Here is a 273,274-nt window from a genome sequence, read left to right on the forward strand (position 1 = left end):
GTAGTTGTGAGTTTCCTGCATTGTGTAGGGGATTGGACTAGATGACCTGGGAGATTCCTTCCAACTTTGTATTTCTAGGATTCTGTGATTATACTATTTCACTCAATTATTAGTTGGTTTAGGCTGGTAGATCTCAAACATTTTGAAGCAGGACTTGCTTCTGAATTTAGGTTGGATCCAGAGTAAATTAGTTTTCCACCAATCCCCCTTCCCACTCCATAACCTTTTTGTGTCATCTCTCAGGGTCTTCTTTTCCACCAGGAGCAGTATTTTGCCTAGATCAGTGGGCTGCAGTGGGAGAGGGGAGGCTGGGAAGTTTTATTCTGTCCTTGGAAAAGTTAGTCTGGATCTGACTATTACTCTTATTTTGAGGACCTGTTTGCATAGTAACTCCATGCTACTCCCCTCCACCAACAGATACTGAATCTTATAACATTGAATAAGTTTATATTTTAGTTTTTATAAATATATTGCAATATTTATTTATTTATTTCACTGGGACATGAAGTGACTTACATGGAGCTTGCATGTTCATGCAGAAGCAAGTCCAGATTTGCCATTGAACCTACCATCTTTTGAGGGAGGCCATTGTTATTCCCATTGTACAGATTGAGAGAGACTGCGTCTGTGTCCTCTACAGAGTAAGGCCTTGAACTTAAGTCTTCCAGATTTTGCCACTGGTTCCATTTCAACTTGTGTGTGCCAGGAAGCCTTTCTGAGTCCAGGTGCTTCTCCTGAATCAAAACCGGTCTTTTTATTTCTCTCCCTAGTTCAAACCCATCTTCCTCAACACTATTGACCCCTCCCACCCCATGGCAAAGCTGACGAGAGCAGCCAACACGCAGAAGTGCATTCGGGCTGGCGGGAAACACAATGACCTGGATGACGTTGGCAAGGATGTCTACCACCACACTTTCTTTGAGATGCTGGGCTCCTGGTCTTTTGGCGATTACTTCAAGGTACAGTTATAATGCCCTGAAGTGGATGGCTCAGGCCAGCGATACCTCAGAAGCTAAGCAGGGTCAGCCCTGGTTAGTATTTGGATGGGAGACCACCAAGGAAGTCCAGGGCTACTACGCAGAGTCAGGCAATGGCAAGTCACCTCTGTTTGTCCCTTGCCTTGAAAACCCTACAGGGTCGCCGTAAGTTGGCTGGGACTTGATGGCACTTTCCATCACCACAGTTATAACACTGGGTGGGGTGGGAGTCAGTTCTAACTGAGACTGCAGGTAACTAGCCAGTTGTTACCTGCCTTGGGTTCTGAGATGCTCTGGAGAAAGGCAGGTATATCAGTATTTTAAATAAAGAAACAGTGCTTGCAAGCTGTTCTCTGCAACTCTGGTGGTAAACCTGTATCTGGCTACAAGTCTGCACACAGTATGAACTTCAGCTTCTCCTTTTCAAAAAAAAAATAACCCCAGTACTCATACAATCCTGGTTCTAAATCTCTAGTCAGTACCACTTCTGATTGCAAACGCGGGCTAGAATCCTCCCTGAGTTGTGAGTTTTCTATTTGCAGAAATTTTTTCTATATGGAAGTATCTAATCAGGTGATTCTCCCCCCCCCCTGCAAAAAAACTGGTGCATAATTAATTGCTTCTTTGTGCAAAGAAAATCCCTGTAACTAAAAAGCTAGCCCCTCAGGATTATAGCAATCTGAAGTGATACTGTCTAGACACAAATTTAGCACCCCGTTGAGAACCAGGATTGTATGAATACTGGAAATACGCTGTTGCTGAAAAGTGATAGCTGAGGTTCATGGCATGTGCAGACACACAAAATATACACAACCACAGAGAAGGGTGTGTACAGTGTTGTAAAATTTATATCAGTTCACTCATTGCCTCTATGAAAGGCGGCTGCTGCATGTTTAGGGCAGAAGAGGCGGTGTCTAGAGCTCCTTTGAGAAGTTAGTAGATTGTGCCTTAGGCCTGCTTTCTTCTCCATTCAGGAACTGGCTTGCAAATTTGCTTTGGACCTGCTCACCAGGGAATTCGGCATCCCCATCGAGAGGCTTTATGTCACATACTTTGGAGGACACGAGGCAGCTGGCTTGCAGCCAGATTTGGAATGCAAACAAATCTGGCTAGATCTAGGGTAAGTGGTGTGGAGACATGATAGAGGTCTATAAAATTATACATGGTTTGGAGAGAGTGGACAGGGAGAAGTTTTTCTCCCTCTCCCATAATACTAGAACACGGGATCATCGGCTAAAGCTGGAGGGTGAGAGGTTCAAAACAGATAAAAGGAAGTATTTTTTCACACAACGCATAGTTAAATTGTGGAACTCCCTGCCCCAGGATGTGGTGATGGCTGCCAGCTTGGAGGGCTTTAAGAGGGGAGTGGACATATTCATGAAGGAGAGGGGTATTCATGGCTATTAGTTAGAATGGATACTAGTCATGCTGCATACCTGTTCTCTCTAGTATCAGAGGAGCATGCCTATTATTTTGGGTGCGGTGGAACACAGGCAGGATGGTGCTGCTGCAGTCGTCTTGTTTGTGGCTTCCTAGAGGCACCTGGTTGGCCACTGTGTGAACAGACTGCTGGACTTGATGGGCCTTGGTCTGATCCAGCAGGGCCTTTCTTATGTTCTTATGTTAGGGAAACTCCAAGGTGCATTGAAAGTTGCTGTGTGTTTTGAACTGCAAGAACCTCTGATCTGTGATATACAGTGTGGCAAGAGGGGAAGCCCATCAGGATGGTCCTGGGATTTTCCTGCCCAGAAAACAGAGAGGGCAAAAAAGAGGCAGAGAAGCACAATCAGAATCCTGTTCTAAATATCCTTTTGCTGTTTCCAGGCACTGCTATGTCCTGAACCAGATGCCTCTTTCTTCCAGATAGTGTTTTCGATGTAGATTTACTAATCAGATGAAAATGCTTTCTTTTAAAAATGGGAAAGCGCAGTGGGTCCCAGGGATCCAGAGTCTCTTTTGTAATCAAAACCACTACTGGTTCCTTTTAAACGTGTACAATGAGACTGTCCATTACAGACTCTTTCCCTGTCCTTTTTACTCCTCTGTCACTCACTGGGCATTTCCTCCTCCATAGCCTGGCAGAGAGCAAGATCCTCCCAGGCAGCATGAAGGATAACTTCTGGGAAATGGGAGACACGGGGCCTTGCGGGCCTTGCAGCGAGATCCATTACGACCGGATCGGGGACCGAGACGCTGCGCATCTTGTCAATCAGGATGATCCTAATGTGCTGGAGATCTGGAACCTGGTGTTCATACAGTTCAACAGGTGATGCGAGAATTCCTCTTGCCTTTTAAATTGTAGCGGTTTATTAATTATTATTTTATTGCAGTTCTCCTTCAACGCTTTTTGGAAATTGTCCAAATAAACCAGAAATCCTGCCCTAAAGCATCTCCTCCCCAGTGATCATTTTCCTTTGTCAGGAAGAATCCAAAATAAAGAACATGACCCACATAATACCTTTTATTAAGACCGGCCCAAAAGAGTGTGTAGACCTTCTCAAGGTTCACCAGAATTCTTCATGAAGTTGGATGAAGAGTTCTGGTGAACCTTGAGAATGCTTGCGCACTTTTATAGGTTAGTCCTAATTTTTTTTTAAAAATGTGGATTGTGTTCTTGATTCTGGATTTTGCTTTTGGACCAGCAAGTCTGCAAACAACTGTTGGCTAGGGAGAAGTTATTTCCTTTGGGTTTTATGCTGGATTAGTTTTAATTTACACCTGCATTCATAGGTTGTCCCAGACTGCACATACTCTGACTTTATTTTATCCAGTGGCGTTGCTTTGAGGAATGGGGAAAGATATGGGTTCCTGTTCATGTCTCCTGCATTACAAACATGTTTCTTTCCACTCTACAGGGAGTCCGACGGGATCCTGAAGCCTCTTCCCAAGAAGAGTATTGACACTGGGATGGGTCTGGAGAGGCTGGTGTCTGTGCTGCAGAACAAGATGTCCAACTATGACACGGATCTCTTTGTGCCCTACTTTGAGGCTATCCAGAAGGTACTGGGTCCAGATGCATTGTGGGTGATCATCCGTAGATGAACTGTGTGTGATCTCTCCCTCTCCAGAGAATACGCTGTGCGCCTCAATCAGGGGTCCCTAGCCTTCTCTAACAAAGGGCAGTGAGTGGGCACAATAACAAAATGGCTGTTGTAAGCGGCAAGGCCAACCAGAAAATGACAGGAAGCGAGGTTATGTATAACTCTAATAGTAACTCTTCAATATTTCAGGAAGAAGCTCTTTTTAATACGATGCCTTTTTATCTGTCATCTTTTTATTCTGTTGATCAGAAGCCCTGCTGGGCATAAGCCCTCCCTAGAGCCACCCACTTTCTGAAAGTACTTGGTGGGCACCAGAGAAGGTGTTGCTGGGTGCTATGGTGCCCATGGGCACCATGCTGGTGACCCCTGGCCTGAATCTGTTGCAGCAAAGTGCACCTTTCTCCTGCAGACTAGTCCTAGCTGAATACTTTCCCCCTTCTGTTCTTAAGTGTAGCAGGGTGGCCTTCCGCATGTTTCTCATGAATGGAACTGTACGCCTCTCCCCAACTCTTCAACATCACCTTATTTCTTCTTCCTAGGGTACAGGTTGCAGGCCGTACTCCGGGAAGGTTGGTGAGGAGGATGCCGACGGCATCGATATGGCATATCGCGTCCTGGCTGACCATGCCCGGACCATCACGATAGCCCTTTCAGATGGCGGCAGGCCCGATAACACCGGCAGGGGGTGAGGGATCTCTGGGGCCGAGCTGTTCAACCTGGGCCATGTGGGTTGTGTGGACCTGGTATGGGGCTTGGGAAGTAAGGCGTGGATCCTAAGCCTTGCATCCATTTGCACCCTTCCTAGTCATTGAGGAGGGGGTGCTTTTGGGTTCCCTGGAAAATCTGAACCTTCATTACGGCATGAGCAGAAGCGAGGTTTAGGATCCCGTTTTAGGGATGCTTATATGGTTCAAGTGAACAGAGCAGAAATTCACATGCAGCCATTTTTTAAAACATAAAGAAGCTTCAGAGATGGTTATCTCAAGACCATTATCCTGCAGTAATAACTCTTGACGTGATCTAAGGATTCTAGGAGTTTTGGCTGCACACCCCTGCTTGGTTGTCTGGATCCTGGCCTCTGTTATATTTCCATCAAAGATTAAACGCCACCTGCTAAGGATGATAACTCTGATCACTGTTTTTGAGGATGGAAGGTGAATCTTACCACTTACTCTCACCAAGACCCATTAACTTTCAAATCACACCGTCGTCTGATGAGTGAGGCAAAGTCGGAAGTTGTTATTCAGGGATGACAGCTTGTATCCAACCCAAAAACAAAAGTTGTGTAAGACATTAAGGCTAGTCAAACTAATACAACACAGCTTTGAGGAGTACAAGTTATCCAGAACTCTTTGTTTTTTGGTTTTTTTAAAAGGATCCTCACAACGATTCCCCTGTGAGGTAGGTTAGGCTGAGAGAATGGGACTGGGATTGGCTCAAAGACACCCAACAAGCTTCCATGGCAGTGTGGGGATTTGAACCTGGGACTCCCAGATCCTAACCGCTGCACTGCTTTGGCTTTCTGATCTCAAGGTCTCTTCCTTAGCATGCTCCATTAGGATGCTTTGTTGAATCCAGTGGGCACAAAGTGTGGCTAGTATCAGGTTCTACCCTTGGCATGCTGGGAACAAGAAGCCAAAAATGGAAGCCTTCCAACTAGAAAACATAATAACCAATAGTTGACTGAATGTCCTTTGACTGTGCAGCAAGACATGAAGGGCGATGCCTGTGAATCCTGACGCTGAGGAGATTGTCTTGGCTACAAATGAAGCTAACCCCCTGCCATCTCTTTCCCCTCATGCAGCTACGTTCTGAGGCGCATCCTTCGCCGTGCAGTGCGCTATGCTCATGAGAAGCTGAACGCCCGCAAAGGGTTCTTCGCAACCTTGGTTGACGTGGTGGTAGAGTCACTGGTAAATGCCTTTCTGTTGCTGTTAATTTGGGGAGGGGGGCATGGAGCAGAGAAGAGAGAATTAGTTGTTTTGAGCAAACTATCCCTGTTCCCTCAGGGCGGTGCCTTCCCTGAACTGAAGAAAGACCCTGACATGGTGAAGGACATTATCAATGAAGAGGAGGTTCAGTTTCTGAAGACTCTAAACAGAGGGCGTCGTATCCTTGACAGGAAGATTCAGAGCCTGGGAGACAATAAGACCATTCCTGGTAGGAAACGGGACATCATAGAGTTCAACCAGCCTGACCGACAGTGCGGTGCAGTGGTTAGAGCATCAGACTAGGATCTGGGAAACCCCAGTTCAGATCCCCACTCTGCCATGGAAGCTTGTTGGGTGACTTTGGGCCTACTGGGTGCTACTCCAGCAGTTTTCACTGTTGGCTCTCCCGCCTTTCTGCCTCCAGGAGACACTGCCTGGCTATTGTACGACACCTACGGTTTCCCCGTGGATCTCACCGGGCTGATTGCAGAGGAGAAAGGCTTGAAAGTTGACATGGAGGGCTTTGAGGAGGAGAGGAAGGCTGCCCAGGTAATTCAGGCTTGTTTAGGCGTGTTGATTGAGTATGTCGAACCATGTGTTGATTGGTTTAAAAATATGTGCATTCACTTTCTCTGCATTGCATGAAGGCAGTTCATAGCCAGAGCTGCTTTGTTGTGGATCAGTGTTTTTCTCTTTATACCAGTGTATGGGGACCTTCATGCTTATGAAGAGGCAGAGCTTTCTACAGGGATGGCCACTGACTGCTGTGTAGCCCTTTTTCCCTAGATCTGCAACTCTCCCACCCTGAAAGGACTCTCTGTTTAGTAATTAGATTGGATCGAGGCTTTCTGGGCTTACAGTGCAATCCTAAACTCAGACGTAACATCCTAGTAAGCAGGCTTCAGGTGGCAGCCTTAATTTCCTGGTGATGGTTCGAAAGCCCAGAAAGGACAATCTGAAAACATAGCAAGGTTTGAAATTTGCTTCATTAGTTGATCTGCCCCGACTTTTTCAGTGCTGTTTTCTAGCCACTAGGGAGCATGGTCAAAGGTACTGCTGACCTGCTGAGGCCTGCTTTTCCTTCCTTTCACCCTTGGGTTTGTTACTGTTCCCAGCTCAAATCCCAGGGCAGGGGAGGTGGTGATGAAGACCTCATCATGTTGGACATCTACGCCATTGAAGAGCTTCGGTCCAGGGGTCTGGAGGTTACGGATGACTCTTTCAAGTACAACTACACGTCAGATCCCAGTGGCACGTATGGTAGGTCCTAGGCCGCTCCCTTTTAATGTAGAATGTCAGATCTTGATGTGTTGGCACAGTGGCTGTCTTGGCACACGACAACAAGGAGTTGGCTCTTGTCAAATTCTGTGTTTTCCGTGCCTTTCCTATACACTACATCCAAAGGCCTCTACAATTAGGAACATGAACAGCTTCTTGAATTAATAGGTCACAAGCGAGAACCCATGACGACTTGTGGGGGCATCTCACCCCCCTCCCCCATTATTTCCTCTTTCCCTCCCCTGGCAGGCTCCGTAGCCTTTCCCCTTCTCTTCTTCCCATCCAACAGCCAATTGATCTGCCCTCCCATCTTCAGTTTGCTCTCCTCTGGCAACCTTTACCCGCAAGGTTGTGCAGTGCTGGCTGCTGGGCCAGGCCCTGTTGCACAGTGGGGAACCTGCAAGGACTTGAGTAGGGCACCTCACTTACCTCTGTATCTACCTTCCCACACTCTCTTCTCCTGGCAAAGCCCTGTATCATCATCTTTCCCTGCTTCCTTCCCTCCTTCCCACCCACCAACCAACACACCTCTTCTCTGTCCCCCATCTTCAGCTATATTTATTATTTTAATTATTTGGGTCTCAAACAGGAGCTAAAGCAGCTTACATCAGAGTCCTGGGACGAGACTCTCAGATACTCCATTCAGTGCATTCCTAAGCAGAGTCACTCCCTTCAGCATGGTGTAGTGGTTAAGAGCAGCAGACTCTAATCTGGAGAACCTGGTTTAATTCCCTGTTCCTCCACATGAAGCCTGCTGGGCGACCTTGAGCCGGTCACCGTTCTCTCTGGACTGTCTCAGCCTCACCTTCTTCACAAGGTGCCTGTTGTGAGGAGAGGAAGGGATTGTGATTGTAAGCTGCTTTGAGACTCCTGAAGGTAGAGAAAAGTGGGGTACAAAAACCAACTCCTCCTCCTCTTCTTCTGCCACTGACTTGCACTGATAACCTCCGTTGCAATCGCCAGGCTCATGTTTTGCCCTCTCTGCTGCCTAGCATGATTTTTAAATAAAAAGAGTTCTGTGCCTCTCCAACACTTTTTTGTTTTGCCCCAACCTGCAGAGTTTGACAGTCCTGTGGCTATGGTGAAAGCCCTCCGCCGGGACAAGATGTTTGTGGAAGAAGTGTCTACGGGCCAGGAATGCGGGGTCATCCTGGATCAGACCTGCTTTTATGCCGAGCAGGGAGGACAGATCTACGACGAGGGTTATCTGGTTAAGGAGGACGAAGGCAGTGAGGATGTACGTTGCTGCTCTGACTTGTGGGAGGGGCAGACTTTTTCGAGGGTGTTGTGGAACACTTATTCCACTGTTGGCTTCAGTGTTCCTGATTGTGATGTGATAGTTAGATTGTGGAACTCCCTGCCCCAGGATGTGGTGATGGCTGCCAAGTTGGAAGGCTTTAGGAGGGGAGTGGACACGTTCATGGAGGCGAGGGCTATCCATGGCTTCTAGTCAAAATGGATACTAGTCATGATCAGACCTATTCTCTCCAGGATCACAGGAGCATTCCTAATATATTAGGTGCTGTGGAACACAGGCAGGATAATGCAGCTGCAGTCATCTTGCTTGTGGCTTCATAGACGCACCTGGTTGGCCACTGTAGGAACAGACTGCTGGACTTGATGGGCCTTGGACTGATCCAGCATGGCTTTTCTTATGGTCTTGTGACACCTGTATCTGCCCCCCCCCAATAATTTTGGGTCCTGGAATCTGGCTCCTTCCCAAGGTTTCTGCATCTGTGATTGGGTGGGTGGTTGCAAGAATCCCACCCCCTGCCTCTGTTCTTGCCCATGCCAATTTAGTCTGCTAATGTCTTTTTCGGTTTCTGCAGAAGACGGAGTTCACGGTGAAAAACGTACAAGTGCGTGGAGGCTACGTCCTCCACATAGGCACAGTCTATGGCAACCTCAGAGTTGGAGACACCGTTTGGCTGTATGTGGATGAGGTGAGCGGATCACAAGGGGGTGGGGAGCGTGTCCCATGAACACTGTCCTGGATTCACATGTTAGCTATTTTAAGCTAAGATCCCTTCCTATTTTGATCTGGGGATACTGGCCAATCTTTGGCTAGGCCTTATCTTTTTAAAATTGGTTTAAAGAACAAAGGTGCGATATAAATGTTTGTAGATAAACACATCTGTGGTCTGAGGCGGGTTGGAGTCTGGAAAAGGATTGTACTCTCCGGACACCAACCATAAGTGGCCAGTCTCTAATAAGTTTAAGGGCTTCACTGTTATGGAGTACAGGCACTCAGGAACAACTGGGACATAACATACAAGACTCAAAGAGAGATGCAGTGTTGAGCTCTGGACTGTGAGAAAAATGAAGAGATGCACATTTAAGTGATGGATACTTGAATTGGTCTTTAATCTTCCTGAATTTCCAAAAACATGAAGAAGAGTTGGTCTTTATATGCCTGCTTTCTCTACCACTTAAGAGAGACTCAAACCGGCTTCCAATCACCTTCCCTTCCCTTCCCCACAACAGACACCCTCAGATGGGGCTGAGAGAATGTGACTAGCCCAAGGTCACCCAGCTGGCTTCATGTGTAGGAGTGGAGAAACAAATCCAGTTCACCAGATTAGCCTCCGCCGCTCATGTGGAGGAGTGGGGAATCAAACCTGGGTCTCCAGATCAGAGTCCACCGCTCTTAACCACTACACCACGCTGCCATGATTGCTTTTGGGTGAAATCTTTTTATCAGATCAAGGTTAAAATTATGTAGGGCCACAACAGGGTTAAATAAAATTGCTTTGGGGGCCAGATTCAGTGTTTCAAGCCACCTGGTTGCAGGACCCCAGTTTCTACCACCCTCCTTCATAGCTGTCTTTGCTTTCTGCAGTCACGGCGAAGACCCGTCATGAGCAACCACACGTCCACCCACATTCTCAACTTTGCTTTGCGCGCTGTCCTGGGGGAGGCCGACCAGCGAGGGTCCTTGGTTGCCCCAGATCGGCTGCGGTTTGACTTCACCGCCAAGGGAGCCATGTCAACCAAGGAAATCAAGAAGGCCGAAGAGATTGCCAATCGGATGATTCAGGAAGCCACGGTATGGTGTGTGGTGTCATGGCTGTCAGGGCTGGGTTATGTTTAGTGTTGTCATCCCTGGGGTGTTCAGCAACTTTCTGCCACTCTGCTTGTGTGAAGGAGGCAGAGCCGGACTCCAAGGCCTGTTCTCAGCTCCCTAACACAGGGTTTTGAACTTCTTGGCTCTAGAGCAGGGGTCCCCAACGTGGCACTCTCCAACACCTTTCCTGGCATCCATCAAATGTTTTTAGAAAGTGGGTGGGGCAATGTGGGGCTCTTGCCCAGCGAGGCTTCTGATTGGCCACTGGAGATCTGATTGGCTGTGCAGATTAAAATGAAGTTTCAGTTGGAGCTGTCGCCACAGTGTCTCTTTTATTCTCTAGCACTCCTCTTTCCCGGTGTATTTTTAAAATGACCCCTCTTCTCCCCTGCACTTGGGCATCCTATGTGTTTGTGTGGGAGTCCGCCTCATTTGGCAGCCGTTTTGTGGTTATGCCCACCACCCTATATCAGAATTCCAAAGGTGCCCAGAAGGTCAAAAGGGTTGGGGGCCTTGCTCTAGAGGTTGTCATTATTGTGTGTGCGTTTTAAAGACTCTACCCCTTTTTCTGTAAAGATTCTCTAAAAATAAACCCATGACATGGAAATATTCTGTTTTGTTGGGCGCAGTTACTGGATCTGTGGCTCAGTGGTAGAGCGTCTGCTTGGCAAGTAGAAAGTCCCAGGTTCAATCCCCGGCATCTCCAGTTAAAGGGGACTAGGCAAGTAGGTGATGTGAAAGACTTCTCTGCCTGAGACCCTGGAGATCCACTGCTGGTCTGAGTAGACAATACTGACTTTGATGGACCAAGCGTCTGATTCAGTTTAAGGCAGCTTCATGTGATCGCTTTTCACGCGTTACATTGAATGCATGTACAGCATAAGCCTGATTTTTCTTTATATGAGCTTTGAGTAATTTTCACGTTACAGGTGACGCATGTTCAGCTAGACTTGTGACATGAGCCACACATTTATCCAGGTACTAATCTGCAGTTTAATCAGTAAAGCGAACGTACGCTGGCTCTTTCTTACAAGCAGACGTATGTGCAGGATGTGCCTTCTTTCACTGTAACATGTGAACACAGCTCTAACCTTCTTGCGGTCAATTCTCCAGGTGGTATATGCCAAGGACTGCCCTCTGGCAGCAGCCAAAGCCATCCAGGGTTTGCGAGCCGTCTTTGATGAGACGTACCCTGACCCCGTTCGTGTCGTCTCGATCGGCATACCCGTGGAGGACATGCTGGCCGACCCATCCAGTGCTGCCGGCGCAGTCACATCTGTTGAGTTCTGTGGTGGGACGTAAGTACTGCAGAAGGAAGAGGGGTTATGCAAAGGTACATAAGAACATAAGAAAAGCCTTGCTGGATCAGATCAAGGCCCATCAAGTCCAGCAGCTGTTCACACAGTGCCCAACCAGGTGCCTCTAGGAAGCCACAAACAAGACCTGGCAACCCTACGCATGGACACGCGTCTCAAATTAGGGTTGCCAGCTCTGCGTTGGGAAATAACTGGAGATTTGGGGGAGGGGTTGAGCCTGAGAAGGGTGGGGCTTGGGGAGGGGAGGGACCTCAGCAGGGTATAATGCCAAAGAGTCCAATTGTCAAAGGGCCCATCCTCTCCAGGGGAGCTGATCTCTGTCACCTGGAGATCAGATGTAATAGCAGGAGATCTCCAGTCACAACCTGGAGGTTAAGCAAATAACAGCACCAGCTCAATTAATAATGCAATCACATTTATCATGTATGTTCCAATTGATAACAATTGATATTATTAATTGGAACATACATGATAAATGTGATTGCATTATTAATTGAGCTGGTGCTGTTATTTGCTTAACCTAGTTGTGTCAGCACACGTTTTGTTTAGTCTAACAACCTGGAGGTTGGCAACCCTATGACAAATAAAACTGCAGCCATGAGCAGTGTGGTTGTGGCACCCATCAAACAGATTGATGGGGGCTGCTAGGCAAGTTCAGGCCTGATTAAAAAAAAATTCTTGGGGCCCTTATAATAATATACGGTCGAACATGCAACCTGCTCAGGCTTGAAAAACAACTGTATAATTTATCCTTGTACGTGTGTATATATTTTCTGAGACCACTGAGGAAGGCCTTTTGGCCGAAACGCATCAGGTTTATGTGCGTTCCTTTATTCTTAAGCTCATATGACCAAAGATCTTGAGCATGAAGAATACATAAAAGATAAAACAACATTAAAAGATGACAAAATCTTAAAGGACTTAAAACATAATAGTACAAATATAAACAATAAAATAGATAATACCTCCAGTTAGCACATAAGAAAATACGTACATAGACCCATCCAAATCATTTCAATGTAACTTTCAAGGAACTAGAAGGGAAGATGCTTAGAATCTAGTTTATGTGTCTTTGCTAGGCTCCGTTTGTCTCAAAGCCTCTCTGGCCTCTTCATCTTGGTTTGTAAGCCCTGTGGGGCAGAGATTGTGTCACTACCATGTATTGTACAGGGCAACTAGTTAATTTCTTTCAGTTGTAGCGATGGCAACTGTGGTAGCTTGCTCCTGTGTGCTAAGCCTTAAGGCAGGGGTGTCAAACTAAATTGTTTCAAGGCCTGGATAAATGTTGCTTGGCCATGTCTCGCCAGCCCAGATTGAGGGGACGGTGACTGCCTAGCCTGCAGGCTGGATAAGAGCCCTCAAGGGGCCGGATCCAGTCCCCGGGCCTTATGTTTGACACCGTGCCTTAAGGCATCAAAGCAAAGAGATGCAGTCAGTATACCTTTCTATCAACGAAAGGATTTGCAGCAAAGCTAAGATCTGCCCATTCCCAGTGGGTCTCTCACTAGCTGTTCTAAATACATTTGCTAGAACAGAAGGGAAAAAAAGAAAACGATGGGTTTCCCCCTATTCCTGATGTTTCCACAGCCACTTGCAGAATTCCAGCCACGCTGGTTCCTTTGTGATTGTATCGGAGGAAGCGATTGCCAAAGGTATCCGGAGGATAGTGGCCGTAACTGGAGCAGAAGCCCAGAAGGTGAGCGGAGAGTGGGGGGCGGGGGGGAACATCAGGAAGAGGGGCCCACTGACCCAGGTGATACCTCGGTCGTACAGCATCTGTTTTGCATGTGGAGAGTTCCCAAGTTTGATCCCTGGCATCTCATTCAAGATCTTGGGTATCAGGGCTGGGGAAGACATTTGCCTGGGAACCACAGAGCTGCTAGCAAACAGCGTAGACCAGGGGTCCCCAACGTGATACCCGTGGGCTCTATGGTGCCCACCAGCACCTTTTCTGGTGCCCACCAAGTGTTTTTAGGAAGTAGGCAGGGACAGATAAGGTTTGTGCCCAGCAGATTTGATTAGCTGTGCAGATTTTATAAAATGCCTCTTTGGTCGCAGCTGCCATCACAGTACAAGGATCAAGAGAGCCAGCGTGGTGTAGTAGTTAAGAGTGGTAGACTCTAATCTGGAGAACCGGGTTGGTTTCCCCACTCCTCCAATGAAGCCTGCTGGGTGACCTTGAGCCAGCCGCAGTTCTCTACGAACTCTCTCAGCCCCGCCTATCTCACGAGGTGTCTGTTGTGGGGAGAGGAAGGGAAGGCGATTGTAAGTCGGTTTGATTCTTCTTTAAAATGTAGAGAAACCCGGCATATAAAAACCAGCTCTTCTTCTTCATCTACACTGTGTTCTGAAGTTAAGCTGTGGCAATCATTTTGTGGCTGGCTGCACCTCCTGCAGCAGCGATTTTGTTGCTGTGCTCACCGGGCTGCGTCAGAATTCCAAATGTGCCCGCAGGCTCAAAAAAGTTGGGGACCCCTAGAGTAGCCAGTTTGAGGCTTGGTTGACCAATGGTCCGATTCCATGTAAAGTAGCTCCATATGTCAAGATGAAGTTGATGAAATTGATTTTCTCCAGGCTCGTGTGTGCGTACACTGCGCTTGCACATACGGCCCTATTTAGCTGTGAGGCTGAGAGTGACAGTTGGGGCTACCAGCCGCTCCCACTGAAGCGCTGACCTGCAAGATTCCTTTTTCGTGCCACCGCCAATTGTTGAACTTCTCTTCCCAAGGCGCTGAGGAAAGCAGACAGCCTTAAGAAACTGCTCTCAGACCTGGAAGCTAAGGTGAAGGTGCAGACCGCTCCCAATAAAGAAGTCCAGCGTGAGATTGCGGACCTTGGTGAGGTACGAGACTTGGTCGCTCTTGGTAGGGGGGAAGGCAATTGCAGCACCTGCCCCAGAATTGCCCAGCCACTGTGGAGCCAGCATGGTGCAGTGGTTAGGAGCGGTGATTTGGAGCGGCAGACTCTAATCTGGTGAACCTAGTTGGTTTCCCCATCCCTACACATGAAGCCAGCTGGGTGACCTTGACCTGGTCACAGCTCTCTTAGAGCTCTCTCAGCCCCACCTACCTCACAAGGGGTCTGTTGTGGGGAAGGGAAAGTGATTGGAAGCCGGTTTGGTTCTTCCTTAAGTGGTAGAGAAAGTTGGCATATAAAAACCAACTCTTCGTCGTCGTCTTCTTCTTCACTGAAGTCCGTGCCGTTTTGCCCAAGGCCGAACTGGAGAGGCTGCCGGCTGTGCGGAGTAGACTCGTAAGTGAGGCTGTGCGATGCTCTGCACCAACCAGCTTGGTGTAGTGGTTAAGAGTGGTGGTTTGGAGTGATGGACTTGGATCTGGAGAACCGGGTTTGATTCCCCACTCCTCCACATGAGCAGCGGAGGCTAAGCTGGTGAACTGGATTTGTTTCCCCACTCCTACACACGAAGCCAGCTGGGTGACCTTGGGCAAGTCACAGCTCTGTTAGAGCTCTCTCAGCCCCACCTACCTCACAGGGTGTCTGTTGTGGGGAGGGGAAGGAAAGGTGATTGTAAGCCGGTTTGAGTCTCCCTTAAGTGGTAGAGAAAGTCGGCATATAAAAACCAACTCTTCTTTTTCAATATAACCTTGGATCTGTAGGCAGGAAAGCCAATCTCAGTATACAAAATCAAATACTATCATAACACCGTGTTGCATCGTTATGTTCCTAGAAACCAGGGAAGAGGAACGTTTTATGCAAAGCATTGAATCAGGACCTTAACGTCCTTCCCAGGGAAACCAGATTCTGACACCTGCAATTCAATATACAAAGTAATCTATTTTCCATAATTGCATAATTATGTTCCTGGAAGCTATGGATCCAGGTGCTATGCAAAGCACTGAATTTGCCCTTCCCAGGGAAGCCAGATTCTGAGACCTATATATCTTCATAAATCAACATTGTGTAATTGTGTGCCTCAAAGCCACGGGGAAAAAACAAGAAGGTTATGTCGAACACTGAATCAGGTTCTTACTATCCTTTATAGTCCTTCATTGAGGTCCTGATGTTTATTTTTACCCAGCAGATTTTAATCTTATCCAAAAAGCCATAGGAGCTAGATGCTTCTTTGTTTTGAAACAGAAGCTGAGATTCTGGGGATTCTAAACTCAACAGAGAGTGGTCGATTTCTGCCCAGCCTGCTTGGTCTCACCAACGACACGCAACACTTAGTCCTGCCTGTAGTGATGGGGATACAACCCTCTGGGCGCCTTGTGAAGTCAGGGAGGGACTTCACGTTCTTCTTCCATTTGCAGACCCTGGCCATGGCTGTCATTCCTCAGTGGCAGAAGGATGAGCTGAGAGAGGCCCTCAAAGCCCTGAAGAAGGTTATGGACGATCTGGATCGCGCCAGCAAAGCCGACGTCCAGAAACGAGTGAGTTTGTCCTTTCTGTGCTCCCCCCTTCACATCTCTTCCCCTGGCTGTGTTGTATATGAAGGCTGCAAATGAATAGAAATTGCTGTAACATGCAAGGAGTGAGCAGGAAGGGACTCTGCCTCTTCTTTTATTATTTTAAAGGGAAATGTACCAGTTTCTGCCCTGTGGCGCAGAGTGGTAAGCTGTAGTAGGTAAAAGGTAAAGGTCCCCTGTGCAAGCACCGGGTCATTCCTGACCCATGGGGTGACATCACATCCTGACGTTTACTAGGCAGACTTTGTTTTATGGGGTGGTTAGCCAGTGCCTTCCCCAGTCATCTTCCCTTTAATCCCAGTAAGCTGGGTACTCATTTTGCCGACCTCGGAAGGATGGAAGGCTGAGTCAACCTTGAGCTTGCTACCTGAAACCAACTTCCATTGGGATTGAACTCAGGTCATGAGCAGAGCTTGGACTGCAGTACTGCAGCTTACCACTCTGCGCCACGGGGTACTGTAGTACTGCAGTCAAAAGCTCTGCTCGCAACCTGAATTCGATCCCGACGGAAGTCGGTTTCAGGTAGCCGGCTCAAGGTTGACTCAGCCTTCCATCCTTTCGACGTTGGTAAAATGAGTACCCAGCTTGCTGGGGGTGTAGGGAAGATGGCCAGGGAAGGCCCTGGCAAAACACCCCATAAACAAAGTCTGCCTAGTAAACGTCGGGATATGATGTCACCCTATGGGTCAGTAATGACCCAGTGCTCGCACAGGGGACTACCTTTACCTACCAGTTTCTGCACAACTGGCTCCCTTCATGTGTCTGGTACATACCCGTGCTGCCTGAATCCACAATAAAATTGTCTTGAAGCCACATGATGCGCCTTGACTGAGGCTGAGCAGTTCTGAGTAGGGTCTATGCCCAGAGAGGAGCCCAGTTGGAGAACTCCCCATGTGCATCACCTTGAGTTCCACAGAAGAAAGGCAGGATATCTATGCCATAAACTAGAAGTCAGTCATGCAAGGTGCTTCTCTTGTGAGTCAGATGGAATCTGGAAGGGGTTCCATTCCTGTTCATAATCAGCGATCGTATCCATGGGCTCTGTTTTTGAATGTTTCCTTGTTGTCCAGGTTCTAGACAAGACGAAACAGCTCATAGAGTCTCACCCCAACCAGCCGCTGGTCATCCTGGAGATGGAAAGTGGAGCTTCTGCTAAGGTAATCCGACTGAATGGCCGCACCAGCCCTTTCCCCCGCCCTCACAGCCATAAAGGAGACAGAATACGGGAGGCTGGTTTTGTTTCTCTAGCTGCAAACATGATGTAGACCCGGAGAGGTGAGAATAGCATGAACATAAGAAAGGCCCTGCTGGATCAGACCAAGGTCCATCAAGTCCAGCAGTCTGTTCACACAGTGGTCAACCAGGTGCCTCTTGGAAGCCACTAACAAGACGAGTGCAGCAGCACCATCCTGCCTGTGTTCCACCGCACCCAAAATAATAGGCAAGCTCCTCTGATACTAGAGAGAGTAGGTGTGCAGCATGAAGCACTCCCTGGGGGTGATTTGGGAGTAACCAGTGCCTTTCCAGTGCAGTTCAGTTAGCAATTACATAAGAAAGGCCATGCTGGATCAGCAGTCCATTAGTCTGTTCACACAGTGGCCAACCAGGTGCCTCTAGGACAGTGAGGGTGAACATTTTAGAGAGCGAGTGCCCAAACTGCAACCCAAAACCCACTTAAAGTGCCAACATCAATTTAACCTGAATACTGAGGTTTCCTCCCAGCTCGGCAAGGGGGGGGGCACGGGGAGTCCAGGGAAGGGGGGGAGCGCAGAGCCCTTCAAAGCCCCCACCGCCCAGAATCCAGGGAAGGGGGGGCAGCTTTGAAGGGCTCCACGCTGCCTGCAGGCCCCCGCACGTGCCCACAGAGAGGACTCGGCGTGCCGCACTTGGCACGTGTGCCATAGGTTCGCCAACACGGCTCTAGGATGCCCACAAACAAGACAACTGCAGCGGCATTTGCTGCATTCAATGGCAGGTTTTCGACAAAGGGTCCAAAGCAAAGGCAGGCATCTCATTTCCCTGGGACACCCCTTCGCTTGTCAAGGAGGGCTAGTCATGCAGACACCTTCCCCTGGTTTCTGGCAATCGTGGAACCATGAGAACTAGCACCATCTAAGACACTCTGCAGGTCTGGTCTGTAGAGTGCCCAAAACAGCAAACCTGGTTCCTAAATTAGAGGGTCAAGCGCAGAATGCTACCACCTCCCCCCCCCCAATCCTTAAGAGACTGTGTTGATGAGGCCTGCCCAAGCTTGGCATGGGTTCTGATAGCCAGGGCCCACCCCAACAGCGTGCTTTTAACCTAACCCGACTGCACGTCTTCCTGCAGGCGCTGAATGAGTCCTTGAAGCTGTTTAAGGCTCACTCCCCCGAGACAGCCACCATGCTTTTCACGGTGGATAACGAAGCCGGCAAGATCATCTGCTTATGCCAAGTTCCACAGGTAAATCAGGGAGGAGTCGGGGTGGGGGGAGAAAACTGGACTCTCAGGAGTCCACGGGGGCACTGGCAGAAAAGCAATATGGGTCACTGGAGCCTGCTTTATCTCTGCGTGGAGTGCTCAGGAGGTGGCCCTTTTCTAAGGCCGATCATAGCTCTGGAACTGAGAGTAGACTGGCTATTTTTGGCCACTGTCGAATCTTGTCAATTTGAAGCTTTATATGCAGTGCCAGTCACCCAGCTTGATGTCATGGTTAAGAGCAGTGGCTTGGAGCGGTGGACTCTGATCTGGAGAACCGGGTTTGATTTCCCACTCCTCCACATGAGCGGCGGAGGCTCATCTGGTGGACTGGATTTGTTTCCCCACTCCTACACACAAAGCCAGCTGGGTGACCTTGGGCAAGTCACAGCTCTTTTAGAGTTCTTTCAGCCTCACCTTCCTCACAGGGTGTCTGTTGTGGGGAAGGGGATTGAAGCCGATTTGAGTCTCCCTTAAGTAGTAGAGAAAGTCAGCCTATAAAAACCAACTCTTCTTTTTCTACCCTTCACTCATTGGTAACATCTGTAAGAGTGTCATTATGAAATGGCTGTTTCTTCCAGCATCTTCTCATACTGTGCCCAGCCTGACATTGCAGAGCTTCTAGCGTTTCTTATACTTGCCAGCAGTACCTGGGAAAGGCACCTTGAACATTGCCTGTCTCAGTTTTTTAATGAATGGAAGAATCTAATGCGCCCTGACCTGAATGGCCCATCAAGCCCTATCTCCTCAGATCTCAGAAGCTAAGCAGGGTCAGCGCTGGTTCATACTTGGATGGGAGACCACGAAGGAATTACCAGAGGCAGGCAATGGCAAACCACCTCTGAACGTCCCTTTCCTTGATAACCCTATGGGGTCGCCATAATTTTGCTGTAACCTGACGGCACTTTCCTCCACCACCACCAATGTCCTCTCTTGTACACTTTCTCCCTCTGTCTCCCAGGAGGTGGCCAGCAAAGGGCTGAAAGCCAGCGAGTGGGTGCAGCAGGTGTCAGGGCTGATGGACGGGAAAGGGGGCGGCAAAGATATCTCTGCTCAGGCGACGGGCAAAAACGTCGACTGCCTCGAGGAAGCCCTGCAGGTGGCCACGGACTTTGCCAAGCTGAAGCTGGGAGAGCTGAAGAACTGACCTCAGTCCGGGCACGCGCCGAAGAAGGGAATTCCACGTCTGCTCAGCCAGTAGGGTTTGGAGCTGACTTTTAGTGGTGTTTGTGGAGATAACAGGCTTACGGGTTCTTGTCCTTCTGAATTCACCAGCTCAGGCAGTGACCCAAACATAGGACAAAATGCCAGCACTGCACAGATTCTAATCTAGTCTCGTGGTAATAACTGACCCATCCCATGATGCCTGCTGTCAAGTTAGCTGTCTCAATTTTTTTTTGCACAGATGTTTGTCATTTGCTTCCTGAGGTTGTAAGTTCAGTGCTCAGAGCTGGGGGGCCCCATACAGTTTAAAGAATCGCAACCAGGATTCTGCACGCACAACCTCCATCCGTGCTTGGGCACTTGAGATGGTCGCTGTCACATGAGCAGGCGGAATGGTGAACGTCACAGCTGCTATTTACCCCTTCCTCGTCTCTGTAACTGTGGCTGCTCTAGCTGCTGGTCATAGTATTAACCTGTGTTTGTAGCAAAGCCTCAGGCAGGTTCACTTGCCCCGGCATGAGAAACCGTGGCCACTAGATTGACTGCTAAATAAAAGAACAGACGCAAGTGTTTCTATGGGCATTTGTGGTTATGAAAACATAGTGTGTGTGCGTGCAGTTTATTTATAAAGAATGCCACTTGCAGGGGCAATTGGCGCATATTAGGATTATATATCTTTGTCTATTTGGGGCATAGCAAGGGGGAGCAGGGAGGGAAGGCAGCATGGTATAGCCTAATCTCATTAGATCTCGGAAGCTAAGCAGGGTCAGTACTTGGAAGGGATACCTCCAAGGAAGTTTCTGGAGAGGAAGGCGATGGCAAACCACCTCTGCTTCTTGCTTGCCTTGAAAGCTGGGGACACCCTAGGTCGGCTGCGACTTGGCAGCACTTTACACACATCATGAGAGTGGAATTCTACGGAGAATGTTTTATTTTGCAATTTTTTTAGCAGCACCTCTCAGAAGGATGCTAAAAATGGATGTTCTTGAAAGGGAAGTGATTGATGTTGTCACAGATTGTGGCAAAGCAAGAAGTTGTGTGCCACCTTCAAAGGATGAGCAATTGTATAGTATTGTTAAGTGCTCATGCAGATATAGAGGGAGAAGGGGGAACATATAAACTGGGGTTAAAAGGCCATGAAATATAAGAAGTACATATCCTGGCATTTATTTGGAGGCTCAGTTAAACACACAGCAGAAATAGGTAATATACAAGAAACTTTTACAGTATGGTAAACAAAAAAAAGATGACTCTTTAGGGTCTGGGCATTGTCTGCTCTGACTAGCAACAGCTCCCCAAGGTCTCAAGTTAGAGGACTTTGGCATCACATGCTGGTGCCTGAATGTGAGACCTACTGCATGCAAAGGAGATGCTCTATCACTGAGCCATAGCATCAGTGATAGTAGTAAACAATAGTAAACATAAGCTTCCTTCTACTGAGGCAGACGAGCAGCACTTTAAAGACTAAACATTTATTCCAACATCTTGTTTGTTGATTTGGGTCTAAATGTACCTGGTGGTGGAATGGGTACTGTTCACGCAACTGACAAAGGGAGCTCTGACTCACGCAAATTGATGCTGGCCTCAATGTTGTCTTTCAATCGCCAGAAGCCCCTGGTTGTATTTTGCTGTAGCTAAGTGAGGGGCTGTGGCTCAGTGGTAGAGCCTCTGCTTGGTGTGCCCAGGTACAATCCCTGGCATCTCCAGTTAAAGGGACCAGGTGGGTGGCTGATGTGAAAGACCTCTGCCTGAGACCCTGGAGAGCCATGGAGAGGGGCTGTGGCTCAGTGGCAGAGCATCTGCTTGGCATGCAGGAGGTCCCAGGTTCAATCCTCGGCATCTCCAGTTAAAGGGACCAGGCAAGTAGGCGATGTGAAAGACCTCTGCCTGTGACCCCAGAGAGCTGCTGCCAGTCTGAGTAGACAATACTTCCGGGGAGGGGCTGTGGCTCAGTGGCAGAGCCTCTGCTGGGCATGCAGAAAGTCCCAGGTGCAATCCCCGGCATCTCCAGTTCAAGGGTCTAGGCAGGTATGTGGTGGGAAAGACCCCTGGAGAGCCATGGAGAGGGGCCGTGGCTCAGTGGCAGAGCCTCTGCTGGGCATGCAGGAAGTCCCAGGTTCCATCCCCAGCATCTCCAGTCAAAGGGACTAGGAAGTAGGTGATGTGAAAGACCCCTGCCTGTGACCCCAGTCTGAGTAGACCACTGGTTCCCAACCAGGGGTCCGCGAGAACTAAATTAAGGTCCGTGAAACAAAGTTATAAACCCATAATAAATGAATATTTTCAATTAAAAGTTCTCTATTATAAAATATCTATTCAAATTATAATATATATATATTCAAATATTATTCTTAGCTTAATGTTTCACTCACAGTGATGATTAAAGTTTATTTTCAAATTCTCGGGATTTTTATTTCGAACCTTGGGGTCCCTGCACCGAGCAGGTATCTGAAGAAGCGAGCTGCGGCTCACGAAAGCGCCTACCCTGCCAGAAAACGTTTTTGTTAGTCTTTAAGGTGCTACTGGACTCTGGCCCTTTTCTACTAGAAAATATTCTTGTTCGTCTTTAAGGTGCTACTGGACTCTGGCCCTTTTCTACTAGAAAATATTCTTGTTAGTCTTTAAGGTGCTACTGGACTCTGGCCCTTTTCTACTAGAAAATATTCTTGTTAGTCTTTAAGGTGCTACTGGACTCTGGCCCTTTTCTACTAGAAAATATTCTTGTTAGTCTTTAAGGTGCTACTGGACTCTGGCCCTTTTCTACTAGAAAATATTCTTGTTCGTCTTTAAGGTGCTACTGGACTCTGGCCCTTTTCTACTAGAAAATATTCTTGTTCGTCTTTAAGGTGCTACTGGACTCTGGCCCTTTTCTACTAGAAAATATTCTTGTTAGTCTTTAAGGTGCTACTGGACTCTGGCCCTTTTCTACTAGAAAATATTCTTGTTCGTCTTTAAGGTGCTACTGGACTCTGGCCCTTTTCTACTAGAAAATATTCTTGTTCGTCTTTAAGGTGCTACTGGACTCTGGCCCTTTTCTACTAGAAAATATTCTTGTTAGTCTTTAAGGTGCTACTGGACTCTGGCCCTTTTCTACTAGAAAATATTCTTGTTCGTCTTTAAGGTGCTACTGGACTCTGGCCCTTTTCTACTAGAAAATATTCTTGTTCGTCTTTAAGGTGCTCCTGGACTCTGGCCCTTTTCTACTAGAAAATATTCTTGTTCGTCTTTAAGGTGCTCCTGGACTCTGGCCCTTTTCTACTAGAAAATATTCTTGTTCGTCTTTAAGGTGCTCCTGGACTCTGGCCCCTTTTTGACCCGAACAAAAAAGTCCTAGCGGTCCCTGGTCAAAAAAAAAAAAGGGTTGGGAACCACCGGAGTAGACAAGGCCGACTTCGATGGACCCAGGAGGGTCTGGTTGAGCCGAAGGCCGCTTCGTGCGTTCGAGCGCCGGCAGAGGGCGCGTCCGGGCAGGCCGGGGAGGGGAGGGGAGAGGTGGCCCCTCCCCCTCCCAGTCCCCTCCCCCCCCGTCCGCTTCCTTCCGGAGCCGACCGCGCCGTCCATCCGCCCGCCCGCTTGCTTGCAGGAGAGGCCATGCCGCTGGACCACAGGCGGGTGCCCGGGCCGGAGGAGTCGCAGTCGCCGCTGCTGTTCGCGGGGGCGGCGGCGGAGGAGGAGGAGGCTGCGGCGGCGGCGGGGGCGGCGTCCGGGCGGGACCCGACGGCGCTGCAGCCGCTGTTCGCCCGCGTGGGGCTGCTGAGCCAGGCGAAGGGCTCGGCCTACGTGGAGCTGGGCGGCGGCACCAAGGTGCTGTGCGCCGTGGCCGGGCCGCGCGAGGCGGGCGCGGGCGGGGCCGTCGGGGCGGGCGGGGCGGGGGAGGCGCGGGGCCGGCTGCGGTGCGAGTTCCGCCGGGCGCCGTTCTGCGGGCGGGGCGGGCGGGGGCGGCCGGGCGAGCGGGAGGCGGCGCTGGGCGCGGCGCTGCGCGAGGCGCTGGAGCCGGCGGTGCGCCTCTCGCGCTACCCGCGCGCGCAGCTGGACGTGAGCGCGCTGGTGCTGCAGGACGGCGGCTCGGCGCTGGCGGCCGCGCTGTGCGCCGCGGGGCTGGCGCTGGCCGACGCGGGCGTGGAGCTCTTCGACCTGGTGGCGGCGTGCGCGCTGTGCCGCGCCCCCGACGGCCGCTGGCTGCTGCAGCCCGCCGAGCGCGAGGAGCGCGCCGCCGCCGCCCGCCTCACCCTCGCCCTCCTGCCCGCCCTCGGCCAGGTCTGCGGCCTGCTGGGCGCCGGGCAGGGCGGCGGGCCCGACGGCTGGGCCCCCGCGCTGCGCCTCGCCCTCGACGGCTGCCACCGCCTCCACCCGCTCCTGCGCCGCAGCCTCCTGCGCGCCGCCAAGCGCGGACGCCCCGGCGCCCCCCGGGACCCGCCGCCGTCGGAGGGGCAGGACCGGGAGCCGCCCGCCCCCACCGCCTGAACCACCGCACCGAGGGGGCGTCGGCAGCCAACAGCTGGGGTCCCGCCCCCACCCCTTATACCGGATCGATGGCTGACCCCACCTCTTATACCAGTTCGAGGGGTCGTCGGCAGCCAACAGTTGGGGTCCCGCCCCCTCCTCTTATACCGGATTGCGGGATTGTTGGCAGCCAACAGTTGGGGTCCTGCCCCCACCTCTTATACCGGATCGATGGCTGACCCCACCTCTTATACCAGATCCAGGGGTTGTCGGCAGCCAACGGTTGGGGTCCTGCCCCACCTCTTAAACCGGATCGAGAGGTTGTCGGCAGCCAACAGTTGGGTCCTGCCCCACCTCTTATACTGGATTGCAGGGTTGTCAGCAGCCAACGGTTGGGGTCCTGCCCCCACCACTGAAACCGGATTGCAGGGTTGTTGGCAGCCAACAGTTGGGGTCCTGCCCCCACCTCTTATACCGGATCAAGGGGTTGATGGCTGACCCCACCGCCTGAACCGCATCAAGGGGTCGTCGGCAGCCAACAGTTGGGGTCCTGCCCCCACCTTTTACACCGGATTGCGGGATTGTTGGCAGCCATCAGTTGGGATCCTGCCCCACCTCTTATACCGGATCGAGGGGTTGTCGGCAGCCAACAGTTGGGGTCCTGCCCCACCTCTTATACCGGATCGAGGGGTTGTCGGCAGCCAACAGTTGGGGTCCTGACCCACCTCTTAAACCAGATCGAGGGGTTGTCAGCAGCCAACAGTTGGGGTCCTGCCCCCACCTCTTATACCGGAATGCAGGGTTGTTGGCAGCCGACCACTTACTCATGCGCTGGGGTCCAGCGCCCATTAGAGTTGGCAGTGGGGCCCTCTCCAGCCATCTCTCTTGCCCTCTGGGAATCTCCTCCATTGAGGTATCTGGAACCTGAAGATCTTCAGCCCGATGGGGGCAATGCCTCTTCTCCGCCTCCTTTGCAAGCCCCCTGGCCTCCCTCTGCCCCGCCTGTGTCTCCTTCATGAGGAACTGCCTGCACATTTCCTCTGGCTGGTCACTGAATCGACTGGCATTCGCCTTTCACATCAGGACTGGAGCCGCCGAGAAACTCCGGATGCTGCAGTGTAGGACGTTTGCAAACAGTTTCAGGAGATGCTTGCGAAAGCCAAGAACGATGAACAGCATCTGTTGAAAGACTGCTGGGTTTCCTGTTATTTTTGTAGCTTGTTTCCAAGAGATTTAGGGGAAACTAGGAAGAGCTTTTGTATTACTATTATTATTATTATTTCTGTGAAGAGATAACAGAATTGGTTATTTTGTAGGAGATGGACTTCCATGTTTTTGGACTGAGCTTTTCATTCTGGAATGCGCGTTCCATGGACTGACCCCCAAAAGCTGCCTTTTCACTGAATTGTGGAGTTCTTTAAAATGTAATGCATTAAAATGCTTTTTTTTAAAATGCATTGGTGGAAAGCATGGGCTTGTGTGTGAGTTCTTCCTCTTAATTGAGCCAAAGTATCGGTAATTTCTAATGTCTAATGAGTTTCTTCCCAAGCAGACGTGCCTTGAGTTAAGGTGATGGTAAATTTGGTGAAATGTTTTCTTGATGGCTTTTGCTGATTTAAAAAAAATGAAATTCTTTGCTAAAAAGCAAGGGAAACACTTTTTTTACCTCTCAGGGAATTTCTTCTCAAGTTTCTTTAGGCAGTTAGAACAAATTTGTATATCTGCGTAATCCACTTGAGTTTCCTTTTACTTAAAAAAAGGCATTTTTATTGTTGCGAATTGACCAACAGCTCTGTGGAGCATGTTATTTTATGGGGGGGGGGGGCGGTTTGCAGACAAATGAAATTCTGTAGTTAAAAAGGTCACCTCCAGTTGGAGACCTACAATAAAACTGGGCTCCTTCCTGCAAAAGTGAGATACGGATCAGTAAATGATAGAGCCTTGTTGTATGTGGCCTTTGCAGAGGTTGGTAATTAGCTGCAGGTTAAATGTGCAGTAAGTATCTTTTATGCAACTATTCAGCTTCTGGACACATACTGACTTGGGCCTGCTTTCCTAGGATCTGATGATCCTGTGGATCTCATAACCATGTTTTGAGAATCTGTCCTGGAAGGAAAAGCATATCGGATATGATATATTATTTATCTAACATCAATACACACCATGGTTTTCAGAATTTGTGCCATAATCCTGCCCCAAGGAGCATACAGTCTGAAACTGGCCCATAAAAAAGGGGTTATGCAGAGAAGGAGATAAGGGTTTTGTTCTACATAGGCCATTTATGCAGGGCTGTTTCCCTCGTGGTCACCCCGCTGACTGCTCGGGTGCTTTGTTTTGATTATGCACGCCTTTCCTGACCGTCAGAGGTCTCCTCGCTCTCCCCATGCGTTTTCGTACGTTTTGCCCGTGTTTTCTGGATGCTGTTTTAGCGAGGCTGGAGCTGTTAGTGGGAGAGACTGCGGGAAAACAGCCCTGCATAAATGGCCATAGCTAGGCTTAGTAGTAGTTGTGAGATGGAGTTAGGGGTTGTGGGTGCGCTTTGATAAGAGGCCTAACCAATATCTAATTCAGTTTCTGGCTCTGATTTTTATATTTCACTGTGGTGTAAGAGGTTTATGTGGGGCTGAGGAATTGGTGGGGACTCCATGTGTGGAGGAAAATAATTGTTTTCGTGTGGGAAGGAAAGGAGCACTGATAAGTACCCTGTAAAATACTAGGGTAGGGTTAGGGAGGGGAAAGTGGCAGAAAAGGTACTGGTCAGCCAAGCTGCCAGTGAATAAAATCCCCGGCACACTGAATTTGGACTAGGATGGCTTTAATAAGGGCACAATGTTCTCATGTATATCAGCCAGGCAAGTGAGAGGGGCACCTCCATTGGGGGATTTTAGATATTCCTAAGGGGTGGATGGCCCAGGCTAGCCTGATCTCGTCAGATCTCAGAAGCTAAGCAAGGTCGGCCCTGGTTAGTATTTGGATGGGAGACCACCAAAGAAGTCCAGGGTTGCTGTGCAGAGGAAGGCACTGGTAAACCACCTCAGTCTTTGGCCATGAAAACCCCAAAAGGGGTCGCCATATGTCGGCTGCGACTTGACAGCACTTTACACACAGACAAGGGATGGGTAAGGATTTTTTGCATGTTAAATATTTTTTTAAGAATATTTTAAAACGGTCTGTGAGGCAGGAATATGCACCTCACTATTGCTACATTAGCACACGAAAAGGTAAAGGTTGTCCCCTGTGCAAGCACCGGGTCATTCCTGACCCATGGGGTGACGTCACATCCCGACGTTTACTAGGCAGACCTTGTTTTTATGGGGTGGTTTGCCATTGCCTTCCCCTGTCATCTACACTTTACCCCCAGCAAGCTGGATACTCATTTGACTGACCTCGGAAGGATGGAAGGCTGAGTCAACCTTGAGCCGGCTACCTGAAACCGACTTCCGTCGGGATCGGACTCGTGTCGTGAGCAGCGCTTTTGACTGCAGGGCTGCATCTAACCACTCTGCGCCACGGGGCTCTTACATAAGCATAAAGGGGGAACACTTTCTAGTGCCATTGCTCGGGGATGAGGCCCTCGTTAACAAAATGGCTCCTTCAGAGCAGCCTGGCTTGTGGGTGGGGCATGTGACTGTGGCTACCCGGGAAAAGCTCTTACTACTGCTACAGGAAGAGGAGGCGGCCCACCACATGCTAAGCTCTTAATACCGAGCCTTTGATCGGATCAAAAATACTTCCACAATGCAGTCAGATAAAGGACTCCTCCATTTGTTGTTGGATGATGCTCTGAGGTAATTTTTTTTAAGGTAGGCTGCCACCAACATGAGGATATTCTTGGTTTCATGGACTGTGATCAAATAATCGACAATCCTACATCTTTGCTAACTTCTCTGCTTAGTCATTTGACCTGTAGGTTTTGAGACACAGATCCCAGGAAGTAGCCGATCCCCAGGTCTGTGTGGGAGACTTCAGAACTGAAAATGTTTTTCACTAGTGTTGTAAGTTGCCATGAACCACGAGGAAAGCCGGGATAGAATGACTTAGAAGACGAAGAAGAGCTGGTTTTTATATGCCGATTTTCTCTACCACTTAAGGGAGACTCAAACCGGCTTACAATCACCTTCCCCTCCCCACAACAGACACCCTGTGAGGTAGGCGGGGCTGAGAGAGCTGTGACTAGCCCAAGGTCACCCAGCTGGTTTCATGTGGAAGAGTGGGGAAACCAACCAGGTTCACCAGATTAGCCTCCGCCGCTCACGTGGAGGAGTGGGGGATCAAACCCGGTTCTCCAGATCAGACTCCACCGCTCCAACCACCGCACTTAACCACTACACCACGCTGGTTCTCTTAATAAATAGGATGTGATATTAGAATGCAAGGATCTCTGATCTGACATAAGACCCGGATATTTACCGCACCGTATACCTAAAAAACACATCGTAGCCATAGGTGACTGCTACTGCTTTTATTTCTGTTTCATGGTGGGCGGGTTCGGTCGTGCAGTCTTATTGCCTGCTTTTCCCCACCCTCCTCCCAGGTTGGCATATTTAAGTTTTCACAACAAAGAACACATTGCTTCCTCTCCTTCTGCACGTCCCACGAGTCTCTTTCTCACTCTCTTCCAGGCCAGAGAAAGGTGCCGGTGAGGTCGGGGCTCAACCCTTGCTCTTCTCTGCACCAGCACTGAGCGTTGACGTTAACTGACGCACTGCTAACTTGGAGGCATTGAAAGAAATACAAAACACAGGAAAGGGGACGCTGGGCAAGGGATGACGGTTCTCCAGGGGAGGGGGCTTACTGGCTGCTCTCGGGGTCCAACGTGTGATTTCTTGCCTGCAAAAAAAAAGATGCTTTTATCCACGCCCTTCTCTTTAGAAGTCATAGCTCTAGACTTTATTAAATCAGTTTGCAGATTGGATTGCGTGTGGTGGGTGGAGAGGGGAGTCAGCATGGTGTAGCTGTTAAAAGTATTGGAGTAGGAGCTGGGAAACCCAGGTTCGAATCCCCACTGCCATGGAAACGTGTGACCTTGGGGCAGTCACAGACTCTGCCTAACAGGGTTGTTGTGAGGGTAAAATGGAAGAGAGGAGAACGATGCAAGCCGCTTTGAGACCCCATTGGGGAGAAAGGCGGGATATAAATAAAGTAAATAAATAAATAATCTCCAAATTTCAGGTGCCAAAGCGGTTTCCGTTATATATCTTCCACTTCTGTCATTGTGCGAAGAATACTGTTTCCCACATTATGCTGAACCCAGTCTCTCAAATGTTTTTGAACCTGGGGTTCTTCTAGATGTAACCTGCTTTCTAGGGCCTCCAGGAAAAGTGGGATCAAAAGACTGCAAAGGGAAAACCAAACACTTAAGGATTTGGGTGAGCACCAAAGATTGGTTAAATCCCACCCCTAAATAAGTGCCATCAAGTTGCAACTGACTTACGATGACCCCAGCTAGGTGCTTTCTAGGCAAGCTAGAAGAAGAGGTGGTTTGCCATTGCCTTCCTCTGCAGAGTCTATCCCAGTACTGATCCTGCTCAGCTTCCAAGATTTGATTATTTATTAATTTATTTTAATCGATTTATACCCCGTTCTATTTCCCGGCCAGGGCCAGGCTCAGAGCAGTCAACAACTTTAAAGAACCAATACATAAATTCCAAGAATCAATAAAAACATTTAAAAACAATTATTTTAAAAACCATTAAATCTAATTATACTAATCAGCGCTGGTGATGAAACACTAGGCCATAGAGAGTCCAGGGAGCAATCAGGACCGCCCCCCCATGTCATAATTGATAAGATGGAAACAGACAAAAGGGGGGGGAAGGGAGGCCAACCATAATATAAATGGTTGCTGCCCTCAACCATAGGCCTGGTGGTACATCTTGGTCTTACAGGCCCTGCGGAACTACATCAAGTCCCGCAAGGCCCTGGTCTCACTAGAGAGAGAGAGTTCCACCATAAATACATAAATCAATAAGTAAAGGCTATTGTTACAGGAATGGGAGGGGAAGGCAGCATGGTATAGCCCGATCTCGTCAGATCTGGGAAGCTAAGCAGGGTTGGTACTTGGAAAAGAAACCCCCAATGAAGACTGCAGAGGAAAGCAATGGCAAACCACCTCTGTTCTCGCTTGCCTTGAAAGCCCCTTGCTGGGGTGGCCATAAGTCCGCTGCAACTTAACGGCACTTTACACACGCATTGTTACAGGAATAATGGTCGGGTTTGTTATGCTGTTGTAACAAAACGGGAAAGATGCTGCAGAAGGAATGCGGAAATGCTGAGAAAGGGTATCTTCCGTTTAAAACTGCCTAGCAGCATGAGTCATGTAATTGAGTGCAGAAGCTGAGCTGCCACACAGTTCTGGGTTTGCTTGTTTGTTCCCGCTGCACTGGGAAACGGAGCCTGTCTTTCTCACTTTCGGGACACCATCTCCTCTTCCCTCTGTACTCAGTGGAATTAGCACAGGGGAGGGAAGGAAGTGAAGCTGTTCTACCAGCTCCTAGAGCCAAAATTCTTGGGGGGGATGTATGTACGAGTGTGCTGGGGCACATAATAAGATGCGAAGCTGCTGGCCTAGCTTAATGAGACTCTTCATGCCTTTAATTTGTCTCGGCTCCAGATAATGGAAGCACGCGCATGTGGGGGGGCATTCCACCGTGGTAGTTCCAAAGATGTCCTTTGCTTTGGTTTACTGTGGAATGGGAGGCAATCTAATTGGGAATTCTGGAAGGAAAGGACAAGAGGGAAGTGAGTTCATGGACGTTTGGTCCCCCCCCCCCCAAAAAAAAAGATCCACAGGAGCCACAAAGGATTTAGAAGGATGGCAAACGTTCTGGCTAGTCAGGCAATTCTGTTCTGTGCTGGAATATCACAGCCACAGATGCTCCAGTTAAGCCAGGCCGTGGCTAGATCTGGTGGCTGTGTTTGTTGTGGGTTTGTTGTGTCCTTGCTTGGTAAAACACTTCCAATTCCCACGAGAGAGCGAGAGAAACGGCAGTTCTAACTGCCTATTTTATCTTTGAGATTTCATTCTGGCGGTTCAAAGCCTGGTGTGATTTCCTTACCGCCTCTTCGGTATCTGTGCTCTCGTCGGCACTGTCGACCTCCTGCGTAGTAGCGGTGTGTCTGTCGCTGGCTGCGCTCTCCTTCTTCTGGGATGTATCTCCTGCTGAGTACGAGGACTCCCCACTGGATAGGTTTTTCTTCTTGCCTTCCTTGGAGCCTGCGGGAGGAGGGTGGTTCAGAGGTGGGTGGTAGTGCCAGGTAAGCCTCCTAGCTTAGTGAGGTTGGGTGCTAGCACGTGAGAAGGGTGCTCTGGCCCTTCTCTGCAAAGTTATGTTGGGCATACAAAAAGTGCTGAAGAGCCCCCAAATCCCCCTAAACAATCTGTAAACAAACTGTAATATCTTTGGGGCAGGGACTCTCTTTAATTATTATTATTTTGCATATGTTATACTATAAAGTGTCAGACATATAGATGGTGCTATATATAATGATGACAAACTTCATTTATAGCCTGCCTTTCTCAGAGGCTTGAGGCTGATTATGAAATATGGTTAAAAACAATTTATCAAACTGCAAAGATCTCTAAGTGGAGCTGGGATTGAAGAACTGGAAAATAACAACAACAACAATTTATTTATATCCTGCCCTTCCCTGACAACGCCGGGCTCAGGGCAGCTAACAACACCACAAGCAAACAAAAAATATACCATACTGAAGAGAGTATTACAAAGGTGGAAGACATTGAATTGCTTTAAGTGGTGAGTTAATACGTATGATGAACACTGCAGTAAGATAGTACTGGCTCCTTAAACACATACAAACCAGCTCACCTGTTGGGTGCTCCCGCCTTTGGTCCATCCGATCCAGGCTCTCCAGTAAGTTGTCCACCTGGACTTTGATCTGACTTAGTTCCCCTTTGATGGAGTGTAGCTCTTCCGCTCGCACTGCAAAGAAGACATGGCGTGGCAGGGTTAAGTTATGTTACTGCCACTCCAGGGAGAGGGGTTGAGCTACAGAGTTGTGGCTGCAGTTCATTCATCTGTTGTGGACGGGGAAAATCGTAAATCACAGGCACATGCCTGTGTGTGTGCCACAAAACTGACATATTAAAATACAGCAAAAAAGCAGCCTAATGAGGCTGCAAATTTGAGCGAGGGGGCAGATGTGTGTTTACATGCAACTGAGATCCTGCAGGGAATGGAAAAAGATTGGGGTGGGTGGGTTGGTGGAATGTTTCAGCAGGAAAATGGTTGGCTGGAAGTTAAACCCTTGTATCCTCACCACTGCCCCCCATTAGGAATGCCAGCCTCCAGGCAGGCCCTTGGGATCCCCTGGAATTAAAGCTCATCTCCAGACTACAAAGATCAGTAACCATTGAGAAAATGGATGCATTGGAGGGTGGAGCTCTATGGCATTGTGCCCCACTGAGGTCTCTGAACTTTTCAGGCCCCATCCCCAAATCTCCAGGAGTTTCCCAGCCTGGGTCTGGCAACCCTACCACCCCCCATCTCCTGCTGGTGGTCAGGGAGGCCTGACAACCCTAGCCCCCATACACAAAATGGCTGCTTCATAAGGCAACGTTTTATGTTTAAAAAGATCAGAGTTTCATTACATTTCAATGTTATGTGTATCTTGCCCCTGAAACTAGGGTGAGAAATTACTACACTCCAAACCTCTTCAAACCACAGGCAGCACAGGCAGGATAATGCTGCTGCAGTTGTCTTGTTTGTGGGCTTCCTAGAGGCACCTGGTTGGCCACTGTGTGAACAGACTGCTGGACTTGATGGGCCTTGGCCTGATCCAGCAGGGCCTTTCTTATGTTCTTGATGTCTTGGTCCTGATCAGCACTCCAGTTCTTAGTTGCTTCAGAGAGCATCTCATTTGTTTAAAAGTTCTCCCTTTCCCACTCTGTCTCTTGTCTATAACTTCAACATGGACCTTGCAGAAGCCCACATCCTGATTCTTATTTGGCCTCCTTTCCATCTTTGAAGGCTCCCCCCGCCCTCAGAGAAGCTGAACTGCATGCTCACGGTTTTGTTCAATAAGCAATCAGAATGTTTGTGAACATTCCATGTCACCAACTTGGCCTAATCAATTGTTACAAGAAAAATACAGCATAGGGGTAGTAGGCTAGGATGCAATGAATGCCGATGACCAAAAGGACCTTGATGTCAAAACCCCTCTCTGTAGTCTTTTCATCAAAACACTCACACTTTGTACGGCCTGCCACGGCATTGCTGCTGCTTCTCAACCCTGTGTGAAGGCCCAGGGTGCTCTTGCCCCCAGACCCTAGGTGGCTTCGCTTGGTCTTGACAGGGATGTGACTGATAAGAGGAGGGATCTTCTGGTATTCATAGACCCTACGGAGGAGAAGACAGGGAGAAAGCCCATTTTGACAATTCCTCAAATATAGAATTGGTTTTTATATGCCGACTTTCTCTATTACTTAAGGAAGAATCAAACCGGAGTACGATTACCTTCCCTCCCCCTCCCCACAACAGACACCCTGTGAGGTAGGTGGGGCTGAGAGAACTCTAAGAGCTGAGACTAGCCCAAGGTCACCCAGCTGGCTTCATGTGGAGGAGTGGGGAAACAAATCCAGTTCACCAGATGAGCATCCGCCGCTCGTGTGGAGGAGTGGGGAATTAAACCCGGTTCTCCAGGTTAGAGTTCACTGCTCCAAACCACCACTCTTAACCACTACACCATAGCTTTTCAGATTGAAGGAGGGTACATATTAAGGCCTATAATTGTGTAAAATTGCACTGACTTCCACTGTGATGAAACCACAAAGAATAGAAACAGTAGATATTGAAGAAGGCCAAAATAAACCTACCTGTATGGAAAATCCTCTTTGTAGACTTCATAGTCCAGATCACAGCTGCTGCTGTTGCAAAAGAGGAAAGAATGCAGACAATTCAGTACAAACTGCTAGCAAGTTTTCCAGAACTGGTCACCCCATCACCCTCCAAAAGGTGCCATCTTATATAGTTAGTTATACCACGTCAAAGCATTAGCCCATCCAGCTCCACGTTATCTATTCTGACTGGCGGTGGCCCCCTTGGGCAGAAGGGTCTTTCCCTGCATCTGCTGTCCAACAGCCTTATAACTGGAGGTGCCAGGGCTTTCCCTGCCGGGGGGGGGGGGGGCTTTCCACGTGCAAGTCATGCTCAACCTGTGAGCGTTGTGCGCGCAACCTGTGAGTTTTGTTAGACTTTTCCAGTGTACATGTTCCCTTCCTGTTCTCAAGTGGACCCCAAGTTACCACCTCAGTGCAAATTCCTTACATGTATCACAACTTTTTAACCTCTGGACCACAGAGACACCTAGGGCCCTTTTTAGGGTCAAATCAAGAGAAGATTACTTTGTCTTTTTGGAACAGGTAAACCTTGTGGGTATGTGGTAGCATATTGCGTACAGCAAACAAGGGGATATCAGATCAGGCAACCTCCACAATTCAGATTTGGGGCGTTTTGTGTGTTATTTTTTTTCTGATTCAGTAGGACTTTGAGGGGACATCTGCCCTGGAATACCTGAGATTAAAGAGAGGGAAGGTGAATCCTGGAATCCCATGTTAAGGAGGCTAGTCTACAAGAATTGTGCCTGAACTGAAGAGTTCCTCTGGACTCCCTATAGTTCACGCCCAAGGTGCTGTTCTGAGACTCTGGGGTGAACCTGCTTTGGGTTTCAGCGAAGAATCTCGCCCCTGCATGAGCGGAGTGGGCCCTGTCACTCTGCTGGTCTCCAGATAGAGATTTTTGAAGTTAAATTTCACGGTCGGTAGTTCTGGCACGCAAAGTGTCTGCCTCTCAGATCCGAATGAAGCAGCTGTCTGCAAGAACTCCTCCCTTGAAGGAAGCTGACGCGCCTGTCAGGGCTCGTGACAGAGGAGCTTGGGGGAAAGAACAGAAAGAAGGATCTGGAGAAATACTTGTTGGCCGAGCTGGTACCGGGCAGTGAGAGCTGACCAAGGGGAAAGTACGGAGCTTTAATATCCATGTAGAAGAGCAGGTTTTTTTTGACAGGTGCTACACAGCACAGGGGACCTGCTAACATTCCCTTTCTACACAACCGTTACAGGATGCAGGCTTTCCCTCCTCTTCGTTTAATGCAATGGTTTGATTTGGTTCCCTAGGAAATGAGCTAATCACGGCTCTGTTCTGGAATGAGCTTGAATGCTGCACGTTACAGTCTTTTCTTCCCTGCCATTCCTACTACCACACAACAGATTTCACCAAAAAAAAGAAAAAAGGCCATCCTGTCACCCATAAATGTGGAGGGCAAAGGCACTTTTGAAGAAGCGGTGTTCCCTCCATCTTTTGTTGGGTCACGTATTCAGGTTAAGGTGTTTTTTGTGGGTTTTAAAAAAAAATTCTACCCATGTAGCTGGAAAAGTGATTGTCATCCCACAGGGGAATGCGTGGGAGCCCAGTTGCCAGACATATGTTTGGAATGTTTTGCAGAATAATTGAAATTTTTTCAGCTTCGCTTCCTCCCGGAAGCCTCTCCCCCTCAGCCATCAATCTCAGCAGCTTATGTGCCGATGCCCAAGAAGAAGAGTTTGCCTAGCTTTCTCCACTCATCAATTGTTGCGGTGAAATGCTTCTGCCACAGCAGTTAGCTCTGTGGGTTGTACCTTCCTCCTGTCTACACCGGCTCCCTCGGTTGTCATTTAAACCAGGGGACAGAGCTAACACATCTCTGTAGTCCGGAGAGTTGGCCAGTCCTTTTTCTGCCCTTTCTGCTTTGCCTCAGCCCCACGAGGTTAAAATGATCCAGATGTGGCTTGTGTACCCACCCTGACAGCCAGCGTGGTATAGTGGTTAAGAGCGGTGGTTTGGAGCGGTGGATTCTGATCTGGAGAACTGGGTTTGATTCCCCACTCCTCCACATGAGCGGCGAAGGCTAATCTGGTGAACTGGATTTGTTTCCCCGCTCCTACACACGAAGCCAGCTGGGTGACCTTGGGCTAGTCACAGCTCTCTCAACTCCGCCTACCTCACAGCATGTCTGTTGTGGGGAGGGGAAGGTGATTGTAAGCCGGTTTGAGTCTCCCTTAAGTGGTAGAGAAAGTGAACATATTATAACCAACTCTTCTTTTTCTTCTTGACTGGTAAACATAGGGTGCCCTTTAAGGAAAGTGAATTTTGTCCAAAATGAGGCAACCCCCTAGCTCTTTGAGGTCAATGACTGTATTGGGAAAGGGGAAAGAGGGTGTGGGGTAATCCTATTCGCCAAGACTTTCGTACCATTTTCCAGTGCAAGGTTCCAAATTAAATTAAGAACAACCATAACACAATATATATTTTTTTTAAAAAATGTAACTGAAAACTAAAACTGGAACTAATAACAGCAGAACAAAAAAGATTACCAAAAAAATACGATGAAACAGAAAGGTCTTGATTTTCTTCCAAAAGACAACAGTGTGGGAAGCAAATGTAACAGCTGCAGAAGAACATTCCAGAGTTCTGGGGTTGCCACAGAAAAGTCCCTGCTTGTGCAGAAGCCTCCACACAAGATGGAACTTCGAACAGAGCTTTATTTATAAACCTTAAATGGTGGGGGGTCCATATACACATGAGTGTCTTAGAGCAGTTGCGCTTTAGGGGCTTCTCCTGTACGGGAGAGCTACCAACAATCAGAGTAACCTGGTTGAATGAGATAGACAGACAAACGTTCTGTCTCGGTATATGGCATCTCCTTAATAACCAGTGTTCGATTCTTCTGTGGGATTATGCAACCAAGGTGATTTTTGGTACCAGGAGCGTGTGCTAAATTCATCATTCTAAGAATTCTACTACAAAAAAACAAAACAAAATAACAGAGCAAGATTTTAATCCTGATAACCACACGAATAGGCTTTGAAGGTGCATTGGAAATGCTTGGCGGAGTCTCAGAAACGTGAATGGAGGTTCTAGCAGGACTTTCAATGGGTGGGCACACCTCTTTGCCCTCTTCCTGACTGGCGAAAGCAGAATCAATTTCGCCAAATATAGGCAAACCAGAGAATTCTAGTGGGCTTGTGCGCGCTCATGATTATTTTGGGAGCAGAACACACACGGAGCTCCGCTCAGGGCATGTTTTGCTCTGAGTCACATCCCTACATCCTCTGTTCCAGCAGACCCAAGAGTCCGAGACCCAAGAGTTCTAGAAGAGCAGCTGCGTTTAGTAGATAGCGGCACAAAACGCAAACGTCACCGAGGCGAAACAATTTATTGCAGCGTGAGCTCTTGTAGACAAGAGCCTTAGAGAGGAAGCAGGACATTGGACAGATGAGGCGGCGGCAGGGAGGGGGATGGCCTGTGAATGTTCCTGCCACGATAAATCCTATTTTCCTTGTTCCTCTTTCACGAGCTTTATTGTACGCCTGGGAAGAGCCCAACCCTTCAGCGGTGCCAAATCCACGCAGCACCCAAATGGTGCAAAAGGGAAGGGAGACCCAAAAGCTTGGGAATGTTTGGTGCGTTACCTCCCGAGATGGGTAGCTGTGGATTCCAGGACAAAGAGACCTGTGGTATGCCGGAGGGATTTAACAATGGCTCACGCCGGCCGGCAATAGCAACACTCCTCCTTTTAAAGGCACGTCCAGGCAGTGTGCTGGCAGGCACAGGGAGAGCTGAAGCCAGGAATTTGGGAAAAGCAGTTGTGGTGTGGCTATTGTTTCCCCCTGGAAGTTATTTTGGGACCCTTTGTTCAGTCCTTTTGTTTTCCAAGTTTCCATCTGTTAGGCTGCTGGGGCCCATCTCATTGGCCATTTATGCACGGCTATTTCCTCGCGGTCACCCTGGCAACTACTTCCGGGCTTTGCTTGGATTATGCATGCATTTTCCGACTGTTAGAAGTCACCTCACTCTTCCCGAGCGCTTCTGCACATTTTCCCCATGTTTTCTGGATGCTGGCTGAACATGAATCCAGAAAACGTGGGCAAAACACGTGGAAATACCCGGGGAGAGCGAGGCGACCTCTGATGGTCAGAAAATGGCAGCATAATCAAAGCAAAGCCCCAAAGTAGTGGCTGGGGTGACCGCGAGGAAGCTGCCATGCATAAATGGCCTTAGCTTATCGGCCTTTCTCTGACAGGACTATTCAGAACTGTAAGGCAGCTGTTTGGCACCTGAGAGACCCATTTAAACATTTTTCAACATTCATTTTACCCTCCCACCCCCATCACACTGGTTTAGGTGTGGTCTTATGATGGTCTTATACAGCTTTTACCGTCATTCCCTCTGTCCAGGAAACTCTGGGGAACACTGTTGTGTGGGGAAGTGTCTCTGACAAAGAATTCTCATTATCCTCACTAAACTACAGTTCCCAGGATTCTTTGGAGGGGAGCTGTGACAGACAAATTATATACAGCTGATATAAATTTATAGTATACAGACGAGTTGGGCAGCAAGAACCGTTTCGAGGCCTGAAAGGGAGAGGAGAATCTAGAGCATAACCAATACAGTTGCTTGGTAGGATCATGACTGAAAGAGCAAGCCCTATGGAGAACCTTCTCCAGTCTTGCGTGGCTGTGTAAAGGGCCATCAAGTCACAGCCGACTTAGGGCAACCCAGTAGGGTTTTCAAGGCAAGAGAGTAATAGAGGTGGTTTGCCATTGCCTTCCTCTGCACAACGACCCTGGTATTCCTTGGTGGTCTCCCATCCAAGTACTAGCCAGGACCAACCCTGCTTAGCTTTTGAGAGCTGATGAAATCAGATTAGCCTGGGACATCCAGGTCAGAGCTTTCCAGCCTTAGGGAAGAAGAAGAGATGGTTTTTATATGCTGACTTTCTCTACCACTTAAGGAAGAATCAAACCGGCTTACAATCACCTTCCCTTCCCCTCCCCACAACAGACACCCTGTGAGGTAGGTGGGGCTGAGAGAGTTCAGAGAGAACTGTGACTAGCCCAAAGTCACCCAGCTGGAAATCAAACCGGGTTCTCCAGACTGGTCTTAACCACCGCCTTTAACCACTATACCACACTGGGAAACCATAAGTACGCCTGGCTGACCAGGCTGTTTGAGGCATGAAACTTCATAACTGGCTGAACAGGGATTCGAACCAAGAACTCCCAGATCCTGGTCCCACCCCTACACCACAGTGACTGTCTGCTACTCCTCAGGTGAGGCACAAAGTCGGGCCTACTTTACCAGCCCAGGCTACATCACTTGCGGAAGCCCCTGCAAACAGCTTAAGCCAATTGTTTCAAAGTACTCTCTACAGTAAAGGATACTGCCTTTTTAAAATATGGGGGACATAGAATCATAGAGCTGGAAGGGACCACCAGGGTCATCTAGTCCAACCCTCTGCACAATGCAGGAAATTCACAACTACCTCCCCCCCACCCCACCCACAGTGACCCCTACTCCATGCCCAGAAGATGGCCAAGATGCCCTCCCTCTCATCATCTGCTCATGGTCATAGAATCAGCATTGCTGACAGATGGCCATCTAGCCTCTGCTTAAAAACCTCCTGGGAAGGAGAGCTCACCACCTCCCGAGGAAGCCTGTTCCACTAAGGAAACGCTCTGTTAGAAAATCCTTCCTAATGTCTAGACGGAAACTCTTTTGATTTAATTTCAACCCGTTTGGTTCTGGTCTGACCTTCTGGGGCAACAGAAAACAACTTGGCACCCTCCTCTATATGACAGCCCTTCAAGTACTTGAAGATGGTTATCATATCCCCTCTCAGTCTTCTCCTCTTCAGGCTAAACATACCCAGCCCCTTCAACCTTTCCTCATAGGACTTGGTCTCCAGACCCCTCACCATTTTGTTGCCCTCCTCTGGACACAAAGTCAGGCCATCTTTAGGGACCCGACTTTGCTCTCTTTAAGTATTTGAAGAGCTGTCACTTAGAGGAGGGCAGGGAGCTGTTCCTGTTGGCAGCAGAGAATAGGACTTGAAATAATGGATTTAGATTACAGGCCGAAAGGAACCAGCTGGATATTAGGGGAAATTTTTTACAGTAAGAGTTGTTCAACAGTGGAATCAGCTACCTAGGGAGGTGGTGAGCTCCCCCTCACTGGCAGTCTTTAAGCACAGGCTGGACAAGCACTTGTCAGGGATGCTCTAGGCTGATCCTGCATTAGGCAGGGAGTTGGACTAGATGGCCTGTATGGCCCCTTGCAACTCTATGATTCTATGTTTGTGCTCCTCTACTCTTAATGGTAAATGGACACATAGGCAAATAAGCAAGTGAAACTTTTATCACTAACTTTGCATTCATTCCAGGAGACATTTGCCTGCTAAATTAGTGCACGTTAGGCTGGTTTTGAAAGAAGCAAACACAATACCGCATTGCATTGCATTTTTTTGTTTGTATGCCACTTGTCTCCCCAGCTGGAATTCAAAGCACTTGGAACATTGTTTTCCCTCCTCTGTATTCTCACAAACAACAATCCTGTGAGGTAGGTCAGGCTGTCTGTGACAGGCCCAAGGTCACCCAGCAACCCCCAATGTAGGAAGTGAGGATTTGAACGCAGGTCTCCCAGGATCCTAGTCCAACACTTGATCCACTATGCCACACCGTCTCCCTACCCTTTTATTGGGGACCCTCCTACTAGTTGCTCCCTGTCCTTGGACTCCCGCCTCTCTTTCTAAGGCCTTTACCTGGAGTGTGTGTTTCATTCCCAGTTCCCATTCCTGATATTTCCTGCTCACTTACTTCCTGCAGGGTCTTTGCTTTCCTGTACCTTGTTCTGTCTTGCCTATACTACATATCCAGTTTGGTTCTGCACCTGATCTTTTCAATGATGTTCAAGCTTTGGCTAACTCTTGACACAGGGAGAGATCAGACTGGGCTTACTGTTGGCTGGTTACTCCCAAATTCCACCAAGGAGATGGAAAAGCGGCCTATCGCCTTCCTGGCCGAAACAGCTGCAACCAAATAATTTTCATTACCAGCTATATAAATAAATACATGCAATAAACCCACTTAATCCCAAGGTACTAATCCCCTTTATTGGCAAAGGAAGAAACCCCACTTGAGTGGGAGCCAAACTGCAATGCTGTGATAAAATAGGACACAGTCTGTCCTTTCCTGAAAACATGGGGAAACAAGATACTCCAGGCAAGTAATTGCCTCTTTTCACGCCACCTTGCTGCTGATGGGTCAGCATTTGGTATAGTAAAAATAAAACAAACTGGCAAAAGCAAAAGTTTCCTCCATCTGGATTCTCATGTCTTACTAGATTCTTCTGATGCTAATGTGAACAAGGCTTTGTAGGGTCTGCGTCAGCAATTGTAAAAGCACACAGACGTACCGCAATAAAGGATTGTGAAGAAATCTATGCAAATTTAATCAGGTCAACCACATCCTTTGGGGATTGGAGGAAAGATGACAAGAAACGCCTGGCATTCTGTGGGCTGCCAACTTTTAAAACTGGCTCTGCTCCTGTGCTGTAAGAGCAAGCTGATGCACAGGAAACTCACAATGTAGTAGTTAAAAGTACTGGATTAGGGCCGGTGAGATCCGGACTCAAATACCCGCTCAGCTGTTGAGTTTATTTGGTGACCTTGAGACAATCACTCCCTCAACCTATCTCACAGGGTCGTTGTGAGGATAAAATGAAGAACTGCATATTTCTGAGCTCCTTGAAAGAAGGGAGAGATACATGTGTGACAGGCAGGAGATTAAGAAGCTTTTATCTTCATGCCAGGAAAAGCTTTGCTTCCTAAATTTCTTTATCTCAACCCAATTCTATCTTGAGGATATCTATCCTCCAAGAATATGCAGAGTTTCCATCTTATTATCTGGTTCTAATCTTGTGTCTTAAATAGCAGCATGCCATGAAGAAATGAAACAGGGTAAAGTTTTATCAGGTGATCACTCTGACCGTAAATGCTTCACCTTCTAAATTTTTGGGTGTTTGGCTGCTGCTTAAACACACTGGAGCAGGGCTAGAAATAAAAGTGGCAACTCCAAGAGGGAGTGCTTCGCTTTTTGCACTAGCTTGTGACACTTAAGCATATGCACAGCCAAGACAGAGACTGGAATAAGTGACAAACACATGCCTAACAATGAGCACATCTAGACTAAAAATGTACATCCAATGCCATAATCAGGGTTAAAATCATAGGGATTCTATGATGAGTGTTTCCTAATCTCACAGAATTTAAATTCTCAGGATTCTTTCAGGGAGATGTCTTGACAGTAAAATTTGTTTAGGCTTTGCCATGTAGACATTCACATCAGAGTCACCCATGAATCTGGACAGAGCACACACAGTAATTAGGTGATTCATAGTTGTGGTTCTTTCTACTTGTGAGCTAAAATAGCAAACCATGCCTCATAGTTTAGTACATATTATTTAAGCAACATTGGGCTAAAATATGTCGCATGCTGAATCAGGACTAGCCCCGAGCATTTTCTTAGCATGGATGAAACACAGAAAGAGCGAGAGAGAAAGACTCAAGGCACAAATGACTGCAGTTGTTATCAGCACATCTGGACTAAAATTAGCTTTCTATTCTAAATTCCAATGCCAAGTACATAGGGTTTTCACCATATAGATACTAGGAGAGGTGTGTGTGTGTGTGGGGGGGGAATCTTATGTTGCAATCAGAGAATCAACATCACCAGTTTTACTGGGAATTCAAGTTCTGTGTCACTCTAGTCTTTTTCCCTGTGGCAAGAAGACCCACAAGGTTGCTCACAGTTCTTTCCCCTCCTTTCATTCCTCATGCACAGCAAAAATAAAAAGCAGCTGTATCTGATCGAGAACCCATGTTGTACACTAGTATGGGTAATCTGTTAAGCCATCATTAGGGAATGCTAGATGTACTTTTAGCTTCTTGGCTTGGGATTTGGTGTGGGGCACCTTTGTTGCTTTACGTTGTTCCCGTCTAAGAGGTAGCCCTGATAACTCCAAGCATGGAACAGGCTCTAGACACAATATAACGCCCATTTCCTAGACTTGTAGGCCATAAAAATGTAGTTCTGAACAAAAGATTCCATGCTTGGTAGCAGCAGCAAAAATAAATAAATAAATAAATTGTGCATGCTTACTACCAAACTTTAGATGGGCAATTATACATGGTGACTGATTCATAAGGTCAATCAGCCAGGGACTGAGAACCAGCAGTTGTAGGATTTTCACATGTGGTTCCTGCAACTACTGCAGGTGTACAATGACCACGTGAATAGACCCTCTGATCATTTCTTTTGTACAGTCATGGCCAGAACCTTTGGTGAAATGGCAAAGTCTGGGTTCTTCTTTCTCTTCTGGTTGTAAAATAAAACAGGAGAGCCGGCATGGTGTAGTGGTTAAGAGCGGCGGGCTTTAATCTGGAGAACCGGGTTTGATTCCCCACTCCTCCACATGAGCGGCAGACTCTAATCTGGTGAACTGGGTTGGTTTCCCCCACTCCTCCACATGAAGCCTGCTGGGTGACCTCAGGCTAGTCACAATTCTCTCAGAGGCCACTTAGCCCTACCCACCTCACAGGGTGACTGTTGCGGGGAGGGGAAGGGAAGGTGATTGTAAGCCGCTTTGAGATTCCTTAAAGGTAGAGAAAAGTGGGGTGTAAAAACCAACTCTTCTTCTTCAGGAGGCCAGTGGCAACTTAAAATTTATTCCAGCATAAGCTTTTGTGAATCAGAGCTCACTTTATAAAATGGGGAGGAATAAATATTGTTAGTCTTGAAGGTGCCACTGGACTGCTGTTTTATTTTGCTGCAACAGACTAACATGGCTACTCATCTGGCATTATCTTCTGGTTGCGGTTGGCTTCTGCCTATTCTGATTTTATGCACAGATCTAGGACTGCTGAGCACACAAGGCCCACATTTCTTTGTTTTAAAAGGTACCCATTAATCCCAAGACCCATCAACAAGAAACTGGCTCTTGGATCATTATGGGGGGAAATGTATTTCCATCTGGTGCAGTGGTTAAAAACGGTGGTTTGGAGCGGTGGAGTCTGATCTGGAGAACCGGGTTTGATTCCCCACTCCTCCACATGAGCAGCAGAGGCTAATCTAGTGAACTGGGTTTGTTTCCCCAACTCCTACACACGAAGCTAGCTGGGTGACCTTGGGCTAGCCACAGCTCTCTCAGCCCCACCGACCTCACAGGGTGTCTGTTGTGGAGAGGGGAAAGGAAGGTGATTGCAAGCCGGTTTGATTCTTCCTTAAGTGGTAGAGACAGTCAGCATATAAACCCAACTCTTCTTCTTCTACTACTTGTATGCAAGCACACATCATCTCTGCCTGAAATGGGCCTCACTGCTGGTGAAGGCAGCAGTGGAAAGTGAACCTGGGAACTGGATGTTCCATGCTGAGGCCACAACACTCCCTGTTCCTATCCTGGTTATTTACACACACCCCTGAAGTGCCCGTGCTTCGGTATGCTAAACGGAAAAGACAGGAGTGTCCCAGTTATTCTAGGCAGGTCTGACTGTAGCCACCCCCACTCCCTCCTTTTTCTAATTCTGAACAACTAGATTCGAGTCCAGTAGCACATTAGAGACCCAACAAGGTTTGTGGGGTATAACCTTTCGAGGGTCAACGCTTGGACTCGAATCTAGCTCTTCTACTGCAGATAGGGATGCCAGCCTCTAGTTGGGGCCTGAGGATCTCCCGGAATTACAGCTCATCTCCAGACTACAGCAATCAGTTCCCCTGGAGAAAAATGGGTGCTTTAGAGGGTGGACTCTATGACATTGTACCCCACTCAGGTGCCTGTCTTCTCCAGGCTCCACCCCCAAATCTCCAGGAGTTCCCCAACCTTCTTGAATCAGACCCTTGGTTTGGGAGGGACTGTGGCTCAGTGGTAGAGGATCTGCTTGGCACGCAGAAGGTCCCAGGTTCAATCCCCGGCATCTCCAGTTAAAAGGACTAGGCTAGTAGGTGATGTGAAAGACTGAGACCCTGGAGAGCTGCTGCCAGTCTGAGCAGACAATACTGACTTTGATGGACCAAGGGTCTGATTCAGTATAAGGCAGCTTCATGTGTTCATGTGTTCTTCACACAATGCATAGTGAAATTGTGGAACTCCCTGCCCCAGGACGTGGTGATGGCTGCCAACTTGGAAGGCTTTAAGAACGGAGTGGACGTGGTCATGGAAGAGAGGGCTATTCATGACAATTAGTAAAAATTGATACTAGTCATGATGCATACCTATTCTCTCCAGGATCAGAGGAGCATTTTATCTTAGATGCTGTGGAACACAGGCAGGATGGTGCTGCCGCAGCCGTCTTGTTTCTGGGCTTCCTAGAGGCACCTGGTTGGCCACTGTGTGAACAGACTGCTGGACCTGATGGTCCTTGGTCTAAACCAGCATGGCCTTTCTTATGTTCTAACCCAGAACTGCCAACCCTAGGCCTCAGCTGGTGGCCAGGGGGGGACCTGGCAATCCTAACTGCCAACCAACATGGCTACCTTCCTGAAACTAAGTCTGAACAGACTCCTCATTCCTCTCTAGCCCCATGAACATCAGCTGTGGAGCATCTCCAGTTTCCAAAAACGGACCCATCCTCATTCATCATCGTTCCCCACAACAAGAACTGTTACGTTGACTCACTGGTACAGGCCTCCACTATGTTGCCTCTTCTGACCGGGCCTGGTATGGCTCAGCTTAGGTTCTCGGGCCATATCTAGATCTAGGGAAAGAGGAAGACATGACAAAGAGGGAGAAACAGCAGAGGAAGAAGAGAGGTGAGGATGGCGAGGAAGGCGCTACTCAGGATGGTTCTCCATGAAGCGGGCAAAATGATGCCAACTAACTGCAAGGCCTCTCTCAGAGGTCATCCAGCTGTCTGCATCTTCACGGCATTTCACAGGTAGGAGAATTCATTCATCTTTTCAGGCTCATGAAAAAGGAAATCTGGGTGGATTGGTATCCATATTCTGGGAGCTGGCATTTATCATTGTACCAGCGTAGGTGGTACTAAAGGGGCAAGCAAGGAGACCAATGCCCACACATAATGATGACTTGCCCAAAAAAAAGTCCACCCCAAAACCCTTGGCTCAAATTAGCAGTGTTATTTAATGGCAAAACCTATTAGAAATACCAGGAAGGATTCCTGTTTACTCTTGCTTCTGTCTTCTTCCCTGCCTGATGCAAATGGTAGATTGCAAGCTCGCTGGGGCAGGGACCTTTTTTTTGTTACTCTGCAAAGCACCATCCTTATTGAAGTTGCCATATAAAAATAAGAATAATTCGCTGTTCAGAAAACAGCAACTCCTAGAGCCTACAGCTATTTTAACTGAATAGAATATCACCTTCAATTAAAATTTTAGTTACGGCAGCAAACCTTGAACATATTTTACTCCAATACAAATCATCATTTTGAAGTCAGAATAAGTTATCTCTGGGAATATGCGCTTAGGACCATTGAATTAATGTAACATAGAGAACGGGGTTGCCATTTGGAAAGATTTAATAGGTAAAATGAAGATTGCTTTCTCAGACAACTTCACACCCCTCATTTGCCCAGACAACTCCACCCCTTATTCCCCCCCCCCTGCCATCTCTGGACACTAGAGCCCACGCCAATGGGATTCCTGCCTGCTTGAGACAGTTTTTTTTCTTGGCTGCCAGAAATATGGGGTAGTTGCCACTATCATTGATACTAAACTCTTCCAGCGCTTCTGCAGGATGAGCTCGGGCATCTGAAATCTAAAAAAGGCACACTTGGAAATTTGAAATCAAGGGACTTGCCTAAGGCCCTATGGTAAGTGGAGTAAGTAACAGAATCCCTTCTGCCCCCTTTTAATCTGGCCTATCTTTTTCTAGTTCCAAAGAGGCTCTTTTTTTGGGGTATGCAAGCTTATGGTATACAGATTTCTTTTTCCTTATAGATAGGAAAGGCAGGTCCTCAGGATGTAGGTTAAGGAAGCTCAGGATGGAAGATCCAACATTTTTATTATTCCTTATGGCTCAGCATCGTGCGTCCATTCATCCTGAGGTTTCAAACGCAAACCTCTGAGAGGATCCCTTCTGGTTTGGTTTGGTAGTCCACTGTGCATGTGGCTGCTCTTATGTTCTTAAAGCAGGGGGCAGGGATTGCATACGTACTAAGACATCCTAGTTGTATAGGTGTCTGAATTCCCAGCGGATTTGCACGGCTTATTTAGATAGCAATCCTAGGCACCATCCCTGCTGCCTTAACCATCTCTGGAACTGCTCCAGGGCAGCCAGACCTTCTACATTCTCATCCCCCTTCGGATCTAACTTTCTTTCGGCAAGTGAGGGACGTTTCCTGCCGAACGGCCAGCTTCCATTTGCAAGCGAGAACAACAGCAAAAAAAAAAAAAAAGAAAGAAAGAAAAAATACCTAACACTCCAATCAAAATACAATGAAACAAATCCCATTTTTTTAAACCCTTGGGAACAACATCTCTATTATGGCCATTTATTCATGGAAGGTTTTGCATTGGATTTGCCACTCTTTAGATGCACTTTCCCCCCATCCATATTCTCAAAACTCAACAATAAGCCGCCATGCAGAGTTTTGAGAATTCAGATGGGGAAAATGTGCATCTATAAGAGTGACAAATCCAATGCAAAACCTTCCATGAATAAATGGCCTATTATTCAAGGGAGAAATGGGAAGGGGACGTCGCCAGTTCTCCGGAACCTCCCCCCCCCCGCCCCATTTTGCCTTCTGGAGATTGCATCTTTGCCATCTTGTTTTGGGGATTGCAAGGCAGCGAAATACGCATGCAAACCGTGCACAATGGGGCCGGGGGAGGCGCAGCGGGTACTTACATCTCCAGCACCCTTCTCTGCTGCCAAAAAGTGTCATGCCACCCTAGGATGAGGTCGGGGAGAGGGGGGCTGGCGCCAGGCTCCGGAACCGCTTCTGCCCAGCCTGGGGGGGGGGGGTCTCCGCAAGCAAACGCTGGGGTTGCCAGCCGCTCTTTGCACAGAGAACGACTCTCAGGTCTGAATGCTGTGCGGGAGGAATGTACCATCTGTGCTTGGCAGGCGGGGGAGAGAAAATGGAGAAGGAGGAGGAGGAGGAGGAGGAGCAGGCAAAGCAAAACCATCTCCGTCACACGCGCAGGGGCGCGCGGAGCCAGAATAGCCAAGTATTTCTGTAACGATGATCTCAGTGTTATTGTAGAGAAGGGCAAGAGTCCAGTAGCACCTTAAAGACTTAACAAGAATATTTCCTGGCAGGGTATGAGCTTTCGTGAGCCACAGCTTCACTTCTTCAGCTACAGCTAGGATGTGACTCCATCTGTCTGACATCTGACATCAGAAACCACAATATTCAAAAACCAGGGGGAGAACATTTCCAGCCTTCCAGGACATTCTGTTGCAGATTTAAGAGTAGCAGTTCTCTTACAAAGGAACTGCAAAGGGAGACTGGAAAGAGAAACTGCTGAATTACAGTTGATATTCAAACTAAAGTCAATGCATTTACCTGGGCTGAATAAAGACCTTGCATTCATGGCTCATTACCAGTGCTGATTTCTCCACACCCATCTCTCCCCTGGACATCACAGACTCGTCTGCAGACCACACCTAATCCCATCACGCCCGCTATTCATGTGTACATACTGTTAACATTTATATACTAATGCTTGTCTGAATTCCCTCTCCTCTACTTAAAGACAGATGGATTCACATTCTAGCTGTATCTGAAGAAGTGAGCTGTGGCTGCCAGAGCTGCCAGAAAATATTCTTGTTAGTCTTTAAGGGGCTACTGGACTCTTGCCCTTTTCTACTACTGCAGACAGACTAACACGGCGACCCACTGTGAATTATCAGTGTTATTGGTTCAGGGGATAGAAGAGGAGGGGTTTGGGCAGGATGCTGGAAGGGACCGCCTCCCTTTCGGGAATCAAAAGCAGATGCAGACAAAGCCTGCTCTTGTATGCTCTACTCCAGAGTTTCCAAACTTAATAAGAACATAAGAAAAGCCCTGCTGGATCAGACCAAGGCCCATCAGGTCCAGCAGTCTGTTCACACAGTGGCCAACCAGGTTGCCACTTTATGCCCGGGAGGTTTTGCCTTGGATTTGCCACTCTCTAGAATCTAGATGCATATTTTCCCCATCTAAATTTTCAAAAATCTTTTGCCTTGGATTTGCCACTCTCTAGATGCATATTTTCCCCAACCAAATTTGCAAAACTCTGAATGGGGGCTTATTGTTGAGTTTTGAGAGTTCAGATGGGGGAAATGTGCATCTAGAGAGCAGCAAATCCAAGGCAAAATCTCCCGTGGAGTCATGGAGCACTTTTCAGGAGAGAAATTAATCATGGAGCACTAATTTTCACCTAGGACCTATATACTAAACCAAATGACAGTAGTATTTTTCTTTCCAATCTCTTCATGGATGTTTCGCAGAGCACCAAGTGCTCCTTGGAGCACAGTTTGGGAACCTCTGCATCCTTCCTGTGCTCTGATCCGCCCTTAGGTTTCAAAACAACACTGTCTCTGTCTTGCGGGAGAAGTTTTCAAATTTTTGTCAGTTGTGCGTCCTTGAGTTCCTCTGCCTTTGGTCCTCCCCCAGACTGAGGGGCAGGTGTAGCTTGATTCTAATGCTCAGGCCGCTGCTTCCTTTCTATCTTTACTTCACCATACCTGCCTAGGTGCGTGCTACATTTTGCAGAATGAGTGTAATTTGGTGCAATTCAATAATGCCTACAGCCAGGGCCACTGTGAAATGAAACATTGTATTAAACATTCTTGACGGCTTGATTTTTAAAAAGAGGTAAAGATGCAGGTAAAGATGAGCAATCTGTAAGGGTGGATGGGGGTGGGGGTTCAAGCTGTGATCCAGGAGAATTGCCAGAGCATCTTTGAAATGTGTGTGTGTGTGGGGGGGGAATGTTATCCTCCTAGGGTTGCCAATCTCCACATGGGGCCTGGGGTTCTCCTGGAATTACAACAGATCTCCAGACTACAGAGATCAGTTCTCCTGGAGAAAATGGCAGCTTCAGAGGACAAACTCTATGGCAGCTGGTCCTGCTTAGGGTTGCCAGCTCCGCGTTGGGAAATACCTGGAGGTTTTGGGGGTGGAGCCAGAGGAGGGTGGGGTTTGTGGAGGGGAGGGATTTCAGTGCCATAGAGTCCACCATCCAAAGCGGCCATTTTCTCCAGGTGAACTGATCTCTGTCGCCTGGCGATCAGTTGTAATAGCGGGAGGTTGGCAACCCCCGCTATTACAACCCCCGCTAACCCCACTCGCTGCAGTGTGTGGGCTATAGGCGGGCTTTCTTGTAGAAGGAGCAAACCTGCGATTACTTCTATTAGGAATAAAGTCTTTCCTATGCTGTCTTAATGATCACATGCATTCTCCCCATTGTACAATCTCAGCCCAACTGCATTATTTTCTCATACTAGAAACCTTTGCTGTTAAGTGTCAAATGTTGTCATACTCTACTTGATTGCCTGATGTTATCATATTTTGTAATCTGCCTACTGATTGACTGAAAAGGTTTTTTTTTATCATATGTGTAAATCTGCCTTTGGTCCCAGTGAGAAAGAGAGTATAAATGAAAATAAAAAAGTAAAAAAAATAAATAATGCACTGCAGTGCATTAATACTAATGCTTAGTATTCTTGTGCATTTGTTCCCAATATTTAACTTCTTGAAATCAAGGAACGGGAGTTGTACCCTAAGGAACGGCAAATGTTAACAAGGTGTTCCCACAAACGCACACACAAGCCAATACAAGAGCAATAATGTAGCATGTGTGTGTGTGTTAAGTGCCGTCAAGTCATTTCCGACTCATGGCGACCCTATGAATCAGTGTCCTCCAAAATGTCCTATCTTTGACAGCCTGGCTCAGGTCTTGCAAATTGAAGGCTGTGGCTTCCTTTCTTGAGTCCATCCATCTCTTGTTGGGTCTTCCTCTTTTCCTGCTGCCCTCAACTTTTCCTAGCATAACTGTCTTTTCTAGTGACTCTTGCCTTCTCATAATGTGACCAAAATACGATAGCCTCAGTTTAGTCATTTTAGCTTCTAGGGTCAGTTCAGGCTTGATTTGATCTAAAACCCACTGATTTGTTTTTGTTTTTTGGCAGTCCACGGTATCCGTAACACTCTCCTCCAACACCACATTTCAAAGGAGTCTACTTTCTTCCTGTCAGCTTTCTTCATTGTCCAGCTTTCACACCCATATATAGTAATAGGGAATACGATGGCATGAATTAACCTGATCTTAGTGGCCAGTGACACACACAAAAAATTAGGGATTATCACTAGGGATGCTTTGCATGCATACTGTTCACAGTATTATGGAGAAAACTCAGAAAACTGCATTCAGAGCTTCTCTTTGCTTCAGCGGCGACGCCAGATGAAAGGAAGAAAAACTGAAGGTGGTGGGGGGGAACCACAAAAGGGAAGAAATTGAAAATGACTAGCAATTTGTTTTTTTTTTTGAAAAAAATAGGGGGCAGCAGTGGTGTGAACTGTGAATCCATCTTCATAAGGAGCCCTCAGGATTCATGCACAGAGGTATCAGTCATGTGCCGTAAGGAGGCTGAGCTCCAGGAAGTGGTACTTATGTTGGGGCATGTGGCCAAGCACAGAACAGAGAGAGAGAGAGGAGCTGATGGCGCGATTCACAAATCTAAAGACCTCACCAGGCCCTGCAACTGGAGATGGAAAACCACACTGAACTCAACTCAGATCCTGCCACCTACCGTTGTACAATCAATTTAGAAACCAAACAGTCCAGATCTTGCCTGTAGTGCTGCCAGCTCTGGGTTGGGAAATACCTGGAGATTATGGGGGTGGAGCCTGGAGAGGGTGGGGTTTGGGGAGGGGAGGGACCTCGGCATGCTACAATGCCATATCGGGTTGCCGACCTCCAGGTAGTAGCTGGAGATCACCTGCTAGTACAACTGATCTCCAGCCAATGGAGATCAGTTCACCTGGAGAAAATGGCCACTTTGGTGATTGGTCTCTATGGCACTGAAGTCCCCTCCCCAAACCACCACCCTCCTCAGGTTACACCCCAAAAACCTCCCGCCGGTGGCAAAGAGGGACCTGGCAACCCCAATGCTCCAAAGCAGCCATTTTCTCCAGAGGAACTGATCTCTGTAGTCTGGAGATCTCCATACTCCATCTGGAGGCTGGCAACCATGTTTCTAGGTCTATTTTAGAAGGTTTTTTAACCTAGGGTTGCCAACCTCCAGGTACTACCTGGAGATCTCCTGGGACTACAACTGATCTCCAGCCGATAGGTTGCACGTGTGGGGAAAAGAAGGGGGGGAATAGAAATCTCCTAATGAAAATATAACATCCAGTACTTGACCCAATATCTCTGACACCAGACAATATGCAAGTCCCTTAAAAGGATGAGAGCATTGTGGGGGGGGGGGGTCACCACTGCATTAACAGAACTGGAGATTAATTTGAGATGATGCACTAAGTAGAGAGTCAACAGAAGTCAAACTGGGTAAAATTCCTAGTGGTGGAGGGCAAAAAACCTGCAATCATAGTCTCGCCCCAAAATAACAGTCTCCAAGGGACAACCAAGGAGCTCCATGGCACAGAGTGGTAAGCTGCAGTACTGCAGTCCAAGCGCTGCTCACGACCTGAGTTCGATCCCGATGGAAGTTGGTTTCAGGTAGCCGGCTCAAGGTTGACTCATCCTTCCATCCTTCCGAGGTCGGTGAAATGAGGACCCAGCTTGCTGGGGGTAAAGGGAAGATGACTGGGGAAGGCACTGGCAAACCACCCCGTAAAACAAAGTCTGCCTAGTAAACGTTGGGATGTGACGTCACCCCATGGGTCAGGAATGACCCGGTGCTTGCACAGGGGACCTTTACCTTTACCTTTAGGGGACAACCAGAGTTGAAAGTGCTTTAAAACGTGTAGCACAGCTTTAGCTGGTGGCCATCCTTCCTCTCCTTCTCTGGGTGCAAAGAACCAGGCTTCTCCGGAAGCTCACTCGCTCTTGCTCTGCACTCCCCAGCTGCTGTTTTAAACCACTCGGTCGCTACTTATCGCCATGGGGATGAGGAAGGATTAATTTCCAAACGGCAGCCTGAACAGCATTATCTCCCTATTAGGTCCGGAGATAGCGAGGATAAGGCGGACGGCGAAGCTGGGTGAGACGTCGCGACATGCCATGATTTCCACCCGGCACGGCCCCCACCTCACTACACAATCCTATGCAGAGTTAGATGTGCCTCATTCAGTTAAAATCAATAGGCTTAATCATGTCTGACAGTGGGTATTTATTTATTTATACCCAGCTTTCCTCTCAATGGGATCCCAAAGAAGCTTACAGTACCATTCTTCCCCTCCTCCGATTTTGTCCCCACAACAACCTTGTGGGGTAGAGGAGGCTGAGAGAGAGTGACTGGCCCAAGGCCGGCTTCGGTGGCAGGATTTGATTCTGAGTCTCCTGGATCCTAGACTGACTCTGACCATGACACCAGGTTGACTCAGTTCAAGCCAAATGTCAGGCTCTTCTGGGCCTGCAAACAGAATATAATTGCCGGCTCTGGGTTGGGAATTACCTGGAGATTTTGGGGGTGGAGCCTGAGGAGGTTGGGGTTTGGGGAGGGGACTTCAATGCCATAGAGTCCAATTGCCAAAGAAAAAATATAAATATAAAAATATATGAGAAAATTGAGTGTACAAGAAAATATTGTCAAAAAACACTCACTGTGTGAAAATTTGTGAATAATAAGATGAGTTATATGCATATTAGGTACAAAAAAATACAAAATATAAATGATATAAATGGTGAATGATGTTATTTTGTCTTCTAATACTTAAGAATTGATTATAGTATGTAATATTCTTTAAAAAAAATAGCCACAGTTGTTTCATTTTGATTATTTTATTCATTCATTCATTCATTCTTAGACCTTTATTGGCATATTATTTCCTGAAGGTTGGCAACCATATACCACCTAGAGGCTGGCAACCCTAAAAAAGAGAAGGTTTATCATCTATTGGCTATAGCCCCAATAGATGCCTGGTGGAATGCCAAGTCCTACACACTTGGCCCATGACATCACAGGATATTGGAACCCCAAATCAGAGGAAGAATTTGGGGCTTGTTCCTCCACAAATGGAAACCCAACAAAGGATTCTGCTTCAAGTGCCCCAATGTGAGTAGTATAAGGGTCCTGCATGTTTAACATATTTTTAATATCTATATGAAGCCCTTAAATGGATTATCCATAGCTTTGTAGTGTAGCGTCATCAATACATTGATGACACCCGACTATTTATCTCTTTGAAGAAGCCTCCTGATGCTGCCATCTCTGTCCTAAATCAGTACCCGGCATGCATGTAAAGAGACTGCAGTCCCTGGCTTCTCCCAACAGTCTCCATGATGGCATTTTAGAATCATAGAGTTGGAAGGGACCACCAGGGTCATCTCGTCCAACCCCCCTCACAATGCAGGAAATTCACAACTATCTCCCCCCACACACACATCCAGTGACCCCTACTCCATGGCCAGAAGATGGCCAAGATGCCCTCCCTCTCATGATCTGCCTAAGAGGTCATAGAATCAGCATTGCTGACAGATGGCCATCTAGCCTCTGCTTAAAAAACCCCAGCGAAGGAGAGCTTACCACCTCCCGAGGAAGTCTGTTCCACTGAGGAACTGCTCTGTTAGAAAATTCTTCCTAATGTTAGACGGAAACTCTTTTGATTTCAACCCGTTGGTTCTGGTCCGACCTTCTGGGTCCACAGAAAACAACTCAGCACCATCCTCTATATGACAGCCCTTCAAGTACTTGAAGATGGTTATCATATCCCCTCTCAGTCTTCTCCTCTTCAGGCTAAACATACCCAGCTCCTCCAATCTCTCCTCAAAGGACTTGATCTCCAGACTGTCTTTTAAATGACTGCACAACAGAAATCAGAGGAAACATTTTGAGGTTTGAATATGTGGCGCTTACCCGGTTCCACACAAGGTGTCAGTATTACGCCAGCGATTGATTTCCCCCTATGCTGTTTACAATGCAAAGAAGGGAGCCTGCAAAGGAACCCAGCTGTGGGAGAATATTAGATAGTTCAGCTGTTGCTTCCTCTTGCTAGAAGCACATCCTGAGGATGCTAATCTAATTTGCAAGTTGCTAGATTGTATTCATGCGGAAGAAAGTTGAGAATGTACAGTGCACGAAGCTCCTCCTACTGAGTCAAGCCATTGATCTAACAAGGTTAGTGTCTGCTCTGATTGGCAGAGGTGTTCCAGATTCCTAGACAGAGGTCTTTCACATCACTTACTACCTGATCCTTTTAACTAGAGATGTCAGGATCTGAACCAGGGATCTTTTCCACACAAAGTGGACGTTCTGCTGTTTGAGCTGCAGCCACTGAACCCTCTTTAGGGGGGGTCATGTATTTTTATTTATTCATTTATCTATTTATTTATTTATTCGTCACTCTTATATCCTGCTATCCCCAGCAAAGCTGGGCTCAGAGCGGCTTACAATAAAACATAGCTATATTAAACAATTAAAATACATCAAAACATTGCATAAAAATAAAATCCAGCCCCCAAAACAACAAATCACTGATTCTTGCATTGTCTTTAATTTTTGCAATCTTTAGTCGTGTTGTTTGCTGATGGTTTCATGCTCTTTGATTTAAAACAATGCACCTGTCACCCTCTAAATTGGCAACAAATTATCAAGGAGCTAAAAAGGATTTTTGGATATGTGGAGCAGCTAATGCACATTTTATACATTTATGGCTGGAATGCAGTAGAGCAGTAGAATACTGGAATATGTTTGCTATGGTGATCTCTCAAGGTATAAGGATAGAGTTATCCCCTAATGTAGGAACATGTGTTCTCCTTCTCCTTGATCATGCAGTTTTTGGCACTAACAGGGCCTGTAAGTCAGAGCTATTCCACCAGGCCTATACCTGAGGACAGCCACAGGGGTTATCAATGCTGGACTCCCCCCACCTCCTTTTTGGTATGAAGTACAATTGGGTTGGAGGGGGGTTGGCCTGTCTGCCTGTTTGACACAGCAGGTGCTGTAAGAGATGTGCACCATCTATGGTTTTAATGTTTTGTAAATTGTCATATTTTATTGTTTTAAATGTCTTAATGAGAAGTATTTGTGACTGGAATTTCATGATTGTTCCCCTCCCTGAGCCTGGGAGGGCGGGTTACATATTTTAAAAATAAATAAATAAAGCAAGAAACTTACACTGATCGTATAGTCCTGCTTACCTGTCAAATGCACCCCCTGCGAGAAACGTCCAGGCTATAAGGTTCTGCAAAGCAGAATGGGCTTCCCAACCCTCCCTTGCAGTAGACTTGGAGATTTCATATGTTGCAGCGCACTGCAAGAATCCCAGCTATGTATGCATAGGGTAGCCAGGTCCCTCTTTGCCACCGGCGGGAGGTTTTTGGGGCAGAGCCTGAGGAGGGCGGCGTTTGGTGAGGGGAGGAACTTCAATGCCATAGAGTCCAATTGCCAAAGGGGCCATTTTCTCCAGGGGAACTGGTCTATATCGGCTGGAGATCAGTTGTAATAACAGTAGATCTCCTGGAGGTTGGCAACCTTATATATGCAGTCATCTAGGGGGTCCATGGGGTTGTGGGTTGGCCTGGTCTAAGGATTATCCCTTCACTGGTTAGGGAGTGAAACGGATTGTTCCTTGCTATTTTTGTCTGCTCTGACTGCCTACTGCTCTCTAGAGCAGGGGTGTCAAACTCATTTGTTACGGGGGAGGGATATGACGCAAATGTCACTGGGTTGGGCCGGACCATGTGTACCATAACTTTACTGCCTTTCCTTTCCTTTATCCCTTAGAAGCTCCTTGATCCATTGATCTTGAGCAGCATAAAACTAATGTTTGAGAGATATGAGATAAATCTTGCCACTGACAATGTAGCCTTGGGGTCCCTGTCACTTAATAAAAAAGGCATAAAATGTGAACAAGCTTAAAACAATAACACTCTTACAGTATTTTCTTTTATTTAACAGGCTTTGATGATTGACACCTCGGGACTGGGGAAGGTGGTCGCCTCGGCTGTTGACCCTGCAGCGGGTTTGCCAGCCCAGATCAGGAGTGGGTGTGGGGTGGCTGCTTCAGCTGACTCGCGGGCTGGGAAAGAGCCCTCAAGGGTAAGGTTGCCAACTGCCAGGTAGTAGCAGGAGATCTCCTGCTAATTCAACTGATCTCCAGCTGATAGAGATCAGATCACCTGGAGAAAAAAGGCAGCTTTGGCAATTGAACTCTATGGCATTGAAGTCCCTCCCCTCCCCAAACCCCACCCTAGAGGGACCTGGCAACCCTACTCAAGGAGCCTGATCTGGCCCTCTAGAGCTTCAGGCAGAGAAAGGCCTATCTCCATCCCTGCTTTCTGAGATCCCTGAGCGGGCAAAGCCAGGGATTGAACCTTGATCCTTCTACAGACAAAACATACACTTTCCCACTGAGCCACGGCCCTCTCTAGTTTTGGCTTATAATGGACACAGGAGATAAGCCGACCTTGCAGTTTTCAGCAAACTTTTTTGTTTTGAAGTGATATTCATTACCAGCAGGCCTTCTTTAGATTTATGGGCTTGTCGTACACTATCCTTCGCCTTTATGATTAAAAAAAAAACCCCCCGATAACAACAGAAGGAGCAAGGAGAAGAAAGCAAAAAGAAGGAAACAGAAATGTGTAAAGTGATGGCAGATCTATGGGGCAAACGCTGTAAGTAGGGTTGCCAACTTCCATGAGATGACGCAGAATCGCCATCCGCTTGCAATGTGTGACTACATGCCTTTATCTTAGAACATATGTTCTGAAGAATGCGTGTAGATCGTCGCGGGATTGCTGGAATTGACAAAGCTGGTGCGAAATAGGACTTACTACCGGAAACCTATCTTTATTCTTGGCATCCCTGGACTTTTGACTACTCAACAGGAACTTGGTTCCGTTGTTATTGTATTGATACAGTGATACGCTATTGTTCATGTATCTAACCTTGGATTATACTGGTGTTGGTTACTTTCTGAGTATGCTTTGGAATTATTAGCCATAAGTGCCTTTTTTGTCTTTTGCTAACCTCCAGGTAGCGGCTGGAGATCTCCTGTTATTACAACTGATCTCCAGCCGATAGAGACCAGTTCACCTGGAGAAATTGGCCGCTTTGGCCGTTGGACTCTATGGCATTGAAGTCCCTCCCCTCCCCAAACCCCGCCCTCCTCAGGCTCCTCCCCAAAAACCTTCCACCGATGGCAAAGTGGGACCTGGCAACCCTAGCTGTAAGTGACTTCCTTTGGCTAAAAATTAATAATGCAGAGCCTTTCTGGAATGATTGCTTCAGCCATAGAAACTAAGAAGGCCAGAAGGATTTCCTAGTAGGCGGCATCCGAGATCTCCGGACCTATGGGGCTTCAAACTCTCCAAGAGTGAGTCCGTTGTAAATTGTGTGTTATGTGGAGCACATAACCTGTGAGCCAGACCATCTATAATGTCCTGCAAATGATTCCTGTCATTGTGACAGCTGAGAGGAAAAATGACATGGTTATTTGAACAGATCTCTGCCAGGATGCTGCAGCTATACACATACAAAAATGCATCCATAAAAGCAATTGGGGTAGACAAAATGGGGATGTTTTTAGACAAAAGAACCACCTTTAAAATGCTGAGAGTTGAGACCATGTTTTTTGTTTTTAGTGGAAGCTGAGATTCCCTGAGTTGTAATAAGCTAGGGATTCTAGGGCTTTGTATGGTTGGGAGCAGGCTGTCTCGCACCCGGAACCTTCCCAACCTCCCCACAATGAACACCTTATGCACGGAAAGGAAAGTAGTGCTTTGGTTCAAGCAGCACATTTAATGCCCCACTCTGCCATGAACTCACTGGAGGAAAATGTCCAGTTCCTTTAATAATAGGAGAGCTTGAAAAAGCGGTGACTCACAGAAGCTCAGATCCTGCCAGAAATTTTGTTAGTCTTTAAGGTCTCTTGCTTTTTTCTACTGCTACACAAGAGCCCCATGGCGCAGAGTGGTAAGCTGCAGTAGTGCAGTCCAAGCTCTGCTCACGACCTGAGTTCGATACCAACAGAAGTCGGTTTCAGGTAGGTGACTCAAGGTTGACTCTGCCTTCCATCCTTCCGAGGTCAGTAAAATGAGTACCCAGCTTGCCAGGGGTACAGGGAAGATGACTGGGGAAGGCACTGGCAAAACACTCCGCAAACAAAGTCTGCCTAGTAAACGTCGGGATGTGATGTCACCCCATGGGTCAGGAATGACCGGGTGCTTGCACAGGGGACTTTTACCTTTACCTTTTTTTTTACAGACAGACTAACATGGCTACCCATTGTGATCTGTCTTCAAAGTTGAAGGAAATTGTTCTGGAACATGAAGGCCTGATGTGATCTGTGTGAACCTGCAGTGTCTTTTGTGCATAGGTTCCCCCCCCCTATTTTTTCTATACCCATCACTACAAATAAATGTTTTGTTGGAGTTCCTGAGGGCTGTGGCTTGAAGCTGAACATTATTCTGTGTTAGCGCCATCAAATATCCAGCTCTGAGGATTTTTTGCCACCCTATGCAGGTGTCTGAATGCCCCAGAATGTGACTCTGAACAGCAAATGCATGTGTGCAAAAACAATAAAAATGCACAGATGTGTTGCAGCAGAGTGTGCTATGCGGACAAATCACACACCACTGCGCAATTCTGCATTTTATTGTATTTTTAAAAAGCTCCAACTCCCACAGAATTCAATAGAACTTGTAAGTGTTTAACTTTGGGTGGACTTTATTATCGTTAAATACTGGCAAATGGGGTGGAGGGAAACTCCCAAAAAAAGGAGGGGGAGGGATAGGCTTTTTCCTCTAGACACGAATGTGGATTTCATAGCATTAAACCAAGGACAGAAATAGCGACAGCAACAACCCCATAAAAGTGCACATGGCCATTTCCCTGCCCTTTCTGTTCAGTTGCTATGTAGCGGCCGCATCGCAGCAAAGAACTCTGGCTTTTTTGCTTACTAACATTTCGTCATTCAAGGGGAACACAGTATGTTCAGACTTGACTGCCCAAAGGAAGTCGTTTTTTTGCTGCTAAGAACTGACTTTGGAGCGCTTGCTTAGCTCGACATGCCAGTGTGTCTTTTTTTTTTTAAGTTATTATATTAACGACAGGCTAAGCATACCGCCTTGCTCGGAAGAAAACAAAAGCCTTCTTCATCCTAATGCACAAACACATAGCAAAGCACGCAGGAACCAAGCCCTATTTAAGGAAAGAAAAGGGAGGGGGGGGAGAACATTCTTTGGCACTCGATGTAGGTAATCCTTGCTCTGCTTCTATGGCTGCAGCTTTCTTGCAACAGGTTCCCTGGTTTTCAGTTTTCCTCTTTTCAGCTGCAAGTTTACATGCATTTACTTGGGAGAAAATCACACACATCCCCGGGGCTTATTTATCATTTTCTGATCCCGTCTTGCGTCCAAAGAGCTCAGAAAATCAGGCATCCTTGTGGGATCTTCACAGCAACCCTGCAAGGTAGGCTAGGCAGATGGTGACTGGCCCAAAGTAAACCAGGGGACTTTGTGGCAGAGGGCGGAATTTGAACCAGGGATTCCTGTTTGACACTTTCACCATATGCATAGAACAGGGCTGTTGGTGATTTGAAAACTGCCAAAAGGCTCACGGGATTTCCTAGGAATATGGGAATACTATTCAGCTGATGTTAAGCACTCTTCCTGTTGAATTCAATGAGAGAAAGTTAAGCATGTGCTCAATTTCAGTAGATATCCCTGGGAAAATTCACCAGTAAATCTCCTATTGAACAGAACCTGTGGCCTGTTCCATATTTACCCTCCGTTGGGGTTGCCTGTCTAATCAGAATACCTACATTGTTTAGCAGTCAAGCTAAACCCCTTAAGAGCTTATGTTTTCTACAAATAATAGAGGAATTTACTGTAGGCACAACACACAGGCACCAGAGAAAGTAATGTTTTAGGTCTTAACTTTTCCAGGTCCTTTGGGCAGGTGGGCATCTTCTGTGGGAAGGAAAATGAAGGGGTTCTTTGGAACTTGATAATGGTGATACAAAAATAGAGCGTATTGGTAAAATAATGCAAATCAGAAGGGGTTAAATATTAAGATAATATTTTTTAAAGTATTTTATAATAGGTAGTTTGGTTTAGTGTAACAGAAATATAGAAAATGGTAACTTAGCAAGAAAATCCAATGTATCATATCTTAGAATGTTAGAGATTAAACTCGGGGGGAAAGGCATATTTTTACACCCAGTGAATATATTCCTTGTGTATAATTTAACAGTAGATACACTATTATTGAAGCATTATTGTAACCCCTTATTTTCCCCTTAGCCTTTTTCCTTTATGTTTTTTTCCTTTTTTCTTTTGAGAGTGTGTGTGTATGTATATATATATATATATATATATATATATATATATATATATATATATATTAAAAAATAAAGGACTGTCACTGTCTGCTAACCTTTCTTTCTCTCTCTCTTTTAAAAGCAAAACTTAGATTACCAAGTGCTGCCTGACCCCATCACCAACATAAACACAGATCTGTCACTTATGCAGTCATTCAAGTGCTACCTGTGGTCTTAGGTTGGTAGACCAGTTTATACAATAAACAGCATATTTGTCTAACATACATTTTAGTTTGGTATGTTGCGTATCATGGTCTTGTTGCAATGTGTGATGACATTCCTCTCCAGATAAAAACTTTGTTGTTTTATTTCTAGTTCTGCTCTTTAATTCCCATACAATACACTAATAAAATAAATTAGCAAAGAATTTTAGTGGGAGTTTGTAGATTAACACGTTAATTGTAGTGTCTCTTTTCAGGGGGTAGAGTTCTCTCTTGTCAAATGCATACAGTGTTTTCCTGAACTGGCAGATGTACACTGTATATACCGGGGTGGCGGTGGTAACAAAATACTGGAAGTAATAGTAGGTGTGGGGGCCTGTTCCACAGAGAGCACAAAAGAAATGATACAGTACACTTTGCATTTCTCTGTGCTGTGTTTCTATCTCTTGTATTTTGATTACCTTTTGGGCTCCTAGTTCAAAAAGCTCCTACGTCTGCATTAAAACAGGAGTCCAGTTGCTCTTTAAAGACTAATAAAATTGATCCCTGTGTAAAGGTTTATGAGTCAGTGCTCACTTGCATCCCATCTAGAATCCCCCCCACACACACACACACATTGTAAGTCAATGTGGCATAGCAGTGGCAGCACAACCAGGGAGTCCAAAGATCAAATCCCCTCTGTGCTCACTGGGTAGCCTTGAGCTAGTCGTTCTCTCTCAGTCTAACCTACCTCACAGGGTTGTTGGGGCAATGAATGCTGTGCTGAACTGCTTGGAGAATGGGCGGGATTAAAACATATCCAATAAATACCGGTAATATACACATTTGTAAACAGACCGACTCTGGAAGCCACTTTAAACATCTAACAAAGAGTGGTCTGTGACATTTTTACCATCCCTGACATGGTCCAGTCCATAAAGGTTTATGGCATAGTCTATACAATGGGGTGCCCTGACCTAGATGGCCCATGCTAGCCCAATCTCATCAGATCTTGGAAGCTAAGTAGGATCAGCCTTGGTTAGTACTTCAATGCAAGACTACCAAAGTGCAGGATTGCTATGCAGAGGCAGGCAACGGCAAACCACCTCTATCCGTCTCTTGCCCTGAAAACTCCATGGGGTCCCATAAGTTTGCTGCAGCTTGGCTGCACTTTTCACAGTAATGACTTGCGTCCTTTTATCCCACAGTATCTATTACTCATACCTCCTACTAGAAGAGAAGAAGAAGAGTTGGTTTTTATATGCCGACTTTCTCTGCCACTTAAAGAAGAATCAAACCTGCTTACAATCGCCTTCCCTTCCCCTCCCCACAACAGACACCCTGTGAGGTAGGTGGGGCTGAGAGAGAATGACTTGCCCAAAGTCACCCAGCTGGCTTCGTGTGTAGGAGTGGGGAAATAAATCTAGTTCACCAGATTAGCCTCCGCTGCTCATGTGGAGGAGTGGGGGAATCAAACCCAGTTCTCCAGATCAGACTCCACTGCTCCAAACCACCGTTCTTAACCACTACACCAGGCTGGCTCTCCTAGTTCAGCAGAATGATTCCTTTGCTTGCAAATTTGCCATTGTTGGCTTTATAAACTTCATAGACTCCCATATTGGATGGGAGACCACCAAGGAAGTCCAGGGTCACTATGCAGAGGCAGGTAATGACAAGTCACCTCTGTTTGTCTCTTGCCTTGACAACTTTATGGGGTTGCCCTAAGTCAGCTGCGACTTGACGGCACTTTCTACCATCACCATATATAATGGGATTGGATCCTACCCCATCCTTATAACTTCACTAAGCAAAGTTTATTCATTTATTTATTAAAATATTTATACTTCACCTTTCCTTTGGACTCAAATTTGAAGTCTTCCTTCAACCTAAGGAGACGTCCTCCAACTTAAGTGGCTCTTCTGTTTGAGGAAGAGCCTCTTAGGTTAGAAGAGGTGATGTGAAAGACTTCTGCCTGAGACCCTGGAGAGCTGCTGCCGGTCTGAGTAGACAATACTGACTTAGATGGACCAAGGGTCTGATGCAGTATAAGGCAACCATGTGTTCATGCATGTTCAAGAGGAGTCAACAAAGTTGAAGGAATGCTACTCAGAGGGTGGTTGGATCCAGCTCATAATATATGTTGGATTTTAAAGGGCCTTTACATCGCAGTCCTGTCCACATTTTTTGGTGTGCTGTCAAGTCACATCTGGTGGGCTTTTCAAAGCAACAGACGTTTGAAGGTGGTTTACCATTGCCTGCCTCCACGTCAGGACCCTGGTATTCTTTGGAGGTTACCCATCCAAATACTTACCAGGGCCGACAATGCTTAGCTTCTGAGATTTGAGGAGACCAGGCTAGCCTGGAGCTATCCAGGTCCACATTTACTCAGAAGTAAGTCCTACTGGGTTCAGTAGGGCTTACTCTCCAGAAATTGTTCATAAGGCTACACCGCGGGCTCTTTGCAGAATAATCAAAACCAAAACAACTGCAGCCCTTAGAACATAAGAACATAAGAAAGGCCATGCTGGATCAAACCAAGGCCCATCAAGTCCAGCAGTCTGTTCACACAGTGGCCAACCAGGTGCCTCTAGGAAGCCCACAAACAAGACAACTGCAAGCAGCATTATCCCCCCTGTGTTCCACAGCACCTAATATATTTGGCATGCTCCTCTGATCCTGGAGAGAATAGGTATGCATCATGACTAGTATCCATTTTTACTAGTAGCCATGAATAGCCCCTCACCTCCATGAATATGTCCACTCCCCTCTTCAAGCCTCCCAAGTTGGCAGCCATCACCACATCCTAGGGCAGGGAGTTGCACAAACGCCTTCCGGCATTCATCTCTGCAGAGAAACAAAAAAATTTCACTTCTGAAAAAAAATCCGGATCAGTTTTGGATGATTTAAAGTGAGTCGCTTACGGACAGCCACTGCTCTCGGCTCTCAGGCTGCTTCATCTTGGATTTCGCTGCCAGTTTCCAAAGTCATTCTGGAGTAAACGTTCAGAAGGCAGATGAAAGAGTCTGTCTGTCCCTTTGCACCCCGGTTGAGATGCTTTGGGGGCGGGGAGAGAGACAGAGAGAGAAGGGAGAGAGAAAAGTTCACACACATCCCCAACTCTCTGCCAAGTGAAGGGCAAGGTAAGGGCAGCAAAAGCTTCGCTTTCTTTAATTAGCTGGTGCAGGGGAGAGAGAGGGGGGGAATCATAAATTTCAGCCTGCCTTGGCAGAAGCTTCAGGAAATGAACCAAGCCTGTGCAGAAGGCTTGCTCCAAAGAAGGGTGGGGTGTGTGGGCACAAAGATTGCTCCAAAGAGGGGTGGGTGGGGGCACAAGGCTTGCTCCAAAGAGGGGGATAGGGGCACAAGGCTTGCTCCGAAGAGTAGGGTGGGGGCACAAGGCTTGCTCCAAAGAGGGGTGAGGGGTGGGGACAAAGGGGTTGCTCCAAAGAGGGGTGGGTGGGGGTACAAGGCTTGCTCCAAAGAGGGGTGGGTGGGGGTACAAGGCTTGCTCCAAAGAGGGGTGGGTGGGGGTACAAGGCTTGCTCCAAAGAGGGGTGAGGGGTGGGGACAAAAGGATTGCTCCAAAGAGGGGTGGGTGGGGGCACAAGGCTTGCTCCAAAGAGGGGTGGGTGGGGGTACAAGGCTTGCTCCAAAGAGGGGTGGGTGGGGGTACAAGGCTTGCTCCAAAGAGGGGTGAGGGGTGGGGACAAAAGGATTGCTCCAAAGAGGGGTGGGTGGGGGCACAAGGATTGCTCCAAAGAGGGGTGGGTGGGGGTACAAGGCTTGCTCCAAAGAGGGGGGTGGGGGCACAAGGCTTGCTCCAAAGAGGGGGGTGGGGGCACAAGGTTTGCTCCGAAGAGTGGGGTGGGGGCACAAGGCTTGCTCCAAGGAGGGGTGAGGGGTGGGGACAAAAGGATTGCTCCAAAGAGGGGTGGGGGTGTCAAGCAGGCTCGAGGCAGTGCAGAAAAGGAGGGGATTCTATTGACTCATTAGCTCATGCCCTTTTGGAATGGCGCTTTTACGAGGAACTTCGATCGCACTATATTTCCCCCCTTTTAATATACAAAGCCAATGCCTCTGTGACTGACATAATGCCTTTTTTACTAAGCGATAGGGACCCCAAGGCTACATTGTCAGTGGCAAGATTTGTTTCAGTCCTTATATCCCTCCAACACTAGATATATGCTGCTCAAGATCAATTGATCAAGGAGCTTCAAAGGGATAAAAGGAAAGGAAAGGAAACTAATGAGGTTGCACTGACAAACTAACATCAGATGTTAAGTAAATGTATCAATGTTGTATTGGAATGTCAAATGTCTATAAAACCTCTTGCATTGCCCGCAAGATTTGTTTCAGTCCTTATATCCCTCCTCCAACACTAGATATATGCTGCTCAAGATCAATTGATCAAGGAGCTTCTAAGGCAGGGGTGGGGAACGTCAGGCCTGGGGGCCGTTTAAGGCCCGCGAAATCATTTGGCCTGACCCTTTGTGGGTCCTGGCAGATCTCTAGCTCAGAAGGATCTAAGACTGGTGATCCGCCCCTCCCGTGGACAGCCACCAGGAGGGCGAGGGCGCCACCGGTTCTATGCCTGCCTGCTTGCCCGTGCGGGGGGGGGGGTGCGGGGTGTCATCTGGGGCAGCTGCCTGCTTGGGTCTTGGTCGGCTAATTTTTAAGTTGATAGGTTCTTTTAGGTGATCCGGGCCGTGGGACCGTGGTCTTGGTCTTTTCTTTCCTGACGTTTCGCCAGCAGCTGTGGCCGGCATCTTCAGAGGAGTCACACGGAAGGACGGTGTCTCTCAGTGCCAAGTGTGTAGGAAGAGTGCTAAGTTCATACTTCTGTATGGCCTGCGAATGGTGTTATAAATATCCAGACGGCCCTTGGCGGAAAAAAAAGGTTCCTCACCCCTGTTCTAAGGGATAAAAGGGAAGGAAAGGAAGGAAAAGGAGGAGGGGGGTCTCCCCGCGCCCCCTTTCAGCTCCCACTGAGCCAGATCCGCCTGCTCCCCCCCCCCCTTCCCCATCTAGCAACCTCCTAGCAAAGTCCCGGGGGTTGCGCTTGGCCCCGCGCCGCACGCGCCTCCCATTGAGCGCTCTCCAGCCTGGCTGGGGCTGATCGCGGAGGGGAGCGGAGCGGAGCGGGCTGCAGCCGGGGGGGCCGGACTCCATTGCAGCGGCCGGGGCAGGGCAGGGCAGGGCAGAGATGGCCGGGGAGAACCAGCAGCGGAGCCTCCGCAAGAGCATCGCGGCTCAGCAGCCGGCCCAAGCGGCCCCGCCGCCGCCCCAGGCGCCGCTGGCCAGCGCCGGACACGGATCCCGCAGCAGCGTCGCCGAGCGGGTGGCGCTCAAGAAGGAGATCGGGCTCATCAGCGCCTGTGCCATCATCATAGGTGAGGGGAGAGCCCCCCTCCCCGGGGGGGTGCAAGGCTGCCGGCAACTGGGGGTGGGGAGGGAGCCCAGTCCAAGTGGGGAGGCAGCGTGGTGTAGTGGTTAAGAGCGGTGGTTTGTGGAAATGCAAGAAACAGGATCTTTTCATCCGATGTGGTGGACTTGTGAAACAGCTGAAATTTCCCCCCCTTCCTTTTATCCCTTAGAAGCTTCTTGATCAATTGATCTTGAGCAGCATATATCTAGTGTTGGAGGGATATAAGGACTGAAACAAATCTTCCTGGCAATGCAAGAGGTTTTATAGACATTTGACATTCCAATACAACATTGATACATTTACTTAACATCTGATGTTAGCTTGTCAGTGCAACGTCATTAGTTTCCTTTCCTTTCCTTTTATCCCTTTGAAGCTCCTTGATCAATTGATCTTGAGCAGCATGTATCTAGTGTTGGAGGGATATAAGGACTGAAACAAATCTTGCCACTGACCATGTAGCCTTGGGGTCCCTGTCGCTTAGTAAGAAAGGCATTATGTCAGTCACAGAGGCATTGGATTTGTATATTAAAAGGAGGGAAATGTAGCGCGATCGAAGTTCCTCGTAAAAGCGGCATCCCAAAAGGGCATGGGCTAATGAGTCAATAGAGCCAGAGAAGCAAGGGCAGATCCTGTCTGAGTATGGTATATTCAGAATTCTGCCCTGCATTACCAGGTGATATATAATGAAATAAGGTTGATTCTACAACAGAATATTCCTAAAACACCTGAAATGATGCTATTAAGTATGATACCGGGTACTCTCTTCACTCATAGAACTTTTTTGATCTATGCCACCACGGCTGCTCGGTTGATATAGGCAACTAAATGGAAGACAGTTGAGATACCAGATAAAAAAAGACTGCGTAAAAAAGATGCTGGAATTGACCGAGATGGCGAAACGTACAGCTTTGATAAATCAGAATGACAATGGACAATTTTGGGGGGAATGGGAGGCTTGGAGAATGTACTGTGAAAATTATTTTTAATCGGGAACATTTAAAGGATATTCATTGATTTAATCCCTTATTCATACTTTGTATTAATTTTTATATTAGGCATTGATTTCATAATGTTGGACATGACTAGAACAGATTAATTAAAATACTATTGGGATTAGTTCTGTTAGCAAAAGATTATACAATTTAATTTTAGACGGAAGAGGGAGAGGGGGAAGTCATTTGATTGTTAAATTAGAAATACTATTTGTTTTTCTCTTTATTATTATTATATTGTTTTTATAGATATATTAAATGGAAAAAAAATAAAAAATATTTTTTTAAAAAAAGAGCGGTGGTTTGGAGTCAGCAAAGTTGAAGGAGTGCTACTTGAAGAGGAGGAAAGTTGGAGGAATGCTACTTAGGCCACTTATGCCTGGGAGGTTTTGCCTGTGATGGGCCACTCTCTAGATGCCCATTTTCCCCATCTGAATTCTCAGAACTCTGCCTGGGGGCTGATTGTTGAGTTTGGAGACTTTGGATGGGGAAAATGTGTATCAAGAAAGTGGCAAAACCTCCCAGGCATAAATGGCCTTAGAGGGTGGTTGGATCCAGCTTATAATATAGGTGGGTCTTTAAAGGGCTCTTACATCGCAATTCTGATCTGGAGAAAACAGGTTTGATTCCCCACTCCTCCACATGAGCAGCAGAGGCTAATCTGGTGAACCGCGTTGGTTTCCCCACTTCTCCAAATGAAGCCAGCTGGGTGACCGTGGGCTAGTCACAGTTCTTTCTGAACTCTCTCAGCCCCACCTGCCTCACAGGGTGTCTGTTGTGTGGAGGGGAAGGGAAGGTGATTGTAAGCCAGTTTGATTCTCCCTTAAGCGGTAGAGAAAGTCAGCATATAAAAACCAACTTCTTCTTCTTCTTATACAAGCCCCCAGCATTGAATGAACTCCTGGCAAGAAGTTTTCCAGGGCAAGCGCCGGGAAATTGGCCCAGTTCAGTTTGCGCTCTAAGCAGGGGTTTTCTGGCCCTCTCAGGCAGCAACCGGCTGATCCCACAGTGATGGGGATTCTTCACCTGCAGGAGTTGGTGAAGTCCCTACAGGCATGCAACCAGACTGTATTCTTTGCTGTAGATCTTGCTTTCCTGTTGTTGAGTCCTGGGGGCTTGATCCCCTGGAAAGAAAAGGGGGGAGGGGAGGGCAAACTGATGATCAGACCAGCTCCATCAGACAGGTCACCTGGACCACCCTGGACTTTGCTCAGCATGTTGAATATGTTTCACATGAACACATGAAGCTGCCTTACACTGAACCAGATCCTTGGTCCATCAAAGTCAGCATTGTCTACTTAGACCAGCAGCAGCTCTCCAGGGTCTCAGGCAGAAGTCTTTCACATCACCTACTTGCCTAGTCCCTTTAACTGGAGATGCCGGGGATTGAACCTGGGACCTTCTGCATGCCAAGCAGATGCTCTGCCACTGAGCCACGGCCCTTCCCCATAACAGCAGCAGGATCTCAGGCAGAGGTCTTTCACATCACCTACTTGCCTAGTCCCTTTAACTGGAGATGCTGGGGATTGAACCTGGGACCTTCTGCATGCCAAGCAGATGCTCTGCCACTGAACCCCTACCCCTCCCATGTGCATGTGTGTTTTGTTGCTGTCAAGTCGCAACTGACTTATGGCGACCCCATAGGGTTTTCAAGGCAAGACACGTTCGGAGGTGGTTTGCCATTGCCTGCCTCCGCATCTTGACCCTGGTGTTCTTTGGAGACTGCCCATCCAAATACTAACCAGAACCGACCCTACTTAGCTTCTGAGATCTGACAAGATCAGGTTAGCCTGGGGCTATCCAGTTCAGGGCATGTGTTATACACTCACAAAGATGGGTTTGCTACAAAGTGCAGACGCAACCAGGGTGATTCTGTCAATGCCATCTCTCTGACAAGCAAGCTTCGTGAACAAACATCTGTTTGTTGCATTTTTTAGGTGTATGCCTAAAAAAGTAAACAGCGGCAAAGGGACAAATGGATGGGGAAAAGTAGGCATTTTGTTTCGTAAGGATTCACCGAACAAGGGAAGTCTTTCATTTATTTCTTCTGGTGTCCTGCAGGCCACATGTATCTCTCATGTTCATATGCTCTCATCCCCTGCACAACAGAGATGGACAACAGTGACTTCTCAGTCTGCTTAGAGCATCTTCACAGGTGCAAAATTAATGGGATAATTTCTACCTTGATGCTCTCTTTGTGTCAACTGTGAGTGTATGTGCTCTTGAAGCCCATTATCAGTCCTCCATAATTACTGAAGAGTTCTGTTTTCCAGCTTGAGCAAGTGGGGGGGGGCATTATGTCCTGCATTAGCTGAGGAGGGAAATTCATGGCCTGTACTGTAGGAAAGGTAATGAAAGTTGGGAGCAGAAACAGTGATGTCCAAGATCTTTGGAGGAAAACTTGTTTGGATAAATGATTAAGGACTGTGGTCTATTTATTCTCCTGTGTTAAGCTTATTGCAAGTAGGTAAGGTAAGGTAAAGGTCCCCTGTGCAAGCACCAGGTCATTCCTGACCCATGGGGTGACATCACATCTCGACATTTACTAGGCAGACTTTGTTTGCGGGGTGGTTTGCTAGTGCCTTCCCCAGTCATCTTCCCTTTACCCCCAGCAAGTTGGGTACTCATTTTACCTACCTCGGAAGGATGGAAGGCTGAGTCAACCTTGAGCCGGCTACCTGAAACCAACTTCAGTTGGGATTGAACTCAGGTCATGAGCAGAGCTTGGACTGCAAGTAGGATTACTGCAAGTAGGATCCCATTCACGCAGTTTCTATACTGCTTAAGGTGTCATGTGAATATTTATGCTATGCTTCAGTTCTTTCTGGTGGTTCCAGACTTCTAAAATTGTAATGCATTGGTTACCGAATGTCCCATGTTGTTGATTGTATTGACTCACCGTGTGTAATCTGCCTTGAGTTCCTGTAAGAAAGGCAGACTTTAAATAATATAAGTTTTTTTAAAAAAAATACTCCTTCCACAATTTGCTTTTATTCATTTTTCTGCTTTTGAAATGGATTGAGCAGAAGCCTTGTAGCAGAAGTAACAGGGGGATGCATGACGTCTCTGTGAGAGAGTATGCATAGGATCAGGCTATGTGTGATATCTGTGGAAGGGTTTTTTAGTGATGGGTGGGATGAGTAAACACACCTTGCTCAGAATTGTGCCCCCACCCCTTTTTAGAATAAAAACATTCCAATCTCCAATGTAAAGTGCAGTTTGCCTCAAAGCTAGCGCCCCCCTCTTCTCTTTAAAAACAGCTATATGAGAGCCAGTGTGGTGTAGTGGTTAAGGTGTGAGAGTAGGATCTGAGAAACCCAGGTTTGAATCCCCACTCTACCATGGAAACTTGCTGGGTGACCTTGGGCCAATCACACACTCCCAGCCCTGACCCTGGCTAGTATTTGGATGGGAGACCTCCAAGGAATACCAGGGTCATGATGTGGAGTCAGGCAATGGCAAACCACCTTAGTAAAAATGGATACTAGTCATGATGCATACCTATTCTCTCCAGGATCAGAGGAGCATGCCTATTATATTAGGTGCCGTGGAACGCAGGCAGGATAATGCTGCTTGCAGTTGTCTTGTTTGTGGGCTTCCTAGAGGCACTTGGTTGGCCACTGTGTGGACAGACTGCTGGACTTGATGGGCCTTGGTCTGATCCAGCAGGGCCTTTCTTATGTTCTTATGTTCACCTCAAAAGTCTCTTGCCTTGAAAACCTTATGGGGTCGCCATAAGTCAGCTGTGACTTGATGGCAAAAAATGTATGTATGTATATGAGAAGAGACATACGTATGTGTGTATTTGAGAAAAATGTATGTATGTATATGAGAAAATGTATATATATGAGGAGACCCTGCCCTGGATGGCTAGGCTAGCCCAATCTCATCAGATCTCAGAAGCCAAATAGGGTTAGCCCTGGTTACTATTTGGATGGGAGACCACCAAGGAAGTCTAGAGTCATGAAGGCAGGCAATGGCAAACCGCCTCTGAATATCTCTTGCCTTGAAAACCCAACTGGGTCACCATAAGTCAGCTGTGATTTGATGGCAAATAGAGAGAGAGAGAGAGAGAGAGAGAGCATTTCTGGCATACAGCAGGTGTAAATACCTAAATCCTTCTTAATGAAGCTTTTCTGCTCGCTCTATAATGTACAATCCTGAAATGTTGGCACTCAGATTTAACTATTTCCATACCCTTTTAAAATGCAAAAGAAAAAAAAAATATGGCCCACAAGTAGATGTTAAAAGGAAGGCCCCAAAGGCTGAACTGGATTATGGGGGATGATGCCACAACATAATATCCTGATATAAAAATGCAAGGACGAAAGATTCCTGTTCTAAATCCGGGGGTGGGAGGAGAGAAAATGGAGCTTTTCTAACATCTCCCAAGCTGAACATGGCTTGCTAATGGCAACATATATCTCTGGCAATTTACCTCTGCTACACAACTTTGGTTGCTCTGTAGGGAGAACCTTAGTTGGCCTTAGAGTTCAAACCTCCTACAGTTGTACTCAAAAAAAGCCTGTATTGGTCATGCCAGGAGAAGAAATTCCAATACAAAAGATTGTATATGAGCTGTAACCAGATCCTTTGGAGATTTTTTTGTACTACACATGTTGTTTTTTTAATGGACTGACACCTGTCATGTGAAACCGACTTCAAGTGTCAAGGAACAACGCTGCTTGGTGGATTAATGTTTTAGTTTTCCTTCTGTTGGATTGACAAGTTGGAAGCAAGTCGTGCCACCTTGAGTAAAAGACTTCAGTCAAACCTACTGCACAAATGTATAAAGCCATGCCAAAGAGCCAAGAGGTGGTAGAATCCTGAGCGTTTCGGTGCAGTTATTTTTTAAAGGTTCTAGACCTGTTGGTTGCATGATATGTGACAGTGACAGCCCACCTTGAAGATGGCTTTGTGCTTTTACACACACTGAATAATGCACTTTCAGTCAACTTTCAATGCACTTTAGCCACCGTTTGCGAGGGGATTTTACCGTTTCACACAGGAAGATCCAGTTGCAAAGTGCATTGAAAGTGGATTGAAAATACATTATTCGGCGTCTGTGAAAAGATAGTAGCTACAGACCTTGCCTTTGGAATGCCCTCCGCCTTGAGGCTTCTCTGGTGCCTATGTGGAGAGCCAGCGTGGTGTAGTGGTTAAGAGCAGTGGTTTGGAGCGGTGGAGTCTGATCTGGAGAACTGGGTTTGATTCCCTACTCCTCCACATGAGAGGCGGAGGCTAATCGGGTGAACTGGATTGGTTTCCCCACTCCTACACCTGAAGCCAGCTGGGTGACCTTGGGCTAGTCACACTCTCTCAGCCCCACCTACCTCACAGGGTGTCTGTTGTGGGTAGGGGAAGGGAAGGTGATTGTAAGCTGGTTGATTCTTCCTTAAGTGGTAGAGACAGTCACATATAAAAACCAACTCTCCTCCTCCTCCTCTTCCTCTTCCTCCTTACTTTCCTGTAAGTTCTGCACCATAACATTTCTTTTTATTCAGACTTTTAACTCGTGGTGGTGATCTTTTTTTCCAGCTGTTTTATCAATATTGTTTTAGACAATATTGTGTTAGCTTTATGCCAGTCCTGTTTTAGGGGCCTGTTTTTATTGACTTGTTTCATTGGCTCATTTTATTGGTTTCATCAACCGGTTTTGTTGTTTTTAGTGGTGAGCTACCTCCGGCAGGCTCTGGAGAGGTGGCAAACACACATTCTCTAAATAAATAAATAAAGAGGAGGGGGTGGGAAGACCAGAGGCAAAGCCCGCCAGTTGCTGTGGGAGCCAAATATGGAAAAGGCTATGTATCATTTTGAGGGTCGACTGAAATCAGCCTCAAGGCTCATTCCAGAAAGAACTGCATCAAAGGTTAGGGAAACACTGCTATAACCCATCAAATTATTGCTGATGAGATTTGCTTTAAGAAACCAAATTTGATTTAAGAAAGATTTGTGGAGATTTGCTTTAAGAAAGGAGATTTGCCTCTCCTTTCAATTAGGTGTAGGGTTGCCAACCTCGAGGTATTAGCGGTAGATCTCCTGCTATTAGAACCGATCTCCAGCCGATAGAGATCAGTTCACCTGGAGAAAATGGCTGCTTTGGCAATTGGACTCTATGGCATTGAAGTCCCTCCCCTCCCCAGACCCCGCCTTCTTCAGGCTCCGCCCCAAAAACCTCCCGCCGGTGGTGAAGAGGGACTTGGCAACCCTAATTAGGTGATCTCCAGGGCAGCTTGTGTAAAAGATTAAAAATCAGTATGATAAAGAATATAAAAACTATTAAATTCAGCTAAAATACACAACAGAGCAGACGAAGGGGAACTACTGAAAGGTATCCACAATTAAAACTGAAGCAAGTAAGATCCATTTTCACTTCACATCTAATAGATTTGGCTCTGGGGGGTGAAAATATTTGGGCAGGGCGTTCCACAGGCAGGGGATTGCAAAGAGAAGGGTCTTGACCTGGTCACTGGTGGTGGTGAAAGTGCAGTTAAGTCATAGACAATTTATGGTGACCACATAAGGTTTTCAAGACAAGAGACAGACAGAGGTGTTTTTGCTATTGCCTGCCTTTCCGTAGCAACCCTGGACTTCCCTGGCGGTCTCCCACCCAAGCACCAACCAGGGTCCAACTATGTTTAGCTTCCAAGATCTGATGAGATCAGGCTAGCCTAACTACCTCCGTCAAATTGAAGCCAATGATGTCTGCAAACATGCAGGCTCACACAGGAGAAGATAGCCCTCCCAATTCTCTGGTCCCAGGCTGTTTATGCAGAGAAAGTATAGTATAGCGGTTAGTGTCATTGGGAGAGGCAGGTTCAAATCCCCACGGTGCCATGGAAGCTCACTGGGTGACCTTTGGCTGTTCACTGTCTCTCTCAGCCTCGCCTACCTCACAGGGTTGTTGTGAGAGCAAAATAGAAGTGGAGGGGACTACATGTGCCACATTGAGCTCCTCAGGAGAAGGGAAGAGGAAAATGTAGGGTTGCCGAGTCCCTCTTTGCCACTGGTGGGAGGTTTTGGGGGTGGAGCCTGAGGTCGGGGTGTGGGGAGGGACTTCTATGCCATAGAGTCCAATTGCCAAGCGGCCATTTTCTCCAGGCGATCTGATCTCTATCGGCTGGAGATCAGTTGTAATAGCAGGAGATCTCCAGCTACCACATGGAGGTTGGCAACTAGGGTTTCCAGGTCCCTCTTCTCCACCGGCAGGAGGATTTTGGCGTGGAGCCTGAGGAGGGTGTGGTTTGGGGTGGGGAGGGACTCCAATGCCATAGAGTCCAATTGCTAAAGCGGCCATTTTCTGCAGGTGAACTGATCTCTATCGGCTGGAGATCAGCTGTAATAGCAGGAGATCTCCAGCTAGTACCTGGAGGTTGGCAATCCCATTGGCAACCCTAGGGAACTGCAATAGCTAGACTGGGTCAGAGCCAGTGAGAATATATATATATATATATATATATATATATATATATATATATATATATATATATATATATATATATATATATATATATATATATATATATATATAAGGTAGCTATATATATAGCTATGCCCATCTGTATAAGGATCGTTAAAGTGAAGGTTTTTCCTTTTCTCTCCTTGCATATTAACTCCACCTACCAATAAGCTGAAATTAAGCTTGTCAAGGTAACAAGGAAGTCCATGCAAATCCTCTCTGATCTGGATGTTCACCTCCAGGGTCCCAAATGAGTTACACAGAAGAACAACGAGTTCTAATTAGAGTTTCCTGGCAGGGGCAAAGGGGAGAGGGGGAGAACAAACCAACATACATCACTGTTTTCCCTAATTGAGTCCCCGAGTACACAGAAAACAATTTTGCTCGCATGTCCCTTGTGCTTTCCTGCCACAGCTGATCTTCATCCAGTGTCAAAGCCCCACATCCTCGGTACAAAAGCAGCAAGCCAAAAACATAGGAGCTGGGGGGCGGGAGAGAGAGAGAAAGAAGCGGCAGTCGGGTGTGGTAGTTTGGGGACACATGTTGACATGCCCAGGTCATTCTCTTTTCACTAAGCAGGCAATGAATGGGGGGGGGGGCAGCATTCTGTCTTGGGGTGCTACTTTATCCATTTAACAGTGTGTTAGATCAGGATTTAAGCAGCTGTGTTAGCCTCATTGCAGGCAATCGGATGTAGGGAGATGTTGTGCAATTTAATACATATATAGTCGAAGGCTTTCACGGTCAGAGTTCATTGGTTCCCGTAGGTTATCCGGGCTGTGTAACCGTGGTCTTGGTATTTTCTTTCCTGACGTTTCGCCAGCCGGCCACAGCTGCTGGCGAAACGTCAGGAAAGAAAATACCAAGACCACGGTTACACAGCCCGGATAACCTACAAGAACCAATTAATACATATACTTTATGCCATTCTTAATAATGTCAGTAGGCATCAAAGGACAAAATAGGACACAACCTCTCTGCCTGTTTATAATTTATTAAGATAATGTAAAAAGACAAGGCTCAGTTTGATACCTCATCTGATGCCAAGAATCCAGGCATGGGTGGAAAGTACCAGTGTCAAGGTTGCAGCTGACTTAAGGCGACCCCCGTAGGGCAGGGGTGTCAAACATAAGGCCCGAGGGCCAGATCTGGCCCCTTGAGAGCTCTTCTCCAGCAAGTCAGCCAAGGCCCCCACTCTCAATCTAGGCTGGCGAGGCATGGCCAGGCCCGACCAAGTGACATTTATTTCACTCTTGTAACAATTGAGTTCAACACCCCTGCTGTAGGGCTTTCAAGGCAAGAGATGAACACAGGTGGTTTGCCATAGTCTGCCTCTGTATAGCAACCCTGGACTTCTTAGCATCTCCCATGCAAATGCTAACCAGGGCCGACCCACCTTAGCTTCTGGTATCTGATGAGATCAAGCTAACCTGGGCCATCCAGTTCAGAGTAGAATCCAGGTACCTTTCCTTATTTTTGTTGTGAATTATTAGTGAGAACCGTGAGCCACAAGGTCTCCAACCTGAACTCACCAGTGACTTCAGGAAAACCTCTCTCTGTCAGCCCGTCTCCCATCTGCAATATGAAGTTAAGAATGCTGACCTACCTTGCAGAGTTGTTGTAAAGAATACATTGGATACAGTGCTTCCCTTCCTCTTGAAGAATCCTCCTTCCTTATTGCAGGTTGTTTTTGTTTGCCCTTTAGCAGAATTATCAAGAGCAGAGATTATATCCATGTGGAACTCAGATCTCAGAATCTATTGTGTAGGGTTTTCAGACATCCAGAGATGGTTTGCTAGTGCCTGTCTCTATCTGCATGGTGACCTTGTACTTCTTTTGTGGTCTCCCATCCAAATAGTAACCAAGGCCAACCATGCTTAGCTTTTGAGATCTGACACGATAGGTGTAGTCCGGGACATCCAGGACAAGGCCAATCTATTGTATGTTTAAGAGCATCGTACTCTAATCTGGAGAACCAGGTTTGATTCCCCAGTCCTCCACATGAGCAAAGAACTCTAATCTGGTGAACTGGGTTGGTTTCTCCACCCCTACACAAGAAGCCAGCTGGGTGATCTTGGGCTAGTCACAGTTCTCTTAACTCTCTCTGTCCCACCTACCTCACAAGGAGTCTGTTGTGGGGAGAGGAAGGGAAGGCGATTGTAAGCCAGTTTGATTCTCCTTAAAAATGGTAGAGAAAATCGGCTTATAAAAACCAACTCTTCTTTTTCTTTCCTTTCCTGTAAATTCTATGCCAAATGACGCGCTAATATGATGGCCCCTATTATCACTCTGCTGATTATCTCTTTCTAAATCTTCTTTTTGGGGAACAATAGAAGGATGATGGAAACAATAGTAACATTGATTTCAGAGTCACTAAAGCTTCATGCCCCAACTTTGAAGTCATCCTTTGTGGATTGGATTGCTGTGGAGCTCTGGATTTATTTTTAGTAGTAGATATAGATGAAGATTTTATCTTTTGTGGTTATGTTGAAACATAATAATATTTTTATTATGAAGTGCATTGAGGTTTTGCATTGCCTTCTTTTTGCTGAATTATGTTTCATTTTCTGAATTAAAGTTTAATGTTTGCATTGAGTGCGTAATTGGAAAAGTGTAGCAAGCCATTGTGCTTTATGGACATCCCATCTATTCCCAGTCCAACTAAAATCACAGCTCAAAACATTCAGCTCTCTGTCTCTCTGTGTGTCCAAAGTCAGAACTGCGCATCCTTGCCATTTCTTGCATACCTAGCCAGGGCCCACATCATTGGCCTCTCTGCCAATGGGAAATGATGCAATTGATCACCCATTTACCAATGGGAAGACTGTGGGGGACGCAGAGTGCAAGAGAATCATGCTGCACTTACTCACCAGAGTACTTGTCCTGTCTTACTGCCCCTCATCTCCGGAAGGCATTTACGTTAGCCCGTTTTAACGTTCTCCCTTCTTCTATTCGGTATGGGAGCTATAAGAGAATTCCATACTCTGCCAGGGTGTGTAAATGTGCCCTGGGGGAGATAGAAAGTATTGACCATATGCTCTTGTATTGTCCATTTTATTGTGAAATTCGTGCGGTCCTTTTAGAGCCCTTTCTCTCAAATCATGTAGATCAAGCTGATGACAGTAAGATCAAATTGTTGTTATCCTCCCGAGATTCTGAGACTATTGAATCTGTGGCTAAATTTTTTGATGAAATTGTTAAGAGGCGGAGGTTAAATGATGTGTAGAGGGTTGGTTTTATTTGATCTGCTGCTTGATGGTATGCCAATAAAGGTACCGAAATTGAAATTGAAAATTACTCACCAGGCACAACTTGCTGTTGGCTCAAAGATCCCTCTTCTAGCCCCTTTACAGTTGCAAATATATGCTGGGAAATCTGTTGTTAATACCGAATGATCTCTCAGAAGTCAGAGGAGCCAGTCTCAATGAACCATGCTCGCATCAGCTCCCGCCTTGACTACTCTCCTTCAAGGTAGTTCAGACTCCGCACCAAAAACCTCCAGGTATTTCCCAACCTGGGGCTGGCAACCCTAAGGCCCGAGTTGGCAACCCTACCAATCAGGTGACAGCTCTTGTTGACATGTGCCTCACTTTGGCTGGATCACATCCAGTTTATTTAAAATGGCAGAATCTCTGATCCACGTTTACCTTAACAGTGCCAAGAGATGCTTTTATAGCACCAACTTTCCCCTCACAATTGGTGCAACACTACCAAGAGACCAGTCAACTAAAAGGCTCACGGTGCAATTCTAATGTCAGTTGTGGGGGTGGAAAGTGCCGTCTAGGCACAGCTGACTTATGGCAACCCTGTAGGGTTTTCAAGGCAAGAGACGTTCAGAGGTGGTTTGCCATTGCCTGCCTCCGCGTGGAAGTTCTGAGAGAACTGTGACTAGCCCAAGGTCACCCAGCAGGCTTGTGGGGAATCGAACCCAGTTCTCCAGATTAGAGTCCGCCGCTCTTAACCACTACTCCATGCTGGCTCAGTTACACCCTTCTAAACCCATTGAATTATAAGGGTGTAACTCTGCTTATGACTGCAGAAGAAGAAGAGTTGGTTTTTATATGCCGACTTTCTCTATAACTTAAGGAAGAATCAAACCAGCTTACAATCACCTTTCCCTTCCCCTCCCCACAACAGACACCCTGTGAGGTAGGTGGGGCTGAGAGAACTGTGACTAGCCCAAGGTCACCCAACTGGCTTCATGTGTAGGAGTGGGGAAACCAATCCAGTTCACCAGGTTAACCTGGTTCTCCAGCTCAGACTTCAATGTCATGCATTATCATTTACAAGAGACATAACTACCTAGTGATACACTTACAGTTTTAAATTTAAGAGCTGCAAAAGGTTGTCTGTACTGTTGGAAGGGTTGTTGCCTGTATGTTCTGTTGTGTGTGTGTGTAATACTGCCAACAAAAGATTAGCAACTTGTATGGAAATTGGCTGAATGTACTCAAATTCCACTGAGAATGGGAGTCAAGCCCAACAGGGGTTTTGATCGAGACCCAAAGGAAATGAATAAAGTCGCTTTGTGAGGAAAAATTAATCTCATACTGCCCACATAACCTGAGACACATCAAAATGCACGGCAGCTCCTGTCCAGACTTGGGCGCTTAAACCACACAGAGAGGAAGTGGAACAAAACGGTAAACCAGAGTGGACCTTTAAGAACAAGGAACCGCATGGTTGGCTCGAGAGAACTGTGCTTTTGCACCCCATGTGCATGGGAGAGATGAGGGTGTGCGAGCACCATGTTTCTAGCACATGTTCATCTGCACTGTATGTTGCAATGTGCCGTTTCTCTGTTGTACTTCGATTGCTATTGTGCCACAATTAGTTGCTGATTTGAACACACATGAACACATGAAGCTGCCTTATACTGAATCAGACCCTTGGTTCATCGAAGTCAGTATTGTCTACTCAGACCGGCAGCGGCTCTCCAGGGTCTCAGGCAGGGGTCTTTCACATCACCTGCTTGCCTAGTCCCTTTAACTGGAGATGCTGGGGATTGTACCTGGGACCTTCTGCATGCCAAGCAGAGGCTCTACCACTGAGCCACGGCCCCTCTCCATTTAAGAGTAGCAGTTCTTTTACAAAAGGATTTCAAAGGGAGATTAGAAAGAGAGACTGCTGAATTACAACTAATAATGAAGCTCAAAACTATGCATTCTCCTGGACTTAACAGAGATCTGGGATTCCTGTCTCATTACCAATGCTGATTTCTCCACGCCTACTATCCCTCTGCATACCACACCTAATCCAGTCACGCCTGCTAATGTCATTTACTTGCTTTTGACATTTACGCTGCCATTGTGTGTCTAATTCACTCTTCTCTAAAGGATAGATGGACTCACATTCTAGCTGTATCTGAAGAAGTGAGCTGTGGCTCACAAAAGCTCATACCCTGCCTGAAATGTTGTTAGTCTTTAAGGAGCTACTGGACTCCTACTCTTTTAATGCCACACCTGTCATATATGAAGTGTTAGCTGGATTTGGTTCTTTTTGCTTGGGTCATCCTGTAGTTCAGTTCTTCAGTCTACAGTAGAGCGCTATTATTAATGCAAATGGAGAGTCCGTCAGAGCTGGGCATATGTGAAGGAGCGGTGACTTAAACTGGGACTGTCCAGATACACATGGCAATCTCCATCAGGGCTGCACACACTTCCGTTTCAGTGTGCCCAAATTTGTGACTGGAGCCTGAATTGCTCCCTCGTGTAATGCTCGAGTATGGTGACAGGGCACTTCTGCACCGGCCTGCTGTGTGAAAGCTGGGCTTCTCTAATGAAATGCAAGCCACGTCACTGAACCCTGGCAAGACCTAAGGAGCAGGATGTCAGAAAGAGAAGAATGTGAGAGGAGTCAGAGGAAGTTAAAACAAAAATTAGAACAGACACGCTTGAACTGGGGCGCTGAATAGGGCGAGCAGATATAAAAGAAGGCAGGGTCTGGTACCTTTAGTAGATGATGAAGGATAGGGGTGAGCGGAGGGTAGGCCGGGTGCAGTTTCGGTTGCATCGAATCGCTGAGTTTCTTGCAAAGAATCCTGAACTGGATGAAGTTTGGTCTGATCTGCCAACATGCTTCTTATGCTATTCAAGAACAAGGGATGCATGGGATCACACAGCACAGATTAGCTGTGGTTAGGGTTGCCAGGTCCCTCTTTGCCACTGGTGGGAGGTTTTTGGGGTGGAGCCTGAGGAGGGTGAGGTTATGGGAGGGGAGGGACTTCAATGCGATAGAGTCCAATTGCCAAAGCGGCCATTTTTATTGGGTTTATATATTTGGTTAATATAGCAGAGTTTGCCCAGTCATGGAAGCGTGATACTGAGTGCAGTAAAAATCAATCTTCCCAAGAAGTAAATTGCAAAAAGTAAAACTTACATTTATTCAAGTAGATTCTGTTCACATTCTTGTTGCAGTTGATAAAAGAAATACAAAGCCTAATCTAAAGAATACATTTTCCCTATACAATTGGCTAGCTAATCCAGCGTCACATGCGTGCAAGTATGATATATTGTTTCTACAGGAGAGACCTGTAGAAACGTCTGCCTCCATGCAGGTCCATGTAGAAAGAGGGAGAGACAATGGCTCCAGGGGAACTGATCCCTATCCGATAGAGATCAGTTGTAATAGCAGGAGAGCTCGAGCTAGTACCTGGAGGTTGGCAACCCTAGCTTTGGTGGTGTAAAGTGGCATCAAATCGCTGCCAATTTATAGTGACCCCTAGGGTTGCCAGCTTCGGATTGAGAAATACTTGGAGGTTTTGGGGGCGGAGCATGAGGAGGGTGGAGTTTGGAGAGGGGAAGGACTTCAATGCCATAGAGCCATTTTCTCCAGGTGAACTGATCTCTATCAGCTGGAGATCAGTTGGAATAGCAGGAGATCTCCAGGTAGTACCTGTAGGTTGGCAACTCTGCTTAGCATACAACATCCTTCTTTCATTTGATGAAAGTTTAGAACATGGAACATTGGAAAGTTATGGGAGAAAATGTGCTGAGTTAGCATCTCTTTTTCAGGGATTTATTTCAGCAATCACTGTCCCCACCACTCTCAATAAATCCATATTTCCAGAATCATTAGCTCTTTGTTTGTTTGTTTTTAAAAAAATACATTTCTGCTCCAAAGCCAACTCAGTAGCAGGTTAAATAATATTTTTTTGTTGGTATCATAAGCAATCTAATTTTGAAGTTTGACATAGTATAATCCGATTAGAAATTCCTACCCCTGCAAAGCCCAGAAGGAATGCTGGAATTATCTACCTCGAGCCTGCAAGCCAGAGTCTGTCTTCCCCAGGTAGATCTGTTTTACTCATGCAAGAAACTTGTGCAAAGTGTGTGTGTGGTGGTGGTGGGGGGCAATCAGATATAGAATGCAGAGAAGCTTTTCCAAAGGTACAGAGTAGTTTCTGCAATTGTTACTGGTTCAATCAGTAAAACTGTGTTTGGGTTTGAAAAACCAGTAAACTCCCTTTTCTGAAGCCTCACCAAACGACGCTTAGCTCCAGCCAGAATCATACAGATTAGAAACCTGCCTCCAAAAAGGCAAGGAAAACAGTGCTGAGCTGTCGTGGGCAGGACTGATGTTTCCTTTACGTCCCCACAAGGAAAAGGGCTAGGCTTACATTTTTTTGAATGAAACCTGGGAATTCTGTGAAATTAGTAGATGATAAGAACATAAGAAAAGCCATGCTAGATCAGACTAAGCAGGGTTGCCAGCTGTCCTGGAGAAAATGTCCTTTAACAGAGGTTTAAATGAGTAGAAATCATAGAGATTACAAACCTGCCTCCAAAGCGGCAAGGAAAACAGTGCTGAGCGAATATGGGTAAGACTGATGTTTCCTTTACGTCCCCACAAGGAAAAGGGCTAGACTTACATTTTTTGAATGAAACCTGGGAATTCTGTGAAATTAGTAGATTATAAGAATATAAGAAAAGCTAGATCAGACTATGAGCCTCGTGGCGCAGAGTGTTAAGCTGCAGTACTGCAGTCAAAAGCTCTGCTCACGACCTGAGTTCGATCCCGACGGAAGTTGGTTTCAGGTAGCCGGCTCAAGGTTGACTCAGCCTTCCATCCTTCCGAGGTCGGTCAAATGAGCACCCAGCTTGCTGGGGGTAAAGGGAAGATGACTGGGGAAGGCACTGGCAAACCACCCCGTAAACAAAGTCTGCCTTGGAAACGTCAGGATGTGACGTCACCCCATGGGTCAGGAATGACCCGGTGCTTGCACAGGGGACCTTTACCTTTACCTTACCTAGGTCAGACTAAGCAGGGTTGCCAGCTGTCCTGGAGAATATGTCCTGCCCCTTTAACAGAGGTTTAAATGAATAGAAAAGGGCAATGGAAGCTTTTTATGGCATGGACCTAAAGAACATCCATAAGAAGAACATAAGAGCCATGCTGAATCAGACCAAGGCCCCATCAAGTCCAGCCGTCTGTTCACACAGTGGCCAACCAGGTGCCTCTAGGAAGCCCACAAACAAGACGGCTGCAGCAGCATTGTCCTGCCTGTGTTCCACAGCATTTTTCAAAAACCTAGGTAGACCACACCTGAAAGTGTTAAAACATCATTTCCCTCCATTTAGATGTTCGAGTTATTTCTCTCTCTGCTAACCAGTCCTGGCTGCCACCAAGAGAGGAAACATTTTATCTTATGTAAGTCACAGGTAATTATCCCTTCTCAATTAGACCCTCGGGCAGTGAACTGTGGAATGAAAGTTCGCTGCCCAGCTGCAAAGCAAAACAGATACGTTTGTTATACAAGACTTGTTTAGTTGTTGCCGTTTGGTCTCTAAGCAAATCTGTGTCTGTGGTTGAACTATGGGCACAATCCAGCCAAAGTAACGCACATGTTAAGGCTGCAATCCTATGCATGCTCTCCTGGAGCTCTCCTGGGGCTGCCCTTGAAGACTGTCTGGAAACTAATGGGTACCAAATGTTGCGGCCAGAGTGTTGACTGGAATGGGTCATAGGGACCATATCTAGGGTTGCCAGGTCCCTCTTCACCACCAGCAGGAGGTTTTTGGGGTAAAGCCTGAGGAGGGAGGGGTTTGGGGAAGGGAGGGACTTCAATTCCATAGAGTCCAATGGCCAATTTTGGAGGAGCTGTGGCTCAGTGGTAGAGCATCTGCTTGGCATGCAGAAGGTCCCAGGTTCAATCCCCAGCATCTCCAGTTAAAGGGACTAATCAAGTAGGTGATGTGAAAGACCTCGACCTGAGACCCTGGACAGCCGCTGCTGGTCCGAGTAGACAATACTGACTTTGATGGACCAAAGGTCTGATTCAGTATAAGGCAGCTTCATGTGTTCCAGGTGAACTGAGCTCTGTCACCTGGAGATCAGATATAATAGCAGGAGATCTCCAGCTATCACCTGGAGGTTGGCAACCCTATTGGCAACCCTATAACCCAAGGAACAAACACCCGCATGGGTCCAGCAAACAACAGACCTAACAGAGTTTTTAGCAATATGTACCATGGGTGGGGGCTTGGTCAGTGATTCCTGGTATGAGAATAGGGGTGCTTCCAACTGTGTCTTTATTTTAATTTGTAAAACATTGGAGGGTATGTTATCATACGTTAATGGGGCAGCAGCGGCTGGCTGAAAGGATTTGTATGACTAGAAATGCTGTCACAGATGGCCCAGGGTCCTCTTAACTTTGGCAGTGCTGCAGGGTCATGTTTTCACATGAATGAACGGCTCTTGAACAATTTGTGGCTGAAAAATTTCAAAGTTCTTAGGAACAAAAAGGCTTTTCTTTAGCATCAAGCACGCTCAGATACCGGGCTTGCCTATTTTTCCACCCATGGCTTGGAGAACATTGGTGTATTTAAGGCAAGGACAGACACTGATATATCACAGGCTTTTATTAAAATCAATTTCGTCAATCAATTAATTATGCACAATCACATGAAGGTTCAATGTTAGAGGAGAGGCGTGGACTTATCTTATGACTGGCTTGTCATCAGTACATTTTGAAGAGATTAGAAAGGGGGGATTGTTGAATGGGTTTTTCACTCTGGGTGACAGATTGCATTCCCTATGGTGAGTGAAGGGGAAAATCATGGAACGGCAGGATCAGCTGCAAGTACCACATCTGTAGCCTTTAATTAATAGTAAGTCTTTACTGGAGTCCTGCCGCTTACATCAATGCTCATTCTGAAGCTCTAGGCACCAAAGGGAGAGTTGCCAACAACCAGGTGGGTAAGCAACCAGAAAAACAACCTGTGCCAGTGATAAGTAACTTTACATAAAAGGCAGCATGGAGGCTCCAAAATTAATGGTCGAAAAATAATAAATCTTAAACTGCAAAATATTTTGTAAATAGTAAATCTTAAACTGCAAAATATTTTGCAGTTTAAGATTTACTATTTTTCGACTATTAATTTTGGAACAACCAGGTAGGGCCTGGAGATCTAGAATTACAACACATCTAGACTACAGAGGTCAGTTCCCCTGGCAGCTTTGGGAGGCGGACTCTATGCTATTGTACCCCGCTGAGCTCCCTCCCTTTCCCAAACCTCACCCTCCCCAGGGTTCACCCCCAAAATCGCCAGGAATTTTCAAGCTGGCAACCCTAACTGAGGGTTGAGTGATGGAAATGCCCATAGCCATAATTTCTTGGTATGGAACTCAACTAAGTAGGGATGCCAGGTCCCTCTTCTCCACTGGCGGGAGGTTTTTGGGGCGGAGCCTGAGGAGTGCAGGGTTTGGGCAGGGGAAGGACTTCAATGCCATAGAGTCCAATTGCCAAAGGGGCCATTTTCTCCAGGTGAACTGACCTCTATCGGCTGGAGGTCAGTGGTAATAGGAGGAAATCTGCAGCTAGTGCCTGGAGGTTGGCAACTCTAAACTCAATGTTTTAGAAAAGACAAGTGGGGGACCATGAGACTTACGGGAGGGGAATCCCATCCTCCTTTCTGTCATTGAGCCCAGCGGGGTTCCAGGCCTCTGCAACCACCTCAGGGCTAGGGTTGCCAACCTCCAGGTTCTTCAGGTTAATCAAATATATGCAGCCACTATGGCTATAAAACAATAACCACCAATGACACAATTTTATACTTCCGTTTGATATTTGTTATTTTCACAATTCAACATGAAAATAGAAGTTTTATCATACGTTGCACTTTTGAGTCACGTGTAACCCTTACTCACATATATATTTCTTATACAGTAAGTAACTCTCTTTCAACACAATCATAACATAAAATAAAAGCAAGACAGGATTCCGGTATAGTCTCCTGTTTCAAAATATTTTTCTTCAGTTATGTAACAAAATTTGTTTATGCGATGCCGTCTTCGTTATTCTGGCTGCCACTTTTATTGCTTCAGTGGTACTAGCTGGAGATCTCCTGCTATTACAACTGATCTCTAGCCAATAGAGATCAGTTCACCTGGAGAAAAATGGCCGCTTTGGCAATTGGACTCTATGGCATTGAAGTCCCTCCCCTCCCCAAACCCCTCCCTCCACAGGCTCCGCCCCAAAAACCTCCCGCCAGTGGCGAAGAGGGACCTGGCAATCTTACTCAGGGCCCAGCCATGGCAATTGTCTGGGAGCTGCTCTGCTCAGAGCAGCTCACAGATTCGACCGCTGCTGCACCTGGACCAGCTCCCAGACTCCACCAGCCCCAGGCCTGGAGCGACTCCTGGATTCTGCTGCTGCCACATCTGGAGCGGGTCCTGGACTCTGCCACTACTGGCTGTCCAGAACAGAGCTAAGGACATTGTCTGTGCTTGCACAGACCAATGCTCTTTGATTGGGGGGGGGAATTTAATCCCCCCCCCAAGTTTGCAGAACTATCTGTTTACAAAATATTGTCGAAGGCTTTCACGGCCAGAGTTCATTGGTTCTTGTAGGTTATCCGGGCTGTGTGACCGTGGTCTTGGTATTTTCATTCCTGACGTTTCGCCAGCAGCTGTGGCAGGCATCTTCAGAGGAGTAACACTGAAGGACAGTGTGAAGGACACTGTCCTTCAGTGTTACTCCTCTGAAGATGCCTGCACAGCTGCTGGCGAAACGTCAGGAAAGAAAATACCAAGACCACGGTCACACAGCCCAGATAACCTACAAGAACTATCTGTTTACAGTCAGTCTGGCCCCAGTTTGCAGATTTAGATATTCACAGACTGAGCCACGTTTGACTATTGGAATATGATTTAAATTACTGTCTAGAATCCTAGGGATATGGCCAATGCTATATACTTTCCACATCGTATCCTCTGAAATATATATATTTCTGTAATCGTGATCCATTGGATAATCACCATTCATATTTTATGTTTTAATGTTAGTATGTTAACATTAAAAATCCAGGGAGTCGTCATACAAGCCTGGAATTCCTAAATGCCAGAAGTAAGCATGTGGGGACCAGACTTCTGTAGATACCATGGAATGACCAATATCAAACTTATTGGAATCTGGGACCCCCCCACACCCTTCTGCCTTTTTTCTATCAGTTTGGCATCCTTGGAATTAAAGTACAAGGAACAGATTACAATCTGCATATAATGACTGTAGGAATGTGTTTGTATAAACAGATTCAAGGGAATAGTCTCACCTCAGTGATATTATTCGATTTGTTTTTTTCTCTCCCTCTGGAGAATCAATTCATGCCTAAAACCACTTTTTGTGTGTGTGCCCAACGGATTTTGTTTGAACTCACTCGCTTTCATTAGCACAATTTACTCACGCCCGTAAAGTAAGGCGAAAAGTTGTTCTTCTCAGTTCGTTTGTGTCAGTTCCGAGAAATTCCTTTGTCTTCTTTACTGGGTTGAAGATGAAAAGGAATCTTTGGCTGATGCATGAGCAGCGTTACTATTAAAAGATTCATTAATGGTGCTGGTTTTCATTCAAGGCCGCCAGATGGAGACGAAGCCTCATCTATCTATTTCATGCTTGTAGTTCCCTGCTCTTAACCTCTACACCACAGGGGCTCTCTAACAACCTGAAGTCCGCTGGGCCAAATCTGCTTCCCTGATTGATCCTACATGGTGCTTCATCCCAATGGTAAAAACAGGGAATTGTAACTAGGCTGATGGAAACCATGAGTCAAATATGCAGGGTCCATCTAAACATTTTTATCCAACCCTTCCTCTAAGAAGCTCAGGGTGGCATTCATAGATTCCCCCAACTTTATTTTGTCCTTCCAGCATCCCTATCAGGTAGGTTAGGATGAAGGGAGTGTTCCTTCCAGAACATCTGTCTCACCAGAAGTGAAATATTTTTAGTTTTCCTATTTAGTATTAAAAGGGGGAAAAAGCCATATGGTTAAGTGGTGGTGTGGTTAAGAGCAGTGGTTTGGAGTGGTGGTCTCTGATCTGGAGAACCGGGTTTGATTCCCCACTCCTCCACATGAGCGGCGGAGGCTAATCTGGTGAACTGGATTGGTTTCCCCACTCCTCCACATGAAGCCAGCTGGGTGACCTTGGGCTGGTCACAGCTCTCTTAGAGCTCTCTCAGCCCCACCTACTTCACAGGGTGTCTGTTGTGGGAGGGGAAGGGAAGGTGATTATAAGCTGGCTTGATTCTTCCTTAAGTGGTTGAGAAAGTCAGCATATAAAAACCAACTCCTCTTCTTCTTCATACTGGACTGATCCAGTGGCCCATATACCTCTGCATGCTGTTCACTGGGTTTTTTCGTTAAACACTTATAAAATGTGTTGCTTTTATACTGGAAATGCTTGTTCAACTATCTGTAGACTTTGTGGAGTGGGGTTTTCTTGCTTCCTCCTCTTGATGGGGAGGGGCTGTGGCTCAATGGTAGAGAATCCGCTTGGCATGCAGAAGGTCCCAGGCTCAATCCCTGGCATCTCCAGTTGAAGGGACTAGGCAGGTAGGTGATGTGAAAGACCTATACCTGAGACCTTGGAGAGCTGCTGCCAGTCTGAGTAGACAATACTGACTTTGATGGACTGAGGGTCTGATTCAGTATAAGGCAGCTTCGTGTGTTCATGTGATGCAGCCCGCTGAGCCTCCTAGGCTTGTCAACACCCATGTGGGAAATTCCTGGAGATTTGGGAGATGGTGCCCGGGGAAGGTGGTTTGGGGAGGGCAGGGATCTCAGCAGGGATGCGCTACCTAGAGTGTGCCCTCCAAAGCTGACATTTCCACCAGGGAAATTGATCTCTGTAGTCTGGAGATCAGTTGTAACGCTGGGAGGACGTCACGCCCCACCTGGGGAAAGGCAGCCTTAGAGCCCCCTCGATTTTGTTCTGGAAATCATTAGACCCTCAGGAGCAGCATAGGGGCAAGGTGGAGATCTCCTGCTGTCCACCACCACTTGGCAATGCAGTGGAGGGGGGGAGAGTTGTCACGAAAACCTGGAAGGGGTGTGACTTGTCGCCCCTCCTTCTCCTGCCAGTTGCCAGCCAATAGGAGGGAGGAATTGGCAGAAATCACGGCTCCCCACTTCTGCTTACGGAAATGCCATTTTGTTGGAGGAAGCGCAAGGTTGGATGCGTTCCCCTGTTTTTCCGTCCAGCGCAAGTTTGGAGCCTGGAACAGGCGTCCCGGTTTCTCTGTGGGGGTGGGGGATGCCCTGCCCCCAGCTTCCATTTTCCCCTGCTCCTCCTGTGGCCAGCAGAAGAAAAAACAATATTAAAAAATTGCCGTCAATATTAAAAATAGTATTAATATTAAAATATTATTAAATATTTTAAATTATTTAATATTAAATTATTTAATATTAAATAAAATATTTAAAATATTTAAAATGGCGTGGTATCACTTTCAGGCAAAACCCAGAACTAATGTCAGTCCACTCTAGGAATCGCCAGTGATTTCTGGCGATTCCTAGACAGGCATGAGGCCACTTCCGGGTTTCCCCTGGAAGTGACATCACATCATTGTTTGACAGCACTACCCCCTGGCAACCCTAGCTTGGGAGGAATTGCAGGGGAGGGGGATAATGACTGGGAAACTTCTCTCCAATCCAAACCCCCTTTCTTCTGGATATTGCATCTTAAGCAGGCCAATTTATCCTCCTCACTCGGGTGTCTCCTTTAACTGTTCATAGTGGGTAGCCGTGTTAGTCTGTTTGCAGTAGTCAAAAAGGGCAAGAGTCCAGTAGCATCTTAAAGACTAACAAAAATAATTTCTGGTAAGGTATGAGCTTTCGTGAGCCACAGCTCACTTCTTCAGATACAGCTAGAATGTGAGTCCATCCCTCTTTAAGTAGAGGAACAGTATGTCAATGTGAATAGCAGGCTTGATGGGATTAGGTGTGATATGCAGAAGAGTCTGTGATGTCCAGGGGAGAGATGGGTGTGGAGAAATCAGCATTGGTAATGGGCTATGAATGCAAGGTAATCCCATCAAGCCTGCTATTCACATTTACATACTGTTCCTCTACTTAAAGACCGATGGATTCACATTCTAGCTGTATCTGAAGAAGTGAGTTGTGGCTCACGAAAGCTCATACCCTACCAGAAATTATTTTTGTTAGTCTTTAAGGTGCTACTGGACTCTTGCCCTTTTTGACTCCTTTAACTGTTGTTCAACTGCCTTCAACATTGGCCTGCTCTGTCCTCATCCTGTTGTTGGTGTTCTTTCAATAAAAAAATAACTTTTTTTCCACATAGTTGGGGATGCATGCAGAAACACTTTATCCGTTTCACTGCCTTACTGATAAGAGTAGAAGGAGTAGAAAAGAGCAAGAGTCCAGTAGCACCTTAAAGACTAACAAAAATATTTTCTGGCTTTCGTGAGCCACAGCTCACTTCTTCAGATTTGGTGTCTGAAGAAGTGAGCTGTGGCTCACGAAAGCTCATACCCTGCCAGGAAATATTCTTGTTAGTCTTTAAGTTGCTACTGGACTCTTGCTCTTTTCTACTACTGCAGACAGACTAACACGGCTACCCACTGTGAATTATCTTCATGGAAGAGTAGAAGGAGTAACAGAAACAAACTTTAGTTCTTTGTTGTTGTCAGGGTTGCCAGGTGCTCGCTGGTGGCGGGCAAACCCCCGACAATTTGCCCCTCTGCCCGCTGACCACCTGAGGGTCGGCGGGCAAACGTGCATGGGCGTGCATACCGTGTGCGTCACTTCCGCTTTAGAACCATAAGTTCCTCCTTGCGAGGGGCCTTATACCTCTTAGTTTGAGTGGTAAAGGGCCGTTTTACCACTCAAACTTAGAGGTATGAGCTCCCTTGCGAGGCGGCACTTCCGGTTCTAAACCGAACGGCCTCCCGCCGGAGGAGAAGAAGGACCTGGCAACACAAGGTGTTGTGCCTTCAGCTGCCAGGAGGGTACTTTATGGCAGTTATGCGGCACTGTCCGCCAGTTAGAGGCACGCTAATTCCAGCTGTTGCCAGTTTGCTCTTTTCATAGAGAGGGCATAGGAAGAGCTAGGCCCAAAAAGGACAAGAAGTGATATAAATTGTTATTCCGTTGTTTGCTTGTTTCCCCAATCTTAGTTTTCTCCTGCATTTTCCAGATAGTTTTTGCTATTTATTATGTAGCTCCGAATTGTTGATGTAACCAATGACGTGAAGCATCTGACCTAGAGTTGCCAGGTCCCTCCTTGCCACCAGCAGGAGGTTTTTGGGGCGGAGCCTGAGGAGGGCAGGGTCTGGGGAGGGGAGGGACTTCAATGCCATAGAGTCCAATTGCCAAAGCAGCCATTTTCTCCAGGTGAATTGATCTCTATCGGCTGGAGATCGGTTCTAATAGCAGGAGATCTACCGCTAATACCTGGAGGTTGGCAACCCTACACCTAATTGAAAGGAGAGGCAAATCTCCTTTCTTAAAGCAAATCTCCACAAATCTTTCTTAAATCAAATTTGGTTTCTTAAAGCAAATCTCATCAGCAATAATTTGATGGGTTATAGCAGTGTTTCCCTAACCTTTGATGCAGTTCTTTCTGGAATGAGCCTTGAGGCTGATTTCAGTCGACCCTCAACATTTTCTCCATTTTCTCCAGCTGAACTGATCTCTATCGGCTGGAGATCAGTTGTAGTAGCAGGAGGTCTCCAGCCACCACTTAGAGGCTGGCAACCCTAATATGACCACAGTTATCATTGCATACGTAGAAAACCACTGCTTGGGCCTGAGAGGTCTTTTCACCTCCGCCTCGTTTCTCCTTATGTAACCTGCAAGTCTTGAAAGGAAGTCACTGGATCTGTCGGGACATCACTTGTTGTTCAGAATCCAGCCTATTAGCATAGCTGTTCCCCTTCCAGACTCTGAAATGTCAGGTTTTCTCGGACTAGTTTAGCATTCCACCCAGAGTTACTGTCTTCCTTTGAGAAGGTTCTTCTGAATATTAATTAGACTTCCCCTGTCCAGGTCTAAAAATCTCACCAGAAAGCTACCGAGCTGCAAGATTAAAGTTCTTCATACCTCTTCACGACGCTGTTATCTCTTAGTTGTTTCGAGAAAATTCTCCTTCGCCAACATAATCCATCTCTAACTTGAAACATATCACAAATACGGTCTCTTTCACGGTGTGTCTTTGTTTAGGGCGGCTCAGGCAGTAAATGAATTGCGCTGAGGTTATCTGCCAGAGCCTGTCCTTGTGGGAGCTCTCCAGGTTTCGGTGCCATTTGGCACTTCGATACGAAATGAGAAGTCCTCGAAGCAATGCCCGAATGAGAAAAGAGCATGCTGCATTGCCTGGCATTTGCAAATCTTTTCCTGACCTGATGATATCACCACAACACTGACTGGCTGTCTTTCTGGAAGCACCTGGCTGGCCACTGTGTGAACAGACTGCTGGACTTGATGGGCCTTGGTCTGATCCAGCATGGCTTTTCGTATGTGCTTATGATCTGCGGCCAGCTGTCGTTTATTTGTTTATTACTTCATTTTTACACCACTTTTCTCCCCAATGGAGACGCCTACAACATTCTCTCCTCCTCCAATTTTATCCTCATAACAACTTGTGAAATAAATCAGGTTGCGTTTGTGTAACTGGCCCAAGGTCACCTAGCAAGCTTCCATAGCAGAGTGGGAATGCGAACCTTAGTCTTCCAGTCTTCCAGATCCCAACACTTTAACTGATGGTTTCGTTCAATTCCTGTTGATAGACAGTGATGCAGGAGGGGAAGGGTTAACTCCCCTCTAACCAACCCCATCATTAGGATTAGGATTCAGATTAGGTTAGGGAGGTGGACTAGGATTGCCAGGTCCCTCTTTGCCACTAGCGGGAGGTTTTTGGGGTGGAGCCTGAGAAGGGCAGGGTTTGGGGAGGGGCTTCAATGTCATAGAGTCCAATTGCCAAAGCAGCCATTTTCTCTAGGTGAACTGATCTCTATTGGCTGGAGAACAGTCATAATAGCAGGAGATCTCCAGCTAGTACCTGGAGGTTGGCAACCCTACGGTGGACCTAACACTTCCTTTTAAAGATTAAATTACACATCTGGAGATCCGATCACAGATTCCCGACATCATGAGTGGTTTTGCCCTGAGAAAATAATTGAAAGGTGCTTTGCACGTTAAAAAGCAATATGCAAATTAATATTTATTATGTTAGCCAGAGATGGGGTTGCTCTTGAAGACAGTCTAGAAGTGGCAGTTGATATAAAATGTCTCAGGGAAAATGCTGACAGTATAATCCGGTGCAATGTTTTATTTAGAGTGGCAACTGGGATCTGGGAGATTTGGGTTCAAATGCCATTCGATCATGAAACTCACTGGATGACTCACAGTCTCTCTTAGCCTAACCTATCTCATAGGGTTGTTGTGAGGACAAAATGGGAAGGCATATAACACACAGGCGGCCCTGAGCTCCTCGGAGAAAGGCTGGGGTAAAAACAGATAGATGCTACAGGGAATATGCATCATAAATAGAATCATTCTACGATGTCTATTCACTTACCTTTTCCTCCATCTTTTCCTTCCAGGTAATATCATTGGCTCCGGCATCTTCATTTCACCCAAAGGAGTATTAGAGCACACTGGGTCCGTGGGTCTTGCTCTCATCATCTGGGTGCTCGGAGGAGGGATCTCAGCTCTAGGGTCACTGTGCTATGCCGAGTTAGGAGTTACCATCCCTAAATCGGGAGGGGATTATTCCTACGTCACTGAGATTTTTGGTGGATTAGCTGGGTAAGTGGCGTTTCGTTGCAGCAATGTTTGGCAATTGATATCACGCTATTGAGGGTTCAAATCAATTCATGCACAATCTCTCATTAAACCTGAAATTAATCCTGTGAGGCAGATCAGTATTAATGACCTCCTCTTCCATATGTGGGTACAAATGCTGATTCCACATCTCCTTGAGAGTTCATAGCAGATGGGGACTTTTTTTAAAAAAATCAGGAACTTGCTGGACAAAGATATCATTTGATGTCTCAATTTATCTTTCAGATTAGCAGTTGTGTGTGTGTGTGTGTGTGTGTGTGTGTGAGAGAGAGAGAGAGAGAGAGAGAGAGAGAGAGAGAGAGAGAGAGAGAGATCATACTGGGGTATTGGTGCTAGGAGGACGGAGTTAACGCTTTCCCGGCATCCATTTTGTTTACAGAAATCCCTCCTAAATCTTTTACTAGCTGCAGCCAGGAAAGAGACAGGTAAAATATGGGTATCTGTCATTTTCCGCTACCATGGCTAAGAGATTCAGGAGGGAGGCCAATGTTTAACACAAATAAATAGCATTAAAATAAGTCTCCCTCGTGAATCTCTTAGCCATGGCAGCGGAAAATGACAGATACCCAATAGCAACATTCATGGATAACACCAATAACAGCTATAACACATTATAGAGAACATAAATAAAATAGTTAATTAATGATGAAGGAAAGACCAATAGTAATAACACAGAATCATAGAGTTGGAAGGGGCCACACAGGCCATCTAGTCCAACCCCCTGCTCAATACCGGATCAGCCTAAAGCATCCCTGACATCTAGCCGCTGCTTGAAGACTGCCAGTGAAGGGGAGCTCACCACCTAGCAGTAAATAACCAGTGGTGTTCTAAAACAGACATACTTGAATCAGTGAGTGTTTATGTAATCACATCACATACCATTTGGATGGTCAGTGAAATATTTCAAATACTCTAGATTTACTAAACCAGGATGGAGCTTTTGTAGATTTGCTGCCAAGATTTTCCAATGAATTGGGAAAAAAAAGGGTGGACATCTATTTGTGAAATTAGTTGCCTATGATGGATTGTTGATAATTTTGAGCTGGGAGGAGATTTTGTCCAATGTCAAGAGATCCCAGATCTTAAGATGCCATTTTTTAAATCAAAGGGTTTTTTTCAGTCTTTTTCCTTTTGATTATGCATACCTTTCCCGACAGTCAGAGGTCGCCGCGCTCCCCCCGCGTGTTTCTGTGCTTTTTGCCTGTGTTTTCCGGATGCTGTTTTAGCCAGGATCCAGAAACATGGGCAAAACATGCAGAAACACACAGGGAGTGTGAGGTGACCTCCGACGGTCAAGAAAGGCATGCATAATCAAAAGGAAGCCCTGAAGCAGTCAACAGAGGTGACCGTGGGGAAACAGCCCTGCATAAATAGCCAATGGATGTAGCTAACTTGGTGTGACAAAGTACCTTGAACCATGTCTGTCCCCGGCTGCTTTTTTAGCCTGGATTTGTTGGAAGATCCCATTTTGCATCTCCAACGTCATGTGACATTTGCCCTGCACCCATAACACGAACATAGCTTTCCTAAATTTCTCTTCTGTTCATAATCCTATCAGTGAGGCTTGCATAGATGTCCCCAATATATCAGAGCTTCCAAGTGCATCCTTATTCCTTTATTTCACTTTCAGGGTGAACATATTAGTTTTGATCTGTGTATGATTGAATGAAACTGCAGCGCTTCTGCTGCCTATTGGATCGCTGATGCAGAATAACTCCATGGACGGTATCTGCATACAGATGGGGCTTTCCATGCCTCTGCTAGAGCATGCCAGGCACAACCATGTACTCCTAGGGCAAGCTGAGCTTTCAGAAGAATGCTCGCATGCCACACTTACATGCCAATGTTCCTTGGTAAGATTTAATAAGGACAAAGGCGGCTGAAACGAAGGCACTTCTGCGACGGCTTGACAATTTGCAAGGCCAAGCACCGCCTATAAATCAACATTTATCGCATCATGTGACGAGACCAAGCCAAAAGTAGTAAAGAGATGTGTAAAAACGGAAACCTTTTCCCTTTTGTTCTGAAAGTTCAGCTTTATGGCAGTATTAACTCCTCCCTCATGGCAGCAATAATTCAGCCGGGAGATCATCTAACCTTGCTTTGTCTTTACAGAGCTGTTTTTATTGGGGCTGAACACAGAGATAATAGTCTTTCGGAGAGCTGGCAGAGGTGGGAGAGAGGCAGTGTTCGCCCTTGGTGTGTATGCACATCCTCCAGTCTCATCTTTAGTCAAAAAAGATTTGTAAGTTTCTGAAGCACTGCAAGGAAAAAAAAACCCTCCACAACCTCTTTTTACCTGAGGCAAAACTTGGAAAAGTGTCAACACTGCTTCTGATTCCATGGGTGCAACTAGTCCAGCATCCTGTATCACAGAGTGGCCAACAAAGATGGTGAGGAGTCTAGAGACCAAGTCCTATAAGGAAAGGTTGAATGAGCTGGGTATGTTTAGCCTGCAGAGAAGACTAAGAGGGGATATGATCACCATCTTCAAGTACTTGAAGGGCTGTCATACAGAGGAAGGTGCCGAGTTGTTTTCTGTTGCCCCAGAGGGTCGGACCAGAACCAACGGGTTGAAATTAAATCAAAAGAGTTTCCATCTAGACATTAGGAAGAATTTTCTGGAGCGGTTCCTCAGTGTAATAGGCTTCCTCTGGAGGTGGTAAGCTCTCCTTCCCTGGAGGTTTATAAGAAGAGGCTAGATGGCCATCTGTGAGCAATGCTGATTCTATGACCTTAGGCTGATCATGAGAGGGAGGACACCTTGGCCGTCTTCTGGGCATGGAGTAGGGGTGTGGGGGGTGAGGTAGTTGTGAATTTCCTGCATTGTGCAGGGGGCTGGATGAGATGATCCTGGTGGTCCCAACTCTATGATTCTAAGATGCATTGGAAGGCACGCAGGCCAAACTGCCCCTTTTGGGGGTTTTCATGGCAAGAGACTAACAGAGGTGGTTTGCCAGTGCCTTCCTCTGCACAGCAACCCTGGACTTCCTTGGTGGTCTCCCATCCAAATACTAACCAGGTCTGACCCTGCTTAGCTTCTGAGATCTGATGAGATCAGGCTAGCCTGGGCCATCCAGGTCAGGACCACACACACACACACACACAAAATATAATTTATTAGAAGCGCTAAGTAAAGGTTAAAAATATTTAAAAACATTAAAATAGCATTAATTTTTTTAAATGTTTTAAAATATTTTTAACTTTTACTTAGCGCTTCTAATAAATTATATTTTTAGTATTTATGTACATATATGTGTATATATATACATATATACATACACACACACACACACACGTGTATTCTTTCTACCCAACCTTGGGTACCCAGCTTCTGTTTTCAGGTTGGGGTTTTTTCTTCTTTTTTCTTCCACTCGTCACAATTCTCCATCAGTACAATGGGAGTTATAATGACCCACCTCCAAGAGTAGTTGTTGGAATGAATGTGGCTGAGACTGAAAAGGCCTCTGAACAGCAGTTCTCTGTAAATCATAATTAGTGTGTAATTATTTCCTGTAATTTTCCCCCAGCACTGGTGGCAATCACTAAAATAACAAAGTGTTAATAAAGCTTAAAAGGAAATGTTCAGAAATCCTCTCCGTTATTATTAGGTTAGCTCATAAAAATAGCCTCTTCTGATCGGGAGTTAATTAACCTGCACATTTAAGAGGTATTTTATGAAATCACTGGGCTCTAATTACTAACAAAATCCAACCCAACCATATTTTTAATAAGATCTTTCTACAGTGAAGGTCAAAGGAAGATTAGTCAATAGGGGTTTGCATTAAAAAGCACCTTTGGTTTATGAGGAGCCAAATTTTCACTTAGGTTACAAATCCCTCCAAGAATACTAAATCTTGAAAGAGTCTTGCAGAGGTTTCAAGCAAATGCAAATCTCCCATTTCTCGGTAGCTTTTGGAGGGTCTCTCTAATGCTGTGTTTATTACAGTCAGGCTAACCTTTTACCCTCTGTGGAACTAAAAGTTCGGCAATGGAGAGAGCAGTGCCCTATATGTCTTATTAAATGACTCTAAACCCAAATCTTAAGAAAGGTGGATCTATGAGTAGGGAAAGACAGCATCCTGTGCTATCCTAAACTGGTCCAGAATCCTACTCAAGTTTATCCTACTGGTCCAGAATCCTACTCAAGAGCCAGCATGGTGTAGTGGTTAGGAGCGATCGACTCTAATCTGAACTATGGGGTTTGATTCCCCACTCCTTCACATGAGCGGCAGACTCTAATCTGGTGAACTGGGTTGGTTTCCCCACTCCTACACATGAAGCCAGCTGGGTGGCCTTGGGCTAGTCACACTCTCTCAACCTAGGGTTGCCAGGTCCCTCTGCCACCGGCGGGAGGTTTTTGGGGTGGAGCCTGAGGAGGGCGGGGTTTGGGGAGGGGAGGGACTTCAATGCCATAGAGTCCAATGGCCAAAGTGGCCCTTTTCTCCAGGAGAACTGATCTCGATCGGCTGGAGATCAGTTGTAATAGCAGGAGATCTCCAGCTAGTACCTGGAGGTTGGCAACCCTATCTCAGCCCCACCTACCTCACAGGGTGTCTGTTGTGGGGAGGGAAAGGGAAGGTGATTGTAAGCTGGTTTGAGTCTCCCTTAAGTGGTAGAGAAAGTCAGCATATAAAAAACAACCCTCCTTCTTCTTCTAATTGTTATTCAATGGGGCTTACTTTGGGTTGCCAACCTCCAGGTGGTGCCTGGAGATCTCCTGGAATTATAACTGGTTTCTAGACAACAGAGATCAGTTCCCCTGGACAAAATGGTTGCTTTGGAAGGTGAACTCTATGGTATTATACCCTGCTGAGGTCCCTACCTGCTTCAAATCCTGCCCTCCTCATAGGGTTGCCAGATTTCTGTGTAATCGCTCGTGCAGCACTTCCAGTTTAGAACCGGAAGTGCCTCCTCGCAAGGGGCCTTTACCTCTTAGTTTGAGTGGTAAAGCGGCCCTTTACCACTCAAACTAAGAGGTAAAGGCCCCTCGCGAGGCGGAACCTCCGGTTCTAAACCGGAAGTGCTGCACGCCGTATGCACACACGTGTGCACATTTGCCCGCTGACCCTCAGGTGGTCGGCGGGAAGAAGGGTAAATGGCCGGGGGTTTGCCCGCCACCAGCGGGCACCTGGCAACCCTACCTCCTCAGGTTCCACCCCTCAAATTTCCAGGAATTTCCCAACCCAGAGTTGGCAACCCTAGTTACTCCCAAGGAAGTGTTCTTTAGGATGGCACCGTCAAAGACTCAACAATACATACACAATCATGGGGGAAATTGCAATAAATATATAAACAGAAGTTTTTAAAGCAAATGGATGTGTGTATCTTTGGTGTGTAGGCCCCTGATAAAGCAACTCTGTAGGCTGCATTTGCAAAAGAATAAAAATTGTCTAAAATAATGAAAGAAATGTAAGGGATATTTGAGCCCTCAAAAAATAAACATTTTCAGTAGTTTTGCAGTGCATTCCTAAGCCAAAATATACCCTCAATGTGCTTACAAGGATATAACTGTGTTTAGGAGCCCAGTGGCGCAGAGTGTTAAGCTGCAGTACTGCAGTCAAAAGCTCTGCTCACAACCTGAGTTCGATCTCGACGGAAGTTGGTTTCAGGTAGCCGGCTCAAGGTTGACTCAACCTTCCATCCTTCCGAGGTTGGTAAAATGAGTACCCAGCTTGCTGGGGGTAAAGGGAAGATGACTGGGGAAGGCACTGGCAAACCACCCCGCAAACAAAGTCTGCCTTGGAAATGTCGGGATGTGACGTCACCCCATGGGTCAGGAATGACCCGGTGCTTCCACAGGAGACCTTTACCTTTACCTTTTAGGACTCTGCTGCTAGTTTCTCTTATCTCAGTGAATAGTCAATTATCAGCAATACTATTATTATCTTATATGATTGATGTGACTAGCTTCATCCTACAGGCCAATGTTTAATCATAAGATCTCCTGAAAATAATAGGAAAAAGATAAAAGGTTAACATGCACCTAAAATCTTCACTGCACTCCTTTCCCATTAGTACTTGTTTATTGAATGTTCTCTTTGATGCTAGTGGTTCATAATCCTCAGTTAGAAATCCTGCATGGACATGTGACTGATTTTTTAAAAAAGGGATATGAATCTCAGCATGGAACATCGTATCTCAACACTGTATCGCAGCATGGAACAATTTGAATATTGACTGTCTCCACTGAATTGTAGATATTACATATTAAATCATTTGACACCAAGTTGGCATGTGTGTGTGTTAAGTGCCATCAAGTCGCTTACGACTCATGATGACCCTATGAATCAGTGCCCTCCAGAATGTCCTATCTGTGACAGCCTTGCTCAGATCTTGAAAACGGAGGGCGGTGGCTTCCTTTATTGAGTCAATCTATCTCTTGCTGGGTCTTCCTCTTTTCCTACTGCCCTCAACTTTTCCTAGCATGACTGTCTTTTCCAGTGACTCTTGTCTTCTCATAATGTGACCGAAATACGATAGCCTCAGTTTAGTCATTTTAGCTTCTAAGGTCAGTTCAGGCCTGATTTGATCTATAACCCACTGATTTGTGGGGTTTTTTTTTTTTTTTTGGCAGTCCACGGTATCTATAACACTTTCTTGCAACACCACATTGCAAAGGAATCTACTTTCTTCCTATCAGCTTTCTTCATTGTCCAGCTTTCACATCCATACATAGTAATAGGAAATATGATGGCATGAATTAACTCGATCTTGGTTGCCAGTGACACATCCTTACACTTCAGAATCTTTTCTAGCTCCTTCATGGCTGCCCTTCCCAGTCTCAATCCCCTTCTGATTTCTTGGCTGCAGCCTCCCTTTTGGTTGATGGTGGAGCCAAGGAATAGAAAGTCTTCAACAATTTCTGGTTCCTCATTGTCAACCTCATTGCATACAACTAATTTTATAGGCTCCTGTATCTGGAACATTTGGGGCAAGTTACCACCAAGGAATACCAGGGTTGCTATGTAGAGGAAGGCACTGGCAAACCTCTTTGAGAGGAACTGTGGCTCAGTTTGTAGAGCATCTGCCTGGCATGCAGAAGGTCCCAGGTTCAATCCCCGGCACCTCCAGTTAAAGAGACTAGGCAAGTAGGTGATGTGAAAGACCACTGCGAGAGACCCTGGAGAGCCGTTGCCGGTCTGAGTAGACAATACTGACTTTGATGGACCTTGATGGTCTGATTCAATATACGTAAGGCAGCTTCATGTCCACAGCAGCATCCCATTTCAAAGCTTGGATGCCAGGTTGGCATCAGAAGATGCAGCAATATTATAATGTCAAGTCTTGCTAGGCCTGTTATATAACATTTGAAACATACGTCTATCTGATTGGAAGGCTCTGCAGTAGTGCCAGGTTCTGCCTAGGGTTGCCAACTTCCAGGTAATGGCAGAAGATCTCCTGCTGTTACAACTGATCTCCAGCTGATAGAGATCAGTTCACCTGGAGAAAATGGCCGCTTTGGCAATTGGACTCTATGGCATTGAAGTCCCTTCCCTCTCCAAACCCTGCCCTCCTCAGGCTCCGCTGCAAAAACCTCCCGGTGATGGCAAAAAGGGACTTGGCAACCCTAGTTCTGCCACCCATGTGCAAAGAGACTTTCCACACAAAATGACTCTAAGAAACAAAGGAGCCCTAGGAAGCTAGAGAGAAACCCTCGAACGCCATTCTGAGAGGATTCGCTGTTCCTGCGAAGACAGTGATGAGATGTTTGGAGCCGTTGTATGGTCCAGTGACTTCTAGAGCTGTCTGTTCTTAACAGGAAATCCTTTTGCGTTGCAGGTTTTTACTACTATGGAGCGCGGTCCTCATCATGTACCCCACTAGCCTGGCAGTTATTACCCTGACTTTTTCAAACTACGTTCTACAGCCAGTGTTCCCTAACTGTATCCCTCCCTACAACGCCTCCAGAGTCCTCTCCATGGTCTGCTTGTGTGAGTATTTGCCAATAATCTTGCTTATGAGGGTGGGTCCGAGATGGCCAACGTCAGCTCCTTCAGCCGAGAGCTGCTACACAGCAGCCTCCGGAAACAGGAAGGGATGTAGATTGTCCAAAGTGCATGCACTGGGAGACTTCCTCCAATCTGTCTGAAAAAGACCTTAGTTCGTTTCATTCAGTGCCTTAAATAGGGTTGCCAGGTCTCTCTTCACCACCTGCGGGAGGTTTTTGGGGCGGAGCCAGCGGAGGGCGGGGTTTGGGGAGGGGGGGACTTCAAGGTAGGGTTGCCAGGGCCCTCTTCTCAACCGGTGGGAGATTTTGGGGGCGGAGCCTGAGGAGGGCGGGGTTTGGAGAGGGGAGGGACTTCAATGCCATAGAGTTCAATTGCCAAAGCGGCCATTTTTCTCCAGGTGATCTGATCTCTATCGGTTGGAGATCAGTTGAATTAGCAGGAGATCTGGTGATGGGTCACTTTTTATGGGGGGTGGTGGGTCAAAAGGGTATTTTCTTTTTTTTTAATTCTATTATTTTGTAATCTTGAATGTAACAATTAGAGCAATTAGATACTCTTTTGTATTTTCTTATTTTCTTTTTAGTATTGTATTTGTTTGTTTTGTTTATAAAAAATTATAAGTGCATTACAATAAACTTGTTGGAAATTTAAAAAAAAGAAAAGAATTAGCAGGAGATCTCCTGCTACTACCTGGCAGTTCTGGAAAAGATAAAGGCTCAGTGCTATATGGATAATGGGAAAGATCCAGACAGCACTCACAAACTGTAATACAAAAGTGACGAAGATACACATACAAAATAAATAATGGAAGTCCAATATGATATCAAGTTCAAATGTCCAAAGACACAAAGTAGGTAAATATCCTGAAAACAGGTAAGTCAATATTTATAATCCAGTATGGACGAACTCCATACTGGATTATAAATATTGACTTACCTGTTTTCAGGATATTTACCTACTTTGTGTCTTTGGACATTTGAACTTGATATCATATTGGACTTCCATTATTTATTTTGTATGTGTATCTTCGTCACCCTTGTATATATATTTTGCACCTTTTGCACTATTTCACAAAGCTTACTTTTGTATTACAATTTGTGAGTGCTGTCTGGATCTTTCCCACTACCTGGCAGTTGGCAACCCTACTTCAAGGCCATAGAGTCCAATTGCCAAAGCGGCCATTTTTCTCCAGGTGAACAGATCTCTGTCGGCTGGAGATCAGCTGTAATAGCAGGAGATCTCCAGTTAGTACCCAGAGGTTGGCAACCCTAGCCTTAAATGACATACTCTAATGTTTCTGAGCTTATTTTAGACGTTCCGTCTGTATCCTACTGGTGTACCAGTAGCTGCTTAGCATTTTGAAACATTTTAATGGACTGAGTAATGAGAGAAAACATGGGCACCTGCTTTTCAATGGAGACTTCTCGAAGCAGAACAAAATAAAAAGATCACACGAAGAGCCCTGTGGATCAGACCAAAATTCCATTTAGTTCATCCTCCACAGCCAGACACATCTAACACAGACACGTTCGAATTCTCAATACTCAATACTCGAAAATAAGCCACCATGCAGAGTTCTGAGAATTCGAATGGGGAAAATGTGCATCTAGAGAGTGGCAAATCCAAGGCAAAACCTCCCATGCATAAATGGCCAATGTCTGCCAGAAGGGAAGGGGGGCATGTTGCTCTCCAACAACTGGTATTCAGGTGAACAGAGGCTCCATTTAGCTACCATGGGTTAACAGTCTTTGATAGGCCTATCCTTCATTAATTTGTCTAGCCCTCTTTTAGATAGGGTTGCCAGGCCCCTTCCCTCCTCCGGCGGGAGGCTCTTCTTGTAAAATGTGTGTTCGCTTGAGTGTGCGCCAACGTGCATGCGTCACTTCCGGTTTAGAACTGGAAATGCCGCATCGCAAAGGGCCTTTACCTTAGTTTGAGTGGTAAAGCAGCCCTTTACCACTCAAACTAAGAGGTAAAGGCCCCTCACGAGGTAAAAGACCCCTGACTTGTGCAGTATGCACGAGCGCGTGCATGTCTACCTGCCGACCCTCAGGTGGTCGGTGGGCAGAGGGGATAATTGCCGGGGGTTTGCCCACCACCAGCGGGCACCTGGCAACCCTACTTTTAGACCTCCTTTAAGCTAGCGACCATCACAATATCCTGCAGCGGTGAATTCCGCAGAAAATAACACAGGGCGTGTAACGTTCTTTTTGACTGAATCCTGTTCTCTGCTCTCTAGTTCTCTTGACTTGGGTGAACAGCTCCAGTGTCCGATGGGCAACTCGCATCCAGGATATATTTACCGCAGGAAAACTCTTGGCCTTGGGCCTTATCATCACCGTGGGTTTCATACAGATCTTTAAAGGTATTTGCACAAAACCTCTTGAATGCCCACAGGGTCCTTCTTAGAAATGGGATACAGAGAGTTGAAAGTAATTGTGAGAAGCTGCAATTTGATAAAGTATTAGCAGCCTTCTCAGAACAGAAACTTTCTTCCCCCTTTGTAGGAGCTGTGGTTTGGTAACTTAGGAACAGTAGAGAATTTTCATCACTAATTTCCAGGTTTCTTAGGAGGAAGCCAGTTTAACTGGCAAATAATTTGTAGTGTAGCTGAACCTTAATTTCTTTTTTTGTGTGGTGGTAGAAAGTGCCGTCAAGTCACTGCTGACTTCTGGCAACCCCGTAGGGTTTTCAAGGCAAGAGGTAGTTTTGCCATTGCCTGACTTCACGTGGGCTGAGAGAGTTCGTAGAGAACTGTGACTGGCCCAAGGCCACCCAGCAGGCTTCATACAGAGGAGCGGGGGATCAAACCTGGTTCTCCAGATTACAGTCCGCCACTCTTAACCACTACACCATGCTGGCTGTCTATTAAGTTTTTTACCTCCTTAAAACAACAACAACAGGGTCACCATTTTTATGGGCCTTGTTCTTGTGCAGTTAACAAGAGCCTTGATGTACAGATATATTTTTTTAAGCCAAGGTTTTCTCCAGCTTTGCTTGCTCAATTTATGCTGGAAGTAAAAAGTGCAGGGAGAATGAATAGATAGTGACCCTATCTTGAAGGACTGTAAAGTGAGGTGGTCCACATTACTGCTGTGATACCAGTGACGGCGGTCTGAGTTGTCTGCCTGGCTCCCCAATATGACAAGGCTAGCCATATTGGCACCGTCGAGTTACAACCAACTCATGGCAACCCCATCCACAGGGCATACCAGGCAAGTGAGAAGGAGAGGTGGTTTGCCGTTGCTTTCCTCTGCATAGCAACCCTGGTCTCCCTTGGGGGTCTCTCATCCAAGTACTAACTGTGGCTGATCCTGCTTAGCTTCCAACCTCCGCAAAAGCACCAGACCCTTTCCCTAGTGCTCAGAAAGCCCGTATGCAATGGGCTGGCCCAACATCATAACCTAAAAGCCCTGCTGCATCAGACCAGTGGTTCATCTAGTCCAGCATCCTGTTTCACCCAGTGGCCAACCAGTTGCCCGGAAAGGCTAACAGACATGGCACAGAAGCCAAGGTCTTCCCTGATGTTGCCTCCTAGCACTGAGATTCAGTGGTTTACTGCTTCTGGATATGGAGGTTCCCTTTAGCCACCATGGCTAGTAGCTATTGATGGAATGATCGTCCATGAATCTGTCCGGTCCTCTTCTGGAAGCACTTCCTACCAGGCCTCATCACTGGAGAAAAAGACTAACCTTGTGCAGCAAGCTTCAGAAGACTCAAGGTTGCAACTTGGCCCTGTCTGGATGAAAAGTAACCTGCTTCTTGTTGCATGTACGTGTGGGTGGGATTCTCTTGTTCCTTGACATATGCTGTGGTTTCCCCAATGAAGTGCCGCTCCATGCAGCCATCCAGTATACACTTGTCAATTAAACTGTGTGTTTGCTTTGCTTGTAGGAAACTATGAAGAACTGGTGCCTAGCAATGCCTTCAATTTCTGGATGACCCCGTCAGTGGGGAACCTGGCGTTAGCCTTTCTTCAAGGCTCCTTTGCATTCAGTGGGTGGAACTTCCTAAACTATGTAACGGAAGAATTAGTTGATCCTCGCAGGCAAGTATTTGTTCCCAGTCTGACCTGGGTTTGTAACTCTCCTTAGGAATCCAAACCCCAGATTCTGGGAGCACAACCAGTTATGCAAAGTAGGCACATTTGAATTTTAAATTGTTCATATTTTGTTTGGTCAGAAATGTGCTGTGGTTTTTTAAAAGCAAATTTCCAGCCTCCCCCCCCCCCACATTCCAAATATTGAAAAAAGAATGTAGGGACTGAAAAACTGGAGGGATCAGTAGGTGTGCAGAGACAGGCAGCGAGGGAATGGGGGGCTGTGTATTACTGGATAGGTAATGAATGGAGAAAGGATGACTAACGTTGGAATGCCAGAGTCTCCATACAAAACAATTCATGCATTCAAAATTGCCTATATATTATTAGGCCTAGAATATTCTGTGAAACTGCTTTATACTGAGTCAGACCACTGGTTCATCTTGCTCAGTATTGTTCACTTGCAATGTCTCCTTGGGATCTCTCTACTTGACATCCTTGACAGGGGGAGGGGCTTTGGCTCAGTGGTATAGCATCTGCTTGGTATGCAGAAGGTCCCAGATTTAATCCCCAGCATCTCCAGTTAAAGGGACCAGGCAGGTGGCTGATGTGAAAGACCTCTGCCTGAGACCCTGGAGAGCCGCTGCCGGTCTGAGTAACAATACTGACTTTGATGGACCCAAGGGTCTGATTCAGTATAAGGCAGCTTCATGTGTACAGGAGATCCCAGGGATTGAATCTGGGGCCTTCTGTATGCAAACCAGATGCCGTACCGCTTTGGGGCAGTGGTTTATGATACCAGTCCCACATTTACAGTCTGTCCTTAAATCTGTGTTTCTTTGGTATCAGCCAGCATTCATTCATGCACCTTATTGTATGTGAGTATTTTTTTACTTCACGTACATTTCACTTTATATATAATTTGCATATATGTTTTTGTTAATGTCGTGCCATATATTTTTAAGGGTACATCTTCTCAGCCACACCCATTCTTCAACAATACCTCCAAATAGGGTTGCCAGCTCTGGGTTGGGAAATACCTGGAGATTTTAGGGGTGGAGCCTGAGGAGGGCAGGTTTGAAGAGGGGAGGGACTTCAATGCCATAGAGTCCAATTGCCAAAGCGGCCATTTTCACCAGGTGAACTGATCTCCATCAGCTGGAGGTTGGCAACCCTGCTTCCAAAAGAGCTTATGTTCTCTTTGGTCCTGTGTAGACAGACAAAACAGGTAGAATGGTTCACACAGAGAGGGAGGTCCGGAGCATGTCTGCACTTTCGATCTCCAGTCTTCATGCATTGATTGTTACTCTTAAAGGTAAAGGTCCCTGTGCAAGCACCGGGTCATTCCTGACCCATGGGGTGATGTCACATCCCAAAGTTTACTAGGCAGACTTTGTTTATGGGGTGGCTTGCCAGTGCCTTCCCCAGTCATCTTCCCTTTACCCCCAGCAAGCTGGGTGCTCATTTTACCGACCTCGGAAGGATGGAAGGCTGAGTCAACCTTGAACCGGCTACCTGAAACCGACTTCCGTCGGGATCGAACTCAGGTCATGAGCAGAGCTTTTGACTGCAGTACTGCAGCTTACCACTCTGCGCCACGGGGCTCCCCTTGTCACTCTTACAAAGGGGTAAAACCAGCCAACGGCTCCAGTCCCTACCTTTTTAGGCGTGGTTTCAGGTGAAGTTAAGAAGAAGGAACCAATCAGCCCCATAGACTTTATTCCACTGACATTGTACTGTCTGTCTAATAACAGAGCCAGTGAGTATATGCACTTTCTGAAGGATGTGTGAATGTCAACTCTTACCATGTCCCCCATTACCCCTTCCCTGGTTTTCTTATTAGGAATCTACCTCGTGCCATATTCATATCCATCCCATTGGTGACATTTGTGTATACGTTCACCAACATTGCCTATTTCACCGCCATGTCACCCCAAGAGCTCTTGTCTTCTAACGCTGTTGCGGTAGTAAGTAAAACACTCCCTGGATGTTTACGATGTGGGGTTCTTTTCTTTTTTTAAAAAAAATCCCTGTTTTGTGCTTTGCAGTGCATGTTTCAGTTTCTCTACCTTCTGTTGCTTTAGACATTTGGTGAAAAGTTACTGGGCTATTTTTCCTGGGTTATGCCAGTGTCTGTGGCTCTCTCTACATTTGGAGGAATAAATGGATACCTTTTTACCTCGTCAAGGTTAGATGAAGTACGATTCTTTTTCCTGAATGCTCTCTCATTTCGGAAAGGGGGGGACTGGATTTGTTTTTCCTTACTAGCTGTGATGTTTTGGGTCCTGAGTAGGATCCTGTTGCTTGTTCCTTCTAAGAGAGCCAGCATGGTGTAGTGGTTAAGAACAGTGGTTTGGAGCGGTGGGGTCTGATCTGGAGAACCGGGTTCGATTCCCCCACTCCTCCACATGAGTGGCGGAGGCTAACCTGGTGAACCGGGTTGGTTTTCCCACTCCTCTACATGAAGCCAGCTGGGTGACCTTGGGCTAGTCATGCTCTCAGCCCCACCTACCTCAAAGTTGTCTGTTGTGGGGAGGGGAAGGGAAGGTGATTGTAAGCCGGTCTGAGTCTCCCTTAAGTGGTAGAGAAAGTCAGCATATAAAAACCAAGTCTTCTTCTTCTAATACTTATTTTATAATTTGCATTTCTTACAGTGCATTCCTAAGGAGAGTTACTCCAATCTACGCCCATTTAAATGAATGGGCGTAGACTGGAGTAACTCTCCTTAGGAATGCACTGTTAGTCATAGGCTGTTACCGCACATTCCCAGCAATGTATTAAGAGTTTGGAAATGTTATAAAAAATACTGTTCGCACTTTCTATGTATTCCCACCAATGTATTAAGAGTTTGAAACTGTTATAAAAAATAATGTTCACATTTTGTTTAGCCCCTTTAGCTGTGAAGACGTCTTCCAACCATTTTTTAACAGTGGCATCCAAAAACCCTTTTAAAAGCGATGTTTTTATAACATTTCCAAACACTCGATACATCGCAGGGAATACCTAGTGCGGTAACAGCCATATTGTGCCCCGCCTTTATCCTTGGACTTAGATGTGTATCCACGTGGACCTCAGAGCAGTAGAAATGGGATTGGTTAACTCTGTGATGCAGCGTTCAGAGGGTAGCCATGCTGGGCTGCAATAGAAGAGCTAGATTTGAATCCAGTAGTACCTTAGAAACCACCAACGTTTTTGGGGTACAAGCTCTTAAGAGTCAACGCTCCCTTTGTCAGATAAGCTATCTGACAAAGGCAGCTTCGACTTGAAAGCATACACAGGTGTACCTCGATTTATTGCGGTTCGCCTTGTTGCACCTTGCAGATATTGTGTTTCCAAGCAAGTCTATCAGCGCCATTTTTCCAACAGCATGTGCTCGCTTCGTGTCTCTGGGTCACATTTTGGGAATTATCGCAATATCTCAAACTTTTTCATTATTATCGGAGTACATTGTTTTACACATACAGCTATTGCACACTTAATAGACTACAGTATAGTGTAAACATAACTTTTATATGCGCTGGGAAACCAAAACATTCGCGTGACTCGCTCTGTGTGATATTCGCTTTATTGCGGGGGTCCGGAACCGAATCCACTATATCTCCGAGGTATGCTTGCACCGAAAAATCTTGTTGGTCTCTAGGGTGCTACTTGATTTGAATTTAGCTTTTGCGATGCATGTTTGTGATTTGACCATGGTTATGCAGTTGGGCTGAATTCAGGCCAGTTCAACAGGAGCCAACTCAGTAAACAACTGACGTTGAATTCAGCATAAGAAAGAAAAGGATCGGGGTTTTTAATTGGGTTGGCTGCAAGTTTTATAAACAGCCTGAATCACATGGGTCCCTCCACAGCAGCTCTCATCACCTATGGCCACCATTCCGCCCCACCAATCGCGGTGCTATACTGCCCCTCCCATCACAGCGAACAACCCCAAGCCCCGCAGCTCCCTTATTTTCCATACAGCGACACTGGAGGGAGAAAAATGCAACTTTCTCACATTTCTTTTCAGCCCCACGGAGATAAAATGATCAAGGAAGTATTGCTAGAATGTTCTGCAACCTCTGGGGTACCTGGAGGAAGGGCAGCATAATTGTGTTTTGCACTACTTCCTCAGCTGCCTCCACGCACATCTCCCGCGGGGGGAGGTGGGGAAGGAGACTGGCACAGAATCTTCTTGGGAGGGCAGTCCCTCTGTCAGGCTGTGTCCAGAAGAGTCCGGGTGTGGAAGGCTGCAATTCCATAAGCTGATTTGCAATAATCAGCCAAATGTTTGGCTGGCTGTCTCCAGTAAGTTTATAAAGGTAGAGATGGAAGCAGGCTGCCGGTGCCAGTACTTTGTGAATGAGGCATGAACATCGGTTCCGAAAGGAATATGCTCACTTATTTAAGGATGCACCCACCGGAAGTTGTAAGCCTACAGTTCTACAGACAATGCAGTAGGGAATACAGCGGAGCCAAATTTAAATGGAAGAGGGCCCTCCAAGATTTTCACAAAAATGTTTTGTCAGACACAAAAGGACCCCTCCCCATTATTGGCAAATTTTTAAGCAGTGTGTGTCGGCAAATGTGAGCCGGGGGGGGCGGCGGCAAGGGGACGCATCCTTTGTTGCCTCGGCAAAAGGGACAGTGCTCCATTTTGCTGTGATGCGCTGCAGCAATGAAACCACCTCAGCGCAGTGCAACAAAATTGGGAGGGTTGACCCAGTGGTGCATCTGGATACACCTGGGAGAGAAAATAGTTTGTATTTCTATGGTTTCACTCACACTGGAGTGAGTGATTAGATGCTTCATCAAATGCATATTCTGGAGCAAGCAGGGCTGAATGGGGGCTTCCGGGTTAGGTCAATGGCACTTTGTTAATCTTCAGTGACATCACCAGGCAGCCAAATCTGCTTGGCTTCATGGCATCATTATGGGCACTGGTGTGATATCTGACTGGTTGGAACCATGTATTGAAGGAGAAAGAAGAAGCCAAAATGGGAGTAGACTGGAGAAACAGTACAAGGTAGGGGACGTCAGGTGCGTTCTGCACTCTTTGCATACATACTTGTTTTTCCCAAGTAAAATATGTTTTAGGACACAAATTCACAGCAACCGCATTGTGAATTTCAGTTATATAAAATGAATATAAAATGTAACAATAAACTGTGGTTTGGTAGCATAGCCTCACTTTATTGTTGTTGCTGTTGTTTTTAATCTTGCTAACAGGTGTTTTAAGTAGCCCATTGTTTCATTACACTTTTTAAGACCTTCCAGCTGAGTTTTGTCACACACACACACACACACACAAGCCTTTACTGGCATATAGTTGAGTTTTGTCGTTTAGTAACCAGCAGAAAATGGATACTCGGGGGGTGCTATATGTTGAATTTTGTTCTTTTTTAGGTTATGCTTCTCTGGCGCACGAGAAGGCCATTTACCCAGCCTGTTGGCTATGATTCATGTCAAACATTGCACCCCAATTCCTGCCCTCCTTGTCTGTGTAAGTTTCACTACTCCCCTCATAAGCAAAAGAAGAGTTCTGTGACGATTATACAGGTTGAGTATCCCTTAACCGGACATCCAAAACCCAGAATGAACCCAAAACTGAAAGTTTTGACCCGACATACAGGCATTACTCACAAGCCCTCAGCAGCGTGCCAAGCCTCTCTCACCTTTGCTTTCTGACAGTTCAGTGTACACAAAATTATTAAAAATATTGTTTAAAATTACATTCAGACTATGTGTATAAAATGTATATAAAACATATATTTATACAATTAATGAATTTTGTGTTTAAACTTGGGTCCCATCCCCAAGATATCTTGTTATGTATATGCAAATATTCCAAAATACGGAAAGATCCGAAATACAGAACACTTCTGGTCCCATGCATTCTGGATAAGTGATACTCGACCTGTAATACATCTGCATAAGACAAAGGCCTACCCAAAGAAAGTTAATTTTGAAAGTGCCACGGGACCCTTCCTTCCTTCCTTCGCTTTTCTTTTCTTGTTGCAACAAACTAACACAGCTACTCCACTGGAATTTATTCCTTTCATAATATTGGTTTATAGACTACTGCTCTCATGTTAAAGCCTACAGCTATAATAGCTGGGTGGGATTTTAGAAAGGGTTCTGGAGCAGTCTATCAGTCTTCTGTTTACAGGACCAAGCCAGAACAAGCCAAACTGATGACCAACTACAAAGGAACATTTTTCACATTTATGGGAATCCTTCCAAAAATCTATCTCCTGGAGGCAAACGTTAAATCAGAAGAGGCCCTATGCACATTCTCACTGCCACATGAGCGACACATCAAAGCGTTGGATTCCTCCTTCAGTTACATTTCTAATTATCTGTTAACAGCTCTAATAATTGCACTGAATGTTTTCCACATGTTTTGTGTAATTGAGGTTAAAGAAATGAAATTTAATTGCCAACTATTATCCTAGGCATTTGGGGACGTATCCGAGGGATGATAGTATTTGGTTCTCAATATAAATGAATGGTAGGATTCCACTTAACTCGTCTGGCTCCCTTGCTCTCTGCAGCCTACATCCTGCATGACTTACTTGCACCAAGGTCTTATGAGCCTTTATGAAGGTCCCCCTTTAGCATGTGGAAAAGTTAGTCGGATCCAACCTTAAGCTTATTTTTAAAAAAAATAATTATTTATTATATAAAATATAGAAGGATACAAAATGAAAAGAGGGAAAGGGGGAAAATGTAATCATTTACTTATAATTAAGAAGCTAAAGATAAAAGTTCTAATGCAACTCAAGCTGATGACATTACATTTCATTGTTTGGACTGCTTTCTCAGATAATATATTTGAGAACTAATCGCTATCTATGCCTGGTCATTGTATACCCAACCAGATATTTAAAACTAAAATTACATTGTGATACCACTAGTTATTATCTAGTTTTTCACTGTCTGTTTATTGTTAATGAACCCCAAAGTAATCATAAAAAGGTTTCCATTTCTCATTATGCTGTTCAAATGTTAAATGGTTATTTGCGTTTATCATGTTAGTCGTTTTTGCCCTCGTAGTATATTCCGTTAGTTTATCCTTCCATTCGTCCAACCTAAGCTTACTCATCAGTTCAGAGATGATACTGCAGAACCCCAGACCTGATGGAAACACCGATAGAGACAAAATAGACAAAAAATATGAAAGCCAAATGACTTCTGCTGTAGGTATTTAAAAAGGCTGTCTTTTCAATAATGCCCGAACTGAGCACCCCTTTCTCTTTTCCTAGTGTTTAGCCACTGTCGTCATCATGCTCGTTGGGGACACATACACACTAATTAATTACGTGTCGTTTATTAACTACCTCTGTTACGGTGTGACAATAATAGGCTTGATTGTGCTACGCTGGAAGAAACCCAAAGTCTTCAGACCGATCAAGGTGAAAATATTGGAGCTATGTGAATGACGTGTGTTGTGGTTGTTGGCCTGTGATTACTAATTCCCATAAGGTACTTCCCAAGATGCACTGGGGGACGGGAGGGAGGGCAAGCAGAAGCTGCTGTGGTTGCTGTTCTTGCGGCCGCCGTCAACAGCACGGAGAGGATAAACATGGGTCAACTGTTCATTCTTGCAATAAATCCATCGCCACCAGCCTGTATCCATCAGAGGGAAACGTTTGCGCAGCAGGAGAACGCTACAGGACACTGCCATGTCTCTTCCTTATTATGGCAGGGCAGCGGCAAGGACAACCACAAGAATGATGGGTGGTGGTGATGAGCCAGAATTAAAGCCACATAGCAGCTTTTCAGTGAATGGGAGGCAGTGTGGTAGATGTGTCAGTTTCCTCGGTACAGGCTTTCAGTTTTTTTCTGACCCTCCTCTACCAAACTGGTTTGGAGATTTCTCTATTCATTCAATATCTGGGAAAAGTTGAAATCTGCAGAATGGAACCATGTTTATTCACTGAGAGGGTTCCTACTTCTCTGAGGCAGAAGGGTATCTTGAAGTGCTTCAAGATGCCTTTCCCTCAGAGCGAAAATGGAACCATGTTTACTCACCGCGAGGGTTCCTTCTGCTCTGAGGTAGAAAGTTGTCTTGAAGCTCTTCAAGATGCCCTTCCCACAGAGCGAGAATACGCATTTTGGCATGATTTTTTTGCAGAAGCCCATTGGGTAGCACCTAGGATGGGTAACGCTCATTCTCTTTCCCTCCCTTTGCGGCTGGAGCAGTTTTGGAGTTTGAAAGTTCCCCTTATGAGTCAAATTAACAAAAGCCAGAAGCTTGTTCTGATCAGGGTTAGTCAACCTCCCCACTCCTTTAATTTGTATGGTGCTAAGGGGGATCAAGGGCCTGACCTGGATGGCCTAGGCTAACAGATCTCAGAAGATAAGTAGGGTAGACCCTGGTTAGTATTTGGATGGGAGACCACCAATGAATACCAGGGTCTCTATGCAGAGGAAGGCAATGGCAAACCACCCCGTGAGTCTCTTGACTTGAAAACCCTAGTGGGTTGCCATAAGTTGGCTGCGACTTGGCAGCACTTAACACACGCAAGGGGATCAAGATATAACAATTCCTTTTAAAGTGCAATCCTACGAACATTTTCCTTGGAGTAAGCCCCTCTGAATAGACCCGAGTAGACCTGATTAAGATTGCTCTATGAATGAGCTAAATGGACTAGACTAGAATCTAGTTGTGATCTGATCTTTTCAGTGTTGCCACTGCTTTGGTTAATATGGGAGTGGAATTAGGATAGAAATGACAGGCTTCTGTACACTTCCGATATTTTCTTTCCTCTTAGGTAAATCTCGTGGTTCCAATCACTTACCTGATATTTTGGGCCTTTCTCTTGATCTTCAGTTTTTATTCTGAGCCAGTTGTCTGTGGAATCGGACTGATTATCATATTAACTGGAGTGCCGGTGTTTTTTCTGGGAGTGTACTGGAAAAACAAACCAAAGTGTGTATATAGGATAACAGGTAAGAAGCTGTGGGGCGGCCCATGTTGTGAGAAGAAAGCCCCTTAATATGAATGTGCCATAAACTATATTTACAGTCCAATCCGAAGCAGAGTTAAACCATTCTAAGGCCATAGCAGTTACATAAGAACATAAGAAAAGCCATGTTGGATCAGACCAAGGCCCATCAAGTCCAGGAGTCTGTTCACACAGTGGCCAACCAGGTGCCTCTAGGAAGCCCACAAACAAGACGACTGCAGCAGCACCGCCTTGCCTGTGTTCCACAGCACCTGTTCTCTGATCCTGGAGAGAACAGGTATGCACCATGACTAGTAGCCATTTCTACTCGTAGCCATTTATAACCCTCTCTTCCATGAACATGTCCACTCCCCTCTTAAAGCCTTCCAAGTTGGCAGCTGTCACCACCAAACCAAATGTGGATCCTGAGATTTCATCAGACTGTCAGTAACCAAACCAAATGTGGATCCTGAGATTTCATCAGACTACATTTGAATTGAAAGTGAAGATGTAATCTGATAGCTCCAAGGCTTTCAATAGTCCAGCATTCCACCTATCTAGCTTGCAGGGACACTTCAAGGTATATTATATTTCTGAAACTCCCAGGGCTGCTGATTGAGGTTTGCCTGTTGAGTTTGGCTGGCTCTGGGTGACCAAACAAATAGGGCTAGTCCCTGCTCTATTGGGATCAGTTATTCATGTTTTTATCAATTAATCTATTAAATCTGCAAAACAGTTGTCCTGCAGAATACAAATTCTTTCTAAATGCATGTGTCACAGCAAATCCCATGTCAGAAGAGGAGGGAGAATGTCTCTTCTCAGAAGGCACCTGCCACCCATAGATTTGATCAGGGGCACCTCTTTTATTGCTCCGATAATTTTCAACTAATTAAACTAATATATCAATAGAGTAGTTTTTTTAACCAGGTTGGTTCTTGTTATTGGCTCAGCTATTGTCCCCCACCCCTAATATTTTGGTTTCTTAAGGTTTTTCTTTTTATTCTTGTTTGTTTAATTTTTGATATTACTTTGTTCTTTATTACTGCCACTTTTGAAGAATAGGTTTTTTTTAACATGGTCTATAATTTTGTAAATAAACAGTACATACATAAATATTGCTGCTCTAGAGAGAGCCAATGTGTTGTTGTGGTTAGGAGTGGTGGACTCTAACCTGGAGAACTGGGTTTAATTCCCCGCTCCTCCACATGAGCGGCAGACTCTAATGTGGTGAACTGGGTTGGTTTCCCCACTCCTACACTAGAAGCTGGATGACCTTGGGCTAGTCACAGTTCTCTTAGAGCTCTCTCAGCCCCACCTACCTCACAAGGTGTTTGTTGTGGGGAGAGGAAGGGAAGGAGATTGTAGGCCGGTTTGATTCCCCTTAAAAGGTAGAGAAAGTCGGCGTATAAAAACCACCTCTTCTTCTAGTCAAATGTTACTTAATATGGCCAATCTGTTACCAGTTTGACAGACAACTCAATGTTTTGCTTGTTGCAGAATCTTTGACGTACTGGGGCCAGAAGGTGTGTTTTGTTGTCTACCCTCAGGGGGGCCCTCCAGAAGAAGATGATATACCTTTCACTCATTCTCCCCTCTCTGGAAGTGAAAAGAGCTTGAAGAAATAATGATATATTTTACATAAGAGGAGTAGATTTATGTTTCATTTTGTTTACATGGATGATTATTATTTTTTTGGAAAAAGAGGAAGAAAAATCTTGAAAAGGTGTTTTTAGGAATCCGATAGTAAAACTCATGCAATGAAATACACCATTTCAGCACCTCTAGTGGACAGCTAATAGCCCTTAGCTCTTTTTCCTAAAAAGAAAAAAGAAGAAAAAAACAGCAAAATGAAATAAAATGAAATGGTCACTTCTTTCTGATTTTGCGCAGACCGGGTATGGAAATTCATGGGAGCAGTTGCTTCACCCAGTAGTTTTAAAGTTATACTGTAAATATTGTGAATCTGGGAAGTTTCAAAACTTGCAACCCTACAAAAATAATGCAGAATATTTTAAACGAGTAGGTAGTGTAAAGTTCCGAGACCCATCTAATGTAGCTAGGACAAATATATGAAGTGCCTTATACCATGTCAGACTGTTGGTCTGCTGTGCCCAGGTCAGTACCATCTATTCTGACTTGGATGGACTTTTCCGGGTCTCCAGCTGAGAATGGTCTTTTCTAACATTTGCTGCCTGAGATCATTTAAACTGGAGATGTCAGGGCTTGACCTGGGACCTTCTGCATATGAAGCTCTACCACACTGAGCCAAACACACAAGTGCATGAAGAGCCGTACTTTCAATCATGTTCCACGCACACTTACATTGTGGCTGCAGTGCAGCAAATCTAATGTACATGAGCATCCTTTCAGCAAATAACACAAGGCCTTTGTTTTCATAGGTGCAAAAAGGAAGCCTCTATACTAGAAAGCTTTGGCTTGTGCCCAAAGTGTTAAGGGGGTTAGCCTTAAAGTGGACCATACAGCTTTGTACATCACCTGTTGTCTCCATCCCATAATTCAGTGCTATAGTCATATGAATCCTACCACAAGACTCAAAGCTGTCCAATGGACAAGACAATTGACAAACAGGTAGATGGGGATAACAAGTCACGTTCTTTACTCATGGCTGGTGTGAATCCGTGTTGCTAAGCAGGTGTTAAAAATAGCATTTTGTAAGAAGCACACACCCGGATAACCTACCTTTTCCTGGGACACTGACAGGCTCATGTACTGACATGAGGACCAAGTTGTGGGTTGGTTGATGGGGAAAGCCCAAGCCTAAATAGGGTTTTATTTACAACAGTCCCAAATTAAGAATTGGTCCACGCTTGGCATATCCATCACTTGATTAATTCTTATCTTAGTTACTGGCAGCTGAACCAGTGAACAGAAACTATTGGGGGGACATTAGATGATAATGTCTTATGGTGTTAAATCTGCAATGGCTCATTCACAGTATTCACATATCAGGCAAGTGATACTGTGGTCATTCAGTAAGGAATATACCATGTTAGAGTTGGCCCCAAGATGTCTCAAGATGGGATTAGCCACCACAACCCTCCTGGTCGCCATTTTGACTGCTTATGGGGAGGTAGGTAGTCTTTCCCTGAGAGTTTTGGCACAAGGCCATGCAACAGAAAGCCCATACTACTCTGGACCTCTAACGCCTTCACAGCCCTGAGTCCATAGCCTTGAAATTGCACATGGTGAGTCCTGAGCGTGGCAGAGGGCAGCAGTATTGTACAGTGAGTGGTTCAATACAACCAATATGGTATTATTGCAAAGACTTATTTTGACATTACTGCAAGTAGGGAGGCCCATCAGTATAAAATAATCTTGAGCTTTGCCTTGAGCCTCACTTGAAAAGCTAGCTGAATACATGCACACTGTACATTTACGAGAGGCCTAATACAAGTTGACTAAACCCATCTGAAGTTAAATTCAGGACAATGTAGACTTTGCGAGAAATATATTTATGCGCGGTAACTGTGAACATTGTTGGATTTACTTTTTTCAGGGTATGTACACATGCTAGAATGTAGAATCAAATGTATGACTTCAGTACTGTATCTGGATCTTCTGTGCCAAGGAGGGACTGAATTCAGTTTTGCATGGTTTGGGGGGATTTTAAAAAAAAACTGGAATTCCAATGATCCCATCAATGTGTTTTACATGTACAAAGCAAAAAATACTCTTGGATGTCTTAACAGTCAAGATATAACTAGCCTGTGTTATCTGATCTTGAGCATACAATCTGCTTTGCTGGATCAAACCAAAGGCACACCTACTCCAGCATTTTTTTTTTTGGCAGGAATCCTAATAACTATCAGGCAGTGGTCTGCAAAAAAACTAGTGTTCAATCCACCAGTGGGTCACAATCTATCTCCAGCCCACACCTGTTCCATGGCATAATTTATTGGCATACGACGTGCTGATCTAAGGCAAACGTCTTTTTTTCAGAAATCTGTTGAAAATCCAAATCTGGCCTTATTTGAACACCATATGTTACAGCTACTCAGATAAAAAGAAACACTTCATTATACCATCAGACTGTACTGTTCTAAGAACCGTGATGTGAAAATTCTTGCAAGAAGAAATGCTCCAGAGCATTAACATCCATTAGTATGGAGAAAACAAACAAGAGAATTTAGGCTATAGCCTGGTGCAGGCATACCACTGGCTCCCTATAAACCGTTGTTTATAAATCCAAGCCCACTTCAGGCTCTAGTACATGAGACAGTGGCACAACCTGTTAGAATATGGACTGTACAAAACAGGACAACTTAAAGCAGTGAAAGGAGAGGGGAATCTTAGCATCGCCTCCGTCTGTGCATTTTCACTCACTTCTGCCCATAGCCATTTTCGTTCTGGTCCTCACATCCCATTGGGTATTGAAACATATGGGTAACTGGTCACTTGATGCTTCCATCCCACATGGGGGAAAGCATTTGAACCCGTGGCAGCTGCTGTTCATAGTGGTGGCAGCGGCTCGTTTGTTAGGTGGCCAAGTGGAAAACAAGAGCAATAAGGAGCAGCTGCCATTGTTCTGCCTGCCCTCTCTAGAGAGCCAGCATGGTGTAGTGGTTAGGAGCGGTGATTAGCAGTGGAGGACTCTAATCTGGAGAACCAGGTTTGATTCCCCACTCCTCCACATGAGCGGCGGACGCTAATCTGGTGAACCGGGTTGGTTTCCCCACTCCTCCACGTAAAGCCTGATGGGTGACCCTGGGGTAGTCACAGGTCTCTTAAAGCTCTCTCAGCCCCACCTACCTCACAGGGTGTCTGTTGTGAGGAGGGAAAGGGAAGGTGTTTGCAAGCCAGTTTGATTCTTCCTTAAGTGGTAGAGAAAGTCGGCATATAAAAACCAACTCTTCTTCTATTTGTGTCTTGGTGATACCAGGAAGGAGCTTGCTGGGTAGCAATTTGCTAAGGGCCTGCTAAATCTAAAATTGCCCCCACTTTCCTCTATTAAGACCCCCCAAACCTAGAAAGTCACACACAGGAAAACCTCTAAGCTCAGTATTTTATATATAGTTTTAATCTCTGTGTGTGCACACACACCCAAATACCTATGCAAACAGCAAAGGTGAAAGAAAATTATAAGAGATTATAAAAGAGCTAATTATAAGAGATTAAAGAATATATGTAGCTAAAAAGAGCATATTTGTGTGTGTGTGTGCAAATATATGTATTTATATAAATGTCCAAGTAAATGAATCAAATAGACTTGTGCAATTGCTTAACAACAGGAGAGTATCCATTGTTACGTTGAGCAAGAGAGCAAAGAGCTGGGGCCCTATGTTTAGTTGCAGGATCCCGGCATACAAGTAACTAAATTTCAAGCCACCCAACTAGATTTTAGAAATGGTCTTCCTCCTGGGGATTACAGTCATTAGTTGACAAATTTAAAACAGTCTAGCGCTGATTATGAAAAACTGTGCAATTGTTTTTTTGTTTTAAACAATGAAGCTGTGAGGTTTGCAGCAGCTAAAATGCGAGTTTCAGCAGCAAGTTTGGGCTGCAACGAACAGTTGACATGCTGCCGCCATGGTTTGATTTCAGATTTCGGTTGCTTGTTCAAGTCGTCATGTCAGAATAAAAAGGACCATTTGCTTCAATTGTTGACTGCATTTATTTACCTGTGTGAACACTCCCCCAAGGAGCTCAGTGTGGCGTTCATGGCTCTTCCCCATTTTATACCGACAACCACCGTTTGAGGTAGGTCAAGCTCAGAGTGTGAGACTGGCCCAAGATCCCCCATTAAGTATGGCTGAGGAGGGGTTTGAACTCCGGTCTGCCTGGACCTAACCCAACACTCTAAACATACTCCATACTGGCTCATCAGCAGACTCCCCCATCCAAATTTTCAAGCCAAATTTCATCCTCTTACATTTTTACTAGTGGTAGTTGACATCCTCTCAGCTCAGACCTTAAATGGGACACCAGTTATGAGCAGCACTGAAAATTCTTATTCACATTTCTTGCACCTGTGCATTCTCACACATGGGGAAAGGCATACTACTAATGCCAGCGTGGTGTGGTGGTTAAGAGCAGTGGTTTGGAGAGGTGGACCGGGTTTGATTCCCCACTCCTCCCCATGAGCAGCAGAAGCTAATCTGGTGAACCGGATTTGTTTCCCCGCTCCTACACACAAAGCCAGCTGGGTGACTTTGGGCAAGTTACAGCTCTGTTGGAGCTCTCTCAGCCCCACCTACCTCACAGGGTGTCTGTTGTGGGGAGGGGAAGGGAAGGTGATTGTAAGCCGGTTTGAGTCTCCCTTCAGTGGTAGAGAAAATCGGCATATAAAAATCAGCTCCTCCTCCTCCTTCTTCTTTCTTCTTCTTCTGTCGCAAAGGCTCGTTCATGTACCCACCAACCCCAATTCCTCTGTCAAGACCGAAGGGCATGTAGTATTCTTAAAGTGGCACATGTATTTGGCAATTTTTTTTTTAATTAGTTGGTTTGTTGTTCTGAAGGAAAGATTTATTCCCACCCCCACAGGATCAGGCTGGAACAGCCCTGGGGATACATGACTTCTGTGGCCTCCATGATGACAGAACTGCTGGATTCTGTTCTGTAAATTACATTCCCGTTTACAAAAAGAAAACCTCAAGACGTTTTCGGCAGTTCCGCGGAGACCCAAGAGCGGCTACCAGCTGTTCATTATCTACCCTAACAGGCAACCACACAGTGCAACAACAGCATATGAACTCAAAAATACATCCACTGTACCCAGTGCTTTTCTGTCACGCATCCACAACACTTCCTCAATGCAAAAAAGCCGCCTAATGCACGTGAAGCTCCGTATATACATTGAAGCCCCAGAGAAAAAGGTTGGTATTTATATGCCGACTTTCTCTACCACTTAAGGGAGACTCAAACCGGCTTGCAATCACCCTCCCCTCCCCACAACAGACACCCTGTGAGGTAGGTGGGGCTGAGAGAGCTCTTAATAGAACTGTGACTTGCCCATGGTCACCCAGCTGGCTTCGTGTGGAGGAGTGGGGAATCAAACCCAGTTCACCAGATCAGAGTCCACCACTCCAAACCACTGCTCTTAACCACTGCACCATGCTGGCTTTGTATTATGGTTGCTCTACAAATGCAATTTGCCACATGGTCAGACTCCACCCTGCTTAGTAGAAGAAGGAGAAGAGTTGTTGTTTATACCCTGATTTTCTCTACTTTTAAGGAGTTTCAACCCGGCTTACAATCGCTTTCCCCTCCCCACAACAGACACTTTGTGAAGTAGGTGGGGCTGAGAGAGTTCGGAGAGAACTGTGACTAGCCCAAGGCCACCCAGCAGGCTTCATGTGGAGGAATGGGGAAACAAACCCGGTTCACCAGTTTAGAATCCGCCACTCATGTGAAAGAGTGGGGAATCGAACCCGGTTTTCCAGATTAGAGTCTGCTGCTCTTAACCACTACTCCATGCTGGTACCCCGACCCGATAACATGCACAACCTTGACCAAAGTAATTTCATGTTCAGAATGGCAGTGTAAAGTTCAGCACTGGACAGGGCACTAACCTCTTACAGTTGGGGTTGCAAGCTCCCCTTCTGTTCTTTCCTCATCACCTATATGAGGAAACGCAGAAGTCATCACAGGGAAATGAAGGGAGGGCATTGACAAAGGACGCAGGAACACTGCCTGGTGTGGCTACCCCTTTCTTGCCAGCACAGCAGATCTCAAGAAACAAGATCCTCTGCCAAGAAATGGGATGAGCTAGAAATCTGATGGCAAACCCAGGTGCCACCGTCATTGCTCATGCTCATTTTCCTCTACAGCTTGAGCTATATTCAATAGCACAGGGCTGGACCCAGCCTGTTTTTTTCACTCTGTCCCACCCAATTCTCCTCCTTACTGCAATTCCCAACCAGCATGGCTTTTCTCCATGTAGGTCCCATGATCCCAGCACAGACTTTTTGGATGGTCAACCTTTTCACCAGAGGGAAAACTAATTGAATCCAGCCCACACTTCTTTCCTTTCTCTATGGCACATCAAGTGGATTGGTGCACAATCACCAAGGTTGTACATATTCATTGGCAAGGAGCCAGCATGGTGTAGTGGTTAAGAGCGGTGGTTTGGAGCGGTAGACTCTAATCTGGAGAACCGGGTTCGATTCCCCACTCCTCCATGTGAGCGCCGGACGCTAATCTGGTGAACCGTGTCGGTTTCCCCGCTCCTAGACATGAAGCCAGCTGGGTGACCTTGGCCTAGTCACAGTTCTCTCTGAACTCTCTCAGCCCCACCTACCTCACAGGGTGTCTCTTGTGTGGAGGGGGAGGGAAGTTGATTGATTGTAAGCCGGTTTGATTCTTCCTTAAGTGGCAGAGAAAGTCGGCATATAAAAATAAATTCTTCTTCACATCCCCACCCGCCTAGCAGAATAAATTATTCAAACTAAGTACATGCATATTGGTACCGCTTACAGAACTCACGGAAATCTCGCCTCAGCTTGTATTTGGGTTAATATAATGCAGAAATTCAGTTCTGCAGTGCCCGTTACACTCAGCCCCAACTATAGCTTGTGAAGGATCTGTTGAAAGACTTCAACCTACCTACCTACCTCTACCTGTACTGTGCACCATCCCTCCATACAAGACATAGTTTACTCAAGATATGGGGCAAAGATGCAGTGAGATAATGAAGCAAAAGCAAGCTGGGGGATACTATTCCTGCGCTTGCTCTCCTCAGAGCTGACCTGCAAAGTTGGGATCGCCTGGCCCTGCCCATAAACAAGAAGCATTGGACGTAACAGTTTTGAACTGGAAAATTTGCCAAATGTGGAAAACAAGCGGGGTTGGAGCCAGGAAAATTACAGCTTCTCAGCTGTTCTCCTTCATATGGCCAGTATCTTGTCATGCATGCAAATACCCGCTCACTTTACATGCTCCGAATTATCAAGTGTGGTCAGGAGTCTGGGGTTGCTAAGTGTTGCTTGGCAACACACGCCACATGCTGCGGGCTCTCAGCACTGGCCTTCTCCCCACCCCCACATGATCCCCTCTCACTTATCTGACAATTTTTGGGGGGAAAGCAAAACTGCTTGTATGTCACATGCATTTTGGGTAAAGAATTTGGGGCTTGATTTGACATTGTATTTTCTCTAAGATACCTTGCGTCTAGTAAGTCCTTTTTTAATTTGGGTAAAATAAATGCCAAGAAAAAACACAACCTTGCACTATAGGCTTAAGCATCTGAAGAGGTAAGTAACGCTACTCTGATCTGGAGAACAGGGTGTGATTCCCCACTCCTCCACATGAGCAGCGGAGGCTAATCTGGTGAACTGGGTTGGTTTCCCCACTCCTACACATGGAGCCAGCTGGGTGACCTTGGACTAGTCACAGTTCTCTCTGAACTCTCTCAGCCTCACCTACCTCACAGGGTGTCTTGTTGAGGGGAGGGGAAGGGAAGGTGATTGTAAGCCGGTTTGAGTCTCCCTTAAGCGGTAGAGAAAGTCAGCATATAAAAACCAACTCTTCTTAACAGCACGTAACGCTGAACTGGGGAAGCAGTGGGGAAGCTTAATTGTATACATGCACAATGACACAACTCTTTACAAACAGGACTGATGCCAGGAGGGTGGTCATCTCCCCTGCAACAGTGTCCTACCAGTTTGTGGTTGTCATTTTTAATAAGGTCTCCAACACAGCGAGCACCATTCTTGTTAATGAATTCCCACTGCAGCAAAGCCTATCCCTTCCGCAAAGGTCTGCATGTATCAATATCAAAACACAGTAATGCTGAGGAATGCAGTACAAATCCTAAACAGAGTTACATCACTGGTCAGTGGGGTTAAAAGGGTGCAGCTCTCTTTAGAACTGAGCTGCTAGGCCCAGAATTCTACTACCTACGACTCTTGGGGTGGGAGTAGGGATGTGGAATGGTATTGTATAGCCCAATCTCATCAGTTCTTGGAAACTAAGCAGGGTCTGTACTTGGATAAGAGACCACCAAGAAAGATTTTGAAGAGGACGACAATGGCACACATGAACACATGAAGCTGCCTTAGACTGAATCAGACCCTCGGTCCATCAAAGTCAGTATTGTCTACTCCGACCGGCAGCGGCTCTCCAGGGTCTCAGGCAGAGGTCTTTCACATCCCCGCCTTGCCTGGTCCCTTTAACTGGAGATGCCGGGGATTGAACCTGGGACCTTGTGCATGCCAAGCAGATGCTCTGCCACTGAGCCACAGCCCCTCCCTAATCACTTGCCTTGAAAACCCTATGGGGTCACCATAAGTCAGCTGTGACTTGAAGGCAATTTACACACACACACACACACACACACACACAAGAATCTGTGCTTTAATTTAAACTTTCCCCCTCCAGCTCTCAATTTTCTCACCTTCAAGGTTGCAAAGATGTACTAGTACTGCTAATGCCTGGTGAAATCTCAGAAGCCAGGCAAGTGGTTGAATAACCTTTCCAGAGCCCCAACAGCAGGACTTCAAGTTCCTGAACCTCACCATTACCAGCAGAAAAAATTATGCAAAGTAAGTGAAATTGTGATATTAGATTTAAGTTCCCTAATTTATACAAACAACAGAATTCAGCTTGTTCGGACAGCAAAATTGGGATTACTTTGGTGCAGAATTTTGATTTTATTTTATTATTATTATTTTTAGTCTAGAGTATACCTGAAGTCTTGGCTCACCACTGGTTTTAACAAAATTTCCTTTTAAAAAAATCCTTAGGAAGAGACCTAGGAAACCCATCTCAACAGTAACACTTTAAAAAGAACAACAAAAGAAGACAAGACAGTTCTGCTCAAAGGTTCCAAATTCGCAAAAGAAAAACTTTAGGTTAAATTTTATTACTTTTCACTTTGACCTTTTACAGAAAAGACTGCTGACACCTTTTTCATCTCCTTGGTTAACTGTAGGGAATCCGAGGATATCGCTAAAGTTTCAATAAAAAGTATTTTGCTGATACAGCACATTCCAATTTAGACCCGCTCCGCTGAGTGCAGCCAATTAGCCCATCTGAAACTCCAAACCCGTTCCCATTCTCCTTCATTTTGATTCAAGAGAAGTTGCTTAAGGGAATCTCCTATTTTCAGGCACAGTGGACTATCCTTGGTCTTATCTGATCACTGCCCTTAGCTTTGTGTACACCGGTAAGGTATTGGGATGATGGGATACTAGAGAGCATCTGGTTACATCAATAAAGCAACCAGAGCTCTGGGAAGCAGCTTCTGGTTGTTCATATTGGCTGCAATCCCGTGCGCAGACAGGTACATGCGAGTCCCTTCAATTTTAATGACTCTTCACACGGATAACAAGGCGGTGTGATGTGACCACAGAAAACATACAATGGACTGGCTGGAAGGGGAAATTACAGAGAGGTTTCAAACTATGCCAATGGCTTTGTTAGCGGGACGTTACTCCCAAACACTGTGGGCCTCTCACCTATGTATTTGTGGAGCCGCAGTTCCAGAGGACTAATGCATTACACCTTATTTTGTCCTCTATACAGAGACCAGATCTAGATTTGTAGCAGCATTTCTAAAGGGCCTAAATTTGTTTTCAGATCCAGAGAAGCTGCTCTTTCTCCTATCAGATGCCAATCCTGATGTTTCCTACAAATTCACTTTCTGCATGGGAGGTTTTGCCTTAGATTTGCACAAGATCTCAGAATTTGAGTCAGAACGGACCAAATCTCCTTTGCGTAGTGTAAAGGAAAAGGTCGGCTACAGCAGACAAACCTTTGGGCAAGCTTCTGTACTGTTATTGCATTTTCTCATTGAAGAACTCTGGATGAGTATCTGATGGATCCCGGCGTTCCAATGAACACAGTTTGAAAATCAACCCGGCAACTGGCTTGAGGATAAAGCACTGACTAATCCGTGCCAAAGCTTATGGGAATTATGCATGGTCTGAACACTTCTGATTCCTCTGCCAACTCCAGGAAGCTCCTTGGAAGGAATTTTTTTTAAAAAAAAAAAATGTTACGTGAAACAGCAGCTCAATATGCAGGCCATGAAGAACTAGTGCGATGGCATTAGCCACTGCAAAACCCCCTTGGAAAAGAGGGACTTTGCTGAAACCCCCACTGTAATCGAAATTTGGCTCCTTTTGTTATTAGAGTGGCAGAATGACCAGAAAACGCAAACACTGTTTCTCCATTTGCAGTATACAAAGAACCTTTCGCTGTCACTGCCATTTCTTGATATCTATGGCCATCATCATGGCAGGGGCAAGTAGGCGAGAGCGTAGAGCGTGTTTTGTTTTTTTAAAGTAATGAAAGGAAGTGATGCTTGCGTGGCCTTAGTTTTCTACTAACAATTCGCCCTGGGGCAGTGTAAACATAGCTTTAATTTAAACAAATATTCTAAATTGGCAATAATTGGATATTTCCAGTCGAGCAGTCACAGTAATAATTACTTGTGTCTGGTGCCTGTTTGCCTGCCAGCTGAATCCCCTCTAGCAAAGCTCACTGTTGGATCTCCCAGTGCAGAGGGAAGGGAATGCCGCAAAAGAGAACAAGCCAGAGGATTTAGGGCAGGGTCATATTGCAACTACAGATCCTCTCTCAGGGTACAAGATGCTCAGACATCCATGAGTCAAGGACCAGGACTTCAGGCTCTTGGTTCAGCTCCTCGTGGGGGCTAGATGCAAAGCAGAGGGTTTCCCACTGCTTCTCACAGGGGTAACCGCTATCAGGAGTTACAATGGTGATGCCATACAGGATCCCCTGGGTTCTTTCTCTCCCTGGTAACCACACAATAGATTGTGAAGTGGGGGCACTGGAGAGGCATCCTGGCACAGGTAATTATAGTCAATAGAAAAACTACGGCTGATGCAAACAAGAAACATGGTTATAAGCAGCCTTATACTGACTCAGACCCTTGGTCCATCAGTCAGTCTTGTCTACTCAGACCGTCAGCGGCTCTCCAGGGTCTCAGGCAGAGGTCTTTCACATCACCTACCACCTGGTCCCTTTAACTGGAGATGCTGAGGATAGAACCTGGGACCTTCTGCATGCAAAGCAGAGGTTCTTCCACTGAGCCACAGCCCCTCCCCAAGGAGGGAACTAGCCCCTTCACCTGCTTTCTCTGCACACATATATAAATATATCTGCCAACTGATAACACTCCATGCACCTGACGAAGTGGAATGAAGTCTGCAAAAAGTTTATGCCAGAATAGAATAGTTGTCCTTTTAAGGTGTCACCGGAACTATTTTTTAATGACATTGGCCCAGTAGCTAGAGACCTTCCTGGGATAAAATAAATGGAACATTACGAGATGGTAACAGTTCAGATTTTGAGCCCTTTGGAAAATAGTAACTGTGTCTTTTATGTAAAGCATGTTTAAAATGAAACCTTTTTTTAAAAAAAAATGTGATAATGTGAAATACACTCTCATTTAATCTTGCTGTCTGTTTTCAGCTCCCCTGGAGATTAATGACCTGTGAGAAACAGCAAAGGAGGCGGATTCTGTCGGGTTATGAATGGTGTGCATCACAACATAATTGAAAAAGGTCACAAAAGCCCATCAAGAGTCCAGCACAGTCCCATCAGCAAACCAGTAAAGACTCATCATCGCTGGGGCTGATTTCGGAGAGCGGGGGAGGGGATTCTAGTATTGGCACTTCCATGGAATGGCAACAAGCTGGGTGAATGCCCAACGGTTCTTCGTGATATGAATGCATACAACAGCGGTGTTGGCCCTCCAGCTGGATGGGAACATTCGTCGGGCTGTCAGAGTACATAGACTCCCACTTTTTAAAGGGCAGCCTACAAGGCTCTTCACTCAGCAAACTACTCCTGTTCGAACTTCGGTTCTCTGCAATTGTCCTTCTGGGTACCGACCTCCCACGCGGGTGTATTTCCGTAACCCTTTCTGACAAAGGGTCTCTAAATGTTTTCCCTGAATCGACCTTGCTGGTTTGTCTAGCCTCACCACTGGAGGTAGCGTCGGCACCTGCGGGCTTGTTGCCGTGCCTGTTCTCCGAGTCTGCCGAGGCAGCCGTGCAAACGTCCGACGAAACACCCAAGGGCAGCAACTCCGCAGCTTCTGTCCCTAGCTGCACATTGCTGCTTTCGGATTCCTGGGGTTCCCGATCCGGGCTGCAGTTCTCTGTTTCGACGTTAGCTCCTTCAGGAGAAGGGGGGAGGCTCTGTGTGGCCGCCCCGTCTGTGCGGTTGATGATCCCGTCCCCCAGCACCGTCTGCGAGGTGTGAGTGGGGTTCAATAGGGGGATCTGACCTCTTGCCCGTGGCCTGTGAAAGAATCTGTTCCACAGCCGGCCCAAGCGCCGGCGGGAGGAGTTACGTCTGGACGAGTGGCGCCTCATCTGCCTCCTCATTGCCGTTCGGATGTTCTGCAGGACGGAGGCCTGTAAAGACAAACATTGTGGGTTTTTCCTAACCTTTGCTTCCTCTGACAGACTGGCGCAGGCATTTTCCTGTACGGTGCCTTGCAACCAACTTCCCAAAAACTTATTTTCAGGGTCTAAACAGATTTATTACACTATATTTTGTATATACTATCAATTATCTCCTTTACATTAATTTTCAGATGATCTGACATCATAAGAACATAAGAAAAGCCATGCTGGATCAGATCAAGGCCCATCAAGTCCAGCAGTCTTTTCACACAGTGGCCAACCAGGTGCCTCTAGGAAGCCCACAAACAAGACCACTACAGCACCATCCTGCCTGTGTCCCACAGCACCTAATATATACAGCATGCTCCTCTGATCACGGAGAGAATAGGTATACATCATGACTAGTATCCATTTTAACTGGAAGCCATGAATACCCCTCTCCTCCATGAAGATGTCCACTCCCCTCTTAAAGCCTTCCAAGTTGGTAGCCATCACCACATCCTGGGGCAGGTAGTTCCACAATTTAGCTATGTGTTGCGTGAAGAAACACTTCCTTTTATCAGTTTTGAATCTCTCGCCCTCCAGCTTCAGGAGATGACCCCGTGTTCTGGTATTCTCCCTGTATTCTCCCTGTCCACTCTTCAAATTATGCATAATTTTATAGACCTCTAACATGTCTCCCCTTAGCCGCCTTCTTTCCAAGCTAAACAGCCCTAAGTGTTTTAACCGCTCCTCATAGGGCAGTTGCTCTAGTCCCCTAATCCATTGATTTCTACATCCATTGATTCCTACATCCATCTGAGGAAATGAGTTTTGGCCTCAGAAAGCTTACACTGAAATACATTTTTGTCAGTCTTTAAGGTGCTACTGGACTCCTGTGTAATTTTGCTACAGTGGACTAGCATGGCTACTCCACTGGAATTATTGTCATACAATCTCTTCGTTATTTGTTAACTGCTATGGTTCGAACTTCTTGTTGACTCTCTTAACACTACAGGGATCTCATGTGCATAATGTTTTATGGAAAAGGAAAAAGAGAACCTAAACAAACAGTAAAATCCACCCCACCCTCCAAATAGACCCCTCCTAAAATGAAGATGTGAAGGAAGCCATGCTTGGAAATCAAAGCAATTACACAACTCAGCCCACCCAAAAGTACTCTCTTCCATTTCTCTCTCTTGAACATTACCCCCTGACCTCATAAATTCAAGAACGATCATGATTAGCTGCGAGCTGTCAGTCCCTTCAGTTTTGTCCTTATCATAAAATGCTTCTTTGCAATGTCAAAAGCTGAAGCTCAAAAAAGGTGAAGACCAAAAAAAAAACACAACGACTAAGCAAAAACATCAAGCAGATCTCCTCGGTGCTTGCATAATTACAAACACAGCACCGGCTGTAATAGTATCATGCCGCAGAGCAGGTTATATTTAGCAGCGCTGGGGGTAAAAAAAAAAAGCAAATGCAAACCAAAAAGGCAACCATTCACAAAAAGTGTATTTGTAACAATATTCTGGAGAGGGAAATGTCTTAGTTGCTCATGTGACATCTGACAAAATAAATTTGCTTTCTGCTATCGCTGCCTTTCCTCACTTCATTCTTCAGAAATCTGGGCGAAGGGAGGGGGGCAGCAGCATGAGGCCTGCAAGGCATTTGGTGCTATCTGTAGATTCTTTCTAGATCAGTGGTTCCCAAAGTGGGCAGTACCACCCCCTGGGGGGCGGTGGGATTACCTAGGGGGGCACTAAGAGGCAAAGGGGCAGCAGGGGGGTGCTAGAGGTAGGCCCCTTCAACTGTGTTGCTCACTAATTTACAATAGATCAAGCTATGGCACCATGCTGCCAAATTTGGTGGAAACTATCAGAATTTTTTCCAGACTTTGTAGAGCTGGTACCACTGGATCAAGTTCATCAGCTTTGTTGAATAAACTTCAACTAATTAAAACTAAGTTTTAATTTGATTTTGAATGGATGTGCAATTAATTGTTACTGTTTTAAAATTTTATTGTTATTATCTTCTTTAGTGAGTCATGCAAACCCCTATTTTGAATAATGGTTTTTACAGGGCAGGGGGGCACTGGGGTTGAGTTTGTGGAACCAAGGGGGCGGTGGCCCGAAAAGTTTGGGAACCGCTGTTCTAGATCCTGGAGCATTGCAGCCACCTTCTTCCTTTCTCGAAACAAGATTTTTATCAACTGATGGCCGTGCGTCTTGACTAACACTTTCAGGAATAAATGCAACAAAAAATCCCTCTAAGCCACTGTTTTCAAAGCTGATTTAATCCCAACCCACCTCGCCGTTTTGAGAAAAGGAATGCCAAAATATCTGAAAGCACTAGTGACCTGCACAAATGATGGTGGTGTAACATTCAATCAAGCAAGCTTCACTCTTTACCAATAAGAAGGACCAACCCACTTTCTTTCAACAAGTGTAATGTAGGAGGTGGGAATGATACATCCCTCGCTCCCACATGAAACGGTTTCCATGGCACTTGTCCAATGAACCATCAGCTTCCAACTAGAGCTTCCACTTAAAAAAATAAATAAATAAATTAACCTTCCTTCTAAAAATTAAAAACTGTGTTTCCCCAGTGCAGAAGTCGTAATTTTAAAAATACATACTCTGAAAAGCACAAAATGTACACTCTGGAAAAAGCATAACTAAACTACCACCGTGGCGTGGTGGTTAAAAAAGTGGTTTGAAGCAGTGGACTCTGATCTGGAGAACCGGAGTTGATTCCCCACTCCTCCACATGAGCGGCGGGGGCTAATCTGGTGAAATGAATTTGTTTTCCCCGCTCCTACACATGAATCCAGCTGGGTGACCTTGGGCTAGTCACAGCTCTCTTAGAGCTCTCGCAGCCCCACCTACCTCACAGGGTGTCTGTTGTGGGGAGGGGAAGGGAAAGTGATTGTAACCCGGTTTGGCTCTTCCTTAAGTAGTAGAGAAAGTCGGCATATAAAAACCAACTCTTCTTTTTCTTCTTCTACATGGAGCTACTTTGGAGCAAGTGGTGTGAAACATACTGCCTCCCTGTGTGCCAACTAGTCATCAGGCAGCCATCTGTTGGATACCCCACCACTTAGGGTGGCCACCCCATCATCGACCAGACCTGGGGTCTTTCCCATTGTGACTCCAGCTCTGTGGAATTGGGTCCCTGAAGAGGTGAGAGGGGTCTCCTCCTTGGAGGCGCTGCAAGGCCTGCCCGTTTGCTAAGGCTTTTGAGGGGGTTTGAATTCCAGGTGTCTTTTTAAGGGCAGGGGATATCTTGGGTTTGCTATTTCGCCTCTGGTTTTCACCGGGGATGTCTTAACCATTATTACAATCTGCACGTATGCATTTAATTCTGATCTGTTAGGAGACTTGATGGTCCATGACTGTGAATAAAGTCTGTCCTGTTCCATTACAATCTGCCTTGAACCACAAGGAAAGGTGGGATGTAAATATTTCAATAATAAAAAAATCATCAACCAAGGTAAATCTGATTGCAGCACGATAATTTATGTTTCAGTTCCCAAGGGGCTACTCAGATATAAAGGTTTCCATTGCTCCCAGCAATTTTCAGACTTAATTATCAGGGGCATGGGGCACTGATTCGGATTGGGACTGTGAGACAAGGGGGGGGGTAGTCTCCCTGGGGTCGTTTCAGGTTTGGAAAATGATGTCAGGGGCTTAAATCCCCTTCCTCTCATGCAGTGGTCCCAATCTGAAACAGCCCCACATGTACCTGATAATTAACATGGAAAAAGCTGGGAGCTGCAGAAACCTTCATTACTGGTATCTTGGTCGTCTTCTGGGCATGGAGTGGGGGTAACTGGGGGCGTGGGAGAGAGGTAGTTGTGATTTTCCTGTATTGTGCAGGGGGTTGGACTAGATGACCCTGGTGGTCCCTTCCAACTCTATGATTCTATGATTAGATCCTGTCGGTATGAAAAAGCATTTTCCAATTCAAATGCTACTGATGTTGCCATGCATAAGTAGGTGATTACAGAGGATTATTTTACTTGTGATGCATTGTAAACGGGGAAGTCTTCCACTGGCGGAATAAGTCCCTGAGCAATCAGTTGCCCATAGGAAGGTGGAGCTTCACGTCTCACAAACTCCGCCTCCAGACGGGTCATCTGGGTTTCAAATGCCCTGGAAAAACAATAGAAGTGGGAGGGGAGAGGAGAAAAGAAATAATTGAAGATTGACACAGATTACCCTGAATATTGATTCCTGTCTGTCTCTCTTTTTGCATTTGCTTACACAAAATTGCATTGCTAGTGATTTATTACTGAAGCAATCATCTCATTTTTGGCACTCTGACTGATTCATACGGCAGGAAAAAAAGCAGTGATTGTAGTGGCATAATCAAAATGAGCAACTGCTGCTTCAGCTTCCTTTTGGTACCTTTCCCTCCACTTCTAGTTCAGAACTAAACAGCTAAGAACAACCAGTCTGGCCCAATCCCTTGGGAGGAAATCAAGTCATCTGTTTGTTGGCTAGAATGCTCAGTATGACATGTTGAAAACCCGGGCCTGCTTACACTAGAAAACCAACAGAGTAAAGTCAAGAAGTATTTAACAGTGACAAAAAAGGTAACTGTGGGAATGGTCATTTCTTATGGATGACTCTTAAGGAACAGACATTCCCAGAGACTGACCTGGGAATCCCCACATTAACCTTGCCCCAAGAGAAAACAAAAAGCCCTATTAAAAGGTTAAGCAAAAATTACAGCAGCTATGACCTTAACAATACTAAAAAAGGGGGGCACAAATGTACACTTTAAATAAAACCATAAATAAATTTAAGGGGCAATTTTGATTTTCCCTCCTTGTATTGTATTAGCGTGTTTTATTACAATAAATGTATAAATGCTTAAGTGTACATCTGTGTCCCTTTTTTAGTATTGTTATGTTCATAGCTGCTGTGATTTTTGCTTAGCTCTCCTTGTACGTCACTATTAAAAAGTTAAACGGAACAGAAGTCTGGAGGCTCCTTAAACACTATCTACATTTAGCATACAATGAAGTAAACCCTGACTGATAAAAATTTATGCTGGGATAGATTTTGTTAGTCCCTAAGGAGCCCCGTGGCTCAGAGTGGTAAGCTGCAGTACTGCAGTCCAAGCGCTGTTCACGACCTGAGTTCGATCCCAGCAGAAGTTGGTTTCAGGTAGCCAGCTCAAGGTTGACTCAGCCTTCCATCCTTCCGAGGTAGGTAAAATGAGCACCCAGCATGCTGGGGGTAAAGCGAAGATGACTGGGGGAAGACAATGGTAATCCACCCGCAAACAAAGTCTGCCTAGTAAACGTCGGGATGTAACATCACCCCATGGGTCAGGAATGACCCGGTGGTCACACGGGGGACCTTTACCTTAAGGAGCCCCTGGACACCTGCTTTATTTTGCTGCAGCAGACTAGCACACCCATCCCTCTAGAAGTATTATCTAACAAGCGAATCCACCCATTGATCCTCACCTGTATTCCCTGGTCCGTAAGGAGTACAGCTTAAAGGCACATCCCAAAGCGATCACTAAGAGCAACCCGCACACCAGGCTCCCAATGAGAGCCGCCGTGATGACCTTCCTGGGCACGATCACCAGGCAGTTGTGCTCGTCGCTCCCGTCCTGGCAATCCTCTTGGCCATCGCAGCGCCACGTCTCGAAGATGCACAGGTTGGTGCCGCAATGGAAGTTGCCCGGCTGGCAGGTGAAGCAGTTCTTCTCGTCCGAGCCGTCGGGACAGTTCTTTTGGTTGTTGCACCGGTCGAGCAACGAATAGCACAGCCCGCTGTTGCCCTCGCACGGGTATTCGTTCTTCTGGCAGGCAGGGCAGTTCTCTTCGTCTTTGCCATTGGGGCAATGCCACCAGCCGTCGCAGTGTTGTTTGTCGGAGTAGCACTCCTCGTCGTTGCCACAGGGATGCTCCCAAGGCAGGCAGTAGCCTTTCACCTGATAGGTTGCGTTGAAACCATGGCCGGTGCTCTTCGAGCGGGCGTGGTATGCTACAGTCAGCTGCCCCTTGGAAGACTCCAAGCTCACAGAGTGCCTGTTGTTGTGATACGAAAGGGTCTGCATCAGTTTGTCGCCTCTCTCCCCCAGCCCGTCGTACACCTTCACGTAGTCGTTGTACCCCAGTTGCAGATCGAGCTGAAGGAGGACGTGGCGGTTGTCTTGGGTGTCCACGTACCAAGTGCAGCGGAGGTCCGCCCGGCTGTGATCCGAGCGGAACAAGTCCGGCGAAGCGAAAGACCCATAGAAGTTGCTCAGCCTTTTGCCGCATGAAAGGTCGGGGCAGTTTTCTTCGTCGGAGCCATCGCTGCAGTCTTTCACCGTGTTGCATTTCAGCTCGTTTAACAAGCACTTGGTGGAATGGGCTATGCTACACTGGAACGTTCCCGCCGGACAGATGCTGGACTGGGGCTCGGTTGGGGGAACGGTGCAGTTTTTCTCATCTGAATTATCACTACATTCGTCCACTGAATTGCACTTCCAAGAGCTGGGGATGCATTTGCCATTCAGACAACGGAATTCATCAGACTGGCAATTGGCTTGGCCGATTTTTCCTGTGAAGGAAGAGGGGCATGTTACAAACTTTGGGAAGCACTTATTGCTTGACACTAAACCCAGCATAAAACAGAGTCCTATTTGGAAACATTTTCCCCCCCAAAACTTTGGAGCAGTATGTCTGCAGCACTCTCAGATTCTCTCTCACCAAATACAAGATTCTTCTGCCAACAGTCCTGTCTTCCTCCGGGTAAAACTCTCCCACACACACTCACCTGGTCTTTCAGTTACCCTGTTCCAAACAGAACTCTGATCAGAAGGGTTCAATTTCTGAAATTCCCATCGACCTCTACAGAAATTCCAAGCCAGTCCACATGACTGGTAAAGCTCACGGTGGCTGCATTTTCCTTCTGCCTGCAGCTGTGCCCCGCTCGTAGCAAATGGCTGTTCAATGCATTCACCATAAACACCGTCACAGAAGCTCACATAGTTAGGGCCCGTGTGCAAACCGACAGCTTCTACTTCTGGCGAACCAGTCTGGTGACCGTTTGCAATGAGTAGAGTATCATCATGGACGGGGGGGGGGGGGAGACAGGAAATGGGAAAACACCCAGCTGCCACAATCCAAGTAATCAGTTGAAAACAGCCCCGTGTTGCATCAAACGTCATACCCAAGTTAAGCCCTGAATTTTATAGGTAGGTCTGTCCTATCTATGTGTAAAGGTGCAAAGGGCCAACAGGGCTTAAGGAAAGCAGATGCTGCATACACTTCACACCTGTGGCATTAGCTGCACCCCTCATCCTTCAAGCAGGTACCTCCTTCCTGATGAGCTCATTTATGGTACTGGGACCTAGCTATACAAATGCTGCCTGCAGGGATTATTTGTGGGGGGAAAGGCATGGAGAGGGTTCAGTCCTCCCCTGAATCTGGCCCAACGAAAATCAACCTTCCTGCAACCACGGTCAAATACATGAGTTCACTACCATCACATATTGTTTGGTGTTAATTCAGATAGCCAGAGTGGTGTAGTAGCAAGTGAGTTCTGCTTGGACCAGAAGAGGCAGGGTTGAATTCCTGCTCAGCCATGAAGGCTGTTTGCTAGCTTGCCGTACAACCTGCCTGCCCATCTGGGGTACACAGGGGGGTCTTAGGCATTCTCTCATCCAGGCACTGACCAGACTGAGACTTCCTCAGGTTCAGCTGGGACACATCGTGTACCTTCAGACTGTGCTCTGAACAAGCCTCCCCCTCAGCTTAACCCACCACACAGAACTGCTGTGAGGATAGGAAGAGGTTAATACCTCCTACCCCAATATATAAATGTAACGGATGACTGATGTTTGGGAGCCAGAACTGAGAGGAGGAGGAGGAGGATCAGAAGAAGAAGAGTTGGTTTTTATATGCCGACTTTCTTGACCACTTAAGGAAGAATCAAACTGGCTTACAATCACCTTCCCTTCCCCTCCCCACAACAGACACCTTGTGAGGTAGGTGGGGCAGAGAGAGCTCTAAGAGAGCTGTGACTAGCCCAAAGTCACCCAGCTGGCTTCGTGTGCAGAAGTGGGGAAACCAACCTGGTTCACCAGATTAGCCTCTGCCGCTCCAAACCACCACTCTTAACACCACGCTGGCTCAACAGAGTAATTAGAACAAGACAAGCTTTTACCTCGGATGTAAGAAAGGCGGAATCCCTGCGCCTGCCCTGAACTTGACGGATCTGCATGGAAAACTATCCAGACGTGATCCCTGGCAGAGATGAAAGAAGGAGGGATGAAGGATCCACACACTCGGTATTCCTCCCGCTTGGAAGATGGGCCAATCATTAGCCAGTCTACTGAACATTTTGGGGAGTCCTCCAAATCAAAGTTCTTAAAACTGCCAAGAGAAAAAAAAGGAGCACAGATGAATGGAGATGGCTCTCGTACATATCAGGAGGGAGTCACTGATAGTTTAAAAAATGACGTTTGATTGACTTCATTGAATAAAAGTCCAGCAGCACCTTAAAAACTAACAATTATTATTAATGCAGGATGCAAGTTAATAGTCCTCAGAGGGCAGACTTTGATGGAACTTCCATCATGTGCAGACCACCACAATATAATACATGCCGGTCAGCTGAGAAACTCTGAACCGGACAAAGGAGTTTTTATTTATTTGTATTTACAGCCCGCCCTCATTCCGGGCTTCTTTTCATCAGTATGCCATATTGAAAAGCTTTCTGGAGGTCTAACGTAAGTCACGCTGAAGACATTGTTCGCTGTTAATAGCAAAAGCCATCTTTAGTATTTTCTCTCTCATTCCCTATAATCAAACAGCTTTAAGAGCTTACCCTTCCCCTACAGCCCAGGCAATTAAAATTAGCCTTGCAGATTCATCAAATACACACTTTGGTTAATTAAATCAATCAAGGTTCTTCATTGTTGGCCTTCTCGAAATCAGTAAAAATAACGTTTTTCCAGCGGGATTTTAATGAAACCAACAATTCACTGCTAGGCTTTGATATTGTCTCTGGATGATTTAATTTTGATTCAGCTTGTTTGGGCTGTGGAAAGCTTGTGAGACTCTCCTTTTTCAGCAGTCAGGATGGGGTTTGTATGGTTATTTAATCTTTAATCTTATGTCTGATTTATTATTTTCAGCTGCTTTACGAGGAGTTTGGCTTCTTCTGGGTATGTTGTGGTATTTCTGCTATTATCTGATTGTTTTACTGTTTGAGGGGTTTTTGTTATATTGTTTTAATTTGGTAAGCCACTCCGGGTGCCCTTGAGGCAGGAGAGCAGAAAATTAATATCTTCAACAAGCAAACATTTTTTTAAAAAAAACAACAACAACAATTAAAGTTTGGTAGTCTTAAATCAAATGTTTGGAAATTGGCAGAAGTTGGGTATCTAATTCACCTCCCCTATGTGAGGGGGGAGGGAATTATTGATGCTATCAGTAAAGCAACTGTGTCTCCCAATTAAACAAGAGAAGTTACCGTTGTTTGCCAGTCTCTCTAAGTAAGGGCAGGCTGAGAACACAGCTGAAACCTTAATTGGCTCATTAAAAATGTTCTGCCTAACTGTTTAGAACAAGAGAATGGGAAGTTAGAAAACCTTGGTTGTATTCCCAGCTCTGCTACTGGCATGGTGTGTAACCTTACGCCGGGCACAAAGAGCCTCATTTGCAAGCCTGAAGTACTTGAAGCTTCTACGGAAGTCCAGAGGAGCTTGTGTAAACATGGGTCAGAGGGTCAAAGTCTCTGTCTCTCTGTTAAAGTAGTACAGGACAGAATCCACCAGGTAATTTGTCCAGACAGGTACCAATGAAGTGAATGTCAGCTGTATAACAGTAGTAGTGTGAACTGCAAGCCATCTTTGAAACTGAGATTTTTCAAAAGATATGGTGCGATAGTGGTGAGGATCTCCTGTTCAAAGGGGGGTGGGGTGTCAACCATCCCATGGGATTACCTAAAATGTGTTATTTTGTTCCAATCAATTAACAGCCATGTATTTAAAAAAATAGATTTTTAATAAAAATCCAACCAGATGGTTTTAACTATCTGGTTTGGATTGTTTTACTCTCTCTGCATTAAAATTCATAACAAAGAAATATTTTGTTTAAGACTTCCCTGCTTAGGAAGGCAGCTCTGGGAAATGGCAGGACTAAGCCGGGAAGTTAGCACTCAAATAAAAACTACAGTCAAGGCTCACTGTGACTCAAACTAAGGTTTCAATATGCTGGTTTGATAATACTCTAACAAACCCTAGTTAGTGGAGTAGCCCACATTCGGATGATCACAGTAACCACAATTAGTTTAATTAGAGCATGGCGTGACAGAGAGAGAGAAACAAACAAACCACCTAGCAATGGGGGAGCCAGTACAAGCAGGGCTCCGTCAAGATTTTTACAGCTGAATTTTGTCAGTTTAAAGTTCCACGTTGGAAGTTAGACGGGACAGTCGGGTGAAAAGGGTTACCACAGTGAGACAGTGTGCTTAGTACTGTGTCCTGAAACTGTCCAGAAACTGTTACTGAGCGGTTTGTTGTAAATTCATTATAACATTTAACAAGAGTGTAACATAGGGGAAAAGCCTTCTTGGAAAGGTTAAAAACTGCAATCCCGCTTCTCTTTGTTCATTGCTTATATTTACCTCAGTTATGTTGTTTTAAATAAACTTCTGTCTTGTTCAGTTTTGAAAAGAAGACCGTCACAGTTACCCCCATCCCTCAATTAAATCCCAGGCATAGATAGGGGGTTTTTTTTGGTACCCCAGCAACAATATCTCAAACTTTTATTCCCATTGGAATTCCTCAGTACTGTGGGGAAGGGTCAGAAATCCCAAGGTTGGGTTCTAGCTTCTGTACATTATCACATACGGTTTTGATATGTTTAACCAAACCATTACGCCAGAACCACCAAATTATGGTTTGCTCTTTCCCAGGAAACCCAAATTCTAAACTGTGGTTTAATACAGGTTTAGAATCCTGACTTCGAGGGGGAAAGTATAAACTATTCAACTTCAACAGCAGCTTGCCATGAAAACAGAAGCCTCTGAAGAGTGTATGATGGGAGGAAAAAGCATGCATGCCCAAAGATTCACCAGCTTGTTCAAATAGCAGCAAATTATGTTGATAGAATCACAGAGTTGGAAGGGACCACAAGGGTCATCTAGTCCAACCCCCTGCACATGGCAGGAAATTCACAACTACCCCCCCACACCTCCAGTGACCCCCCTACTCCATGCCCAGAAGATGGTCATGATGCCCTCCCTCTCATCATCTGCTTAAGGTCATAGAATGGCCATCTAACCTCTACTTAAAGACCTCCAGGGAAGCTTACCATCTCCTGAGGAAGCCTGTTCCACTGAGGAACCGCTCTGACTGTTAGAAAATTCTTCCTAATGTCTAGACAGAAACTCTTTTGATTTAATTTCAACCCGTTGGTTCTGGTTCGATCTTCTGGGGCAACAGAAAACAACTCGACACCCTCCTCTATATGACAGCCCTTCAAGTACTTGAAGATGCTTATCATATCACCTCTCTGTCTTCTCCTCTTCAGGCTAAACATACTCAGCTCCTTCAACCTTTCCTCATAGGACTTGACCTCCAGACCCCTCACCATCTTTGTTGCCCTCCTCTGGACACATTCCAGCTTGTCTATGTCTTTCTTAAATTGTGGTGCCCAGTGTCTCAGGCAAGCTTGGGCAATTGGTTATCTCTCAGCCTAACCTATATCAAAGATTTAGTGTAAGCCTTAAAAAAAAAGTTAACTTCACTGATGAAAAAAGAAATTTCCTTCACATATACGCTTACCTTTTTGTTTTGAATGCTGATCAGCTTTTTAGTGTTGTTTTACCTCTTTTTATGAAGATCTGTAATACTCCTTATTTTTATTGCCTGTTATCTGTCTTGGGTATTATTTAAAGAGAAAGACAGGCTATAAACTAACAGGTGAATTTAGCAGGACCTGAATCTCCACTATAGAGGACTACAATTTTAATAAATTAAACCAATCACCAATCTTACCTAATAGTGATCACATCACCCCGATCGCCTTGAATGTACCAGCTGCAGTTAACGTTTGGAGGATAGTTTAATGGCCAGGAAGGGCTGTAGATGACTCCACGTCGCTCAGTGTGCTGTTCCGGTTTTCCACTACAAGCTAATGACAGCAACAAAAATGCTCAGTGCTAAAAATGCCTGTGTTGCCACCATAGCCTTCACCTGTAGTTAAACATTATCGGTGTTAGCTTTTTATTATCCTTTCATGCCCTTTTTACTTTTGCAAATTATTTGACCCTGACGCAGTTCAACAGACATCTTCTACAAGGGGTCGATCATTTCAAACGAGCCAGTCAAGAGAATATGATAAAAGAATTTTTTACAAATCTGCTAAAAAACAAAAGGTGCTGAAAGCCCACTCATAAACCCACTAGAAATGCCTCCTAGCAACCAGAAGAAATTCATAGCCAGCTATGAAATAACTAGAACATAGTTTTCTAGCCTCGTTCTTCTGCAAAGTGGTTGATTTTTCCTTTTTCCTAAAACCAGGGCTTTCAAGACATTTGAATTTTTTTGCAAAAAATATCCTAAAATTGTTCTCAGATGCAGCAGTTTGTGGGATCTGTTGCTACATTGTTGCTTCTGAATTTGGGGATGGGTTGTGGCTCAGAACTGCAGCACATGAATTGCATGCAGAAGGCTCCAGGTTCAAGTCCCAACATCTCTAGCAAAGGGACCTACTACACTGGGGAATTCCTCCTTTCTGAATGAAGGCGCAGTTGCATTTCCCCTTCTACATTCAAGTAGCCAGTGCATTTCCTGCTTTCTCTGTGATTTTACACTTACCATAAATAAATAAATAAATAAATAAATAAATAAATAAATAAATAAATAAATAAATAAATAAATAAATAAATAAATGTATGTATGTATGTATGTATGTATGTATGTACAGCCTAAAATTAGATTGCTGTAATGAAAAGGTTTCTGAGAGTCAGTACTTGGCTCTGGCATCACTTACTGCATATTAATTATTTTTCAGAGTGACAAATTAAGTTAGAGGATGTGAAAAGCAGGTGATGTGAAAAGCAACAGAAGAGCAATCCCACTCTCAATCTGGATTCCACAAGGAAATCTGAAAAAAGGTGCTTCAGGGAAGAGCCTGATATTTCTTTCGGATCTGTATTCTGCAATACCAAAGTCGTTATACAGGTTTAAACTCCAAAAGTGCCTTCTTCTACACACTGAAGGTGATTTATTATCTATCAGTAACAAGTGATGTAGCAAACCTGCTGAAGCTAAGTAGGCCTAAGTCTGGTCAAGGTAGGGTTGCCAGCTCTGGATTGGGAAATACCGGGAGATTTTTGGGATTGTGTCTGAGGGGGGCACGGTTTGGGGAGGGGAGGGACTTCAATGGGGTATAATGCCATAGAGTCTACCTTCCAAAGCAGCCATTTTCTCCAGGTGAACCGATGTCTGGCACCTGGAGACCAGTTATAATAGCGGGAGATCTCCAGCTGCTACCTGGAGGCTGGCAACCCTAGGTCAAGGTCTAGGTGACAGGCGACCTAGGTACCCCTATGTAAGCTGCCTTGAGTTTCCATGGAAGAAATATAAATAAATAGAAAACAGGAATATCCTACCTAATGAAGGTACGGCACTTTCAATTTTCCCAGAAAAGAAGAGATTCACTGTTTTTAAAATACAAAAAAAGAAAGAAAGAAAGAAAGAAAGAAAGAAAGAAAGAAAGAAAGAAAGAAAGAAAGAAAGAAAGAAAGAAAGAAAGAAAGAAAGAAAGAAAGAAAGAAAGAAAGAAAGGATTTGTTAGAAATTACATTGGCAACATCAAAATTTTCAAATTATCTACAACATTTTACAGTACGGTGTGAAGCCACAGGATGCAGCAACTTTGCTGAAGCTCAGTGAGTCTGGGCCTGGTTGGTAGTTCGATGGGAGTCCCCCTGGGAAGGATGTCTATGCTGTCTTAAGCTCCACGATGGAAGAAAGGTAGAACAGAAATGTAAAAAAAATAACCATGTTCTTCTAAAAAGAACCAACATTATATTCTTTTTTTAAAAAAAAATTTTATTGATTTTTATATATGGGATACAGAAATTAAAAAAGGGATTTTAGGGGGAAGAACAAAAAGAAAAAAACCATAAACATAAACAAGGTCAAATAACCGCCTGAAACATTATTATTGGAATCCCTGCTATTTTTTACTACTAGGATATTTTCTATCAATGTTAAAAATTATTACTAAACAAAAATATGAATTCCACCTTTTTATACCAGTTACTGCATTAGTTTGAACTTTAGGTACAATATCATGTTGTTATTTTTTTAAAACAGTTCTACCTTTCAGCATCTGTATTTATACCTAACAATAACAAGAAGCTACTGTTGGATATGTCTCATACATTATTTAAACTCAATTACATATCTTTGCTTACTTCATATCTCCCCTTTTACCACTTGATAAATTCTCATTTTCATAATATGATATTCATGTTATACTATTATGTTTCCCTGTTCTTCACACAACCTTAAGAAAAGAATGTATCTGTGTATACGTTGCTGACAAGACCAAAGAACTAATTAATTTTAAAACTGCTTTCTAGATAGGAAAGAGAACAGTAACATAAACAGTGCACTTACTAAGCAGAGCCATACCCTTCTGGGCCCATTGGCTTGGTGCAGCTCTTCTTAGGATAGCATTGGAAAGGTAGCAGTTTGCCCAATTATATGGTCAAAGTTGAGGTTGAGAGTTGAGTGAGCTCTAATCCCCACAAATTTTACTCAGGATTAGCATATGCAGTGCAATCCTATGCAGAGTTATTCCAGTCTAAACCCATTGAAATCAACGGGCCTAGACTGGAGTAACTCTTTTTAGGATTATACTGTTTGTTAGTCTTTAATGTACCATAAGACTTCTGTTTATTTTTGTTTCAATAGACTAACCCAGCTACCCACTAGCATAACCTACTACCCACTAGTGAGCTCTGGATAGGGAAAGTCCGTGGCTCAAGAATCTCTTTTTAGCAACAAACTCAAAATAGTCTTAGGCAAGACACTATTTTCTCAGTAACCTTCCCACATAAGAGCATAAGAAAAGCCATGCTGGATCAGACCAAGGCCCATCAAGTCCAGCAGTCTGTTCACACAGGGGCCAACCAAGGGCCTCTAGGAAGCCCACAAGCAAGACGACTGCAGCAGCACCATCCTGCCTGTGTTCCACAGCACCTAATAAATTCGGCATGCTCCTCTGATCCTGGAGAGAATAGGTATGCATCATGACTAGTATCCATTTTTACCAGTAGCCATTAATACTCCTCTTCCATGAACATGTCCACTCCCCTCTTAAAGCCTCCTACCCCTCCCTCAGTCTGACAGGGATAATAACAACCACATACATTACAGGGTTGTTGTAAGGATTACTGAGAAAGCTTATGTGACACATTCTGAAGGCTAATAAAGAAAACACTGCATAAACGTTAAACACTACTGAGGTACAAATAAGTCACTGCAATCCTTTCTTCCTCACTACCTCTTCAACAGCTATAGTCCATAAATTGGGTTGCCAGGTCCCTCTTCGCCACCGGCAGGAGATTTTTGGGGCGGAACCTGAGAAGGGTGGGGTTTGGGGATGGGAGGGACTTCAATGCCATAGAGTCCAATTGCCAAAGCGGCCATTTTCTCCAGGTGAACTTATCTCTATCGGCTGGAGATCAGTTGTAACAGCGGAAGAACTCCAGCTAGTACCTGGAGGTTGGCAACCCTATCCATGAAGCACAGATGCAGGCAAAGGAACATCCTTCAAGCCATGCCAGTAGATGCATGACAAAAGCATACACAGTAGAATGCAAATCTGTATTTCGCGGCAGCATTGACGTTATCTGTAGGGTATACGTAGCGGTGTTTGCCCTTATACGAGCATGCAAAAATTCAGCATTTTTCACATTTAAAATCTTGCCCAAGAACAATGAGTACATCCACAACAGAATGCCCACCACGATCTCACTGAAAACAAATTGTTATATTAATAATGTTGCATTATAACCAAAGTAGTCTCTTTTTATGTTAACACAAAGAATTTGCTACGCCAGTTGCTGACAGGTCTGACCACTGTGACAGTACAACAAAAAGGATTTTTTTGTATCCCTCCGTAGCACCATATTTACTTGAAAGGAAGACAACCCTGAATGTAAGTCAACCTCTTCTGAAAATGTTATACACATTTTTTTATTATTGGACATACCTCCGGTCTTGTGGGATTCGTAAACGGCTGATTGAAAACCTTTCCCCATAGAAGATCTTTCCTCCTCTTCTTCAAATCATCCTTCCCAGAACCATCAGCTTTTTATTATTTTAACCTAACTTTGATTTTTATTCAGAGCTGATATTGTATCGAAATAAAATTTGATTATTGGACATAACTGAAACTTGTATGCAAATTTAAGACAACACCCCGTTTAAATGCAGTAATTTAAAGGATCACTTTATAGTGCTTCCTCACAGTATTTCAGCTCCTAAAGAAGCCAACAAACTTGAAGAACTGGCAAAATTTCAATTTGGGGTGTGTGTGTGTTGGAATGTGAAGTGGCAAAATTGCCTTTTGCATTTTCCAAGCAGTTAAGAGATGGCAGGGGGATAGAGCAGTGACATTAGAGCGCTCCTTACATGTTTATTAATTAGTATTATCCATTAACATATTATTTTATTAGGCAGTTAATGCATATGCTGATCCCGAGCAATTATTTCATTAGCTTCAAGGCCTATGCTGTGTTGTTTTTAATCACAGCGGTGCCAAACGCTAATAAACCTCTATCCCAGGGTGCCACACCATATTAAATATTCACTTCACTCAGAAATATTCCAAAATAATCAGATCAGCCATCCTTCATCAAGCCTTCTCTTCCAATAGTATAGATTTCTTAGTCTAAGCAAGTCAGAATGGCTCTCTGGTGATGGAAAGTGGCGTCAAGTTGCAGCCGACTTATGGCGACCCCATAAGGTTTTCATGGCAAGAGACGTTCAGAGGTGTTTTGCCGTGAACTGCCTTTGCATTGCAACCCTGGACTTCCTTGGTAGTCTCCCATCCAAATACTGACCAAGGCTGACCCTGCTTAGCTTCTGAGATCTGAAGAAATCAGGCTAGACTGGGACATCCAGGTCAGAGCTCCCTAGGTTTGATTAATCACTCTCAACAAAATGGTTTCAGTTTATACCATAAGGCAGAGGAAAGACCTACTAGGCTGAAGAAGAACCAGGACTAAGATGGCAAAAGGAACACATCTGTAAATGGCACAGGTCCAGTTCAGACGTCACATTCTGATCCCAGCACGGTTCAGAGGATCAAGAACATCTAGTTGGCCCACGTACTTCCTCCGCCACACTTTCTGCTTTCCATTTCTCCCCTCTCACGTGTGGATTCCCTCCTCCTCCTTCCATTTTAGTGTCTAACCAGCTGGCTTCCAAACTATGGGACTGGATCCAAAGGTGCTTTTCCACTAATGGAAGGATTTCTTCCGTAAATGGAAGGGCACCTCTGGGCCCATCTCCAGTTTCGATCGAATATAAGGTCTGCAAACCTGCTTAAAAACATGCTTTGCTACAAATTCTTAGTTAGAACCAACTCTTGTTCACCTGACTGACACAGAACAAATCAAGAAAGACAGGAGGAAATCAACATGTGAGAGGGGATTGGGGAGAAACAGAGTGTCCTGGCCTAGAGAGCATTGCCAGGACATGGTAACTGAACTGAGCTTTCTTAACTCAGTTCTAAATTCCTCAAAAAAATCAAGCGGGTTGGTTTGTTCGTTCTCTGTATATATAGACTGCGTGTCTCGCCAGTTTGCATTCAGTATACTTTATGTGACAAAATCAAATCACACTTTAAAACAAGCTTATTTATAGAGGGAAAGGGAAATATATATTCAGGAAGGGGAACCAACAGTTAAATAAAACAGTCTTCAAGACTTTTTTCGAGGTGAGAAGAAAAACTGGAGGGAATGGGTTCCCTGCTGAGAAGCCTGTCATAGCAAAGGCCATACTGCTTGCAAACATGAGAAATTATGGAAGGATCCCCCAAGTAGTAGGCGGTGTCTGAATTCAGACAGCCACCTGGACGAGATTCCAGGGGAAGGCCTCCAAGAGAGTTAAGCCTACACTGTTGGTTAGCAGATTAGCAGAGCAGTATTACAGAAACCATGGCTCTCATTTGGAATAAAAAGAGGTCTGTTCCCCAAGGACAGAGTTAACCATGGTTTGCAGTTATGTATGAATGTAGGCAAGAGGTAGTTTGCAAAGGCAGAACTGGTGTGCGAATTCCTCCATCAAATGCTGACAACCTTATTCCATAAAATTAAGATGCCCCTTAATCTAGAAACCTATCTTCAAAGCATCTCTGTTTATAATGGTCGGAAAGTGGTACATTAGGCTGTAGGAAGGCACTAGGGCTGAGACATAGAGCAACAGTAGAAATGTAGTAGTGCACACATTTTGTTTTTTGACCTCTAGAATACCAATGAAAACTAGATATTTGCCCATTTATAATCTGGGACCCAAATTCTACAGCCTCCAATAATTCTACAGTTAATTTACGAACTAATGTATTAAATTCCTTGCAGCTCACCAAAAACTGGATCCAAAGATACCTTTCCACCAAGGGAGGAATTTTCCATTGGAGGAAGGCCTCCTTCCGCCTTTTGCATTGAAAGTACAATATCAACAGACCAAGGGAGGTTAAAGTGTTTAGCAAACACCAATTGCCTCGGAGCATCTCTTCCAATCTAGTCTGTCTATCTTTGTGGGCAAAGGAAGGGGGGCAGTTAGATAAGAACATTAAGAACTTTCTAGCAGATTGGAGAGATTCCTTGTTAAATACAAGACCATCATCAAGTGAACTACAGCAAAACAGTCAGAGGCGGATTATATGTATACTGCACCTGCTCTTCATAATGAAAAACTTGCTGGGAACGTGAAATGGAGATTCATCTAGGCAGGAGGGAAAATGGGAGGTGAAGCACACGGGAACAAAGCAAAAATAGTATCTTCCGCCATCCTGGCACTATTGAACCAGCAACCAGATGAAAACATCAGTTAAAAACCATCCATTCCATCTTTCTCTATAATGGAAAATCCCAAAACAAAAGAAAAAACTAGGGAAAAGGTTCAACTTGGTAAAAACTGGGTATAAACTAGCTAAGATTTCAGTACTATTTTCATCAATGCAATATCTTCTGTTGCCGGCAACCAAGAAAGAAAGAAATGTATTCTGTTTAACAAATGCATTTGCACGGTGATAATCAATAATCAAAGTCCAGTTGCATAAGTTTCACAGATACGCTACAGATTTCAAGGAACCACGAAAGGCAGACCCCTCGTAGCCATGAAGTCTGGAAACCTTCCTTTCAGATTCCTCCATCCAATTTCCCAGGTGACAAATTACTCAATTCAGGCCAGCTAGATTTCTAGATTCCCTTTTTTTCTAGCTACAGAAACCGTGTTTTTAAGCTGGCAAAAGCATATTTGCATGATTACCTCATGATGGCATTATCAAGAGATTTCTCTGTGAACCAGCAAGGCACTTCCATTCTGAAATGCTTCTGTCTAATAAATACCATCAGTGTGCATTTTCTATTAAGTTTAAATGAGCTTGGTGCTGATGTTCTGTTATAAGAATCTATTTTTTCCCCTCAATGGACTCTATACAGTGTTATGGGCGACACATCAAGAAAGCTGTTAGAACAAACCACACTAACTGTTTGCAAAACAGAAGTGAGCCACAACCACCCACCAGGCTTGCGTTACTGACTACAAGCTACTAACTTTGCAAGATCTGCTATCTCCAGCTGCAGCGAGATTTTTCAGAAAAGCCTCAACCGTCACAAGTAAAAACCCCCAAAGATCACTATATCACTAAAGCAATGATAGCCGCTGTCCTACTGAACCATTTCCATGCTGAGCATAATGTGGATGCAGAAATCTATGCTTTTCCTTGAGCAAACAGAGCTGATGTCACTTCATTCTGCAGCATCCTATCGTGTGGGGGCAGAGAAAAGCACACATACTCACAGTGGCCAGTGTACACCGAACGCATGTCCCTGCACGATTCGTGCGTGCACTCTCTGCCCGCTCTGCATATGTACGGCACATCAAAAGAACTCTCTCCAAGCACCAGACACATTTCTCTCAGCTGGGTGTTACGTGTACCTCTTGATTTATTTATTTATTGGACTTTTATGCCATCTCTCCCGGGAACCTGCCCACATCAACCCTCTTCCTCATGCCCAGTTTGTGTGCCTGTCCCACTGCTGTCCTCCCATGGCCCTGCCTTACAGATCTTCCTCTGGACATATGTACAGCACTCATCAGAGGGTTCAATTTAAACCACAAATGCATTTCTCTCTGCTGAGTGTTATGTCACCCATTTCTCCATGCCCAGTTTGCATGCTGGCTGCTCCAGATTATTATTATTTTCATTTATAGTTCGCTTTTCCCACTAGGACCCAAGGTGGGTTACAAGTACGATATAAAAAACCCACTTTGCAGTGAATCCGAAGGCAGATTACAAAATATGATAAAACCAAGCTATCAGATTACAACATATATCATTTCAATTGAAAAGATTCCTTCCCTGGTTGTGGCAACTATACAAGCAAGCATTCTTGGGGTGGTCATTTAATATAAGTGCATGGCATGTTTTCCCCCCTCCTTCCTCCCAGTCTCTAACTGGGCAACGAGCGACAGCCTAGGGCAGTGGTCCTCAACCTTTTTTGCTCCGTTCCCCCCTTGTTCAGAATAGAATTCCCCCCTTCCCAAGATAGTCTAACTAAAAAAAACCTACAGTTTTACAGATTGCACATAATCTACAGACATTACACTTTGCTGAATAGTGGTCCAACCCCCCCACCCTAAAATTCCCCCCTGGGGGGAACTCCCCCCTTGTTGAGAACCCCTGGCCTAGGGGATCAAGCATTTGCCCGGGCCCCCCTCTCTCTCCACTGATTCCCCCTTCTGTCTCCTTCCCTCTCTTTGCATGCAACCCCCCATGCACGCTTATCTAGGAGTAAGCCCCATGAATACACAGACAGTGGGGGACATCCCTGCCCACCCCACACACACAGCCAGGGGCTCGCTTGCTCCGATCTCAGTGCAAAAGAAGCCTCCCTCCATCCTAGGAGTAAGCCCTAAGGATGCACAGCCAGCGGGGAGCTCCCCTGCCCACCCCACACAAAGCCAGGGGCTCGCTTGCCCCACTGGATGTGTATCTATGGGGCTTACTTCTAGGTAAGCGTGCTTGGGGGGGGGGTTGCATGCTTGCAAAAGAAGCCTCCCTCCATCCTAGGAGTAAGCCCTAAGGATGCGCAGCCAGTGGGGAGCTCCCCTGCCCACCCCACACAAAGCCAGGGGCTCGCTTGCCCCACTGGATGTGTATCTATGGGGCTTACTTCTAGGTAAGCGTGCTTGGGGGGGGGGGTTGCATGCTTGCAAAAGAAGCCTCCCTCCATCCTAGGAGTAAGCCCTAAGGTTGCGCAGCCAGTGGGGAGATCCCCTGCCCACCCCACACACAGCCAGGCGCTCGCTTGCCCCACTGGATGTGTATCTATGGGGCTTACTTCTAGGTAAGCGTGTTTGGGGGGGGGGGGTTGCATGCTTGCAAAAGAAGCCTCCCTCCATCCTAGGAGTAAGCCCTAAGGTTGCGCAGCCAGTAGGGAGATCCCCTGCCCACCCCACACACAGCCAGGCGCTCGCTTGCCCCACTGGATGTGTATCTATGGGGCTTACTCCTAGGTAAGCATGCTTGGGGCGGGGGGGGAGGGTTGCACGCTTGCAAAAGAAGCCTCCCTCCATCCTAGGAGCAAGCCCCACGGATGCACAGCCAGCGGGGGGCTCCCCTGCCCACCCCACACACACGGTAACGGGCTCGCTTGCTCCGATCTCTGCAAAAGAAGCCTCCCTCCCTCGCCTGCACCCCCCTCCCTCCCTCCAAGCCCCCTATCACTGGGGCTGTGTGGGAGAGAAGGGGCTTCCTAACCCCCCACCCCACCCCACCCCACCCCACCCCCAGCCCTTCTCCCCCTCGCCCGGCGGCCCTGACTCACCCAGGCAGAGGGCAGCCAGCGGCCCCAACGTGCCCGGCGGACGCAGCTCTGCGGACGACGCCGCGTCCATGGCGGGTCCCTCCGCCGGGGGGGGAGGGGGGAGGGGGGAGGGAGGTGCGTCGCGGCTACGGCCGCTTCTCCCCCCTCACGGCACCGCCGAGGAGGAGGCGGCCCTGGGCCGGGCTGCGGGGCGGCGGCGGAGGAGCGTCCCGCCGCCTCCCCATGGCCGCCGGCCTCGTCCCGACGGGGCCGCAAGACCGCCGTCGCCCGGCCGCCCAGGCCCGTCCCCGCCTGACGCCGCGCCTCTGAGGGGACGGCGGGGGGGCGGGGCGGGGCGGGGCCGGCCTGGGGGAGGAGCCAGGCGAGGGGCGGGGAGGAGCCAGAGGGCGGCGCCGGAGAGCGGAGCGACGCGGGGAGGAGCCGCGCCGGGTCAGGCCCAGGCCCGTCGAGTCCAGCAGTCGGTTCCCACAGGGGCCGACCAGGGGCCTCCTGGAACCCCACCAACAAGGCCACTGCAGCAGCACCATCCTGCCTGTGTTCTTCAGCACCTAATATTATTATATATCATATAATAATTTATATATATTATATAATTATAATAAGAAGATAAGAAAGGCCCTGCTGGATCAGGCCCAGGCCCGTGGAGTCCAGCAGTCTGTTCCCACAGGGGCCGACCAGGGGCCTCCTGGAAGCCCACCAACAAGGCCACTGCAGCAGCACCATCCTGACTGTGTTCTTCAGCACCTAATATTATTATATATCATATAATAATTTATATATATTATATAATTATAATAAGAAGATAAGAAAGGCCCTGCTGGATCAGGCCCAGGCCCGTGGAGTCCAGCAGTCTGTTCCCACAGGGGCCGACCAGGGGCCTCCTGGAAGCCCACCAACAAGGCCACTGCAGCAGCACCATCCTGACTGTGTTCTTCAGCACCTAATATTATTATATATCATATAATAATTTATATATATTATATAATTATAATAAGAAGATAAGAAAGGCCCTGCTGGATCAGACGCAGGCCCGTCGAGTCCAGCAGTCTGTCTACACAGGGGCCAACCAGGTGCCTCTAGGAAGCCCACAAGCAAGACGACTGCAGCAGCATTGTCCTACCTGTGCTCCACAGCACCTAATATTATTATATATAATATGTTAATATAATATAATAAATTATATATAATATAATTATAATAAGAACATAAGAAAAGCCCTGCTGGATCAGACCCAGGCCCGTCGAGTCCAGCAGTCGGTTCACACAGGGGCCAACCAGGTGCCTCTAGGAAGCCCCCAAACAAGACGGCTGCAGCAGCACCATCCTGCCTGTGTCCCGAAGCACCTAATATAATTACATATAATATAATGACATAAGAAAGGCCCTGCTGGATCAGACCCAGGCCCGTCCAGTCCACCAGTCTTTCTACACGGGCCAACCAGGTGCCTCTAGGAAGCCCACAAACAAGACGGCTGCAGCAGCATCCCACCTGTGTTCCACAGGACCTAATATTATTATATATAATATAATTATAATAAGAACATAAGAAAGGCCCTGCTGGATCAGACCAAGGCCCATCAAGTCCAGAAGTCTGTTCACACAGTGGCCAACCAGGTGCCTCTAGGAAGCCCACAAACAAGGCGGCTGCCTAAGATACATAAACCTGGCAACCCTGGACGCCCCATTGTTTCGAGCATTGGAACCATCACCGTAGGAGTATCAGGATATATGGACTCCCTTCTGAGACCATATGTCATTAATACCCCCAGCTATGTCCGAGACACCACAGCCTTCCTAAGGAAACTACAGTCCATCAACCGTCTCCCAGAAAACAGCATTCTAGTCACCATGGATGTGGAGTCTCTATACACCAACATCCCCATGACGACGGGCTACAAGCCATTAGAAATACCATCCCTGACAACAACACTGCAGATCTGGCTACACAACTTTGCAGGTTTGTTCTCACTCACAACTACTTCCGGTTTGGTAAGGACTTATACCTTCAAATCAGTGGCACTGCCATGGGCACTCGCATGGCTCCACAATATGCCAACATTTTCATGGCAGATCTAGGAAGCCCACTGCAGCAGCAGCATTATCCTGCCTGGGTTCCACAGCACCTAATATAGTAGGTATGCTCCTCTAACTAGAGAGAATAGGTATGCCTCATGATGATTCATTTTGACTAGTAGCCATGGATAGCCCTTTCATAAGAACATAGGAAAAGCCATGCTGGATCAGACCCAGGCCCATCAAGTCCAGCAGTCTGTTCACACAGTGGCCAACCAGGTGCCTCTAGGAAGCCCACAAGCAGCAGCATTGTCCTGCCTCTGCTCCACAGCACCTAATAGAATAGGCATGCTCCTCTAACTAGAGAGAATAGGTATGCCTCATGATGATATCTCAGTGAGCTCCTCTGAGGGGGAAGGCTTGAAATGAGAAACAGCCGAGCCCTAGGAACTAATGCTGCTTCTGCTATCTGTTGCTATTGTTGCTAGAGTTCATTAGCATGAAGTAAAATTTTGTTTTGAAAATGCTGTATTGTGTCAAAACACCTACATAGTAGCTCATGTTACTTAATGTATAATTTAGGTGTATGTATATGTACGTGCTGCCTCTCCCACACCTCATGAACACATGAAGCTGCCTTATACTGAATCAGACCCTTGGTCCATCAGAGTCAGTATTGTCTACTCAGAACCGCTTTGACTCTCCAGAGTCTCAGGCAGGGGACTTTCACGTCACCTACTTGCCTAGTCCCTTTAACTGGAGATGCCAGGGATTGAACCTGGGACCTTCTGCATGCCACGCAGAGGCTCTAACGCTGAGCCATGGCCCTTCCTCGAATCCGCTCACAGAGTTAAAAAAAAAACAATCAAAGCATTACAAAACCAGGCCAACATTAAAACAAGTCATTAAAAACACTCATAAAACAACCAAAAAATATCCATAAAACAATCTCTTATGCTAGAAGCAAAGCATAAAAATTGCTTTAAAGAAAAAGGTGGGATCATGTAGTTACAACTCGAGGACGCCACAGTGGGCCAAAGCACCTCCGAGGAGAAGGGCTTGAAGTGAGTGACAGCTGAGTCTCGGGAATTAATTCTGTGACGGCAGCTGCTATTCTTATTTTTACTAGCTCAGCTCATTCATGCGAAGTAATTCTTTAAAAATCTGGATTGCCTTGCAGCATGTACAAAGTGCCCCACCTCACTTGATTTCTTTACTTGGAAAGTTTATTTGCCGATTCTCCAGAGGCCTGAGGCAGCTGACAGAGTTAAATAGAAAACACGATCAAACAATAGCCACAACACCATAAAAGGATCGATATTAAAACAAGGCAGTACTGAGCAGCTTAAAATTATGTCCATAAAACAGACTCTTGGGCTGGAAAGAGACAAGGAAAACAGCTTTAAAAAAGGGGAGGAATCGGAGCCTTGATTACTTACCGTGAAGGCTCCTTCTGTTCTGAGGCGACAGGCATCTTGAAGCTGTGGGTGTTTATCAATGCTCTCCGGGGAGGCAGGACCAAATCTTACTGGCTGTCTCCTCTAGGCGGGAAACAGCCCTCGGCTTCCCACTTTCAGACTTGACAAGCCCAAAGCAAAAAACTCCAGCAAAAAGTAAAGAGGAAAAAACTTCCAACAATATAGTTAGTATAAATAGAAATTGGTTAAAACCAGGATAAGAACAGATCTTGAAAACACTGAACTTCCCATAACTACACTGGATTCCCCAGGACAAACTAAGGGAACTAACTGACCAAAACCTAAGTGAATCAGTGGCCTCAATACGCTGTGTGTGCTAACATGCATATAGTGAATTTGTGTGTCCCAGATGATTTTGTTGTTTGTCCGGGTGGGCAAGATGCCCATCGCCTCAGAACAGAAGGAGCCTTCACGGTAAGTAATCAAGGCTCCGTTCTCTTCTGAGGCTAGGGCATCTTGAAGCTGTGGGACGTGCAAGAGCTTCAACCAGGGTGGGCAAGGAAAACTGTTTATTCCACTATGTGTTGTAAGACCCTGCGACTAAAGGCCGCATGAGCTGATGACCAGGTGTTGATTTTGTAGTGTTTTATAAATGTAGAAACATTAGACCAGGTTGCGGCCCTACAGATCTCATCTACAGGTGCCTGTTTATCAAAAGCCACCATGGTGGCAGCACTACGTAAAGAATGAGCGGTAATACCGCCTGGAATTGGAGTTAAGTAAAGCTTACCATAGAGCTGTGCCTAGACACTGCTCTCCCCTCAAAGGCAGGACGGAAAGTGGGAAGCCGAGGGCTGTTTCCCGCCTAGAGGAGACAGTCAATAAGATTTGGTCCTGCCTCCCCGGAGAGCATTGGTAAACACCCACAGCTTCAAGATGCCCTTGCCTCAGATGCCCTAGCCTCAGTTATGGCTTCCCCCACTTCTGAGGGGGAGAGCTTGAGTTGATCTAATGCAGAGCCCAATGCTCAGCTGCTACTGCTTTCATTATTAATTTATTATTATTACCAGAGCTCATTCATATGAAGGATTTTTAAATAAATCTGGATAGCCTTTCAGCATGTCCAGAGTGACCCACCTCACGTAGTTTGTTCTTTGTTTGAAAATATATATGCTGCCTTTTCAGAGACTTACTCAAGGCAACACTCAGGGCTGCTGTTTTTTTACAATCCAATCATAAAAAATAACCACCATAAAAAGATCAATATTAAAACAAGCCAACATTAAGTGACTTGAAATGATGTGCATAAAACAGGCCCTCAGGCTAGAAGCAGACGATTAAAACAGCTTTTAAAACTCTTCAGTTAAAATCCCAGATAAAGAGAGGTACTGCAGGAATAACCCCATGCTGCCAGCCAAAGGCATCTAATATGACAGGGGGAAAGGGGCTTCCTCAGACCAGTCAGGGTTATCTCTTGAAAAGCAATAAATTAATCACTGGCTGAAAGTTCACCCACAGCTTTCCCTTTCTTCTTTTTCAAGCATGATATTCGTTGTTTTTATTTTTGTTTTTGAAGGGAATAGCACCACTCCAAAAACTACATATTACAGACTCTTCTGCTCCTTTTAAAGTGTGCATTGTAGTACATTTTTGCAATAAATCACATGCCGCTCCATTTCAGTGTATGCATTGCCTAAACTAATCAGCCAATTCTCAAACATTTTATGAGTCCGTGATTGTAAAATCATTGCTTGCCTGGATTTTTGTGCAGTAATCTTTAAATTATGGCCCCTAGCAGTAATAATACAAATACCTAGAGAAAGATAGATTCTCCATCAATTAATCCATTAATCTTCATTATTCTTTTCTGTTTTTTAAAATCTTTCCTTTAAAAGAAATTATTAATGACCCTGCTATCTACTGGAGTTTTATTTTGCTCACTGGAAAATACAACTGAAATATTGTAATCACTTGTATATCGATTTTCGCAGAGTCAATTCATGTTGCTAAATTATTTACGAGACAAAAACACTTATGACCTGAACATTTCTCACACTCTAGTCTGCATTGGTTCACATAAGGTCAGTTTAAGAACATTAGAACAATGTAAGAACATTGTCTTGCTGGAATGTCTTGGTGGAACAACTTTGATCTGTTTGTAATACAACATCCTGTTTCCAGCAGCAGTTCAACAGAGACCACAACCAGGTATGATATTCTTTCCGCCATTGTTTGACTTCAGCATCTGATTCTGGAAGATATAGTCAAAGATATTCTGCTTTCATACAGAGAGGTTCAATGTAGCTGTCATGGCTAACAGCTGCTGATTGTCTTATCTTCCATTAATGTATTGATATCAATATACTTAGAAGGGTGTAATTCTGTTTAGGATTGCGCTGGAAATCACCTAAAGGTAGTGGCCATTGTCCCATCTTGTGGCAGTAAGCTCCATGTTAATTACAATTGTGTGGAAAAGATTATGACTTCGGTCTTTATTTAATTTACTGCCAGTCAGCTTAATTGGGTGATTCTAACAAGGCAGTCCTAAGAACATAGGGTTGCCAACCTCCTGGTAGTAGCAGGAGATTTCCTGCTATTTCAATTGATCTCCAGCCGATAGAGATCAGTTCACCTGGAGAAAACGGCCGCTTTGGCCATTGGACTCTATGGCATTGAAGTCCCTCCCCTGCCAAACCCTGCCTTCCTCAGGGTCCGCCCCAAAAATCTCCCGCCGGTGGTGAAGAGGGACCTGGCAACCCTATGAACACTTTCCTGGAAGTAAGCCCCATTGAACAGACATGAGTAGAATTCTGAGTAGACCTGTTTACGATTGCCCTCTAAGATTCTATATGCAATTTCTCATACACACATCTATTTTGCCAAATGCATTCCAAATATACATTTAGTTAATTAAGACAGTAGTACATTTAACTTAACGGATGAACTACAAAAAGGACAATGCAATTTCCCACATGGAAGTGACTTGCACTCAAAGGACATTGTCATGCATGAGTCAGCTACTATTTGTTCAAATGTGTTATTTTTACAAATGACAACCATATTGAGGAGCATGAATAATCATGAAAAAGCATACATGTCTTGCAGAAATAAAAAGAATAAGGCTGTTCTCAGCATCTATGCCACATATAGCCAGAATTAAGATGGGTTATACTATGTGGGTTGCACTTCATATAATATTATATTCATAGAATGCAAAATAGCCTTCATGCTGCTATTATTTTAGTAACAGTTTTAAATGCTAGTAATAAGTTTTTATTTTATTAGCTGCCGTTGAGAAGGTATGCTATTCTTAATTCCATGCATGGTAGGGCAACTAAAACACTTCAAAAACTTGTGAAGTGTGTCTGAGGTGGCTTGAAAGTCATTAGGTGCACAGACCTCTTCCAAAATAATGTGCCATTTCTACATATCTTTCCCATGTTACTGTTTTTAACATGGGCATGGGTTAAAGATTTTCTGTTCCTTGGCTCTATCATCAACGAAAAGGGAGACTGCAACCAAGTATCAGAAGGCGATTGAGACTAGGAAAGGCAGCCATGATGGAGCTAGAAAAGATCCTTAAGTGAAAGGATGTGTTGCTGGCAACCAAGATCAAGGTAATTCATACCACAGTATTTCCCATTACTACGTATGGGTGTGAAAGTTGGACAAGGAAGAAAGCTGACAGGAAGAAAGTAGATTCCTTTGAAATGCGGTGTTGGAGGGGAGTTTTACGGATACCATGGGCGATCAAAAAGACAAATGTGGGTTCTAGATCAAATCAAGCCTGAACTCTCCCTAGAAGCTAAAATGATTAAACTGAGGCTATGGTACTTTGGTCACATTATCAGAAATTACCATAAAGCTAGGGAAAGTGGAAGGCAGTAGGAAAGGAGGAAGACCCAACATGAGATAGATGGACTTAATAAAGGAAGCCACAGCCCTCAGTTTGCAAGACCTGAGCTAGGCTGTTAACAATAGGATGTTTTGGAGGTCATTAATTCATAGGGTTACTATAGGTTGGAAGTGAATTTATGGCACTAAACACACACACACACATCGGTATAACATGAAAGAACAATCCTCCAGACTTGTCAGAGTGTCCAAGGACAGCTTGGTAAACACTTAAGAGCGAGCAGGATTGTAAACCTTCCAGCATTTTCTCAAAATAAGATTGGGGCATACATGGAGCACCCCAGATCTTGTACCAAAGATCTGTAACCCCCACCCCAATTACACTTTACAAGAAGGCTCTACTGCACCTGCTGTATGCTGTATTGATTTTCTCTGCCATAGCCTGCCTTGTGCTAATTTAAAAACAAAGAGGGTATTTTTTCTTTTTGGTTGAACATCTATTAGAAGAATATAATGTCCTACAGCGTGTTATGAATAATTCAAAATATTCCCTAGTAGCTGCAGTGCATGAAAAATGGAAGAATTTACCAGGGACCAGTCCTAGAATATCCAGATTGTAGGAAGTGCTGGAATATATGGGAAGACTCAGACTGGTGTTCCTGGAGTGAGTTCTTTGAGGCTACATAAGAAAGGCACTCACACATCTCCTCAATTGCTCCCTTCAAGCATTTTATTTTAATGTGCTTTCATATACCATTGTTCAAAGCACTTTTAAAGCAACATGAGATGATACTCAAAATACTTAAATGGACCAGAGGATTGGAAAATTTCTGACAGTGCTGCTAGTAATACATTCCTCTATTTTTGTGACTAGCATTTTTACAGTTAAAAGCACTAACCCTCATCAGTACATTTTCTTCTACATAGGCCGTAAAAAGAAAACATTCGGCAAAATAATAGTGTTGTAGCAATAAAAATTAGGGATTACAGCAGGATACGGTGAAAGATAGTAATTTTCAGTGCAATCCTGACCAGACTTATGTCCTCTTTCTGTCTAATGAAGCCAATGGACTTACAAGGGTGTAAGTCTATTTAGGACTGTAGTGCTGAATCTTTTTCATGTGCTGATGTGAACTGCTTCTTCACTGTTTTATTAGACTTTCCTCCTCACAGTCTATAACTAATCTTGGTGGAGTTCATACCAGCTTAAAACTCTTATTGAAATCATTTCCCCAGGATTCATAACGGTGTTTTCGTCATAACCGTCCTCTTTTTTCTCATTAAATCTGTATTTCAGGAAAAGTTGGCATATATTAAGTTTTGGATATAAAGGACAAATCTGAAAGAACAAATATATTTTAAGCTGTGAATAGTAAGCAAGTGGTTGATCATAGTATGGTTACAGGCATTTATATACCATCACTGATTACTGTATTAGAAAAGCCTGTTATATGAAAAATACATTATCTGACGTCAATGTGTGAGACCAGCCAGAGAATGAGGTGGTAGAAATAGAAGGCACCTTTTTGGACTGCAGGTGATTTATTCCAGCTTTGAATGTTCTGTCACATTCAAAAATCTCCATGCGAACAGAAAACAAGCACAGCAGGGAGAAAGCATCTAACCCGTTTCCTCCGTCTTTGCTTGCTATGCTGTATGTGTGCATGTTTTTAGTTTGCAGGTTGTTTTTCAACATAGGGGAGCATCCTAAAATGTGAATTTCCATGATCTTCTACTTGGAGTCTGAAGCGGAGCAGTCCTGTGTAGAAGGCATGACCTTCTACCACCATCTTCCCACCCCATTCTACAGCATGTCTAAATCAGGCCTGACTACTCTGGAGTAAACTGTTTATCAATGGCAGTAAGATGTTATAGGATTGGTCCTTATTCGCAAATGGACAATGCCCCATCAACTGTAGTGTTTTTCTTCTAGCCAGCATGGTATAGTGGTTAAGAGTGGTGGTTTGGAGCGGTGGACTTTGATGTGGAGAACCAGGTTTGATTCCCCACTCCTCCACATGAGCAGTGGACGCTAATCTGGTGAACTGGGTTGGTTTCCCCACTCCTACACATGAAGCCAGCTTGGTTACCTTGGGCTAGTCACACTCTCTCAGCCCCAGCTACATCACAGGGTATCTGTTGTGGGGAGGGGAAGGGAAGGTGGTTGTAAGCCGGTTTGATTCTTCCTTAAGTGGTAGAGAAAGCCAGCATATAAAAACCAATGCTTCTTCTATTTCAAACCACTGGAGTTCGGCTGAAATGCTCGCAACCATCACCAGATCTCTGAAGTAGGCCTACTGTGAAATTTCAGCTTTGTCCTTAGTCATTTCCACCCATCTATCTAGAAATTGTGAGGCTATTCTTAAACTGTTTCCTTTGATAAACTATTTTGAATACTTCCACTGGAGGGCTCGATTTGAGCAATGTCTCAGCTTATATTCAAGGCTTAACCCTGGAATACATTATGACAAAGAAGAAGAAGAAGAGTTGGTTTTTATATGCTGACTTTCTCTGCCACTTAAGGGAGAATCAAACCAGCTTACAATCACCTTCCCTTCCCCTCCCCACAACAGACACCCTGTGAGGTGGGTGGGACTGAGAGAGTGTGACTTGCCCAAGGTCACCCAGCTGGCTTCATGTGGAGGAGTGGGGAAACAAATCCTGTTCACCAGATTAGCCTCCGCCGCTCATGTGGAGGAGTGGGGAATCAAACCTGCTTCTCCAGATCAGACTCCACCGCTCCAAACCACCGTTCTTAACCACTACACCACGCTGGCTCTATATTCTTAACCACTACACCACGCAGGAATAGGTGACCAGTCAGTTTATTCCTGTCGTCAATAAAATACTTTATATAGTAAGAATTAAAGTGAAGGAGTTCCAGATCAGACAGACTGGAACCCAACCATCTCTCTTTTTTTGCAGACATTAAATACTGTTCCACCACCAAGCTAAACATCTATATGACAGCAGACCACATTTAGATTAGCAATTATTTTAGGGCAATTGCTTAGAGGGAAAAATCATTTATCTCTTGAAAGGTTTCAGAAGCCTTCATTAATTGCCAGCAAGGCAGCACAAATCAATCTTTTAACTTCTTGTAAAAAGCACATTATTGTTAAGCTCATCACTATACATTTTGCTGGTCTATTTAGATTTCTCAGCAACCTGAAGTCACCGGGTCACAGCTGGATAACTATTAGTATAGTTTACTGAGGAGCTAATTACCATAACATTACTTAACACCTTGATCTTTGACTATGCCTTGCTTGTGCAGAATATTTTGGACAAGTCATTTGGATCACTGGTATATTTTGGGCCTCATCATGGCAAACCAAGTTTGTGAGGAGTTTGCAGCGCCATGCAAAACGGCAGATTATCCTCATGGCGAATGAGTCAAAAGACCTTGTTTATCACAAGCAGGAAGCAGCTGCCAGAAAAGAGAACAAAAATAATGTGTGACACACACCACAAGCAAGATAGTCATGCACAACAGTGTTCAGGCCTCAAACACATTCCTGTCCCCTCCCCAACTCATGAGACTGATTAACTTAACAACCCACGCTGGTTTCTAACATGAAATGTAGGTCCCAGTTCGACAAGATGATGGGAGATCCATGATAGGAACCCCCCCCCCTTTTTAAATTCAAAGCAGCTAGAGGATGTCGACAGAATCAGAGTTCAGGTGTTGGGTGAGAATCATAGAATCACAGAGTTAGAAGGGACCACCAGGGTCATCTAGTCCAACCCCCTGCACATGGCAGGAAATTCACAACTACTGTAGTAACCGTTACTACTGCAAAGTTTTCATGATGTAAAAAAACTCTGCTCTGTTGGGGATATCCCCCCCCCCGGCAACTTCAGGAAGAGTGATTCAGCTCTAGGTGACATTTTATTTGTTTGTTTGTTTAGTTTTATATCCTGCCCTTGATCCCTGGCCAAAGCCAGGCTCAGGGTAGCTCATAGCCAACGACCCATACAATAAACATAATCATACACTAAAATCATTATAAAAAATTTAATCTAAAATCAGTGAAATATGGCTGCCATGGCAGTGAGATTTATCTCAAAATGGGTGTCATGGGAGGGTGCAGCCAACCACAAAATAGAGGTGTGGCCAACCTCAACACTGCTTCCATGGAGGACAGGATAATCTCTTCTTATGATAGGGTTGCCAGCCTCCAGGTAGTAGCTGGAGATCTCCTGCTATTACAACTGACCTCCAGCAGATAGAGATCAGTACACCTGGAGAAAATGGCCACTTTGGCAATTGAACTCTATGGCATTGAAGTCCCTCCCCTCCCCAAACCCTGCCCTCCATAGGCTGCATCCCAAAAACCTCCCACCGGGGGCAAAGAGGGACCTGGTAACCCTAGCTTTTGGTTACAGTTTCCAAAGAAAGAGCAGGTGTTTGCTAAGTCTAGAGATACAAGAATCTGAATCAGTTGGAGGGTGCATGGCTTTTTCTCACCCTAGCTGAGATGAGCTCAGCACTGTCCTAGTTAGTCAGCTTCTAGAGAAGGACCAGAAGCTCCCTGATTGGGGGTTGTTGTTTTTTTAAAAAAATATATATATTCCAGACACTTGGATTACACCTAAAACTCAAGAAGCAAGTGGGCACCCGGAAATGTGTCTCTGGATGTCACATAGGGGATAACTCCCTTGGGTTATAGCACCCATTATAGGTTATGCATGCATGCCTCCATAAGCAATAGTACCAGAGGCATTTGGGGCAAGTTTTCCTCTCTCCAGATGAACAACACATATATCTTGGCATATCACCTGTTGCCCTTCAGATCCCTTTCCTGTTACTCAAAGAACCTCAGAAGCTCCCAAGGGTCACTTATACCTGTGATTAAAAAGGCAAGAATCAAGCACTACACCTCATTGCTTCTCTGCCATTATTTCTTCTGACAGCTGATTTATTTTGCAATTAAAATGCTTTTATTATTAGCCTGTTTCGAGACCCGTAATATGACAATACAAAGCGGCGCTGATTTACTTTAAAGAGGCTGTATTTATTGCTTTCTGGGTCCATTTCCAACCATTTAATAGTTAATAGAATATATACGGTTTAATTTATTTTTTTATTACAAATCCCTTGTCCCTCAGCGCTATGTAAGCTATGGTAGAGGCCAAATCCCTGAGTCACAAAAAAGGCTTTGGATGAATGGATGGATAGCCAGACAGATGGATTTGGGATCGTGGTTAGATGGGAAAGACTTAAGTCTGTTGGTCCCCTTGCCTTCCACCCAGTGGCGGACTGGGTCTAAAAATGTTGGTGGCCAGGAGACAAAGGGGGCCCACCCACAACTATAAAGCTATCGTTTAATTTTTATTTATTTTTATTTTTAACATATTGTCTAATGTTTAAGGGCCCCCCGCTTCATCAGGGGCCCACAAGGCCCACTTGCCATCAGGCAAGCTGACACAATGGCCAGTCCGCCACTGCTTCCACCCCCTTTTCTATTTCCCCCCCCCACAGAGAGAGAGAGCAGGCGGGAGGAGCCAATTACCCAAGGGATGCTCTGATTCTATGGCAGATGAGCAAGCGGGCGAGAAGGCAAGCGTTGGTATGGCTGCTCTGAGCTGTCACTGTCCCTCCATTGCTCACCCACCCTGGGTGAACAACCAAGGAGCAGTTAGTGCCTAGGCTGGGCTGCAGCTTGTTTCTCTGCCGGCTTATCTTTCTTTAACTGCTGCTGCATTGAATGTGGTTGTGCACAGCTGGGATTGGACAGTAGCTCTGAAATCGTTAACAATGAACAACAGATCTCTTCCCTGTGGTCTTCTTTTGATAGGCTGGCAATGTTGCTGGACTTTTTCAGGTCCAAAAACAGTGCTGTAGCCATTGGGAAGGCAATCGGTACATGATTGTTGCAAACACTGCATTCTTCCTTTAGGATACATTCCCACGGGAGCTGATATTCAAGCAAGTTATTTGTTTAATGCAAATGTAGTTTAAAATGTCACTAACAGATCAGTGTAATATATTAAATTGTTTCATAAGTTCTTAATACTTGCAGTATAATGTTGTAATGTTCTTGGGGCAAGGGACCTTTTTGACTTAGTAAAGTACTATGTGCCCTGGCGAGAATTTGGAAGGGAGATCTCCATGGAATACCAGGGTTGTGACGCAGAGATAGGCAATGGAAAACCATCTCCAAACATCTCTTGCCTTGAAAACCTTAGGGGGTTGCCAAAAGTCAGATGTGACTTGATGGGGGGAGGGGGGGAAGCACTATGTATACAGATGACATATGAATAATAAATAGTCACAATGACAGCCTCAGTTCCTGAACTCTTTGTGACTTTGTTTATTTATAGCATGCATTTCTGTCTATTTTAAGAACTAGATTGTTGATTGTGCCCCAATGTTTTCTATATTATCACACTGCAGTTTTTCACCCTTGCCATTTTTCTGCAATATTTTTTAATGTGAAGCCACTTAGTTCTATGTAAACGCTCCTGCACATTTTGTATTCTTACGTGGTATACTTATCAACCATTTGACCTCAAAGAAGTCCTTGAAATTGCACACTGTTTCATTCAGCCAAATACAATACCTATTAGCAGCAATTTGTATCCTATGTTTCTCTAGCTTTGTTCTTGGTGCATATTCACAGGCAATTGATCTTTGGCTCCTTAGCAAAGAAAATTAAAGTCCACTCGGAAAATGCTTGCAAAGCCATTCTTAATATGCCGAAACAGTGATTTGCTTTGCAAAACTCGAACAATGCTTCTGTGAAGGTGATCCACATGAGGGCAAAGGGCTTCAAGTGTCCATATTATTCTTCACAAGATAACCTGTGGACTTCTCAAAAGCAACCTCCCACATTTTGCGTGGTTATCATAATCACTACTGCTAGCACTTAGAACAACCGCTGGTCTCTTAGCGGCTGAGCAATTCTTTACCTGGATTAAACAAAAAAAAATGCATTTGTGAACAGTGGCAGACTGGCCAGGGTGTCAGCTTGCCTGATGGCAAGTGGGCTTTGAGGGCCCCTGATGAAGTGGGGCCCCTTAAACATTAGACAATATGTTAAAAATGTTAATGACCGTGTGTGTGTGTGTGTGTGTGTAAAGTGCAGTCAAGTCACAGCTGACTTAGGCCACCCTTTTTGGGGGGGGGTTTCATGGCAAGAGACTAACAGAGGTGGTTTGCCAGTGCCTTCCTCTGCACAGCAACCCTGGTCTTCCTTGGTGGTCTCCCATCCAAATACTAACCAGGGCTGACCCTGCTTAGCTTCTGAGGTCCCACGAGATCAGGCTAGCCTGGGCCATCCAGGTCAGGACTAATGACCTTTTAGTAGCTTGAAAATATAATAAAAGTCCCAATACTATTACTGTATGCAACTAAAATTTTAATTGTACCTTTTTTCCACATGTATTTTTTGAAAATTTTATTTATTCCTTATAAAAATTAAATTATAGCCTTATAGTTGTGGATGGGCCCCCTTTGTCTCCTGGCAACCAATATTTTTAGACCCAGTCCGCCACTGTTTGTGAAGTCTGACTGTGTACAGGAGATCCTTGCTAACATGGACTTGCCCTTCGAGGAAGACAGTCGTCCTATATCTGAATGGATTTGCGCACATTCTAACAAGGTTTCAGAGATATCCTTATCCATTAAAAAGGAGATTCTTGCATCGAACAGCTAAAAATGTGCCAGCTTTAAATATTTTTTCCAGTGGGAATAGGTTTACCGAAAGTGCAATAATGCAGTTGGAGACAATTACATTTACTTGGTTGCTGCAATGCCCACATTTTCCTTTGCAACTCTCTGTGAACGGTGCATTTCAAGAAAGCGATCTCATTCATTAGTGTTCCTACCAGACTCTAAAATGAGGATGCATATCTGAAAATAAGTACCATTTAGGAATGTATAACGCATAGAACTGTGTGTGCAAATGATCTCACCAATTTTGACCACACCTGCCCCCAAACATACACCATCCTAGTGATGTAGTAGATTGTGTTGGATTTGATCTGGGAAGACCCTGGTTCAAATGCTCTACCCTGGATAGCCCAGACTAGCCCAATCTCATCAGATTTTGGAAGCTAAGCAAGGTTTGGGCTGGTTCGTATTTGGATAGGAGACCAGCAAGGAAGTCCAGAGTTGCTACACAGAGGCAGGCAATGGCAAACCATCTCTGAAGTCTGTTGCCTTGAAAACCCTATGGGGTTGCCATAAGCTAGCTGCGACTAGATGGCACTGTCTATCATCTGGTTCAAATGCTTGCTCAAATGTTCAGCTGATGTGATGAGCCAATCCGTCAAGACCCACACCGAACAGGACACTATCACACTCTCTCAACTGAACGTCCCAAACAGGATTACTGTGGGAATGTAGTAGGATCATTCCATGCACAATATACCTTGGCCATCTTCCCTTGGTGTACAAAAACAAACAAACCCTTAATGATTTTTTCCCCCATAGCTGCCAGGAAAGACTATTGGAATATTGCACTGAGCTCAATATTACCTTCTTAGATGGATTGTTTTCCTGACTAAATCAACAATACATTCCCATGGTCAAGGTAATATATTGGGGGGTGGAGGGGGTAGGTTATACATAGCAGTATCAGAACAGCAGAACATGCAAGACGTACGGGGTATAACATTATGTAAAATTGAAATGGAATTGATAATTACACTGACCATTCACAGTAGCAGTAACTGCGACAATACAACCACTTTAAGTTTTGCTAAGCCAATTAACGCCCATCATGGCTGAGAAATTCAAAACCTGGGGAACGCAGTCTACTTTCTTGATGAATTCTGATGCAGCAGTTTCCCAAATTGCCATGTCACAAATATGACAAGATGGAATTCCTTCCCTGGCAAAGAACGAGTGGGTTAAATAATCAGATGTAAAACTAAGGAGTAAAATGAAGCATATTATAATGTCGGCAAAACTGGCAACTGAGTGCCAAGACACGGTGCCTTTTCGAAATTCCTTTACACAGCAGTATACAAATGAGTATCTTCGAACCATCATCTTTGGCATTATGAGTAACAGAAATGAAACATCCAGAAAGTAAGAATGTTGCCCAGGACAGGTAGAGGCTGAATTTCTTGACACTCAGCACAGTTTTTTTTTAAAAAGTGGTTTATCTCCATTTTTGTGTCAGCTATAATATTGGAGAAATACATTTTTAGTATTGGGGAAGATCTATTATATGAGCGGGCATAAAATGCATATAAAAACACAGATAAAATAAGACACATTCAGTCATATTCTTTAACATGTGTTTTCTATGCAGGATATATAGAACACATGCCTTGACAATGAATTGCAGAGGGACCAGGCGGAGGTTCGAACCCAGGAGGAAGATGGGGAGAGGCGAATATTTTTAGATACTGGGGAACCTTTCATAGATGCAGATGTACAAACTTGCAACAGTTGCTATATGTGGCGTTTTTCCCCTTCTGCAACGCGCTGAGCCCCTGATGCAATTTAAAAGGAAGGCTGCAATTGAAAAGAAGGTGGGACAGTTTATCAGTCTGAGATCTGCAACTATGAGAACATTTTTAAAGAGACTGAGCCTGGGGCTGCAACAAAAGGCTCAGGTAGGCTCGCCTGGCCGCCCGCCTAGGAGAAACCCGAAGAAGCAGCTCCCGGAAGTAGCTCCTTCTTGAGGCCGGGAGTTTCTGCGAGAGAAAAGCAACTGGTTGCTTCGGGCCAGGCACGGGGAGAGGGTGGGCATAAAAAGCAACGCCCACTTTTGGACGCAAAAGGGAAGCCACTCTCCTGAAGGCACCGCTGGGATTCGAACCCAGGATCTCCTGTTTACTAGACAGGCGCTTTAACCAACTAAGCCACGGCGCCAGCCGCTAGAGTGAGCAGCAGAGCAGCTTTCCTCTATCTTAGAAAGCCTCCTGGATGCCGCCGTTTGCAGGCTAAAGGAGGGGAAAGACCCACATTTTCCTCTAGAAACGGCGGGGACGTCTCAGCGCCCCGAAGGCTTCCCCTTCTGCCTCCCTGCAAAAAATGCACGGCAGCTTCTCCCTTCGCAAACGCTCCGTGGGGTTGCACAGCTCGCCCTTTCTCTCCTTTTATGGAGCAGGTTATTCTCTCCCTCTCCCCACCCCTCCAAGCTTCCAGTTTTAAAAAAATATATCACGAGTTAATTTGCAAAATGCATTGGCCGCTTATGCAGGGTCAATTCTGAAGCTCGCCCAAAGCTCTATTTTTAAAATGCGACCTTTAAAATTACTATTTACGGTCCCGACGCAAAAGGAGAAATTCCATCCCCCCACACACTCGCCTCCTCCTTGTTTGCATAGTCATTAGCAACCGACGTTTGCATAGCTAACGCGCGGCTGTGATTTTCGAACGCTTCCTTGACGGGATTCTTCGAGGCGGGGGCAGAGCAAACACAAAAGGTCGCGTTAAAGGGGCTATTAAGAAGTGCGAAGCAGGGATGAGCGGGCTTCGCAGTCACTTCCTGAACAATGGTTCACCGTGGCCATTTAGGCCTGGGAGGTTTTGCCTTGGATTTGCCGCTCTCTAAATGCAAGTTTTCCCCATCCAAATTATCAAAACTGAACAATAAGGCCCCATGCAGAAGTTTGAGAATTCAGACGGGGGAAATGTGCATTTAGAGAGGGGCAAATCCAAGGCAAAACCTCCCAGGCATAAATGGCCCATGAAAAACTAAATATATATGCGGGGCACTTCAGCCTGAAACGCGTTGCTAATTACCAAGCATAAATGGCCATTATTTTTTTTGCAACGCACTTAAGCCCCTGGTGCGATTGGAAAGGAAGGCTGCAGAGTGAAGAAGATGGGACAGTTTTTTATCAGTCTGCCACTGAGATCTTCCAGTGAAGTGCCTATAAACTTCATTTATGGGAAAAACATATATTCTGCACACACATGGAAACTTTGGGAACGTTGGCATCCACAACTATAAAAAGCCAACAGATTACATACTTGCCTGGTACGGGCTTTTCCCAGTAGAAAAAAACAGTGTCTTACCTGCATTGTTAGGAATGTGGATCACAAGACTAAGTGCTTCCTTAGAGACAGCCTCGGGCAATATCTATAGGCTATTCTAATGAGATATGGGAGTAGACACCCAATGTGCATTGAATGTACGCAATTGTAATGCCCCTGACCAGAAGTGATAAAGGTTCTTGCAATCCTTTGTTCAGGTGTGCAAGCTGTCCTGCGCATCTGGGCAGTTTCCACCCGGTTTGTATATTGGGGCCTAATAAACAACTGCTTTGAATCTTCAACCTCCTCCTGTGTTATTGTCATTGGGGATTAATACAATAACGCATGCATTTCACCAGCAGCCCCTGACTCCATGTGCGCACCAAGCACACACAAACCACTCGCCTTCTCCTTCGTTTGCATAGCCATTAGCAATAGTCGTTTGCATAGCTAAGCCACGGCTGTGATTTTTCATGGTTCCTTCAGTAAATGCTTCGATGAGGGGGTGGAGCAAATACCAAAGGTCACGTTAGAGGGGCTCTTAAGAAATGCGAAGCCGGTATGTTGTAATTCTGGAGATCAGCTGTAATTCTGGGAGAACTCCTAGCCCCACCTGGAAGTTGGCAATGGCAAAGTCAGAGTAGCGTTTTTCCAACAGGCCTTCCTGAGCAAGCTGAAGATTTTTTTGTTATTGTTTTTCTTGCAGGCCTTTGAACTAAATTGATATAGTGGTGGTACTTGCTGTAATGTACCTGATGTGTTTTATTTTCTGCTTCGTGTACTGTTTTAACTAGAATTGAATTGGTTGTAAAAACTGGACTGTTTTGTTAGCTCCCCGGGGGGGGGGGCGCTGAGATAGCAGAAATGTGGGTTATAAATAGTCTAAACCAAAAACAACACAAGGAATACCAAAATCACACATAATGTCTTTTAAAATCCTGTTAATGCAAAACATGTATTAACTAAAAGAACATTTTATTGAAATACTGTGCATTGTAGCTGCAAAAAACTGAGCTTATTTATAACTTAGACAGTTATCCAAGTTATTGACACAACTTAGTTCTCTTATACCACAACAAATTATGATTTCTTCCATTATTAAAGCATGTTAAAAACCTGCTACATACCAGACTATTTTTATACTGTGAATTCCAGATAAAACATAATGTTAAGAAAAATAAATTTATGAGTTTTTAAAGATTTTATTTTCCATGAAGAAATCTTAAGATTTCTAAAAGAGGCAGAATCCATGCTGGTACTCAGAATATCCAATTCTTCTTAACTTTTTTTGTGTGTGTGAAACATTTCCTTGCCACCAACATTTATTGTGACAGACGGGAAGTCCTGCAAATCATTTACAAGAGATGTTTCTGGCAACAAATGAATATGCCTCACATTTAAAGCTGTTAATTGATGGAGAAAGAAACTTAAACAGCCCAGTTCGACATTGTTCCCACGATAATGTGACTTGAAAAGCACTTGCTAGGCAGTTGAGCAGAAAAGTGTTTGCACTAGTCAATACCCTTTGGATTTTCAAATGAAGAAATCACACTAAAAATCTGAGTTCTAAACGTACAGGAAAATAAGCCCAAGAATCGTGTTCTGAACACAAGCTTTTTTTAAAAAAACCTGCCACATAAGTGTAAGCATTTCAACACTGATTCGTTTAGAGATCGGCAGGCAGGGAAGGGGGCACTGGTAAGACACTCCTGTGAGCTTTCAGTCGACAGAAAACACATCTGGTTTCCACTTTGACTTCCAGTTCCTGGAAGATTAAAAAGGGCTTCTCACATTCTTCACACTAATTAAAAGAAAACATATCAGTGAATCAAGTGCAACAGGTATTGTCAACAACGCAAAAAGCAAACAATTTAAACGCATCAATTTTACAAGTATTTTATTTTGTACTGTTGTTACGCCTTGGCTTGTTTTAATGGCGTTGGCCTGTTTTTTTATGGCTGTGTCAATGGCTTTGTTTTTAATAGGTTATTTTAATGGTTTTCTATTAGTATTTTGCCCTGACCTAGGTGGCCCAGGCTAGCCTGATCTTGTCAGATCTCAGAAGCTAAGCAGGGTCAGCCCTGGTTAGTATTTAGATGGGAGACCACCAAGGAAGACCAGGGCACTGGCAAACCACCTCTCTTAGTCTCTTGCCATGAAAACCCTAAAAGGGGTCGTCATAAGTCGGCTGCAACTTGCTGGCACTTTACACACATTAGTATCTTAGCTGTAAAGCTACCTGGAGCAGGTCTCTGGAGAGGGGGCATATAAATGTTCTAAATAAATAATATTTAAGTATTAAGTAACAGATAAAAAGCAGCAGTGGTTGTTCAACCAAAAACCACTCTCTTCATTCTGCAAAGAAAAGTTCTCTAAACTGCTACTAGGATTGGTGGGGGGAAGCTTGGCAATACCCTATTTTGTAATTACAATTATATTTGTATAGTGCAGACTGTGTTTGAGATACCCTGCAAAGCATCTTGGAGAAACAGTACAAAGCCTATCGAGAGAATCTGTCAGAGTACAAGAACATAAAATGCTGTTACACACCAGGCACGTTTTTTTATCCAGCACACATCTTTGAGAGCCAGCGTGGTGTAGTGGTTAAGGTGGTGGACTAGGTCCTGGGAAACCCAGGTTCGAATCCCCACTCATGCCGCGGAAGCTTGCTGAGTGACCTTGGGCCAGTCACACACTCTCAGCCCTGACCCTGGCTCGTATTTGCATGGGAGACCTCCAAGGAATACCAGGGTTGTGATGTGGAGGCAAGCAATGGCAAACCACCTCCAAACACCTCTTGCCTTGAAAACCCTATAGGGTTGCCATAAATCAGCTGTGATTTGATGGCAAAAATATGAGTATGGCTGATGTTAGTTTGGAAGTGGATTAACTGGGCAGGGTAGCTTTGGGAAATGATTTTGAAGAGAATGGAACAGCTTTTTAAAATCGAGATTAATTTGGATATAGATGTGCTATTTATGGGTGCAGGGGGACAGCAAAGAATAACTGGAAATGCCCAGGAACTTTGTAAAACCATGATCCTAGCAGCACAAGCTACAATAGCAAAAGGCTGGAAAGAAGCAAATAAATGGACTTTTGAATGTTGGAATGATTATTTATATGAATATATACAATCAGATATTGTTGCACAATTGGCTAAAGATTCACCGTGGGATAGTAAAATAAGGGAAATAAAGGACAAGTGGTCTCTGTACTTGAACTGGATAAAATGCGAGGAAGTCAACGCTAACATAACTAAGAAATTTAGAAACTTGTGCTCCTGGTTAAAGATTTCGTTGTGAAAATGTTGGGTGTGGGGGGGGGGGAAGTATAATAGTATGGATTTAAATATAATGTATAACCCAATAACATTAATTAAAAAAATAATTTTTAAAAAGGAAGCTAAAAAAAAAAAAAGTGGGCAGGGTAGCATGGGAGGAAGTTTTCTTGTTTTCTCTCCCAAGGGAAACACTTGCCTGAAAAGAACCATGATCTTTCAGTACCTACAATGGTAGCAAATTCCCACCTTCCTCATAATCCCTTGCACTAATCTTAAAAGCAAAAAAAGGGGGGGGGGTTAGTGTACATGGCTTTGTTCCATCCCAGGATCACAGTGCAACCAAAGCTGATCAGCAGATTTTATTTCTACAAGGAGTTGTGCTAAGGACTATAAGCATTTGCTGCATCCCAGGTGACGGTGTGGTAGAAGGATAAGGTTACTCTATCCTGTGGAAAGTGCAGCTTCTTGTATGCGCAAAGGCTTCCTACTTTATCGCTGCTTCAAACATTCAAGGGCTGAGACCGTATGAGGAGCGGTTAAAATGCTTAGGGATGTTTAGCTTGGAAAGAAGGCGGTTAAGGGGAGACATGATAGAGGTCTATAAAATTATGCATAGTTTGGAGAGAGTGGACAGGGAGAAGCTTTTCTCCCTCTCTCATAATACTTAAACATGGGGTCATCTGCTGAAGCTGGAGGGTGAGAGATTCAATTCTTAATGAATAATGTCACTCCAGAGATCACTGTGGATGTAGCCAAGTTTTTGGTTGAAGTGATGAAAATCCAAAACCTTAAAATCTTTGATACTTATGGTTCTCCGTTTTGATCTTATCGTACCGATTTTAAGATGTATGTTTTCTGTTTGTGATATTTGTCATAATGTCTATGCTATTAAAGGTTTATGGAATGGAATGGAATGGAATGGGTGAGAGATTCAAAACTGATAAAAGGAAGGATTTCTTCACACAACACATAAATTGTGGAACTCCCTGCCCCAGGATGTGGTGATGGCTGCCAACTTGGAAGGCTTTAAGAGGGGAGTGGACATGTTCATGGAGGAGAGGGGTATTCATGGCTACTGGTTAAAATGGATACTAGTCATGATGCGTACCTATTCTCTCCAGGATCAGAGGAGCATGCCAAATATATTAGGTGCTGTGGAACACAGGCAGGATGGTGCTGCTGCAGTCGTCTTGTTTGTGGGCTTCCTAGAGGCACCTGGTTGGCCCCTGTGTAGACAGACTGCTGGACTCGACAGGCCTGGGTCTGATCCAGCATGGCTTTTCTTATGTTCTTATGACCCGATATTCAAAACACGTTTCTAGCTGCAACTTGGTGCAAATGAAGTTCCATTGGTCTGAGACGTGAGCAGATGCAATCTGACCATCACCAATATTGCTCATAGGATCCTGGAATTCGGTTAAAAGGAGGGGGCATGTGCATACTCACTGATAGAGGTGGATTCAATGGTTCTTCTTCTACTGATATACTGACCTTGGCTAGCTTTGAGCCTCTTGCTTTTATGGCTTGTATTACCAGAGGGACGTCATGTGCGCTTTCAATGTCCCATAGCCTCAAAGTAGAATCCTAAAACAGTAGAAATATTTCAATCAAGCAGCTGAATTGCAGTCCCTCCCTATCAATAATTTAGATCTTGCTAGTAAGCATAGCTTCTGAATGCATGCCTGAGTGGAGAGGGGAGTTATGACCAATGTAAAGCATATTTCCAAAGATCTTCAAAACAAGAATGTGTTACTGGTTGAAAATATTCTGTAGTTTTACAGTGCAATCCTAAGCAGAGTTACAACTTTCTAAGTCCATGAAAGTCAATGGGCTCAGAAGGGTATACCTCTACTTAGGAAAGCATTCTCAGAAACTGATTTGCTGGGTCATGCCCAAAACCTGCAAGCTTGTTTTTCTATAACTGCTTTTTAATGGATACCTTTGATGAAGTAACAATTAGCTTCTTGTTGCTACTAATTGCAACATCTGTTACCCAGTGTTCATGACCCTGCGGATAAACAATTTTTCAGCATTAGGATAAAAGCAGAATTTCCTGTTGTATTTTAACTTAGTTTTTTAATCAGCTCCTAACATGAAATGAAATACTTTCCACTTTCAGGCTTTTTTTCTGAGGGGGATGTTGTGTGTGTGTGTGTGTGTGTGTTAAGTGCTGTCAAGTCGCTTCTGACCCATGGCGACCCAATTAATTAATGACCTCCAAAATATCTATCATTAATAGCCTTGCTCAGGTCTTGTAGAATGATGGCCATGGCTTCCTTTAAAGCAGGGGTGGGGAACGTCAGGCCAGGGGGGGCCATATAAAGCCCGCGAAATCATTTTGTCTGGCCCTTCATGGGTCCTGGTAGATCTCTAGCTCAGAAGGATCTAAGACTAGTGATCCGCTCAAAAGCGAGTAGCTCTATGTGGCAGACACTCGGAGCCGTCTCCGGTTGTGCCTCTTGGCTAAATGTTTGACCAAATATAGCAGGCTAATATTTAAGTTGATAATTTTGTATGGCCAGCAAATGATGTTATAAATATCCAAATGGCCCTTGGCAGAAAAAAGATTCCCCACCCCTGCTTTATAGAGTCCATCCTCTTTTATAAATTCTGAAAAAAGGTATGTATGCTAAACTCTATTTCAGTCCCTGTCTCAAAGAGCTTAGAGTCTTAACATATAGAGGATGGTGCCAAGTTGTTTTCTGTTGCCCGAGAAGGTCGGACCAGAACCAACAGGTTGAAATTAAATCAAAAGAGTTTCCGTCTAGACATTAGGAAGAATTTTCTAACAGTTAGAGCGGTTCCTCAGTGGAACAGGCTTCCTTGGGAGGTGGTAAGCTCTCCTTCCCTTGAGGTTTTTAAGAAGAGGTTAGATGGCCATCTGTCAGCAATGCTGATTCTGTGACCTTAGGCAGATGATGAGAGGGAGGGCATCTTAGCCACCTTCTGGTCACTGGAGGTATGGGGTGGGAGGTAGTTGTGAAATTCCTGCATTGTGCAGGGAGTTGGACTAGATGACCCTGGTGGTCCCTTCCAACTCTATGATTCTGTGATTCTATGAAAGAGAGATTCTTAAGCGTACATTAATTATTATTACAAAGAACTTTTTTTACATGTTTATCATTAACTGGCAGGCTGCTCCTGCAGTCCCATTAGTTGCACACCTCTGCAGAACCAAAATTAAGTTCCTCTTTGGCACAGTGAAAGCTTACACAGCACAGTACCTTTAAACTTATCTTTTTATAGGCTTGTGTCGAATCCCAGACGATGACTGTTTTGTCAAAACCACCCGACACTAGAAGCGATGCTGAAATACAGAATTAGAAAGTCATAACCACCTTTTCGCATTCTGACTGTGCAGAGGTGCATTCAGGCGGGGAGGACCCGACCGTTAACACAGCTTAAATCCCACGTAAAAAGCCGTGTCGTCATACAACACATTATCATAAGCTACTTTCTAGAAGGTTTTAATTGGTTCAAAAGCGAAGAGTATGTTTATAGACAAATCTAGACATTCAGAATAATCAATCGTTATGAAGACAGAGAGAGAGAGAGAGAGAGAGAGAGAGAGAGAGAGAGAGAGAGAGAGAGAGAGAGAGAGAGAGAGAGAGAATGATGGTATAGGACAAGAATGGTGACTGTAGAGATGTATCAGTGTATTTGTTATTAAAGGGTCCAGATAGTTTTATGAGCTTGAAATATGAGAAGGAGATCTTTTTCAATGTTTGTTATATATTGATTTTAACTGATTGTCATTTTATGATGGAACACGATTTTTTTCTTTTAAGGTGCCTGTACAAACGCATCTGGAAATGTGGGTATTATGCCAATAAAGGTTTGTGTATATACATATGTGGCCCTGACCTGGATGGCCCAGGCTAGCCTGATCTCATCAGATCTCAGAAGCTAAGCAGGGTCAGCCCTGGTTAGTATTTGGATGGGAGACCACCAAGGAAGACCAGGGTTGCTGTGCAGAGGAAGGCACTGGCAAACCACCTCTCTTAGTCTCTTGCCATGAAAACCCCAAAAAGGGGTCGCCATAAGTCGGCTGCGACTTGACAGCACCTTACACACACATGTATGTATGTGACATTCAGAATAATTTTGCGGAGGACCTCTTGCTAGGAATGCGCCAGTTCAGATGGCAGGTGCAGGAGTTGCGTGTTACCTTACAATAAAATCCCTTTGGGCCTGTAAAGCTAACACATGACTCCTGTGGTTTAAAGCAAACCTGTTTCAAGTGTGAGTGTCAACTGCAATGTCACACAAGTCTGAAAGCCTTGCAACCCTTCCTGTACGCTGGAAATGTAGTCTGGAGTATGATAAGAGTATGGAGGCCAGATTCCCTGTTTGGAGAGGGTAATGGTAGGGTTGCCAGGTCCCTCTTCACCACCAGCAGGAGGTTTTTTGGGCGGAGCCTGAGGAGGGCAGGAAAGGACTTCAATGCCATTGAGTCCAATTGCCAAAGCAGCCATTTTCTTCAGGTGAACCAATCTCTATCGGCTGGAGATCAGTTGTAATAGAGGTCTCCAGCTAATACCTGGAGGTTGGCAACCCTGTTAAATGGCCAGTCCCCTCCTGTTTTTAAGTGTCTTTGGGATGGCAACAAATCTACCCAGCATTAAATCAAGCCTGTATTGAAAATGTTTCTGATCCTCTGGTTACTCAGAATGGAATGAATGAGCGTAACAGAAAAACCAGCAAGCATTCAGCACGTCATATAGCTTGGTACTTCATTTCTCAGCTCAGTTATGGGCTCTTACAGTAAACCTTCATATCAATTAAGGAGTGTTTTAGAAGGCTGATTAAAGAGCAGTGCAAACTATCAAGTTCAGCTTACGTCAATTACACAAGAAACCATTTAATCAAATGGAAAATTGTTTTGTTCTGAAAGTGAGAACTGAATTAGTCATGTGGCTTGAATGCGACCCTTGTGACTCATTTGGAATAAACAACATGCACGTTTGTGGAAAGATGTCCTAAAAATGGTGTTCTGCATAACTTACCGTCTTTACTGAAAACGCAGCAGCCAATGATACCTATATGACCTTGTTCCAAAACCATGGGTCCGTGAGAACGAAACTCCCCTGTTCTGACATCCCATAATTTTAAGACTTCATCCCAGCCTGCTGTGCACAAATAATGACCATCCCAGGAGAAACAGCAATCTGAAATTGCATTGGTATGTGCTCTGAAAGAGATGGTGAAAAAATAATAATCATGCAACAGGATACTGGAATATTTGTTGGGTTTACCAGTCAATAGGACACATGACCTGGATACTAGGACTATACTGGGTTGCCCAGGCTAGCCCAATCTTGTCAGATCTTGGAAGCTAAGCACGGTTGGCCCTGTTTAGTACTTGGATGGGAGATCAGCAAGGAAGTCCAGGGTCGCTACGCAGAGGCAGGCAATGGCAAACCACCTTTGTTCTTCTCTTGCCTTGAAAACCCTATGGGGTCGTTATAAGCTGGCTGCAACTTGACAGCACTTTACAGGCATGCTGGGTTTGCACAGGATATCAAATAGCCAGCTACTGCTCTGCTGGGGAGTTCTTGTTGATGTTTCTATTTTGTATACATTTCAGCTCTAGCTTTGTTGTAGAATCATAGAGTTGGAAGGGAACCACCAGGGTCATCTAGTCCAACCCCCTGCACAATGTGGAAAATTCCAAACTACTAACCACGGGAGGGGCTGTGGCTCAGTGGTAGAGCATCTGCTTGGTATGCAGAAGGTCCCAGGTTCAATCTCCGGCATCCCCAGTTAAAGGGACTAGGCAAGTAGGTGATGTGAAAGACCCCTGCCTGAGACCCTGGAGAGCCGCTGCCAGTCTGAGTAGACAATACTGACTTTGATGGACAAAGGTTCTGATTCAGTATAAGGCAGCTTCATGTGTTCATGTGTACCTCCCCACCACACCCCCAGTGACCCCTACTCCATGCCCAGAAGATGGCCAAGGTGCCCTCCCTCTCATGATCCGCCTAAGGTCATAGAATCAGCATTGCTGACAGATGGCCATCTAGCCTCTGCTTAAAAACCTCCAGGGAAGGTTTGTAATGCTTTCTGGTTGGTTTTAAAGGTTTTTTTAATGTGATTTTTATTGTATATTTTTAATCAGTTTAGCCACCTTGGCAGTCGTTGTGAGACGGAAAGCGGGATATACATTTTGTAAAATAAAAAATAGCCTCTTGCTATGGATGTGTCTTCTCTGAAAATGTGAAGCAGCTCTGAATGTGGAAGTATTTTTTCTCTTCACTCAGAGCCTCAAAAGAGTGTGTTCTTAGCTCTTGAGCAGTCGCAGCTTCTTTAAAGCACAAAAATATTTTCCCCCCTAAAAATCAAACCACTAAATTATAATAGAAGTTTCTTTACGTACCTGGCATCGAACTCTTTCTTTCTTACCTGAAACCGTGTAGCTATTGGCAAACTAAGCAAACATAAAAGCAAAAGGTAATCAAGAGCAAAATAAAATCCAATGCTGAGAGCAGCCATGGTGTTTCGGAAAGAACATCTCCAATGTGTGAATGTGTCAGGCCTACAATATTTGAAGTGGGGAACTGTTGCAAGAACTTTGGCGGACAACAAAGCTACATGAGTTATGATTTAAATTCAAAATAGGATTATTCAAATGTTTCACGTCAGAGGGGTTGCCAACCTCCAGGTACTAGCTGGAGATCTCCTGCTATTACAACTGAACTCCAGCCAAAAGAGATCAGTTCACCTGGAGAAAATGGCCACTTGGGCAATTGGACTCTATGGCATTGAAGTCCCTCCCCTCCCCAAACCCCGCCCTCCTTAGGCTCCGCCCCAAAAACCTCCTGCCAGTGACGAAGGTGGACCTGGCAACCCTACGTCTGAGGCATGAAAGCGATAACGAATTTTCTATTTATTTCAAAGGGCAGCTTTAACAGCACTAGATCATGAATGTTTGCATAATACCAAAACCAAGCATGCCAATCCTCACGTTCTGTTTTAATGCCTATATAAGCGCCTCTAGAACCATCCTTATAACTCTGCCTCTGTAATCAGCAGGACATAAAAGTGTTTTGCCTTAGCTGGATTGCTCTCCAAGGTTTTGTCTTTGGTATGACCCTAGGGGTTGACTGAATCCATTTGTTTTCTCCTATATACGTTTGGTAACAATTTCCCCTCTGTCCATTTTACATGAAGAAAAAATGCTTAAGCGATAGCCATGTCATCAGCTGCCTCACTGCTTCTTACTTTTCAACTGTGATTGTGGTGGCCTGGGCTAGGATATCCCAGAATTTTATAGACATGTCAGATGACACCGTAGCTATTCGGTGGTTGTGAGGGTCAAAACGGCATCTTCTCACTGTACTTCTGTGGTGCTCTAAAACAGACAAAGTCCTCATAAGCTTGCACCTTTGAAGATCATAGAATCATAGAGTTGGCAGGGACCACCAGGGTCATCTAGTCCAAACCCCTGCATAATGCAGGAAATTCTGAACTACCTCCACCTCCACACCCCCAGTGACCCCTACTCCATGCCCAGAAGATGGCCAAGATGCCCTCCCTCTCATGATCTGCCTAAGTCATAGAATCAGCATTGCTGACAGATGGCCATCTAGCCTCTGCTTAAAAACCTCCAGGGAAGGAGAGCTTACCACCTCCCGAGGAAGCCTGTTCCACTGAGGAACTGCTCTAACTGTTAGAAAATTCTTCCTAATGTCTAGACAGAAACTCTTTTGATTTAATTTCAACCCGTTGGTTCTGGTCCAACCTTCTGGGGCAACAGAAAACAACTCGACACCATCCTCTATATGTTAAGAATCTAAGCTCTTTGAGACAGGGACATTTCGTTATACACAGGGTAAACTATCGGCTATTTTTGATGGCTAGCCGCATCTCGCTTTCAATTACTTTTTCATCAACTGAATATTTTAGAAAATTCAATTTGCTGTAGTTCAGAAACACAAAACAGGAACTCAAACTTTATTTCTTGCCTTTAGTACTGGATATAAAAGTAAAACAGAACTGGTGTGATTATCCTAACTCCAAAGAAAACGGGTTTGATAAAGAAAAAAGGAATAGCAACAACAAATAAACACTAGGGCCATTTCTGCATGGGAGGTTTTGCCTTGGATTTGCCGCTCTCCAGATGCACATTTTAAGAACATAAGAACAGTTCTGGATCAGACCAAGGCCCATCAAGTCCAGCAGTCTGTTCACACAGTGGCCAACCAGGTGCCTCTAGGAAGCCCCTAAACAAGACGACTGCAGCAGCACCATCCTGCCTGTGTTCCAGAGCACCTAATATAATAGGCATGCTCCTCTGATACTAGAGAGAATAGGTATGCAGCATGACTAGAATCCATTCTAACTAATAGCCGTGAATACCCCTTTCCTCCATGAATATGTCCACTCCCCTCTTAAAGCCCTCCAAGTTGGCATCCCCATCCAAATTCCCCATCCAAATTCTCAAAACTCAACAATAAGCCCCCATGCAGAGTTTTGAGAATTCAGATGGGGAAAATGTGAATCTAGAAAGCGGCAAATCCAAGGGAAAACCTCCCATGCATAAATGGCCTAGAAATACTGAATTGGCAAAACAAAAGAGAAACATGGCAATTCAGTAGTATTAATGATAGGGGTCGCCATGCGTCGGAAGCGACTTGACGGCACTTCACACACACACGCACAAAATGGTGAAAGCATTATTGCCTTGTATTTGGTTTACTTACCCACCTACTACTTGATTTTTGCAATTAATAACCACACATCTATGAAGTCTCAAGGTGAGTCATACATCAAGAGTTACTGACAGTGCAGTCCTTACCAGGGTTATACTCTTCTAAGTCCAATGAAGTCAATGGATTTAGAAGGGTGTATCTGTCTTTAGGATTGCACTGTGAGGCTTTCAGATGTGTTCTGCATCAGGTTATGGTCTGTAACTGAGCAAAAAGGAAAGCGGGGGAAAGTAATAGCAATATTAAACAATCTGGGATTAAACAGCATGCACACCGATTTGATCCTTCCAAGCAGATGAAGAAGGCATCCAGTTGCAAGAGATCCGTCTGTACGAGGGGAGTTGAAAGAGAAGCCGGAAGAACACAATCACGGACTGCTGAAAGGATGTTGATGAAGGGTGAGAACTGCGGTGATCGCATATATCCATCCGTATGCAAACAAGACAATGGCACAGCATAACAGTCCTGCCCAAAATCCCTCCAAAATGAGAGCAAGAAGCAGTTTAAAGAAAAGGATATCAACCCTACTTACCTCTGATGTACGCCACCTGTTCAGCAGTGGCTGCATCGACGAGGCATAAGGCGTTCTCCATATCCGAACCAGAGACAACGTATTTACCATCATGAGAAACATCACATGACGTTAGAAGACCATCCTGCTCAACAGACCACTGCAGAAGACCACAAAAGCTGTTGAAATCATGCTTTAAGGTTTAATGATTGGAGAAGGTTCAATCCAATAGACACACATTGGCTCTGATCCAGCTAAAGTCAATGATTGCTAAGACTCACTAAAGGCCATGGTTCTTGGGTAGGGTTACCATCCTCCAGGTACTAGCTGGAGATTTCCTGCTGTTACAACTGATCTCCAGCTGACAGAGATCAGTTCCCCTGGAGAAAATGGCCACTTTGACAATTGGACTCTATGGCATTGAAGTCCTTCCCCTCCCCAAACCCTGCTCTTCTCAGGCTCTGCCCCGAAAACTTCTCACCGGTGGTGAATAGGGACCTGGCAACCCTATTCTTGGATTAGATGTGAGTTAACGTATTTCAATGGGACTTAGAGATGTCTAGGATTAGCTGGGTTGAAGGTATTAAACATGCACATGAAATGGAGCCATAATAACTAAGCAAAGAATTCTGTTATCTCCAGTTCCATTAAGAACTAGCTGGAGATCATCTGCTATTACAACTGATCTCCAGCTGATCAGTTCACCTGGAGAAAATGGCTGCTTTGGCAATTGGACTCTAGGGCATTGAAGTCCCTCCCCTCCCCAAACCCTGCCCTCCTCAGGCTCCACCCCGAAAACCTGGACCTGGCAATCCTAATGTGAGCTGAATTTTTGTTTTATCTGAAATGCAGGTGTGAGTGGGTGACTACAAATTTTACTGGAGCAATAGCAAGAGGGGAGGGGTATGAATAACCCCCTTTCTCCATGTACCATTTTTCATATAGAAATTATCCCTCAGCTTCTTTTCCCGTCACAAAGAAGAATAGAACTCCAGCATCTTCTGTAGCTTGTCCTGTTTGGACCTAAGAATTCATAATATTCTTTGCAAGACAGAAACACCTTCATGTTGCTCTTTTTTATCCTTTACCATACAAGGGTTTGCACATTCTGTTCAATAAAGGATATTAAGTCACTCACCCAAGATTAATTCTGGTTAGAGCCAAAATCAAATATCAAAACATAAAATAGAATGAATTTCTACGTTTTACAACCAATGCTATTAACTGCATTTCTTTTTACAGCAAAGACAAAAACTTTAATAATTTAATAAGGTCTTCAGAGTATAGCTGCTTTGGAAACAACTGATTGGAGGCAGAGATACTATGGGGCAGGAGGGGAATTTAACCTTTCCACACGTACCACTTTCCTATTTCAATCACCACCCAAGCAGAGGCCAAGCTCCAATTATCTGGGCCTTGTACAAACTTGTAATGCGCCCCTCTTCCTACACAATACTACCCCACTAGGGCTGCTAGTGTGGAAGTAAACATGAACCAAAGTGGAAACATATTAGAATGGTGAAGTCATATGGGATGTGCTGTGACTGCAAAAATAAGTGACCTTGAGACTAGAACTAACTGGTCTGGATCAAGCAAAGAAAATATACTAAGAAGTCAGTTTCACGAGAAAATTCCAAGTTTAAGTTCTAGTTGTGCATGCTTGTCTGGGGGGCTCTAAATGTACTTGGGAGAGATAACCCGTCCTCCCGGGATTTCTGCTTTTACTGTCTCTTGCAATCGTACAATAAAGAACTCAACAGCTCTGGGAATTATTTTAGTGTCTTGCTTCGACACCAGCTCTGGGTGGGGCAATACCTGGAGATTTTTGAATGGAAGGATTTGGGGAGAGGAGGGTACAACCCTGGCGGTCAACGGGGTGACAGATGTTGCAGCCAGATCGGCCTCACATCAGTTGTAAGCCACCTTGAGTTAAGCAAGGTAGAAAGGCAGCTATTAAATGTTTCAAATAAATAAATGGTAACATGGAACCATGCTTGGATCCTACACCAAGCCTCTTTCCCTCCAGGGACTACCCTCCATGGGTTCCCAGGTTCATGTTTTCTAAGGTGAACTTTTAGTTCTGCCCTAAAGGGAAACTAAGGACTAATCTATAGTTAAGCAAACAGACTTGTCGAAAAATCAATACCCACAAGCACTTTTCCGGTTTCTATATCCCAGGCCTTCAGCGTTTTATCATATGATGCTGTTATCAACCTAAAAATGACGCACAAAAGAGCAACATCAATTCTCGATACATCTGCTTCATGTTCCCTTCTGTTTGGGGGCCTGCAGTGGGAGAGTGAAAGTGCTAGAAATAGCTGGCGATTTCATCAGTTCTTGGAAGCTAAGCAGGGTCAGCCTGAGTTAGTCCTTGGATAGAAGACCACTAGGGTTGCCAGGCCCCTCCTTGCCACCAGCGGGAGGTTTTTGTGGTGGAGCCTGAGGAGGGCGGGGTTTGGGGAGGGGAGGGACTTCAATGCCATACAGTCCAATTGCCAAAGCAGCCGTTTTCTCCAGGGGAACTGATCTCTATTGGCTGGAGATCAGCTGTAATAGCAGGAGATCTCCAGCTAGTACCTGGAGGCTGGCAACCCTAGATACCACCAAGGTTGCTACTCAGAGGCAGGCAATGGCAAACAGTCTCTGTTCATCTCTTGCTTTGAAAACCCTATGGGGTTGCCATAAATTGGCTGCGACTTGATGGCACTTTACGCACACACACACTTCAAGAGCTGCTGGATTGCTGGACACAGGCCAACGTTTTTCCCAACCCTGTTCTATACAGATAGGGTTGCCAACTCCAGGTTGGGAAATACCGGGAGGTTTTGAGGGTGGAGCTTGAGGAGGGGAGGGTTTGGGGAGGGGCTTCAATGCCATAGAGTCCAATTGCCAAAGCAGCCATTTTCTCCAGGGGAACTGATTTCTAACCACAGGCCTGGTGGAATACCTATGTCTCGCAGGCCCTACGGAACATCTTAAGGTACAAGCACTGGAAGTAACGTTGCTAACAGCCTGGAGAAAACAAAAGTCCTGTCCTTTTCATAGAGGCTTAATGGGATGTTTAGAGCTGCCAACCTCCAGGTACTAGCTGGAGATCTCCTGCTATTACAACTGTTCTCCAGCCGATAGAGATCAGTTCACCTGGAGAAAATGGCCGCTTGGGCAATTGGACTCTATGGCATTGAAGTCCCTCCCCAAACCCCGCCCTTCTCAGGTCCACCCCAACAACCTCCCACCGGTGGCGAAGAGGGACCCTGGCAACCTTAGGGATGTTGTATATCAGGCGATGTTGTTTGCCCACCCATGCCACGAAAAGTTCCTGACTTGGAAGTGGGCTCAGAGTAATTAACAGCGCCATCATTAAGAACTCTTTCCTAGGAGTAAGTCCCACAGGAAAGACCTGGATTGGATTCTGAGAAGATCTTCTTAGGATTGTTCTCTAAGGTATGAGGATTACCTTTCCTTTGCATTTTGCCGCAGAAAATGTTGCTTGGTAACCTTTCTGTCATTGGCACAGCAGTCGAAAACCACAAAAGACCCACCATACAATAAAATGATTCAGTAATGTTGACCAAAACCTGGTAAATTTCTGCTTATATCTACTGTAATAACAGTTTATCTTTAAGACCAAAATAGCATTTCTTCCTGAATTTCTGGCAGCCTGTGGATTCTTACCAAAATTACCCTTTAGGGTTTTTGTTTTTTTTAAACTAAACTAGTATAATAACATGCATATCACATTTTTTCATAAAACATTTAAAAATCAATTGCAATAATAAACGTCAGGAGGCAAGAAATTTCGAACACCCATCTTCTGACAACCAGAAAGGCAATTTTATTATGATGGATTTTCGCACGCAGCATATTTATAGCTAGATTAGGTTGCTAAAGTCTCTTCTATTTCAATTAATAGGTCATAATGCAAAAGTGTTGTAATCAGGTACGCACTGATATTTTTTTGAATTAAAGCAGTTTAAAGAGTGCTTTGCAGAAACCAAACTTAACCCTTCCCCGGCTCTCTACCAAAATTTGCCAGCAGTTTCACTGATACCAGCTATCTAAGGAGCATACATGTAAAATTCTCACTCTGGGACATATCTGCAGGTGCTGCCTACTTCTTTTCCTACCTGCCGCAAGTGTGCCTGTACAAAGTTCTGGAATTATTTTTTCCCCTTTGCATTATAGATAGCTTTGGCTGCCTCACCATGTATCCTTCCAACTTGTTCCAGCCTTCATCTACTCTATACTTCACCTCACGGCTCAGGATCAGCATGTGTTCAGCCAGCCTCAATCATCTTAAATTTCATAATGCATGTTGATCGGGGAACTGTGCAAAACTTGTCATATACAGATTGATTTCCACTGAGGGGGGGAAATGACTGAGTGTGTTTGTAAAATTGTAAGGCCAATGAGCTTCTCTATATACTTTACTGGGCAGGATTACGTTTTATTTGCTAAGGCTACAATCCTTAATCCCTGACCTGGTTGGCCCAGGCTAGCCTGATCTCGTCAGATCTCAGAAGCTAAGCAGGGTCAGCCCTGGTTAGTATTTGGATGGGAGACCACCACGGAAGTCCAGGGTTGCTGTGCAGAGGAAGGCACTGGCAAACCACCTCTGTTAGTCTCTTGCCATGAAACCCCCAAAAAGGGGTCGCCATAAGTCGGCTGCGACTTGACGGCACTTCACACACATACACAATCCTTAAAGGCATTTTCCAGGGAGTAAACACCATTGAATAACATGGGATTTACTTCCAATGAAACTTGCTTGGGACTGCTAAGTTTTAACATTTCCCCTCTGACCTGATGAAAAGGTACAATTCAGTTCAACACATAATCAGTACTGTTGCATTATTCATTCACCTTTTGTTATCTGGACTCGTGCAGCATTCTGTAATGGGTCCCGTATGCTCTGCCTTAAAGGTCTGGATAGGGGCACTTTGAGAAATATCCTTCAGTAAATATAGAACGTCTTGATTACGATCCAATGTTAAGATAATGAACAATAATGATTGTAAAATATTAATTAGCAACACAAATATTTCATTAGACTATTTCTAACACTTCTGCTTATAAACTGAGTGCAGAATTTGGGGGTTTGAATGGCAAAATGGATCAGACTAGTGGTCAGTTTAGCTCAGTGTTTTCTCCCCAACAGAGACCAATTCAGGAGACGGGAAAAATACAATCACACACAACATAGGTTGTACATATTATTCCCTACCATACATTCTGGTTTTCCAATGTCATTGGTCCAAGAATACAAAGCTGCCTATTTGCCGTGGATAGCCATTAATATTATCTGCCAAAAACTTTTCTAGTCTTCATTGCAATACATTATGTACTTGTGCAAGTGAGATCTACAAACCAAATGTTAAGAAGTAGGAAAGGTTGCCATTTTAATTAAGCATGTGCCATAGTTTCAAACATGTTAGACATAGGTTCTTGTAGGTTATCCGGGCTGTGTAACCGTGGTTACACAGCCCGGATAACCTACGAGAACCAATGCACTCTGACCGTGAAAGCCTTCGACAATATTATGTTAGACATATTTTTTTTTAATCTATTTTGGACCTTCACAAATGACTCAGTCTTTCTTTAAATACGATAATTATGGCTGCGATTTTCAAGCAGTCCTTTCCTTTCCCGTCTTTGCTCCTATGACCTATAGGTCCTGAGCAGTTATTTCTTACAGGAAAATATGATGGATATTTGGCCATGGCCCATGTTATGTTTGGATCTCTATTCATCAGCAAAAAGAGGACTTTTTGTCTCTTACGGGGGCAGGAATTCTCGCCAATATGGGGGTAATCCATTTATCTCGGTGGTGTTTAAACAGGGGGCATTCCATCTTCTTATGAGATAATGTGTCAATTTTCTTTGAATAACATGAGCAAAGTCTGTCAGAATAGGGTAGATTTCTATATCTTCCGGTTAATACAGCTGAGGGTGCAGTATTTAAACGGATGAGCATAAAGGCTCTTTGGAAGGAAGGGGCTGTCAGGTTGTAAAAGCAGGGTGATCCCTTTCTTCAGGTTTGTGACAGCTTACCCAGAGTTTCACTGTACAGTCGTAAGAGCCTGAAATAATTTTTGTATCATCAAAACAGAAATTACAGGAGGTCACAGCATCCAAATGTCCTTTTAAAACCTTACAACGAATCTAGAAATAAACAGAACAAAATATTTCATTTTTATCTGCCCTGATTTTTTTTGTAGATACAAGAGTCTAAGAGGGAATATTAAGTTGAAATGATCTAATCAGAAACAACTTCTGTTCTCTTACACATTATTCATTCTTGTTCTCTCGCTCATTCTTACATGAAACCCGGGTAAATGGTGTCTGCTTTAAATTGCTATGCTGCCTGTTCCCCTAAAACATTCACATCCAAACTTTGTATAAAATGCTGCCTTACTAGGGAGACATTTTACTCAGAAGAGTTCTCTAAATCTAGTTCACTTGTTAGGGCAGGTTTTTTTGCAGGAAATTATTTCTTATTCGGGGGTTTGCTATCAGGCATTACCATATTGGAAGCTAATGCACAACCAAGAATATAACCAAGTAATTTTTTATGTTACTTTGAACACATGAAGCTGCCTTATACTTGGTCCAGCAAGGGCAGTATTGTCTACTCAAACTGGCAGTAGCTCTCCGGGGTCTCAGGTCGAGGTCTTTCACATCCCCTCCTTCAAAGCATCCCACACCTCAACTTAAATGAAATACATTAGGAAAAAAAACCCTAACAGCCCTTGTCCATCTTAAGTTTTGGTCCCCAAAGACTAGGATCTGGGAAACGGTTCAAAGCCCCACTCTTCCATAGCAATTGCTGGGTGACCATGGACCAGTCATTCTCTCGCTACCTAACCTACCCCATAGGGTTGTTGTGCAGATAAAACGGAGAACAACGCGGTATAGCCACTGGGGCTATAGTACAACAACAGTGTCCTAGCCAACCCCTATGTGGTATGCAGTCTTCTACTCTCTGATTAATCTGGCTCTCTTGCCTCAAACGTTACATTTGGTCTCACGTAAACCGAGGATTTTGTGATAAGTTAATGCACCCCCGATGTTCACTCCTTGTAGCATCCCCCCTTCCACCATGCACATTTTTCTTCCACCATCCAAACGCATACCTCTTTAGATGTAACTTGGGACCCCCCCCCCCAAGTTTCACTTTCTCACACAAGCGCGAACAAGATTTCTACTCTGCCCATTTTCAGGCAGAGCTGTGAAGCCTGCCCCCAAACCCTCCGCCCACTAGGGTTGCCAACCTCCAGGTACTGTAACAAATACTCCCAGTACTGATGACAATAAGCTGAAGAAAAAAATCAGTACAACTCACCATATTCAACAATTCATTAACAACATGCTAACAAAGAAACAACGACAATAAAGTGCAAAAATACACAAAATATATATACAATTATAGTGATTTACAAAGTAGTTATCACAAGCATCATAGCAATCTCCAATTAACCAGGCAAGAGTCTAAATCCAAGGCAAAAGAAGAATTCTTCCAATCCAACCGTGGACGACAATGTTAGAATAAATGGCACAAAGTCCGGGGGGAAAAAATCCATAGAAGGATGCCATTTATTCTAATATTGTCGTCCACAGTTGGATTGGAAGAATTCTTCTTTTGCCTTGGATTTAGACTCTTGCCTGGTTAATTGGAGATTGCTATTATGCTTGTGATAACTACTTTGTAAATAACTATAATTGTATATATATATTGTGTATTTTTGCACTTTATTGTCGTCGTTTCTTTGTTAGCACGTTGTTAATGAATTGTTGGATATAGTGAGTTGTACTGATTTTTTTCCTTCAACCTCCAGGTACTAGCTGGAGATCTGCTATTACAACTGATCTCCAGCCAATAGAGATCAGTTCAGCAGGAGAAAATGGCCGCTTTGGCCATTGGACTCTATGGCATTGAAGTCCCTCCCCTCCCCAAACCCCTTCCTCCCCCAAAACCTCCTGCCGGTGGCAAAGAGGGACCTGGCAACCCTACCCCCCCCCCCCCCACATACACAGGCATTTCCCTCTTCCCATTTTTCTTTTTCTTTGGTTGGTCCTAATAGAACAGGACTGCTTTAGGATTTCTGCTTTAGGGTTTCGGACCAACGTGGCTCTCCGCAACCTCCCACCCGCGGCCTCCTGGAGCCAGAAGGTAGCCGGCCCGCCACGGCTGCTTCCCTCCTCCTGCACCTTGGCTAGCCTGGCATGGTCCTGTTCCTCCTCCAGCGGTGAGACGGCTAAGGGGTCCAAAGCGGTCCTCCGGAGGCTCCCTGGTGGAGCCATCCCTGCACAGGGCCGCCGAGGCCTCTGCTCGTTGCCTGGGGCAACCCTGGGCTTCTCTCCCAGGCCCTTAGCAACGGGCCTTGCTGGCCGCCTTGCTGCTCTTTTCCCCTGCAGGCCTGACAGAAATTAACCCCCTTTGGCCTGCTTGGCTCCTTTTCCTTCCCCACTTTTGTTCTCCTCCACTGGAATGCCTCGTCACCCCCTCCCCAATATAAGAACATAAGAAAGGCCGCGCTGGATCAGACCCAGGCCCATCAAGTCCAGCAGTCTGTTCACACAGTGGCCAACCAGGGGCCTCTAGGAAGCCCACAAGCAAGACGACTGCAGCAGCATCCCGCCTGTGTTCCACAGCACCTAATATTATTATATATAATTATAATAAGAAGATAAGAAAGGCCCTGCTGGATCAGACCCAGGCCCATTAAGTCCAGCAGTCTGTCTACACAGGGGCCAACCAGGTGCCTCAAGGAAGCCCACAAACAAGATGACTGCAGCAGCATCCCACCTGTGTTCCACAGCACCTATTATAATTATATATGATATAATTATAATAAGAACATAAGAAATGCCCTGCTGGATCAGACCCAGGCCCATCAAGTCCAGCAGTCTGTTCACACAGGGGCCAACCAGGTGCCTCTAGGAAGCCCACAAGCAAGACGACTGCAGCAGCATTGTCCTGCCTCTGCTCCACAGCACCTAATATAATTATATATAACTATAATAAGAACATAAGAAAGGCCCTGCTGGATCAGACCCAGGCCCATCAAGTCCAGCAGTCTGTTCACACAGTGGCCAACCAGGTGCCTCTAGGAAGCCCACAAGCAAGACAACTGCAGCAGCATTGTCCTGCCTGGGTTCCAAAACACCTAATGGGCATGCTATTATATAAGTCCCAAGGCACAATTCTGAGAACTTTAGACAAGTGCCATCCTAAACAAAGTTACGTTCTCCTAAGCCCACTTGATTTAAATCAACTTGGAAGGGTATAACTCTCCTCAGGAGGGCACTGTTTTATTTTGGCTGTGCTCCAGAGGGGGCCTGGAGATCTCCTGGAATCGCAACTGATCTCTGAACTACAGAGATCACGTGCAGAAAATAGCTGCTTTTGAGGGTGGGCTCTACAGAATAACACCCTGCTGAGGTTCCTCCCCTCCCTAAACCCTGCCCTCCCCAGGCCCCACCCCAAAAATCTCCAGGTATTTCCAAGCCTGGAGTTGGCAGCCCTACGTTCTGCCCCAAATGGCAGACGTAAGGGGAGGGCAGATTATCATGGGTTTCCAGCATTGAGGAAACTGTACAAGCCAAGAGGTGCTTTCCTTTAGGGCCTCTTTGACAGAATGGCGAGTTGTACTGAAAAGGAGGTTTTGGGGCTGAACATCCCAAATTACGGCCACCTCAAGCCTTAATGAGGCAGCTGTGTGTGTAGGAGGGATGTATGGCAGAATGGTGTCGAGGCACAGCCACAGATAGCGTTGCCAACCTCCAGGTGGTGCCTGGAGATCTCCCGCTATTACAACAGATCTCCAGGCAATAGAAATAAGTTCCCCTGGAGAAAATGGCAGCTCTGGAAAGTGGTCTCTGTGGTATTGAAGTCCCTCCCCTCCCCAACCCTCCTCAGGCCCCACCCCAAAATTTTCAGGTATTTCCTAACCTGGAGCTGGCAACCCTACCCACAGGAGGCATGAAGATGGCTCTTACACAGCACAAAGATTGTCTGTATAAACACCAACTTTCCTACCTTTCCCTTCGCATGCAATCGTCCCTCCTTTCATTGTTCAACCAGTGGATAGTCAGGAACACAAGGCTCAAAGCTGTTGGTAGGATAGCGTTCAGGTTCCCCACCACCACTACACCAGAGTGTCTATGATACAACACTTTGTCTTTTTATCCTTTTAAGTTAAAAGTTGCTTGGGCCTCCACTTGTCTGCACTGTGGGATGACATTGTCTCGCTCACACTTACAGACACTTCTATGGGATTTTTCGCCAATCCATTATCCTGTAGCCATTCCCCCCCCCCCCCATCCCATCTTTCTAGTTATGAGGTCCACTACAAGACATGCATCAGTTACACCACTCTGGAAAACATCCAAGTACAGACTGGCTTTATTAAAATATAACCAGTGGCACTTCTCCCCTACAAAATAAGCAATGCCATTGTTGGACCAAGCAGGGAGCCCACTGGCTTATGGGTGGACAATGTGGTCTAACTTCAAATGAACACATGAAGCTGCCTTATACTGAACCAGACCCTTGGTCCATCAAAGTCAGTATTGTCTACTCAGACCGGCAGCGGCTCTCCAGGGTCTCAGGCAGAGTCTTTCACATCACCTACTTGCCTAGTCCCCTTAACTGGAGATGCCGGGGATTGAACCTGTGACCTTATGCATGCTAAGCAGATGCTCTACCACTGAGCCAGGGCCCCTCCCCAACACAAAGGATCAATCCCTTTCTTCCAACGAAGAACATTGGCTATAAAGGGCATTTCATTTTTTCCCAGCCTTTTAATATACTACATGAGGCAGACTTGGATGGAAAATCATACATGGAAATTTTGACTGAAACATTAACAGTGCCAATGTATGCAGAGATATACCCTTCGAAGGCCACTGGATATAGAAGGCTATTGGATCCGAAACTGTGTTTAGGATTGCACTGTCAGGCTCCAGTCCAGAGAAAGCTAGTTACTTGTTAATAATAATTTAACTTGTTGAGAATAATAATTTTTCTGAGCTTCAGTACTCATTGTAAAAAAGTTACTGCTAAACTAGAATTACTTGAATGGGCCAAGATTTCAAGAAAGGCAACTTTGTTTTTTCCAAACAAGTTTTATTTATTCAGCATGTTTTAGATTTTTTTTTTAAAATTAGATGCCTTGGAGGTATTCTCCTCCCCACAACCCAAAAGGCAGGATATAAATATTTTATTTTCTGGAAATAACTTTAAGGCATTAGACATAAGAGTGGTAAGTTCCATTTATTGAATACTCATCTTCATTAAAATGCATACCCTGCATGATTCTTTTTGACCTTAGAATATTTTAAGTCAGATGAAAAAATTAAGTCTTTTCCAACATTCCATATTTCATCTGGTTTTTAACTAGGAATTGTCAAAAGTAGCATGTTTTTATGCTATCAAATTCAACATAAATACAATATATACAGGACATTAAAATATGCTTTAAATTGCTGATCTGCCATCATAGAGGAGATCTGTTTTGACCAAAAGATACATGATGTCCAAGAATCCAAGCTAGTGTTTGACGAGGGGAAGATGTTTCAGCCTAAAAAAGAAAGGATCAGAATCATGTCACACATTTCCACATTTATGTAATTATTGTTAATCTAGATCATTTTCACTCATTTAAAATATATAAGGTAAAGGTAAAGATCCCCTGTGCAAGTACCGGGTCATTCCTGACCCATGGGGTGACGTCACATTTTGACGTTTACTAGGCAGACTTTTCTTTATGGGGTGGTTTGCCAGTGCCTTCCCCAGTCATCTTCCCTTTATCCCCAGCAAGCTGGGTACTTATTTTACCGACCTCGGAAGGATGGAAGGCTGAGTCAGCCTTGAGCCGGCTACCTGAAACAAACTTCCGTTGGGATCGAATTCAAGTAGTGAGCAGAGGTTGGACTGCAGTACTGCAGCTTACCACTCTGAGCCACGGGGCTCCTTCAAAATACATAGGCAGAGGCAAATTGTGGCTACACACTCCACCTCTGATTTATGAGAGTCGTCACGGCATAGTCAATAGAGTGGCGGAGTAGAATCCTAAGACATCCCAGGCTGAACCCCCAACTTTGGTCTACCAAGGAAGCTTGCTGGGTGACCCTGGGCCCTTCAAAAACTCTCAGCCTGGCCTACCTCACAGGGTGGTGGTTGTGAGAAAATGGAGTAGGGGAGAACAATGTTCTAAACCACTTTGAGTTCAAAGCCGGGCAGAAAAGTAGTTTATAAATAAATAAATGCATCTGATCTATGTGGGCTCATTGGCAGGAAAGGAAAAGTGGTATGTTGGGGGAGTAAATCAGAAGGTCTGTGTAGCTTTTGCATGCACACAAGTGAACTTGGACAGAGTTCTCTCTATGCAAATAGAAACCCAGGATGCCCAACTGTGTAAAGAGAGCTGAGTTACTACTACCTTTGTAAAAGCTCCTGTGGTGGTATATCGACGGTCTCCTTTTCGCTGTGGCTTTCGCTGCTCTCGGCAGAGTCTGAATCACTGGTTTTCTCAGACTTCTTATTCTTATGCTTGCCCTTGTGTTTATGTTTCTTGTGTTTCTTTTTCTGCAGAATAAGTTCACATCTCGTATTAGTGCCTTTCTGTACTTAGAAATATACGGCAAAGAAAAACCACAAAAGAAAACCACCCAAAATATGTGTAAGATGACCAAATGGCTATTCCAAGATAAAAGTCTGAAAGTCATTTAATAATATGCACACATGTATCTTAGACATTTCAATGGATTTTCCTAGGTAAATACGCACAGGTTTGCAGCCTAAAGTTTAATATTGCCATCATAATTCTCATATCTTAAGCCTTTACGATATTGAAACCAAAACAGAAACACCAAAATCCATGTCATACCTTTTATTAGGACCAATCAGAATGGTTCTGAATCATTTTGGTCAGTACTAATAAAAGGTATGACATGGATTTGAGGTTTCTGTTTTGGATTTCACACAGGTAAATATGCCTGCTTATATCTTTCTCCCTACTCTGTGATACTTGTCCAGGGCAGAAATCCCCACATCAAGAGTAGGATTTAATCAGGATCACATACTCACTCTGCACATCCACCCTAGACAAGCCCTGCTCATGCAAAGACCAATGCATACAAGCTCTAGCCACACAACCAGTACACCACAAAATCGAGGTGTTCAGATTGTGTAGACACGGGTCTCACAATGTAGGCCTCTATGCAAACCTGAAGCCCAATGTGCAAAAATCTGCCAGCACACTTTTTGGTCAAGCCCTATTCATGATTGGGGAGGAAGGGATGGATTCTACAAAGCACACTTAGTTTCACAATTGGCTTACACTAAATTTTACCTTTTCCTTTTTGTGTTTGTGCTCTCTTTTGGTCTTGTGTTTCTCTTTGCTCTTTTTAGGTCTCTCTTTCTTGCTGGCTTCAGAACTTGTTAGCTGCATGTCCTCGTGTTTTAGCAGAGCACCTGAAGCAAGCAAACAAACAAACAAAAACAATCAGACATAGAGAATACATTCACATCGAGATAAATCATATAAACTATGCCAAGGACTCCTGGTTACTTAGTTTTAGATTTCTGGTCTACTAGGGGTTGGATCCAGCAACCTGGCAGCAGAGGACGCTTGCAGATGTCGATTTTTCTGTTGTCCCCCTCCCCTCAGCACTACTTTCTGACCTTGGGATACTTTATTCCCACATGAATAAAGGAGGAAGAGAGTGATTTTCCCACCTCCCCTCAGTGTAGTCTCCCTGACCACATGGTCATCAGTCCACAGTGGTCCCACAGGCATAGGTTAGAAAGGTTTGCTGGGATCCTACTTAACATCTGTTCTTTAAACCTAGTCTGTGTAGATATCAAAAGGTTTTCATCCCAGTCCAATAGGAAGTTCTATCCTATTCAGCGCCCCTCTTTGTGCAGATTTATAAATACAGAATCTGTACAAATATTCTGCAAAATTAACAAGATTCTGACTGGGCTTGCTCAGGGATTCAACGCTAGCACTGTCAACTAAGCCGTCAAATATGCTTCTTTAAAACAGTGGAAATAAGCTTTCCTAATGGAAGCAGACATTTTTCTAGTCTGCAAGATAACTCTCAATAAAAAGAAAAGGTATTAACATCCAATAGGGCCAAAGCAGGTTCAGAAGAACTATTTTTCTCCAGCAGCAAAATTAAATTTTCCCTCCCCAAATATACAATAACAAAATGTATATGCGACTAAAATATCTAACAGCTCTTTAAAGGGTTTCCCCTCACATTCCCCTTTAAACTAGACAGCTAGTTTAAAGATTGTGTGAGATTTGGACAGGGGGAAAATCACCTAAGATTAAGAAGACAAGCTTTATGAATGCATACCAATTTAAATGTGTAATTAGCGACAATGTTAAATTAAACTCAGAGTTACAGTCTTCATTATCAACCTGCTTCCAATATCTACCTCTGTAGAGTAATTTTGAAGAGAACTTTACATTTCTATACATAATTGCTTTACAAAAAGTTTAGAACTCTGCAATAAATTAATATACGCACAGTAACAAACTCACATATTAATTCAAAAATATTAACATTTACCAGTTCCACCAACTGGAGGCAGCCTTGGTCCAAATTCTTCTCCTTGATCAATGACTTCCTTTGAAGGTGGAGCTACAGTAGCAGAGATCTCAGGAGCAATAATAACTTCACTTTCTTTAACAACACAAACAAACAAAAAGAACAATTTAAGAACAATTAAACTTGTGCTCTAAACACAGTAGCAGCTTGAATAGCCCAGTTTGGCCCAAGTAGGGATGGCCATGGTCAGTACTTGGACGGAAGACTAACGAGGTTAGGCTGGGGTTGCTATGCAGAGGCAGACATTGGCAATACCACTTCTGCTCATCCTTTGCCTTGAACACCCCTTGCTTGGGGTGGACTGAGTCCTTTGTGACTCGATAACACATTCTTCTTCTTCTAAACACAGCAGGAATCACCTTGCTGAGTCACAGATATGCCTACTGATCTGTAATTCATGGTGCCAACCTAAGCAGAGTTTCACCCTTCTAAGTCTATTGACGTCAATGAACTTAGAAGGCAGTAATTCTGCCCCATGGCGCAGAGGGGTAAGTTGCAGTACTGCAGTCAAAAGCTCTGCTCACGACCTGAGCTTGATCCCGACGGGTGTCGGTTTCAGGTAGCCGGCCCAAGGTTGACTCAGCCTTCTATCTTTCTGAGGTCAGTAAAATGAGTACCCAGCTTGCTGGGGGTAAAGGGAAGATCACTGGGGAAGGCACTGGCCAACCACCCAGTAAAGAAAGTCTGTGTAGTAAACGTCAGGATGTGATGTCACCCCAGTGATCAGTAATGACCCGGTGCTTGCACAGAGGACTACCTTTACCTTTAATTCTGCTTTGGATTGCACTGTCAATACTCTGTCATGGGTGTTGCAGCAAAGGCTGATACAACCTATGACACACATATATGAACAACCTATGACACACATATATGAACTTACATAATCTATTTGAGTATTCAGAACAGCTTTTTCTTGATTAAGACTTGAGATATTTTTTTAAAGGTTTCTTGCAACAGTTTTTCAATCTGCTGTTAGTCCGAAGGTAACTCTACACCTTTTTACAGGATCTTCCTTCATATATTAATGGAAACCCACAAAAAGAAAACAATCCTTTACCTTTTCCCTCAGTTGGGAGGGCACCTGGCTGATCATGATGCTTCATGCTGTCCAAGTCTGGTCCAGGCACCACAGCCGGCTCCTCCTCTTCCTCCTCACTCTCTTCTTCAGAGGATGATGACTTTTCATCTGAGGAGCTGGCAAAGATGGCTTTAAATAAATCCATTGACGGCCTGCTTTCTTCCTCTGTTGTTTCTTCCTGTGGACCAATTTTTTCATGTACCGTCTGCTCGACAAAACCAAGTAAGTGGAATTACACAGGAGCCCTTAAAGGCTAACAAAATATTATTTCCGCATGACAGTGTGTCAGACAGACGGGTTAACAGTTTCATTATAACGGTAACGAGTGGGAATGTCGACAGCAAATGTAAGAAGTCCCTAACACAAAATAGGCTGTTACTGCATTTACTGGTGTTGCCAGTAACAGACGGCGCTCCGCAGAAAAGACACTCAGAGATTAGTTCAGGCTAAAGGAGGAGCTGCCAGCCATTTCAAAATGTTTAATGTCAGCTTGGATTATTTATATGCAAAACTGAAGGATATCACAAATCAAGGTTACAAGACAACAATTCAAATATGATTTTTTAAAAATCCTATTATATTTTAAAGTTTAGCTAGCCGGGTTTTTTGTTTTTTTTTTAAACTGGGGCCCAAATTGTAAAACAGCTGACCGCTAGCAAAACATAATGTGTACCCTGATCTGCCTCCAATGGAGCTCAGCATACGAGAGGCATCCCTTGCTTTTTAGGTTTACCCTAAAACCTGGCTGCAGGTTTGTGAGAAATGTGTGGTTCGCTCCCCTTCAGACGTAATTCAGTGTTCAGCTTAGGGCAGATTCAGAGGTGGGCTTAACATTCGCAGCAGTTTTCTCAGCTTAATTTGCAGGGCCTCTTAACAGGGATGCTGGTAATACTATACCAGACAGGCAGTAGTCCACAGAAAAAATATAGTTGGTAAACGATAATATGAACAGTGGTGGGATACAAGGTTACTAACTCCTGCGCATAAGAAACCATTAAACCCCAAAGAGTTTTTGTGCATTATAAACTTCACAGATCGTATCAGAAAGACACTCAAATTCTTCTCCTGGAAAAAGCTCACTAGCTAATTCCATATAGGACCCTTTTACTCACTTAACTTTGGGAAGAAGACTGAAGTTGGCAGTGTGTTCTTGGCTCCAGTGGGGTCTGAGGCTCCTCCCATGTTACATTCCTTATTACTATGCTGAGGAGCCCTTGAAAAGGCTACAGCACCACTTTTGTCTACTGGGGCATTGAAGTAGAAGAGGAAAATCAAGCTCCTCTCCAAGCGAGAAGGTGGGACACTGGGGGCATACCATCCTGCAGGACCACTAGTTTATGGAAGCTTGTGATGGAAGAGTGTGTCTGGGGGGGAAGCTATCACCTGTTTATAGCAGCCTGATCATGTAGGGCAAATGGGTATGCACAGGGTCAAGTGACATCAGCTTAGCTTTCGTGCCACCAGCGTAACAGGTGATTGGTGCCTTCATAGTCGTTGTTATGTAAGGATGTAGTTACCAGAGAACTTTATTGTTACAACATGTGCTTCCTCCTGCTTATTGTGCTTTTGATTCTGCTCCTGGAAGAGCACAGCACCACAAACTGGTTATACAGTATAAGCTCTGGCGTGGAAGCAGCCAGTATTGGGAGTTTTATTTGAAATGCTGTAAAATTGTTACATATAGTGTGTATTTATTGGTCTCTGACTGCAAATAAAATTCAATTCAATTCAGTATTGGGAGAGTTAGTTACTGATAATATTCATTTCAAAATCTCATGTTCTTCCTTAAAACTCCATCTCCCAAGGCAACAAGAGAAGGAAGTAGCTTAGTCCTAATGAAAATGTCCTGCGACCCAAAGTGATAAAGGTTGGGAAGGCCCGAGTATGTTAAACTACACAATAAACCTTTACTGCAAGCATCAAACCGTTGAAGGTACCCTACCTTACTAGAAGCAGCTTCATTTGGCTTACTGTTGTCCTTTGATTCCTCCGCAAGTGGCTCCTTGATATCAACCTTTGATCTAGCCAAACTTATGAACTCGCTAATGGCATCATTTTTCTTTCGCTCTTTGTCAGAGACATCCCACCGTGAAGGCTTTTTTGGCTCTTAAAGATATGAATCCAAAGAAGTTTCAATGTTATTTATTTGATTTCCTCGGTCAGTTAAAAATGCATTTGGACCATCATTACTGCATGCACTTAAAAGATATACTTAATAATTAGGAACTGTTACAAACTGAAAGGAGAATAAACCCATTGACCTGGTTGGAGAATCTGTGGTTTTCACCTTTCTTTTTTTACACAAATATGCATGTTCAAACCAAATTAAAACTGTAACATGACTTAAAAACCAGGGCACCTTGGGGCCTACAGGTACCACGTTGGGGAACCCCGGATTAGAGCCACCAAGGAATGCTCCCAAGACTGACTGACCTCATCTTAAAGCGCCTGTAAAAATGCATCTGCCAATATGGTTATTATGCCAATAAAGGTTCATGTATGTGTGTGTGACTGACCTCATCCTGCTGTGTATGCAAAGAGGCAGGCGGCATGATGCTCTTGCCGCCTGCGGGGTCTTTCAAAAGCAACAAAAGGGAGGGGTGCGTATGGGCTCTCAACCCGGCAAGAGCTGCTCTGTGACCCACATGAGTGTCCCCACCCATGGGCTGATCCACTGCCCTACACCCTGCTGTCTCTCAAGAACACCAACCATTCAAATCCTTTAATCACAAATCTAAGAGAGCACTGAAGCGCTTACTATTTGGAGCGTTATTTTGCTGCACTGCTACGTTCACAGGCTGACTCTTTGGCGCGGGCTCGGAGATAGTCAAGAAATTAAATACGGAATACTTGTCACGTTTCACTTTGGGCAGCCCAACAATACTTGATCTGAAGGAAAATAAAAGCAGGGTTTCTCGGTCAAGCGTTTCTGTTAATGTTTTGTCCAAAAGTAAGAAAACACGCAAGCTATTTATAAAAGGCAAGTATGAACATATGAACACATGAAGCTGCCTTATACTGAATCAGACCATTGGTCCATCAAAGTGAGTATTGTCTACTCTGACCGGCAGCGGCCCTCCAGGGTCTCGGGCAGGGGTCTTTCACATCACCTACTTGCCTAGTCCCTTTAACTGGAGATGCCGGGGATTGAACTTGGGACCTTCTGCATGCCAAGCAGATGCTCTATCACTAAGCCACGGCCCCTCCCATATATTCAGGAAAGAACTGATAAGTATAAAACGATACTTCATTTGTAGTCAAGGATTTCGACATTTTATCAATGAACTGTAAAACTATCAAGAACTTTTTGTATCTATTCTGCAGCTATCCAAAAGTATTTCTTTCTTAAATGTTGAATATTCGACTTACTCTGAATAGGGATCAGGAACATTAAACCTTTTGCACAGTAGTTTATCAGGGTGCCACTCAAATCTCTCTCTCGTCAGCTTGCCAAACATCTTCATCTTCGCAGCAGCCTGCTTGTCGTCGAGGTCGGTCTAAAATAACCACACAGTTATTAGTATTTCCAGCACTGGAGAACATAAAAGTCAGCTGCAGAATCTTGGTTGGATAACTGATGAAAAAGGGGTTCCCCTTTAACCACCACCCCCCAAATCTATGCTGGGGCTCATGGGACCAGCATGTACAAAAGCCAGGTGGACCAAGAGCTGCTGTAATGAGAAGAAGATATGATATGATCACCATCTTCAAGTACTTGAAGGGCTGTCACATAGAGGAGTGTGCCAAGTTGTTTTCTGTTGCCCCAGAAGATCAGACCAGAAACAACGGGTTGAAATTAAAAGAGTTTCCGTTGAGACATTAGGAAGGATTTTCTAACAGTTAGAGCGGCTCCTCGGTGGAACAGGCTTCCTCGGGAGGTGGTAAGCATTCCTTCCCTGGAGGTTTTTAAGCAGAGGCTAGATGGCCATCTGTCAGCAATGCTGATTCTATGACCTTAAGCAGAGGATGAGAGGGAGGGCATCTTGGCCATCTTCTGGGCATAAAGTAGGGGTCACTGGGGGTGTGGGGGGAGGGTGGTTGTAAATTTCCTGCATAGTGCATGGGGTTGGACTAGATGACCCTGGTGGTCCCTTCCAACTCTAAGAGTTGGTTTTTATACCCCATTTTTCTCTACCTTTAAGGAGTCTCAAAGAGGCTTACAATCACCTTCCCTTCCACACAACAGATACCTTGTGAGATAGGTGGGGCTGAGAGAGTTCAGAGAGAACTGGGACTAGCCCAAGGTTACCCAGCAGGCTGCATGTGGAGGAGTGGGGAAACATGCCTGGTTCTCCAGATTAGAGTATGCCACTCTTAACCACAGGAGGGAAATAAAGCGAGAAAGGGTGAAAATCTAGGATCTGGGAGACCCAGGTTCGAATCCCCACTCTACCATGGAAGCTCCCTGGGTGACCTTGGGCCAGTCACATATTTTTAGCCTAACTTACCTCACAGGGTTGCGAGGATAAAATGGAGGATGATGTAAGCTGCTTTAGGTCCCCCCATTTTGGAAATAGGTGGGGTATAAATGAAACAAATTAGGGGAGGGTGAGAGAATCCAACCCACTGTAAATTCATTCGAGACAAACTGTTATTTTTTCAAAACGGTATTGAAAATGCGTATGCAACATACAGCGATCCCAAGAACGCACCTCTTGATCCCGAGCAACTTCTACTTTGTTGGTGTCGTCCTCGTGCTTCGCGTGAGTAAATCTAGACGACAAGACAGAGCTGGAGGGTTTGTAGAGCACGGCGGCACGAAAGAACTCCTCCTGCTCCCTTCCACGCTCCCATTCTGTCAAACTTTGATCTAAACAGCTTCCTAGTTCATCTAATTGGGGGGGGGGGGGAAGCAGAGGTAATTAACAGCCCAAGAAAGCCATGCTGCATTATAAACTATGAACTTAAATATATACGCAAAAGGGGCAACATGTTTTTGGAAACTGATTATGATACTTTTGCCAATGAAATATAAGAGAGATTTTAGCTTAAACCACAGTCTGGGAAATGGGACAATGTAACATATCGAGATACAGAATCTGTCTCATGATGAGAAGGATAGTTGGTTTTTATTTGCCAACTTTCTCTACCACTTAAGGGAGACTCAAACCGGCTTACAATCAACTTCCCTTCCCCTCCCCACAACAGACACCCTGTGAGGTAGGTGGGGCTGAGAGAGTGTGACTTGCCCAAGGTCACCCAGCTGGCTTCGTGTGTAGGAGTGGGGAAACAAATCCAGTTCACCAGATTAGCCTCCGCCGCTCATGTGGAGGAGGGGTGGGGAATCAAACCCGGTTCTCCAGATCAGAGTCCACCGCTCCAAACCACTGCTCTTAACCACTACACCACGCTGGCTATCCAAGGGAACAAGAGCTGTGTGGACTTTTGCTAATTACCTTTCTTTCCCTGTTTCAGGCTTTCGATGTAATTTTCGTATCTCTTTTGTTTTTCTGGATCTGATGCAAAGGGTTTGAAGTCGCTACAACCAGCGGAGGCTAGCTGGGACCCCAACAGCGATGGCCACTCTGGTGGGGCGTCACGTAAGGCAGGGGCCTGGAATTGGTTTTGCAAGGGTCGCTGAACGGGTGTCTTTAGTTGCTGGCCTGCTGCCTGTTTCACTTCTTTGATTCGCTCTTTATCTTTATCTGACAGATACTCCAGAACAGAAGTTGTTGGACCTAACAAGGAAAGGAATACGAAAAGTGTAACATTGCATCTACAAAACAAAATAAAAACAAACACTTTCCACTTTAAAAACAGAAACAAGAGTTTACAGGGTTTTCTTGATTAAAAAGCATATGATTAAATATCTCTAGGATGAGAACCAACTTCACCATTACTGATGGGAGGACCAAAAATGTTAAGATACTTCCAAGAAAGGTATTATATACTTCATTTATATCCTACTTTTCTCCCAGTGAGAATCCCAAAGTGGTTCACAACATTCCTTCCCTTCTCCATTTTATCCTCACAACAACCCTATGAGGTAGTTTGAGTGCGTGACTGGCCCAAGGGCACCCAGCAAGCTTCCAAGACACAGAAGGGAAGGGTCGAAGCTGGGTTTCCCAGACCCTAATCCAATACTCTAACCACTACACCACTCTGGCTCACAATTTACATTCAGCCCAGCCCCAGATTATTGGAAATGCCAGAAAATAGCTGCGCTCCATCCACCCAGAAACATGAGATCTGGCTCATAACAGCAGGCAGTACCTCAATACAGAACAACCCAAGGGACAAATAGTTTGAAACGTTTGGAAAGGGATAAGCAGAACAATATACCATTGAATGTTTGGATGATCAAGATTTACCCTGGTGGTCCCTTCCAACTCTATGATTCTATGATTTTACTAGTGGGAAAGGTGATGAATTCAAGTAATCAATTAAGATTGATCATCGGCTTTCAGATAAGAAGAGAAACTATTGTATATTTAAGATCTGAATATCTTTTCCAAGAAATAGAAGCAATTAATAGTATAGGCAAAAGTACAATAAATACATATTATAGCAATGGAACTTGTGCAATAACAAAGCAAAATAAAGGATGAGGAGTACCTGTTAGAGCTGTCTCACCCAGCAGTTCCCTCCTCTGAGTAGCACTTTTTTGGTGTCTGCTTTGAGGTGCTGTCTCACTCTCAAGCTTCCCAGTAGATTCTGCTAATGTCTGTGCTAAGTGGGAGTTTTCACTGCTGGCACTTATCACAGGCCGAAAGTAATGGAACGGTCTGTAATCCCTTGGTAGATCAGGAGGCAGGTAAATCTTCTGCACACACACAAAAACCCAACCCCCAATACAACACGTAAGATCGTTTGGAGCACAGTCTCATGTTGATAAGCATTAGATCAGTGGTTCTCAACCTTTTTTTGGCCATGCCCCACTTAGCATCTCTAAAATCCTGATGCCATGACATATAATTTTTATTATTCAAAAAGTGAACTCCTATTCACGTGGAGGAAGTCTAAAAGGCCATTAGTCTGGTCTAAACAAGCTTCATGCACTCTCTAGTCAACTCTATGCTTTCACCACTTTTCTCTATTAGCGGGCTTTCCCCCTCTCTATTGTCACCAGCTGACTGCCGTGTACATTCTGATTTTAACTTTTAAAATGTGTATGTCACAATATATATTTATATATTGTATATGAGGCCCCTAGAACCATAAGAAATGCAAAAAAATTCACTGTTAATAACTCATTCTTGAATTGCCCCCCTTAAAAATCAAATTGCCCCCCTGTGGGGTGTGTGCCCCACGTTGGGAACCACTGCGTTAGATACATCCAATGCAGCTATCAAAAAGGCACTAGGCACTGTCATTTCATTACGTTTTAAACTATATCGAACAGTCCAGTGGGAGGCTTGTGCCATCACAGAAGCAGAAAACCGGGCCACCGACAGACAAGTCAGGGGTTTCTGCATGCTTGAGGGACTCCCCAGACACGCAGACAAACATGACCTTGTAACCTAAAATGCCCCTTCCCTCGATGGCCTGATGAGAACCAAGCAAGGTCTAGGAAGCATAGAATGCTGAGAGTAGTCAGCATTTTTATTTATTTATTTTTAAAAATTAGCCCACCTTTCTCTCTCTTTCTCAGGACCCAACACAATTAATTCATCATAACACAGTAAAATTACGATATGTTGAACAGGCTGATGAACTCATATGGCTGCAGCAAACACTGCTGTTTATATTTATAAACATTTATTACTCTGGCAACCATAGAGCAAGGAAAGAAATTTGCAGACAAAAATTTTTTAAATTAAAAACCAAAACAAAACTTCTTTGTATCCAAATTTTTAATTTTTTAAAACTTACAAATAACAAAAACAAAATAACATAACGTGATATCACACAAAACACACATTATTTTAGTCATTACCAGATATGCCTTTCAATTTATATCTACCATCTGTTAAAGCTATTTGAATCTATAATAAAAATACATGTTGATTTTACCTAGTTGACTCAGCCTTCCATCCTTCCGAGGTCGGTAAAATGAGTACCCAGCTTGCTGGGGGTAAAGGGAAGATGACTGGGGAAGGCACTGGCAAACCACCCCGTAAAGAAAGTCTGCCTAGTAAACGTCAGGATGTGACGTCATCCCATGGGTCAGGAATGACCTGGTACTTGCACAGGGGACCTTTACCTTTTTATTACATTATTCTTATCTGAAATGTTAACTTATTAGTATCAAAAGTATAATTCCTCTTGGAAATTAATAAAGAGAACCTCTTCACAGTGAACCACCAATGTGACTCAGCCTCTTGCAAATTCCAGTAATTTTTTTGCAGGTCTCCATTTGTTTAAAGGTAAGAAAAAAGGGAACCATTCAATGATCTGGTCAACGAAAACGAAACCTGCTTGCTTACCTTTTGGGAGGTTGCCGACTTAGAGGCCAGAGTGAACCCATCCAAAATTTTCCCAATGTATTTAACTACTTTTTCTACTCCTGTAAAATAATTGGAGAGTTCATCAGCACTCCCAGGGCAAAGAAACAGAGCAGAGTTAAGTAATACAGGGCAATGCAGTATCACGCCTTCCAGGAAGTAAGAGGTAATTGAAAATAGTATCTCTGGGCTTTCGAAATGCTAAATCCGCACGATCCCTCACCTGGACTGCTTTTATACTGTTTAGGTGCTGTCCAACCATATAGCCCATCTCCAGGCTCTTCATCTTTCAGGACCGTATCATACTTGGAAAGAGATTCGGTAGCATAAATATCAACATCTTCCTCTTCCAAAGCTCCTACGCCAAAAGCCTATGAAAAAACAAAACAAACGATTTACAACCAAAGACCATTTTTATAAGCCAAATAACTGTGTCTCGGGTGGGGGGGATCAAATAAGGACAAAGAATTGATTTTAGACTGCTGAACCAAAGAACGGTGGGCACTGCAGTAATTCCATTTAATGAGGTGGTAGATCTATGCCTGGACCATTCCTTTTCAGAAAGTAGTTGGGGCTCACATGACTGAATACCGTACTTCTATGTGAAACAATTCCCTCTCTATAGAAAACCATCATGTCAAGGAGACGTTTAGTCTAAATATTTTTCCCTTGACATGCTAGTTTTCTACGTGCAGGGAATCCCACCGCTCTCACTACGTGAAAGCATTCATTTATGTGATCGCCACATACAATTTGATCCAAGTACATATCTACCACTCAGTAAGTCATATTGGTGGACAGTAAGCTAGGCAAGGCACTGAAGCCATTCCCTTAGGCCATTGGAAAGCCTATTCAGTCACTCCTTGAAAACCAAAGATTTCAGCAGGCATCACACATCCATTTAATAATCCATCAATCTCCACAGCCATAAGTATGAAACACATTTATTTACCTGGCCCGAGATACCAAGCTTTCGTCCTTTACTGTGCCTCAGATCACCAATCAGATTTGCATTTTCAGGACCAGGATTGAAAACGCTTATGTGTTCCTCTGAAACTCCAAATAAGGCTTTAGAGGGATCCAGGCCTTTATAACCAAGCCCATGGACATTGTCTTTGGGAGTCAGGTCAACAGGCATCACATCTTTGGGTGCAAATGTCACATTTTCTGGCTGATATTCATCTTCTTCTTCCTTTAGGAAATTAAGAATTATTACCAATATATACCCCCGCTGGCATTAATTACTGTAATCACAACTATTTTTATTATTACCTATAACTCTTAATTATGAAAGATAACAAAGCATGGAACATTTCTTGTTAAACAATACCTCCGAATCTTCAGATCCTGGGGGCAAAGCGCAGCCATAGATTTTCACACCAGGTTCTGCAACAAGGGGAAGAAGAAGAAGAGTTGGTTTTCATATGCTGACTTTCTCTACCACTTAAGGGACTCAAACTGGCTTACAATCACCTTCCCTTCCCTTCCCCACAACAGACACCCTGTGAGGGAGGTGGGGCTGAGAGAGCGTGACTTGCCCAAGGTCACCCAGATGGCTTCGCATGTAGGAGTGGGGACACAAATCCAGTTCACCAGATTAGCCTCCGCCACTCATGAGGAGGAGTGGGGAATCAAACCCGGTTCTCCAGATCAGACTCCACGCTCTGAAGCAGAGAGATTAGAATGTTATCATTCTTCATTACATTTCCCATTTAAGAGTCTATTCACTTCACTGCCTACGCTTCTATAGTTCACTGCAGAGAGCGAGGCAAACCCGTACACGGTAACAATATCACTTGAGAAAAAAAGCTATGAAAGTTATCCAGACATCTCCCTAGGAGACTAAAATGGGTGACTCTGCTCCATTTATGCTTCCTCAAAATCTATATTTAATGGAAATATACCATGTCTTTGCTTGCGTGCTTTTCTTTTTACTCGAGGTCCAACTCCTTGCCCTTCTTTCCAGCCCATTTTTCGCAACAAATCAATGCCAATGGTTATCCTAAGAGGGAACGTATAAACAAAGGGTTATTGCAATGGTGCATCTTAATAATTTTCAAAGCAGAGACCTAGCTATAGCCTCTTGCACGTGGATAAAAGTAAACATTGCTGTTTTTAATGCCAACTCATGCACAAAAGTCCGGCCCTTAAAAATATGCCAAAAGACTTAAGACATTCACTTTTAAAATGCAAACCTTTATTCAGCAATACGGCAGAGGATAAATGTACTCACTTTGCAGGTGCTACATATTCATCCAACAATAGGGCTCCAGGAATGGGGGCAACAGCCCCTGCAATTTGTCTGGCCTTTTCCTTTATTTTATCTGTGCTTTTGGAAGCAAATTCATCTGAAACTGTAATTTCCTTAGGTGCGATCCCATGTTCACTAAGATCCTTCAGAGGAAGAGAAAAAGATAAAGGAATAGAAATAGTTCCTCGTCAAATCCACATACGTTTTTAAACAGTAACCTTGAAATTGTATCGTTTGTATCATCATTAATGTTCCTGTTTCCTAGCTAAACAATATATAATATTTTTTGTTCGCCTTAAATGTTACACATATACTTAAGACTAATAAGGAACAGGGAGGTAAGGCGCCATGGTCTTATCTTGGAAGATCTCAGAAGCTAAGCAGGGTCAGTACTTGGATCGGAGACCACCAAGGAAGGCTCTGCAGAGGAAGGCAATGGCCTACCACCTCTGCTTCTGACTTGTCTTGAAAGCCCCTTGCTGGGGTCGCCAAGAGTCAATTGCGACTTGATGGCCCTTGTCTACATAATAAGGAACAAGAGGTTTATAAAGATATGACTATATATCTAAATGCCCTGACCTGGATGGCCCAGGCTAGCCTGATCTCGTCAGATCTCAGAAGCTAAGCAGGGTCAGCCCTGGTTAGTATTTGGATGGGAGACTACCAAGGAAGTCCAGGGTTGCTGTGCAGAGGAAGGCACTGGCAAACCACCTCTGTTGAAAACCCCCAAAAGGGGTCACCATACGTCGGCTGCGACTTGAAGGCACTTTACATACACACAAATATCTAAATACACATACATATTCCTCTGGAATTAATAATGCCAAATGATTTTGATGTTGCAGTAATCTGTAAAAGGTTACCTCTTCATCCATAAAGTCTTCTGGACCCAAGACTGTTTTCTCTGCTCTCTTTTGGCGTGATGATACAAAGGTTGACGGTGCCCATCCTTTAAAGAAAGCAATTTATCTTCCCATTAGATTTAACTTTACTACACCGTTTCAAAGTAGAACGTTAAAAGTTAGTTATACTACACATGGGCTTCCTAGAACATGGGCTTCCTAGAACATGCAATGTAAAATTCAAGGTACTAGTTTTAATCTATTAAGCCCTAAATGATTTGTGCCTTTCTTACTGCAGAAATGGCTTCATTTCCTTTGTTCCATAGCAGCCTCTGCAGTAAAACATTACTTCACAATGGTACCCTCCATGCGTCAAGTCACAAAGGCATTTGAGAGGTGATCTCTAGGATTGTGCCACCATTTCGGAATTCTCTTCTTCCAAAGGTATATATAAAACTTTAAAAAAAAACACTTCCATCCTTAACACACTAAGCAGGAACAAAGTCAACACATGTCAATTAAACTTTTATATAAGTATATTGGGCTCAGTTTAAATAACTGAGCCCAACACAAAGGGTTGGATCCAGACAGTTTTTTCACACAATCCCACCCAATTCCCTTCCATACTATGACCCATATCTCACACGGCTTTTGTCCATGCAGGTCCCATGTTCTCAGTCTAGCCTTTTTGGGTGGTCAAAGATGTCCCCGAACCTTTTCACTAGCAGAAACGTTGACTGGATCCAAACCAAAGTCCCTTTTGGACACGAAAGATGACTAACCTTCCTTAGAACCCACAGTGTTAAAATAGCCAGCGGAGAAACCACCACTAAATGCTCCATGAAAACGTTTGTATCGTCCCTTTTCATCTCTAACAGTCTGTTCTTGTAGAGGAACTGGCTTCTTAATTCGTTCACCTGCAATTATTTAAAAAGCAACAGTTGATCTGAGTAAGAGATGGAAAGACCCAGTAATTTAGGTGCACTTACCTGTGATAGAATCTACTAAATCGAAAGACATTAGAATTGGTTCATTCCCTGTCCAATAATGCCAACCATTCTACTTTCCTGACAATGCCCCTCCGCCGAGTTCTCTAGACCACAGACTTAGGCTAGAAGAGACTGGAAAGTATCAATTCTCCAACTCAGTACATAATATTGTCGAAGGCTTTCACGGTCAGAGTTCATTGGTTCTTGTAGGTTATCCGGGCTGTGTAACCGTGGTCTTGGAATTTTCTTTCCTGACGTTTCGCCAGCAACTGTGGCAGGCATCTTCAGAGTAGTAACACTGAAGGACAGAGTCTCTCAGTGTCAAGTGTGTAGGAAGAGTAATATATAGTCAGAAAGGGGTTGGGTTTGAGCTGAGTACTGTCCTGCAAAAGTAATGTGCTAATCATTGTCCTGTAAGTATCAAGATAATGTGCTAATGAGGGTATGGTATGTTAATATGGAACCATTGTATCCTGAAGTGATCTGTTAATGTGTGTAATCCAAAACTAATCTGTATGGCTATTGTTGAATGTTGTCTTTGTCAGTCTGGAGGTTTTTCAGGGCAGGAAGCCAAGCCTTATTCATTCTTAAACTCTCCTCTTTTCTGTTAAAGTTGTGCTGATGTTTATGAATTTCAATGGCTTCTCTGTGCAATCTGACAAAATAGTTGGTAGAATTGTCCAGTCTTTCAGTGTCTTGGAATAAGACCCTGTGTCCTTTTCCAAGACACTGAAAGACTGGACAATTCTACCAACTATTTTGTCAGATTGCACAGAGAAGCCATTGAAATTCATAAACATCAGCACAACTTTAACAGAAAAGAGGAGAGTTTAAGAATGAATAAGGCTTGGCTTCCTGCCCTGAAAAACCTCCAGACTGACAAAGACAACATTCAACAATAGCCATACAGATTAGCTTTGGATTACACACATTAACAGATCACTTCAGGATACAATGGTTCCATATTAACATACCATACCCTCATTAGCACATTATCTTGATACTTACAGGACAATGATTAGCACATTACTTTTGCAGGACAGTACTCAGCTCAAACCCAACCCCTTTCTGACTATATATTACTCTTCCTACACACTTGACACTGAGAGACTCTGTCCTTCAGTGTTACTACTCTGAAGATGCCTGCCACAGTTGCTGGCGAAACGTCAGGAAAGAAAATTCCAAGACCACGGTTACACAGCCCGGATAACCTACAAGAATCAGTACATAATGATACGTACAGGCCAACCCCTTCAGATTAAGTCAATAAAGTGAACCAGAGGCTACCAAAAGGTTGCCATTACAATATAAGATTTCAAGTATATCCTGCTATGTTTGTTAGCACAGAGTAGTCAAAATGCCCCTCAATATTAAACTTCCATGTAGGAGCACTGAGCTACATATACAACTTATTTAAATGTCAGGTCACATTGAGGTGAATTTATATCTGTCAAATTGTGTGAACTAAAGTGGAAGCTAGTTTACACATCACAGCAGCTCCCACATTGCAACCTCAGAAGCTTGTGAGCCCTCGTTTCCATAGAGGTTGTGTGAACCAGTGCTTCCATCCTACCGAGATAAGCAGCTTTTTGTAGCATGTGGGAGGGGGGAGGCATGAGAGATGAATTAAAGGGAGGAGAAAGCTGAAGTATGGCCTTCTCTTTAGGGAGGTATGTACATGAGCTTTATCCAAAATGATTCATTCAGCTGAACTTTCAAAGAATTCCCAGCATCTCCAGTTAAAACGACCAGGCAGTAGGAGGTGATGTCAAACACATCCCCCTGAGAGCCACTGCCAATCAGTTAGAGTAGTCAATAATAAAACTTGATAGACCAACAGTATGACTCAATATCAGGCTGCTTCATGTGTACTGGAAAGGGCTGGATCTCAATGGCAAAGTATTCACTTTGCCTGCAAGGAAGTCCCAGGTTCACTATCCAGTTAAAAGGGCAATGTGAAAATCTTTTACCTGAGACCCTGGAGAGCTCCTGACAGCCGGCATGGACACTGTTCACCTTGTTAGACCAAAGACCTGATTCAGTAGAAGGCAGCTTTATATGTAGTTCTGCAGATATGCGGGGGCTTTGGCCTGTCTAGAAGCCACATCTGTCTGCTTGATTGTTTTTGCATTGGTTCTGATTCAAACTCTGACTCAGCATAAGGCAGCGTCAAGTGTTCAAGTGATTCTCAGATGTGTGCAAACTGTTCAGGGGCACTTCACACGTTACATATTTCCTGCCTGCATAAGAATTATAGCCTTCTGCTCCAAACGTGAGTGACCAGTGAACTGTTGATGTGAATACTGAGTTAAGTTGTTTTCTACAGAATGTAGGCAGAAGAGTATATTTCTTATAGGGGAGCCATGTTCTGGGAATTCATCTGGGGATATCCTAGCATACTCCTCTGCTCTGTTGTCTAGAGCAATTATTTTCAAGCTTTTATCCCGAACTGAACATGATATAGTATATATTAGCCTTTTCATCTGCCCCTTTTCTTCTCTTGAAAAGACATTGAAACAAAAAAATTTTTAACATGGCAGTACAACTCAGTAGTATTGTAAATCAAATGGCCCATAACATGAGTGGGCTAACATCAGTCTTGTGTTGTTTTCTTTTTTTTAAAGTAGAATTCTTGTCTATTACCAGTAAGTTTTAAGTTCACATCATAAGAGTTGTACATAAGATCAATACACACAACACAAGCCTTTATTGGCATATAACTAATTAGTATTGCACGATAAAAAATAAGTGCTCTTGTTTTCGTAAGAATGTAAAATCGTTTTATTGGATTACTGCAAGGCCCACCTACTGCAGAATTCTTTAGAAAAATCCCAGCAGTCAGTAGGCCACATTGTTAACCAGAAATTGACCAGTAGTTTACTGACAAACCACAACCTTCAATTCATCCCCAAAGAATTGACTCTTGTTCTTCCTCAGGTAGGCAGGTATCTTTGGAGGCTGCAGCCACAGTCTGCCTCAGGAATTCAATTCATAAAGTATGGGATATAAATATTTTACACACATGAACACATAAAGCTGCCTTATCCTAGTCTGGCACATTCAGTCCTATGAATGCATGTAGAGCCTGCACATATATCTGTTTTGTAAGCAAGACCAACACACGCTCACTTTAAAAATAAAATGAGGGACCAGTATCTAGATAAAAGTGTGGTTTGAAATGTTCAGACACATGAAGGTCAACATGCATGAGAAGAAAAACCATGTATACTGCCCACAGGTTGATTGTAACGTGTACACAACTGAATCAGACCCTTGGTCTATGGAGGTCAGTCTTGCCTATTCAGACTAGGATTACTTCTCCAGGGGCAGAAGCAGAGGTCTTTTACATCACCTATCACTCGACTCTTTAAAATGGAGATTGAACCTGACACCTTCTACGTGCAGAGTAAATACTATACCACTGGACACATGAAACTGCCTTCTGAGTCAGGACACTGGTCATCCTGGTGAGCACTGCCTACTCTGACTGGCAGCAGCTTCCCAGAGTCTCCGGCCATTTATGCATGGGAAGTTTTGCCTTGGATTTGCCACTCTCTAGATGCACATTTACCCCATCCGAATTCTCAAGATTCAACAATAATCCCCTATGCAGAGTTTTGAGAATTTGGATGGGGAAAATGTGTTGGAAGAGTTGCAATGTCTGGTGTGCAAAGGAACTGAGAAGAAGACCCAGCAGGCTCTTCACTGTGTACTTAGCATACTATGCCAACAAAATGTGCATCTAGAGAGTGGCAAATCCAAGGCAAAACCTCCAGTGCATAAATGGCCTCTCACATCACCTACTGTGCAAAAAGCACCAGGGACGGAACCTGACGCAGTCTGCATGCAACATGGGCCATTTATGCATGGGAGGTTTTCCTTTGGACATGCCACACTCTCGAAGCACATTTTCCCCATCCAAACACTCAAAACTCAACAATAAGCCCCCAAGCAGAGGTTTGAGAATGCAGACGGGGAAAATGTGCATCTAGAGAGCGGCAAATCCAAGACAAAACCTCCAGTGCATAAATGGCACATGGTTGCTCTACCACTGAGCCACAGCCCCACCAGAGAGCCAACTCAGCCCTCACACCCCTTCCCAGGACCCCCCTCTCAAAAAAAAGAGACCTCACCGAGCATCCCTGAGCGCCCCCCAAAAAAACAATTGTTCCTCGCTCCCTCCATCAGCTGCTTCCCCCTCACCCCTCCTCCCCACCGCTTAATCCGAAGTCAATCCCACCTCAATATGCAGGACTTTTACTTCCAAGTAAACACGGACCTAGATGGCCCAGGTTAGCAGATCTCAGAAGCTAAGCAGGGTCAGCCCTGGTTAGTATTTGGATGGGAGACCACCAAGGAAGTCGAGGGTTGCTGTGCAGAGGAAGGCACTGGCAAACCACCTCTGTTAGTCTCTTGCCATGAAAACCCCAAAAAGGGGTTGACGGCACTTTACACACACACAGAGATGCACATTTTCCCCATCTGAATTCTCAAAACTCTGCATCTGTTGAGTTTGGAGAATTTGGATGGGGGAAATGTGCATTTAGAGAGTGGCAAATCCAAGGCAACCTGACCTGGATGGCCCAGCCTAGCCTGATCTCGATAGATCTCAGAAGCTAAGCAGGGTCGGCCCTGGTTCGTATTTGGATGGGAGACCACCAAGGAAGACCAGGGTTGCTGTGCAGAGGAAGGCACAGGCAAACCACCTCTGGTAGTCTCTTGCCATTAAAACCCCAAAAAGGGGTCGCCATAAGTCGGCTGCGACTTGACGGCACTTCACACACATGCACATTTCCCCCATCCAAATTGTCCAAACTCAACAGATGCAGAGTTTTGAGAATTCAGATGGGGGAAATGTGCATTTAGAGAGTGGCGAATCCAAGGCAACCTGACCTGGATGGCCCATGCTAGCCTGATCTCGATAGATCTCAGAATCTAAGCAGGGTCAGCCCTGGTTCGTATTTTTTTTTTTTTATTAATTTATATTTTTGAGGGATACAAAAAGGAAAAAGGGGAAAAGGTAAATCATTCATTATATAAAAACATTACAATTTCCATTAGAAAATAAGCTCAGTCAGATACAACCAAAATATCAGTCAAGTACCATACTGTTTATCTAAATAGAAAATAATTATGAAAGTAAAAACATCATTCATTCGTCTAACTATTATCCCTTTAAGAAAAGTATTGCCTGTTCTGTATTTTAAACTAGTCAGTACGTCATCCATTTACTTAACTAGAAATCATATAAGTATAAAATGACTCCCACTTTTCGTCAAATTGTTCTATAGATAGCCCTGGTGCGTATTTGGATGGGGGACCACCAAGGAAGTCGAGGGTTGCTGTGCAGAGGAAGGCACTGGCAAACCACCTCTGTTAATCTCTTGCCATGAAACCCCCCCCCCCCAAAAGGGGTCAGGGTCAGCCCTGGTTAGTATTTGGATGAGAGACCACCAAGGAAGTCCAGAGTTGCTGTGCAGAGGAAGGCACTGGCAAACCACCTCTCTTAGTCCCTTGCCATGAAACTCCCCCCCCCCCAAAAAGGGGTCGCCATAAATCGGCTGCGACTTGACGGCACTTGACACACATACACAAACACGGATGACGGGAGTGGGGCTGCAAACCGAAATGACGTCCCACGGGACACCACACCAGGAAGGGAAGGAAGGAAGGAAGGAAGGGCTCCCTGTATGCCAACCCCACACCGCCTCACCCTCCTCCAGGGCCTCCAGCGGGGCTCCGTAGCTGACCAGCTCTTCCTCCCCCTCGTCGCTGTCGCCGCCCGCCATCTTGGCAGGCCTCTGGAGCGGCGGGAGGCGGGGGCCGCCCGGGCCCTCCTCCTCCTCCTCCCCCCCCTCGCTCCGCCCTCACGGGCGCGACTTCTCGCCTCACGCGAGCTCGGGGCGCCGGGCCTGCAAGGAGGAGCGGAAGGCGGCGGCGCGGGCGGGCTGGTCCTGCTTGCCGGCCTCCTCCGCTGCGTTTTCAGTCGGGGTGCTTTGCTATACGCCGGGCGAGAAGGCCCGGGAGGTTGGGCCTGGGAGTTGCCGCGCAGAGGAAGGCCCTGGCACGCCACCTCTGCTAGGCTCTTGCCATGAAAACCCCAATAAGGGGGTCGCCGTAAGTCGGCTTTCTATTCCTTGGCTCCACCATCAACCAGAAGGGAGACTGCAGCCAAGAAATCAGAAGGAGATTGAGACTGGGAAGGGCAGCCATGAAGGAGCTAGGAAAGATTCTTCAGTGCAAGGATGTGTCACTGGCCACCAAGATTAGGTTAATTCATGCCATCGTATTCCCTATGACTATGTATGGGTGTGAAAGCTGGACGGTGAAGAAAGCTGATGGGAAGAAAATAGATTCCTTCGAAATGTGGTGTTGGGGGAGAGGGTTACGGATCCCGTGGACTGCCCAAAAAACAAACCAGTGGGTTCTAGATCAAATCCAGCCTGAACTGACCCTAGAAGCTAAAATGACTAAACCGAGGCTGTCGTATTTTGGTCACGTCATGAGACGACAAGAGTCACTGGAAAAGACAGTCATGCTAGGAAAAGTTGAGGGCAGCAGGAAAAGAGGGAGACCCAACAAGAGATGGATGGGCTCAATAAAGGAAGCCACAGCCTTCAATTTGGAAGATCTGAGCAAGGCTGTCAAAGAGAGGACATTTTGGAGGACTTTCATTCATAGGGTCGCCATGAGTCGGCTGCGACTTGAAGGCACTTTACACACAAATTCTCAAAACTAACAAAATAAGCCCCCCCCCCCATGCAGAGTTTTGAGAATTCAGATGGGGAAAATGTGCACCTGTGTGTGTGTTAAGTGCCGTCAAGTCTCTTCTGACTCATGGCGATCCTATGAATGAAAGTCCTCCAAAATGTCCTCTCTTTGACAGCCTTGCTCAGATCTTGCAAATTGAAGGCTGTGGCTTTCTTTATTGAGTTCATCCATCTCTTGTTGGGTCTTCCTCTTTTCCTGCTGCCCTCAACTTTTCCTAGCATGACTGTCTTTTCCACTGACTCTTTGTCGTCTCATGACATGACCAAAATACGACAGCCTCAGTTTAGTCATTTTAGCTTCTAGGGTCAGTTCAGGCTTGATTAGATCTATAACCCACTGGTTTGTTTTTTTGGCGGTCCACGGAATCCGTAACACTCTCCTCCAACACCACATTTCAAAGGAGTCTACTTTCTTCCTATCCGCTTTCTTCATTGTCCAGCTCTTGCACCCATACATAGTAATAGGAAATATGATGGCATGAATTAATCTAGACTTGGTGGCCAGTGACACATCCTTACACTTCAGAATCTTTTCTAGCTCCTTCATGGCTGCCCTTCCCAGTCTCAATCTCCTTCTGATTTCTTGGCTGCAGTCTCCCTTTTGGTTGATGGTGGAGCCAAGGAATAGAAAGTCTTCAACAATTTCAGTTTCCTCATTGTCAACCTTAAAGTTGTGTAAGAGCGGCAAATCCAAGGTAAAACCTCCCGTGTGTTTTCGCCCATCGTTTTCCTGCTTGTGGGGTGGTGGGGTATTCCCCCCCCCCATTATTGTATTGCATTATTGCATTTTAGCGAGACTCATGACGGTAGGGAGAAGCTTTTCTCCCTCTCTCATAATATCAGAATGCGGGGTCATCTGATGAAGCTGGAGAGTGAGAGATTCAAAACAGATAAAAGGAAGTATTTCTTCACACAAGGTATAGTTACATTGTGGAACTCCCTGCCCCAGGATGTGGTGATGGCTGCCCAGCTTGGAAGGCATGAAGAGGGGAGTGGACATGTTCATGGAGGAGAGGGCTATCCATGGCTGCTAGTCAAAATGGATACTAGTAGTGATGCATGCCTATTATCTCCAGGTTCAGAGGAGCATCCCTATTATATTAGGTGCTGTGGAACCCAGGCAGGATAATGCTGCTGCAGTTGTCTTGTTTGTGGGCTTCGTAGAGACACCTGGTTGGCCACTTTATGAATGGACTTCTGGACTTAATGGACTGGTTGGCCACTGTGTGAACAGACTTTATTTTAAAATTATGGTATTGCTTTTGATGCGACCACCTTAGATCAGAGTGCAACTTACTTGCGGGCCCCAGCCCAGGTGTTCAAAACCAATGCTTGAAAAGAGAAGACATAATAGATTACCGGTACTTTGAATTTCACTTGCAGGAAGGGGCAAATCATGTCTAAGTGTGGGGTGGTGATTAGAATGTCAGACCATGACTGGGTTGACCGCTGTTCAAATTCCCACTCTACCATAAAGCTTGTGCCAACCTCTGTCTCTCAGGCTGCCTACCTCGTAGGGTTGTTGGGAGAATGAAAAGGATCCGATATGGCAGCCTAAGTACATTGGAGAAGGGAGTGGGATAAAAATCGAATAAGTGTGTTTATGTGATGAGGTCATAGTCATGCCGCATGCCCAACATACTCCCGATGTCTCTGAAACTGGAGTAGGCAGAAGGTAACCAGTAAGCAGCTGGCTATTTACTTCTTGCAATTATTCTTGCAAAGGACTGTGGTTTAGGTTGACTTGGCATTGATCTGATCCTGCAAGGTTCTTATGTTCTTAGGCAAGAATGCATACTCAGGATCACGTATCACAGGTTACTTATGCCTTAACCGTTAAAAATAATCCAGCTTTCTAACTTTAAAACATATCAGGGGACCCCTAATAAGAAAATTAGTAGATTGTGCAAGACTAAAGCCATCCCACCATAGTCAGGAACGGCAACTTCTCCCCTCTGGGGATTCTAACATGCATTAATTTTTGAGATTGTAGGGTCAGTTTGGGGATAATTTGGTTTTTAATAATACAGGATGAAAAGGCTGGATGTCATATTTCCATTCATTTGTGTCTCCACTCTCTTTCTTTCTGCATTGACCCCTCAGTTCTGTGCCAAACTGTGTCCAATGGGACAATTGGTTTATTTCACCACAATTAGATCTTTTGGAGAGTAGCTGTCTCCCTAAAACCTGCCATACATTGGCCAGAAGAGGTCACTAACAGCCCAGTGTACTAGATCCCTGAGGTTAAAGAGTTGTCTCTGCACTGTTTTCTTCATTTCCTTTAGGACTTCCACAAACTTCCATAGGCCACCAGACAATCATTCCTTCTGCCCCCCCCCCTCCAGATCCAACCCAAATATTGTATGAAAACAAATTATATGGCTTGCTCGGCTCCACTGGCCTCCAGGAGCCCCAAGATTTTGTCACACAGACCCCCTTGGTGGGCCTTGTTCCCTTTAATTTTGAAAAATCATGGTGCATCTATACTCATACCTAATTTTTAAAAATCAGCAAGCATAACTTTTTATCTTTCTGCTTGTGCACAAGTCTTACACTGAGGTTGATTAATTCCCAAACTCGCATAAACCAGATTAACAAGTCCCATATGATGTTTTTATGATATTGTAAACCACCTCAAGCCAGACTCTGGAGACAGCGTATACATCCCCTAAATAAATAAACAATAACAACAACAGATTTAGCAAAACCACTGCTCAGTAGCTAGTTGAGCACATGTAACTGACTTCCAGATGAAAAGGGCAAATGAGTTTGTGAAAGAAACAAAGGATGAAACATACAACATCAGAGTTGCCATAGCTAGTAGACAATGATGTAGTGGTTACGAGCGGTGGACTCTAATCTGGAGAACTGGGTTCGATTCCCCACTCCTCCACATGAGTGGCGGACTCTAATCTGGTGATCCAGGTTGGTTTCCCACTCCTATATATGAAGCCTGCTGGGTGACCTTGGGCTAGTCACAGTTCGCTCTGAACTCTCTCAGCCCCACCTATTAGACAAGTGTCTATTGTGGGGACAGGAAGGGAAGGAGATTGTAAGCCGCTTTGATTCTCCTTAAAAGGTAGAGAAAATCGGCATATAAAAACCAACACTTCTTCCTCTTCCTCCCTCTGAATGCACACATACTGGTACATCACAGCTCTTAGCGTCTCAGGAGAGGCATTACCTCCTGTGTGAGAGTAAAGAGGAAGGCCTCTTCTAAGCAAGCACTGATTTTACTAAAAATATTTAACAGCTTAAACAAATCCACTGCTCATTCAATTTGGGAAAACCATTTTAATTGAACACACCATTTTTAATCCATTAATCTAACTGACTGAATAATACTGTTCCAGAAAATGGCACTCAGGATATTTGTGGCTATATCTTCAAAGGCCTCCTCACCTATCAGTTGTACTTTAATAAATGTTTTCCATCTGTACTGCCCACTTGCCGGAACACTGCCGAGCGTCCAAGAAATGTTGCAATTTGTCCGGGGGCCCTTTCTTGAACGAACAGCACTTTGAAAAGACTCCCCCCACGCTAAGAGGAATGACTCAGTCTTGAAGGAGGGAGGACTAGAGAAGCCCGAGTGACCACATTATCTCTTGCCCACTGCAGAAGATAAAGAGGAGGGAAATTCTTCCCCAGAAAGGGAGACTAAAGTGATGACAAAGGGAATGGCTTTGAAACCCCAGGGAGGGGAAAAGCATCCAGTGGGGCAGAGTATCCTGGCAACTGATTGTTTCCTTCTATGCACACAGCTGCAAATCGCAATCTATACACATTGTCTGGCGTGTACCAATGAAAGGTTTGCTCTGAACCAACTGAAGAATGGTGTACTTCAAAGACTATAGTTGTCCACCCCTGAGATGATTCGTACCCACACAAAGAAGGCCAAGAAAACTACCCAACCCTCATGAAGAATTCTCACTGCGCTGAGTATGGCTTACTACCAAGATGCCTTTCCAAAGAAGCCTGATTTGTTTCATTTATAAATTGACAAAGCTGCACTATACTGGATACAGCCGTTGGTCCATCTAGGACGGTATTGTTTCCAATGACTGGCAATGACTTTCTCACATCAGGGGAAAGTTTTTTTTTTTTAAAAAATACACGGTTTGTGTGCCACCTTTCTCTTTAGGCACTTAATAAATAGTAAATATGAGAGGAGAACAACAAAAACGCATAAGGAAGTCAAATTTATTTATTTCATTAGATTTGTACCCCGCCCTCGTTTCCCAGCCAATACAAAAGTCTATTAAATACAATAAAATCATCCTTAACAAAACCATAAAACTATCCAGAATATTAAAACCAGAAGATCAGTAATAGATGGTGCATACATTGAACCCCTACGGCTTTCAGACAGCCAGGGCCCCCATTATATTTCAATCCATAACATAAATACAGTGGAGAAGGGGGGGGGGTAGGCCAGCACAGATGTAAAACCATTCCCTTCCTCTTGTGGCTTCCATCTCTGGCTCCTTTCCCTCCTCACCAGCTTTAGCTCACTTTCTCTTCATGATGCCAGCTACCACCATTTCCTCCTCCTGCTTTTCTCATCGCTACTAATCTCTGCACACAATTTGAAATAGCAGCCCCAAATGTAACCCAAACTCCATCAGTTTAGTTCTTGTAATGTCTGCAAACAGGTATTGCTGTTAACCTTTTTGGGTTTTAGCTCCCCTCCTTTTCCACCTAATAAAGTAAGATGCTTAGAAGTGCACCCAAGACTTTAGGTATACAAATCATTTGGTTTCCAAACAAGCAACGAAGCTACTTATTAATTTAAATATAAGGAAATGCTAGCAGGGAGAGTGGCATTTTTAATGCTGGAATTGATGTAATGTTTTAATATAGATTATAGTTGTGAGCTGAATCAGAAGCACACAGCTGAGAGTATGTGGTATAATTAAAAATGAATAATACGTAATGCAATGGAATGACAGTACTATTGTTACTGGAAGTTTTTTGTTTGTTTGTGTGCCAACCTGTTTTATGTTGACTGACAGAGATGCAGAAGATCAGTTGATAGGGTCTGCATTAATAGACATTTTCATTCTTTTTATGGCCAGAGACCCTGTGTCTTTGACTAGAGACAAAGTATTTTTGAGACACAACCAAATAATACAATGTCCATTGGCAGCCCTGTTTGAAAGGCATTGCCTCCCACTGGACACTCACATATTTCTTTTGATCCCACTCCACCCCCCACCCCCCACCAAACAGGTTTTTGAAACAGTTCAAAACCCTACAACATTTTTAGTGGGCCAGGCCAAAACACACAGAATGAATTATACACAGCAGAAACAGAAATCACTGTTTTAGATGGGTTTCAGCTCTCTGAGATTTTATTTGTTTGCTGCCCACTCTGAACAGCCCCACCATAAGCAAAAATAATCCAGCCAAAACTTTTCTATTACTTCACCTTTCTGACTAAGGCAACTCGTTTTTATACAACCACTGCAGAAATTCTTTCCCATGCAACTGTTAAAAGGGCAGAGCACCTGGCCCTCAAAAACCATCCGTTAGTCCAGCAGTGAAAGTCTCCTGAGTGATATTTCCAGTGTAGCATCAGAGTATCAGACTAGGATGTGGCAAACCCGGGTTCGAAACCCCACTCTGCCTTGGAAGCTTGCTGGGGGTAAAGGGAAGACGACTGGGGAAGGCACTGGCAAACCACTCCATAAACAAAGTCTGCCCAGTAAACTTCAGGATGTGACATCACCCCATGGGTCAGGAATGACCCGGTGCTTGCACAGGGGACCTTTACTTTTTTTTTTAACCTTTTTACTAAACACTGGTTTTGTTGGAAGTACCAATAAAGTGAACAGTTGTGTAGGTAGGGGCCCCAGCGCTTTGCACAGGGCGGGGGGGGGGCTATAATGCTGTTAAGAGGGCCCTACTAAGGTGTAGATCAGGGGTGGGGAACCTTTTTTCTGCCAAGGGCCATTTGGATATTTATGACATCATTTGCGGGCCATACAAAATTATCAGCTTAAAAATTAGCCTGCTATATTTGGTCAAACATTTAGCCAAGAGGCACAACCGGAGATGGCTCGAAGTGTGTGCCAGGTAGAGTGACTTGCTTTTGAGCTCTGCCGTCCCCAGCTGGGCCCAAGAGATTCAGGCAGGGCAGCATCCTTCTGAGCTAGAGATAAGCCAGGACCCATGGAGGGCCAGACCAAATGATTTGGTGGGCCTTATACGGCCCCCGGGCCTGACGTTCCCCACCCCTGGTGTAGATCCATCCTTCCTCTGCCCCAGGGCCAGATTTAGGTTTGATGAGGCCCTAAGCTATTGAAGGTAATAGGGCCCTTTATATGTCCAGCAGCTGTCCTTAGTCAACAACAAATTGTTGCTGTTTTTTTGTGTTGAATATATACCATGCAACCAGTCCATGCAGAATGTAGGCACCCTATATATAGAAATGAGCAAACCAGTGATATTTTAGGGAGCAGGCTAGCAAGCGGGGCCCATTACTTACATCAGAGGAGCCTACACAACACAAAACACCGTTGCTGTATGTAGTTTTATTTTATTTATCGTTGAAGGCTTTCACGGTCAGAGTTCATTGGTTCTTGTAGGTTATCCGGGCTGTGTGACCGTGGTCTTGGTATTTTCCTTCCCGACGTTTCGCCAGCAGCTGCGGCCGGCATCTTCAGAGGAGTAACACTGAAGGACAGTGTCTCTCAGTGTCAAGTGTGTAGGAAGAGTAATATATAGTCAGACGGGGGGGGGGGGATTGAGCTGAATCATTGTCCTGCAAAAAGTATCAAAGGTAACGTGCTAATCATTGTCCTGTGAGTATCAAGATAATGTGCTAATAAGCAAATAATGTGCTTATTTGTTTTTTTTATCTGATATTTTGGAAATGTGCATCCGGTTTTTTTTTTCCTTTTAATTTTTTGCCCCCCCCCCAAGAGAGTGGGGGCCTAAGCGATAGCTTGTTTAGCTTAGACGTAAACGCGGCACTGCTCTGCCCCCTCTAGACACCCCCTCCCCAGATCTCGGTTGATCCTCTTGCCAAACAGCTGGCCGATAAGGCGTTGCTAGGCGGGGCGCGCCTGGAGCCACAAGCGCGCGCCGTCTCCCTGCCGGCTTCCCCGGGAGAGGAGGAGCGAGGGCGGGCGTTGCAGGGCGTCGGGGCTGGTCCAGCGGATCCCTCCCCTCCCTTCCCCCTGGGCGGGGAAGCCAGGAGGCGGCCGCACACCGTCCGGCCGGCGAGCAGCATCGCCGCTCACTCGCAGCGGCCCTGGAAGGCGGAGGGAGCCGCCTCGCTCCTCTGTCCCCCCTTTGCAAGGTGCGCCTGGGCTGCGCGGCCGCCTCGGGCCATGACCGACACGCTGCTGCCTTCGGGCTGCCGGGCGGCGGAGCGGCCGAGCCACGGCTACTTCCGAAAGGTAAAAGCCTCCCCACCCGGCCAGCCAACGGGTAGCAGCTGCGGGCTAATTGCATTAGAGCAAGGGGGGGGGGATCAAGGCGCGGCCAGTGGGTGGAGGGGGTGCATGGGGGCAGTGGCCGACTGGCCCGGGGGTCAGCTTGCCCGGTGGGCCCCTGATGAAGTGGGACCCCTTAAACATTAGACAACATGTTATTGACCTTTTAGTAGCTTGAAAATGTAATAGAAGTTCCAATACTGTTACTGTATGCGACTGAAATTTTAATTGCACCTTTTTTCTGCGTACGTATTTTTTTGAATTTTTTTATTTATTGCTTGTAAAAATTAAATGATCGCCTTATAGTAGCTTGAAAATGTAATAGAAGTACCAATACTGTTACTGTATGCGACTGAAATTTTAATTGCACCTTTTTTCTACTTACGTATTTTTTTTAAAAAAATTATTTATTGCTTGTAAAAATTAAATGATCGCCTTATAGTAGCTTGAAAATGTAATAGAAGTACCAATACTGTTACTGTATGCGACTGAAATTTTAATTGCACCTTTTTTCTACTTACGTATTTTTTTTTAAAAATTATTTATTGCTTGTAAAAATTAAATGATCGCCTTATAGTAGCTTGAAAATATAATAGAAGTTCCAATACTGTTACTGTATGCTACTGAAATTTTAATTGCACCCTTTTTTCTACTTTCGTATTTTTTCAATTTTTTTATTTATTGCTTGTAAAAATTAAATGATCGCCTTATAGTAGCTTGAAAATATAATAGAAGTTCCAATACTATTACTGTATGCGACTGAAATTTTAATTGCACGTATTTTCTGTGTGTGTGTGTGTGTTAAGTGCCATCAAGTCGCTTCCGACTCATGGCGACCCTATGAATGAAAGTCCTCCAGAATGTCCTCTCTTTGACAGCCTTGCTCAGGTCTTGCAAATTGAAGGCTGTGGCTTCCTTTATTGACTCAATCCATCTCTTGTTGGGTCATTCCCCACCCCCACCCCCCCCCCCCCGGACCAAATTCTGGCCCTGACCTGTTTTTATTTTATATATTTTTTATTATTTTTCTATACTGATTAGACAAAGTATTCAACAATCAATAGAAGTAAACATCAGAGTATAAATTCTAATTAATAATTGTTGAAAATACATGTGTGTGTGAAGTGCCGTCAAGTCGCTTCCGACTCATGGCAACCTTATGAATGAAAGTCCTCCAAAATGTCCTATCTTTGACAGCCTTGCTCAGGACTTGCAAATTGAAGGCTGTGGCTTCCTTTATTGAGTCAATCCATCTCTTGTTGGGTCTTCCTCTTTTCCTGCTGCTCTCAACTTTTCCTAGCATGACTGTCTTTTCCAGTGACTCTTGTCGTCTCATGACATGAACAAAATACGACAGCCTCAGTTTAGTCATTTTAGCTACTTATGTATTTTTTGATTTTTTTAATTTCTTGTAAAAATCGAATGTTCGCCTTATAGTTGTGGGTGGGGGCCCCTCTGTCTCCCGGCAACCAATATTTTTAGACCCAGTCCGCCACTGCATGGGGGGCTTTTGGGGTGGGTGGGCGAGGCGTGGTGATCATCTCGCCGGTATGCCTAGGAGGTTTTGCCTTGGATTTGCCGCTCTCTCGATGCACATTTTCCCCCATCCGAATTCTCAAAACAATGCATGGGGGCTGATTGTTGAGTTTGGAGAATTTGGGTGGGGGGAATGCGCATCTAGAGAGCGGCAAATTCCAGGCAAAATCTCCCATGTATATTTCTCTTGGGTCTGTAGAACTTCTTCTTAAAGCGACTTTCCCTGATTGGCTGATTTTTTTTATTGTGATTCTTCCCCCCCCAAAAAAAAACACACACACAAAACCCCAGCTTGAACACAGGCTGGAAAAGCGAACGATAAAAATGGTGTTTATTTCCCCCTCTTAGCTTTAATCAGAGGCTGGGTAGGCATCTGACAGCAATGATGAGTCTTGTGACCGTATGGGAGGGTGGGAAGGAATGAGCCAAGGCTTGACTGTAGTGGCCCCTGCTTCTACCCCCAGGGTAATGCCAATCAGCGGCTGCTTTGGGGTCAGGAAGGAATTTTCTTCCTTGCCAGATTGGCCCAGGGATCCTGGAGGTTTTTTGCCTTCCTCTGGACTTAGAGCAGGGGAGGGGGAAGGTAGTTGTGAATTTCCTGCATTGTGCACGGGGTTGGACTAGATGACCCTTGAGGTCCCTTCCAGCTCTGCATTTCTGTCTCTGTGTTTCTAAGTGGCTAGCAGTTGGTATGAGGACAGTAGATGTTTAGCTAGTAATGGACTGCCGTCGTTGTTACCCCTACCCTTCCAGAAGCTGCGTGTGTCTGTGATCTATCATAGCGGCTGCTGGGTTTCCTTGTTTGGGCTCCTGTGCCTTTATTCTGGCGGCCTTGGACAGAAGTTCAACAGGAGCAGCCTCCTCCCAGCTCTGCACACAGCAGGCGGCTTTAATGTTTGCTCCTAGCATATAATTACTGAAGACCCAAGAGCATTGTTGGGGGGGGAAGGCAGTGATCTAAATAGCCCCTAATGCAGTGTTTATCAGATGAAAATAAGAGTTACTTGTTTTTCATGATGAAAGGGAGGGGGGAGCGACATGAAGCAGGAGGTATAAACAAGCTGCTTCTGTGTTGTTTGGCTGGTGTCTTTCATTTATGTTGAAGTTTGATGCAGTCAGCTTTTGTCATTCAGAATTTATTTAGTACTTCTGAGTGTTGCCTTCAGGGCAAAAAGTCCCCCCCCCCCCACTTCAGCAGTAAAATCAGAAATATACAATTTACATTAAACAAAAACAAAAACAATTACTGGGTTTAGCAGGGAGAGGGAGTGTTATTTGCCCCATTTCCCAGGTTTTGCATTTATTTATTTTATCGTCTGGCTTTTGCTCTGAGACAGGTTACAACTAAAAACAATGCAGTAAGAATCGTATAAGACAAAGCAGCCAACAAAATTAGAGGACGTACTAAAAACGCAGACAATAAAGGTTGCAAGATTGGAGAACAATGCAGCGAAACGTTATATTGCATACAATAACATCAGGTTGCAGCCTGAAATGTCAATTGACACCTCGGTGCGATTGGCTTTTGTGTCGGTACATCGATGAGTCTGGGGGTCCCAGACTTTCAGACGGTGTAAAGTCATCCGCCACTCGAATGTGTGGGATCCTATCATGAAGTTAAGAAGGCTGCTATTACGGCTACCCAAAGGATGCAGCTTGATCAGTGCTCTTTGGCATGGGCTACTCATTTGGGTACGTGCCAGCAACTGGTGTGCATCGTCAGAAAGCAAGTAAACAAATTGGATGGTACAGCCTGTTCCTCTTTGCCTGCTGCGGCAATTGTTGCAGTCTGTGGAAGTCCTAGCCTCTTTTTCCTAAAGGTAAAGAGATTTTCCCCTTTGCAACATCCCAAGTTCGGAGAATTTCCAAAAGCCACTTCAGCTGAACCTTTTTTTAAAGGCTTGCAAATTGCTGATACACTCCAAAGTGGGTGTTTCTGTGCATTTCAGTCAGATCATTTTTACGGAAGCAGTTTTGAATATTGTATCCCGCATTCCAGCTGTCATGCAGTGATATTCCTAAATCATGCGAGAGGATAGGGGGGAAATCTCAAAGTGTAGTCTTGTGACACCTCTTGAACGGATTTGTTATGGCGTAGGCTTCCATGGAAGCTGGTGTCAGCGATATTTCTGCTTAAGTGGCATATGGAAAACAAGTTTGCAAACTTCATCCCAGAACGTTCTCTTAATTTCTGATGGATCATCAAACCAGGTCTAAAACCGAGTTAACTTGTTTATTTTTTTTAATTAAATGTAAATAAGAAAGGAAACTGCCCGTCTTGGAATCTGCCAAAGAAACTCTTCAAAAGGAAATGCGATAGGCCCTTTTAGATTACAGCGCAGCATTTTCAGCCTATTATGTGTTTGACAATAAGAGTCTCTAGCCCCAGGTGAGTACTTAAAGATTGGTGAACCTCTCCCTGCGGATTGGGTTACACAGGTTAAATTTAGGGCACTTCAAAAAACTCTGGCAGCTCATTTGTGTGCTCCTGACATCAACAGGTTTCAACAGGTGCCTCCTCAGAATGTTATGCAAGTTCAGCTGTACATGCCTGACTGAACTCTCGGTGCAGCTATACAATTACTGTATAATGTAACACCAACCTAAAACTGCACAGATAGGGAACAGTTCTCATTTTAACTACCGGAAGAAATACCGCAGATTGCAGAAAGTAAAGTTTCAATACTCTCCTCCCCCCTCCCACATATGCACTCCATGCCATTTCAACTTATTATTATGCTGGTGATGATTGCAGTATATTCAATGCTCTTTTTTGAATATATAATTCCCCCCCCAAATAAGTCTGGGGGTATCCAATTACCTGTTCCAGTGTCTTCTACTGGGGAAAAGACCCTACAGCTTGGAAGGTTCTTCCTACCCTCTGGGGTGGTTCCAAAAGGGTTTTACCCATGTAGAAAAGTGGTGCTCACATTTGGTGATCATGCATGTTGATGTTTCTCTGTGTGTTGATGTTGGGATTCTGTCATTCACTGCAGCTTTCCGATATGGGTATAATTTGGATACACATATGGTTGCTTCTGCTTGGTGGTTTTGTTCCAGTTTGGTGACCAATCTGAAGCAGGTTTATTTTTTATTTTTTGGGGAGCATCCACGCAATATCATCCTCCAGTCATCCACTTTCTGGGGCTTTCTCCTGCTTTGCCTTCATTCTTTCCCAAACCTTCTATGTTGTGCTCTTTCCGGAAAGACTGCAGTCAAAACAGGTTTGCGTGCTGCTAGGGTGAGCAATTTTGAATCTCTTACCCACATTGGCACCATTTGCATGCTGTTTGGATAGGAAGGTTGGCGCTTCTGAACCCTCGCATCATGTGTGACATAGCGGTTAGTGTAGGACTGCGCCCTGGTGTGATCGAGTTCAAATCCCTTACTCAACCATGGAAGCCAGCTGGGTGACCAAGGGTCCATCACAATCTCTCAGCCTAACCTAACAATGTGCAAAGCTGCTTTGGGTCCCTGATCAGGGAGAAAAGCAGAATATAAATAAAAAATCAATAAGCATTCCCTCCCCCTGCACCAGGGCTTTAAAAAAGAAGAGTTGGTTTTTATATGCCAACTTTCTCTACCACTTAAGGCAGAATCAAACTGGCTTGCAATCACCTTCCCTTCCCCTCCCCACAACAGACACCCTATGAGGTAGGTGAGGCTGAGTGTGACTAGCCCAAGGTCACCCAGCTGGCTTCATGTGGAGGAGTGGGGAAATCAACCCAGTTCATCAGATTAGCCTCCGCCGCTCATGTGGAGGAGCGGGGACTTGACTTGAACCCGGTTCTCCAGATCAGAGTCCACCGCTCCAAACCACCGCTCTTAACCGCTACACCATGCTGGCTTCCCCAAAAAAACAGAACTAGTTTTATTACTGTAGCATAGCACAATAGTGACAAAACAACTGATTTTTTGTTTAAAAAATAGAAGCCAGCAAAAAAACCTCCAGGGGCACAAGAAGGTGGGGGAGGAAAGCACATAGAATAAACCCATATGGATGCCCTGTGGCCCTGCAAATGACTGCATTCACACACAGTGGCAATGAATGTACAATAGGGAGTCGTTGCTCTGTGGAAGCAACCTGTGGCGTTCATATGAGCCTTGCATAGATGATCAGCGTACATGTAGATTGTAGTTACCTTGCCTTTTACCCAAATGAGCTGAAGGTGGCTTACAGAATTACATTAAAACCACAACAAAAGCACAAAAACCTACATGCACAATAGGATGTTTGCACAGAAACCTGTGCATATAGGCCTATCTGCAACACATGAACACATGAAGCTGCCTTATACTGTGTCAGACCATCAAGGTCCATCAAAGTCAGTAGTGTCTGCTCAGACCAGCAGCGGCTCTCCAGGGTCTCAGGCAGAGGTCTATCACATCACCTACTTGCCTAGTCCCTTTAACTGGAGATGTCGGGGATTGAACCTGAGACCCTTCTGCATGCCAAGCATGCCAAGCCATGGCCCCTCCCCCAACGTTCTGTTGTGTGTGTGTGTGTGTGGCCGCTGGATGCACAGAGGGCTTGTCCCTGAAATTTATTTATTTACTTAATTTATACCCCACTTTTATCCCTGTTGGGGATTCAAAGCAGCTTACAACATTCTCCCATTTTCCATTTTATACTCACACCAGCCCTGTAAGGTAGGTTAGGCTGGAAGTATATGACTAGCCTGAGGTCACCCAGCAAGCTTGCATGGCAGAGTGGGGATTCACACCTGGTTCGACCTGAATTTGCAGTTCCTTCCTCCGTTTTGCACAGGGCTACAGTTGTATGTTCGCTTTCTTACATAGAAGTGCTTTTTTGTCTTACAAAAGCGCTTCATTTGCGGGGCAATTCTAAGTGATGCAGAGAAATAAGAGTTAAGATTTGCAAAGTCGCTAAAGAAAGAGTGGTTACTTAAAAAACACACACACACCCAAATACGAACAAAGGCATTATGCTTTTTATAGTGAAGCCCCAAAGAATGCCGGTGTTGTTCTGTAGCAGCTGAAAGCAATTTTGGCATCTTAAGACCTCAATTTCAACGTGTCATTCTCTTTTCTACGTTTTGGAATGCTCTCCCGTATTATAAACTCCCTACAAATAGAAAAGCTGCACAGTAGACCTTTTCTGTTTGTTGTGCTAGTCTTCCATTGAAGGGGAATGTCTTTTTTATGCAAAGAGAACATGCAACGCTGGAATTTGTCGCCCGAAGTCCATTCCTTTTCTTCATTATCATCTCGTTCTCCTGCATGTGTGTGACTCACACTGGAGAATCTTGCCAGCCCCATTTTGAAGCACTCTTACAATGCCCTCCTAAGCAGAATGACACCCTTACACCCCAAAGACTTCAAAGGATTGCATTATTACTGTCCGAAAATCTTTTTCATCCCTTTTCTTCTTCTTCTGTTATCTCTTACAAGAAGTCCAAAGCCTAACACTATTAAAGTAAGCATATTTACCATCTCCTTGGATGGCAGACTACTTGATCCTGGGACTAATTTACTTCCCTGCCACTTGTGAATCTTATTTACCACCTGGGAATTTGCTTTTGTTCTGGACTGTTTTCCCACCTTTCTGTGAAAGAGCTTAAAACAATGGGCACCATAGTAAAGATCTTTGCACTGTCCTGAGCTCCTACATCAAACTAGAGCTCCCCGTAGGAGATTCTTTGTGCATTAACAAAGATAAACAGTATAAACTTAAGAGCGATTCATCCCAAGTCAATGAAGTTGTGAGACTGTAAACAGAAAGGAGAAGCAAGAAAAAAAAAGTTGCAGTGGTTCTTTTAGCCTTAATGCCAAAAGAACTCAAAAGTTTTCACTCTGTATTGTGTCATTCCGGTTGGTCTTAACATACATGGCTTTTGTTTTGGGGGGTTTGCTTTGGGTCAATGAGGCTACCTGCAATCTTTTCCTAAAATACCATAATAATGTCTTAATTTAACTCTTAGTGCTGGAATTTTTAATGTTTTTGGGAAAGTGCAGATATTAGCATTATCTTTATTGGAGATCAGGGCATGGAGAGTGTGAAATGAGTATATGTTTCTGGCTAAATCTTATGCTGTTATATGCCAGTTTTTGAATGTCTATGGGAGAAAGACCTGGATGAGACCAAAAGGCCATCTAGTCCAGCATCCTCTTCCCAACTATGATGGACCTGATGCTTTGGTAAAACCCACAAGCAAGCCAAGAAATTGGCAGTTCTCCCCATCTGTTGTCTCCAGCAACTAGTGTTCAGTGGTATATGGCCTTTGAATGTGAAGGTTGTGTTTAGCCACCATGGCTAATAGGAATTAATAGACATATCCAACTTTTTGGTCTCATTTTAAAACCATCTGACCTACTGGCTGTCACCCTACAATTACGGCATTGCATTCTATGGGTTGGATCCCCTGTCTCTATTCTGTGGGTTGGATCCCCTGTCTCTATTCTGCTAATGGTGGAGCTGCAGCCTGAATAGTACAGCTTAGCCTGAGCGGGTCAGGGCTTGAGAGCTAAGCAGGGTTGGCCATGGTTAGTGCTTGGATGGGAGACCACCAAGGAAGACAAGGGTTGCTGCTTAGAGGAAGGCAATGGCAAATTACCTATGCTTGTTTCTTGCCTGGAACATCTAGTGGATGAACTTTTCATGAGTTGGTTGCGACTGGAAGGTATGTTGTTGTTCTTCTCCGGGTGGGAAAGCTGTACTGCACCAGAGGAAGCCTCCTCCTCAGAACAATATATCCAGCTCTTTGTGTCGTAGGCTTCAGCATTAGGGTTAGAGGTTTTTAAGCAGAGACTAGATGGTCATCTGTCAGCAATGCTGATTCTATTACCTTAGGGCCTTAGGCAGATCATGAGAGGGAGGGCATCTTGGCCAACTTCTGGGCATGGAGTAGGGGTTGCTGGGGGTGTGAGGGGAGGTAGTTGTGAATTTTCTGCATTGTGCAGGGGGTTGGACTAGATGACCCTGGTGGTCCCTTCCAACTCTATGATTCTACTATTCTAAGATTCCATTTCACTGTGTGTTGTAGAAAGAAAGTACATTCTGTCCTGAGCTGAGATCTAGGCAAAGATGAGATAGAGAGAACTCCTCCTCATTCTTTTCAGCTGTGGTCAGCTTTGGATATTAGTCACGGGAGTACCGAATTATTAGTCATGGATATGGCAAAGATGTAGCTTCCGTGGTGCCAGCATGGCACACAAATGCACTGTATGGCAAGTGGGATAACGGTGTGTCTGCAAGTATCTTACTTCCTGGTTATGTTTTAAAACTTCCTTATGACTGAACATCAAGCTATATACATAGACAGGAGATGCTGTTCAGGAGAGACTGGAGAATGAAAGTGGCTATTAAACCTTTTATGACCAGCCTTCATGTGGATGGTTTGTGTGCAGCTGGGTAGAAAAACACTGAGCACACGTCCCCACATTTAAAAAAGAAAAAGAAAAACCTGCACAGCAGGGTAAGAAAGCAAGCTTTGGCTCAAATTCTATTTGACTTTCTTATTTGTATAGTTCAGTTGAAACCACTGGTGAGTGATCTTGTTAATTCTTTTCTTAGTGTGGATTAGATATTAAGGCATGCCTATGCCCAGATTGGTCCCAACATTGGTTCTCCTGCTGCATCTGCTTAAGGAAATCAGGGAGGCTGTTAAAAGCAGAGTTACACATTTCTCTTTGCAACATATTTTTAAAAGTATGTGTTAGAATAATGCTTGCTTTTACTACATCCTTTTGCCTTTGAGCTTTAAAGGAAGAGAAGGTTTAATGGAATCACTTCCCAATGTTTTTTTTTTAAGTGATTTAATACTTATTTAATTTGTGATAGGGAAAGTCAAAGAGAGACTGGCATAGAATTTTGGGTCCAAAACAAAGCCGCTTCGTTTGTTTACAGGTGAGAGGTGACATTTTCCAATGATTTGGGTGTGGGATCTGGAATGCAAATTCTAGATCATTCTGGGGCTTGGAAGAGTCACTATCTCTTAGCTTCCATTGGGTCATCTATATACAGGCATACCTGAGAGCCAGCGTGGTGTAGTGGTTAAGAGCGGTGGTCTCTGATCTGGAGAACCGGGTTTGATTCCCCACTCCTCCCCATGAGCGGCGGAGGCGAATCTGGTGAACTGGATTTGTTTCCCCACTCCTCCACACGAAGCCACCTTTGGCTAGTCATAGCTCTCTCAGCCCCACCTCCCTCACAGGGTGTCTGTTGTGGGGAGGGGGAGGGGAGGTGATTGTAAGCTGGTTTGATTCTTCTTTAAGAGGTAGAGAACGTTGGCATATAAAAATCAGCTCTTCTTCTTCTACCACATTTTATTGTGCTTTGCTTTATTGCACCTCGCAGATTTTGCATTTTTTAGCAAGTCTATCGGTGCCATTTTTCCAATAGCATGTGCTCACTTAGTGTCTGTCACATTTTGGTAATTCTCACAATATTTCAAACTTCATCATTATTATTACAGTACATTATTTTTTAGACATAATGTTATTGTATACTTAATAGTCTACAGTATAGTGTAAATATAACATTTGTAGGTTACAAAGCGACTCACGGTTTTGTTATTTTGCCCAGTTTGGATGTTGTAATGCTGCAGACCGCACACAACAAGGGAAAGGAAGGGGGAAGGTGGCATGCAAGCCTGAGTGTCAGTGTGGTACAGTGGTTAGAGCATCAGTCTAGGATCTGGCAGACCCAGGTTCGAATCCCCACTCTGCCATGGAAGCCTGATGACCTTGGGTTAGTCACACTCTAATCTACCTGACAGGGTTGTTGTGAGGACAAAAATGGCAGAAAAGAGAACAATGTAAGCCACTTCAGGTCCTCATTGGCGAGAAAGGCAGGGTATAGATGAAGTAAATAAATAAATGAGGATTCCATTCCTATCTATTGCAAATGAATGTTGGTTTGTGATGTCTGAATGTAACCTAAAAAGGGCCTCGTTGGTGTGTGTGTGTGTGTGTGTGTGTGGCCCAGCATTGTGTTTCCAACAGGGGCTGGCCAGATCTTTCTGGGATGCCCACATCCAGGGCATGGAGGCAAGAGCTCCCTATCACTAGCATTTGGCTTTTAGAGAGAGATTGTCACTGAATAAGGAAGTTCTGTTTAGCTATCAAAATTGACAACATGTATCTTTTTGGGATTCATCAAATTGAATTGGTTGATGCGAAGTAATAATAGGGAGTCAGCCTATGAACTGCTCCTCCTGAGGATTCCCAACGCAATTTTAGACTGAAAAGGGCTGTGAGCAATGCATTAAAAAATGTAATTGTGTTCATAAATAGCTTAATTGTTTGCTTCTGTGGACTTGTTTCCGGACTAGAATGTGGAAGCCAAAAAGTACCATGTCTGGGAGAAAGTTAGCCTGAACAGGATTGATCCAGAACCAGATGCATCCTATGTGATGATTGACCCATTTTGGATTGCACGCGAATGGCCCAGGAAAAAATGATCAACAAAACAAAACAAAAACCTGAGCCAAATAAGCAAAACTTATCTCGGACTGTGGGTGATGTGTAGAGCCCTTTTCAGACATTAACTGTATGTGTACCAGGAGCTCAATGACCGTGTATATTGGGAGTGTGCGTTACCCATGGGGCTCTCAAGATGCATGGTTGCTATGTTGTCTGGCACGTATTTTGCATATGCAGCCGTACATCCAGTGTTTCACATGCGCCAAACCTGTATTCACATGCAAAATACAAACAGTCCCGGTGACCGCACATATTGGGAGGATCTATCTATGATTGTCAAACCCCCAAAACACATGAAAATACTGCCTGAAAAGGGCTATAGATAGGGAGGTACTATAGAGAATAGGATTCTACTTCTTGACACAATAGCATTATTGTGGTGCTTAACTTTACTTTGGTTGGGCAGCTGTCAAAATCTTTTTCTCTGTAAATTTTGTAAGTGACAGTAAGGAAATAATGTGGTCTTATACCCTAGTTGAATACACTGTAAAGTTCTTTGTCCCCAAGTCATTGCTAAGATTGTTCTTTCTGGATTTTTTTTTTTATAAACAGGGTGTGCCTCTTGTAGACAAGCAGTTTTGTTTCCTGATTTTATAAGTCGTAGGTCATAGGTCTAAAATAGAACCGTATTGTGGCAGTTCAGTAATTAACTGTATAGTATATGTGGTGGAAAGTGCCATCAAGCTGACTTATGGTAGAGATTTCAAGGCAAGAGATGTTCGGAGGTGGTTTGCCATTGCCTGCGTATAGTATATACTTGGGGCTTAATATGTACCAGGCTAACCAGGACATTGTCCCAGAATAGGGACAGTTGGGGAGGGGCTGTGGCTCAGTGGCAGAGCATCTGCTTGGCATGCAGAAGGTCCCAGGTTCAATCCCCGGCATCTTCAGTTAAAGGGACGAGGCAAGTAGGTGATGTGAAAGACCTCAGCCTGAGACCCTGGAGAACCGGTGCCGGTCAGCCCTGCCAGAAACAACAAAACTAGTTTACCCTTTAACTAAGCGGGGAAGTGTTTGCTTCCCTCCCTCCTTTCACAGTTGGACATGGGGGCAGGGGAGAGAGAGAGAGAGAGACTCTCTGCTTCCTGGCCTTGTCTTTGTCAATGATTATACAGGGAGGCCAGTTTTAAGATCCCTTAGCACCCATGCTGTTGGACATATAAGTACAGGAAGCAGATGTAAAAGGTAAATTGGAAGAAGAAGAGTTGGTTTTTATATGCCAATTTTCTCTGCCACTTAAGGAAGAATCAAACCGGCTTACAGTCACCTTCCCTCCCCCTCCCCACAACAGAATCCCTGCGAGGTAGGTGAGGCTGAGAGAGCTGCGACTAGCCCAAGGTCACCCAGCTGGCTTCATGTGGAGGAGTGGGGAAACCAACCCGGTTCACCGCATTAGCCTCCGTCGCCCATGTGGAGGAGTGGGGAATCAAACCCGGTTCTCCAGATCAGAGTCCACCGCTCCAAACCACCGTGCTTAACCACTACACCACGCTGGCTCTGTGTCTGCCTGCACATGATCGCTCTGGATCCCAAGCTTTTCCCTGAAGGGGGGGGTCACCTGTAGGATTTCCCTCCCTCTTATTCCAGCTCCCAGCTTGTTTAAATCCTTGACCCACTCACTGAAAGGGGAGGGAGAATAAGCCATTTGCCAGAGATAACTTGGAAGGGATTCTTAAGCAAGTGGCTTTGAACAAACCTGGTTAATCCTTGGGAAGGCAGGCCTGCTGAGTTTACAGAGGACATTTATGGGCCACCTTGCGGCTCTCACAAATACCTTTGAGTTTTACAGTGTTGTTTTAAGCAGAGTTACACCCTTCTAAGCTCATTGGCTCCAGTGGACTTAGAAGGATATAACTGCTTAGGATGCACGGCAGCTGTTCTGTAGTTGGGCCTACTTAGAGTATTGAAATGTTCATTTTTATAGCTCATTCTACTTGTACCCATAGCTCACTTCGGCATTACTTAACCCCAAATACTTCAATTGAACGCAAGAACAGATTCCCTTGCTGGATGAGACCGCGTTATGTCTGGTATAGCAGACTTTTTGCCAGCCAGACATTTCTGTTTCCTCTCAAGCTTTTTGCCTGTTTTTTTAAAAAACTTTATTAAGAGAACATGAGAATACAACAACAAAGCTTTTTGCCTGTTAGTCATGACATCTAAACAGAACCTCCATGTTCAGAGGCAGTCTACCCCCAAACACAGAGCTCCATTTAGCTATCATGCAGAATAGCCATTGATGGATCTAGCCTCCATAAATCTGTGGCCATCGCTGTATTTTGTGGTAGTAAATTGCATTGCCTTTTGTCACTTTTTGCCGCTAGTCAGCTTCCTTGGACCATAAGATTTCTGTGTGTGTGTGTGTGTTAAGTGCTGTCAAGTCGCTTCCGACTCATGGCGACCCTATGAATCAGTGTCCTCCAAAATGTCCTATCTTTGACAGCCTTGCTCAGGTCTTGCAAATTGAGGACTGTGACTTCCTTTTTTGAGTCAATCCATCTCTTGGTGGGTCTTCCTCTTTTCCTGCTGCCCTCAACTTTTCCTAGCATGACTGTCTTTTCTAGTGACTCTTGCCTTCTCATAATGTGACCAAAATACGATAGCCTCAGTTGCTTCTAGGGTCAGTTCAGGCTTGATTTGATCTATAACCCACTGATTTGTTTTTTTTGGCAATCCATGGTATCCATGGTGTGATAAGATATTTAGTATGGTGGAAATCCTGCAGAGGAAAGGTAGGCAAAGGAGTTAAATGAAATGCCTGTGATACAAAGGTTTGCTTGGGAGTATTTACTGTGTTAGCCGTTTGTTTGCACTGTAGGTAGCAGAGTTGCGTATTGGGTGGAGCGGAATGTCTCATTTTTGCCGTTGAGGCACACCCGGTTTCAACCGTGCATCACCTTCTGATTTAACATTTGTCTCGGCTTATCGGTTGAAATGCCTCATAGCCACTGGCAATATTAAATGCAAACAATTCATCTGCTGAGTAGCTGTGTAATTGGGGCTTGGCTTTGCATCACATTTACATCAATTTCATTTCTCCTTTAAAAACCTGATTCTGCCAACCATTTAAAGATGAGATTTTGTTCAGCTGGATGAAAATGACCGGCTTCTGCTTTCTGGGGCTATGACATATGGCTTTGCCCTATTTGATAACAGCTTTATGGTTCGTCACTGTTTATTTTTTAGATTGGTACATTGGCAGGGCTATTTTATTGTCTTATAATCAGATTGTACTGAACTGCATTGGCTAGGAAGCGGTCTGTAAATCTGAGTAGCAGATCCTTACATATTAACAGTATCTGTAAGAGAAATCAAATGCATTTCCTCACTCTTTGAAGATCCATTCAGTATATTTGTATGCATCTCTGGTACATCTGGCTATTGCTATAAATGTAGTAGAACTGTATTATTAACTTGGACAATTGAAATTTGTTACCCTTCTCCATATTGCTTACATAGCTCTATGGAGCCAACCTCCAGGTGGGGTCTGGAGATCTCCCAGAATTACAACTAATCTCCAGACTACAAAGATTATTTCCCCTGGAGAACACAGCTGCTTTGGAGGGTGAACTTTATGGCATTATACCACACTGAGGTCCCTCCCCAAAGCCTGTCCTCCCCAGCCTCCACCCCCAAATGTCTATGGGGTAAATAAGCCTATGTCGGTAAAGTTCTTTGTTTAAATTTTTGGACGTTCCCCCGAGCCATTGGGAGAACCAGTTTGTTCAAGATTTCAGTGTCACGCCACTAAACAGTTGCAAAGAAAGTTTTTGCTTGGTCACTGCCAACCCTGCTTAGATGTTACTTAATGGTGGTAAGCCTGATAAAGACAAATTGCTCATTGGGTGACAACTCTTCAAGAGTCAGGTGAAGACTTCAGGTGAAAAACTGTATTGCTAAATGATTTCCCCACATATTAACAGTCTCTATTAAGGTTGCCAACTTCCAGGTGGCACCTGGAGATCTCCTGCTATTACGCCTGATCTCCAGGTGATCAGGATCAGTTCCCCTGGAGAAAATGGCTCCAGTGGATGGTGGACTCTATGGCATTATGCCCTGCTGAGGTCCCCCTCTCCCCAAACCCCCCTTCCCCAGACTCCACCCCCCAAACCTCCAGGTATTTCCCAACCCAGAGCTGGCAATCCTAGTGTCCATGCATATAGAAAACTGGATGTCAGGGAGAAAGCCACTAGACAGACTTCTTTTCCTGCCATCCTAATTTTCTATGTATCTCTCCCCCCCCCCCCCGTTCATGAAGGAATGTTCAGATATCAAATCTCCCACTTGTATTATGAAGTAGTACAGTATACAAAAGGAGCCCTTTGGCACAGAGTGGTAAGCGTAGGGTTGCCAGGTCCCTTTTCGCCACCGGCGAGAGGTTTTTCGGGTTGAGCCTGAAGAGGGCGGGGTTTGGGGAGGGGAAGGACTTCAGGGCCATAGAGTCCAATTGCCAAATCAGCCATTTTCTCCAGGTGAACTGATCTCTTATCAGCTGGAGATCAGTTGTAATAGCGGGAGATCTCCTGCTATTACCTGGAGGTTGGCAACCCTAGGTAAGCTACAGTACTGTGCAGTCAAAAGCTCTGCTCACGATCAGTTCAATCCCGACGGAAGTCCATTTCAGGTAGCCAAATCAGCCTTCCATCCTTCCCAGGTCAGTAAAATGAGTACCCAGCTTGCTAGGGGTAAAGTATAGACGACTGAGGAAGGCAATGGCGAAACACCCCGTAAACTAGGGTTGCCAGGTCCCTCTTTGCCACCAGCAGGAGGTTTTGGAGCGTAGCCTGAGGTGGGCGGGATTTGAGGAGGGGAGGGAATTCAATGCCATAGAGTCCAATAGCCAAAGTGGCCATTTTCTCCAGGTGAACTGATCTTTATCGGCTGGAGATCAGTTGTAATAGCAGGAGATCTCCAGCTAGTATTTGGAGGTTGGCAACCTTATTGTAAACATAGTCTGCCTAGTAAACATCATGATGTGACGTCACCCCATGGGTCAGTAATGACCTGCTGCCTGCACAGGGGACTACCTTTACCGTTATAGTATACAAAGAGTCTTATCGTATGATGAATCATTTGCATAGACTGGGTGCGTCTCGCTCTTCTCTGCCCTCCCCGTTCAAAGGATGACTGACTTGGACAGTTCAAAATCCATATCTTCTGTGCCTGCTAGAAAACTGTGATTTTTCTTGGGGACAGATTGGAGGGTCAGGGAGCTACAGTGTCCAAATACACAAGGTGTAGTGTGGATTAGATGACACTTTCTCTCCAAGATGTAGGGAGGGGTCAAAAATGATCTTAAGAAGAAGGAGAAGAGTTGGTTTTTATATGCCGATTTTCTCTACCTTTTAAGGAGAATCAAACCAGCTTACAATCTCCTTCCCTTCCTCTCCCCATAACAGACACCTTGTGAGTTAAGTGAGGCTGGGGAGAGCTCGAAGAAAGCTGTGACTAGTCTAAGGTCACCCAGCTGGCTTCATGTGTAAGAGTGGGGAAACCAACCTGGTTCACCAGATTAAGACACAACTGGGTTGAGATTCCTTCCCTGGAAACAAAGACAGAAGCAGGTCCATAGTTTTGAATTTCAGGTCTTGTTTGTTGTTGGTATCGGAGTGAAACACATCAGTAACTAGAGATAGATTAATAGTGACATGTTATTCAGGCATTTTGGCAAAACAGGATGCTTCCGGGAAATAGAACTACTCGAGTAGTGGAGTTGTTTTACAGGTGGCAAAAGGCCTTATTCCACCACTTTGCCACCAAAAAGAGCCAGTGTGGTATAGTGGTTAGAGTGTTGGACTAGCAGGGTTGCCAACCTCCAGGTACTAGCTGGAGATCTCCTGCTATTACAACTGATCTCCAGCCGATAGAGATCAGTTCACCTGGAGAAAATGTCCGCTTTGGCTATTGGACTCTATGGCATTGAAGCCCCTCCCCAAACCACACCCTCCTCAGGCTCAGCCCCAAAAACCTCCCGCCAGTGGTGAAGAGGGACCTGGCAACCCTATGGACTAGGATCTGAGAGACCCAGGATCTGGGAGACCCAAGTTTGAATCCTTTGCCATGGAAGCTTGCTGGGTGACCCTGGGCTAGTCACTCTCTCTCATCCTAAGCCACCTCACTGGGAAACCCTGGAAACAGCAGGAGGTGGGAGTAGGAAATGTGCATCCAGAAGGGGGAAACAGGCAAAAGTCACTCCCCTTACATTAGTGGAAAAGTTAGCCAGGATCTATCTAACCCAGTAACTTTTATCTCTGTTTTTTCTCCCCACTAGCCATGATGCACTAGAACAGTGATTCCCAAACTTTTCGGGCCACCGCCCCCTTGGTTCCACAAACTCAACCCCAGCGCCCCCTACCCAATCCTATAAAAAGTATTATTCAAAATAGGGGTTTGCATGAAGCACTAAAGAAGATAATAAAATTTCAAAACAGTAACAATTAATTGCGCATTTATTCCAAATCAAATTGAAGCTTTTTAGTTGAATTTTTTTCAACAAAACTAATGAACTTGATCCAGTGGTACCAGCTCTTCAAAGTCTGGAAAACAATTCTGATAGCTTCCACCAAATTTGCCAGCATGGTGCCGTAGCTTGATCTATTGTAAATTAGTGAACAACACAGTTGAAGGGGCCCACCTCTAGCGCCTCCCTGCTGCCCCCTTGCCTCTTAGTGCCCCCCCTAGGTAATCCCACCATCCCCCAGGGGGTGGTACTGCCCACTTTGGGAACCACTGCAGTAGAATCTTTAAAACATGCTGTGTGCTCCAGGTATTCCAAAGTATTTCCTACTCCTCCACCCCCCAAAAAAGAGAGAGGGAGAGAGATTCTGTTAGTCAACAGTGTTCTCTGGCCATGTACTGTTCTTGAACAAAGATAAGATGTCTGTATTTTGTTGGTGTTGGAGCGTTGCCTGTCGTTATTATAGAGTTGCCCCTGGTCAAGCAGGGGACGAGCCATAGCTTGGTAGCAGAGCACTGGCATTGCATGCAGAAGAGCCTAGGTTCAATCCCTGGCTTGTCCAGGTAAAAGATCAGGTAGCAAGTGTCTGAGATCACGGAGAGCTGCTGCCACTCAGAGATGACTGTGCTTGGGTAGATAGACAAGTGGCCTTGCTTGGTAGAAAGGCGGCTTCACACAGCTATTTTAACTTCTCTGGGTAGTGATAATGATAGCTGAGCTTCTTATCTAACCATGAGAGGGCCCTCCCCCTCAGTTTTATCAGTAGTCACCACAATGGAAGTGGTTCTGTGCTAACCAAATAGCAGCATCGGAATGCTCTCTAGCTGTCTTTGTGAAATTGCAACCTGAATGCAAGCGAGACTGTTATAAAATCCTGATTAGATAAACCGAATGTTGACGAGGAACATACTCCGCATGTGTTGTGGAGTCCTCATGTGGGCGGTTCAGTTTTCAACCATCCCGATATCCAGGGCTGGAAAGATATTTTGAATTCCTCTTGGCCAGCATCCGTTCTTTTGAAGTACATCATCTGGACAAATATATCAAAAACTGCCAGGTGCTGGCATCAGATGTACAGAGACTCTCAAGGCAAGACTAGCCAGTCAGTATAAGTTAACACTAAAAAGAGTCTTGTAGCATTTTAAATAATGTTAGAGTTATTGTGACAGGAGATTTTGAGCACACTTCCTCAGATGCATGAATTATGAAGTCGGTTGCAAATACATACAGATATGGCCTAGGGGGGGAAGTACACAATAGGTCAAACGGCAATTAAAAAGAAGAGGTACAGTCTGTGACATTTCTATGCAAGTCCTAACTGTATACAAGATAAACACAGGGACCATTCATGACGGCAGTCATAGATATTAGATTAGATGGACCTATCTGCATGACTTGTAGTGCTATCAATGATAACAAATTCCATTGGTGGACATCAACAGGTGATTTAACGTAATGTGCTGTATCCCAAAGCACGTCAGGACGATGCGCTTCTGATCAGGGGACACCTTAAACACAATGGCTTTGATCCTGGCTGGCACACATAGAAGGCTCTCACTTTCTCGCTTTTATCTCCATTCCTGCAGCCCCTTTCGACCCCCCAGAAAGCATCATTCCTGGTCATGGGCTGGAGGGAGAAGGGGATGAAATCGACCCCTTTCCTCAGTGGAGTTACACGTTTGCACAAGAGGAAGGGAGGAGTGATTTCACTCCCTCGTGCTTCCTCACAGTAGCTCCCCCCTCCAATCCGTACAGCTGTTATACCAAGCAGATGCCATGAACCTAGGAGTGATCTTTCCATGGGTTGGAAAAGGCTGCAATAATTGGAGGAATGCTGGAAATCTCCATGTTTTGCGAATGGAGTGGTATGATCTGTGTCCATCAGATTACAATGATTTCTTTTCAAAAAACATTGTGTAATACATAGTCTTTCCTAACAAGGAGATAAGGTACAGCTGGTCTGAAGTTTGAAGCCTCCAAGAAGAGAACTACAATCTTTCCTAATGTTTAATTTGAATATTTGCAGAATAGAAGAATAATTCATGAGCACCTCAGGTCAAGGCTGTAGGGCATTCTAGATGTCTCCCCAGAGATTAGGAGCTGTGGGGTTTTGAGGGTCAGCTCCATCCACTTAAAAGATGTTGTTTTGGTCGCCTGCTAAATAATGCATTTCTGTATTCCAGGGATGTAACCCTCTTGCAGAGACGGGACGGAGCAAACTGCAAAACCAAAGAGCTGCCCTGAATCAACAGATATTGAAGGCGGTGAGGATGAGAGCTGGCGCTGAAAACCTTCTCCGGTATGTTCCCACGATTTCCCTTCTCCTCTGTCCAGGGCGACAAAATGCAGCCTTTGTCTTTCGAACTGGAGCAGCCGCCAATTCTCAGCCAGCTGTCCAATTGCTCCCATATGCTTCTGAGGCAGTGGTAGAGAGAGACGTTGCACAAAGCATAATGTAATATTTTTTGCACGTTTCATCTCTCAGAAACCCATGTTTTTCCTGTGCCTCTTGGAGAGGAAAGCCTTTATTTGAAAACTGTATAGGTTCTGATTCCTAAAATGTCTCTATTTAGAGGGCATAGACAGAAAACTAATACACTGTTTGAAAAAATGGAAAACAGAAATGTTAAAACATCACTTAACCCTTCTTAGAGGATAATATCAACTGGGGAAGGATACTTGCTTAGACACCTGCTGTCACCGAACATGTGGCAGAGTATTTTTTTCCCCCCCAATAATTACTGTACATCTCATTTGACAATACATCCTATATACCAATCTTTGACTCGGTAAAAAAATAAGAAGGTAAAGAATAAATAAACAGTTTAAAACCAACCGAGGTAATTTGTAGGCACTGGGCAACATCAAATGGAAGGATGCCGGTGTTCGCTGCAGTTCATATCCGCTGGCTGGATGAATACATTGTTATGGTATTTAGATTGAAGTATTTTAACTTGATGGCTGAGTTTTGGTTGGTTGTTGTTTGTGAATCCTTGTGGGTGCCTGAATTTATGCTCCCTTGTTGCTATTTTACTATGCCAATAAAGGTGTCTGAATCTGGATACTTGCTCTGCTGTGCATGTTTACAATTTTTATTTGGGCTTCACAACCAGCCATTTTTTTTCTAGTAGACTTTGGTTCTTGATATTTTATTAACATTTTCAAGAAAAAACAAATTATATACACATACATTCACACAATTTGAACTCGTTCGGGGAGTCTATTTCATCTTACATTTCAAACATCTTATACATTGTTCTTATATTCTACATTTTGGTTAATAAATTCCTTCTATTCTATATAGTAAATTTTAGAAGCTGATCCTTATATCTAACAGTCTACCCTTTCCATTTAACATAATCAAAATAACATTCCCATTTCTTTTGGGATTCTTCAATCGTCTTCTCTTTCATCAAGCTGGTCAGTCTGGCCATCACCACAAATTTGTTCATCTTTTGTTGCCGCTTTTCCAAATCTGGAATGTCCTCCTGTTAGCAGCTGGATTTTATTGTGTAAAATGGCAAAATCCACTTGCAAACAATCATTAAAGTGCATTGAAAATGGATTGCAAGTGTTATTATTCAGTATGTGTGAAGTCTACCACTGTATTAGGCTTTTAGAAATATGGTTCCTTGTTAGGGGAGGGACTGTGGCTCAGTGGTAGAGTATCTGCTTGGCATGCAGAAGGTCCCAGGTTCAATCCCCGGCATCTCCAGTTAAAGGGACTAGGCTAGTAGGTGATGTGAAAGACCCCTGCCTGAGACCCTGGAGAGCCACTGCCGCTCTGAGTAGACAATACTGACTTTGATGGACCAAGGGTCTGATTCAGTAGAAGGCAGCTTCATGCGTTCATGTGACTTCACACATACTGAATAATAACTCTTTCAATCCATTTTCAATTCACTTTAACAATCGTTTGCAAGTGGACTTCGCCGCTTCACACAGTAAAATCCAGCTGCAAAGCGCATTGAAAGTGGATTGAAAGTGCATTATTCTGCATGTGTGAAAGTGCCCATTGCCTCTGGGGTAACTGCCACTTGGACTGTGAAGCAATTAGAACTTGAACCCCCAGGGAGGGGCTATGGCTCAGTGGTAGAGCACATTCTTTATACGCAGAAGGTCCCAGGTTCAATCCCTAGCATCTCCATTTCAAGGATCTCTTTCTGTGCCTGGTACCTGTGCCTGGTACCTTGGAGAGCCAGTACTGATCCACTGGGATCAGTGTTCTGACTGTATAAGTTATATCTCTTAGTTATTTTGTCTACTTTGACTAAAATATGTATCCACGTGTTTGGGCCCCTGTTACTGCCTGAAAGCCATTCTGCATTCCTTCTTGGCAACAGACCAAGTCAATTCTGGAGCAAGAGTTTTCATATCAGTTCTTAAGGGTGGAAAAAAATCTTAGAAATGTAGGGAATGCCAGTAAGGGAGCATGAGACTCCATATACAATAAATGGACTGTTCTCAAAACACTCACAAAGGTGCGTATCATTTTCTTTTGACAGCGCAACAACCAACAACAAAATAAGAGAGCAGGTGCTTCTGGAACTGAGTTACGTAAACTCGGATCTGCAGATCCTGAAGGAAGAGTTGGAAGGACTGAACATCTCTGTTGAGGTCTATCAGAACAATGAGTAAGTGGGAAAGATGAGATATGGCCTTATTGATCTGCTGTCTGTCTGCCGCATGAAAATAAAAGGCTGAGAGAAAAATGCATCTTTAAATGAACACAAGTGCTGGAAAAGGAGGCAGGAATGATGCATTTAGGTGACTGCCAAAAAAGTTCGCTCTGGCTCTTGACGGAGGATTAGATAGGGTATTTACCTCCTCTTTGGAAAAGGTATTAATAACAATTAATTCCGATACTTAATTCTCAGAAATGCTTTCTAGGAGGTGGTTTGAATGGGGAGCAATGCAGTAAGCAAAGGCCAAATTCTTCCTTCTTATTAATCTGTCCAAAGCTTGCAGACAAAACGGAGCACGGTTTGTACTGGAACATTTAATGCCAGGCCTTAGGCAAATGTAAACACCCGAGGTAAATGTAAATCTCATTTGGTAGTGTCCCTTCTTCCACTAAACAAATTTCACCCTGGAGAACGAATTTTAATTTGGCATCTCTTAAACTTCAGGCTACTTTTTCTGAACACAAGTGGCTGAGGGAAAATTGCCACAGGTTACGTGGCCAGAGGCTTTGTGTGGGGTTGGCTAAATGTGCCACCTAGCTGCTACCATTGAATTATGACCAATGGGGTGGATGAGGCCTCTCTTGTTGCTGGAGTTCACCGTTGGATGGTGATAGGCCTGATCTGAGTGGTACAGACCCCAGGTCTGAAGAATGGGTAGCGGTCTCCAATAGGGCTGCCAACCTCCAGGTAGGACCTGGAGATCTCCTGGAATTACGAATGATCTCCAGACCACAGAGATCAGTTCCACTGGAGAAAATGGCTGCTTTGGAGGGTGGACTCTATGTAGCATTAAAGCCCGCTGAGGTCCTTCTGAACCTCGATTTGGCAACCCTACTGGCCAACATGGACAGATCATTGGCTGGCCAGCTCCACATTGAGCATTTTTACCACAAAACCTTGTGTGGTGTCCACTAGGTCGCTTGCAAAGAAGGAAAAGAACCTAATGAAAAAGCAAGGAATGCACTCTGAGAGGAGGAAATGCAGAAACCAGTATAAAATAATAGCCGTCGATCAGTCATTACAGAACAGCTGGAGACACTGACGTAAAATAATTGGCCCTTCACACAATAATGCCTTCTAAGTGCACTCTTGGTAGCTTGGTTTTTAAAGAAAATATGGTGTCTCTCTTATACATACAGGTTGGGGTTGCATCCACTGAGCATTGGATAATCACTACCATTTCATTTGTTTGTTTGTTTGTTTGTTTTGGTATATTTTTATCCTGCTTTTCTTCCCAGTGGGGATCCTGAGCAGCTTACAAAACATCTGGCTTAAACAAAATTTACAAACATGGCATATAAAACAAACAAAAAAGTGAACAAGACATCTTAGGCTGATGTCCACCAGGTCAATACGACTGGCCAAGACCACAGGCTGTAGTCCACAGGGTAAGAGCCCTTCCGCTTGCGACCCTGCCCATGCCTGGGCTGTAAAAAAATACCTTGAGTAACTGCATCCTGTATCGCTAACCCTCCACCAACAGACAGCAGACTCAGGGAGACAGATGAGCCCTTTTCTTTTAGGGATAGGATGGTCATGGCTACTAGTAAAAATGGATGCTAGTCATGATGCAGCCCTATTCTCTCCAGGATCAGAGGAGCATGCCTATGATATTAGGTGCTGTGGAACACAGGCAGGATGGTGCTGCTGCAGTCGTTTGTTTGGGGGCTTCCTAGAGGCACCTGGTTGGCCACTGTGTGAACAGACTGTTGGACTTGATGGACCTTGGTCTGATCCAGCGTGGCCTTTCTTATGTTCTTATGTCATTCTGTTAACTGAAAAAAACAGCCACTGATTCTTTGTTCATGCCTTCATTTGCTCAAGCTCTCTTCTGAGCAAAACATGCACCGGAGGGAGAAAAATGGAACAAGGCACTGTGCCCTAAGGTCTCTAGTTTTGTCTTGGTGCTTTGGCAATCATTTACAACTGGCTGTTCCTGTGTGGACAAGCTAATCCAGTTGCAAACGATTGCTATAGCACAATAGCCAAAGATGGGCGGATACACACTTGGTTTCGATTATCACTGGACCTCTTCCTTAATCGATAGACATGGCAGGCTGGTAGCCCACACTTTTAGCATTGGTTCAGGGACGTTTTGTAAAGGTTTATGTGCCCTGCCAATCAGAAAAGAGAAGGTGATTATTCTGCCCCCCCCCTACCATGAGGTTGGCATTTCAGAGAGTCACAAAGAGAGATTGAATTCCACTCCACATTCATCATCGGTTCTGACGGGAATGTCGGTGCCCATGGAAATTGTTCACAAACCTGGCAACTTAATAAAGATGGATCATGGGGGAATGATTTAAGTCAACAAGCGAAGGGTTTGTTTTAATGTCCTGGCTAATACCGGAGATTTTTTTTTTGCCTTATTCATCTCCCTGAAAGTAGCTGGCATTTGCAATTACGATGGGGGGGTTGCTTCCTCTTCCAGCTTGGGCAGCAAGTGAGGCGGATTGCTTCCATCTGTGATAAAGGAGAATCTGGAGGAGAACTTCAGGCTTCCTCTGATTGTCCCCCCTCTTTTCTGTGGCAGTTGCCAGGAATAGACCCTAAGCAACTGGTTGACAATGTGCACAATTAGCCAACAGCATGCACAACATGCATGTGGAGAGCTGGGTTTATGGGTGTGTGTGTGGGGGGGGTCAGTCATAGAGCCTCTGCTTGGCATGCAGAAGGTCCCAAGTTCAATCCCGGTTTATCCAGTTAAAAGGACCAAGTAGGAGGTGATGTGAAAGACCTCAGCCTGAGACCCTGGAGAGCCGCTGCCAGTCTGAATAGACAATACTGACCTTGATAGACCGATGGTCTGATTCAGTATAAGGCAGCCTCGCGTGTTTATGCGTTCCTGGATTCAAACTTCCATCATCGGGACGGAACTTTCTTGTCTCTTCCCCTTCCCACTGCAGCCCACGGATCTCCTTGAAATGCTTCTCAGTGGGATAGGGGAAATTAGTGGAAACTGGCAGTTTAGTCTGGATCCAATTCTAGGCGGCTTGAATTTGGGGGACTCTACCCTGGAGTCAGGGTGATAGGTCTCCCAGTACCTCTCCAGCGTGTGGTAAAAAGATAGGCAGAATTCCATATAGATCAAATCTATACATTTTTTTGGGGGGGGACTGTAATAGAATAGCAGCTTTGGAGCTGGGGAGTTTGTATTGTATTGTAGGGGAGGGGCTATAGCTCAGTGGTAGAACATCTGCTTGATATGCAGAAGGTCACAGGTTCAATCCCCAGCATCTCCAGTTAAAGGGACTAGGAAGGTAGGCGATGTGAAAGACCCCTGCCTGAGACCCTGGAGAGCCGCTGCCAGTCTGAGAAGACAGTACTGACTTTGATGGACCAAGGGTCTGATTCAGTAGAAGGCAGCTTCATGTGTGTAGAATAGCTAGAGGGTTTGCCTATAAGCCGGGATAGAAATTTTTGATAACCCACAAACTCATTGAATAGCCTTGGGCTCCTCTTGCTCTTTCGTCTTCATCTCTCTTTCCTTTGAAATGGAAATGGCTACGATTCACTTAACTAGGTTGTAACCTGAGCAAAAGAAGGTGAAACAATCCAGGATGAAAGGAGCAGTGAATTACTCTTGAAACAGGAAAGTGTCAAGGAAGTCTCGAATGGTGCACAGAAGCTTGTCAGGGATTCACTCTCTCTCAAGAGAGAGGGAAGAGTTAAGGGATTAACCTATTTTATGTGTTCCTCTTTTTAACACAGACAGACGTTTAGCATTCCTCTGATACCACTTGGCTTGAAAGAGACCAAAGATGTCGACTTTGCAGTGCCCTTGAAGGTAGATTTTCTAAGAAGTAGCCAAAAGCTGTATTAGAGCTATAAACATACGTGTATTACAGATGTTGTGATATTATTATTCAAAAATAACTTTTCAAGTATTTTATGTGGTTGCATGGAAATAATTCATGAATGTAATCCAAAACTACCAAGGGAAAAAAAGTCAACTCAAGATTTTATTGTGGATCTCACAGTATTTCATGGCTGCTTAATATACCTTGGCAGTCCTGGAACATTCTAAAGTCACCGTGTGAACTTGGATGGTTTTGAGGGTTAGGAGGGAAATATTTTTTAAAATGTTCATTTCTTGAACTTCAAGAGCAGATTGGAGACATAATATGGACTTAAAATACATTTCCTTTTAATATATTACTGTAAGATTTCCTCCTTGATTTTTGAAATGTCAAGATAGTCTAATTCCTCATGGATCTCTTTCTGTGTCATTCTCATAGACCTTCGAGTTTATGGGGTGAGGGAGTTCTATAGACTGTCACTTCTGAGAGTCCTTTTTACAGGAATAAAGAAGCCGATTGTGTCCTACTTTGGGACCAGCTTTCTTCAGAACAAACTCAGGATTTGTACCCACAAACATTTTGAAGTGTGGACTCTTAAAATTGGCAGTACCAGTTCTCAAAACAGTAGATCATTCTTTGGGCTAGCAAATTTGGGGTCAGATTGGGCATATAATAGGGAATTCTGGATGACAGAGATGGAGCTGGTGTTATGGGTTGTGTGGAAATGGTCTCTCTATAGTCCTACAAAACATGGACTAAAGTTATTGAGTCTCTTGGTCACAGAACGTTGGTGGGAGGGAATGTGGCTTCACCTGTAGACCTTTTCCAAGGTCTCCAAAGTTTTTTTTTTAGTTGTTTTATATGATTGTGAGGATGTTTTATGGTTCTGTGTTTGAGATTTGATGTGTGGTCTGTGCACTAATATTAAAATCCCCCTCCTCGGATTTAATTCTGCTGTACCCTTTGGGGCCACTTAAAAATATGACAGAATTGGTCTAATTAAAAAAAAAGTTGGCACAAGCGCTTGAAACCAAAGATCAATAGAAACGTGAATAGAGAACATTTTTTGCTGGGTCAGGCAGACTTTGATCACAGATTTTGTTTCAAAAGACACTGCGGCTTCTGTGCGTTTCATAAATCATGTGACGCCCTTTTAAAAAAAGAAATGTTTATCAAGATTCTGACTGGTGCGCCCTTAGGAAGCTATGCAAATATTTACACCATGAATGAGATCAGACACATTTTTTTCCCTTCCCCACCTTTTTTCTCTGAATTACTGTGCCGCAAAGCTAGACAATGTTCAGCTCTTGAGCTTTACTCTGTTGCGTTGTTTTAATGCTTCAAAATCAGATGACCCTAGATCTTGTGGATCCTAAGAACCGCACCACCAGTTTACATGAACGTGAGGATCTTAGTCCTGCCCCTGGTCCAATAACATTCTGCTTTATAATATGACTTCGGGGAGGGGGGTGGGGTCTGATGTTTAACACCCCATCCCCAGTCCCGCTGTGTGTGTGTGTGTGCCGTCAAGTCACAGCTGATTTATGGTGACCCCAGAGGGTTTTCAAGGCAAGAGATTTTCAGAGGTGATTGGCATTGATTGCCTCTGTGTCCCGTCTCTGGTATTCCTTGGTGGTCTCCCATCCAAATTCTAACTAGGGCCGAACCTGCTTAGCTTCTGAGATCTGACGAGATCAGGCCAGCCTAGGCCTATCCAGATCAGGCCAGACATGTCCAAATCTTGCACAAAGTAACTTTGGATCCCTGCTAATATCATTTGCTTTTTCGTCGTTCCCTGGATGACGAAATAACTCCACAAAGAGAAGTCTATTTTTGCCAAGAACGAGGAAATGAAAGAGTCTGGCAACAGTTGCCTGCAGCAAGCCAACCAATCAACAGTCCCTCCCAGCATTCGGGGATTGGCATGTGGGCTATCGCATGTTTAATTTGGACAATCATAGACAGTCCAGCCATTAACTGTCAGTGGAGGAAAGCAAGTAGGATGTCAAGGGTAACATTCAGAGTTTCTGGTTACCATAGTCCTTAATTTTGATCAGTACAGAGCTAGAAAATGGGTTGCTCATGTTGTGTAACGGCCGTTAAACCTTAACGGTAGAAAAGAGCAAGAGTCCAATAGCACCTTAAAGACTAGCAAAATTTGTGGCAGGTTATGAGCTTTCGTGAACAACAGCGAAGTATCTGAAGAAGCGAGCTGTGGCTCACGAAAGCTCATAACCCTGCCAGAAATTGTGTTAGTCTTTAAGGTGCTGCTGGACTCTTGTTCTTTTCCACTGCTAGTGACAGACCAACACGGCTACCCATCGTGATTATAACCTTAAGTATTTTATAAAGCAGTTTCAGTTTTCAGAATGGGTATGACCAAAAAAAACCCCCAAATGATCCACCAAAATTATGTACTACGTTAATCAAGACAGATTTGGGGGGGATCGTGCTGGAGAGAATGGTGGTAGTAGGGAAGTGCTGTCATATACAAATACCTGGCTAGCATTGGCTGAGGACTTATCTGGATGTTTCCTTAATAAGATATGCCATTGGGATTGAGGTGGTCTCACAAATAGCTTCCCAACCTGCATTCACCATTATGGGGCTAGGGGCTATTTTCATAATTATCGTTTGAGCTCCATGGCATCCATGGAAACCCATTCTAAGCTTAGGTATAACCTAATGAAGGCACGTGTTTATTTCACGTGTATCTAATTAGATCTTTGAAAACCTAATTCTTCTTGGTACTAGGTATTTTATTTAGTGCATTTATATTCTGCCTTTCTTCATGGAATTTTGAGGTGACAGACATAGGATTCTTAGGAATTCTCCTACCCATGTACTGACCTGGACTTGCTGATCTTCAGCTATATAGACCTTTACCCCCCCATCTGCATCCAGTTTAAAAACTTCCAAGCTAGTATCCAGTTGTGAGAGAGAAATTCAGCTATTACCCAGTTAACTCTACAATTCTTCAACATGTTTTATTTTCAGGATTTCATTCTGGAACACTACAGTGAAGATGGTTCGGAATATGAAAACGAAATTGCAGATCTGATGGATTTGCGACAAGTAAGCTGAGTCTCTTTAAAACTACTGTATTTGGTTTTTCCAAGAACCTACTACACGACATAAAACTCTTTAAAAAAAATTCGGGATTACAGTTGCAAACTCTGGGTTGGGAAATTCCTGGAGATTGGGGGTGGTGGAGCCTGGGAAGGGTAGGGAGGGACCTCAGCCAGGTATAATCCATCTTCCAAAGCAGCCATTTTCTCCAGGGGAACTGATCTCTGTCTTCTCAAGGCCAGTGGTAATCCCAGGAGATCACCTCATGGAGGTTGGCAACCCTATTAGGGATGCTTGAAGCCCATGTGGTATAGTAGTGGATAGTGTGTTGGACTAGGGAGATTTGTGGGTTTGGATTCCTGCTCAGCTGTGACTTTGGGCAAGTCGCTTCTCTCTTGGCCTAATGTACCTCACAGGGCTGTTTGTGAGGATCGCTCTTGTGATTGATGGAGAGAGAGAGCAAGATACCTTCGTGATGAACCCTACATGTTTACTTAACGAAGTTGAAGCTACTTCACATTACAAATTTACCCATATGGAAAATGGTAACAGTGAAAACACAACCCTTTTGTTGCCGTCTTCCGCCAACGGGTGAAGACTTTTTTTTTGGTTTCGTTTAGCATTCTGTCAGTGATCCCTCCTTCCTAACCAATGTTTTAATTGCTATTTTATGTTTTGTCTGTATTATAACTGGTTTTCTTAATTGTATTAATGATGTATGTTGTGGGGATTGATTTTTAATAGTTTTAAAATGTGATTTTTGTCACGTGTGCTTTAAATTGTTGGGCCCCTGTAAGGGTAGAAAGGCAAGCTACAAATGTTGTAAATAAATAAATCGTGACAGGAAAGATAATTGTTATAAATCATTCATATCTGCCTGAGCTAATTAAATTTTGAGGTCTAGGTGGGCTATTGAAAAATGGCAGTTGGGCTGTGAAGTAGGTGAGAAAGAATGGGGCAATTGGAAGACTTCAACAGGCTTTCCTTCGTCCAAAGGACCGTTTTCACCTATGGTGATGACAGAAAAGCCATTATGTGGTCACGTATCGATTATATCATAGCTAACGGGGGTTGTTTGTTTTAAGGCATGCCGTACTCCTAGCAGAGACGAGTCTGGAGTTGAGATGCTGATGAGCTACTTTCTTCAACTGGGCTTTGTGGAGAACAGGTTTTTTTCACCAAGCAGACACCTGGGGATTTTATTTACCTGGTAAGTGTTCTCCGTCCCTCCTCCCCCCCCCAACCGACATAAAATACTGTTAATCAGACCCTGGGTTTCAAGCTAACTTGAAACATAGCTTTGCCTTCTTAATAAGAGGGCTTGAAACTGAACCCAGCCTCGGTGCTTCTGAAGGGGAGCTCGCCCCTCGGCCAAAAAAGCTCTTAGGGGTTTAGTCGAGCGTTGCAAGGAGAGGCGTGTCGTGCTTTAAGAAACACACGCACAGGAAGGAATCTGCTCTCCCATTTACAAAGCTCAGCGATTTCAGGTGTGTTACGTGCTCTCATTTAGGAACACTGTTGACTTTTAGTCGAAGGACAGGGTTGTGTCTGGTACGGATGTCATGTTAATCTCTTAATTACGGGTAAGACGTTGGGAGCAGGCCTCAAGATTGTTTCGATCCTGGCTTCAAATCCTTGGTAGCTCTGGTTAGCTTCAGCTCTGGCTTATTGGGATGCCAGGATCAAGCGTGGCTGAAGTGGGGGGGGAGGAGAGGGGGAGGAAGTTGGGAGAAGGAGCAGACAGAAAGTCCTGATTAAGAGAGACCTCTGGTAATGCTGATATCCAGAGGATTGGGAGGGCAGTATCCTGAGGGTGTACTTCCAGTCTCTTTACAGTGTAATAAAGGGAAATGACCAAAGTCACGTCTTCACTAGCTCCTGAGAGCCAGTGTGGTGTAGTGGTTAAGAGCTGTGGTTTGGAGCGGTGGACTCTGATCAAACCTGGTTTGATTCCCCACTCCTCCACGTGAGTGGCGGCGGCTAATCTGGTGAACCGGGTTGGTTTCCCCACTCCTACACATGAAGCCACCTGGGTACCCTTGGGCTAGTCACAGTTCTCTTAGAGCTCTCTCAGCCCCTCCTACCTCACAGGGTGTCTGTTGTGGGGAGGGGAGAGGAAGGTGATTGTAAGCCGGTTTGATTCTTCCTTAAGTGGTAAAATTGGCATATAAACACCAACTCTTCTTCTTGTATTGAATGGTATAGTTTCATCATGTACCATTATCCAGTATTTTCTAACATGCCCGCCACATATGATAAAATGTTGCATCTGTTTTCTGACATTTCCAGTATTTCCCATTAAAGTCTTTGTTAGCTTTTGCTATATCCTTAGGTGTAATATACCATCTAAAAACATTTTGTACCAATTATCTCTCAATTTTTGACATTCTCTAAACTTAAGTGCTTTAGTCCAAAGAATCTCCTGCTGACTCATATTTATGCTTCCTCCAAAGTTTTGCATCCAGCGTCGTGTAGTGGTTAAGAGTGGTGGTTTGGAGCAGTGGAGTCTGATCTGGAGAACCAGGTTTGATTCCCCACTCCACCACATGAGTGGTGGGCACTAATCTAGTGAACTGAATTTGATTCTCCACTCCTACACATGAAGCCAGCTGGGTGACCTTGAGCTAGTCACAGTCTCTCAGCCCCACCAACCTCACAGAGTGTCTGTTGTGGGGAGGGGAAGGGAAGGTGATTGTAAGCCTGTTTGAGTCTCCCTTAAGTGGAAGAGAAAGTCGACATATAAAAACCAACTCTTCTTCTTCATCATCATCCATTTTATCATGCTCTGTTTCAGTATCATATTGTAATAACAAATGCATGGGATAGTGAAAAGTACTGGGCTTCTGGAGTTCCCTTTTTAAATCGATGCTTCTGATTTTTTTTTCCCCCATAAAGGTACGACTCTTTCACGGGAGTCCCCGTCTGCCAGAAGAATTTGTTGCTTGAAAAAGCCAGTGTCCTGTTTAACATAGGCGCTCTCTACACACAGATCGGGACAAGATGTAACCGGCAGACGCAAGAGGGGCTCCGGAAGGCGATCGACGCTTTCCAGAGAGCCGCAGGTACAGTGCCATGCCACGTCTTATTGCTTGGGAAAACCTTGGCGCGTTGCTTAATCCAAATGCTTCTGCTTGTGTTGCCTGTCTCTGTTCAATAGAAATGTCTGCATTTCAGCGTGAGCTTCTGAGCTTAATTTCACGGCAATTTAGACACACGTAAGAGAAGCAGGATTAAAGCCCACAAAGGTTATTAAACAGATTTGGGACCAGCTTTTAATTAAACATTCCTTTTCAAATGTTAGTTTTAGCCTTTTATTTTTCAAATCCAGCACAGTCATCTGAATAACTCATTTAACTGTAGACAAAATGAATATTGTGGTTAATGATTAATGACAAGGTGGGATTGGAGGGCTCTAGGTGACTGCTGTCCATTGTAAACTGTTCTTCTGTCCTCACAATCGTTGCTATTTCTTGGCTGTAATGTAACTCTAGTGGCAGTGTGCCAATTGGAACATCAATTAGCATCCAGGTGGTCCAGAGGGGCAATATTTTCACTCTACTGCACCTTGCCCCAAAGGTGGTAATATAACTGTGTCCTAGGTCTAGAAACGTGTGTGTGTACGTACTAAAATTTTAAGTTCTCAAAAGCAACCTAGCTGGGGGCCATACTAAGGACTCTCTCTGTGTTCTGCAATTTTAAGCATGTGCTAAAAGTGGCATTGTCTTTAGAATTCAGCCTCCTGAAAAATCTTGGCTTCCATTTAAAAAACTTTGCTAGTTCTTACGAAGACAAGTTTGTTAAATGTGCAGTAAATAAGTGGCAAAACTTCAGAAAAGGGGTGTGGGGAAGGATTCAGTTGTTGCATAGTTCCGTTCAACTCCCTAAGTTTTAAAAAGGTAAATGTCCCGTGTGCAAGCACTGGGTCATTCCTGACCCATGGGGTGACGTCACATCCCGACGTTTCTTAGGTAGACTTTGTTTATGGGGTGGTTTGCCAGTGTCTTCCCCAGTCATCTTCCCTTTACCCCCAGCAAGCTGGGTACTCATCTTACCAACCTCGGAAGGATGGAAGCCTGAGTCAACCTTGAGCCGGCTACCTGAAACCAGCTTCCGTTGGGATCGAACTCAGGTCGTGAACAGCGCTTGGACTGCAGTACTGCAGCTTACTGCTCTGCGCCATGGGGCTCCTATGTTTTGCAGAAGCTAAATATGGTTTTGCATTATGTACTTATTTGATTACTTCACATAATGCTTCAAGATTAATTTAGCTTTTTGGCAAAGATTCACCTTGATGCAGAATTCATGTGTGTGTGTGTGTATGGAAAAGCCACAAAGATGAAGTATACATAAGCCAAATCTGTCTGAAGAACGTCAGCGAGCCAATATTCCTTTCCAGCAAAATACTTTTCATTGTACCTGTGCATAATTGCGTAGCTCTGTGCAGCGCTTTATCAATCACACAGGAAACCTAGTTCTCTGTAGACAAAGTGAAGATTGTTGTCATAGACTTTACCCATAAACAAAACCCTGTGCAAAAGCTGTGAGGGAAATAAGCTGGGATGTGAGGACAACTCAAACAGTGTTTTTAGTCTTTGAGAGAGGAGCCCATGAACGTTAAGAAATGGAGGGCTTGGTAGGATTTATTTTAACCGTGTCTCTGTCAGTGAGAAATGGAGATTAATCCTCCGCACTTATATAAAGTTGCTGTTGCCAAAGTTAAAAAGCCATCCAAATGGACATTCTAATGGGACGTTGGAGGCTCCCCCCCCCCACATAGCACTGACAAGAACTAAATGCCACTTTGGGAAACACACTGGGGGGATTCACAGCCCTGAATGTTGCCATGATCCGTTTTTCAGTTTGTGGCTTCCTGGAGGCACCTGGTTGGCCACTGTGTGAACAGACTGCTGGACTTGATGGGCCTGGGTCTGATCCAGCAGGGCCTTTCTTATGTTCTTACGTTCAGTCCTATTGGGCAGTTAAAAACATGCTGGTAATACGTGATCAACCAGTTGGGCGAGATGCGTTTTGGAGATTAGACTTCAGCCCCAGCAAGAGTTACTTGAGTGTTTATGGTACAGTAAATGTTTGTTTTTCATTTTCGAAAGGATAGTTACTTTTAGAACTGGATGTTGTCATAGCCCTGCTGCCGATCATGCTGTTCCACCTGGCTTGCCACTCTGGCGCGGCGCTGGCTGTATAACAGTGTCCTCTTGGAAGGGTTCCAAAGCTCGTTTTCTTGGCTGTTCAGGGCTGTTTCCCTTTTTAAAACGGTCCTTCTCTCTTCCCCAACCTCCATACCATTAGGGGGCATACTTTTTAAGTCTTCAAAAGCTGTCATATGCCTTTCCAATAAAATGGCTTTAAAAATCTGGTTTTCTACAGTAGTACTTGGTGTTCTCTTCCAGAATCCTGAAACCTTCAGCTTTTGTTTACAAAAGCTCATCCTAGGCCATTTCCACGTGGATTATCTGCCCCGGGTTCTGTGCTGTCGGGAAGCTTTTCCCTCCCTGCTTCCTCACCACACTGGTATATTTGTCCACCTCCTGACATTTCCCTGGCTGTTCTCCGGTCTTTCTCAAACCTGGTTTGGTGCAAAGTTTTGGGAGAGACTGCAGTAAAACCTCGATGGCTACTGTTTGCATTTTGGATTTTCCCAACCCCATAGCATCCATTTTTCCTAAATTATATTTAATTTGTTCATTAAAAAGAGCTTTAAATCTGTTCTTGAACTACTTGGATACCTAATTTAATGGGGGTTTTTCCAGACAGAATAGCTGCTGGAATAATCTTAATTTCACTGTTATCTCTGTGATTTCTTGTGAAAAGCTGTACTATGAATATTCTTTCCCTTTTATCTCTTCAGGAGTTCTGAATTATCTAAAAGAGACTTTCACTCACACTCCAAGCTATGACATGAGCCCTGCCATGCTGAGCGTACTGGTCAAGATGATGCTCGCTCAAGCTCAGGAATGCATCTTTGAGCAGATCTGCCTTCCCGGGATACGGAATGAATTTTTCACGCTAGTGAAGCTGGCCCAGGAAGTTGCTAAGGTAGGCTTTCTGTTTGTGAGTGTGTGTTAAACATGAGTGCGTAAAGAATATGAATCTCTGCCTGTTTGGGCCCTTGGTATGGTTGCCAGCTCCAGGTTGGAAAATACCTGGAGATTTTTGGGGTGGAACCTGAGGAGGACGGGGTTTGGGGAGGGACTTCAATGCCAAAGCGGCCACTTTCTCCAGGTGAACTGATCTCTTATCGGCTGGAGATCATTAGTAATAGCAGGGGATCTCCAGCTGCAATGATTTTGGTTTACAGTATCCTTACCAGGAACTGATACTGTGTGTACTGGGTATACAAGTTGAAGCCTGAAGTCTGGCATTAGGAAAGTCCATGAAGTACACCAGAATAATGCTATAGGATCAGACAGTAAGAAACAATATAGAAGAATTATTAGGTGCATGAAGGGGAACTGATGAAGGACTGAAACAGCTGTCTTCCTCTTCTACCTTGAAACTCACCTGAGATCCCTGAAATATAAGAAAAGATTGTACTATACCATAGTGTGTGTGTGTAAAGTGCCGTCAAGTCGCAGCCGACTTATGGCGACCCCTTTTTGGGGGGTATTCATGGCAAGAGGCTAACAGAGGTGGTTTGCCAGTGCCTTCCTCTGCACAGCAACCCTGGACTTCCTTGGTGGTCTCCCATCCAAATACTAACCAGGGCTGACCCTGCTTAGCTTCTGAGATCTGATGAGAACAGGCTAGCCTGGGCCATCCAAGTCAGGGCCTATACCATAGTACTATACCATATATTTGGATCTTTTTGTACTTACCTTGATGATTTTGGATGCTATATTGGATTGAAGTAAAAATTATGTCTATATTGGATGCATTTAAGATGCATAATACACTTCTTAGCATTTAGTTACTATTTGTGTGCCCTTCTGTGTGTATTTGGATGTAAGTACCTGGAGATTGGCAACCCCAGCCCTTGGTAGATTGAGTTCCAAAATAATGGTTTATCTACCATAAATGTGCTGGCTGGGATCCTGTTAGCAATTCTGAGTAAGAAGGGGGGGAATCCTCTGTTTTCTCCGAATTCTGAACAGGCACAGCAGGATTCATATCCATGCACTCCCCTATTTAAAAGGACAACATGTGAATCAAGCCTCCGTGAAGTTATATTCTGTAGTCAAACTCTGCATAATCTGGTGAGGCCTGGACAAAGGCTTCCAGAACACTGGCTGGTAGCAGCAAGTGAAGAAGGTCATTGAATACGTGACTTTAAAGCAGTCTGCTCAAAGGCTTGCCTTGCCAGTTTTAAAAGCTGGAATTGCTTCTGACCTAAATCCAGATTGTAATCTAGCCCCTTGGAAGCATGATTATTAAACCAGCCATCTGCTAATAACTCCTGTATAAAAGCATCTGAAAGATTCGCCCCCACCAATCATTCAGCCCCTGTTGGATTATGATAGGACACTGATACAGTTCACAGTACCAAGTTAAAGGCCAAGTCAGTGTACAGTCATATCTTTCCCCCCCCCCCTTAACAATCCAAGCCAAAATATGAAATTTTAACTTTCCAACAGTTGAGGTGTTAAAAGAATTTTTGGGGTGGCGATAAAAGAAGCGCAGAAGGGGAAACCTGGAATTTTGACCGGGTAGGCAGAAGGATACCACGGACTGCCAAAAAAAAAAAACAAATCAGTGGGTTATAGATCAAATCAAGCCTGAACTGACCCTAGAAGCTAAAATTACTAAACTGAGGCTATCATATTTTGGTCACATTATGAGAAGGCAAGAGTCATTGGAAAAGACAGTCATGCTAGGAAAAGTTGAGGGCAGCAGGAAAAGAGGAAGACCCAACAAGAGATGGATTGACTCAAAAAAGGAAGTCACAGCCCTCAATTTGCAAGACCTGAGCAAGGCTGTCAGAGATAAGACATTTTGGAGGACATTGATTCATAGGGTCGCGGTGAGTCAGAAGTGACTTGACGGCATTTAACACACACAGGCAGAAGGACTAGGAACCACAAATGAGGGGTAGTGACTTGTGCAGGATCCTAAACAGACTGAGCTAAGAACTGGGGGATCCCTGGTTGGGATCTCACCTCTGCCATGAGCTTGTGAGGTGGCTTTAGGTAAATTACACTGCCTGAGCTTCACCTCCCCCGGTATGGAGATAATACTGACCCACTTTATAGGGCTATTGTAAAGACTACGAAAAAGATAAGAGGTTGCATCCTGCCTAAAATTTCCACATGCTCAAGTGGGGACACCTTCACCCATCCCCTTTCATGACAGATCTCTGACCACCCCCCTTCTATTCTAGGGGGTCCCCCCCTGTCCCCCAGGAGCAGCATTTTCTGGGTATTTGGGACTGCAGAGGGAATGGGAAGGCTGAGGAAGTCACACTTCCGCAGATGGAAATCCTTCCATGCATGGAAATTCTATCCGGAATCCAAGCCAATGTTCCTGAGGCACTTTAAACACTTGAAACTGTTAAATGATTATAATAATTGCTCCTTACAGCTTACAGTCTTCTTTCCTCAAAGTACACATCTTGCTTACTCCCAAATACTTCAAAAGTAACAGAGGGATAACACCTTTATTATGACCAACCAAAGCATTGCAAAGTAGCAAGCAAGCTTTTGCACAACCCAGAACTCTCTATGTGGGTGCTCAACAAAACGAGGAAGGTTGGGTGGAAGGAGAAAAGATGTTCTTCGGCATGACAGAGAATCCGGGTTGCAACCAGCTGTCGTTTCCCATGCATGAAGAAACTCTGGATGACGCTGAGACTTGCTTGAACTTGAATCTTCTTCCCCGTTTTAGGTTGGAGAAATCTATATGCTCGTTAACACGGCGATGAATCAAGCGCCAGTCAAGGAGAACATCCCTTACTCTTGGTCGAAACTGGCCCAAGTCAAGTCGGACCACTTCAGAGCTTTGGCTCATTATTTCATTGCCACGGTTCTAAGCGACCACCAATGTGAGAATGAGTTCGATTCGTTTTATTTTTACACCCCTCTGCAAAGTCATTTTAGTCCCAACTAAAGAGGAACTTAAGTGATGTCTTGAGGCTGTGGCTTTGTGCAGGCGACTCTTGTTTTATGGAGTGGCTTGCTTGCAGGTGGGCTTGTCTGGTCCCTTTAATTCCCCCCTCCTCCCCCAAGGATTTGTGTGCTTCAAGGGGTGTGGAAGTACTTAATGTGAATTCTTTGAAAGGCGGGAGGGAATCACATATAATGAAGAAGAGTTGGTTTTTATACCCTGCTTTTTCTGTATCATAAGGAGTCTCAAAGCGGCTTATAATCACCTTCCCCACCCCAACAGGCACCTTGTGAGGTAGGTGCAGTTGCGGATTTACGTATAAGCCAAACAAGCTATAGCTTAGGGCCCCACTCTCTTGGGGCCGCCCAAAAAATTCAAAGGAAAAAAAACACCTGAATGTACATTTCCAAAATATAAGATAAAAAACAAATAAAATAAAACCTACATACAGCAACAGTGTTTTTTGTTGTGTAGGCTCCTATGATGTAAGTAATGGGCCCCGCCTGCTAGCCTGCTCCCTAAAATATCACTGGTTTGCTCATTTTTATATATAGGGTGCCTACATTCTGCATGGACTGGTTGCATAGCAACATGTAGTATGCCTATTAGGTCCATAAATTACCATATAGCATGTATTCAACACAAAAAACAGCGACAATTTGTTGTTGACAAAGGACAGCTGGACATACAAAGGGCCCCATTACCTTCAATAGCTTGGGGCCACATCAAACCTAAATCCCGCCCTGGGTAGGTGGGGCTGAGAGAGTTCAGAGAGAACTGTGACTAGCCCAAGGTCATCCAGCAGGCTTAATGTGGAAGAGCAGAGAATCAAACCCGGTTCTCCAGATTAGAGTCTGCTACTCTTAACCACTATGCCACTCTGGCTCAACAAAACTTTTCTGAGTGTTACTGTGGATTGCTTCAAGCTCACCTTTATGTTTGTTTGTTTTTTTAAGGCCTGCATGAGTGCAAATATGTAGAAGCATACCTCTTCTAAAATACTTTCCTTCATACACATCAACACCCCACTCCACCCCTGCATTTACCAGGGACGGACTGTCTGCTCTCTGAAAAAAATGTGGCCTGTGTTTTGGGTTTATTTTTTTGTCCCTGTGTTGCTTTTTCGGGGATGCTTTTAAAAAGATTGTCAGTGCGTTCGTTAGGATTGTGGATTCTGGAGCATCAGTCCCCTTCCTCAAGTCTCTGGATCCCGAATGACTTTTGTGCATGAGAGCACATTAACACAAACAGCTCGTGCACTGATTGTGTTTCATGTGTTGCCGAGGGATCGTTTTGTCCCACATAGTATGGTATAACAGTTTTTTATGTGCATTTTCCTAGTATATCTTTAACTAAAAGAACATGCTCTTTGGTTAGGGTTGCCAGGTTCCTCTTCGCCACTGGCAGGAGCCTGAGGAGGGCAGGGTTTGGGGAGGGACTTCAATGCCATAGAGTGCAATTGCCAAAGTGGCCATTTTCTCCAGGCGAACTGATCTCTATCGGCTGTTCATACCACCCAACCATTTATGAGAGCCAGCATGGTGTAGTGTTTAAAGTGTTGGTTTGGTGGGGTGGACGCTGATCTGGAGAACTGGGTTTGATTCCTCACTCCTCCACGTGAGCAGCGGAGGCTAATCTGGTGAACTGGATTTGTTTCCCCATTCCTAACATGAAGCTAGCTGGGTGACCTTGGGCTAGTCACAGCGCTCTCAGCCTCACCTACCTCACAGGGTATCTGTTGTGGGGAAGGGAAGGGAAGGTGATTGTAAGCTGGTTTGATTCTTCCTTAAGTAGAAGAGAAAGTCGGCATATAAAAACCAACTCTTCTTCTTCTTCATATGCTGGTCAAGAAGAATCTGTATCACTCCATCCAGCGTAAGAGGAGTATGTGTGCATATTTTAGATTTGGTTTCCTATTAGAGCTTGCAGGAAGGAAAGGTTTCTCTTTCCTCCCTCCTAGTAATTTCATTATTACTGAAAAGCTCTTAATAAATAACCACAAAATAACAGCCCTGAAAAGCTCTTAATAAATAACCACAAAATAACAGCCCTGGAAAGCTCTTAATAAATAACCACAAAATAACAGAGAAAGGTCTTTGCCCCGAAGATTTTACAAGCTGAAGCCAACCCACACACCCCAAATGGCTTGTTATGGTACAGTGAACAAGTATTTGCCAGCTGCTTCAGGGGAGGGGCTGTGGCCGAGTGGTAGAGCCTCTGCTTGGCATGCTGAAGGTCCCAGGTTCAATCCCGGGCATCTCCAGTTAAAAGGACCAGGTAGGAGGCAATGTGAAAGACCTCAACCTGAGACCCTGGGGATCTACCACCAGTCTGAGAAGACAATACTGACTTTGATGGAATTTCAGTAGAAGGCAGCTTCATGTGTGTTCGTGTGCTTTAAAGAAGAAAGGTACGTTTGACATGCTGAGTATGCTGAGTAAAGTGGTCTAGGGTGAACAAGAGATGGTATTCAGGCATCTGGCTATAAAACAAGTTTCTAAACAATCAGAACAACGTCAATGGTAATCCACTAGGAAAACAAGTTCTGGAGACTGTTTGGAAGCGTTTCAAGTCGCACCTTCCCTTAAAGGGCCTGAAAGAGTCTCATGTAGATGGAAACGAAAGCAAACAAATATTCATGCTTTCTTCCTTTGCACCTTTGTCCCAGTGCGCCCAAATGATGATGAAGACCAGCAGGAAAAAGCCTTCTCCCAGCTCTACGACCACATGCCAGAAGGCTTGACTCCTTTAGCTCTTTTGAAGGACAGAGGTCAGCGCAAACAACTAGGTAAGGACAAGCTTCTGTGTCTTGGTTAAACTTGTGCATTAAACCACAGTTTGCGCTAACTGTAGCTCAGAACCCAGACCGTGGTTTAGAGCTGGTTGGGCTTTGGGGTGAAAGTCTGGGAGATGGTTCATAGGCACAGCAGGGGGTCTCCCAAAAAGCAAGTTGTATTTGTCCATTTGATAGTACGTATTATGAAAAGGCAGACCCATGTAAGGCCATTAAGTCTAAAATGACCTAACCGTTTAGAGCATAAAACATGGCCTGCAAATGCACTCCATGAGATTTCCACTTCTAGTTTGCAACATCTTGTCAACCCAAATGTCATGCTAAACCATGATTAGACTTCATTGAACGTGGCTTGGCACTATGACCACGTGTACAGGTTCTATCTGTTATGGGTCTCCACAAACAGGAAAGGGGTCTCTTCTTCCAATCAAACCTGAGTTTGGGTGGGCTTTGCTGGATTGTGGACAGAAAGAAACATCACCTAGGAAGGCTAGGTGGCAAAAATTGTGGATCAGAGCATTCTGCCTGGAAAAGAGAACATTTGTCTGAAGAGGCCCATTTCTGTTGGCATTTTATGCAGCCGGTATATGAGGGGGCAGAAAGTTAAGGGGATCATCACAGTTTAGTGGTTAAGAGTGGTGGTTTGGAGCAGTGGACTCTGATCTGGAGAACCAGGTTTGATTCCCCACTCCTCCACATGAGCGGTGGAGGCTAATCTGGTGAACTGGATTTGTTTCCCCACTCCTACACATGAAGCCAGCTGGGTGACCTTGGGCTAGTCACAGCTCTCTTAGAGCTCTCTCAGTCCCACCTACCTCACAGGGTGTCTGTTGTGGGGAAGGGAAGGTGATTGTAAGCCGGTTTGTTTCTTCCTTAAGTGGTAGAGAAAGTCAGCATATAAAAACCAACTCTTCTTCTTTTTATGAAGCTTCTTTTTATTTGCTTCTCCAGGAAAAGCCCACTTGCGGAGGGCCATCGTTTATCATGAAGAAGCCTTGCGGGCTTGTGGCTTATGCAGAAAGCTTCGGAACATAGAGATCCTGCAGGAGATTCTGTCCATTGCGCACAAGCGTTCCTGTCTCAAGTATTCCCAGCAGGAGCAGGAAGACGATTTCTTGAGTTTGGTGGAAGCTCCTGATATCCTTCGTAAGTACTTTTCAAACCAGGATGCTTCTTGCGTGAACGCCTTTTATCTACAAGCAGGAGCTTTAAGCGGAATGCCTAATGGGGCAGCGCTGAGCAGAGCTGCGCCCTTATAAACCCCCTGAAGTCAGTGGGCTTAAGGGTGTAACTCTGCTTAGGACTGCAGTGTAAAGAATTGGCTGCATGCCAGGAACTCCTGTGGTTCAAATCTCATCTTGATCGGAGGCAGACCCTCTTGTTAAGCAGGGTAAGGTAGCCGTACTCTGGTGGACTGTGTTGGCTACCATTAAAAAGTTGCAAATTAATTATTTAGTTTTATATTTTTGCCACCTTAACAGGTATGGGGGCACAATTTGTCTTCCTTAAAAGCAGCAAGTGTATTTTTTTTTCATCCTGGCGAGTAAATTCCCCAGCACCAAATGATGTTGTAGTAATTAGTCCTCCTCCTATTTTTCTCCTATTTTTAGCACAGTTAGTATAAAGTCCAGTTAGTCTAGGAATTACTTTTTTCTCCTATTTTTAGCGCAGTTAGTATAAAGTCAGTTACTCTAGGAATTACCTTATTTTTGCAAATAGTATTGTGGAGTTATTTGATTTTACAGCTTGCTAATAGAAAAAAACACATGAAGCTGCCTTATACTGAATCAGACCCTGGGTCCATCAAGTTTAGTATTGTCTACTCAGACCGGCAGCAGCTCTCCAGGGTCTCAGGTAGAGATCTTTCACATCACCTACTTGCCTAGTCCCTTTAACAGAAGATGCTGGGGACTGAACCTGGGACCTTCTGCATGCTGAGCAGATGCTTTACCACTGAATCACAGCCCCTCCCCCAAAGAATGCTTCTTCCTAAGCCCATACATTATTTGTGGGGGGACACCTGGAAATATCCTTGGATTTCTATCTCCATCACCAAAACTGCCATGGGCATCTTTGCCTTGGCTGCAAACTCACTTAGGATCCCGGGGCAGGCCTCTAACATACAGAAGCAGATATCAGAAAGTAAATTTCTATATAGGCTTAAAAAGGAAAAATGTGCAAGTAATGGACCCTGGAAATGGGTCTTAGATGGCTTAGTGTTGGACTGAGGAGGCTTGTGTTCAAATCTGGACCACCGTGTCACCAAAGAGAGTCTGTGTGGTGTAGTAGTTAGCATGCTGGACTAGGATCTGCGAATCCCAGGTTTCGATTCCCGCACTGTCACAGAAGCTCGGTTGGGGACCCTGGGCCAGTCGCACTCTCTCAGCCTACCAAACAGGGTTGTTGTGAGGATAAACTGGAGGAAGGGAAGAGCCATGTGTGCTTACTGAACTTCTTGGAGGAAGGGCAGGAAAACCCATAATGTGATCAGTCTTCATAAGCTTTTAGCTCCAACATGTGTTCATTTTTTGGTTTGTTTTTCCTTACAGCTAAGTCGGACCATAAAATAGAAATGATTCCTCCCCAGTTCTCGAAGGTGAAAGTCAAAGACTTCTTTGAAAGGCTGGTAAGTAGCAAGTTAGACTTCCTGTTGATATTTATTTTGTGTGCTCTCTTCTCTCCAGCGTGGTGTAGTGGTTAAGAGTGGTGGTTTGGAGTGGTGGACTCTGATCTGGAGAGCTGGGTTTGATTCCCCACTCCTCCACGTGAGCGGCGGAGGCTAGTCTGGTGAACTGGATTTGTTTTCCCCACTTCTCCACATGAAACCAGCTGGGTGACCTTGGGCTAGTCACAGCTCTCTTAGAGCTCTCTCAGCCCCACCTACCTCACAGGGTGTCTGTTGTGGGAAGGGGAAGGGAAGGTGATTTGTAAGCTGGTTTGATTCTTCCTTAAGTGGTAGAGAAAGTCAGCATATAAAAACCAACTCTTCTTCTTCTAAGAAAATTTCTGGGCAGGCCATGAGCAGGGGAGAGTACATATGTGTTTCTTTTAAAAAAACAAACTATTTGTCTTATGATTCCCAGATCACTGTTTAGCCTGCCACTGTTTTATCTTTCAGGGCCCACTGACAGTGTTTTCGGCAAAGCAGAGGTGGACTGCTCCTCGCACTGTTAATTTCTGCTGTGAAGCTGGCAGTCTGGGATTTACCGTGAAAGGAGGCCCACCAGTACACATCAGCTGTCTCGATCCAGCTTGTCCTGTGGCGGTAAGCGGGGCTTTCCTCTCTAATTTCCCGTGGCCCTGCCCATGTAGCTTAGCTGTATTTGTCCAGAGGCTAAAATATGCTAACTTCAGTGCAATCGTCAGACTTCAGAATTAGATTGGACAGAATGCATTTGAAATATAATCTGTGCAAGAGAATCCCTTTTTACCATTAGATAAAACACTTGCTTGAAAGTATGTGTGATGAAGACAATAGGCAGAATTTCATTGACTTTATAGAGGATATTGCAGTGCTGGAAAAAAGTACAGAAGGGAACAACCGTGATGAATAAGGGGCTGGAGCATCTTTCCTATGAGCAAAGTCTGGAACTTTTCAATCTAGAAAAAAGCTCAAGGGCTGGGGGTTGTAGACTTGGAGAGCTTTTTATTCTTCTCCTGTAACACTAGAACTTAAGGACACCCAGTGACGTTTTTTGGGGGAAAGTTTCAGGATAGACAAAAGGAAATACTTTTTCACTTTAACGAGTAATTAAACTGTGGCGTTCACTGCCATTGGAGGTAGTGATAGCCATGAGCTTTACAAGGGGGTTAGATGGAAGGAGAGGTCCATCAATGGTTACTAGCCATGATGACTGAAAAGAGCCTTTGAATACAGAGGCAGCAGATCTGTGAATACCAATGCTAGGAGGCAGCATTGGGGGAAGGCCATCGCCTCTATGCCCTGTTGGCCTTTCATAGTAACTGGTTGGCCACTGTGTGACACATAATCTTAGACGAGATGGACCACTGGTCTGATCCTGTGGCTTCTGAATTACTAATTTATGCAGTGATAAAAGTCACACATGAACGCATGAAGCTGTCTTCTACTGAACCAGACCCTTGGTCCATCAAAGTCAGTATTGTCTACTCAGACCGGCAGCGGCTCTCCAGAGTCTCAGCAGAGGTCTTTCACATCACCTACTTGCCTAGTCCCTTTAACTGGAGATGCCCGGGATTGAACCTGGGACCTTCTACATGCCAAGCAGATGCTCTACCACTGAGCCGCGGCCCCTCCCCAAGTCTGCATAAAGGGTTCTCCACCATGTCATTTTGATCTTAAAAAGACATTTTATGTGTGACATGACAGCCACAAGAGAGCAGCTCCAAAGTTGTTCTTTTGAGGGAAAAGTACAAATAGTTACTTCACCCAAAAAATCCTCCATACACAAAAAAGACATACTAAAGACTGTGTACAGACTTTCACCACTTCCAAAGCAAACAGATGAATTGTTTTGTAATTCCTCTTCCCTCAACATAATGGGAATAATCCTGATTGCAGCTTAGGTTCTACAATGTGAAAAATCTCATACAAATGTATCTTACAGTTGGCTGGTTTGAAAGAAGGAGACTGTCTGGTTTCCATTGGAGGTGTGGATTGCAAATGGCTTGGAGTGAGTGAAATCTTGGAAAAGTTCAAAAACTTGAACGGGCAGGATATTGAGATCCAAGTTATCAGTTACCAAGATACAACAGCATCCATGGTAAGTAAAAGGACAGTTGTCCACTTCACATCTAGTATTTGAGTGTAATACTTAGCATTTGTACATGTTCAAAGCACCTCACATTAGGCCATTAATGCTTACAACTTGTACATAGGGCCTGACATCTTGTGAGATATTGACGATCACTCTCTCTCTTTAAATTTACTTTTTGAAAGAAACTATGGGAGGGCCCAAATTGGAGCAAATGGCACTTAGAGGCATTTATTTTTAATTGCTCCCTGATATGCTCTCAAAAACTTCGTTTGCACCCGTTCCAATGGGGCAAAGTGAGAGGAAGGTCCCATATATCATGGTCCCATATAGAAGTTGGGCCATTGTTTTAGCCTGAAATAGTTTAAGCAAGAAAGTAAACCAAAATGCTGTAATACAATAGTTAGGAAACAAACATCACACAAGCTCAAAGTTTTACAAATCAATCACTTATCTTTTATAAAGTTAGCTGCTTAGTATAATAATACTTGTTCTAATATGCCTTATATACAATGTACAAACACAAAATGAAGCTTACAAAAATGTCTATGAGGTGGAAGAGACTGCAAATTACAAATCCCAAGGCGAGTTGGTAAGTGTAAGTTCGAAGGAGACGCCGAGGGGCAAGAGCGGTCGCGTCAATGAAGACTATAATAAGGTTATAGGACCATAGAAAGTGACACTGATGAAAGCTGGGCTGATGAAGCCGTTTGGCGAAAGCGTTTCCGGATAGAACGTTCCCTTGTTTACCTTTGGATTGCGGCTCCCCACAGCCGCGCCGGGAACTCTTGGTTTCCTGGTCTCGCCTCTTCCACGGAGGTGAAGACTTTCCTTGTCCATCTGGGATTGCGGCTCCCCACTACCGCGCCGGGACCCCCGGGTCTCCTAGACTCGTTTCCACCACGGAGGTGAAGAATTTGGGTAGCTTTCAAGCACTTTCGGGACGCCTTTGGAGTCTTCATTGACGCGACCACTCTTGCCCCTCGGCGTCTCCTTCGAACTTACACTTACCAACTCACCTTGAAATAATTTAAGAGCAGTTGAAACATAGTGTCCACCCTTTGTTTGTAAAAATTTAATTATAGTATGGGCATATTTTTGTCCAGTATCTGCTGCATGCTGACAATGAACTTTCGTTGAACCTGAGGCCTGCCATGCCACCCCTAAATACTTAAACCTAGTCACTTGCTGTATCTTGTGTTTATTTATACTCCATAACCAAATTTTAGGTCTCCTGCCAAATGCCATGATTTTGGTTTTTTGATAATTTATTGCTAGGCATTCCTTGCTGCAATACCAAGCAAGTGTCCTTAATGCTCTTTTAAGTCCTACTGGAGTTCTTGATAAATTACAGCATCATCGGTGTACAGAACAGAGTTCTGGCGATGTGCTAGCTTAGGAGGGTGAAAATCAAGGTTACTTAGTCATTTAACCATATCGGTGCTATAAAAGATGAACAGCAGGGGGGGCTAGTAAACAAGCCCTGCTTCACTCCCTTCGAGGTGTTAATAGGGTTTGTAAGATGTCCCTGCCTAGTGCATCTAACCTTAAGGAGCCGTTTATCTATTGATGTTGCTTCTAATTTATTCCAAAATTTAGTCCTGGGGGTTGGTTTTGGGTTTTTTGGGCCACGCCCTGCTGTGTGCTCCGCGGAATACCTTAAAGATGTTTCAAAAGACTGAAGCAGGAACTTTCCTTTGCAGAAGCCATGTTAACTCTTCCTCAGAAGCCAGCCAGCCATTTGTTTAGGGATTTTAAGAGTGATTAGAGAATCCTCTTCAGCAGCATGCCTTTCTGGACCGTTCCCCCATACAAATGCGTGTTTCCGATTAGACTTCTCCAGACCTAATAAGTGAAATTCTTGGAGGTCTAGACTGGTCTGTCTCCCCCCCTCCCCCCAAATGAGGATTATAATTAACATGAAAGAATGGTGAAGCCTGTCTCTGGAAAATAGTTCATGCTGTGTGGTCTTTTTGTTGTCTTCTGAATGTTGTGACCCATTATGGATGACTGGATTCTTTTTCCGTGTGCCCCTACCCCTGTCCCTTCCCACTGCAGTATAACAAAAGTGCAACGTACTCTGTGGGAATGCAGAAAACCTACTCATTGATCTGCTTGGCCATGGAAGAAGACAAAATCGACACGGCCAAAAAAGTAACTCCAAAGCCATCCTTCCTGAGCTGGGGGACGAAGAACAGGCAGAAAGCCGCCAGCACGCTCTGCCTCCCCTCCGTCGCGGCTGGGAGCTCCTCGGCAAAAAAGAAACTCGCATCGCCCTTCACGCTCCTGAGTTCGGAAGATTCATTGTACTGAGACTGCAAAAGAGGGCTTCTTTATCGCCTGGAAGTCTTTTCCCAAAAGAGTGCCGTGAATCTGAAATGTAGCTGTGTTAATCTAGAGTAATTCCACCAAATGGCACTGCTGGCTAAACTCTAGCCCAGTCTCTGTCATCTGTAACGATCCTGGGTTGCTGGAGAAGAAGAAAGTTGTTGGGAGTGCATTGAGAACTCTGGGCAGGAAAGAAATTGTCCTCATCTGCTATGGACTTTCTCTGATTTTTTCTCTCTCTGAGTTTGTCATAATACTTTTGTAAAAAACTATAGACAAAACAGTTTATAGAATATTTCTTATACTACAGAGTTGGAGGGAACTATGAAGGATTTTTTTTAAAAAAACAACTAAATCAATATATAACTGCGTCAATGATGAGCAATAACTTCAATGAAGACAGGCTGAAGGACAGGTGGAGATAGGAAAAGCTATTGTGGCAAAGAACTAGAGGCCAGTCCTAGACCAC

At 45.0% G+C, this 273,274-nt stretch overlaps 8 protein-coding genes and 1 non-coding gene across 9 annotated transcripts in view; 4 read left to right on the forward strand and 5 right to left on the reverse strand.

Moving 5' to 3' along the window:
- AARS1 (alanyl-tRNA synthetase 1) overlaps positions 1-19,665 on the forward strand; it is a 20,230-nt gene extending 565 nt beyond the window's left edge. Inside the window, exons 2-20 of the mRNA XM_056862695.1 lie at positions 771-959; positions 1,952-2,097; positions 3,052-3,243; positions 3,833-3,977; positions 4,558-4,703; positions 5,823-5,931; positions 6,028-6,178; positions 6,374-6,498; positions 7,065-7,209; positions 8,286-8,464; positions 9,057-9,170; positions 10,067-10,273; positions 11,405-11,589; positions 13,195-13,303; positions 14,336-14,449; positions 15,879-15,998; positions 17,105-17,191; positions 18,363-18,476; positions 19,453-19,665. Of these exons, the coding sequence (XP_056718673.1) occupies positions 771-959; positions 1,952-2,097; positions 3,052-3,243; positions 3,833-3,977; positions 4,558-4,703; positions 5,823-5,931; positions 6,028-6,178; positions 6,374-6,498; positions 7,065-7,209; positions 8,286-8,464; positions 9,057-9,170; positions 10,067-10,273; positions 11,405-11,589; positions 13,195-13,303; positions 14,336-14,449; positions 15,879-15,998; positions 17,105-17,191; positions 18,363-18,476; positions 19,453-19,638 (2,763 nt within the window). The 3' untranslated portion in view covers positions 19,639-19,665. The remainder of the gene's footprint in view (positions 1-770; positions 960-1,951; positions 2,098-3,051; positions 3,244-3,832; positions 3,978-4,557; positions 4,704-5,822; positions 5,932-6,027; positions 6,179-6,373; positions 6,499-7,064; positions 7,210-8,285; positions 8,465-9,056; positions 9,171-10,066; positions 10,274-11,404; positions 11,590-13,194; positions 13,304-14,335; positions 14,450-15,878; positions 15,999-17,104; positions 17,192-18,362; positions 18,477-19,452) is intronic.
- The window catches only part of LOC130489000 (RNA-binding Raly-like protein), a 181,250-nt gene extending 133,375 nt beyond the window's left edge, over positions 1-47,875 (reverse strand). The window contains exons 1-7 of the mRNA XM_056862704.1: positions 47,795-47,875; positions 45,605-45,683; positions 33,934-33,978; positions 33,309-33,457; positions 31,928-32,041; positions 31,157-31,314; positions 28,889-28,928 (exon numbers count right to left, since the gene is read on the reverse strand). Coding sequence (XP_056718682.1) covers positions 28,890-28,928; positions 31,157-31,314; positions 31,928-32,041; positions 33,309-33,457; positions 33,934-33,978; positions 45,605-45,683; positions 47,795-47,831 — 621 coding nt within the window. The 5' untranslated portion in view covers positions 47,832-47,875 and the 3' untranslated portion in view covers position 28,889. The remainder of the gene's footprint in view (positions 1-28,888; positions 28,929-31,156; positions 31,315-31,927; positions 32,042-33,308; positions 33,458-33,933; positions 33,979-45,604; positions 45,684-47,794) is intronic.
- On the forward strand, positions 23,247-24,119 carry EXOSC6 (exosome component 6). Its single transcript, XM_056862363.1, has one exon. The coding sequence runs from the start codon at positions 23,247-23,249 to the stop codon at positions 24,117-24,119; it is 873 nt and encodes a 290-aa protein (XP_056718341.1).
- An 18,847-nt stretch (positions 47,876-66,722) lies between the features above and the next one.
- On the forward strand, positions 66,723-117,035 carry SLC7A10 (solute carrier family 7 member 10). The gene is made up of 11 exons (XM_056862465.1): positions 66,723-66,909; positions 94,231-94,435; positions 102,254-102,405; positions 104,663-104,788; positions 106,318-106,471; positions 108,306-108,429; positions 108,547-108,650; positions 111,848-111,944; positions 113,707-113,856; positions 115,219-115,396; positions 116,890-117,035. The coding sequence occupies exons 1-11, from the start codon at positions 66,723-66,725 to the stop codon at positions 117,015-117,017; spliced, it is 1,605 nt and encodes a 534-aa protein (XP_056718443.1). The 3' UTR covers positions 117,018-117,035.
- Positions 117,036-128,846: 11,811 nt separating this feature from the next.
- On the reverse strand, positions 128,847-151,874 carry LRP3 (LDL receptor related protein 3). The gene is made up of 7 exons (XM_056862364.1): positions 151,805-151,874; positions 143,342-143,389; positions 141,723-141,858; positions 137,882-138,090; positions 135,187-136,273; positions 133,729-133,861; positions 128,847-129,737 (listed from the first exon to the last, which is right to left on the reverse strand). Exons 1-7 carry the CDS (start codon positions 151,872-151,874, stop codon positions 128,916-128,918), a joined length of 2,505 nt encoding a protein of 834 aa, XP_056718342.1. The 3' UTR covers positions 128,847-128,915.
- Positions 151,875-151,929: 55 nt separating this feature from the next.
- Positions 151,930-190,831, reverse strand: WDR88 (WD repeat domain 88). The gene is made up of 12 exons (XM_056862365.1): positions 190,739-190,831; positions 188,582-188,692; positions 186,554-186,588; positions 184,681-184,744; positions 182,552-182,690; positions 180,533-180,662; positions 178,318-178,502; positions 176,536-176,618; positions 175,251-175,319; positions 174,803-174,895; positions 171,728-171,832; positions 151,930-152,109 (listed from the first exon to the last, which is right to left on the reverse strand). Exons 1-12 carry the CDS (start codon positions 190,829-190,831, stop codon positions 151,930-151,932), a joined length of 1,287 nt encoding a protein of 428 aa, XP_056718343.1.
- On the reverse strand, positions 168,848-168,921 carry TRNAT-AGU (transfer RNA threonine (anticodon AGU)). The gene has a single exon. It is a non-coding gene; the product is annotated as a tRNA-Thr (tRNA).
- Positions 190,832-193,921: 3,090 nt separating the features above from the next.
- Positions 193,922-216,485, reverse strand: GPATCH1 (G-patch domain containing 1). The gene is made up of 20 exons (XM_056862566.1): positions 216,410-216,485; positions 210,490-210,624; positions 209,729-209,814; positions 208,848-209,008; positions 208,519-208,616; positions 207,944-208,000; positions 207,567-207,802; positions 206,838-206,985; positions 206,597-206,676; positions 204,786-204,993; positions 203,627-203,908; positions 202,883-203,061; positions 201,600-201,727; positions 200,989-201,119; positions 200,173-200,336; positions 198,210-198,435; positions 197,114-197,227; positions 195,886-196,007; positions 194,974-195,119; positions 193,922-194,112 (listed from the first exon to the last, which is right to left on the reverse strand). The coding sequence occupies exons 1-20, from the start codon at positions 216,483-216,485 to the stop codon at positions 194,082-194,084; spliced, it is 2,808 nt and encodes a 935-aa protein (XP_056718544.1). The 3' UTR covers positions 193,922-194,081.
- Positions 216,486-224,800: 8,315 nt separating this feature from the next.
- Positions 224,801-272,790, forward strand: RHPN2 (rhophilin Rho GTPase binding protein 2). Its single transcript, XM_056862558.1, has 15 exons — positions 224,801-224,869; positions 244,526-244,641; positions 246,848-246,976; positions 250,739-250,814; positions 253,825-253,902; positions 254,982-255,106; positions 256,792-256,958; positions 259,763-259,950; positions 262,732-262,888; positions 265,619-265,738; positions 266,696-266,890; positions 268,294-268,370; positions 268,863-269,009; positions 270,331-270,486; positions 272,536-272,790. Exons 1-15 carry the CDS (start codon positions 224,801-224,803, stop codon positions 272,788-272,790), a joined length of 2,055 nt encoding a protein of 684 aa, XP_056718536.1.
- The last annotated feature ends 484 nt before the right edge of the window (positions 272,791-273,274 follow it).

This window comes from Euleptes europaea, chromosome 17 (assembly GCF_029931775.1).
Source record: "Euleptes europaea isolate rEulEur1 chromosome 17, rEulEur1.hap1, whole genome shotgun sequence".
NCBI lineage: Eukaryota > Metazoa > Chordata > Lepidosauria > Squamata > Sphaerodactylidae > Euleptes > Euleptes europaea.

Coding starts and splice junctions, on each gene's coding strand:
- EXOSC6 (XM_056862363.1), top strand. CDS start 23,247: ATGCCGCTGGACCACAGGCGGGTGCCCGGGCCGGAGGAGTCGCAGTCG.
- SLC7A10 (XM_056862465.1), top strand. CDS start 66,723: ATGGCCGGGGAGAACCAGCAGCGGAGCCTCCGCAAGAGCATCGCGGCT. Junction 94,436..102,253: donor ATTTTTGGTGGATTAGCTGG/GTAAGTGGCGTT, acceptor TTTGCGTTGCAG/GTTTTTACTACTATGGAGCG. Junction 104,789..106,317: donor TTTCATACAGATCTTTAAAG/GTATTTGCACAA, acceptor CTTTGCTTGTAG/GAAACTATGAAGAACTGGTG.
- LRP3 (XM_056862364.1), bottom strand. CDS start 151,874: ATGGACGCGGCGTCGTCCGCAGAGCTGCGTCCGCCGGGCACGTTGGGG. Junction 143,390..151,804: donor GCTGGCTGCCCTCTGCCTGG/GTGAGTCAGGGC, acceptor TTTTAAAAACAG/TGAATCTCTTCTTTTCTGGG. Junction 138,091..141,722: donor GGTGATGTGATCACTATTAG/GTAAGATTGGTG, acceptor TTCTCTTGGCAG/TTTTAAGAACTTTGATTTGG.
- WDR88 (XM_056862365.1), bottom strand. CDS start 190,831: ATGGCTCCACCAGGGAGCCTCCGGAGGACCGCTTTGGACCCCTTAGCC. Junction 184,745..186,553: donor GAAACTGCTGGCAAATTTTG/GTAGAGAGCCGG, acceptor CGTCATTTTTAG/GTTGATAACAGCATCATATG. Junction 152,110..171,727: donor CTCACAGGAGTGTCTTACCA/GTGCCCCCTTCC, acceptor CCGTCCCCTCAG/AGGCGCGGCGTCAGGCGGGG.
- GPATCH1 (XM_056862566.1), bottom strand. CDS start 216,485: ATGGCGGGCGGCGACAGCGACGAGGGGGAGGAAGAGCTGGTCAGCTAC. Junction 210,625..216,409: donor GCTGGAGGCCCTGGAGGAGG/GTGAGGCGGTGT, acceptor AAATAATTGCAG/GTGAACGAATTAAGAAGCCA. Junction 206,986..207,566: donor AGCTTGGTATCTCGGGCCAG/GTAAATAAATGT, acceptor GTTTTTTCATAG/GCTTTTGGCGTAGGAGCTTT.
- RHPN2 (XM_056862558.1), top strand. CDS start 224,801: ATGACCGACACGCTGCTGCCTTCGGGCTGCCGGGCGGCGGAGCGGCCG. Junction 255,107..256,791: donor CTGGGGATTTTATTTACCTG/GTAAGTGTTCTC, acceptor TCCCCCATAAAG/GTACGACTCTTTCACGGGAG. Junction 268,371..268,862: donor AAGACTTCTTTGAAAGGCTG/GTAAGTAGCAAG, acceptor TTTATCTTTCAG/GGCCCACTGACAGTGTTTTC.